At 43.3% G+C, this 274284-nt stretch overlaps 1 protein-coding gene and 2 long non-coding RNA genes across 9 annotated transcripts in view; 1 reads left to right on the forward strand and 2 right to left on the reverse strand.

The window, feature by feature from the left end:
• LOC148004944 (uncharacterized) overlaps nucleotides 1-4150 on the reverse strand; it is a 7272-nt gene extending 3122 nt beyond the window's left edge. Inside the window, exons 1-3 of one of the 2 annotated variants that reach the window (XR_015624967.1) lie at nucleotides 3990-4140; nucleotides 3712-3863; nucleotides 1663-1697 (exon numbers count right to left, since the gene is read on the reverse strand). This is a non-coding gene — a long non-coding RNA (uncharacterized LOC148004944). Of the gene's footprint in view, nucleotides 1-1662; nucleotides 1698-3711; nucleotides 3864-3989 lie in introns of both variants that reach the window. The other variant, XR_015624968.1, reaches the window with a different exon arrangement.
• Nucleotides 4151-44138: 39988 nt separating this feature from the next.
• On the reverse strand, nucleotides 44139-176272 carry Adamts20 (ADAM metallopeptidase with thrombospondin type 1 motif, 20). Of its 6 annotated transcripts, none has more exons than XR_015624130.1 (39): nucleotides 175930-176272; nucleotides 175118-175479; nucleotides 161130-161298; nucleotides 145043-145281; nucleotides 134555-134638; nucleotides 133825-133949; nucleotides 132635-132675; nucleotides 127927-128032; nucleotides 126136-126282; nucleotides 124107-124248; nucleotides 121593-121697; nucleotides 119984-120129; nucleotides 118184-118365; nucleotides 117950-118086; nucleotides 115351-115468; nucleotides 112433-112528; nucleotides 109344-109510; nucleotides 109082-109211; nucleotides 103548-103674; nucleotides 100770-100980; nucleotides 100470-100620; nucleotides 99878-100042; nucleotides 98810-98929; nucleotides 95920-96027; nucleotides 95042-95206; nucleotides 94651-94941; nucleotides 93619-93780; nucleotides 91760-91933; nucleotides 67675-67842; nucleotides 62468-62641; nucleotides 61790-61960; nucleotides 60015-60218; nucleotides 59134-59263; nucleotides 58838-58932; nucleotides 58662-58753; nucleotides 57958-58091; nucleotides 55718-55809; nucleotides 49389-49493; nucleotides 44139-46092 (listed from the first exon to the last, which is right to left on the reverse strand). XR_015624130.1 is itself a non-coding variant. In NM_001421315.1 (39 exon segments), coding segments are annotated over 39 exon segments (5730 nt in total). In that variant the 5' UTR covers nucleotides 176021-176233; the 3' UTR covers nucleotides 44139-46002.
• Nucleotides 176273-221859: 45587 nt separating this feature from the next.
• On the forward strand, nucleotides 221860-231283 carry LOC148004945 (uncharacterized). Its single transcript, XR_015626178.1, has 4 exons — nucleotides 221860-222109; nucleotides 225698-225791; nucleotides 228155-228692; nucleotides 229048-231283. It is a non-coding gene; the product is annotated as an uncharacterized LOC148004945 (long non-coding RNA).
• The last annotated feature ends 43001 nt before the right edge of the window (nucleotides 231284-274284 follow it).

The raw sequence follows: 274284 nt of genomic DNA on the forward strand, positions 1-274284 counted from the left end.
TTGTGTCAACACGTGGAGAAAAGTTACAAATGCTTTGGGCCCGCAGACTGAGGTTGTAATTCAGTAATTTGATATATTTTTGTTTGAAGCACTGTTACCTTGTATCGAAATATATCATTTCGGCATCTTGGTTGTACTTCTCATGGTCTTCAATGGGAACCTAAATTCATCTTAAGGCTTTCCTTGGTTTCTTCCCTGCACGTTTCTAGGACTACTGACTTTTATTTAAAGATATTTAGAAAATCTGGCTATTTTTTGCAATACAGTCTGATTAGCTGGCAGAATTTGTGCTGAATAGCTGATTTTAGTACTTTCATTGTTCTTCATGAGATTTAGATCGTCTAATATTCCTCCTGCGTTTGGTTGAGGGTAGACTGACCTGCACAGACTTAGCTTACAGTGTTTGTTAATCCCCACCTCTTTACGATCATTGGGAAATCGATCAAGTATGCGGACAGCAAGGAAAAACCTCCCACTGGTAAGATAAACTACAAGAATGCCACCCCAAACAAGTGATAGATTCTCTGTCCCTAATCAGTTGACAGCTCTCTGAGCAGGCAGGCAGCATGGCTGACCTCACATTTCCAGCCTCTGACTAACTCAGGTCTGTTGTCAATCATGTAGGCAAGATGGCCGAACACACATACCCCACATTTAGCTTTAGAGATTCCCTGTTTTTCAGCCGTGCTTGCAAGCACCCCAGATCACAGCCATCCACAATCCAGCCGTACTATCTATTAGGGTACCATTAAGAAAGATCCTGAGGAAGATCTGAGCAGGGGTAGGTTGGTCTGATCAGCGTGCAGAATGGCAATGAATGAGTTCTCCAGACAATGGCGCTAAGAAAGCAAACGGGTTGGAAACCAGGGAAGGAATTCAAGTATTGTTTGTTTTCTCTTTAAACTTGGCTGTTTTGCATCCTCTTTCCCTGCTTGTTATTTGTATCTACAAATCGGTTTATTTTTAAAACCTGCACAGAGGGTCCGTTGTTTTGTGTGGTCACAGCCTTGTCTGTGGAGGCTCCAAGCCTCCTGTTGTGAGAGGAAATGAAGGCTGCCTGTGTCTTTCTGAGGCTTCTAAATATCTCTTTTATCTCGTGCAAGCAATACCTTCCTTTGAGGATGCTGACCCCAGCTCTTCCCCAAGAGAAGCCTACTGAGGTGGCTTTGGTGCTGACCCAGGGGACCTAAAGAAGGTTGGTCCTACAAATGGAGCAAAAGAATTGCATTTTTATCACCAACTAACAGGACAAAGTAATTCTGCTTCTCATGTAGAGACCTTCCTTCAACCTAGGCTGCATTGCTAAGGCGTTTAAACTTCTAGTCAAGTTGGATGAGGGCGGACAAAAGTTTGTAGGTCCCAGGCCTACAAATGAAACTTCTAAGATCCAGGTATTCAGAGAAGGTAGGGTTTCCTGTCATTTGATAGACTGTGTTCTCAAACATTTCTTGCTTTTCTGATTGAAAGCCTTCCCACAGCGCTAACCTTTGCCTGCTGAGGAAAGTGCTTTCTTGAGCTGCCTAGCTAAGCATCTTCTTAGCCCCCAACCCTCCTCACAGTAGACAGAGAGGGCTGTCTTCCTTTCAATCCCTTAGTTGCCTCTGCTTCTGTAGCATGTTCTTGCTTGGAAGCCTGGCCCCTAGAAAGTTCCCTTGAAGATACCTCTTGTCTCTGGTGAACACCGTCTGCTCAGGAGTCTAGAGTAGACACAGAAAAGTAGATTATTTGAAGACCAGTGGATGAAATGTATAGAACTTGCATTTGGTTCCTGATTCTGTTCATCACTAATTACTCCAAACTTTAGCAAAATTATTTTAGCAATACGACTTCTGTTTCCTCATCTTCAAATGACAGAGAGTAAAGTTTTCCTTGCTTTAGCTATGATAATTAAAGTAATATAATAAAGATGACGGTTATGTTTGTTCTCAAAGCACAACAATCATCTGAGTTTCAATTCCGCCCTGGAAACTTGGCCCCCTCCTGACAGGACCACGTCAGGTTGATCCTCACTAGTATGACGATGGTCTTGTTAACCAATGCCTAGTACTCTACTCATCACCTATCCATTGGTTTCTTCCTCGTACTAATCCATTATCCTTATGTTAAACATTAAGGAATGAGAAGTCAGGATGCAACCATTGCAACGTTAGAAGTGTCCCCAAGTGGAAAGTCAGGGATCATTTAAAAAAAAATCATCTACCCCTATCATTGAAAGGCTTCTATAAAGAGTCAATGAAGTGACATATGGTGTTTAACACAGTTCCTGAGGGAAAGGAATCTTCAAATCTCTTACTTCCAGCTTTTGACATTCAGCCATTCACTTGCCTCTCTGGGTTTTATAATTCTAATTCCTGAGTAAAAGCAGGTGATGTAAATGTCAAAGAAGTGTTGTAAGATTCAGGAAGCATGTGTGCAACATCTGATATTTAGAAGATTCTTAATAAATGGTTTGCGATTAATATTACCACGAAATCCTGCAACATGTGTTAAATTAAACATCCGGAGACTCTCTGAGAACTGTGAGTCCCAGTAAAATGAACTACAGACTAAACAGAACCCAAATTTAGGAGTTCATGTTTTAACAGCCAATCACAGCCACTCAGCTTTGGCCAACCACAAGCTGCCAACTGGTCAACCCAAGCCCAAATTATGCAAATGCAAAAATGGAACCAATTAACCTCTTTTTCATTTCCTGTGCACAAATTATTCTTAGATAAAATAAGTCCTCATAATTTGTTGCAAATTTTTTATTCATAGCACATGGGAAGTGAGTATAATGATTTGTATTTAAATTTCATTTTGCAATTTAAAAATAGCTGTTGATAAGGTTAAAATATAGGATAGATAAGTATAGGATAGATAAGCTGATATAGGCTGCTGAGATGCTGGGATTTATTTGAATGGAGAATTAAGTAACACATGGTTATAGCTTAAACTATAAGATATAATCAAGGAAGACTCGCCTCATGATAGTTGCTTCTAAGTCCACAATCCAAATGGCTTAAGTGTGTTTTCAAAAGTTAGAAGAGACAGAAAGTCCACTTTGGGGGAATCTATGCCTGTCTGGCAGAACCATCCATGATTTGGAGAGTGGTTTCCATTTTTGTGAATTCTGGTTGTTCCATGTGACCCTTCTGGATTCTTTTGCTTGCTTTTGTCCCTTTGAACATTGGTCAATATAGCAGACCATGTCCATTCCCATCCCCGCAATGAAGTATTTCTTGAAGTACTTCTTGTCTTTGGTTGTTTTTATTTCTGTCTGACAAAATACCATCTGGCAATGAGCACCCATCTGAGCCTAAGAAAGGAGCTTTTAAAGCTTGCTCTTGGGTTGAAAATGAAAGGAAGTTATTTTTAAATTGATTTACAAAAGAAAAGAAAGGTTTATATGCAAACAGCAAGCTGTTATGTTTCCTACTCAAGTCCCCAGGAACCTATGCTGGCAGCCATAGATTTCAATCCATCAGGAGAGAGCTTCCAAGGCAAAGGATCTAGTCAAGTTGGGACATCATTGTCTGGAGTGAGCAACAGGCATACCCTTGAATCTCCTCCACAGAGGCTAGACTTGCTCACTGATTTAGTCATGGGTTACTGCTACTTCATCCCTTAACTGCACAGTGTGGACCATCAACGCAACTGATCGGAAAATGCAGAAGAGTTAGATTCCCTCAGACTAAAGCAGAGAAGGTTTGAGATGAATAAAAAAAATACCTGAGGATGGCTAGCAGTCTGTCTGCCGTGACTCCTCCATGGTCAGTTCCAGTTCACAGCTCTTCAGTCCTTGGCAGGATACCCCCATCACAGCCCCTGGTGTCAGGCTTCCCCTCCTTCAATTTCCTTTCAAGACTTGCAGGCGAGATGACCTTGTAAAGATACACATCAACCCCAGTGCCTGTCTAGCTCATGCCAAGTAAAAATAACGTCTGATATGACCAAAGGGTCCATCACAACCGGCCTCCTCATCCCTCTCCCTCCTCATCTCCTGATACCTCCTTTCTTAGTTGCTGCTCTAGCTCACCCAGCCTTCTGATTCATGCTTTTTCTTAGCATAGACTTTTAGTGACTACTCAAGACAGTCACCAAACACAGGGACCTTGGCTTGTGTTCTATCTTCTTGGTGCTCTTTTGGATTCTGCCCCCTTCTCTGTTTGTCTTTTTGACATTTGTCAGCATGAATAATACTGAGGTTAATTATTAATTATTGTTGTATGTTTTATCTTCATTATTAAAATACCACTGCTAGGAGATTTGAGGTTTCAGAATGCTTTCCTCATGCATCTATCCCCGTGGTGATAAATATGGAGCACATAGAAAATATTGATAAGTATCGATTAAAACGATGAATAGCATGATACTTCTATCCATCTGCCATCCCTGGATTTAACATGGGCGCCGCAACGTCACCAGATCATTTCCCCAACGTCCAGCACATGCTCAGTAATAAGTGAACAAAAGCAAGTAGGGACTCTCTTGAGTACTCATTAAAAGTAAAAGCTAAGAAAGAGTAAGGAAACCTTCTGCTGCACTGAATTGCCAGTTACCTCGGGAAGAGAAATAGGTTCACATGCAATTCAATTTTGTCATGACATTTTTTTTTTAGTTATTGTATTATCCTCCGTGGGAACAGTTACGTGTAAGACCGTTTCTCATTGAGCACGTCATATCCCAGTAATAGATCCATCAACAGGAACTAGAGAAGACTAGAAGATTCTAAATCTGTTGTTTTCACATAGTTCTCTAGGGCATGAAGGATTGGTAGATGCCTTGCCTCGCCCAAGGTTGAGTGGGAGGGAGGATGGGCTGGCCCAGAAATGATTTGACTGCACAGGCATCTGGACTTTAGTCTGGCTCTGGTACCCCAGGTGAGTCTGCCAGAAGTCCTGGCTAGCACAACTTCCTGCCCCAGTCAGACTTGGCTCAACAGCCAAAGCCTGCTAAAGAAGCTATTAGTAGATTACAGGCGAAAGAGCTGGAGGGAGGGAGAGGAAATAAGGCAGGAAACAAAACCTGCTTTTAAAACATAGATTCCTCATAAATGTCATCATTTTTTACATTGTTTTACCAACAGAGCTCTCACTGAAGCCACGGGAAAGGCTAGAAATTATATTAAGGACTTCCTGGCCTGGATACTCTTCCAAACCCATTGGACAGCCCGGAATACTATCCCAATCCTAACAATGAATTTGCTCACGTCTTAAGCAGATTTGGCTAATCTGATGCATTTGGCTTAGTCTACTAAGACAAGAATATGGGAGGTTTTAGTTTATCTAATTACTTGGATACTTGCCTTAACTTTTATGGAAAATTTAAATGTGTGCCTGGTATCTGAGGAAGCCAGAGGAGGGTGGCCAGTCCCACAGAACTGGAATTAAAGGCCGTTATGAGCCTACGAGTGGGTGTTGGGAATTGAACCTGGAGTTTCCGCAGAAGCAGCAAGTGCTCCTAACCACTGAGCTGCAACCCTAGCTCCTGTTTTTAGACTATATAAATTTTACATTTTTTAAACATATATTTTTCTCTTTTCTGCCTTCCCCTGCTTCTCTCCCTCCCATCTCCCTCTCTCTCTTGTATGGGTACATGCACATGTGCATGAGCTCGTGTGTGCGCACGTGTGTGTGTGTGTGTGTGCACGTGTGTGTGTGTGTGAACTCTGCTTGGTATTTTAAGTTCTGTGTTATTTTATATCCATGTTCTTGCTGATGGGCATTTGAGTTCTTTCCAACTTTGTCTTATTAGGCTTTGGTGTTCTGGAACATAAACATTTTCACACAACATCAACATCACAGAAAACCATCTGTGACTATGACAGTCTAGGACACAAAGCAGTTCTGTGCGATCATGTTTAATTTTGAGAAAAGCCATGAGCACTCTTTAAATGACCAAAGTATTTCTACCCTGACAAATGTAAGCACTGGCTCATCTTCAGCCACAGCCTCAGACAGTTCGAGACTCTCCTAGGTAATGCTAAATAAAATACTTATGGAGCTGGAGAGAAATTTCATGGGTTAAAAGCACTGGGTGTTGTTCCAGAGGACTTGGGTTCAACTCTAGCACTTCTATGGAAGCTCACAACAGTGTCTAGCTCCAGTGCCAAGATGTCCAACACAAACATGGTGTATAGACACACATGTAGGCAGAATAACCATATATATATATATATATATATAATATATATAACATATATATGTATATATACTATATTTATATATAGTATATGTATATAAATAATAATAGTTAAAAACACTTTAAAAAAACATCCTCACTTATACAAGTGCTCTATTTCTAGGCAGTATTTGCCTCAGCACCAAGCTTCCCAAATGATTTAGACTGGGCTGTAGTTAATCCCTGACAAGTGGCTTTTCGGGCATCCATCTTGAGCTGCCCCACAGCAGAGCACAGTGAGCGTCCTCCCCCTATACCTGTACAGCAGCTGAGCACAGGTCAGCCTTAGCTATGTCCCACGTGGCTCTTAGATGTGGAGCCCTGACACTAAGGCAGGGGTAACATCTTTTCCCATGCAGGTTGGTCAGAATATCCATTAGGGGTTTGAGTTCATTTCAGTTTAAAGACACCCAGGGAAAACCTATGAGTTCTATCACTTCCATGTTTTCTTGAATTACTTTTTCATTACTTGATTTACTACTGTGTTTCTTCTTCTTTCGCCACATGCCTTCTTGAAAATATATTTTTTTTGGCATATAAATCTTCTTCATGAGCTGAAAATGTTCTTCAGAGCTGTAAACGGTAGTGGAAACTGTTTCAAAATGAATGAATGAATGAATGAATGAATGAATCAAGTAGCTGGTATTCATTACAAAAAAATTGGGAAACACATTCAAGCACACTAAATCAAAGAGAAGTAAAAATTACTTCCTTGTCCTACCCATACAATAAGGATTTTTGCATGAATGAATGGCTTTTTCAAGCGTTAATTATTGGACCAGGGGGATTGCTCAATGGATAAAGCACTTGGTATGCCAAGTTGAGGAGCTGAGATCTAATCTACAAAGCCCAGTAAAGGCAATCATGGTTAGACATCTCATATCTGCACTTAGAAGGCAGAGACAGGCCAGGATCTGGACACCAGTAGGGCCAGGTAACTGGTCACAGCAGAAAATTATGGAGGCTCTGCCTCAGACATGGTGAAAATGAAGAACTTAGCAGCCAAGGTTGTCCTCTGACCTCTACATACAAACTGTGACATATGTTAATGGGAATGCTTGTGCAACACACACATACACACACACACACACACACACACACACACACACACACACACACACACACACCACGGTGCTAATTACAGATCCAAAGAGTTTATTGAATATCAAATATCTTGGTCATGTCATCTCACCAATGATCAGTCACTAAATTGCTTTACCCCAAATCATAAAGAAAGCTTTTACAAAGACATTTATAATAATTTCTTCCTCTTCAGGTCATGACTTCGGCTCTAAACCTTTGTTGTTTGCAACTTTTATTTTTACATATAGTCTATGTGTTCCCCTCAGTTGAATACGAAGCTACCAGTCACTCTGGGCCAACGGTTAGAGTCCGTCAACCCTAGTCTGGCTCATCTGTACTTTATCTCTTTCTGTCTGTGCATGAGTAGGACTTGAAAAATGTGTGTGGGTTTCACAACTCCTGCTGTGTCTGTCATGATTTCCCGTAAAAGCAGGAACAGTTATGTGGTGTTCTGGATGGCCATACGCGTCAGACGTGAGGCAGATGTGTGTCCACAGCTGCTTGTGTTTAAGGACTGAATACAAATGGAACCAAGAGTAGATAGCCTGGGTTTGGTGCTACAGTATTTTCATGGACCGTATTCAAAGGAATATCTGTCATAACTGAAAACAAGGAGAGATGTATCAGAAACAGAGCACAGTCCCTTTCCCCGAGCCAGGATAAACAAAACCAATATGGGCCTATCAACTACGACCTCGTAAAATAAACTTCTCTATTTAAAAGGAAACCACCTTATTTATTCATTAAGACACTGTATAGTATTCCCCCCGAGTTGGACAATACTGTCTTCCATTAAGTTAGCCAGTGAGCAGAGACTGGTTTTTCTTGTTTGTCCACCATCAGAATTCCTATTACATTTAAGGCTAAATGATAGAAAGAACACTCTGTAGAGACGCCATTGCAGTCTTCAAGGTTCGGCCTTCTTCCCACCTAACTCAGATCAGCAACTTCCTGCTTCCTATAAGGTTATAGCTGAATGACTCTGCTAAGTCCCTGGTATATTTCTCTGATCGATTTCTAGTATTTTCCAGAGGAAAACATTCTCTGGTAAGATGTTTTCCTCCACAAGACAAAAATCATGGAGTGCAACATTTCAAATCTGAAATCTGAGTTGTCTGAAGAAGGTTTTAGGCTTCATTTCATGGATATGGAAATTCAGAACTCAGACAAGCGCTCGGGAAAAGGCTCAGAAGGGATGCTGTTAAATTCTTTATTTGTAATCTATTAAGCTCAGGTCAATAAGAAAAGCGTATTCTACAATTCCTGGGTAATTTATTTGTGACTCAGAATATATATATGTGTGTGTGTGTGTATGTGTGTGTGTGTGTGTATGTGTGTATGTGTGTGTATGTATGTGTGAGTATGTGTGTGTGTATGTGTGTGTATGTGTGTGTGTATGTGTGTATGTGTGTATGTGTGTGTATGTATGTGTGTGTATGTGTGTGTGTGTATGTGTGTGTATATGTGTGTATGTGTATGTGTGTGTATGTGTGTGTTATGTGTGTGTGTGTATTTGTGTGTGTAGAAGATAAAATGAGCACTCATTTTTACACCTTATCTGCTAAGATTTCCATCATCTCTACCCTTCCTTTCCTCTCCCCTGGAGTTTCCTTTGAGAACATTCCTTTAAAAGTTCAGAGAAGGCCTTCAAAGTAACTGCAGACTCTGTGTAGACAGTACAGTTGTTTGGATGAGAACCCTAGACCAAGGCCTTTAAAGAGTTTGTTTAAAAGAACCCAAGGCATGGAGGTATCCGAAAGAGTGAAATGCTACACTGTATTTACGTAAGCACAGACTTTGAAGAAGTGTTTTGTTCAGTTGTCAACCCAATAAATCATACTGAGAATCATGGGTGACTAACGACGTTGAAGACCCAATGGAGAAGCCCTCTCTCTCAGCCTTGTCTCCGACAACACGGTCATTATTAAAATCATGTGATGGAAACAAAGGCTTGCAAAGCAGAATGGCCTACAAATCCAGAACTTCACTCTGTTGAAGAAGTAGATAGCCCAGCTAAGTTTTATAGGCCTTCGATGATTATTGAAGCTCTTTGATACATGAAGGTTGCAATGTTTTGTTAGTAGTTTAAGGAAAGTTTTGCTATGTGCATGTGAGGAAATTAATAGGAAAACAAAAACATTCACATCACTAGATAGGGTTGAATTCGGCACATGAAATAAGTTTATAAAACGTTGTGGTGCTAGTTGTTGTGATTGTTGTTGTGGTGGTGGTGGTGGTTGTTATTGTCCCTGAAATGTGGTAATATTATGGCCTAGCGAGGGAAGTAGGCTGAGGCTTTCTAGACAGCATTCTGCTCTGTTTGCTTTCTTAGAGCTGCTTATTCCATGCTCTGCCCATTTATTTCATTCTGGAATATGTCAAGTAAGACAGAGAAGGTTAGCAAATTCATAAGCCAGAATGCTACAGTGGCTCGCAGGGAAACTTGGCCAGTGTATATCGATGTTTGGTCATGGGGCCTTTTCTTTCCTGACTATTGCTTTGCACCACATTGTCAGAAAACAACAGGAGCCTCACAAGGAAAGACCCAAGACCTCTTAAGCCAGGAGGCTCCCTTGTGTCTCCCTGGTTGGGCACTGCTTATTGGTCACAGGCACTGTTGCCTCTGGGCACCCGGAAAACCAGAATGGCACCTCCTGGTTCACCTCCTGGTGTGTCTTTGACTCTCTCTCTGTGTGAATAGACAAAGCTACTGTGTGCTCGGTTCATGTATGTGCTTATACCTGTGACTTTATCTCCACATCCTATAGTTAAGAATTAGAGATACTGACTGTCAGTCATTGCTGTTTAGGCCCAGAAATAACTAATTGGGAGGCCAATGTGCATGAGACCGATGTTCTTTAGGAAGTATGCATACAATGCAAATGACCAAATATTTTCACCAAATATTGCATAGGACTATAAAATATATAAAACCACATACTAAAAAGGAAAAGCTTAGTAATGTACATGGGGACACTGCTGACATTTGAAATTACTATTGTCAGTGATATTAGTAGTTGAGATGATACTCAATGTTCAGAGGATATAATGAGCTTACTGTGTGCATTGTGGGAAAATTATATCTAGTATTATTTTTTATTCTTAATGAGGAAAATTATAATTTTTACAAATACAAAGACAAAATGAAGCACTAAGTAAAAACCATTCCCAGGTTCACACCCTTTGTCCCTGAGTTGGTGACATCACGCTAAAAATATAGTCAAACACAAAAAGGGACAGATGGACAGATGTACATTCTTCATACCAGTCTCTGTGATACAATATTCAAGCAAAGCCACCTGAGGAAGGAAAGCATCATTTTGCTTCATGGGTTTAGAGTTTTAGGAATATAGTCATTGAACCCATTCCTGGAGCACAGTGCTGGGGTTGAGCAGACCCAGGGGGCCCAGGAGAAGACTCATCCCTTAGATGCTTCTCCAGTGCTCCCACCTTATTGCTGTAATAGGTGAGACATAGAGGGTCCCAGGACACACCTGTCATGTCCCCAGCTTCTGTCTATGTTAGTAATAGGTCAGTGACATCAAATACTGTGTCAGGCTCCAGGTGTAGAAAGATTACACCATAGACTAAAACAGTCATTTTCCTAATTAGTATGTAAAGGTGGGTTTGTGAGAGATCTGTTTTGTTATTGCTGTTGTTTCTGCTGCTGCTCGGTGATATGGAAAAATGAAATTTTGGAGGAGGGAAGAAAATTATCGAAAGTCATCATCCAAAGGATAAGTGGCAGACAGAAGGCAAGACTGGAATTCTGCTGTGTGTCGCCCAGTGTAGCAAGTAAAGGAGCAGTGTGCCCAGTTGTATGGAGAGGTCCAAAACCCTTGGGAATAAAAGTTTTCAATTCCCAGGAAGCAATCTGGGCTCCTCAGAGGAAGCCACTGACAATGGGTCAATGATCGGCGACAACCTTGACGCAGGGAGGACCAGTCTGGAGCTGAGTCAGCTCCTGGACACCAAGCTGGAGGAGATAACAAGCCCAGAACTGAACTTGTTCCCAAAATTCTTCAAGGCCCACTGCCCCCACAATCATATTAGAGGTTTCCTAGTCCTTCTGGGAAATTCCCCAAGCTCTGCATAAAAGAAGGCCAGCAAGTCCCTCTGGCCAACACCATTTTGATGAGTGTTTGCTCCTTACATGTGGGCAATTTCTGCAGAATAAAACTGTCTTTGCCTTTGCAAGGTCTGTTTGAGTCTGGGGTTTTCCTTGAGTGATTCTTGGACCCCAACAGTATCAGTTACTTTCCTGTTGCTATGATAAGGTGCCATGGTCAAGGAAACTTCTAGAAGGAAGTTGACCATTTGGTTTATGATTCCAGAGGGATAAGGGTCCATTGTGTCAGGGAAGCATGACAGCAAGCAGCAAGCATGGTGACTTGAGCGGAAGTTCAGGATTCCCATCTTGACGTGCAAGCACAAATCAGACAGAGCAAAGGAGAAACTCTGTGAGTTTTTTAAACTTTCACAAACTTCTACCTCCAGTGCAGTACTCCAGCAAGGCCACATCTTCCAACTCACCCAACAGTGCCACCAACTGGAGGAGGCTAATTATTAAAACCCTAGAGTCTATGGGGGACATTTACTGTTCAAACCACCACACCAGCAACTCTTAATTTCAGATCAAACGCCAAATAATGTTGAGTGTCCCATGAGATTCCAGGGGCACACTCGTGCTAAACAAGTACTTGTTTGCCTGAAGTTTATGTATAGCCATCTGGGCAGTTTGGTTTTTGTTCCTTGCTAACTCTACTCAGAAGCTATTTGGGGTACCAATTCTTTACTGTTTTGATTCTCAAAAACAGGGAAGCCTCTCTGGGCAGAAGCCAGGATGGCCCTGCTTTGCCTTCGCAGCAAATGGAGAGTGGGGTAAATGTGGAGTTGCCCTCAGTGCTGCTCAGTAGTTCAGAGGTTTCCAAACATGAATAACTGCAGGTGTTATTAGGATGTTTATGGAGAGTGCAGGCTCCCTGGTGAGACAGAGAGCCGAGCATCTGTCCCAAGCACTCCAGATGTTTTCCACATTGGTGGTGGTGGTGGTGGTGGGATAGGCTCTGAGGAGGAATGAAATAGCTAGCTTTTGAGGAACAAGGAAATGTCGGTGGAGTTACAGATAGTGGGTCATTTTAGAGGCTACGGAGTTTGGCTAAAATGATGACAAGCATAGTCTGGGAGAGAAGCTGAGAGGATTCAAGCAAAGTTTGTATTGTCATGACTGAGAATTCGGAAGTATTTTTTTTAAGGTGGGGTAAACAGTTAAAGTCACTGTACACATGGTAGTTTCTACTGTGCTTCCAGGAAATGCCCATAGGAGTGAAAGTCTGACCTCATCAAATCTTAGCATTGGCTCTCCTGCCTTGGGAAGTCAGTCATTACTAATGCAAAGCCATCGTGTAACTATATAGGTTGGATTCAAGGTACATCTCAACCATCCTGACTTTCCAAACTCTATATGGTCATCCTACAGTTTGAGAAATTAGAATGAGAATCGGATTAGGTATCTCAGGGTAGCCACGTTTCCCTCCTAAATGCTTCTGAAGTGCTCAAGCTCCAAGAAATCCCAGACTCCTGTAAGGAGGTCACTTTGGGATTTCATCTCTCCAGTCTTTTGAACACTTAAGAATCCAGTCGTAAATATTACACTACCTCCCTTTTTATAAAGGAGTACACTAGTTTTAAATCTTATTTTTGCAATGAGATCACTAATAAAAATTATCAACTCCTACTGTTGCTATAGTTTCACTGCCCTAAATGGGCCTTTTTGTTGGTTTTCTTGTTCTGTTTTCCTCGTTGAAGAGACAATAGACTATAGCTAGATGACAGCAACCAAGACTTTTAAACAAACAATCCTAATTTTGTATATCACCCAAACAATTCCTTTCTCTCTTTCCTTTTTTTTTTTTAAGGTTATAAGCTGAAAGACAGCATTAAGCAGGTTTGGAACCTCAGTAAATCTCAGAGCCTTTCCTCATATAAACAGGCATAGCAAATCTCCTGAGAGATTATTAGGACAGACTACTTCTCAGCCCAGATACACTCTGAGACCTCCTTTCTGAATTCAGAGCCTCTTAGAGATGGGCCTGCTGTTCAATCAAATGCATGAGTCCATGAGTCAGAGGGTGTGGAGGAACCTTCCAGTTCTATGAACCGATGGAGGGAGGTGGCTCCTGTCATTACAGACCCCAGCTGGGACATCCCGCTCCCATCTCCTTTGTCTGCAGAGAGAGTCCCGTCCATGTATAGACAGTGAGCTTCTTGGGTAAATTGGCTGTCTTCCTGTCCTGGCAAACCCCACCACATGTGCACAGTTCGCTTCATTCCATTACCTGAAAGAAAACACCTGAATCCTTTGCTTCTCTGACTTAGTTTTTAAGCTGGATTATCATTTTCTTAAAAGACAAAAAAGGAAAGAAAAGCCTATCAGTAAACAGAACAGAAAGGAGGAAACCCAATTTAAGAAGAATTAACAAGTTCAGAAAAATGGTTTTCTAATTCGCTATGACATTCTTCTCTCTCTTTCTCTCTCTCTCTCCTCTTTCTTTCTTTTCCTAAGCTGGCCTTGAGGTCCAAATTTGTCTCCAAGACCCCAATTTTCCGATCTGTTGCTTTTTGTTGGTTAAAGATATGAACAAGCAGGACTTGGAAACCATTTTTCTGCCCCTTACCAGTCAAGTACTCGCACAGTAGGTAGGGTTCCGTCCTCTATGCTTCGGGTTTCCTTTTGCAGAAAGACTGTTTTATATATGACGTTCCTTTCCTTTAAATGTTGGCTTATTTTTGTGTGTGGCCTTGGAACGTATTTCACTCAGAATGCATAGGAGCGGAACTCTGTTTACTGAAGTAACCTATGTCAAACGCCACTTCCTGAGTGAGCCTGGATTGCTCTCCAGTGCTGTCCGTGAAGCAGTTGCATGCACGGTCACCTCCAGACTCCATGGTAACTTTCTACAGAGCAAAACTTCCTGACAGGGACTTAGCCTATCATGCCTAAAAAGGCAACTCCAAACTGACAGGTCGCCTTCTAAGTTGTATGTTGTCATCTAGTCAATGGGTTGTACTAATTCTCCACTTCTCCACTGACAGACAATTTCCTTGTTACTGGCAAGTCTGACGGGTTGAAACCTTCTCAATTATTCAGCACCATCATTCTTGGGAGCCTAGTCTCTAGGATTTGCTTTTTCTCCACAACATCGTGACCTCTTCCCCATCAGCATTAGTACTAAGGTTTAGTAACAGCAAGCGGCAAAGTTTAAAATGCCAGAATTGGGGGCTGGAGAGGTGGCTCAGCGGTTAAGAGCACTGCCTGCTCTTCCAGAGGTCCTGAGTTCAAATCCCAGCAACCACATGGTGGCTCACAACCATCTGTAATGAGATCTGGTGCCCTCTTCTGGCCTGCAGGTAGAACACTGTATGCATAATAAATCTTTAAAAAAAAATTTACATTGACTAAAATGTTAGAATCGATGCCACTGGTTTCAAGGGACTTTTAAAGATAAATAGGGCCAAAAGCAGGGAGGTTTTACTGAATCCATCTCTCATGTCACCTAGACCCTGCCCCTGGCTAGAATGCTTCCTCTTGAAACATCGTAATCTTTCTCCTGTTATTGGGCAATTCACCAATTTACTCCTTGCACATTTATTTTTCTAAACTTCATTTCTTCCCAAGCTGAATAATTTCCCCACTGGTACCTCTATTTCCTGTGATTGCCTCCTAACAGACCACCCAGGATGCTTCTGGGCTAGCCAATATCCTTAACGAAGCTTCTTCTAGTCTTTAAGTTCCATTTGCACAGCCATCTTCCCGATTTCTACAGATTCACCGCAAACACAAACTAGGGGAGTCTAATTTTCTGTCCTTTCTGGACCTTATCAGTTTCTTGTAACAGCTGACTTAGAGTCCTGGTCAAAACAGTATAAATATTTGCTTAGGATTTTGTCCCAGTCTCCGCTCAGCGAAACATCAGTGGCAACAGAACAGCAGGGAAATATCACAGAGAATTCTCCACATTCTACAGTTTAATGACTAAACGAGGTCTTTGTTTAATTAAATTTTATAACTGTCTCATTTCCATTCTTAAGCAGGACTGAATTTCTCAGGGCTCTTATTTGAATTTCCCGTTTCCTTTAAGTTAATGATATCTTGAATTCTTGGCTACATCTCAGCAGAAAAGACTTTATTTGGTTTTTTTTTCTTTTAATCCTGGGTATTAGTCACAAATGGAATTTACTTCTTGGGCATCCTCAAGATTTCCCCACGACTTGAAGGATAGTCTGCAAGCCTGCTTTGCCACCATAGAACAGTCTCTAAATTCTTACAAGGTCTAGACGCCTAATCACGGGCTCGAGACGAGAGGCCAGTAAACTGGCAGCATCCGCTGCTTCCATCAACTGTGTGTGATATGTGCAAACGTGTCCAATATGTGCATGTGTAATCATATGTGCTGCGTTCATGTGTGGGCGTGGGGGGTGCGTGTGTGGCGATCATAGGACATCTTCAGTTCTTTGTCCTCCCCTTCTACCTTGTTTGAGAGAGGACCGTTTCTCAGCTGGCACAGAAGCTTTCAGGGAGTCTTCCGCTTAGGCCTTCCATCTATCCATTGGCCCAGTGGCATCGCAGCTGATTATAGCCCCTGCACCCTGTGAACTTAGGTCCTGGAGTTTGGGTGTCCAGAGCTTGGCCCACTGAATCATTCCCTCTGCCCAGTAATGCTGTTTTCGTGTGTTTCATGTCCATACCTCTCAAAGAGCAGTAATTGGTTCCTCTTTCTGGTTCTAAAACAGTTGTAATCCCCAACCGTACGCCAGGCACCATTGAAGAACGATAGCCCAACTGTGTTCTGTTAGCTTCTCCATTCTTGTAAGGGCAGGGAAATCCTGTGAAGTGACATACACACACATTTTGGTTTAGCGGAGACTGAAAGCTTGGCATTTGATTCTAGTGGCTGTCCTACGAGTCACCACCACACCACCCTTTGCTTTTGCCATACATCATTCGCCGTGTAAGAGAGGTGAGCGCTCCAAGAAAAAACTCAAATTCAACGATAAGCGATATAGAACTGAAATGCTGAAAGGTTTTTGTTAACCGTTCCAGGAAGAAAAAAAAAAGTCCCTAGTCTATGGAGTTTAAAGAAAGGGCTAGCAGAGAAAGTGGGCTCGATCCACATGTTAGGTTGGGTATACTATAAAGTCAAGGTAGATTCTCTAAGAAAAAAACATAGCCATAGGTTGGAATCTGAGCCGTTAGTTGACGAGGCTAGGTAAGATTGTGAGAGTAAAATATTCTTAGGGGCTGGGAATTTAGCTCAGTGGTAGAGCGCTTACCTAGGAAGCCCAAGGCCCTGGGTTCGGTCCCCAGCTCCGAAAAAAAAAAGAACCAAAAAAAAAAATATATATATATATTCTTAATGATCTCCTCTGCCAACAAGAGAGCACAAAGTAAAATATGTTCCGGAGGGCTTATCTAAGAGGGGAGAGGCGCAGCTGGAAGCCACGTGGTGTGGCGCTCCGAGCAGTGGGCCAGTGTCTTGTGTTTTGTAGAACTGTGGCGAAACACATGTTTGGTTACAAGTATCAGGAGAAAGATGGGTGTTCCCGGGGAAACTGGCCTTCACTTTAGGCAAATGGCCAAAACCTTCAGGAGGTGGAGTCCAGGAAGGGTGGCGGGTGTGTAGGGTGTGCAAAGCCCTTGAGGATGGTCAGAGGAATGCTTCCCACCTGGTCAAAGGCTCCCTCTCTGTGGGTGGGATCCTCCACAGCTGCTCAGAATCGGAACCTGCTGGTGGTGCCTTTTATGAGCCGCCTCTGGAGCAATACCACAAGGCGAGACCTCTCTGACCTGAAGCGGTCACCCTGCTTTGAACTCTCTGGGGAAAGTTGTAAACAGACCTGGCACTTCTTGATATCACCCTTTTCTTATTGGCTTAGACTGGCAGACACATTCTTTCAATAGGATGTTGTTAATAATTACATCGACAACTGTCACACACACACACACACACACACACACACACACACAAAATCCCTTCCGGGCAAAAGGCTACAACACAGCAGAGATTCCTTGAGAAGAAGTTAACAGTGACATTAGTGCTCTCAAACGGTGATTTTCTGAAAGAGAACTGGAGCAGACATGGTTAGGGCTGGGCGTGTACTTACTTTGCGCATGGCTCTAAAGATGGTGTCTTTACTTAAGCTACAGCCATGACTGTGTATCCCAGTTGAATGTCAAAATATTGCCGTAGGTTAGCTCTTGCTTTAGGGTGTGTGTTGATGATACTTTCCAGATTGCAAGACTTTGTTTTGCCTGGCACAACCCACAGTGAGCTTGTCTGCCTTGCACTGGCATCCCATAGTGAGCTTGTCTGCCCTGCACTGGCGTCCAACAGTGAACCTGTCTTACTCTTGTCCACACTCTCACCTCTCCTACTTGTCTCCCCTCTATGTGTCTGCCTACCCAAACTCTCCTTGTGACCCACGTCACTGTCTCCGTGCTGCCTCTTCGTTGAAAGCTTTGATTATACTCCGCCAGGGGCCTCAGAGCACTGCCCGTGCCTTCGTCTTCCTAGCGTGTAATTTTTATTTATCACTTGGCGCTTACATTGTACTGTCTCATTCTGCCCTCCTTTGTACTAATTTGTATACCCGGGCTGCTGAAATGGAAGGCTTTGAAGTCAGGAATCTGTTTGCATTAACGTAAGTCACACAGCTATATCTGGGTACTGGGGAGCACACTTGTAATTACAGCACCAGGGAACTAGATGCAGGGGATAATTAATTCAGGGCAAGCCTGTTGTATGTAGTAGGTTTAAGGCCAGTTGGCTACATTATAAGACTTTTAAGAAAAAGAGAGAGAAAGAGAGAGAGAGAGAGAGAGAGGTAGAAAAATAGCACAAATAAAATTAAACCCTTATTTATTAAGCAGAGGAATGAGTGGAATGGTGGAACAACAAACAGATGCCTGACTGAGGCAAGTGACTTCCTGCTCCCTCTTTCTCCCTTCCCGAGTCTTCCATGTAATCGGTATTATGCATGTCTGGGAGGCACTCACAGACCCTCTAAAGAACGTGCAGATGAAACCAGAACCCCTGCTTGGCTTTCTGCTCTTGTGCTTTATCTCCTCCAAAGATATCTTTAAAGGCACCTAAGTTGGAAGAAGAATGAGTAACACATTTATTTAATTCACTAATTCACAATTGCTCTGCGCGGTGTCCACGGAGAGACTTTTAGCACCTTGGAGGCACCACACACTGCAACTCATCAGGCGTGCTGGGCTGTTGTTATCTCCAGCCTCTCAGGTCACGAAGCCACAGTAACCTTGTCCACTTGGACACTTTACATTTCTACAAATCCTTCCCAGAAAGGGCCCCACCCTAAATAAAACCGTTCCAAGTGAAGGGCCCCGGCTTTAAAGTCAAAGTAAACACGTGGCAAAGCTGGGTAAAATGATCCGCTAAACAGAATTTGAAACAAAATATCATTGATGGAAAAACCTTATAGGAGAAACGTAAAAAAACACTTACTTATATGTCGGCCAAATCCCTTCCTGTCTTGCCTGCAAAATGTCAACCATCGTGTACTAGAACACACTGAGTCCCTGGGTGCTCCCTGGGTGCTCATGGCTGCCAGGAGTCAGCCTACAGAAAATACACAGAGTGGAGAAAGCAAGCCCAAGCTCCCACGCTTGAAATGAATGTCATAGTAAAAAAGGACTCTTCACATTTATTATCATTATCATCATCATCATTATTATTTGTTGTTGTTATTGTTAGTATTATTGTTATTATCAGTCTATGTGGTTAACAACATATTCTTTTGGAAAAACAGTCAATGCTCTCAACTACAGAGCCATTTCTCTATTCCCATCAAGGGGGATTTTAAAAAGAAGACCCTTGGTTCTCCCTGGTTAATCTATCTAAGATATGTTTATTGTATTTACATAAGAAAAAGAACCCTAAAACCTGCAATTCAGCGAATAGTGTGGTTTCAGAACTGGCAAGCTCCTAAGAAGGAGTCCGTCGGAGAAAGCAGAGTACATAGTGAGACTTGCAGGATTTTAAGGGCAAGGATTCCCTCCCTGTATCCAAATGGCAGCAGACTGAGAAGCTTGGGAAGAACAAGGCCAAGGAGGTTGACCCTGAGACCAGATGGCCTCGTTGCCCCTTCACCTAGTAAGAGATGCTGTTTAATTTACAAGGCCGAGTCCTCCTGGTTAAACTCCTCAGAAGCCAAGTACAGGGAGAGTAAAAATGAGACTCACTTAATATTCCACACCTACCACACGTCATAGCTTTAGCCCAGCCCACCTCAGATAGGGACAAAGAACAGCACTAGACTTGAGTTGTGCAAAAGGACCTCAAACAAAGCCCTCTTATCGTACGTGTGATTATCTCAAGGGGTGCCTGGGAAAATATCACGGTATCACTAATCTGGGAATGGATCAAAAGTCTAAGTTAAAAGTAGGGTTTCAGACCCGGTGAGAGAGAGACCCAACCGCCTGGTCAGGTGGGCACTCCTGAGGCTGCAGAGCTGAAGAGACCACCAACACTGCTCACCCCTGCCCACATCCCTGGCCCAAGAGGAAACTGTATAAGGCCTCTGGGCTCCCGTGGGGGAGGGCCCAGGATCGGCAGGACTTCTGCGCCTGAGACACCGCCGGATCCTGAAAGAAACAGACCGGATAAACAGTTCTCTGCACCCAAATCCCGTGGGAGGGAGAGCTAAACCTTCAGAGAGGCAGACAAGCCTGGGAAACCAGAAGAGACTGCTCCCTGCACACACATCTCGGACGCCAGAGGAAAAAGCCAAAGACCATCTGGAACCCTGGTGCACTGAAGCTCCCGGAAGGGGCGGCACAGGTCTTCCTGGTTGCTGCCGCTGCAGAGAGCCCCTGGGCAGCACCCCACGAGCGAACCTGAGCCTTGGGACCACAGGTAAGACCAAATTTTCTGCTGCAAGAAAGCTGCCTGGTGAACTCAAGACACAGGCCCACAGGAACAGCTGAAGACCTGTAGAGAGGAAAAACTACACGCCGGAAAGCAGAACACACTGTCCCCATAACTGACTGAAAGAGAGGAAAACAGGTCTACAGCACTCCTGACACACAGGCTTATAGGTCAGTCTAGCCACTGTCAGAAATAGCAGAACAAAGTAACACTAGAGATAATCTGATGGCGAGAGGCAAGCGCAGGAACCCAAGCAACAGAAACCAAGACTGCATGCCATCATCGGAGCCCAATTCTCCCGCCAAAACAAACATGGAATATCCAAACACACCAGAAAAGCAAGATCTAGTTTCAAAATCATATTTGATCATGATGCTGGAGGACTTCAAGAAAGACATGAACACACTTAGGGAAACACAGGAAATCATTAATAAACAAGTAGAGGCCTACAGAGAGGAATGGCAAAAATCCCTGAAAGAATTCCAGGAAAACACAATCAAACAGATGAAGGAATTAAAAATGGAAATAGAAGCAATCAAGAAAGAACACATGGAAACAACCCTGGATATAGAAAACCAAAAGAAGAGACAAGGAGCTGTAGATACAAGCTTCACCAACAGAATACAAGAGATGGAAGAGAGAATCTCAGGAGCAGAAGATTCCATAGAAATCATTGACTCAACTGTCAAAGATAATGTAAAGCGGAAAAAGCTACTGGTCCAAAACATACAGGAAATCCAGGACTCAATGAGAAGATCAAACCTAAGGATAATAGGTATAGAAGAGAGTGAAGACTCCCAGCTCAAAGGACCAGTAAATATCTTCAACAAAATCATAGAAGAAAACTTCCCTAACCTAAAAAAAGAGATACCCATAGGCATACAAGAAGCCTACAGAACTCCAAATAGATTGGACCAGAAAAGAAACACCTCCCGTCACATAATTGTCAAAACACCAAACGCACAAAATAAAGAAAGAATATTAAAAGCAGTAAGGGAAAAAGGTCAAGTAACATATAAAGGGAGACCTATCAGAATCACACCAGACTTCTCGCCAGAAACTATGAAGGCCAGAAGATCCTGGACTGATGTCATACAGACCCTAAGAGAACACAAATGCCAGCCCAGGTTACTGTATCCAGCAAAACTCTCAATTAACATTGATGGAGAAACCAAGATATTCCATGACAAAACCAAATTTACACAATATCTTTCTACAAATCCAGCACTACAAAGGATAATAAATGGTAAAGCCCAACATAAGGAGGCAAGCTATACCCTAGAAGAAGCAAGAAACTAATCGTCTTGGCAACAAAACAAAGAGAATGAAAGCACACAAACATAACCTCACATCCAAATATGAATATAAAGGGAAACAATAATCACTATTCCTTAATATCTCTCAATATCAATGGCCTCAACTCCCCAATAAAAAGACATAGATTAACAAACTGGATACGCAACGAGGACCCTGCATTCTGCTGCCTACAGGAAACACACCTCAGAGACAAAGACAGACACTACCTCAGAGTGAAAGGCTGGAAAACAACTTTCCAAGCAAATGGTCAGAAGAAGCAAGCTGGAGTAGCCATTCTAATATCAAATAAAATCAATTTCCAACTAAAAGTCATCAAAAAAGATAAGGAAGGACACTTCATATTCATCAAAGGAAAAATCCACCAAGATGAACTCTCAATCCTAAATATCTATGCCCCAAATACAAGGGCACCTACATACGTAAAAGAAACCTTACTAAAGCTCAAAACACACATTGCACCTCACACAATAATAGTGGGAGATTTCAACACCCCACTCTCATCAATGGACAGATCATGGAAACAGAAATTAAACAGTGATGTCGACAGACTAAGAGAAGTCATGAGCCAAATGGACTTAACGGATATTTATAGAACATTCTATCCTAAAGCAAAAGGATATACCTTCTTCTCAGATCCTCATGGTACTTTCTCCAAAATTGACCATATAATTGGTCAAAAAACGGGCCTCAACAGGTACAGAAAGATAGAAATAATCCCATGCGTGCTATCGGACCACCACGGCCTAAAACTGGTCTTCAATAACAATAAGGGAAGAATGCCCACATATACGTGGAAATTGAACAATGCTCTACTCAATGATAACCTGGTCAAGGAAGAAATAAAGAAAGAAATTAAAAACTTTTTAGAATTTAATGAAAATGAAGATACAACATACTCAAACTTATGGGACACAATGAAAGCTGTGCTAAGAGGAAAACTCATAGCGCTGAGTGCCTGCAGAAAGAAACAGGAAAGAGCATATGTCAGCAGCTTGACAGCACACCTAAAAGCTCTAGAACAAAAAGAAGCAAATACACCCAGGAGGAGTAGAAGGCAGGAAATAATCAAACTCAGAGCTGAAATCAACCAAGTAGAAACAAAAAGGACCATAGAAAGAATCAACAGGACCAAAAGTTGGTTCTTTGAGAAAATCAACAAGATAGATAAACCCTTAGCCAGACTAACGAGAGGACACAGAGAGTGCGTCCAAATTAACAAAATCAGAAATGAAAAGGGAGACATAACTACAGATTCAGAGGAAATTCAAAAAATCATCAGATCTTACTATAAAAACCTATATTCAACAAAATTTGAAAATCTTCAGGAAATGGACTATTTCCTAGACAGATACCAGGTATCAAAGTTAAATCAGGAACAGATAAACCAGTTAAACAACCCCATAACTCCTAAGGAAATAGAAGCAGTCATTAAAGGTCTCCCAACCAAAAAGAGCCCAGGTCCAGATGGGTTTAGTGCAGAATTCTATCAAACCTTCATAGAAGACCTCATACCAATATTATCCAAACTATTCCACAAAATTGAAACAGATGGAGCCCTACCGAATTCCTTCTACGAATCTACAATTACTCTTATACCTAAACCACACAAAGACACAACAAAGAAAGAGAACTTCAGACCAATTTCCCTTATGAATATCGACGCAAAAATACTCAATAAAATTCTGGCAAACCGAATTCAAGAGCACATCAAAACAATCATCCACCATGATCAAGTAGGCTTCATCCCAGGCATGCAGGGATGGTTTAATATACGGAAAACCATCAACGTGATCCATTATATAAACAAACTGAAAGAACAGAACCACATGATCATTTCATTAGATGCTGAGAAAGCATTTGACAAAATTCAACACCCCTTCATGATAAAAGTCCTGGAAAGAATAGGAATTCAAGGCCCATACCTAAACATAGTAAAAGCCATATACAGCAAACCAGTTGCTAACATTAAACTAAATGGAGAGAAACTTGAAGCAATCCCACTAAAATCAGGGACTAGACAAGGCTGCCCACTCTCTCCCTACTTATTCAATATAGTTCTTGAAGTTCTAGCCAGAGCAATCAGACAACAAAAGGAGATCAAAGGGATACAGATCGGAAAAGAAGAGGTCAAAATATCACTATTTGCAGATGATATGATAGTATATTTAAGTGATCCCAAAAGTTCCACCAGAGAACTACTAAAGCTGATAAACAACTTCAGCAAAGTGGCTGGGTATAAAATTAACTCAAATAAATCAGTTGCCTTCCTCTATACAAAAGAGAAACAAGCCGAGAAAGAAATTAGGGAAACGACACCCTTCATAATAGACCCAAATAATATAAAGTACCTCGGTGTGACTTTAACCAAGCAAGTAAAAGATCTGTACAATAAGAACTTCAAGTCACTGAAGAAAGAAATTGAAGAAGACCTCAGAAGATGGAAAGATCTCCCATGCTCATGGATTGGCAGGATTAATATAGTAAAAATGGCCATTTTACCAAAAGCAATCTACAGATTCAATGCAATCCCCATCAAAATACCAATCCAATTCTTCAAAGAGTTAGACAGAACAATTTGCAAATTCATCTGGAATAACAAAAAACCCAGGATAGCTAAAGCTATCCTCAACAATAAAAGGACTTCAGGGGGAATCACTATCCCTGAACTCAAGCAGTATTACAGAGCAATAGTGATAAAAACTGCATGGTATTGGTACAGAGACAGACAGATAGACCAATGGAATAGAATTGAAGACCCAGAAATGAACCCACACACCTATGGTCACTTGATTTTTGACAAAGGAGCCAAAACCATCCAATGGAAAAAAGATAGCATTTTCAGCAAATGGTGCTGGTTCAACTGGAGGGCAACATGTAGAAGAATGCAGATCGATCCATGCTTATCACCCTGTACAAAGCTTAAGTCGAAGTGGATCAAGGACCTCCACATCAAACCAGACACACTCAAACTAATAGAAGAAAAACTAGGGAAGCATCTGGAACACATGGGCACTGGAAAAAATTTCCTGAACAAAACACCAATGGCTTATGCTCTAAGATCAAGAATTGACAAATGGGATCTCATAAAACTGCAAAGCTTCTGTAAGGCAAAGGACACTGTGGTTAGGACAAAACGGCAACCAACAGATTGGGAAAAGATCTTTACCAACCCTACAACAGATAGAGGCCTTATATCCAAAATATACAAAGAACTCAAGAAGTTAGACCGCAGGGAAACAAATAACCCTATTAAAAATGGGGTTCAGAGCTAAACAAAGAATTCACAGCTGAGGAATGCCGAATGGCTGAGAAACACCTAAAGAAATGTTCAACATCTTTAGTCATAAGGGAAATGCAAATCAAAACAACCCTGAGATTTCACCTCACACCAGTGCGATTGGCTAAGATCAAAAACTCAGGTGACAGCAGATGCTGGCGAGGTTGTGGAGAAAGAGGAACACTCCTCCATTGTTGGTGGGATTGCAGACTGGTAAAACCATTCTGGAAATCAGTCTGGAGGTTCCTCAGAAAATTGGACATTGAACTGCCTGAGGATCCAGCTATACCTCTCTTGGGCATATACCCAAAAGATGCCTCAACATATAAAAGAGACACGTGCTCCACTATGTTCATCGCAGCCTTATTTATAATAGCCAGAAAATGGAAAGAACCCAGATGCCCTTCAACAGAGGAATGGATACAGAAAATGTGGTACATCTACACAATGGAATACTACTCAGCTATCAAAAACAACGAGTTTATGAAATTCGTAGGCAAATGGTTGGAACTGGAAAATATCATCCTGAGTGAACTAACCCAATCACAGAAAGACATACATGGTATGCACTCATTGATAAGTGGCTATTAGCCCAAATGCTTGAATTACCCTAGATCCCTAGAACAAACGAAACTCAAGACGGATGATCAAAATGTGAATGCTTCACTCCTTCTTTAAATGAGGAAAAAGAATACCCTTGGCAGGGAAGGGAGAGGCAAAGATTAAAACAGAGACTGAAGGAACACCCATTCAGAGCCTGTCCCACATGTGGCCCATACATATACAGCCACCCAATTAGACAAGATGGATGAAGCAAAGAAGTGCAGACCGACAGGAGCCTGATGTAGATCGCTCCTGAGAGACACAGCCAGAATACAGCAAATACAGAGGCGAATGCCAGCAGCAAACCACTGAACTGAGAATAGGTCCCCTATTGAAGGAATCAGAGAAAGAACTGGAAGAGCTTGAAGGGGCTCGAGACCCCAAAAGTACAACAATGCCAAGCAACCAGAGCTTCCAGGGACTAAGCCACTACCTAAAGACTATACATGGACTGACCCTGGACTCTGACCCCATAGGTAGCAATGAATATCCTAGTAAGAGCACCAGTGGAAGGGGAAGCCCTGGGTCCTGCTAAGACTGAACCCCCAGTGAACTAGTCTATGGGGGGAGGGCGGCAATGGTGGGAGGGTTGGGAGGGGAACACCCATAAGGAAGGGGAGGGGGGAGGGGGATGTTTGCCCGGAAACCGGGAAAGGGAATAACACTCGAAATGTATATAAGAAATACTCAAGTTAATAAAAAAAAAAAAGGGAAAAAAAAAAGAAATATATCTAATAAAAATTTTTTAAAAAAGGAAGCAAATTACAAATCCATTAGAGAAATCTGTGAACACACAAACAGTAAAATAGAATGAAGAAAATGGTTTAAGGCATGAAAGTGGAAACAGAATCAATAAAGAAGACTTTACTGAGGAATACTGGAAATTAAAATGTTAGTAACTCAAACAGAAATCTCACAGGTAACCCTCACCAACAGAACACAAGAGACAGAAGAGAGAATGTCAGACAGTGAAAACACAATGGTAGAAATGCATACCTCGGTAAAAGAAAATGTTAAATCTAACCAAAAAATTAGACACAAAATACCCATGGAATCTGGCACATTGTGAAAAGAATAAATTCATGAATAATAGAAATAGATGAAGGAGAAAAATGTTGGTCAAAACAAAAAAATTCTTAATAAAATAAAAAAGAATATTTCTTTAACATAAAAAAAAAAAAAAAAGTAGGGTTTCTACTGAATGCATGTTACTTTCACCAGTGTAGAATAGTTGCCAGTATGACATCACCTATCATTAAAGTCCATGCAATTGCTCACTGTGGGCCATGGGTACCTAAGGGTACACATTTTCAATACCCATTTATGGACCTGACAATCTGTGCATTCTAGGTTATATAAACATGTCAACAGCAAGGAATTTTTTTTCAAAATTAGCAATCTTTTCTAAAGGGGAAAGCCCCAGTAAGCATCACATTGTCTAGTGTATGGGTTACATAAGCTAATTCAGCAGGCATCACTCGTATATAGAGTTAATTCAGCAGGCATCACTCGTATGTAGATAGCAACTGAGTGTGGGCTGCCAAGCATGAATGTCTCGTCTCCCATCTTGACTTTATTCCAGTCACAAGACTCTCAGTTGAAAACTTCCTGAGGTAACTGAGGGGGTTTGCAACCACATAGGAAGAACAACAGTATCAACCGACCAGAAACCCCAGAGCTCCCAGGGACTAAACCACCAACCAAAGAGTACACATGCACAGACCCATGGCTCCAACCATATATGCAGCAGAGGATGGGCCTTGTCAGGCACCAATGGGAGGAGAGGCCCTTGGTCCTGTGAAGGCTCGATGCCCCCAGTGTAGGGGAACGCCTGGCCTAGAGGGTGGGAGGGAGTGGGTGGGTAGGTGGGGGAGCACCCTCATGGAGGCAGGGGGAGGGGGGATGGGATGAGGAGTGTCCAGAGGGGATACTGGGAAAGGGGATAACATTTGAAATGTAAACAAAGAAAATATCCAATAAAAGACACGCAGAGAAAACTTTCAGAATCAAATTTTTCATGTTCTGAATTTATTTACTTAAAAAAAAAAGAAACCATTCGAAGCATTTCAGCCCCTTCCTCATGCTAACTGCAGGGATCTGTGTCAAAGAGATCATTCAGGTCGGCCAACCCTTCTAAAGAGGCCATGCTGACTTTCTCTGAAACTGTTGAAATCCTTGATGTTCAATGGCCCAGGATCTAAATCAAGGTCAGCTCCATGACATGACAGCATAACCCTTTGAAAGTCACTAATGGGAATGAGGGTCTTGGGAATGAAAATTCATCACCTCCGTACTGGGGATTTATCTATCTTGAATTTTTCTCTCTCTGATTTTGTTTTTGAAACTCTGACACTTTAAAAGAAATTATGGTTATCTAAGGAGCCCCATCGACAATGGATTTGTAAGCAGGAAAGGCCGCCCCGACCAATAATCCCCGAAGGGAGAGAAACAGGAGCTCAGCGGTAGCTTCCCTTATGCAATGAGGCCGGCTCAGCTCTACCTCAAAGCCAATGGATAGTAGCATAACAGCAACAGGATTAAAAATCAACTCATGTCTTTCGCTCCTCTACTAAAAGCACAGTGGTGGTTGCAGTTGGAAAGGCACACACCTTTCCGAGACACAGATTTCGTCTCAGTAAAGAGAAGTGACAGGGTAGACAGCGGCTTAAAGCTGTCATTGTACTCGAGAAATGGGAGCCAAGTATGAAACAGATTTCTGGAAAGATGGAGTAGTCTGGTAACAGAATGCTCAGATTTGAAAGTTTCTAATTAAAAATCCTATATTTGATTCAGTATGGATATAGAACATTTGACAGACGGTGGTCTGGTAAAAAAGACCTAAGATTTAAAAAAGACCCAAGATGTAGAGACCTAAGAACCGGGCAGAGCAGTGAGGAGTGGCAGAGCTGCTGCCGAAGTTTGGATTTTACGTGCTCTGGGAAAACTATCATGCCCAGCTCAGTGCTACTGAGAAGTGGACACAAGGGGCAAGGGCTGGTTGAGGATCTTGCAGGACTGAGGGTTTGCTTTCCAAGGTACTCTGGAACCTTGGTCTCCTCTCCCCTCCCTACTCCTCCTCCCTTCCCTCTCGCCTTCCTCCATTTCTGTATCCTGTTCTTAGGGTGTGGCCTAACAGACAGCTGACAGAACCCCACACCTCAGATAGTAGAGAAACGGGCAGAGAAATGTCAGAGAAGACGGCCGGAGACAGAGGATGAAGGCCCGGGTTTTGAGCTGTATTCTGCAGACGGTGAAATCTAGCTTTCTCTTTGCCTTAAGTGGTAAATTCCAAGGCGTGGCCCAAGGACCACCGTGAGCCACCACGTGACCCTCCAAGGGGTCCATGACATTTTAGTCATCTCACAATAACACTAAGACAGAAGCAAATGCTTGGTTATGGTCTGGAGACTTTGGGGTGCGGTTTTCTGACTAGCTGAGCGCTGAGCAGATGTGACACTCCAAGTGTCTTTTCTCAAGCCAGATGTTAAAACGATTGGTAAAGATATAAACATCTGTCATCTGTCTCAATATCTATGCTTCTGCTATGGAAAATAGTTATTTTCTTATAAAAATATTTATAATATTTCACAATGGTTTATTAACTCCAATAAACATCTTTTGAAGTTGTCATTTCTTATTTACAGTCACTATGTATCAATAGACATAATTCTGCTTGACCAAAGCTCTAGTTAGTGTCCACAGTCCTTTAAGAATTTATAGAGGTCTTGAGAACCAACCCTCTGATAGCAGTAGTTGGTCTTGATACAGAGTCAATCATGACCTCTAGTGGACACATCCAGTCAGTTTGAGTGCTGATGGAACTGATTCAGTTGCCAACATAAAAGGACAGAGAGTTCTTGCAACTTCTTTCCACCTCTTTTATCATCAACCCTTGTGCCAAGTCTGATTTCTCCTGTACTGGTTAGGAAAAAAAATAAAAACCCTGCTCTTTCTGAAACCGGCTGGAAAACCTGCTTCAGAGTTCTCTGGGAGGCAGCTGTGCATGGACAAGGGTAGCGACTGCTACTGTCCATGGAGACCTATTCTCACGGATGCTCAAAGGGAACTGTGGGGAGGTATTTGTGATGCCCTCCAGACTTTACTCACCGTCAAACAGTGATTTTTGCTTCTTTGTTTGGCTCAATTTCAGCTCCCATAGAGCATTTCCCCCGAGCATCTTATTGTTAAGCAGAAGTTGAGAACCTTGAAGTGTCCGGAGTGTGTCTAAGGAAAAACAGTAAGGATGAGTCTCAAGTGGGACTTTGGCTCACCCTAGGTAACCAACGGCCTCTCCACATTGAAGGACAGAAGAACGGTTTGATGCTGTTCTTCAAAGGTTTTAAAGCACAACGGAGTCACTGCAGAACTGAAGGTCGGAAGCATTTGCTCTCTGGCCAATTACGGAGAATCGCTGGGGTCCTTCTTCTGCAAGCACTCTGTGCACTCTAAGAAACAAATCAGTCTTCTTCTGTTTACAAGTAAATTCTGGTCCAGTGGGTCTGAGGCTGTGACACTTATTTCTAATTAGCTCTCTGTAGATGGCGCTGGCCCAAGGCCACCTGCACATAGGTTTGAAAGGCAAACCTCTGGGCTTGAACTGTGTATCATGAGAATGTGCAGCATTCCCGACACTCACAGTGAATCTTACCAGAAGTCCAATGCAGACTACAGGAGATCATGGTTGTTGGCTTCAGACAAAGCTGGGGGATCCTGGCTTTGTTTATGAGGCAGGCTTTAAGATGCAAATGTCATTAAACCCTTGTGTGTGTCCCCTTTATCACTAACGTGGGGATAAAGATAGCATCCCCCTGCTCACCGCAGTGTTGGTACGGAAGTTGAATGAGACAATGGGAAAGGCTTGTGAGAACTAGCCAGCTCTAGTTGAGGCCTTGCCATCTATGAGTCCCCCTGTGGGGTTATAAAGGGACTGAGGTCCAATGCTGACACTTGTTTGGCTTCCCTCAGCTAGCTGGAGAAGGATGGAGCTGGTAATTTGCCACAGCCACCATTGCCAGCTCTTGCTTTCTAGGACAGTACAACAGCTTCCCCCTGAGGGCCTTCCCTCCAGCCCTATTTGAATGTCTGTGATCATGACTTCTTTTCCTCCTCCTCCTTCTCCTCCTCCTTCTTCCTTCCTCTCCTCCTCCTCCTTCTTCCTCCTCTTCCTCCTCCTCCTCCTTCTCCTCCTCCTTCTTTCTTCCTCTCCTCCTCCTCCTCCTCCTCCTCCTCCTTCTTCTCCTCCTCCTTCTCCCTTCCTCCTCCTCTTCCTCCTCCTTCTCTTCCTCCTTTTCTTGGTGAACAAACTCCACAACACATGTCCATGCACAAATGGAAGAGATCTGTGACCTGTGCCAACAGGGAGAACACCCCAGGCCTTTGTACAAGCACTAGATCTTGTTAAGTTGTCAAAACGCAAAGTTCTCCTAACTCATACCCTGCATTAAAGCATCTCTGCTCAATGACAATCTTCCAGAAATCTGGCAATAGTGGACTCTTATGACAACTTAGCCACACTTTAGAGGCGATAACTGTGTGAGAGGTGTACCTCAGTTACATAGTCCCCTGTCCTTCAGGCCACTTATGTTCTGAGGACAGTTTGGCAGCAAAGCTTGCATCTGAGATTCCCTCTGTTTTCTGGGCACACACAGGAGGAAATCCACCCGCTAGGGACTCACATTTAGTTTCCCTTCTTGCCCTCAGTGGAGATCCCAGCCCTGGCAAGCTTGTTGCAGGAGAACACCATACAAGACGTAACAGCAGCCTCTGCTGTCCATGACTAGGAATGCCAGCGGCCCCTACTCTTCTCTTTGGGTTGCTTCAGCCAGAGCACAACAGATCTCCAGCCGATTTCTCTATCTTGTGCTGGTCTGCATATCCTGACGAAATGCACCGTTTGAAGTAGTTTATAATGTAAAGCAAAATGGTTTCCCACCAAATATTTATTTCAAAAGTATATTTCGCATAGCACATTTTCCCAACGCTGGTATTCCTAGCACTAGTGGGTCTTTCAGAGTTCTTGGTCCAAGTGCCAGGGCTGCTTGAACCCCTCCCATCAGCCTAATGCTCAAAGCCTCCAGACTGTAGCCTGCGCTCACATAAGGGCAGAGTGTTGCCAAGTTGTTGAGTATGCTGCATGGGGAGCTCAGAAGAAGACAGCCGGGTACATTCCTTCTTTGGGTAGGAAGCATAAAATGCAATATTCTGATTTTTTCCAATATATACATATTTCCAGTATAATATTCATGGACATATTAAGGTCATTCTCCTGAAGCTTGACCGGATTTACATCCCCTCAGCTGAATGTGCCCTAACAAGACTCCGAGAGGCTACTTTTTGATCATCTCCTTCTCTCTCCACCCACCGCCTATGTCTACGCAGACTGCTGTGATGTGTGAAGGGACTGAATTGTAGCTTTTCTTCAGATTACATCACAGAGAGTAAGAAACACAACATCTGGGGAAACATCTATTTTAGCCTAAGCCATGTGGTGGTGGACTATTTACAACCCCCCTTTCCATGATGAAATGTGGTAAATCAGTAGCTGGTGATCATGTGTCTGAAGTCATATTAATCAAGCCCAGAGAAACAGAACCTTGGACACACCTCTGTGTGGGGAGGTGTGGCCCGGTTGAGATGCGGATGCTCTGCAGTCACCTTGTTAGCATCCTTTCCCATCTTCAGTCTGACAGGACCATCTAGTAAACCAAACCAAGGTTATGATGGGCTCACCGCCCAGCATCCATGAGAGCTGCCAGGTAGCACTTACCACCGCCTCCAGACAACCTTAATGGGATGATGGATCCAAGCAAGGCAGAGGTCTAGAAAGTCACCTCCTTCCCTACGGTGACAGACATTGCCAGGCTATACCAGCTGGCAAGTAGTTCAGTCCGAGTTCAGATATGGGGAAGCATCTCCAGGTAGACCTGCAGATCTATGGACACGGCAGAGCCACTGTAAGTTAGAACCTAGCTAGACTCCAGTCACCGTCCTCACCTCATCCCAAGAGCAGCGGTAACACCTCAGGCCTCTGCATATTACTAACGGCTGGATTCTGGGTCTAGCGGTCACTGCATTATTTGGGCACTTCTTTTTTATTTTAAAGATTTATTTTTATTTTCTTTAGTATGTGTGCATGAGAGAGAGAGACAGAGAGACAGAGAGAGAGACAGAGAGAGAGAGACAGTGAGACAGAGAAACAGAGAGACTCACAGAGAAAGAAAGATTCAGACAGACAGACAGACAGACAGACAGAATGTGAGTCCCTGTATGTGGGAGCCCAAGGAAGCCGGAAGAGAGCATAAGATTCCCTGGAGATAGAGCGACAGGCAGTCATGAGCCACCTAACAGGAGTGCTAGGACTAAACACAATCCTCTGGGAGATCATCGAGGGCTCTGAATCACAAAGTCATCTTTGCATCCCCAAGTTGCATTTAAATAAATAAGGAATAGGTTGTTAAGGGTGGGACTAGGGAGTCCTTAGTCAAGGGCTGAACCTAGTCACTCCTTTAAGGGGACCTGGGTTTAAAAACTGGCTCAAGTCTACTTGGCCTCATGTATTAGGCACTCCTATTCTATTCTATTCTATTCTATTCTATTCTATTCTATTCTATTCTATTCTATTCTATTCTATTCTATTCTGACAGAACCAGTAGAAATATTGAATATTAATATTAAAATAGTAACAACTGCTGTTTCGCTCCTCTGAAACTGAGAATTGAGTGCCCAGTAGTTGTTCAGTCTTTGAAACCTGCAATAGTCCCACGGTGGCTACATTCATCCCCTTGGTATTCCAGAGAACATGGTAGTTAGTCCATGAGGCTGATTACCTCACTGGTCCCCAACTGGTTCCAAAGACCTGGAGGCTTCCTGAAGTATTGCAGGTCCTCAGTCAGAACTGGAAGCCTAGGAAGACTTGATCCTATTAGTGGTGAAGGAGTCAGTGGCTGTAGGAGCAGAGAAAATCAACTCAGAGGTAAAAGGAGAGGCCAAGCCAAGAAAAGGGGAGTAATCTTGCTTCATCCATGACCCCTGTCTTATCTGTGTTGCTCCCAGAAGGTGCCTTGAACATGTGGGCCTGATCTTCCCACATCAATTAAGGCAATCAGGATAATTCCCTAGGTGAGTTTTCCTGCTCAGCAAGTCTACGCTGTGACAAGGTGACATTCAAAACCACCCTGCCTCACACCAGGTTTGCAGCCTTCAGTCGCTTCAAGCTGGGTATTCCCTTGTTGACTCCTCTTGTATTCACCAGAGATAACCTGTGAGCTGTCTCCACATCCCTCAGGAGATCTGTCTCTCTCTCTTGGAGGCCACTTTCCAGCTTCTACTACAGTGGGCTATTTCAGTTCCTTTGCCCTTAGGCCTCATTCTTTGTTGCCAGGCACCAGACAACTCAGAGCTCCCAGGGACTAAACCACCAACCGAAGAGCACGCATGGAGCAACCCATGGCTCCAGCCACATATGTAGCAGAGGATGGGCCTTGTTGGGCATCACCAGGAGGAGAGATCCTTGGTTCTGTGAAGACTTGATGCATCAGTGTAGGGGAATGCCAGGGCAGGGAGGAGGGAGGGAGTGGGTGGGTGAGTAGGGGAGCACCCTCATAGAAGCAGGGGGAGGGCTGGGATAGGGGGTCCTGGAGGGAAAACAGGGAAAGGGGATAACATTTGAAATGTAAATAAGGAAAATATCCAATAAAAGAAAACAAAAGCAAAATTAAAAAAAAGTAACTGAACCAGCATAGAAACAAAGGAAGTGAGGGAGGGAGGAAGGAAGGGAGAGGGATGGAGGGAGGGAGGGAAGGAGAGAGAAAGAGAGAGAGAGAGAGAGAGAGAGAGAGAAGAAGAAAAGGAAGGAAGGAAGGAAGGAAGGAAGGAAGGAAGGAAGGAAGGAAGTCCTCTTGGGTTATACAAAAACTTGAGCTTACTTATATATTCACCTGCCTACTGAGTAGGAGAGAGATTCAGAGGTGGGGAAGAGCTTCCCCTTCACTGTCTGAAATGAGGGGATATCAGTTCTCACTGGAGAAGGAACGGCCATTCTGTCAACCAAGAAGGAGCAGGTGTCTTCAGAACCACACCTTCCAGCAGCATCAGGACCACCTGCTTCCATTCTGTCGTGGACCTATGCGCCCCAGGCAGGCGCCTTGTCTTACCGGGTCACTACCTCGTAAGGCAAACATCAGCCTGGTGAAGTATGGTGGTGGTTTATTCTGATTCAATTCCTAAGTGTATTTGTGAACTTAAAAATTGTTTATTGAGTAGGCTGCCAAAGGACAATGGATGGTACAATAACTACAATACAGCCTGCCGTAAGGCATAGGCTTCACCAAGAAAACGAAAGTCATGAAGAAATTGCTTTTTTAAAAAAATTACTTTTCTACTTTTCTTTTTATTCTGCCCATGCTGTAGACAGAGCCTGGGGCCTGCACATGGAAAACACATACTCTTCTGTCAAGCCAGACCCCAGCCCACCAGGAGTTTTGTTTATCAGATCCAAATCTTGAAGTTTTATTTCTTTTTTTAAAAAAAAATAATCAACTTTATTTTATTGTTTTCAGAGAACATGATTTCCAAGTACAGAACTCTCCCTGTTTGTGCGATAGTGTTTCTATGTTGCCAGGGAACTGGTGACAGGGTGCCTTAGATTACACATGCAAGTGCCTGGGTCGAGGTGGCTGATAGAAGTTCGGTTTCTGAGGAAGGTGTGCTAACGCTCCCTGCCATTCTGCTTCTACGTTTCCCTTGCAGTTCTGTGAGTCTTCCTCACAAACACCTCACTCAGTCACTGGTAAGAATTCTCTTCTTCCGTTTCCTGAATCTGAGAGTGATTGGGCCGCTTTGCACGGTGCACTCTACCATGCACTCTACAGGAATTTCCATGCGCACATAGGGGGATGTTCTTAAACAAATCCATACATTTTGGTTAGATTATGGTCCTCTTCTACTACTGCACTGTGTTTTGTTTGATTCCTTGATTTCCTCCTTGCCTTTTCTCTGAGTTTTGCTCACTCTTTCCTTAGCCTTATTCAAGTCTCAGCATTTCCAGAGTCACCTTGGTCTTGATAGGCACGCTCCTTTCACTAACATTTAAATCTCATCTCTCAGAACACCCACGCACCTATTGCTAGGAGATCTAAGGGAAGAGCCTCTGTCCCCTGTGATAGACAACAGGGGCACAATTGTTTCTATTGAGTCTTCGGTAGGAAGCGTTTCAGATGAGAGCTGAGAGCTCCCGCACTGGTATAATAACTGGTCATTAGGAATAAGTTTATTTCCTGTCCATTTAGCAGAATGCAGGCTCTCCCCTAAGGTCTACGATCTCTCTGGACACAGGTCCTCAGCTTGATAGTTAGTGGTACCAGGTATGGGTTTCTTCTTTTGAAACTAGTTCTAAACTAGAACTAGTGGTTGGTTATGCCGGTGATGTTTGTGCCACTAGTGTACCAGTGGGCTTATCTAGCCAAGAAAGTCATTAATGCCGTTTACGGGTTGATGAGAGGTTGATGATAAACTTCTCCTCTGGCAGCGTACCTGGTGCCTAGTACCACCAGCACTATAATCGTTAGCCAACAGTGTCAAAGCTTCCCCATGAGGTCAGGTTTAATTTCCTCATGTTCTATGACTGTCAAGTTCTGTAACATAACCAAGAGCATTAACAAATAAATAACCTACAATGTTTGGGTTTGGGGCTTGTTGTTGTTGTTATTGTTATTGTTGTTGTCGTCATTTGTTTGTTTTCCCAGGACAGGGTTTCTCTGTGTAGCCCTGGCTGTTTTGAAACTTGCTCTGTAGATCAGGCTGGCCTCGAACTCAGAGATTTGACTGCTTCTGCCTTTCAAGTGCTATGACTGAAGGCATGCACCACCACCATCTGGGCCTGGCATGGGTTAGGGCTTTTATGGGACCTCAGTGGTCAAGAACTCCAAAAGAGGTCACCCGTTCATGACATCAGGCTTTCCGTTTGAAAGCCTGTGGTATCCAGTGGGATCACTGTGACCAGTTATAGCAGAGTGGTGGTCTAAAGGAGGTTAGCCCCCATAGGCTCATCTATTTGCATGCTAGTTAGTGAACCATTTGAAAAGATTAGGAGGTGTGGCCTTGTTGGGATAGGTGTGGCCTTTGGTGTGTCGCTTGGGAATGGGCTTTGATGTTTCAAAGTCTCTTGCTGTGCCTGCTGCCTGTGGACCAGGATGCAAAGCTCCCAGCTACTGCTCTAGTACCATGCCTGCCATCTTGCTCCCTGCCATGACAGTAATGGATTAACCTTCTCGTGCTGCTGTCAGATTCTTTCTTTTATAAGAGTTGCCTTGGTGGCTTTTGTTTTTCACAACAGTAGAGCAGTGACTAAGCCAGACGTAACTGCATTTAATTTCTCTCTATATGTGTACGTGTGTATATTTTAGGAAGCTATCTGACTTCTGAAAGGTCTTTCTTGTCCGTCATCGCTCCCCACATTCCTCCCTTTATTATACCTTCCCATCCCACCCCCCTCAATTTCACCCTCCCTGTTCCCTTACCTTCCTGTAGTCTTTTACATCAGTGCACTCTCCCATTCTTGGACAGATGGGTATTCCAAACGAAACACACATATCTGAAGATTCAAAGCTGACTTCCACAAATGGGAGAAAACGTGCAGCATTTGTCCTTCTGGTCTGGGTTAGCTCACTCTGAATGATCCTCCCCTGCTCTATCTAGTTACCTGCAATTCAAAAAAAAAAATGTCCTTCAAGTCTGAATAATATTCTACTGTGTAAATATGCTACATCTTGTTATTTACCCATTATTATCTATTAAATGCACACCTAGGCTTTTAAAACTTATTTCCTGGCTATTACAAGTAAAGCAGCAATGATCAGTAGGTATTTCCTTAGTCGTATGTGAGGGCCAAGAACGAATTACCTGGATCCTGCGGTAGATCTCTTTTCATCTTTTAAGGAATCTCCACACTGATTTCCACAGCGGCTGGACTAGTGCTCCCCCTCCACCAGCCGTGAATAAGTACTACCCTTGCCCCTCATCCCCATTAGCATTTGTTATCATTTACTTTTTTGGTCTTAGGCATTCTTACTAGGTTAAGTGATTATAACTTGTATTTTCCAGGTGCCTGAGGACGTTGAACATTTAAAATGGTTCTCCTCCATTCGTATCTCGTATTTCAGTAAGTATTTATTTCATTCATTTCTCCTTGTTTTCTTCCACCTCGCTTTCTCTTTTCTAAAGTTATAGATAGTATATGAAATAAATACATCAAATTGATAAATTAAACTGAGACGTTAAAATTCTTACATATAACTTTTTGGATTTTTTCCTTTTTATTTATTTATTTATTTATTTACTTTTATATTTTTTATTCTCTCTTTTTCTTCTTTTTATTGAATATTTTGTGTATTTACATTTTAAATGTTATCCCCTTTCTCAGTTCCCCCCTCTACCATGCTCCCTCTCCCTGCTTCTATGAGAATGCTCCCCACCCACCCACTTCCTCCCGCCTCCCTACCCTGGCATTCCCCTACACTGGGGAATCGAGCCTTTACAGGACCAAGGCCCTCTCCTTCCACTAATGCACGACAAGGCCATCCTCTGCTACCTATGTGGCTGGAGCCACGGGTCCCTCCATGTGTTCTCTTTGGTTGGTGGTTTAGTCCCTGGGAGCTCTGGGGGATCTGGTGAGTTGATACTGTCGTTCTTCCTATGGGGTTACAAACCCCTTCAGCTCCTTCAGTCCCTTCTCTAACTCTCCACGGGGGGCCCCGTACTGATGGGTAGCATTGAATATCAAGTTGACAAGATCTGGAATCATCCAGGTGACAAATCTCTGGGAGAGATAATTTAGCCCATGAGTGATAACCTGATTGGGTTAATAGAATATGGAAGGCCCATCCTGAAGGGAGGCAACTGTGTTCTCTGGGTGTATGTCCTAGCCTGCACTAACAGAGGAAACTAGCCGGGTGGATGTCCTAGCCTGCACTAACAGGAAACTAGCTGGGTGTATGTCCTAGCCTGCACTAACAGAGGAAACTAGCCGGGTGGATGTCCTAGCCTGCACTAACAGGAAACTAGCTACGTATGAGTACCCCTTACTCTGCTTCCTCAGTGTGGATGGATGACCAATCACTGCAAACTCCCGTGGTCCTGATTTACCCAGCATCATAAACTACACAATTTTACTGTGAAGCCAAAGTAGACACAGTAGTTTTTTTGTTTGTTTGTTTGTCTTGGTTTTTGGTTTTGGTTTCTTTATTCATTATTTTTAAGAGAGAGCACATGCATGAAGTAGGGAGAGCGAAGTCGTCATAAGTGGATAGGGGAGAAGCTTAAGGGGAAGGAGTAGGGTGATCTAGGTCAGAAATATATTGTCTGCTTGTATGAAATCCCCAAAAACCATGTAAAAAGGTTCTGTTTATTCACTCATATAAATCACACAGTTTGGTATGTCTGATGCCACCAATCAGAAATATAATCCAACATTTACCTTTATTTACTTAAAACTTGAAGTTAAATACATTTGTAATATTCTTCCAAAATAGAAAAATAAAGCGGATCTGGTTATAATCAAAGAAAAGGGACCCAAGTCTCCCTGACACTCAATACAGTGAACATGCTGCCGTATCCGTTGTGGTGCGTGTTGGGTGTGTATTGTTGCCTCTAAAGCTCCTGCTGGTTCCCCTGGGCCCAGGATGGAACCATCACCCATGCACCATCTGTCTCTAGTGTGGACCGCACTGCCTCAGTGTAGTCAGGTGCTAACCTCTGACCCCAGTTATGACACAGAATCCAACGGGTAGAGCTGAAGCAGTTGCCTGTGTCCATGTGCAAGGGGCATTACAGAAAGAACCAAATATCCCCAGCCTTTCAACTAGGAAACGCGCTCCACCAGATAAAATGAGGCATTCGTGGAACATCAGAAGAGACTTGAGCTGAGCACCGACATGGAAGTGACATCCCTTCAGGAATGAGTCTAGCGAGGCGTAAGACCGTCTTTGCTGTGCGTTTCACACAAATCCCTGTCTGGTGCAACTTTCTATCACGTCCCTCCTCAAATCCCAGTGTATTCTCTATAACAGGATAACATCCAGTCATTCTACCACTCTTAGGCTGTGTAATTGATTTTTTTTAATAAAGGAGCTTGGGAATTCTCCTTCCATATCCGGTTAGGGCACACGTCTAGGCACTTGGAGATTCAATTCTCTCTAGCTGTCTAGGACTTGCTTGGAGGAGGCGTACAAGTATCCTATGGTCTGCCAACGTCGACAGATTAGAAGTGATTATCAGGAGCCCCATATTAAGAGTGTTTGGAAGGGAGGCCTGTGGATAAGCAGGAAATGTCTGAGATGATTCATGTCCACCCCCGGTGCGAGTAGAAGCATCTTGGCACGCTTCCTCAAATCTGCCGTCTTTGGCGTGGGTGTAGAAAAATTGTTATTGTGTTTATTTAATGTGGTCAAAGCAATATAGGGTTCCTTCCAATGTCCGGTTTTAAAACAATAGGAAGAAGGGCCGAGTTTAAGAGAACGCTGAAACAGGAAATAGGGGAACTGCTGCTCTCGAGGCTGGTTCACGCTGCTGGAACTTTGGAAGTTGGCTGTGCTCCGGTTTGGCTGGCACCGTATTAGACACGCCACACCGAGACCATCTTTCCCACCATCTGGGTTATACGTTCGATGAGGCTTCTTAGAAAGTGCTAACCACGATGTCCAACATGGTGATGCGGACCACCCTACGACATTAATTGTGCGGCGGCGTGTGAAAACAAGAGATGTTAAACAAGAAGAGGGAGTGGATATTCATTCAGGAGGAAAATTAGAAGATAAAGTCAGAAGGGGCAGACGTGCTAAATGTGTCGAATCCTGAGACCTAATCCTGGCTAATTCTTCTGAAGGTGAAAGGCGACTCCTAATCCAGAACACGTCAGGAGCACAACCGTGCAGAAATGAGAGCTCAAGGTGACCTGTCGTGGTCATCAAAGCAGAAAGCCGTTCCACCATAGCTGGGGCCTGGGTTCCGTCTGCCTAACTCATGGAATGATTTTAGGCTTTAAGACCAGTTGGCAACCTATTACCTGACACCATAGGTCATGATAGGTGATGATAAGTGATGATAGTTTCTGACATAGCACCAAGACTTTACGTATTAATGTTTGAGGCAAAACAAAATGAACTAGGCCCTACTGACATCTCAAAAAATGTCTGTAAGCTCAGATCAACTCTAAGTAGGAGGGATGGAGACTGGGGTGCTCCTCATTGAAATGCTTTCCAAAGTGTTTTCGAAAGAAAGAAGGAAAGAAAGAGAGAGAGAGAGAGAGAGAGAGAGAAAGTCACATAGCTAATTTGACACCTTCAAATAACAACCCCCCCCAAAAAAAACCATGCTCATAAAAATAACTTGCTCGATTCTGTACCTTTTCTGTTAGCAAAGTAAAGGGGGGGCTACCTCCCTTCTATTCACTTTGCAATTCAGAATATGGAGGTTCAGACATAATATTTGCCTTGAAGCCTGACAGTCGGCAGATTACAAGCCATATGAGAAACAAGGCTTCCTTTCCTCAGAGACAAGGGTATAAAGTTGGGCAAGGACCCCACCTTTGCGTTAACAGCTGTGAATTGAACATTACAACATAGAAATGGGCTGATTGGCTGTGCCACTCCCAGAGCAGGTTTTCCCTCCCCTCTGTGCATCCTAATACTAACCCTGTTCACCCGCTCAGTCAGCTCACACACCAGATAAGAAGTGACCCACCCTCACAGCTGAAAGGCACCTTAGAGCTTATTCGTTCAAACCCCTGCTTCAACCGTTAAGAAACAGGCTGTCGGCTTGTTTAATGCAACTGCATTCTGGTCTGAAACGCCTCTGTCTGTGCTCAAACTTGGTTCTCTTTATGGGATAAAGGTATCAGAAAAATCAACCCTCCAAAAATCTTTAGTTGCTTCCGGTCGGGCAATGTTTGATATTATTAAGACAATTCTAACGTCTGAGCTGTAACAGAAAGACATGCACACGCAAGTGACATTGATATGTGTTTTCTCTGGACATAGAGAGAGGTCAATGATGCCTAGAAACGAACTGTGCAAAGCACGGTGTGGAGTTGTGCTGGAAACTCCAGCAAAGGTAGAACTTCGGTCCAAGTCCTCCAGCAGCATAACCACGATTGGCCAGCAGATGGCGCTGTTGTCAGTTTATTTTTTTTCACATTAACTACAAAAAAAAAAAAAAAAAAAAAAAAAAAACAAAAAACCAACGCGTCATTACAGAAATAAAAGTAGCAAAACTATCATCCTTAAAATGCTAAGTGGCAAAAGGAATGCAGAGTTGAATTTGTACCGTAAAGTAACGTCTCTGGTGGTACTTAAGGGTAATATGGAGTTATCCTTAAGCCAAGGACAGAGCAGAACGGCAAAACAAAAACAAAACAACAAAAAGAGCTTTTTATGTCTGGGAAGATGATGATGCCCTGTAAGAACACGGTGAGGATTAAATAAGATGAGGGTGTGCAGTTCACTTTTATTTAGAAGTCTTCCTTTTTTTTTTCTTTTTGGTCAGAGACTGGGCAAGAGGAGAAGTAAAAAGACGCAGGATATTGAAGAGATTGATTTCGAGCATCTTTCTTTGTAAAACAGAAATAATGCTGTCTGTTGGGACTCAGGGACAGAAGGAAAACAAAATATTTGGGCAAAGCAGTAATGCTTTGAAATATGCAGGAAAGGGGGAAGGCAAAACAAAGCAATAAACCAGCCAGGAAACTGGCAGTGCCAGCCTCCAACTAGTCACTTCTGTTTTCTCATTCTGATTCTGATTAGAGCCACCAAGCCCTCCAATAACAGATTCCTAATGCAATCCCGTTGCGTGCTCCACCCGTGGAACCCCAGCGCTGGAGTTGCAGAGGCACCAGAGTGTGAGCGCTGCCTACTATACATAGTGAGAGCCTGGTTCAAACGTCAAAACAACACAGCAAAATACATGTGTGTATTCAGACTTGGAGGGGTGGCGCAGGTCAGTGACAGCTGCACCAAACAGGCACGGATGGGCCAAGAAGATCGTTGTCCGTACGTGGTCCACAAATGAAGCTATGAGAGAATTTTGAGAGCTCATGAGGAAACCCAAAAAAAAGGAAGAAGTAAAGTTTTGTGACATCTATTCCTTGAGAGCTTGGGTTGTTTTTAGAATGTGCTTCTGTGCCCTGCCCACCCCCAAGCATAAATAAGAGTGGGTTTATTTACGATTACAGGTGCTGTACTGACAGGTTTTGTGTGTCAACTTGACATAAGCTGGAGTTATCACAGAGAAAGGAACCTCCCTTGAGGAATTTCCTCCATGAGACCCAGCTGTAAGGCATTTTCTCAATTAGTGATCAAGCGGGGAGGGCCCAGCCCATTGTGGGTGGTGCCATCCCTGGGCTGGTGGTCCTGGGTTCTATAAGAGAGCAAGCTGAGCAAGCCAGGGTAAGTAAGTGACATCCCTCCATGGCCTCTGCATCAGCTCCTGCTTCCTGACCTGCTTGAGTTCCAGTCCTGACTTCCTTTGGTAATGAACAGCAATGTGGAAGTGAAAGCTGAATAAACCCTTTCCTCCCCAACTTGCTTCTTGGTCACAATATTTTCTGCAGGAATAGAAACCCTAAGACAGGTATCTTTGTTACTCAGGTGATGTTTCCAAGTGCAGACTGTCCACGTGAGTGTATAACGATCTAAACTCATGTGCCTGGGATCTTGCTTAATCCCCAGAATACAAATTGATGCTTTAAATAAAGTTGGCTGTTGCATGAAATTTTACTTCTCCTCGTTTTAGGTTCTAGCCACCAACTAGAGCGGTAACAATCCAATCATGAACTTCAGGCCAGCCTGGGCTACCCAGTGAGACCCTGAAAATATACATGCTTTGGATATACTCAAGAAAAAGAGACTTCATCTCCACACACATACACATACACATACACATACACATACACATACACATACACATACACATACACATACACATACACATACACATACACATACAAGGGACTTACACAGAGACACAGGAAAGGGTTCCCATATACTCCTCCTAATGAGGTAAAGATAAATTTAGAGGGAAAAGTATATGTTACTGTCCAAGAGAAAAGGGTAACGTTTTAACGCCCTGACAGTTGAAATGTTTTTCATCCTTGACCTCATGTTTGGTAGGAAGATTACCACTGAGCTGTACCCCAGCCCTTGACAGTTACAATGGATTTAATTTTGGTTAAATTGTTCTTGGTAATTCCTAGGGAAGTCGAGGAAGCTCCGTCCTGCATATCTGCTCCCTGCCTTGGGAAAGTGTTTTCGTACTTCCCTGTGTCTGGTCCATTTACCCCCCCCCCCCCGCCCCCAGGAAGAAGGCGTAATTTCCCTGAGATTTCAGTGCGGGTCCTTTTTGATACGTGAGGAGTGTGTGAGAGGACTGAGTTAGCCAGAACCAGGCTGACTCCACACCAGGCTGCAAACAAGTTTGGGAGACCAGGACTAAGAAGTTTCTGTTTCTCAAAACTGGAAAAGTCCAAAACAAGTCAAGTGGGGGGTTTGGGGGGCGGAGACCATCCCTCACAGGCAGCCAATCAGGAAGCAGCCCCACCACTAACCTGAGTTCTCGAGCACCCAATCAGGAGCTGTAGACCCTGCCCCCATCACTGCACGTAGGTTCTCAGCAGAACAGTCTTTGCTGCTGCAAACTATTTGAGTTGGGGACACCACTCTTTGTAAATCACGGACCCTTACACATGTAAACGAGGCTACTAGCGCCACACAAGTACATATTTTATTTAGATGTTTATAAATTACACAGCCTTAATAACAGATGGAACATTGAATGGAAAATATTAGACATCCTGTCTTAATGCCTGACCGATTCGCAGAATCTCCCCTTTTTTCAGAATTCTGCAAGTGTTTGACCGCATGCGCACCGACGTCCTCTGGTACCATTTACACCTCTAGCAAATATTTGGGAGAAAAACACCTTGAGGGTAAAGCTAGTACACTTATATTTACTGGTAAACTGAGTTAGTAAATCTCATGCTTTTATAGGGTAGGCCGACGTGGGAAAATATCTGTTTGGCAGGATCTGGACTTGCCCACTAAGCAGGCGGCTGGCGCACACCCGTGCCGGATGTCCCATTAGGTTGACTGTGAGGGAGCCATGCCCTAACTTTGGAAGAGAAAGCAAGCGTTCGCTTTTTGCCTGCTTCTCTTACTGCCTCGCTGGTGCACTCGCTGACTAGACCGTCATCATTTTCCTCTGACTTCAGCTTTGCAGCTTTCTACATGGGCTGAAGGAGAGCATCCCTGCTCCCACATCCCTGCTCTGGCAAACGTCAAGGTCATTAGTACGGACTGAGACAGCTAGGGCGTCCAGTCTCAGTGTGAAGACAATTATTATTGGAGTACGTAGACTGTTAACAGTGCAAACCAATCTAATAAATCCCTTTGATAACGTTATCTGTTCCTCTAGAACAACGGACTCGCAACCTTCCTATCCTAATGCCGTGACTCTTTAAAACAGTCCCACATGCTGCAGTGACCCCCAACCATAAAATTATCTCATTGCTAATTCATAACTCTAAAGTTTTCTACTGTTATGAAGAGCAATGTAGATATCTGTGCTTCCCAATGATCTCAGGTGACTCCCGTGAAAGAGTCACTAGATCCCCAAGAGGTTGAGACCCACAGGTTGAGAATCTTTGCTCTAGAGGAAACCTCACCACCACATACTCTCTAAGGAACTTTTAAAGTGGGAAAAGGGACAGGAAAACAGAATTTTCAGGAAAACAGAACCAAAACTTAGGATCATCAGAATTTTAAGAATGTCCATCTTTCTATTTGGCTACCCAAAAGGCATTTAACCCTAAGAAAATAGACTTTTTTTTGCGGGTAGTTACATATGTGAGTTATAAAGACATAATAGAACATAAACATTATAAAAACAGTATATTGCTCATACATATACAGAGGTAGGCCTTAAAACTCAAATCTCAAATATATCATATCTTCTCCGTTTTGCCACAAAGTTTTCTATTTAATACTTAACATGAGCACACATTTTTAAGAAAAAAATGTGTTATATTTTAGAACCATTTTTATTGAAGCACCAAAAAAAACATAGATTAAAATTAAAGAAAAAATAAGACAATGAATCAAAATCATATCAGTAGAAAGGATGGTGTCTATGTGTTTATTTGATACAACTATTAATTTGATATTCACTAATTCTTACTTGCTCCATTTTAACAATCACAATAGCCCTTCCTTGTACCCTAGGAAGCGGATCAGAGATTTATTCCCGTGTGTGTTTAAGAGAGTAACATTATTATGGTCCAGTCTAAGCTGTGAACAGTAATATTTCCTTCGTATAATCCATTCAAACATTATGCCTGCATTCCCTATAATAAATTACGATGTTCAAAAAACTGATCCTGATTAGAGTGGTGTCTGTTAAGCGACTCTTGAAAACCCATAAATATGAAGTGGTCTGAAACCCCGATGAGCACCCAGAGAAAGGTTTGGATATGGAAGTCTCAGGAAGCCAGGAGTGAGAAAGGAGCACCAGACACCTGTGCTTCCACAGAGCCACCCCGCTTTTGCGGAACTTCCAAGCCTTGAATGGTCATAGCACTTGAATCGGGAGCCCCGTAGACACGTGAGGAACGCACTTGCCACAGAACCCTCCGCATCTGCCGTACACTTTGGTTCCGTCCTGGAGGTATAAGGAAGTAGAAAACACGGGAGACTTTTACACAAGCTGGCAACTGTGCGCAACACAGAAAAAAACCCAAAAAATCCGCTTTAAATAATGTGGCTCGAGTCCCAGCCAAGGATCTCTGTAAGAGCTGCCGCCCCATGAAGGTCATGCGTGGGTCCAAAGGGGACGGACAGCCTAGGATTGATACCAGCTGCCGTTTATATCAAATAAACCATGGTAGGATTTACACACTGCATCTCAGCGCACGTAGTTTTCACCTGAATACTTATTTGTAGTGCTGAGTTTATTAAAATAAAAACTCTAATTTAAATAGTAGACCCCGCCAAAAGGGTATTATAGAAACTTGACCTTGAAGATACGTGGGTCGCGGTGTTTTCCCAATGGTCTCAGATCATGCGTTTGAAGGGCAGGATGGAGAATTGTAGGAAGTGGTGTAATGGGGACAGAAACCAAGGGGCAGAGAGCGGAAGTCATGATCAGAATTGGACTAAAACCGGAAATAGGCTCAGGCTGATCTTCTGAGGGAGAAGGACAGAAGGGGATGGGGCGGGTGCTCTTTGCAGCCTTCATTTTACTTACAAAGATCAAAAACACTAAAGAATCCTTATCATAGACCCAACACGTTTAACTGTGGTCATTTTCCTTAGAGACAAACATTGTTTTTACTCCAGAGAAGAAAAGGTAGGGTGGAGAAGGCAGTGTTCAGTGTTTGAGAGTTTGTGAGACAGAAGACGATTTGTGATCAGAAGCCCTTAAACTGCAGAGAACAGAGAAAATGAGAAGGAAAACTCCGTTTTGTGGATTTCCTTTTCCTAGGCTATTCGAGTGGGAGGTTCAGCTCATCACACTTTACGAAACATAAATATGTTTGCATTTCCGCAATTATTGCTTGGCTTTCATGGGTCTCAGTTTTATCCTGGATATCAATCAGACTTCAAGCAACACTGTCAGGGACGTTTTAACGTAACACGTAAGATTCTCCACAATTAAATAAGTAACTGGATTTTAGAAGCTGTAACAAGTAGAGGGGAAAAAACGAAAGATTTTACAAACTATTGCTCTCCGTTCTGTGACTTTAGCCAAGACACATTCTTTATATTCAAGCAAAAGAAATTTAAAAGCTGGACACATGAAAGCCAGGATATTTCATTAGGTTCTCTATGTGTATAATAATTGAAACATGATTGTGTATTCCTTGGAAACAAACAAAATGCTTTAAGACTATCACACAAGAAAATTGCATTTTGTCCATAAATACTAGTTTTAATTGGAATGTTATGCGCCATATTAACCAAGATAAAAGCTAGAAAACACCAAAGAGGGTGAAGGCTGTGGAGGGGTGATTTATGAGCATATAAATGACCCAAGCCCATTCTCCCAAAGAGGATCTGTGCACTGTTTGAATTAATAATTAAATAATTTTAATAGATATTATTTCTATGGTAAGGGTAAAATGGTAGGCTTTCAAAGTAAATGGCCCTCTGGGTATATGTTCAGCCTATCTATTTAGGTCTAATGTTTTCTAATAGGAGGATGAGAATATATTATTCTCTAGAGAATTATTGTTATCAAGTTTATCCTTCATCTTTTAGAAGCATCCTATAACATTATTAATATTTGTGTGTATGCATGCTATATATCTATGTGGCCATGTGGGTCCGTGGGTCTGTGTATGCAGACCTGCCTGTGTACGCATGTGCTTGAGTACATGTGGGGACCAGAGGTGAACACCGGGTGTCTTCTTCAATAGAGTTCAATTCTATTGATTGAGACAGGGTCTCTAATTGCAAAGGGGCTCGTCGATCTGGTTAATGAGCTCCATGGATCCTCCTTTCTCCACTCCTCCCCTGTAGCACAAGGGTCATCGATGCAGGCTCAGGCCCACATGCTTGGGCGGAAGACACTGCTGACTGAGTCACTTCTCTCCCCGAATACGGACAAAATAGCAGTGTTTTCTAGATAAACATAGGCAGGAAGATATGAGTGCTGCAAAGAGATCTCGAATTGCTGGAAACACTTTAAGGATATTTGTTGAATGACTCCATTTAGTGACCCCTTCCCTAAGCCAAAGCAAGGAGATAAATAAACCCCGAATTGAACCACCATTTAAAAAGATTAGATCTTAACTCTGTGTTTGGAGTTTTGTTTGCTGTTTGGCGTTCTGCCGTACTTGGGACCGGTGGTCCAAGTTAGATGGATGCTCTACCACAGGTCTACGGCCTCAGACTTCTTTGTACTTTTCATTTGAGAAAAAAGTCCCATTAGACTGCCCAGGCTGACCTTGAATTCACTCCAGAGCCTGGCCTTGAACTTGCAGATCATTTGCCGCACTCTTTGAGTAGCTGGCACAGTTATATCTCTATCTTTAAGAACATACATTCATGTCCAGTCATAAGGTCCAAATTTGAGATTCATGTTCGTGTGTGTGTGTGTGTGTGTGTGTGTGTGTGTGTCTGTGTGCCTGTGTATGTGTGTGTATGTATATGTATCTGTGTGTGTGTCTGTGTGTGTCTGTGTGTGTGTCTGTGTGTTTGTGTATGTGTGTGTATGTATATGTATCTGTGTGTGTGTCTGTGTGTGTCTGTGTGTGTGTCTGTGTGTGTGTGTCTGTGTGTGTGTATGTGTCTGTGTGTCTGTCTGTGTGTGTGTGTCTGTGTGTGTGTCTGTGCGTGTGTGTGTCTGTGTGTCTGTGCGTGTGTGTGTCTGTGTGTCTGTGTGTGTGTGTCTGTGTGTGTCTGTATGTGTGTGTGTCTGTGTGTGTCTGTATGTGTGTGTGTCTGTGTGTGTGTCTGTGTGTCTGTGTATGTGTGTGTCTGTATGTGTGTGTGTCTGTGTGTGTGTGTGTCTGTGTGTCTGTGTATGTGTGTGTCTGTATGTGTGTGTGTCTGTGTGTGTGTCTGTGTGTGTGTCTGTGTGTCTGTGTATGTGTGTGTCTGTGTGTGTGTCTGTGTGTGTGTGTCTGTGTGTGTGTCTGTGTATGTGTCTGTGTATGTGTGTGTCTGTGTGTGTATGTGTCTGTGTGTATGTGTGTGTGTCTGTGTGTCTGTGTGTGTGTCTTGTGTGAATGAGGAAGAGAGAGAGAGAGAGAGAGAGAGAGAGAGAGAGAGAGAATGTGTGGGGCCCAAATTTGAATTTGCATGTGTCTATACCCCATTATATGTTGCATGTTCATAACATACAGTAAATTTCTAGTCGTTGTTCTCATACGTGTTTGCCTCCAAGGTTGGGGACTTCAGTGCTAGCTCATAGCACAGAAGTGACCCTCAGTCGCTTTAGTTCTAAGGACTTACCTGAGATCTGTGGATGATGACCGAGGCATACCTCCCCTGAGCGAGCCACTTTGCCGTGCTAGATACCTTCATGCCAGTTCCTGCTAAGTTGATGCTGAACTGCCCCTGCATTGTGAGGAAGAAAAAAAAAGAGCATGTAAAATATTTAAGACTGTTCTTGCCTGGAAACATCAAATGACTCACAGGAATTTCAAAACAGGCGAAGAAGACTGATCTAACTTGACTTAAAGAAAATGATCCGGTTAAAGAGTTTAAAGTTCGGATTGAGAAGTAAGTCTTCTCAATCACAAGTCCAATCAGAGTTAATACCATGCAATGCTAAGCAAGTCCAGCAGGCCTCGGAGTCTGTGACACCTAGAGCCAAGGGGCCTGCACAGTTGGCCAGTCCTCCATGGAGGAGCATTCACGGGGATAAAAATATGCCCAACTTTACCATTTCTTTTTGATAGTTTTGTGGCACTACACCTGTCTGATTTATTTCCCGGGATCTCTCCTTATTGTGACTCCTCCCTTCCATAAAGGGCATTGCTGCTGAACTGTTCCCCCCACGCAATCATCTTTCTAGGACCTCACAGGATGTGCAGACTTCAGTGGGACAGCACTTACACATTTGTGGTGTGCGTTCCCTAGAGGCTCACATCATGCAAGAAGTATTTTTAATGTCAAAATAGCTCAGGTTACCATAGTTAGTAATAAGCTTTGAGTGTACGCTGATTGAGAAATGAAAGGACCAAGGTGACATCTTGTCTTATTCTTTCCATAAGACAGAAGAGCATAGCCCTCTGTCTCATCAGTGCACACATCTGCGTTCATCTTGAGTAGTGAAATTATATGCATATCAAATCACTGCTTTACAGTAAAGTTTCTTTACGGTTTATAACCACTAAACGCTTGGTTTGTGTGTCTGTTCTGTGCTGTTATATACTAAAGGGTCATGGGAGGGAGGGCCAGCAGGAGGGAAGTTTAAGAAGCCCTGAGTAGACTCCGGAGGTCTTTTCAGCTATCGTGAACACTGGCAATACTACAAAGCTTGGGGGTCAGGGTCTATGGCGGTTTCAACGTTGCTGAGTCTTTCAGGTAAAGGCTTTGGGGACTTGCCTTTTCCTGTCTTTGTATTTTAGGAGGGGAGTCCTCTGTCAGTATTGGGTCTCGCTCTGCCCAGCAGCCTCTGGGACATCAGTGAGGCATGGGACAGAGACTCTCATGGCTGCTGTAGACCTGGACATGTGGGCTGGGAGGTGTGTGCATCAGTGCAGTGAGGTACAATGCAGGTTCCCTTTCAGTCACACCAGTGCCTGGGTGGCTGCCGTTCTCCCACTACACTGAGATGAATTTCTCTGAGAAACTTATAAGCAGCAGAGGTTGGGTTGTGGCTGTGCCTCTGATCCTAACAAGGCTCCGAGGAAGAATAAACTTTCCAAAGGCTTAGGCTGAGGGAAGGAAGACTCGGGACCAGGAATGTACGTTGTTTTAGAGTGAAATTCTTTATGATTGATGATCACTGAATGGAGCGCAGACTCCAAGAGGCAAGGCACCACCCACTTGGGACTCTAGTCCCTAGGAAGGTGAGACATATCGGTATCCCAACCGTTGCAAAGGCGGGTAAAACTGGACAGATTCTTGGATCATATGACACAGACTTTGAGGGAGGCCAGCAGTGCAATGAGGACTTTACCCTCAGCATCCTCGATCCAATCCGGGGCTAGCCTAGTGCCAGGCGGGTGAGCACTGAGGATGTTTGGTCTGACGGATGAGGTTTAGCCAGGCTCCCATTCTCTGCAACCTGAGGCACTGCATCTGTTCCTCATCACCTGCTATGGGGGTGGCAGAGTTTCTAGATCTTTGGCCTGTGTCTAGCCCCATAGCAGCTGAGCCTCTTGGGAGGGCCATTGCTTCAGTGTTGAGTGAAGTGCTCAGGTTCTAGGGTGCTGCCACAACAGGGATGCTGGAACAGGGGTCCTCAACCTAACATCACCACCCTTTTGGGGTGGGATGACCCTTTTACGGGGTCGCCTAAGACCGTCAGAAAATATAGATATTTACCTTTCTGTTCATACCAGTAGCAAAATTACAGTTATGAAGTAGCAACAAAGGAACTATGGGTGGGGGTCGGCACAGCATGGGAAAGTGTATTAGAGGGTCGGCACAGCATGGGAAAGTGTATTAGAGGGTCGCAGAATTAGGAAAGTTGGGGACCACGGTGCCAGAGGGTGGAGAGAACACTGCCTTGCTAGCAAAGTGTCAAATCTATGAGATATCCGTATGTGGAACCCTCCCACCCCAGGCTGCAAGTCAAGATTAACACAAAATGAGCCACAGTGTGGATACGGAGGAGGGCCGACGGGTAGAAAGAAAATAATTTAAAATGGAGAATATCTTTGTAATTTTGCGTTGCGTTTGATCTCTTAGCTCAACGATCTATAAGAAAGAAGGTACCTGATTTCATTAAAATAAAGGAAAAACACTTTCACTCTGATAGATAATTGAATGAATGAAATGCTGGTTGAGAGGAAAATGGGATGCTTGCAATTGTTGCTTCCGGTGAAAGACCTTTGTGTATCCAGATTCTCGACATTCACCAGTAGGAAAACAAACTTGGTGTCAGACAAGGACATAGATATGGACATTTTCCTCATTAAGCAAAATACACAAATGACCAATAGCCCCAGAAAAGATACCTAGCATCACTGTGCACTAGAAAAATGTGAATAAAACCACGAGTAGACACCACTAAAATGAAGGCAAACAGGCAAATGAAAGCAGACTTCACAAGACCAAACGCTGGCATGGACACGAAACAACAAGGATGTTCATCTGTGCTGGTAGAAAAACAAAATGGCGCAGCTCCTCTCTACAGCACGCACCAGAGAATCTGCAACAAAGGCCCTAGGAATTTAGCTTGGAGATATGAAAACTTAAACACCTGTATGTGTGTGCATAAATCATAATTTCCAACATCTGGAAGCAACAAGTGTCGACCAGAGGTCTCCAACTCTCTGGGAATCAAATGCTAATTAAAGGCCAGGAAGCAAGGCCCATACCAGGACTGTGCGGGAACATCCACCTCCCCCTTGACATATGTATTCCCGAGTCACATAACACGCTCTGACTTCGTCTCACGTTCAGTGTGGTAAAGTTTATTTTCTCTAAAGGACGCTGTATGTGTTTGTGCCCTTTTTAGCATTCATATCCTGGGGTACCCAGGCCACATGCAAACACAGAGGATGTGGTTTTGATGAATCCCAAACAAGGGGAGACGTTCTCTCTGTGACACTGAGCATCTGGAAGGTATTCATGCAAATGTCATGTAACTAAACACAGAATCCGGTTTATACATTTGACAGGACGTCGCCAGCAATACTGGGCGCTTTGTATTTTTGGTAACTGCTGCCAGGGGTAGACAAATCCAGACTGAGTGTGCATGGCACAGGTTCTTTCAACAGCGTCCATCTGTGCCCAGCACGATCTAATGTTGGCACAGAGCCCTGCATTCCAAAAAAATACTCAGAACCACACGAGAGGGCACCATACCCTGATGGCAGAAAATCATCTTAGTGCTGATGCTGCATTGACTAGTTCCTGACAGAAGTTGTTGACATGGAGAATCTGTCTACCTAACTACAAGCCGAGGTTACATACTTCACAGCTACATAGTTTCCTTAAGGTATTTGTGAGAGAACGGCATCAGAAGGGAAAAGAAATAGCCATCCTATTAAAGCCCAATTACATAAAACCTTCTCATTCGAATTTCATGCTCACCAAGAGATTTCTTGTTTTTAATAATCGTCTTTCTGCTACTTCCCAAAGGGAGAGTTCACTAATGAATAAGAGGGATTTTTGATCCCACTTGTCAATGATGTAGCCTCTGTGAATACCTGTCTCCTTCGAATTTTGCTGTTATCTCTCAGTGAACAGACCGAAACGGAAATGGAAGGGCGAGGACCAGATTCCCAGAATTTGGCAATCTTTCTAAACAGCTGTCTTTGGAAGGACTCATCACCAGACTGTTTGTATATCTCATGGTATCAAGAAAATGACCAGATGGCAAAGTTGAAAGGAAAAGGGTTGTTAGAGAAAGCTCATCCATCCTGACACAAATTGGCCACTGGAGAATTAATCTCCATGTGAGGTCAAAAGGACAGTGTCCTCAAGAAAAGGAGGCTGTGTGTTATGGCAAACTTCATTTAGGATAGCACATTTTAGGTCACACATCCTTGATCTCAGAGCATGTGTCTGAACACACAGACAAGGTGTTTGACAGGAGGATGATCTCAAAAAGGGAAGGTTAAGTTCTGGGGAGAGAATTGAAAGTAGTCCATTCTAGGAAGTAACCATCTATCACCACATGAACAGAGGAGAAAACACAGAAGAAGGAGGAGGAGGAGAAGGAGGAGGGAGAAAAGGAAGAAACACGGACTTGAGTGTACCTAACCAGATTCTTCTGAAAAGTTCTCTGCTTCCAACAGCATAGACAAGAGCTGGAGAGACGGTTCAGTGGATAAATGTGTCTTCTACACAAGCATGAGGAATTGATTTCGGATCCCAGCACCCGTGTAAAAGGCCAAGCGTGGGTCAAGCACATCTGCACCTCAGCGTGAGGGGAGGCAGAGACAGTAGGGTCACTGAAACATGCTGGCTACCGGCCTAGCTCCAGGCTTAGTAAGAGACCCTTGTCTCAACAGATTAAGAGAGAGAGTGACAAAGAAGAGTGCCTGACATTCTTCCCTAGCCTGTAAATGTGAACTTATATGTGCGTATATACCACAAACAAATACATTTCATTCAAATGTATACGTCTCTCTCTCTCTCTCTCTCTCTCTCTCTCTCTCTCTCTCTCTCTCTCTGTGTGTGTGTGTGTGTGTGTGTGTGTGTGAGAGAGAGAGAGAGAGAGAGAGAGACAGAGAGAGAGAGAGAGACAGAGAGAGAGAGAGAGAGAGAGAGAGAGAGATGAGGAGAAAAAGCTCTTATAGAATTGCAGGTTAATGAACCTGTGGACACTCTCTCTTGCAACAACTGCTGAAAATTATGAGGCATGAACTCCATTTAAAGGTACGACTCTGAAAATCATTCTAAAGTTATACAGCAAACAGAAAATTTTTATTTGGGAAAGTCTACTACATCTAGGTAGGGACAGTTACTGATCCAACGATAGTAGAAAATATTTCATTATGAATAAAATAAATATACAAATGCAAAAACCCTTACATACAGCAAAGCATTTAGAATTTATGGCTATAAAGGCATTAATAAATGGAAGAAAACCTCAGATCAATAGTTTTCCACCTTAAAATGCCAGAAAAAGCAATACAGTATCCACAGATAAGTGTGGCTGGCCCCCATCACCAAAGAGGCTTCTTTTTTTACGGCAGACAAAAGGCACTGCAGAAATCCACAATTGGTTAAAATGTAGACGACAGCTAACTGTCTGCCCTCAGTTAATACATCTACAACGCAACCCTCTACAAATCCAGGGAACGTCTCGAAAGAGGGAGGGCTCAGAGACATTTTAAGAGCCAGAGGACTAGGATGTTTTTTGTGAGATAGTGTCTTTTATATACACCCCAATGACGTCTCCTAAATTAGACTTGCACAATGATAACACCATCACGGAGGGGATAAACCTTACAAGGCCTCTAACTAGTGAAGAGCTACAAAATATTAATGACTGCCCCAATCCAGGGACAAGTCCCCAGATAGGTTACTCAGTCTCAAGAGGCTATCAATAAGCCTATGTAGATGCAGGTTCAAGTTTAAGACTGGGTAGTCTTGTTTGATTGGGTGTCAGATGGCCACAGACGTGTGCGTCAAACCTCACATCACAACATAGGCATCCCATACAGAATGGGCCAGTGGGATTCCACAGTGCCTGTTAGGACCTCCCTCACCTTTTTAATGGCTTACAACACCTTCCAGTGCCCCCTCTATGAGACTCTTTCTTCCACACATGGTCCTCTGAGAAACACACACCAAGGAACTGGTGTCACCATCAGCAAATAAACTGCACAGGCTCACGGTTCGTTTGTTTACCTCTCCCTGTGCATCTGTTCACTCCCGGGGGGCCAGGTTGAAAGGTTAAAATGATGGCATGTCACGGAAAGAGGATTTGAACACGTTACAGGTCTTGCTCCCGAATCTTTGAAATGAACTTAATATTGGCTAAAGTGGCTTTCCTTCGGTTGATTTACAACACTTCAAATAAGTGCCTAGAGAGAGCTTTAGATATCTAGTCTTTTACGTTTTGTGCGATGTTCTGCTCAAGAAAATTAGTGAAGAGAAACACTAAACGTTTCATTATGAAGAAAACGCGTGCTGAGATACGCATGAGGTACCTGTGGGCATCTGGCAGCACTGTAGCAGTCTCCAGCTGTGGCAAATGGAACTGCCTTTCCAAATAGTGTCCGGGAGAAAAGAAGATCCGTCGCTGTAAAAAAAAAAAAAATACAGCTCATTACCATGGAAACATCAATGTCCTCTTTATTTTTGAATATGCAGTTTCCATAGCATCTTAAATATATTTATATGATTAGTAAAAATTTTAACAAAATATTACCACAATAGCATATAATATAGCACTGCCTCAAAACAGATACATTTTTAACACAAAAATATGCATCGCCTGAATAGTCCTAAAAAAATTCACAGGTACATCTCAAATTAAAGAAAAATATGAAAAAAAAACACTAAATAGTTTTTCACATTTATTTACCTGTATTATTTCACAGCAGATCTCTCACATAGACAGAGTGGGCTCAAGAAGAAAATCACAGGGGTTGGGGATTTAGCTCAGTGGTAGAGCGCTTGCCTAGGAAGCGCAAGGCCCTGGGTTCAGTCCCCAACTCCAAAAAAAAAAGAACCAAAAAAAAGAAGAAGAAGAAGAAGAAGAAGAAGAAGAAGAAGAAGAAGAAGAAGAAGAAGAAGAAGAAGAAGAAGAAGAAGAAGATCACAGAAAAACAAAAAAACCTTTTCAAAGGAAGACCCTTCATGCTAAGGCTGTGTGAGCCCACCTCTGCTGTATCTATACCAATTCACTGGTACAATTCTTTCCCTCTATCGTTTGTGGACGTTAGCGACGTCTGCTGATCGTCATCGTCACTGGAGATTCTGTATTAAAATACCATGGCTAGATTCACTGGATCAAAGACAGGTTGTGCAGAATCCCTGAACTCGGTTAATGCACTCAGTCCTGCTGGCATCATTAGTCACCTCAACGAGGTCCCAACAATGGCTGTCAGTGCCACTGAGTTGATTCAAGACATTGACAGGTCACACTGCGCACCCGGTGATAATGGCACTGGGTCCTTTGAAGGCAGTCCCCCGAAGGAGCATTTCTGCAAATACCTCATCTCTAACGACCGCTATACAAACTGTCAGGCCTTCCTTAAGCTGCCAGAGGAATTGCGTGCACCTCCCAAGCCTCAGTCAGTATGGTCACGGTGGGCTTGCAGGCAGAGTGGATAGACAACACATCCACGAAGTTACAGACAGTTACAAATCAGACCTACTCCGAGAAAGGACGCCGTTAAGCAGGTCATGACCTGCTGCTTCTTTGTGACACCATAGATTGGAGCAGAATACAGACACAAGTTTCAGAGTATTTTAGTGTCTCCTCCAAAAGCATGAGCTGTCAGTAACATAGGGATCCCTGCTGGTGTTTGCACAGTCTGTTTGCCTCTGATGAAGGGCAGCCCATCAAGCAGGCATCATCCTGTGGATTCTGGGCAGGTATGTCTAACTTTACATGCCCAAACTGAAGTGCATTTACTTTATGACCAGCATACTGCAGGGTCCATGCATACCTGTGACTTGAGTAAATTACCAGTTAATTTCTAGAACAATGGCATGGTCCCCAGCCCCAGTTCTCTGAGCAGGTCTCCATCCCTCCTCAGTGGCCCTTAACTAACTGTAATCTGGGATGGGTCACTCTCATAAGCTTAATTTCATCACCTGTGACATTTTGACGTAATACCTGTCTTATCTGATATGGGATCGTTTGAAAGATAAAATGATATGATATGGAAAAGTATGATATTTAATAGATTATAATCTGGAACTAGCTATTCCTTTTTTTTAAAAGATATATTTATTTATTTTATATATATTAGTACACTGTAAATTCAGACACACCAGAAGAGGGCATCAGATTCCATTACAGATGGTTGCGAGCCACCATGTGGTTGCTGGGATTGGAACTCAGGACGTCTGGAAGAGCAGTCGTGCTCTTAACCACTGAGCCATCTCTCCAGCCCCCGGAACTAGCTATTCCTTAAAGCCTTACACAAAAAGCCTTACACTTAGGTTAAGAATATCAGTTTCTTTGAATTTCATACGGTTAGGAGTTGTTTTGAGGGACATAGCGTGATTTGAAAGAGAAATATCTTGTTACTGTCACTGTATATTTGTATCAAAGGTCCCCATACTTTCTGTCGTTATAAAGTATGTATCTAATAACTGTTAAGGAAACCATTCTGTACAACCGTTCTTCATTATGTCCTGTCATATATACCCGTACATTGCTGGACTTTGCCTTAGCAAATGGAGTACTTTTGTTTTCCAGAGTCCCAGCACTTACTTTTGATTTGCATGGATGCGAGATCAACTCTCACTTTGCTAAAAACAGTGTATCCGGCAGGTGGGTAGTCATTTTCACACGCACAGTCTGCCCTCCTACTTCCGTTGAAGGGGCATTCGTAGGGATTTTGAAGTCTGTAAGAACATTGGATATTTTAGTACTTGGTGCATTTGTTAGACCCCAGTGTGGCAAAGGATGAACATAGAGGAGGAAAAAACAGAAGGCGCCCTTCTGCCCTTCCACACCATAGCGACAACACATTAACCGGGAAAGAAGCAGAATTCACCATGGCTAACAAATGGAATTCTCACTGGGAAAACCAGGGACGAGCTGTGCAAAAAAAAAAAATTGAGGGGCTGGGGATTTAGCTCAGTGGTAGAGCGCTTACCTAGGAAGCGCAAGGCCCTGGGTTCGATCCCCAGCTCCGAAAAAAAGAACCAAAAAAAAAAAAAAATTGAGATGTAATTCTCCCAGTTTTTGTTACTAGAATTCATTGTATTTCTATGAAAACAGACAAGGTCTTAAACTTATCCCTTCTGTATTGCCCCACACTAACACTCTTTGTGGTTACAGGCCAACAGATGACTAAGGTCCTATTGTGTCCCCCTCCTTCTCAATTTCCTGCACAATGTGTAAATGATTCCAATGCTGTGACAAAGTCTATGAGCCCTAAAAGTGCACGGATAGTATAAAATGTCCCTTACCTAAGGCCATATATTTCCGAAAAGTTGTCTTCAACTTTGACCAGGGGTAAATATTCTCTAGGGTTCTCCAGCTGCATGCCTGAGCAATGAATCTGAGGGGACACACAGACATCTAGAAAACATTTCCCAATGGCAAGATCAAGGTGAAAATCAGTTAGAAGTGGTTCTCGTGGTACCTTCAATATTCTTCCCCTGACGTTAAGATCATAGTTGCCATCCTTGGTAATGTTGTTTGTAACTTGGATTTCTTTGCAGGTGGTGAGTAATTTACCTTCAAAGAGAAATGAATGCAGCAAATCAGGACTGAGCAAATTCCAAGCAGCGTGGACCTGACCATCAGAACCATTGCTGTACTCTGAAGGTCTGATGGTTCGTGTTGCAGGGCGTGGCAACTGCATATATCTATGCTGACATTTTAACTGGAGCTTAGGGGACACTGGATGCTGGAAAGAGTTTCGAGTCTATTACTTACAGTCATTGGCATAACATTTCTTTTGGGCATCTGGCTTTAAACGCTTTAAACATAAGTCACTGGGCCAACCGTTCTCAGTCCTGCACGCTACTCTTCTCTCCATTATCCCATTTCCACAAGTTACTGAGCACTGTCAACACAGTAAAGGTTGAGGTAAAATGGATAACAAGTAATGAGGCCAGGAAACCCACACTGCCTTCTCCAAGACTAGGCCCTTTCAGAACAAAGTGAGGGTCAGTAACGGTTAGAACTACAGAAGATGCAGAAATAGGCTGGGGCTGTGTCCTCGCTGGGGTCAAGATATCCTTCAGGACGAGCCCCCGGCTGTTTCTCGGTGACGGGGTTCATGTCATTAATTTGTACAGCTGTAACAGTTGCACACTACGATCACCCAGTGATTAATTGGTGGGGCCTATTAAAACTCCTTAGACACATAACACACTCCAAACAGCAAATCTTAATCTCATTTATTACTGCTACTATAGCTACCTTGACATTTCTTTCTCTCCTGACGAAATTATAGAGTAATGTCTTTGTATTTCTATTAGTTAAGCTGATAGAATGTAGTATAAGTAATACTTATTACGTATAGATTAGAGAAAGCTACTACTTTTCTTCCCTTCGCTGATACATTTTTCCAGAGGTACCTGCATAAAGCACAAGCTATTGTACGTGGCCTTTGAGGACTACGGATGAGGATCCGTTTTACCTTCTTACAAGCAAGTTAGAGAAAGCACAGAGAGTAAGGTAGGCATGCAAATAACTAATGAATTGGATTTCAGACCATGGCGTAGAAGGTAACTTGGGAGGTCTACTTGAAAATGCAGGCTACAAAGGTCTTCTGCCTGGGAAAGGCAAAGGGTCCTAAATTCTGGACTGACCTTGCTCCACTTTCCCACTTTCCAAGTGGCTCCACGCAAACAACTTCTAATGTCGCATTTGTACACCTGAGGAGAAGGTATCACGGGGCACTGCCCGTAGTTTACAGGCCGAAGTTGATGATGGAATGCATTTTTCTTAGGCGGCTGGATCCTGGTACAGTATGTAATCCTCTGTGAGTAAGTGAGCCCACAGTTACCTGCACACTGAAAAAAAACGCACACTGGTAAAGGAGTGAGGAAGCCTGAAACTCACCCTGAGCCCTCATATCCGTCAGCAGCTTCTCGTGTCTCAGGCCTATCGACTCTACTGCAACTCGATTAACCAGCTTCATTCACAGGTTGGGAAACGAAGGGGCATAGACATCTAGGCAGCTCACATAGAGTCACACGGGAAAACATGGAACGTTGAGGTTCAGCCTAGATATCGTGTTAGAGGAGCCCAGGAGGTTTCTCTCTGCCCCTTGTGAACTCTACTTGCCCCCTCTCCTGTTCCCATTCCGACAGTCCTGGTTACTTAGACAATAGAATCTGAGGATAGGAAGTACTCACGAACCAGTGTGCATTTCCTTTCACAGGACTGTTTGGCTACTCTGAGTCCCTTAAATTTTGATATGAATTTAGGAGCAGCTGGATAAATTTGTGAAAGCTTAGCTGGAAATGTTTTTTTTTTTAAAAGTCAAGCAAAGCATTGCGGTTAAACTGAGTCTCAGCGGAGACGCCCAGTGAGTTCGACAAGGGAGGCTAACCTCCTCCTAAAGATGCGTTGGGTTCAGAGAGAAGCCGCGTGCAATTGTAGACGTGGGCGATGACTTCATATTAGAAACGGAAATAACCAAAATGTGTCAGACCTGAATATCTGAACTAGGGTTATAAGACTCAGAACTCCTTCCATATATAGATATGATACCTAAGGCCCAAAGAACCACAATTGTAAAAGGGATAATGAATCAGACATCAAAAATAAAATGTGTGTCAAGAAAGTGTCAGGTATGGGAAACCTACCTTCTGGTTGTCAGAGACCTTCCCCTAAACAGCATGGGCCATTGCCCCTGTCCTTGGTTGGTCCAGAACTTGAAAGTAAGACCTTATTGCTGAAGACAGCATGTGACTTGGAGGAATTGAGCTAGAACTGATTGGAAGTTTCCTCCATGGGGACAAGATCTCCTAGTATTGGAAGGTGCTGCACAAGTAACTGAGGCAGAGAAGCAATAAAGGCCTCCCCTGTAGGAAAGCCTATGGCCGGTAACTCACATCCACCATGGCAAGATAGACTCAAGGGTGAACTAGAGACCCAGATCTTGGAATCCTAATTGGACTGAAGGCCCGCTTACTAAGAAAGGATCCATGCCCTGATACGGTCAACTAGTCAGCTACTCATAGCTGGTGAGGTCATGACCCTACAGCAGTGGTTCTCAACCTTCCCAGTGCTGTATCCCTTAAGACAGTTCCTCATGATGTGGTGACCCCCGATCACAAAATTATTTTCATTGCTACCTCATAACTAATTTTCTACTGCTATGAATCTGAATGTAAATATCTGATACGCAGATGGTCTTAGGTGACCCCTGTGCAAGGGCCATTGGAGCCAAACGTGGTCACAACCCACAGGCTAAGAACTGCTTCCCTAGAGGAAAACTTACATTCCCAATCCAGTTAATTCCCAACTATTCTAAATCACAGGAAGGTGTAGCTCTAACCCCGGCATCCAAGACCCTTTTTTTTTGGCCAGGGTGTTTTATGACAGCCACAGGAAAAGAAACCAAAAGCGACCTTACCTGCGACGAGTCTCCTGTCACCACCATGTACTTGCAGTGAGAATTCCTGCACTTTTTGATCGAAACGGGTTTCGTTAAAGGGTCACAGAGACTTTCATTCACTTGCATGTTTCGTTCATTCACGCATTTCACCAGCCGATAGGTCTCCTTTTTCTTACAGGATGTTGAACACTGGAAACACAATGGGAAAACCAATAACACTTTCCTATGTGCACGGTCCCAGCAAGTTTGCTCATCAAGCCGTGGATGGAGTGGTAGGTAACCGTAAAATCGGCACTCCAGCGGGGAGGCGGGAGGATTAGGAGTTCCGGGGCTGCCAGGGCTACAAGAGCCTCTGCCTCAAAATAAAGCGGCAGGGAAGACAGGGTAGAAAGAGAGGAGGCGGGGTGGGGCTGGGGGAGGGAGGGAAAGAAAGGAGAGGGGAGGGGAGGGGAGGGGGTGAAGGGGGTGAAAGGAGGGCTCAGCAGATACAGCGCTGAAGAGCAAGCCTGTCAACTTACATTTAACTCTAAGAACCCGCAGTGTCCTCTGACCCCCACAACAACACACACAGCAGCACCCAACAGCTTTCACACATTCCCATCGCACTCATACGCATGCGCAAATGCGAGATGATGTTAATAAGGTTTTGAAAAATTACAAAGCACAGTTAAAGGCCAGGCCCTTGTTACCACTCACGTCTAGCCAGTCTCCTGTTGTCCACTGGTACCTCGTACAGTCCTGATGCCAGCATGGCCGTTGCACCTGAGGCCGGGTAGAAGGCTCACACATGTCTTCAGCCACTCGACCAGTGCCTCTCAGTCTGCAGTACACCTCCCTCTGCTGTACCCCAGACCCACAGGTCACAGAGCACTAGGAAGGAACCCAGAGGGTCTGAACAAGACAGCTAGCACATACCGAATCACATACTGATAACAAACCAGAACATTGTACTCTTTCTTATTTGTTGTAGACATGGCCTGACATTGTATCATATGTTAGATAGAAAAGTCTGTACAGTGACTGTGTTTACTATTGTGTTGTCTAGAGATTCTGTATAAAGATATGGATTTTAAAAAAACACTGTTATTCACAAAGTTACATTGTCATTCACAAAGTACTTCAAGTTTTCAGAAATTGTCAGCTGAATAAGGCTATGCTAGATGGTGTCCCAGTGTGGTAATCTTTTCCTGAATTAAATATACTTAATGTCCATAAAAGTCACAGCATAGGGCTGCTGCATTGTTTTAAATGACACATAAGTTCTAACACTGTGCCTATCATTTGCCACTAAACAATAATTTCTAAGGCTTTTGATGTACTAATTTTCTTTTTTTTCTTTTCTCATTTTTATTATTTTTTATTGGATATTTCTTTATTCACATTTCTAATGTTATTCCCTTTCCTGGCTTCCTGTCCATAAGCCCCCTATACCCACCTCCCCTTCTTCTATAAGGGTGTTCCCCTCTTCATCCACCTGTCTTCCTCCTTCCTAACATTCCCCTACACTGGGGGTACAACCTTGGCAGAACCAAGGGCTTCTCCTTCCATTGGTGCCCAACAAGGCCATCCTCTGCTACATATGCAGTTGGAGCCATGGGTCTGTCCATGTGTAGTCTTTGGGTAGTGGTTTAGTCCCTGGGAGCTCTGGTTGGATGGCATTGTTGTTCTTAAGGGGTTGTAAGCCTCTTCAGCTCTTGGGATCCCATTCTCAGTCCAATAATTGGCTGCTAGCATTCGCCTCTGTATTTATCAGACTCTGGTTGTGTCCCTCAGGAGACATCTATATCTGCTCCCTTTCAGCATGCACTTCTTAACTTCATCCATCTTACCTAGTTTTGGTGGCTGTATATATATATATATATATATATATATATATATATATATATATATATATATATATATATATATATGGGTCACATGTGTATATATATGAGTCTCTGAATGGCCGTTCCTTCAGTCTCTGCTCCAAACTTTGCCACCATATCCCCTCCTATGGATATTTTTGTTTCCCCCTTTTAAGAAGGAGTGGGAGCATCTGCATTTTGGTCATCCTTCTTCTTGAGCTTCATGTGGGCTGTAGATTGTATCTTGGGTAATTCAAGCTTTTGGGCTAATATCCATTTATCAGTGAGTGCATACCATGTGTGTTTTTCTGTGATTCGGTTACCTCACTCAGGATGATATTTTCTAGTTCCATCCATTTTTGCCTATGAATTTCATGAAGTTATTGTTTTTAAGCTTTGCCCTCTCCATTTAGCCCACACTGCACTCCTAGGAATGAAGCCTCAGCAAGTTTTCAGCTCTGGGATGACAAGAGGTGTTTGCAAACCCAGTAGTCCCCATGTAGCAGATACTGACAGCAGAGAGCTGTGAGGCCAGCGTTAACAAATATGTGTAGGAGGTTGGAGAATGTTTATTAATTATAAATTTGGTTGTCTGTGTCTCATGTTACTCCAGAAAGGCTTGGGGATCGAACGGGGCAGCACTGCTTGAAGACTCACAGGTATTCTCAGTAGAAACAGTATAAGAAAACACTCTAGCTGTTTTTTCAAGCTCTCTGTTTTTACAGCACCCCCGAGGATCAAATCTCCTTTTTTTTTTAACTGCAAAATATGTTTTATTATTAGAAGAAGTATTTAAATCTCACAAAAGCTAAGATCTGAGTTTACCCAGTGACTTAGATCCCTCTTACAAAGCATGGCAGCCTTCACTTAAGTGGCTGCCAAGTCGGATCCCTCTGGCTTGCATACATAACGAGCGGCCACAGACTTCAAAGAGACTTTCTGTCTCTTCACGTCTGAATACTGTGCACGTTCCTACGGCTTATGCTGACCGGAGTGCTGTGCTCATTAAAAGTCATGTAACCCTCAGTGTAGAGATAAAAATGCATGCTCTGCACCAAGCGTATTGGGCAGACAGACGTGCAGGTTAGCTCACCTGAACCTCTCACAAACATGATTAGCCCGTAAAATAGTCCTGTTTTATAGCCCTGAAAACAATCCAGACAATTTGAGAAAATAAACTGTATTTGGCCAAGACCCTCACTGTTACCTTCAAAATGGATTCTTAGAAAAAAATATCCCCCCCACCCCACGCAAATAAAAACTTCTGAGCAAGAAGTTCAACCAAACAAATACTGTTTCGTTTTAAGTGAACAAAACATGAGGTTTGTTTGGTTTTTGTCTTTTGGTCATAACATACATTTAGAAAAATAATCATGGAGGCCTTGAATAGCGGTATTAGATTCTAGATTTCTGTATTCTCGGCATGGATCTCTTCCCTAAAATGAATACATACAGAGACACCATGAGAAGGATGTGCTCCTCAAGATCGTTTCCTACATCAAATCTAAGTAAGTAAATTATACTCGTAGCACATGCTGCTTTATATAGAGATCATTGCTCTTTACAGAATTGCTCAAATGAACAATATGGAATCCATCTTTCCCTTTACTTACTCCCCACAGTGTGTCTGTCACACAGTGGGGTCTCTCAGTTCCTCTATCTATTGAGAAAGTATGGGACCTGTATCATAGCCACCTTGTTAATGTGGTCAAATAGAGTAGAACGATGTCCTTTCTAAATTCCTTTCTAAATTTCCCAGCCTGTTGTCCTTGATCAAAGGGAGATGAGTAAGCTCAGGGTTTCATCACCATCTTTCCCCAGATTTACAATAGCTTCCCTGGGTGTGCAGTAGCCATTACCTACTTTCTTATAGCGTGACTTAAAATACGACTGTGACTGTATCTTGTGTAACTTACCCCTGTCTTTAACGGGTAAGACTGAAACCTACCTCATGTTAACTTTTACACAACTATTTCAGGCTACCATCTTGTGCTGTCTCAAAGACAATGGCTATCGTGTTTAACCAAGTACCTTCCTTGACACGTGGCCACATTTGTTTTAGCTTGAACATGGTGAATTAGTTACAAAAGGACTCGCTGTCTCTTTACCGATGTACTCCTCAATGTCGTCCTGCTTTGGGTTTATTGAGCTTAGAAGACCATTGTATCCCTCATGGCCCAAGATGTGCAGAACATCAGCAGGATAGTTCTCCCAAAGACAGCGAAATACTGAAAAGTCAATGGACCACAGGATCCACAGATATTTCCAGTGCTTAGTGGACAACTCTCAAGCTGAGCTCAGGCTGAACCAAGAGGCATGGTTGTGAAGTAAGAGAGAGTTAGTTGTTCTTGTTCACCAACATTCCTGTGGGTCAGCAGCACCCTTCTCTGCTGTGCTACATCTGTCCATAATTGTGTCACGGGGGAGCTTTTCTGGCCTTTGACATCCGCCCCATAATAGCAAACCCATCATTTGTTCTAAGAAGCTGTCTTCGATGACTACCAAAGGTGAAACGACGCAAGTTCTGCTAAAGGAATGAGTTTCAGGGGCTAAAACCAAGAAAGACATGGGTGCTCAGTACAAAGTCCCCCATCTTTTGTAATTGTTTTTTTTTCTTGTCATAGAAGCTCCATTCATCCACATTGTCCCTGGGTCTGTGACACAAACAAATAGCCACTTGTGTGGGTCTTGCTGTTTGATTTATTCTATAAAAAGTACTGACATGAAGCCAGCAATTGCAGGCTGTCCCTGCACTACATCTGGTAATGTGTTCTACACATGTGTGGTTTCAGAAGGACTCGCAAGATAATTGCTGCCTGCCTCTTTGTGCCAATTGTATAAACCGTAGCCTTAGACTGCTCTAATATAAGAACCGTCAAATGAATTCATTTCTAGCGCCACCTTGCACGATGCCTCCATGACAGAGACTGGTCTGAAAAAAATGACTGGCCAGATTGTTCAAGTGACGTCTTTCAGATGGGGTGCATTTCATCTGGCACAGGATAACGTTTTCGATGTAAGTATTTTGTGGTGCACGTTAATGGCTGCTGCTAAACGGTGATAAACATTGATTTATAAGACCATTTGTGTCTTCTTTCCAGATGTGTGGCTTTAGGGGGAAATTAAAAACTTGAGTCATGAGAAAGAGCAAATGAACTCACCACCCGCTTACACACGCTTCCTAGAAACAGGGGAGCGGGGCGCTGTTTTGGATTTGTGTTTCGGAATCCCTGCTTTGCTTGTTAACCCCACAGTGAACAGATCCCTCAGTGTTTTAACTCCTAACTGTGACCCCAAGTGCCATCCACATGGATACTTGCACCTACAGGGGAAACTTCCAGAATTCCCATCTCCCTTGATCAGTGCCAAGCTAATGGACAATTTACAATGAAAGATACAAACAATTTTCTTTCAAAGTTGAATTGGCAGCCTGCACCTTATTCATTTACCAGTTTCTTTCACACTGAGACTTCTTAGCCCATCCAAAGCCACCTAGAGCTCGCACCACATTTCTTTGGTCTCCGGTTGCAATTCTGCATGCAATTTACTAGTTGTCTCTCCAGGATGCAGTCTTAACTCAAGTCCAAGATTCCGAGATGCAGACAAAGCCATTACTGTATACGTCACTGTGGATACGGTTTGTTGTTCGATAAACTAGATCACATCAGAAGCCTCGAGCTTAGCATGAAGCTTAGAAGCCTCATTAGCACAGTCTCTGAGAACTTATCACCTCAAAAATTGAAGTCATTAAATTATTTTACCAATAGAATTAAGCGAATGCAACCACAGTGACAGCGTTGAGCACAGTGCAGAAAAAATGCTACAATAAAAGACACCTTGAAGAAATAAACCTTTCCAAGCTACTACAAACGACTACTGAGCTTGGGTTGTTAAAATGTAAATACAGATTTCTCGAGATGATAGATGATGATGATAGATAGATGATAGATAGATAAGTAGATGACAGATAAATGATAGATAGATAGATAGATAGATAGATAGATAGATAGATAGATAGATAATAGAGATGACAGGTGACGGTTGTAAAATGTCACATACCTCCTTCCATTTATTGGCTTTCCACGAAGGGCATCGTCCTGATCTGCAAGGTTTGTGAGTCCGAGGTTTATGCAAATGACTGCAATATTTTTCTTCTAGTTTCCTTTGGACTTGATCAATGCAGAGAACCTCCCGGTACTTTATGCCTTTACCACAAGAAGCTGAGCACTACAGGAAAAATATAGGCACACACTTAATATATTTTTATTAACTTATCTTTAAGAAACATAAAATGAGGTAAGCAAAACACCATTGCTTTGACATTCTTGTTACACGTGGTCTGGTACGTGCAGTTGGCAAGTATTTGAAATTTGTCAGTTTGCCCTGAACCTTTCATAAAGTATAAAATTGCTATTCCTTCTTTGTCTAAGATACACTAGGCATAGGCTCTGATGCACAAAGACTTAGATTTTCTGAGGTTAGAGACTGCCTTCCACTAATTGTATGTGATGTCTGACCTGTTACCAGGTTTGTACATAGAGTCACCACTTTGTATGTTTGTATTATCATATCTTTTTATAGTGAAACATATTTTTCTCAGTAAAAACAAAAAATCCTCATGGTGACTCAGTACAGTAACCTACTGAAGTGGACTTTTGTTTTAAATCCTTTTATATCTGTGTTTTGTACCACTGTGTCAGGCATACCTCTTGGAAGCCTTCCTATATAGACATCAAATTGCTTGGAGATATAATTCCATGTGCTAGGCCAGTGCCGTGCTGCACACAGGCTGGCTTTGGCATGGAATACTAATTTTATACAAATTCCTCTCACTGGGAAAGAGAGGTTAAAACACCAGTTCTACAGACTTGTCCTGAAGATCAACCTAAGAGAAAGAGTGTGAAATCTTTGGTAGAGTCCTAGATGGACCATACCCATGTGGATTCTTTTTTTTTTTTTTAACTTTTTATTAGATATATTTCGTTACTTACATTTCAAACGTTATTCCCCTTCCCGGTTTCCTGTCCATAAGCCCCCATTCCCTCCCCTTACTTTCAGAATACCATATGGGTATTCCTCCTATACATCCCCCTTACTGCCCCCCATATTCTCCTGCACTGGGTGTCCAACCTTGGCAGGACCAAGGGCTTCCCCTTTCACTCATGCCTAATCCATGTGGATTCTTACAAACTATTAAATTATTCTTCTACCATTCTTCTTCATGGGTTTTCAGGGAGGACACAGATAACTTCAGCATGACAGACAGACCCTGGGAAAGTTACACAGGGAAGACATGGATCCCAGACTACTCTAAATTTACATCAATGGACAAGTTGTGCCTCTTTTCACCAACTCTTGAACTTACACAATAAAAAGTCTTTTTAAAAAACAAGTGGACATTTGGTTCACTTGGAAATATACAGTGTGATAATATTAGTATATTATATGTATATCTGTACACATAATTATACACATGTGCATACATCTATATACATATATTATACATGTATATAAATATATGTGCATACAAAAATTATAGAAGCTGGAAAGGTAGCTCAGCAATTAAGAGTGCTTTCTGCTTGATTGTGAGGGGGAGAACTTGAATTCTAGCATCCACATAACGAGCTGCGTGTGTCATAAAAGCCTGTTTTAACTCCTGCTTCCAGAGTCCAGCATCCTCTCTAGCCTCTGCTTATGTCTTCACACCCATGTGTGCATGCAAGTGTGTGTGTGTGTGTGTATGTGTGTGTGTGTGAGTGCATGTTTTTGAATGTATGTGTATACTCAAGTGCGCATGCTCTCCTTATGCAGACTCATGCACACACACACAAAGTCATGTGACGGAATCTTAGGGGGATCATGTGTGTTCACAGACAACATATATTTGTTCGCTGCATTGACCACGTATAGCCATACATACAGCTGTTCTTGGAAATTCCTAAAGTCCTTTGAACAGTGCCGAGACCTCGATAAATGTTCAGCTTACTTTCAGAATATCACAAGTGTTTTCAAGGATGACCAGTTCATTAACAAAACAATTGCAGCCAGGGGAAAGAGACAGAAATTGAGATCTCAGCTTGGAATTCAGCGGTGTCTCTGCACCGGATGTAAACCGCGGTGAACCGAAAGCCACTCTTCAGAAAACAGAACTGTTCCCTATTACTCTTCAACTCTCCCTTCTACCTCACCTAAATTAACTGGAGTTACCTTGCCCCGGATAGTTTAATACAAACTATATTTTAAACTCTTAATAAAGAATGAAAAACCAACATTATAAACATATTTCGTAAGAAAAGTTTTTATTCCTACAGAAGTAAAGCCAGTAAACACAACTTCATGTATATTTCGTATCTGCTCAAGGAATGACCACGCCGTCCTTTTGCCTTTGGCTCCTTCTCCCTTTGCCTTATGGTAGATACACCCAGTTCTAATCAAGATTCTTTTCAAGCCTGGTTTTATGCAACTTGTCATCATATTTTTTTTCATTTCATTTTATGGTAAGGATGTTTCGCCTGCATATATGTCTGTTCACCACATGTGTGCGGTGTCTGCAGAGACCAAAAGTGGACACTGGGTGCCCTGAGACTAGAGATATAGATGGTTGTGATGGGAATAAAAGAGCAGCCAGTTCTCTTAATGACTGAGCCATCTCTTTAACCTTATTATTGTAATGTTCATTATTTTCTTTCTTAGCCTATTGTCTCTTAAGGCCCTTAATTTTTTTACACACACACACACACACACACACACACACACACACACACACGCACGCACGCACGCACACGGGAGTGCTTAAAAAACTGCAAAACCCAAGATTTGCAATGTAATTTATGCTTTGGATGGACTTAAAATAAACCCTTTCTCTAGAGCTCTGAACAAGTACAGATCGGTTTCCCCCAAGTTCTAAGAAGAGTAACTGCAGTATTTTATCACGGTTGATAAATGCCATGTGGGAATTTCTCTAAAGTAAAAGACAACATGCTATGCTCAGAATTATGTTTGCATTGGAGAGGCAGCTACACAGTAAACAACAGTGAAATGTTACTCTCCCCCTTCTCCCAAAGCACATTATATCCTGAGCTGTGAAGACTACACAAAGTAATCCATTTCGTGGGAAATGGCCAAACAGGAATTGTTTCCTTTGGTACTACAGAAATATCTGCTTGTTTTCCTCTCACATTTTAAAGCACTGACATTTTATTCCCTTGTATTTTTATTAATACCACACAGCCCTTTCTTGAATTCTTGTCACTGACATTTTTCTTAAAAGTCACCTTGATCTCTTTTTTTTTTCTTTTTTCTTTTTTTCGGAGCTGGGGACCAAACCCAGGGCCTTCCGCTTGCTAGGCAAGCGCTCTACCATTGAGCTAAATCCCCAACCCCACCTTGATCTCTTTTATTGAGAGTCTTAAGCTGTTTCGAAGCTTGCATACTACTTTGCAGGACAATGACGTCCACGTGACTTCTAATCCGTGTCTACAACATACGTTGGTTACAGCTACCACCTTCCTCTCGAGCCAACCTCTTCCCTACCATCTCAGTTCCCTTCCTTTGTGGGATGGCCACAGCAGCGATAGTGAATACGAATTCAAGTATTTGTAGAGAGAATCTCTCATAAGCAACACCTGTCAATAAAAAATTCCTATGGCCAATGAGCTGAGACAGAAATAGGAGGCGGGACATTGGCAGGAAGACAGAGGATTCTGGGAAATAACGAGCCGCATGGGCGATTTGCCTTGGATCACGGGTGTAAACCAGCAGGTGGCTGAACTGAGAAGAAAATAAAGAGGAGATTCGTCCCAGACTTGGACACATGAAACTGAGGAGAGGTAACTAACCATGTGGAAGACAGAAAGTTTGTATGAGTTAAAGAAGTTATGAGCTAGGCCAAAACTTGTGACGTAGGCATTTTTTAAAATACATCATTAGCTTCAGAGTCATGTTCCCAGGAGTGAGGAAGAGAAAAAAGGATTTATCTTATACAGGTATTTATGGTCGACGATGCTCACAAATGAGGTGAACATAGGTGTCTATTAAGAACAGGACATTTGAAGGAAGTATACAGTTTACAAGCGATAAAATGGAGACTCTCTAGACTTCTTCGTGTCTTCTGAAGCGTCCTATTCCAAAAAGAACTCAGCCTACACTGATAAGATTAACTGTAGAATAGGTATTTTCTTCTTTTTTTTACAGAATACTTGTATGGAATTATAGAAGAAAATTGCTATTTCAGGTAGAGATGATAGAAAAAAAATCAATGACTTAACTGTGGGGACTTTTGACTAGTTCTAGAAACGTAAGCTGGTAAATAGATCCGGCGAGGAAATGGAGGTTGTCTTGATCTCACACACAAGAACCTTTGCTTCTACAGATGTTCACAAACTTTTAAATCCTGAACTCTGCTGTTTTCTGAGAGTGGCAGGCATCCACTGGGAGAATTAGTATGCGTGCCAGCTAGCACCAACACAACAGCCTATTGCCTTCTGCCTCACTGGTATATAACCTGCCCCGTACTGACTCTTCCTGTCTATGTGTCTTTAGTAAAACCACATGTCTGTAAGGGCAGAAGGGATACAAGAAAAATGAATAAACAAAATAAATCTAAGAACAATTATATACTATGGAAATTGTAAAGACACATGAATCAACAAATCCCAGAGAGTACTACAGAATAGCACATGTTTTATGTGGCACAGGCTCAGAGATGTTTCCCCAGTATTGCAAACAGAGTAGGGTAGAGGACAAAGACAGAGGTCAGTGAATGAGACAGTGTACAGTGACACTCACTGGAAAGGACTCTGCCTAGCCCAGGTCACGATGCCTGAAATACACCAGCTCCTTCCTCACCAAAGCCATGGCGTTCTCAACCCTGTCTGTAGTCCAGTACTGAGTGTAAACATTTTCTTTCTAAGCATCGTCTTCCTACAAACCGCTTCATACTTTTTCAAGTGTTCTGCTTTGTAATAATAGACATTTCTCTTTGTCTGATCTGTAAAGATCTCTGCCTCGGAATACATGTGCTTTGGTTGTCTTTCACAGATGCCTTCTTCACCTCTGTTTCTCATTTCCTGCACTTGATATACCTGTAACTGTCTATTCTCTGCCTCTTCTCTCATGGATATAAAGCAAACCAAGAACAGACACACTACAGAGAAACATGGAAAATAGAGAGACCCCAGAATCACCCCGTGTGTCACAGCGTGATCATCGCAGTACACGGTAGGGCAAGAGAGAGTGTACTCACTCAGTCCTCTGACATGGCACCAGGTCCACTTTGGACACCTGACTGGTTTGCGATGGCGTGTTCCAAATTCATTGGTTACTTACATATGCTGCATGTTTAGTTTGTCTGAACAGAACCCACCCCCTACACACACACACACACACCACACACCACACCCCACACACCACACACACCACAGGCATACACACACACCATGCATACACACACACACACAGATACCACACACCACACACACCACAGGCATACACACACACCATGCATACACACACACACACACACACAGATACCACACACATACACACACACACACCACACACATACACACCGCACACATACCACACACACACAGCACACACATAGCACACACATACACACACACACCACACACCACACACACACCACAGGCATACACACACACATAGCACATACACACACACCACACACATACACACATACACACCACAAACCACACACACATATACCACACACACCACACACATACACACACATACACACCACACACACACCACACACATACCACACACATACCACACACACCACACACACACCACACACACACAGAGAATTCATCCAGGAAGTTCTTAATTAAGAAAAAGACTTTACATGATGTTTAACATCCTCAATAGCATATACCGGTGGCCACTAAAAAGATTTAATGTTGATATCAGAGCCTGTCTCCCATCTGGTGTGTTATTTAATATCGTGTGTTGAATTTTTGTTTTCTTTCTCATATACCTTTTACTTTTAGTAATAAATATTTAATCATTTCAAGTTTTGTACCAGCTAATAGGTTTCACTGTGACATCTTCTTCATGCCAAACCCTGCTCTGACCACTCCCCTACCCCACCAGTCTCGCCAAGCTCTTTCTTCAGCTTCCAGCCCTTTCTCTTCTCTACCAGGACACGTTCTATTTTCAGGTAATCGTGCCAGGGTTTTGCGGCTGTCTCAGGTGGAGCGAGCATGGGACACTTGTCCTTTGACCCTCATTATTTTCACCCACAGGGTCAGCTCTAGTTCCACGAAGATCTCTAAAACTGCCGAGCCATGTTCCTCTTACTGGCTGACCACATATGCGCCACGCATGTGTATCGGGCTTTCTTTATTCTCGTCATCAGCTCAGCCCCACAGTAGCTCTGGTTTGAGTTTTCTGAAGGACTTGTTTTTGTGATGATTATATTAACATATATTCCAGCAGTTAAATGTTAGCTTTAACATTTATTCTTGGAGAAGTGTAAAATTTACGTGACAAACAAAATATATCCCAATTTAAAACATTAACTATTTATGCATTTGCATGTGGATGTGTGTGTACAGTCACAGAGAAGGTGATACTAAAGCAAAGGAAACACGTAAGTGCAATTTCTATAGTTTTGATTTATCTTCTAATCTGCAGACCAGATCATATTTTTCACAGATAACTAGCTACAGGATCTCCAAGGACCAAAATAAAATGATTGCTAATCTGTTGATGCCTGGCTTTGGGGAAGGGGTCGTGAACAAATGCCCATTCAGCCGAGATACAGCGCTAGCTGCACACTAATGAGGAGACCCCAGCAAACCCTAGCTTCTTCAGCCAGTGCCTGGAAGGGAGCTCCCCCACTGAAACAGTGACGACTTCCTAAAGCTGCATTCCCACAGCTCCCTGCAGAGCCTCAGGCTGCTCTGCCAGTCTCTGATCCCTAGGAATTGTTCATTGTGTACGTAACCTGGGAGACAGACTTCCTGAGTCTTGTAACTTTCTGATCTTCCTGGTCTCAGTGTCTCATTTTTCCTGGTGTGTGTGTGTGTGTGTGTGTGTGTGTGTGTGTGTGTGTGTGTGTGCTCTGTGTGTGTTTGCGTGTGTTTGCGTGTGTGTGTATGTGCCACTCCCTACACACACACACACACACACACACACACACACACACACACACACACACTCCATATCACCACCACTTCTCTACTTCTCTAAAATAACCTTTGGTATAGATCTTACAATAACCCATTTCTAAAGCTACCTCCAATAAATCCGTTTATTCATTCCAGGCCAATTAATAAGCATTTAGCACCACCTCTGAACAATTGGATCCCAGCTTCTCCATACTCCTCCTCACTGACCTATAAGGAAAAATCATAGCAAGAAGGAAACCTCTTCATTTTGCAATGTGGCTAAAAGTTGAATCATTTGGTCTTCTAGCAGCTACAAAGTAAAACCCAAGTTGACGTAACCTTCGTGTCTTTTCTCAGTCATTTGGTTATTTTAGTTTCCTGAGGTATTAAGTAACTTCGAGTATTTTAGTGATTCCAGTAAGAAACACAGCACTGACAATAAGAAAGTAGACTATTGGGTGCTGGGAGGATAACACAGTTGGAAGAGTGCTTCCTTCACATGCATGAACCCTAGGCTACTGTCCCTAACCAAACTACCTTGAACAAAACTAAGCAAGGTACTACCATTCAGTTTTGCTCAGCCTATCAAGTTTTCTTGGATTTCCCAATTTATTTATTCACTAGTTTTTTAGAGTCTCCTATATCCATCCAGGCTGGCCTCAGACTGTCTTCCCTTACTCCCTCCTCACTACTTCCAAGGATGATGGATGTGTGCCACTGTTCCTGGGTTTGACAGCACTAAAGATAAATCCCAGAGCTTTGTGTGTGCCGGGCAAGCATTCTACCAAGTCAGCTACGTCCCCGTCCCCTGACTTCTCCTCATAAAGGTAATATTTAGAAGGTATCAAATGATCAGATGGAAGAATTGTTTCACTTCTGAATATTCCATGAGCTCCTGTTGTTTTTGTAAGAGTAAGGCCCACAAGTTAACAGTGTCAGTGCTCTTGGACACGTGGTTCATATCCAGCTCCAATTCCTTACATAATCTATGAAGGTATCAGGCACTACTGTGTCCATACAACGGAAGTAGTATTGCTCACTGAGTGGCAGGAGGATTCACAGCCCTTTCTGTTGCAGGAGAGTTAAGGCCACAGGAAGTACTTCTTATCCTTAAAGCCTGGAATCCCTACTTGACTGCAAACTAGAAATCATTTTCACCACAAAAAGCCCAGCTGTTCCTGAGGCACCGCACAGCAGCAGACAGATTCCAGGCACACATGCGGATGGGCCTCTCCCGGTGAAGCGGCGATTGCAAACTGTCAGTGAAGCTTTCAATCATTAAATATGTTGGCCTCATTTAGTTCTTTATTCAAAAGTCAAGCTTGGTATGCACCTCTGGTGAAGTAGATTTAAATATTGATACCGGAAGACCTCGACCATAACCACGTTGCCAGAGAATTTCAAAATAACGTTTTGGTGGTGGCATTTTACTCCCTTTGGAACAGTGTTCATGAAACAAACGACCAAAACATGCACAAGATCTCAGTAGAGAAATGAAAAGGAGTCCCGTGTCAGAAGACACAGAATATTCCCAGGAGCACAACACAAAGGCTTTCTCTTCTCTCTCTCTTAAGGAATTCTAATATAGCAAGTAAGCAAGTGACTTTAAAAAGCAAATTCTAACATGTTCTAAACAAAAGAGAAACTGTACCTAAGCCCCAGCAGTACGGTTCTGGAACCCTCCAGGAATCTCCATATCTCAGAGAAAGTCTGCTACAGTACATCTCAGCCGTGAGCCCCCTGCAGCTGCTTTACACGGAAGAGCACCCACTATAATGGACAAATGCTTCTACAATTTCTTTGTTATAAATCAAAGAAGAAAGAGATTAAGACAGCACAGTAATATAGCTGTTTAGAACAACAACAACAACAACAAAAACAGACAAAATATGCACATGAAGGCAATCTTCTGGGACATGGCCGTGCTACTGTGCCATCCCTTAATTAAGCAGTGGCACAATTTATGGTGTTTCCAGAATGGTGCCACTGACAGTTTGAAAGTTTAATGGAATTTGAAGTTTTCCTGTGACAGATAGCTTTTTTGACTATGCATCTTGAATGGGAGAGCAATTTGGTTGTGAAAATTATTTACTGCTGAAATAGTTTATTCTCTTGCATCGCACCTAATCACTTAAATTTCTTAGCTTTAGACAGTTAAGATTTTTAAAATCAGATTAATCTGCAAACTGTTTGGCTCCTAAACCAAAGAACAAAAAATAAATTCCACTCAGCAAATACACTCAGCTCATTTCCTTCCATTGAGGTCATTGTGTCAGTCATAACTCTTAAATATCTTTCATGCTCTAAATTTTATTTTTGACTCTATGTACACCTTCATATACACATAATAAATTTACAGTTCTAACTTAGGAAATGCACTGAGTGGTTGTATATATAATTCAAATGTCTGCCTCAACAGGAACACTTAAGAATAACTTACTGTCATATACTTGGTAATACTAAGTAATTCTGCAAAGGTCAAAGGTCACTCCTCTATCCAGTTTCAAATACAAAAGTGAAGCAGAGTTAGATCAATTCATCCAGGGTCTCTTGTAGAAACATTCACCACACAGTGCTAGTTGGTGCACACAAGTATTAGAAAAGCAGAAAAACCATGAGACTTCTAGAGAAACATCTCACGGACTGAACTGACTTTTTTAGTAGGAGCTAATGAAGTCATTTCAAACTTGTAAAGAAAGATACTATCCACTGACTATAATCATGGAGGTTCTGACTGTCACAGGAAGAATCAAGGCAGGAAGTTGGAGCCAGAAGCTGAAGCGGAGACCAGGGGAGATTGCTGGGCTGCTCACTTTCTTACATAAGGTTCACCTGCCATGGAAGATACCACAAAGTGCTAGGCCCTCCCACTCCAGCTAGTTAAGAAAATGCCCTCATAGGCCAATCCCCAACTGGGCTTTCCTCCTCCAGGTGACTGTAGTTTGTGTCAAAGGGACATCTCATCCCCCCTGCCCTGGGGGTGTGTGGAATTCACAGTATATATGTTATTGAATTCATCTCAATTTTGCTAAGAAGCAAAAAAATGTAATTCTAATTCAAAATTCAATCGTCATCAGCATTTATTAAGAAAGGGGCTACTATGTAGCCTTGGCTGGCTTGGAACTTGCTACATCGATCAGGATGCTCTTAAACTCATAGAGTTTACCTGCCTCAGCCTCAAAAGCACTAGGGTCAAAGGATTGAGCCCTCTCACTTAGCTGAAAGCATTGTTCGCATTAAAAAGTACTCAGGACAACCTGCCAATATTCTAAAGCTTACAATTTATATTAAACTCTGATTCTAAAAGTGCATTATTTTTTGTTTTCTGCAAAAGAGGATAAGGATTATTTTGGACTTCTTAGTAATGTCTGTTTGCAACTGATACTAATCTAGATTTACTGTCTAGAGTTTAAAACTCATCCAGGGACCTCAGTCTTTACTTAAGACAAGAAAAACTACAGCTAATAGGAAACTAATGGAAATAATGCCCAATTTTTAATAATTCTTTCAGTGGCATTGTTGTGAGCTCATTTTTTCCCTGATGCCTTTATAAACCACCAGCAATACAGGAGATTGTTTTAGGAAAAAAATGTATGATACTCTCTATAATAAAGATCCCATTCATACCCTATCTGGGAGCCCACAGTCAGAATGAGCATCTGTCTTCCTGGATGGTCAAACTGAAATGTTCAGTGTGGGCAGTACACACACACACACACACACACACACTTTAAGGGATTACTAGTGTAACATTCATAACACCAAAGTGCCAGCACAGTAGCAGGATTGACCACCCCCACTTCCCCAAATGCTTTGTGAGCTGCTGTGGGAATTGACAGAACAGCTAAGAGGTTTGCTTTAAATCAGGATTATAAAGGTCCCAGAATGACTGCATCGAGAGCTCTCAGATGAGACATGAATGAGTGCTCATTGTAAAGTGCTCTGGGCAGGGAGAAGTCGGAGCTGGGATTAAAGAAAAGCCAGACACTGTACAAATCGTCTACTTAGCACATGTATCAAAGTGACAATTGAAGGACTTTAGGAATTAAATTTATACATTAGTGAATTTAAGCCTATTTTAAATAGTTATCATACGCACATAGAATGAACTATTTTTGTTAAAATTTAAGATGGAGTTTTTTCAAGTTATAATACCAGGTAGAGACGGGTTGGATAATAGAAACATGGAATAGGAAACCAGACACATTTTGAAATCACGCTCAGTAACTGGGCAACCCAGGGCTAAATGTTTATTGTGGCTTGAATATAGACTGTTCCCCAGAAGCCCCTATATTTGAGTACTTGGTCCCCACTGCTGGCACCATTCAGAAAAGTCATGGGAGCTTTGGGCTTGGAGTCTTTCTGGATAAAGAGATCAATTTGTATAGGTGTTGCCCACCCTCCTCACTTCCTGTCCATAGTCTGCTCCCCGACTGCCAATGCAATGTGACCAGCCCCCTCTGCCCATCCGCCTCTCCCGCCATGATAGACTGGGTCCTTCTAGAACCAAGAGCCAAGCCACACCCATTATTAAGTAGTTTTGTCGGATGTCACATTGTAGCAGTCTGTAAAGTAACTTTCGGTGCTTCAGGTCTACCAGTTCTCTGTTTTCTCCTAATAAAATGGCACAAGCTACAAGGCTTGCACTGGTGGCTAGCATGCTGAACTGGTGGCTAGCCATGCTGCAGCATTACATATGAAGGAATTGTCTGCTGTGCTTGACACACCAGTGTAAATACACATTAAATCAACTGCTTTCCCCTTCCTTCCTTCCTTCCTTCTTTCCTTCCTTCCTTCTTTCCTTCCTTCCTTCTTTCCTTCCTTCCTTCCATCCTTCCTTCCTCTTCCAAATTCCAAGGATGATAATGACTCTCACAATGATTTGTGAGTGCACACGATCAGAACACAGCATTTCTGGGTTCAACTGTCAGATCAGGAGGTAAGAATGCCAGGCGATTCTAAACACCCGTGTCTTTCTCCTGAGGGAACTATTTACCCAAACACACACACACACACACACACACACACACACACACACACACACACACACAAAGCTTCAGCTCTACACTGAATCATTTCCAAAGTAGGCATGAGGTAAAGAAAGAGGAATAGACTTTCGCAAAATATATTTTTGTAAATAAAAGTCTGTTTGAAAAAAAATTAGTCAAAAGAGTTTGACTCCAAACTGTGTTGTTGTTGTTGGTGGTGGTGGTGCCGTGGTGGTGGTGGTGGTCGTGGTGGTGGTTGGGGGTCTTGTTTGGTAGCCCAGACTGGTATCCAACTCATGAATGTCTCTTTGTTCGCTTCTGTTGTGTTAGCATTATAGGGTCTGTTGTGTTAGCATTTTAGGGTCTGTTGTGTTAGCATTATAGGTGTGAGCCATTACATCCAGCCTCACTATATGTGTCCATTTCTTCCCTCCTTTTAATCTTTTCAACCTCCAAAGTCAAAGTGAATAACATAGGAAGTATATGCCGTAATATAAACAGAACGAGCACCAATAAGAAACAAGACCCCTTGTCCCTGCCGAGCTCCATGAACTTACCTGCCACGAATGCTGCCCTGTAAGTTAGGAGTGCAGCCTAGCTGTTTGCTCATCTGAGTAAGAATAATTCCACATGTTCTCATGAGCTCATGGATTTATCTGTGAATAACACTGTCATAGGTCATAACATACTCGTAAGATATTATTTTCTATATTTTGTTACCATTGCTTTAAAATTGAGAGCTTCCATCTGTCCATAGGAAACATAAACACTTTAACCAAATTTCTCAGAACACCTAAATCCATTCATCCCAGATATACTGTTGTGTATGTTCTATTTAGTAAAAAAAAAGAAAATTCAGCATGGTGGTTCAGCATTTTTTTTTTGGTTCTTTTTTCCGGAGCTGGGGACCGAACCCAGGGCCCTGCGCTTGCTAGGCAAGCGCTCTACCACTGAGCTACATCCCCAGCCCCACATGTTTTTTTAAGACAGGATCTGATCTAGTCCACATTCTGAAGGCTCAGATTATAGGTATGTGGCACCATACCCAACATTTTAGCTTTTTAAGACACATTTTACAATGTCAACTCGGAGTGCACACATTGCTCAATTTCAATTTTATCTGAAAGGAGAGGTGAACAGTTGTCAGCCCTGCAAAAACCAACAGAGGGAGGATAGTTCCATGTCATTGGTCTCATCCAGATCGCCACTGTACTGACTTCTAGGGTGTCCTGCAGATCTATGGAGATGAGGATCTATCTTCAGTGACAGTGCCCATGTTAACAGAACAGCGCTAGAATGATCAGGGTCCCAAAGCCACATGCACGATTCTGATAAATAAATACCTAGAAGTTTGGGGAAGAGCCTGGAGAAACCTTTTGATTAGCAAATAAATAGTCATTTTGAAAATGAAGGAGGTATGGCCTTCCTTCGACTCTAACGGTCTCTTTAAAAACATAGCCAGTTTCATAATATCATCTACACAATATAGTCTTCAGATTTTTAGTCTTTGTACTACAGTACTGATATCCACCACCTATAAATAATAATATCAGGTGCCTACTGGTTTTACACACACAATACCATATTTGAGGTTGTATATTATGGGTCAAATACACTAAAATAGAACCAGCAAGTTTCTCTGAACATACTTATTCGCTAAGCAAAACTGGCAGGCTAGAAAGAAGAGGCTTTCAATACAGGCAGATCTTTTTCTGGAAAGCACAATGGCTAAAACAAATTGGAAATCTAACCACTTGCTCCTGTGTTTAAGCACATGGTTATTTAAGTTTGGAAAATCGTTCAGGGTATTTCATGCTATTTGTAAATGTTCCACCCAACATTTTTCTCAGAAATAATTTGATAGTCACATTTAAATCTCAAGTCTGTAAGATTTAACATTGTAGATTGATTTTGCTGTTTTCCTGCATTTCTAACTTTATTGATAGCTTCTACTAAGTTTGTGTGAGTCCTAGCTAGCTTTTACTGAGTGTGAGTGGGTCCTAGCTAGCTTTTACTGAGTGAGTGGGTTCTAGCTTTCAGAAATATAATTGTTTGTTGAATGGTAGTTTAGCATTTAGATCACATGCAAAAGCTAGTAATCTGACAGTAACTGTCAGAACTAAAAGTCCGTTTTTCCTCCTTCAGTCCCTGAGGAGTGTTTGTATCCTAACCCCCGGCCCCCACCCAGAACTCCTCCATGTGTGCACACACTACCGTGTGTGCAGAGACAATCACTTATGTGTTCCTCTGTCTTCCTGTCTTGTATTCACTGCAATATAAACTGTCCTGTAACCTAATCCAGTTGTACCCTCTCTCCACCTCTTATGATGTTCATATGAAGTAATTGCTATGTAAACATAGACAAAAACTTGGTAGAAATGTACTACCTTTAAAAAAAGTATTGTATGCAAAAGGGCTGGTTTCCACCCTCTCAATTAAAACAGCAAGATAAAGTAATGTATTTCTTGCCCCAAGCTTTGTTGTTCTGTGTCCATTATGCTCCTCTCAGAGTCCCCAGCCCGTCCACTACGAGTAGCACCTTCTCCTCTCTCAGTACTCTTCCTCAAAAGCTGGGGCTGGGGACAAAAAAGACCAGACGATGAGGTGGCAATCTTTAGTGCTTACAGCCAACGAGGTGCTACCAATCAAGACGAAAGCACATGCTAAGAGTAAGGCGGAACAAAAGAACCAGTGGCCAATGCTGAATTTCAAGATGACCAAAGGGCCTCAGAAGATACATCATCTATGAAGGTGCCAAGCAAGAGAAGACACAGTTAACACAGTAAAGGTATTGAGAAAAACACAAATTTAAAATCCAAATGCCACCCCAGAAGCAGAATTCCTAAAATTTAGAAGTCTGATAGTTTTAAGTGTTGACAAGGATGTGGGGCTTTAGGGAGTTCCTTACAAACCACCTTACAAAAGTGGTGGCACTTATTAAAACACAGTGTACGCATAGACCAAGTCCCTGTCATTTGAGTCCTGGCTACATAGACAACAGATAGGAATATCCATGTCACCATGACGTTTGGGAGAAGTAGCCATCACGTCATTTTTTAAATCTACATTTAATAACAGCCTTAGTGCATGTCAACTGTAGTGTATCCATGTGGATTTTATCTGCTTGTTTATAAAGGTCATACCACTGTCCTAGACTGTTCTGAAAACTGCAATTATGTACAACATGTTTGCATCGCACATACAATATCGAGATTCTCACGAGTAATTTAAATTGCATGTATCTAAAGTTACCAGCCCGGCCAGCTGATTGGCTACAGCTGACTTAAGTCAAGTGGTAACTGTTGGCCTTAAAGTGACGTTGGAGACAGGGAGAATTCCTGGGGGTAGGTGCTGTCTGTGTGGGTTTGTTTAGTTTGGAAAATAGTGTATGAATTGAAAATTTGATAAGAACTATATTTCCATAAAAGGCAACAACCCCCAAATTTAGTCCAGATGAATGCCCCTCATACAGTGACTGCTACTCAGTTCAGAGGCTCTTGTCAGAGGTTCCTTTTGGTGCTGTAGCTGGCCTTTTCTACAGTATGTAGGTTCCATCTCCAGAAGGAAAGGTTACAAGTGATAATATGCAAAACATGCCACTGAGAACTACTGCTAGCCCTTGTGTATGGCTTCATTCTGTCTGTAAAACTCTCATGAGATGTTGCCTTCCTTCCAGGAAAGTGAAATCTTAGAAATGGTAGCTTGTAAAGGTTATTCTGTAAGCGATGAATCGTACTTAAATCCAGGCCTTCTGCTAGCATAGTGCTTACTCAAACACAGAAAAGCCAGAACAGACTTTCCATATCTCAGAAGGCTAAAGAGTAACAATATATCTTCAAACTCCTAGAAAATGAAAGTTTGTGTGTCTCTTGGTGAAGTCAAGATTATATTATCAATACAAAATATTACCTAGGGTATCAGTGGACTGCTTACGTTACTGCCTACAAATGCAACAATGTCAGTTTTCCCCTGACATTGGTCAATTTATTTTCCCTTCAAATCCAAGTGTCATTTATCTTCGAGTTAGCCATGGTAGCTTTATTCTCCTGGCAGTGAAGTTCTTGACAGGATGCTGTTTACATATGTTCTTGACAGGATGCTGGTTTACATATGTTCTTGACAGGATGCTGGTTTACATATGTTCTTTCAGTTTTCAGCAGAGGCTCTACTTGTTGATCCCTCCTCACCTGCTTCTCTTCCCTCCTTACAAACTGAGCACCATGCTGTGTGACTCGTGCAAAAATACCTGGCAAGTTCCTAAAGGTCCCTAAGTCGCCACCCTCATGCAGTGTGTCACATTTTCCAGCTCACTTATGAGAAATATTCAATATTCCCAAACCAAAGGTCTCATTTCCATTCCAAAAATTCAATATTCCCCATATCTACAGAACTTTAGACTTTAGTAATCTCTCATGTGCGTTACACTTGGTCCTCCTTCATGTGATGCGAACTCATGTCTCCAGTCTTCTGCCTGCTCCTTGGCTCTCACAGAGCAATCGCACACACTGGGTGTCTCCACAAACAGGTAAGTGGGCAACCCTTTCTAGTGTGACTTTGGTCTAGATGTCTCTCTCCTCTCCAGTCACATCAAGGTTGAGACCCAGGCCTGCTCCTGCAAAAATCCCTTCATGCTTTTCCAATTTTGGATTTCCCATGAGACCCTTTCTCCCCTTTTTTACTCATTTATGTTATGCACGTTAATTTCCCATGGACAATGGATCCTTTGAAAACACAATATCATTCTTCCTTTTCAGTTTCCTACAACCCTATTACAACCTAATAGAAATGGACTGTCAGTGATCTGAGATGGCAAAATGGCTAACGGGTTGCTAGTAGTTTCTGTCTACCATGCCCTTCCTAATTATTTCTGAAGCCACTGGGTGTTGTTGCAAAAACAACAAAAGTCCAAGGAAGTAAAAGCTAGTTCTGACTAAAAAGCTAGTCAAAAATCATCCTCTTTTCTAAAGGATCATTTTCCAGCTCAATGACTTGTGCAGAAGAATTCCCATGGTCTCCTGAAGATCCACTGTGACATTAAAAGGGCACAAATACACAAATCCTATGCTATATGTTTGAATAATTAAAAGGTTATATTACGGAAGACTATATGGATCTGAGTAGATTTAAGAATGAATCAGTAGGGGGCTGGGGATTTAGCTCAGTGGTAGAGCGCTTACCTAGGAAGCGCAAGGCCCTGGGTTCGGTCCCCAGCTCCGAAAAAAAGAACCAAAAAAAAAAAAGAATGAATCAGTATATGCTAATTTAATTACAAATTAAGCAAATTCTTAGTTTTGGCACAGCATCAGGTGTGGGACAGCGCAGGAGGGCAGTTAATAAGCTAACAGTGTCTGTGAAAACAAATCATACATTTCCAGTGCTTTTTATTAATTGTATATTAGTGTTTGCCTAATGGGTCTGGGCACCACATACATGCAATACTCATGAAGGCCAAAGGATGGTTGGGTTTTCTGGAACTGGATTTACAGATGGTTACGAGCCACATGTAGGTGCTGGGAATTGAACATGGATTCTCTGAGAGAGCAACCAGTGCTCTCAAGTACTGAGCCATCATCTCTAGCCCCTCAGGTGTTTATTGTTGTTCTGTGGAGACAGTGTCTTGCTATATCTAGGTCTTGAACTGAGGCTTGCCTTGTCAGCCTCCTTATGCAGGGATCCACAGGCATATACACTGATTCCTGCCAGACCACGTCTTTTGTGACATGCCATGAACTCAGCTGCCTGTAATCCCAGATCATGAGAAAGGGAGGCAGAAGTCTCAGGACACTGAGAGTCTGGAGCCAGCCTGTCTCAAAAATGCCCCAACTAATGATAATAATAGTTTCTGCCTTGACTCTAGGGGACAAGGATTTAGAGATGTTACTAAACATTTTGGTCATACAAGATCTGAATGTCTAAGTCAAAGCCTTCAAAAATTATAACTCAGAAATTCAGAAGCCTTTGTAAGTGGGAGTAAATACTATTTTTTTGTTTATGCAATGAGCACCTGGTTTTATGTGAATGTGGGCATGTGCGTGTAGATGATCTCTCTCTCTCTCTCTCTCTCTCTCTCACACACACACACACACACACACACACACACACACACACACACACACACACACAGACACAGAGTTATAATATATGATAGAGGTCAGAAACCACCCTACAGTGTCTGTCCCCATCTCCAACTCCATGTCTTTCTTGTTCACAGTGTATGCGGGCCTAGTCGAGCCAGCTTGCAAACTTTCAGAGATTTCCCACTTCCTCCTCCCATCTCATTGGAGTGCTGGGGTTATAAACACTTACTACTGTGTCTAGCTTTATTTACATTTGGTTCTGAGGATCCAAATTCAAGCAAGAGATAGCTCTCCCATGAGAAAACACTATTTTAATTAGTTCTACTCATTTTTTAAATCCAAGATAAAAATGTAACCTTGGCAGTCTGGGCTATGTTTGTATCTGACACACAGAACCCATGACACACCTGCTTTCCCAGCAGACGGGGCTTGTGCTGTCCCCAGTGCTTTGTGTATCCAGTGAGGTTCTAAGGCTCACATGTGTTCACTAACGATCCCTCCACTGACACACGTGTAACCTCAAGGTCCACTGTGCTGAGAAATGCCCCAAAGTCCTGCCCTGTGCTCATGTGCTTACTTTAGCTTTTAGCACAAGAAGGGTTTGGGCTGTTGTGTCCACACTCCTGAAGAGAAATGGGCTCATGGAGGTGAACTACTGAGTTCCATTATAGAAACGATTGTGTCCTACACTTGCTAATATTTTAAGGAATACAAGTGAGCTATCTAATACCTGTCATTTGAGATATGGAAGTGCATGGGCAGATGTCGACAAAAAGCAATTGCTTTAGAAAAGCTCCCCCAAACATTTTGAAATGTTTGAAAATATTTGTGTTATGTCATTTGCCAAGTATAGCTCCTTAAAACCTCAAAGCCAAATTTTATAATCTGTTGAAATGGTTTAAATGGTTTCCAAATCTTTCAAAGTTAAAGACCTTATAGTTCCCAAGGTAGGTACTTGTTAAAGATTTCACTCCTAAAAATTTTAAAAAAGTCAGTGGTGTCACTTTAAAACAAATTTGTAAAATTATTGCTACACTTGATTTTAAACCAATTTCCAGTACATTACAAGAGCACCCATAGTTGAGTTTTGCTACTTTGAGGGATTTCTGCCAGAAATGGTTAAAATCGTATTTTAGATCATCATGTACTCTGACCAGCCTTATGGGGCTGAGCTGGATTTTCCAAACTCATAAAAATATCCCAGCACTTTTTAGGAATTAAACAGTTGACAAATTATTCAATGATACAAAATTTTCTTACCTTCATAAGTTATATTTAATATTATTCACAAGACTTTTTAAAATTCATGTTTCTATTTCTTTTATAAAGACATACAATAGTATCAAGAGTGTAGAGAATATGAGAACACACAATGAAAACGTGAAGGGAAACGTGATCAAGTCATAACTGATCAATTGCCTAGAAACTGTCCAGCCATGGATGGAAAATGTTAATGTCTGACTCTTGCGATCACATAGAAGCCAGAATGCGTTTTTCTCCACTACCGAAAGCTGACATGGGCACATACAGTGTGTATAACACCAGGAATGTTCCTCTAGCTTCCACAAGCAGACTCAGCAGAGGCTTTAGAGGACACAGGAGAATTTCTTCTGGAAACAACTAGTGTTCCCAAAGAATCTTGCACATCTAACCACTTTCCCAAAGCAGAAATGCCTAAGACCCATGGCCATTTTCATAACCTTCAATGTGTAAATATCAACAAAAATATGGCATATCCCATTTATGTGAAGGCACGACTTAAAACCTACAAACACTCTTAGGGTATCTCCTTAGGTTTTCCCTAGTTCATTTGTCTAAAATGGCTTTCTTTTAATATTTTCAGAGCATCAAATACATATGTAGGGCAATCTGTAAGTACAACTACATTCATTTCTTGTGGGGCATAAAATCCTCCTGTACAATTGAGGCTGTGGCATTGGAAGAAGTTTCTCCTCAGTGCGAGTTATGAAGAAATAAATCTTAATGGTTTAAGTTTCCTGGAAGGATTTACTAGCAGCAGAATTACACTGTTTCCAAGTGTGATCCCCATCAGTAATCTTTGGTTTATTCTAACGTATCAAGCCCCAAATATTTATGAGTCTTCAATGTCATAACTCACTTGGCTGTTATTACAGCTGTAATACCGAACGCATGTGAATGCTTTCATTTCAAACACTCATCCTTAAATTGCCAAGTCTTTGCACACACAACTGCATCTGGTTGAGTTACAGTGACCAGCAGAGTTCCTACTGTATAGTACATGTGTTACTTTGCAGAAAGATGTGGCATAAATATGGCAAGCATATTGAAAATGTTTTAAATATATAACTGGTTTAAACTTTACAAGTTGACCTCCAGAGGTGGCAAGATGGCTCAGTGGATAAACGTATCCTCTGCGAAGCCTGATGACCTGACGGGCATCCACACGATGTGAATGAGAACTGAGTCCTGCAAGTGGTTCTCTGACATTCACAAGTATATAATGGCATGTGTTTGCACAAGTGTGTGCATACATACAAGCACACAATAATAATAATAATAATAATAATAATAATAATAATGATGATGATAATGATGATGATGATGAAAATTATTACTATGGCAACAAATAACAAAACTTTAAGAACTCATTTCCAAATACTATGTTTTTTTCCAAATTTAAGAAAACAATTATTGTGGCTACTCTTATTGGTCTTTACAAAGTTGAAATAAACAACAGCGTTCAACAGCTTTCTGAACCTTTCCCCTTACTTACCTTGCTCCCACACAGCCACTGGCTTCAGGGGTGCCAGGCAGCTCTGAGCTGCCCCTAATGTCACCCAGAGTCACAGCTGCAGAGGTGACAGCCACTCCTCAGCTTTCACCAGACTTGTTAGACAAAACCCTTAATGTAGCAAGTTGTGGAGTCAAATGTGTGAGCTCAGACCACCAGGTCATTCCTGAAAGGCCTTGTGTAGCATGCATTCTACTTAGAAATTGAGTGGATTTTTCCCCACTATAATCCTGTGTTTCCCCAGAAACACTTTCAAGGAAAGCACCAGAGAGAACAGGTTTCAGAGGGAAAGTTTCACTTTAAAAAACCACTTTCTGAAGTTTTATAAGAGAAAGGCTCCCTGAAGAGCACCATCTCCTTATTCCCACTGTGCTGTTCTCCACCAGAATACACAGTATTTGCTCATCAAGCATGAGTTCATTCCACCTGGAGAAGGAAATCTTTCTAGGAAAATGCTTTCTGGGGAAATCTTTTGAGATGGTGGAGAAATACAAGGCAATATGTTGTAAAAAGCACTTTCCCCAATAGTTATGTGTGATGATTCTTTTAAAGATTATGCTGGTTACAAGCTAAGAATCTGTAGCTCTAAAATAATAATAAGCACCATCAAGTTTTATTCAGTGAGTGTAATCTATAAAAAGAAGACATGAACATTTCTAGTAGTTTTGTACTGACAGGTAAATGGTAAATCTTACATTCTTCCACTGCTATGTTAGTTTGTAAAAAGGGATTTCTAGAAAACTGTAGGAACTTACACAAACACTCAGTAAACTTAGGCAAACAGTCACTTTCAACAGTTAGCATTTTAATAAGAGACATCGACAGCCTGTTACTAAGACAAACAGCACCAAGGAGAGGAGCCATTCGTTCCAGCGTAAAGTTTGTCAGTTGCTTAAAACATTCAGGTACTGATGCAAGGGATGAAAACACAACATACACTTACATTATGCAAAGCGTAAAGACAGCATACAACACACATTGTATGTTAAGATACAGTCCATTTACATTGGCTAATACAATGATGCGGTTACTCAATTAACAAGCATGGGTTACAGTTCATTTATTCTTTCTGTTATTACAACACGAGATTTCCAAGAACATGAAGAAAATGCTAAGAATATTTTCAACCTCTTTTCTAAAATATTTTAATAATGATTTTATACACCATCTTTCTATTTTCCTTTACAGTGAAAAGATTTAAAGTTGTCATTTATTGGTGTGTACAGGCATACATTCCCTTAATTTTCTAACTGAATGGGCAGGGTCTATTGAAATTAATGTCAGTAATGAAAGAATACTAATCTAATCTTATCTGTTATAAGAGGTATTCTGAAATTGGCTAATATGTAGCAATAATGAAAGAGTCAAAATGTATATATATACACCTGGTTTTGATAACAAAACTTCAGATACCCTGAGTCCTTTTAATATAAAAGACTAATTGAAAAAATAAATATTCTTCATATAATAACAGAAATCCAGGTACTCTAATGATATATATATATATATATATATATATATATATATATATATATATATATCTTTACACATGCAAATAAATAGGTTTGTAAAAATTCTGGCATAAACATTTATTGAGATTTTTTTTAAAAAAACACTTCATTTTCAAATTAACAAAACATATAAAAATATTACAGTCTTCCACTAGTGCAAAGATTGAATCACTCAATTAGCTGCTTTTGTAATAGTTGCCTAGCAGGCAGGGAAGATCTGTGCAATCCTCTCCTACTGTTGCTCTGTAACCTTGGGTATTGTTTTCCTGACCGATGTTGAAAAGCTTCTCACGCAGCACACTTATTATGCATGAACATATCACTGAACGCCAGGTCAGATATGTTCCAATACATACATAGACACATGCCAATACCAGGCTAGAGAAGTTTAGGACTGCGGAGTATTTAAAATCCCATGTGGAAGCTCATGTGGACCACCAACTCCTTCAGGACATGGCAATGCTGATGCCTGTAACTTGAAGTTAACTTCTGTCCTGGTCTTTAGACACACACTTCTGTCTATTAAGCCAAACAGGCATCAGCTAAATCTTCTAAGAAATGGCCCAATCATGGCCCATAGTCAGCTCTGCCACTGTGGTGTGGCGTCTGTCACCGACAGAAAGGAGCAGACAACTTCACTGAGCACCAATGAAGCTATGGAAATAGCCAGTGCGCTTATCCCTGATGAAAACCTAACTCGAATCATCACATTCAGGTATTTCAGTGCCTATTGGGAAGCAGAGAGGCGGGCGGAGGCTTAAAGCTCACGCACTGCTTCATGGGAAAACAGAACGAAGGAGCTCAGGAGCAAAGCCACTGGAACCAGGACTCCAGTCAGTGGCTAGGTTTCTCCCTCATGGGGACACAATGGCTCCGTTTATGAGTTTACTTATAAATAGATCACTGTCTCAGATCCAGATTTTATCTGAAAGGTAAGGTGATAAAATGCTAATTTTAATAGATTTGGATATTAATTATAATTCCAACCAGATATTTGAAAAGTATTAGAGAAAATATTTATTAGCACTATCTATGCGTCTTAACTATGATTCAAAACCTGGGAAAGTAAACTATTCCTAAACCACAGTCCGTCCACACAGTGGAGAGATAGGCATTCACAGTAAATGACTACGTAAGGCATGGCTCTCTATGATGCATTTGACTGTGAACAATTTACAGAAGCAAATGTCTTTGTCTTTACTGTTTTCACATTTCCAAACAAAAATGACTTAACAATGAGGAAGCAACCTTTAAAGGAGTGTTATTTGGTTTTAGATCAGTTATTGGCTAGGCACAGACAAAAGCCACATATAGTCATAAACTCGAGCAAGACACAGCCTTAATCTGCCATCATTGCAAGTGAAATGTTAACATTATGCACCAATCTGATTAACCAATAGGGAGCCCAGAGATGTAATCAAAGAGAGCATTTCCAATATTCAAAATTCACATATAAACATATAAAGCCATTACATACATGTGATTACAGTACTTGAATGAATTTTCCTGCTCAAATTATCGACTTTAATAAACACGTCAAGACAGCTGATGGTTGGCTCTCAGCAGCAATCGGACGCAAGAGAGCTGTGAATTTTCCCACTTTCAAAGAGGAAATTCAAGTATAAGGAACAGGGCCATAAGACCACTATAACTATCCTACCGATTTCCATGATCCCCGATACCAGGACACATCATCAGGGCAGGCGCGCAGGTGACATTGCATCATGCTAGGTGGCTTCGGCAGTTCGCAGCTGTGTTCTTGTGCCATTTGGCCATCGGGAAACTGACAGATCACAAATCTTGATTTTACCCCTGCGCCACAGGTCTGTGTGCACTGAAAATAAGAATAGCAAAGTTTATGCCCACTGATCTTCGAAGAAAACGTTACATTTCTTCCATTTTCTTCTTTTGAGACAAGGTCTCATGCAACCCAGGCTGACCTGGAATTCCCTATGTAGCTGAGGGTGACTTTGAACTTCTGACCCTCCTGCTCCTGCTCCCAGATGTGCAGCACACTCAGTTTATGTGGCCAAACGCACAGCTTTCCTGCATGCTAGGTAAGCACTCTGGCGACAGAGATGCATTCCTAGACTATAAGAAGATAATGTTCATTTAATCAATGTTTAAATGTTATTTGCAATGCTAGAGTTGCAAGTTGCTATGTGAGAGTATATTTTTAAAAGGAACTCGGCGCCTTTTTGTTGGTATCTCTTTGAAGAATGATTTCCAAATTACTTAGGAAGAGAAAGTATATGCTAAGGTCATTCTGAAAAAATAAACTAATGAGTAATGTATCTAAAAGCATTAACTCTTTTCTTCCTCTTTCCATCTCAAAGGCGGGGGAGGGTGTGGCTTGTCTTCAAAGTTAAAAGTTTCAGAAGTCATCCTTACATTTGTGGTGCTTGGGCACAAAGAACTACTTAGTTTATGTTAAAGATTGTCACAGGATATTCGAACCTGCTTCTAGTTAGAGTGCGGCTCAGTCCTTAGCACTCACCCGTCACCCTTCTGGCTGGAATACAGACACACACCCCCATAGTACAAACTTTAATCCCAACTAATGAAGGTAAAGTTAGTTTGTGGAAGGCAGCTCCCATGTTTGAAAGTGATGTCGGAGTGGCAATGAAAATGACGAATCACAGAAAGATAGAATATGCCCAACTGTCAAGAGAACAGAGAGGAAAAGGAAGCTACTTAAGGGAGAGACAGTACAGGAGGAAGAGAGGACCGCACAGGAATACAGTAGAGTTCATGGAGGGCACACAGTGCAGTAGAGTTGAGAGGGAGAGGAGAACAGCACAGAGGAAGGAGGAGATCGTTTTACTGGAGGAGTTTTAGAGACAGATTGAAGAGAGAATAAGCTAGACACAGATAAAAACAGAACAAGCAAGAGAATGAAAAGGAACGTGAAGATTAGAAAAGACTGCTAGAGTTAGTTTGAGTCCAAGCAGAGCAATTCAGAGGCTGAAAGAGAAGCCGGATTGAATCGGTCAGCTGGGAGAGGAGTTTTAAGTGAGAACAGCTGAGTTGAACTAGAGGAAGTGGAAGTTCACTCAGCAGCAAGTCTCAGAGGCTGCAAGCTTTCTGGGGCTAGATTAGATTGTACAGAGGGGAGAAGCTTCTGGGACTAGGCCTAGGTTAGCAGAAGGAGGCAGTAAACCTCAGATATGACAATTACTCCGGGAGAATAGAAGATACTTTTACAAAAGACGACTTGTCAAATGAATGGCGGGCATTAGAAAGCACAGATGTCGACCTGGTTTTCTGTACCTGCATCGACCTAATTTTCTAAGAAGTCTTTGAAAGACATTGGTAGCGCGTGCGCCTGTCGGCCTGCGCGTCAGGTCTTGTAAAATAAATGCTCTCTCACGAGTGACTATCCCACCAGAGTGCTTCTGCCAAAAGAAATTTTAAAAATATCCATTTCTACACAAAATAGTGAGATGAAATCATCCCACAGAGGCCGGAGGCACATGACTTTTATCTTCAAGGATGACGTCAGGAGATAGCATGACTTACTTCTCCCCAGTCCCCATAATTCCACTGCGGACAAGGTCCGGAGCCACAGTGCTTTGACTCTGGGGGCTTGGAGGTCGCCTCACAGGAAGTGGCGCTTCGCCCATCTTCGTCCTGGCAGACCACAGCCCTGTGCTGAAGACCGCCCGCGCAGCTTCTGGAGCACTGATGGGGACAGAACAGAAATACGCACCGCATGCTTGATACAGTGAGAAAGATGGCGCCGGCTCACCGCGGGGCGACACTCAACTCAATGCAAAGCAAGGTCAACAGTGAAATCTCCCTCCCGGAGCCACAGTTTTAATGAAGAAAACTGTCAAAACACTTGAATTTTACCAAGGGCTTCCTTAAAATCTGACCACGGTAGCACATGAATTTAATCCCAGCACATCGGGGACAGAGGGCAGAGGGCAGGGGGCAGAGGGCAGGAGGCACGGGGCACGGGGCACGGGGCAAGGGGCAAGGGGCACGGGACAGGCAGAGCTCTGTGAGTTCCAGGCCAACCTGGTCTGCATAACGAGCCCCTTTCTTAAAAATAAAGAAAAATTGTTGATGAAAAGATAATTTTTCACGCTTGCGTTAGAAAGTGATTCTTCACTCTCAAAAATACATGTTAAGTAGAAAGAAATTAGAGGGTTAAGGTCTCACTGGGAGGGTATTTAAAAGCAGACACCAGGCTACTTGCCCAGCATCCTCAGTCCTCCTACCAGCCTTCCACACAGCCTCTCAGTAAGTTTGTTTTCTTTCTCAAAAACTCGGAGTCTTACCTATTACAGGATTGATCTGGTTTGCCGGCCATGAACTCTAGTCAAGTGGCAGGCATTCAGGCTCCTTCCTCAGTAATCACTTTGCATTAGAGATTACCCTGAGGGCTTGTAATCTGCATCAAAATGCCTCAGCCTTGGAAGAACTGAGCTATTGACTTTTAGATAACATTTATATTTAAAGCATTTGATGTCATTACACCCATATCTGGGAAAGGACTTTACTATAACTCAGTTATAGAATTAATATAACTCAATAAAGACAGCTTACTGCTCCCCAAGGGCCTGTTCTCCACTGGTTTCCTCTGATTGACAGCTGGACCCCCTGATCTGGATTCTCTTCTGGTTTGTGAGTTAATGGAACATTTCTGCCTGGACCATGACTTGGCTGCTCAGAGGAGCTGGGAGAGCGGCTGTACGAGGGCGGGCAGGCCGCCAGGCGACATTCTTGTTCAGTCACAGGACGGCCTTCGGGGTCACAGTAACTCTCGTCCACCAGTTGGTGGTAGTTCACACATAGAACACGCCGAGTGGTTTTCCCATGTCCACAGGAGGCTGAACACTGATCAGAAAGTTAATCAACGTTACAATGGAATATACTCCATTAATATCAAATGCTACCTTTAAATTACCAGTGCCTGCTTTCTCGTGGGCATACTCACCGGTGACCAATCCCCTGCTTGCCACTCCCCACAAGGGCTGAAGCAGAGAGACACCTCAGCAGGTCGAGGCAAGTGGGCGCAATTCAACTCATCCGCTACTCCATCGTGGGCGTCACGGCAGCTCACGTACCGGGCCTGACTGCCTCTTCCACAGGACACGGAGCACTTTAAAAAGCCAAAGGACAGTGAGACGGGCCTGGGACCGCCCCCGCTCTTGGTACCTATAGCTGCTGTGTCTGAAAATACCAAGTTTTTTTATCCAGAGGAAGCATAAAAAAGAGGCAATATCATGCAGCATGACTTCTGAATCAAATACAGGTAAGGCAGTGGAACCCCCACCTTAGAGAATCGGTTTTACACAGCAGCTGTAATAATATGAATGAGCACAATATTTAAAGTATTTAGTCACATGTCAAAGTCAAAGGTAGATAACATTTTGTGTAAGAGCCTCTCATATAGATATTAAAAACAACTGTGAGCAACTTTGAAACAGGAGTCATCTGATCCCACAATTTAAAATCTGGGATTAAAGCAAACTGAAATGCTTCACACATGATAGCTCTCTTTAAAGGAACAAAACAGCACAGAAATGTCTGCAGTTGACAAAAGCGGAAGACCACATCTGTTTTTCGGCTCTCTGGACTACAGGCCTTCACTTCACAGATTAGAAAACATGCCCCAAAGATTCGCCTCCCTGCACAGAGACCTGGGCTCATGGAAAGGACAGCTATTTTGTCCTTCCAGCACCTACTTCTAAGCCCTGCAAATCCCCTGTACCATCAGATACCCGAGAAAGAATGCAGACATTAAAGCCAGCACAATGGAGCAACTGTCTCACATGTGCAAGGCCTCACAGAACAAATGTTGTTGTCACTTACTGGGGTCCAAGATCCATGGCGCCACTGTGCTGCCTTTCCCAGGGGAATGGCTGGTAAGGAGGTGGCCCCAACTTTTAGAATAGCCAGGCAAGGTGCAAATATACAATCCTGTTCAAGAAAAATAAACCTTATCAAATGCTATTAACTACCCGCTCTGACTTGTACTGGACCCTGGGCCTGGTTTCCCTTTTCACATTACAATCCAACAGTACTGCATGCTAAACTGTAAGTGGATGACCTAAAGGCTCTCACTTTCAGAGATACAAAGTGCTGGTAAGGGCTAATAGTGAACAGGAAGGAAGTGATAGTATTGGACAGGAAGAAAGTAATAATATCAGACAAGAAGGAAGTGATAATATTGGACAGGAAGGAAATAATAATATTGGACAGCAAGGAAGCGCTAGTACTGGACAGGAAAGAAGTTATAGTACTGGACAGGAAGGAATTGATAGTACTGGACAGGAAGGAAGTGATAGTACTGAACAGGAAGGAAGTGATAGTACTGAGTAGGAGGGAAATGATAGTACTGGATAGGAAGAAAGTGCTAGAACTGGGTAGGAAGGAAGTGATAGTATTGGACAGTAAGGAAGTGATAGTATTGGACAGGAAGGAAGTGACAATATTGGACAGGAAGGGACAATATTGGATAGGAAGGAAGTGATAGTACTGATAGGAAGGAAGTGATAGTCTTGGACAGGAAGGAAGTGATAGTATTGGACAGGAAGGAAGTGACAATATTGGACAGGAAGGGACAGTATTGGACAAGAAGGAAGTGATAGTACTGGGTAGGAAGGAAGTGATAATATTGGACAGGAAGGAAGTGATAGTCTTGGACAGGAAGGAAGTGATAGTTTTGGACAGGAAGGAAGTGATAGTACTGGGTAGGAAGGAAGTGATAATATTGGACAGGAAGGAAGTGATAGTACTGGGTAGGAAGGAAGTGATAATACTGGACAGGAAGGAAGTGATAATATTGGACAGGAAGGAAGTGATAATACTGGGCAGGAAGGAAGTGATAGCACTGGGCAGGAAGGAAGTGATAGCACTGGGCAGGAAGGAAGTGACAGTCTTGGACAGGAAGGAAGTGATAGTACTGGGTAGGAAGGAAGTGATAATACTGGGCAGGAGGGAAGTGATAGCACTGGGCAGGAAGGAAGTGATAGTCTTGGACAGGAAGGAAGTGATAGTACTGGGTAGGAAGGAAGTGATAGTCTTGGACAGGAAGGAAGTGATAGTACTGGGTAGGAAGGAAGTGATAATACTGGACAGGAAGGAAGTGATAGCACTGGGCAGGAAGGAAGTGATAGCACTGGGCAGGAAGGAAGTGATAGTCTTGGACAGGAAGGAAGTGATAGTACTGGGTAGGAAGGAAGTGATAATACTGGACAGGAAGGAAGTGATAGCACTGGGCAGGAAGGAAGTGATAGCACTGGGCAGGAAGGAAGTGATAGTCTTGGACAGGAAGGAAGTGATAGTACTGGGTAGGAAGGAAGTGATAATACTGGACAGGAAGGAAGTGATAGCACTGGGCAGGAAGGAAGTGATAGCACTGGGCAGGAAGGAAGTGATAGTCTTGGACAGGAAGGAAGTGATAGTACTGGGTAGGAAGGAAGTGATAATACTGGACAGGAAGGAAGTGATAGCACTGGGCAGGAAGGAAGTGATAGCACTGGGCAGGAAGGAAGTGATAGTCTTGGACAGGAAGGAAGTGATAGTACTGGGTAGGAAGGAAGTGATAATACTGGACAGGAAGGAAGTGATAGCACTGGGCAGGAAGGAAGTGATAGCACTGGGCAGGAAGGAAGTGATAGTCTTGGACAGGAAGGAAGTGATAGTACTGGGTAGGAAGGAAGTGATAATACTGGACAGGAAGGAAGTGATAATACTGGACAGGAAGGAAGTGATAGCACTGGGCAGGAAGGAAGTGATAGCACTGGGCAGGAAGGAAGTGATAGTCTTGGACAGGAAGGAAGTGATAGTACTGGGTAGGAAGGAAGTGATAATACTGGACAGGAAGGAAGTGATAGCACTGGGCAGGAAGGAAGTGATAGTCTTGGACAGGAAGGAAGTGATAGTACTGGGTAGGAAGGAAGTGATAATACTGGACAGGAAGGAAGTGATAGCACTGGGCAGGAAGGAAGTGATAGCACTGGGCAGGAAGGAAGTGATAGTCTTGGACAGGAAGGAAGTGATAGTACTGGGTAGGAAGGAAGTGATAATACTGGACAGGAAGGAAGTGATAGCACTGGACAGGAAGGAAGTGATAGTCTTGGACAGGAAGGAAGTGATAGTACTGGGTAGGAAGGAAGTGATAATACTGGACAGGAAGGAAGTGATAATACTGGACAGGAAGGAAGTGATAGTCTTGGACAGGAAGGAAGTGATAGTACTGGGTAGGAAGGAAGTGATAGTACTGGACAGGAAGGAAGTGATAGCACTGGGCAGGAAGGCGACATTCCAATGTCTGTCACCATTCCATCTTACCACTGAAAGCGTAAAGCCCTTCAAAACAGCCCTAATACGGAACATTCTGAAGGAATTCAGGGAAGTATCGTGAAAAGAACAAACACTTCCCGGAGCTCACCCGATTCACAGTGGCAGACACTGCCAAAGAATGCGAATATACGAGTACAATGAACCTCACGGAGCAGATAGGAGAGCCTTAGAATGACACAATCTGTGTTTCAGAAAGCGCTTTGAGGTGTAGATGATAACGACACATATATAACTATGTGTATAGTTATATATAGCTTTATATATATAGTTTCATATATAGTTATACACACATACATACACACACATATAAGTGTACATGTATATATGTATTACTATCGATAGCCCTTCTGTTTCATAAGCATTTCTTCTTCTGATCCATAGAGACCTCCTTTACCTGTCTGTCACTTGGCCGGCTGGCTCTGGGGCATTCTCTGTCATCTAGCACGGTGCCAAGTATCTCACTGACGCACTTAACAGCACGCACCTGGTATCCGTGTCCACAGGTGACCGTGCACTGCAAGGAAACCAGTTTTCAAGGGTTACACAAATCACGGTTTTGGATAGTTACCTGTGTACTTTCCCAAGCTGTCTTGACCAACCTTGGTGTCAGGTGACACCTGTCGTCAGTAGATTGGCATGCGTATCTGTTCAAATTTATTGTGCAGACATTACCCCAACACCCACCGCAGTTCACCGAATGTACTACAACTAGTGTGTTGTTAAAGCTGCCAGGTTAAGAGGTTAATAGAGTCCTGCCTTGCTAGGTCTAATGTATTCAGTAAAGTTCCTTCTCTAGAAAGAAATGTGTATTTACTTAAAGGAATGAGAGGAGCCTTCTGTCAGCCACGGCGGCCTCCATGGGACACTGAACTTCCCTACCTCACCCGGCCTGACCACCCTTCACCCCGGGGCCTCAGGCAAGACTCCTAAGCACAGTAAGGACAAAGTAAGCACAGACACGGGACAAAGGTTAGTGTCTGTTGGGACTGATGGAAGCCGATGTTTTCAGGCGTCCTGGTGAAAGGAAATCCAGAAGCAAAGCTCAGTGGTAAGTATGGCAAACCTATGCCGAATGCCAAAACTCTACTGATTAGGGTCTACATTTCAGTTGTGCATTTTTCAAATATTAATATTAATGTGTGTGTGTGTGTGTGTGTGTGTGTGTGTGTGTGTGTGTGTGTGAAGTACATATGCCACTGTACTTATGTGGATGCTGGACAGCTTGGTAGAGTCAGTTTTCCCCCTTCCACCTTATGAGAGTTCCCGAGATCAAACGCAGAATTTCAGGCTTTTGCAGCAAGTTCCTTGCCCACGGAACAATCTTACCAGCCCCTAGGATGTATTTCTAAGTGACACCGAGTGATATTTCACCGTCTCCCGTCAGGAGAGAGTTAATTATTACAGTTTTCCAGCCATCCTCTACAGAAGCAGAGAAGCAGAGAAGCCCCGGTCATGTACTCACAGAACCCCACGGTCCCACATGCCAAGAAGCGCACGCACGGAGCTCACAGGGTCCCAGCGACTCAGGCTTGGTACTGGCATCGCAGAAGTCATCCCCCACGGGGTCTTCGCTCCGCTGGCACCAAACCTGCCTCTGCTTCATTCCCTTTCCGCACGTGACAGGACACTGAGATGCGAACACGGTCGCATTACAAAGTGCCACAACGATCCGACCCGCTAGCCCTCCACTCCCCTAGAGACACTCGCTGGATAAAACCAGCCGCTCCTGACATCTGCTGCCCAGGTCCCTTTAACTACCTGTCTGTTCTAGAAACAAAGATCCAAAGCTAACCATTGGAGAAGTGTGCGACCCACGATGCGACCGTACTCCTGCCTTTTTATGAAGGCGCTGATAAACTAAATACCAGTAAGCCTTACGGTGGCCTGATCATGATAAACAGCCCCAGAACTAGACAGTTCTATGTTTTTTTCTTTTACTGCTTTTCTGATAAACACATTCGGAGCTTACAGTCCCGGGCTGTAAGTTCCAGCAGCATGACACTCTATAGCGGTTTTTCTGAGCCACGTGTTTAATGTTACCTCACTCCACTCACTAGTTGCCCAGCCGGGACACGGAAAGTCATTGCAGTTCCCCAGCACCACCCGAGGGAGCTCCTGACACTCTCGTTCAGCAAGGCGGTGGCCAAAGCCGTTTACACAGTAGGACTCTCGAGTCTTCTCACCGCCGCCACAACTCCTAGAACACTAATTGAAAACAAAAACCAAAAAACAAAACCAGTGACTTAAAAACTAAGAAAAATCAAAATTTTAACAATAATACATCTTAGAGAACCAGAAACATTTTATTGGTGAAAGGGAAGGCACTTTTTTTAGAGTGTCACTTTGTATTTTACCTGGGACCACTCTGAATAATGCCACCTTGTTAAAACACAGCTGCCATGACAGGGCTCTCGGTTGGGAGGTTTGAGCTGGTCACCACAGTACTGGTCTCCCACTGGGACAGTCTGTCCTTTATGAACGGAGTACTTCATGCAGTGAACGTCTAGGGTCCTGTATCCTTGGCCACACTGGGATGAGCAGTCACTTTTCCCCGTGATGTGCCACCTAGAGAGGGGATGTCAGTACAGTTAGGAATGGCACTTGTGAATATTCATTTAAATTAAATTTAGAGGCTTGGGCATATGATTTAAGTTTTTAATTTTTTAAGAGTTTGGGGATAATACATTAGAACTTATTTTATAGATCACTGAATTAGGGATGAAAAGTTCTTTTATTGGACCTTGTTGTATTGCCTGAAGGAGATCTGGCCTCCCGCTACCAGAGGGCTGGCTGTGAACCGGGGACAAGGGATCCTGCCACAGAATGCCAGGAGCCTGGCTCGGTGCTCTGAGGATCGTGAACAGAAACTTCCTTTTCCGTTATTGTTCAAAAGAAAGCTGAATAAGCCGCGAATACTGCTTCCCTTTAAATAAAACTCACATTCCCTCCTTCAGCTTTGAGAATTTTAAAATAAAATCGCATTGAACTCAATGTCCATGCTGAGTTCCCATGCAAAGACTTACCTTGGTTTATAATCATTTTCACAACAAGGTGGCCTCCTTTGCACCTGGGAGGCCAAGATAGGGGGTTTATAAGTTCAGGGACAGCCTGGGCTAATGGTGAGACAGTGTTTGTTGGGTTTTAGCTTTTTTGGTTGTGAGCCTAGCCTTTAACGGCTGAGCCATCTCTCCAGCCTGATTTTAGCTTTTTTGTTTGTTTGGTTTTTGTTTTGCTTTGACCCGAGTCTGCTGTCCCAAACAGCAGTTTAGTAGCGTCCGTATGATCAGGAGGCTGCTGGATCAACGAGGACGCTGTGTCGCCTTCATCTGTGTAACAGGAGACTGTGTCTAAGTGTGTAGTCACTGATCTGTAGCCACGAGTGTGACTTGGGGGCAGCTCAGCCCTAGGTGACGGGACTTCAGCAGGGGGTTCTGTGTAGCACGCACACTGTCTTTCCAGAGCTTGGAAAACTGGTTGAGCAGTGTAGTCAGTATTGACTCAACCCAGAAGAAATGGCCCCAGGGTGCGCTTTCAGATGTAATCAGCTTATGAACTGCCTTTATGTATTGATAGAGAGTGCACAGAAAGATAAAATAAGTAAGTCATCTCCCGTGGATTAAACTTTGTTCCATGAAATAAAGAAAAACTCTTGTGTAAAAAATGACACTCAAAGAGACTGGGTTCCAATTTTTTAAACATGTGTATATATATATATATTATATATGTGTGTGTGTGTGTGTGTGTGTGTGTGTGTGTGTGTGTGTGTGATCTTACCATCTTCCAAATGAAATCATGGTTGCACTAAACCTATGTAAACGCTGTGCATGTTGGTCTCAGACTAACGGCTCATGGCAACTTTGGAGATGTGCCTTAGACCTGCAAACTCCCTTGAGAACATCTAACTTTAATCACGATAGACTTAAGACTCCACAGGATACACTGACTCCCAGTCAGACTCCTCAGACTCCTCCTCTGCAAACCCCAGGCCAAACCTTGGTATATGAACAGGGGCGCTCTGGGAATCTTACAGCAGTCGATAAAATGCAGCCTTTGGGAGCTGGCTAGAAATACTTGTGGCTAGAAATAGTTTTCTTATGATGTATATCACAACCTCAGGTTAATTCCTGTGTTTGCTGTCTAGAAATATGTGTAAAAAGAACACTGTCCGCTAAGTGAAAGTGGTAGCTTTAGCCGAATGCTCCCCATTGTGCCTAGCATACCCCTGTATACTAAAGCCTGGGGATGGGCCTCCTTCCTCTGAAGGACTCTGCTGTGCTCCATGTAACTTCAGGAGCCATTTCTACAAGGCTTTTCCTCTGTGCCTTCACCCAATGCCAGAGTATTTCCAAATTCTCACTCTTCATGCGTGAAAAGAGAGGTTTGGGCTACCTCTTAATATTAAATATAGCCTGGTGCAGGGTAATTTCTTTAATTGGAATATGAGGTTATGGGTTTTTTTTTTTGTTTTTGTTTTTAGCTCACAACAGTCTATTCACCAGGCCCGCACACAGGCAGCCTCACACAGAAACACCTGCGAAATTCAGAATTTGGTTTAGAAGTGTCAACTTCGCTTTGCCCAGGAGTATTAATATATTAACCCAATTCTAATATATCAGGGAACTCAATCTGTGCTCTCTTATCCTCAAACATTACATGTTGACGGGGTCTTAATCACAGGTGGGGTTATACAACCACGCTACATGAACCTACTGTGCCAACACTTTTTTTTTTTTTTGGTTCTTTTTTTCGGAGCTGGGGACCGAACCCAGGGCCTTGTGCTTCCTAGGCAAGCGCTCTACCACTGAGCTAAATCCCCAACCCTCTGTGCCAGCTCTTTAAACCATGGGTTTTCAGATTATAGCTTATCTGGGTTCACTTTACAGAATAAACCGTTTCCATGTTGCACACAGTATGACTACATACTGGTATTTGGCAAATACAATTAACTCGAAAGTCACATGAGTTACTAAGCAGGGGCATGAGGTAGTGATCCTGGGTGTTATAAATGACAGGGCAGAGGACAGGGATGAACTGGCTGCTGGCTGCACTCGAGGCACTGTGCTGGATGTCCTATCTAGCAATTAGCGCGTCACCGCTGCAACGGGCTACATCACGGAGGACTTCTCTCTTACCTGAGTTCACAGTCCGTATTGCACCTTTCAGTCACAAACAGTGGCAGCGGTAAGTGGCTACAACTTTGGTCAGATACGACCGCACGGTCACTCTTACGAATGCAGGCAATTTTTCTTCTATGAAGACCTTGGCCGGAGTGGAACGGAAATTAAAAATTAAAGAGAAATTTATGTAAGTAGATGTTCCGTAATAACAAAAACCAGCACAAATGACTCAGCCAGGAAAGCGGAACTTTTCGAGATTATTTGCAGGTTAATAGCACATTAATTAGTCTTGTCAGGAGTAACTTTCCATAACCTGAATCCTCAATGACCAGGCAGTGGGGTTGGGGGTAGGCGCTTGCTTAGAGAGGACCCCAAAAGGAAAATGGGTGGCTGTGGAGTTAAATCCTTCCTTTCCACAACAGCAGGGCAAGCATGGAAGTCACGCTACTACTAGATTGTTGTCCCCACGGATTACTTTCTGTGCTGTTACAGTGTTATGACAACTTCCATGTCAGGGGGAATGACACTTATGTGACACTTATTATGACACTGACGGGCAGGCATACAGCCTTAGGACAACAACCCCTTGTCCTTTCCCTCAGACCAGCACTGTCCGTATAGGGTTGACCTTTCAGACAGGAACCATGAATGGCAAAGGAAATGCCGAGATTAGCAGTTCCACAGGTTGCAGGGGACAGAATGGGAGGGTGACGCATGGGCTTTGTAGGGGCTGTGAAAGTCCTCAGTGTGACACTGGAAGGTGGAAACACATTGCCATTCACTTGTCAAAACCCGCAGAAATCACACCATGGCGATGAAGGACTCTAATGTAAAGGACAGGTCCCTTCAAGAGTCAGAACTAATCTGTAGGTTACACACACACACACACACACACACACACACACGCGCGCGCACGCACACACACGCGCCACACATACACATACACACACATACACACACATACACACACATACACACACATACACACACATACACACGTGACACACACATACACACACGTGACACACACACATACACACACGTGACACACACATGCACACACACATGCACACACACGCGCACACACACGCACACACACGTGACACACACACATGCACACACACATATACACACACGTGCACACACAGGTGACACACATACGTGACACACACACGTGACACACACACATGCACACACACGCGCACACACGTGACACACACATGCACACACACGCACACACACGTGACACATACACATGCACACACACATACACACACATGCACACACACGTGACACACACATGCACACACACATATACACACACGCACACACACGTGACACACACATGCACACACACATGCACACACACGCACACACACGTGACACACACATGCACACACATACACACACACGCACACACACGTGACACACACATGCACACACACATACACACATGCACACACACACGCATGCACACACACGTGACACACACACATGCACACACACATACACACATACACACACACACACACACACACACACACACACACGTCAATGAATGCAAGCGCCCTTGGTGGAACAGCAGGGAGGAAGAGGGGTGGGACAGATGGGGGAAGTTGGGACTATTCGGCTCTTCTGTACTTCCACTGTTTGCTAGGACAACAGCAGCTCTGAAAGTAATGTCTGGCTTTGTTTCCAGGGCGGAGAAAGACACAGCAATGAACCCCAAAACGTAGTCTGATCAGCGAAGGCCTCGGCTCACCCCACGGCTCCCCCCACAGCTCACCCCACAGAGACTGGGCAGCTGTCTCTCTTCAGGCCAGTCAGGGCCAGAGCACCCTGAATCTGCATCCTCTTCAGGAGTCAAAGCACTCAGTGACAGGATCAAGTTTCTGTTTGGTGAAGGTCCGGCTTTGTACTGGCACTTGACTAAACAGGAACACGTGTTTACCTCAGATCTACTCTAAGCCCTCTTTAAAATAAATGTAAATGGCTTTGAAAAGGCACATGCGTAAATGAGCAAAAGAAAACAAAGAAAGGAAATGAAGCCGAAGAGAAGAGGGAGCTGTGAAGATGAAAAGGAATGGTAAATGCCACAGGAGGAAGAAGCCCAACCTTGTGAAGGCAGGAGGGATAGGTACCAAAAATCAAAGAACGGCTTAAAACTCAGACTTCGAGGACAGCTAAACTACAACTACTCCGGCCACCAAGAGCAGACTGTGAGCCACTGCAAATGCCATTTTGCACTTTCTGTAATTGAAGTAAGACATAAAATGATACTAGCAAAATTAACTTCATTGGCTCTTACATTTAACCCCAGGTGCATTACATTTGATTATTTCAAAATATTGATAAAAAACTATTAAAAATATTTAGCTTTCTTTTCATTTTAATCTTCCAAGTCTAGTGGGTGGCTCACACATGAAAACAGACTGGTCAGGGATGGCCGGAGGCTGACGTACTAGACAGAACAGCGATAGAAAAGGAAACACATAGCATGGGAAGGAAGGGTCACATGGGACAGAACACATTGACTAAGGAAGACGCTGCTGTCACACAGAGGTGACATCCCAGCTCCCTGCCCTCTCTATGCCCACTGCATCCAGAACAGTTCCACTTTCCCCACCATGACCAATGGACAACAGGAGATTTTCTTCTCTCAGGGCACTTTTCCCAAAAGCAAATGATCACCTGACTTTAGGGTCTTCTCCTAGTCGCTCACATGATTCCAAAAGCAGTTTTGTTTCTTACATATTAAAAAGCATTAACAGGGACGTCAGGGAGCCTCTGACACAAGAGATAAGAAGAACCAAACGAGCAGGAAACAGGCTACAGCTACTAACCGAGGAGCTCAGAGATGGGAGATTGTTAAAAAGCTTCAATTTAAGACAAATGCTAGGAAGGCAAAAGACTAGTGTGAGAAAATCATCATCATCATCAAAAAAAAAAAAAAAAGATCCAAGAAGAATCTGTTTCTAAAAGAACTGTTCGTAAAAATTCACAGGAAAAAAAGGTGAGAAAGAACAGAACATTAAGGGAGCCGTGTAGGCAGCTGAGGAAACACCAAGGAGATGTGTGCTATTGTCAAGGACCAATGACCGAGAGTCCTGGAAATTGGCAAAGACTTCCTATGGTTCACGGCAGACGCTGACAGAGTGGACAGGTAACGTGGATGGCAGCTTCCTTTCACCCAAACTTTTACATCCTGAGATGGCTTCACCACAGAGACATCCCCCAGAGACTAAGGACCCCTCACAGTAAACATGTTGAGGTGCCCGGGTTGATGAACAGGAGGCATAGCTCTGTCGGGCTGGCATGGTTCTATCCAATCCCGGTCTTTCTGTGCATATGCCTCTGTCCATTCTTTCCTCACTTCCCTGTTTTCCCCCAGGCCCCAAGCCATGCAGGACAGAGCAGAGCATCCATTCTCTGACACCATCGGAACACAGGAGAGGATCCAGAAAGCTTTAAGGGTGGAGAATGCCCCGTACAAGGCCAGGGAAGTAGAGAGTGAGCAGAAGATGAAGCTAAAGGGCAAGACCTCCATGTGTCTGAAGACAAGTTGTCTGTCTAGAATTCACACCATTAAGTTAAAGAATCCGCCAAGCATTTCAGAAACGGTCAGACCCACCCCCAATTCCCTTTCCTTCTCCAAAACATACTGTGGTCTGTGTCCCCTAACAAGGGAGGTATTATAAAAGAGGTTTTGCGAGATTAAAGAAATACTGAAGAGAATCCCCAGGTTAATATTGAAGGAAGGGTGTCTAAAGGAAATAATTACATAGGTAGACTAAATATGACATTCAGGAGCAGGCGAGCAAAGAGGGAGATTGCAAAGAGAGAGAGGAAAAAAATACCTAAAAATAATGTAAGAAAATTCTAAGACAAAAACATGTACAGATGTTCCAGAGTCTTGACTATGAGTTACTTTCAGATCCCAGAAAACTACGTAACAAGCCACAGAGCTGCGCAGAGCAGAGAATCCGACCACAGTATTCGGTGGCCTAGGAATTAGTACTTCGTTTTCCTGCTCATCACCTCTCAGAAGCGATGCGTGAGGCATCCACTGTATACAAGAGTCTTCCTTCGCCTGTTGCTTGATATGTCCCACGTCCACAACAACACACCTTACGTCTGCTTACACATGCAGCGCAGGATGGCTGCTCCCACCTCTCTGAACTCCACTTGTCTTCTGCAAAGTTCACCCGAGGCCTCTTGGTCAGAATGAGCACCTGAACTTCCCCAGTGCACCGACTAGACTTCCTGTCAACTTGGCACAAGCTAGAGTCGTTGAGAGAGGGAAACTCAACTGAGAAAGCGCTTCATGAGACTGGCCGGTAGGCAAGCCTGCGGGACACATTCCTGATTAATGACTGAATTTGGAAGCCGCAGCCCATTGTGGGTGGTGCCCCCCCCCAAGTAGCTTTGGGCCATGATGTTTGATCACAGAATAGAAACCCTAAGCCACCCAGCACTGGCAGTGCCCTGATTCGACTCTAGCAATGATGTTGGTCAATCTTGTGTCACCTACTGTGTCCGTTTTGAGAGCCTACCCCACACGATGACAGAATAACATTTCCTGTGACCATCATGAACAGCTCTGCCCCCAATGGCAAAGGACAGCGGCAGTGTCTTTCCCTGGAGAACGCCACTGCTCCTGTGGCACCTGGCAGGTGCGAGGCTTAGATAATCCTCATCACCCAGGGCCACCCACCGCCTCTGGCCACACCTACCCTTCCTCATCTGCACACTGTTCTGAGCGTCCTTCTCTCTAAAACACTGCTCCCTCCACCCCATGCTCTATTCTACACAAGATGTTTACCTCAGCTTCTATACTCCACAACTTCCTCTACCTTTTCTGGGGAATCTCCACGAATAACCATGGCACTGCGTGTGCACGATGATATCTATTTATGTGCAGGCTATATTGAATATAAAATTTGGCTCTTCACAATAACCTGAATCAAAAATGGCCCCTCGATAAACATTGTGGTTACGGAAACACAGCATTATATCATAAACACCCATGATTACAGACCACACCGTGGCTCCACTCTTCCCGTTTTCCCATCTGCTGTCCACCTTCCTGCTTTGCCCCTTTCCTCTCTGATCCTTCCAGTCTTTCACATCACAATACAGATGTGATTTTTGTCACCGTCCAAGGAAGAGAAATAAAGCTAATGCTTGACATTGCAACAGTAAAGATGAATGGGGTCCTAAGAAAAAGTGTGTGGTGGGGAATGACTTGGGGGTGGTGGTGGTACTAACCTGAAAACCTAGAGGAAAAGGAGAGACAGAGAGAGAGAGAGAGAGAGAGAGAGAGAGAGAGAGAGAGAGAGAGAGAGAGAGATTGATTGAAGGGTGCTGAGAACAGTAGGGTTGATGGGATAGCTAGCCACAAGAAAGAGAAAGACCGAGAAGAGGGGGTGCAGACAGGGCACTTTGCGTGCCCGTGTGCTCCATGTGTCTCATTAGCCAGCCAGACTTAAGAGAAATCCAAATAATACCAGCATGCATCAACTTAGGGCTCTTATATAAGGCCAGGGTACCTTGGCACATTTTGGTACAGTCTTGCCACGGCCCATACGGATCCCAGGAGAACAGATTACTCCTCTCCTCAATGGGGATGTTGAAGATATAGTGCACGTCAGGGTTGTATAAATTACCCACACACAACACCTCAATAAAATACAGAGGAACACACAATTAATTTACAAAAGATACACTCGTAAGACATTGCTTTTATAACTCATGATTTAACGCTAGTCTACTGGTGAGACTGCAGCTGTGTCTCGCCGCTGCCTACGTTACCTGCAGAACAAGCTCCGCTTCCAGCCGGTCCGTGCTATTGATCCTTTCAATGGAGTTGTTGGACCCACTGTACTCGAAAACAGCGCCCTGGATGTTGATCTCTTTCTTTGCCATACTTACAACAAAGTTTCCATTCAGAAGGAAGTTCCCTTGAGTGTCAGACAGTGCTGTAAAGCAAGAGAGGGCAGCTCGTGAGTCAGGGAACAGACAGGATGGGAGTAACTGTCTTCCCTTTCAAATTCAAACTCTCTTCTGAATCTAAAGAAAGCTGATACAAAATGGATGCTGAGGAAACAAACTGCACTCCCTAATCTGCAAGTTAGAAGACGTGCACACAGCAGCCATGTATATTAAGACAGGGTCACCCTACCCTGCTGTATCCCAGATCCTCCTCAGAGCCAGGAAACAGGAAGGACACACAGGAAGGGGAGAAACTGGACGAACCAGAGCGCCCCCATACAGGGCACCCAACGAATCCCTCACCAATGCGGAAAGCAAGACCAGTCCATCTGCATCCCGTTTATGCTTAATTCGGAACAAATGTGCAAAGCCTTAACGTTTTAAAGTCAAATTTTAAAATTAGGTTAGCCCTTGACAATGTCATACATGGGTGCAATGCATTCTGGTTACTCTTCTCACCCCTCTCCCACTGCTCTCTACTAATCCTGTCTCCTGCCTGACTCAGGACTCTTGGTTTGGTTTTGTGGCCCATTTAGTTTAACCAGGGCCATCTGTGTGACCACTGGATCGGGATCAGAACAACATAAAACGCTAGCGGTGTGCCTGATCCCCACAGAAATGTCCATGGTTGTTCCCAAGAAGTTGTTGATCACCAGTGATACGTGTGATTACTTCCAAAATAATATCTTCCTTTCATAGACCCTTCTTATCCTCAGAAGGAATCAATACAAACCCCGGTGATCAGTATCATCGACTTGACCGTATCTAGAATCGCCTCGAAGGCAGGCTTCCTGAGAGGGACCATCTGAATTAGGTGAGTGACTAGCTATGCCAGTGAAGGGTCATCTTGATTAGGCTTACTGAGGTTAGAATTCCCTCACATTAAGTAGCACCGTTCCAGGCTCGGGCCCAGTCTGTATAGAAGAGAATGCTAGGTGACCACAGGCAGCCACCATTCTCTGCCTTCTGACTGTGGCGGGCCACCAGCTGCCTTTCACTGCTGTTACCCTAATCTCTCTGTGTTGGATACACTGGTATACAATGACAAAGCATGCCCTTTTACCTTAAATTTCTTTTGTCAGGGTATTTCAGCACAGCAACAGGAAAAGTGGCCTGAACTCTTGTCGTACAGGCACGTGTGTGTGTGTGTGTGTGTGTGTGTGTGTGTGTGTGTGTGTGTGTATGTGTGTGTGTTTATGTATGTATGTATGTATATAATTTGCTATATTTAAATACAGAGTTGCATGGAGTCCACAGCCGTGTGGTAGTGAGGGGACCGTTCAAGGCACTGGCATTCACTGCTGGTTGTTCTCACACGAGCCTCTGCGTCAGTCCCTACCAACGCATGGGAGCTGAGAAGTCTCTAACAGGCAATTATCCACAATAAAATCCAGAAAGTCTCTGTGGAAGTATATGAATCATTGACTATCATAGCCTACTGACTTTTACTTCTCAACGTTCTGGAGCATTCTGTATTTTATAGTGATAAAACCTTATATTAACCAAGTGCTTCTCTCCTGATTTTTACTTGTGTCAATTCAGCAGGACCTGGAAAATATGTAGTTGCCATCCTGGGAACTTTACCCGCAGGACACAAGCTACTGATACTGACAGTTGAAACAACTTTACAGATGACACTAAAGAACAAAGAAACTCCTCTGCCTGAGGAGGAGAACTTTACCTAACATCCACAGGCCTACTGAAGGGACTTTGGGTGACATAAAATTCTCAAACAATAAACTCTTTAAAAACACTTCCAGTGAGCTGTGAGCTTATTTTTGTGAATAAGTTAGACTGAAGTTTTCATGATACTCTGTGAGCTCACTTATATGGTAGATACCTTGCTAGAAAATGTCTAATTTTTAAACTTGGGAAGAACCCACAGACTATTCCCAGGAAAATGTGGCCAGGTTAATTGTTTACCTACATTTTGGTAGCACACATCTCTGGCTGCATACCAAGGCGATATATTTAAATAAGAGAAATTAACGTCAACCAGATATGCTAGGACAAAAAGCAGGACATTTGCGTGCATCCAGTTCTCTGGGACATGTCTTGTATTCATTGCGATAGAAGTGACACAGCATGTCGTTGCCCAGTGAGTAGCTCAGCTGGGAATGTGAGTCACACATACCCAACTCTTCTGCAGAGAGGGCCAGCTGATTCATTACCGCAAGAGTCTAAACTTTCACGCCAAAGAAATCCTGCACCTGCTGAAGGGCTAGCCCTGAGCACTTGACTCTGTAAGGCTACCTACGCTCTCTGAAATAAGCTGTTCACAAGAAAGTCACATTGCTGGTGGTAAGTATGAGTTACGTGGGCTGATATTTCAAACTTACTAACTGGAGGCAGACAAGGTGCCTTATCAGCTGTACATCACCCCCTTCTCAGGGGCGAGGAGCTAGATAATTCAGGAATTGACTCATTCTGAGAAGAAAACCCCTATAAACACCCTCTCATATTTCTAGTTAAGCAAAATTCTCCAAATCTGAAAGATGTTCTTTAAAAAAAAACAAAACAGGAAACAAAACTGTGTTTACACAGTAGAAATACACAATGACCATATTCAGTATATCTCAAAATATAAACTTAGTTTCTTATAGAGGAAATGCAAGTAAAACTGTATTTAAGTACTTTTGCTACATGGTAAAAACACGTTTCAGGATAGCCAAAGGGTGAGCATTAGAGAGAAGAGAAATTTATTCCAAATATACTTGCAACTTTACTGATTAAAAGATACAACAATGAAAAAACTAAATTTTTTCTGATACTTCTGTTTTCTTCCTGAAAGGACACATTGTGTGGAGCTTAAATATATTTTGTGTAGACAGAGCTTCCTCAGTCACAGACGTCCAAGAAATTGCACACAAGCCACACGTACAACTCCGTTGCTTACGACGTATGCTCACCGAGATAGTTGTCATCTTCTGGTCTTCCAGAATAGCTGTGCTGGAGAATTTCAATGTTTGTAGCCCCTGCAGGGATCTTTACAACGACATTGTAACCTGCAAAATAGTTTTGCAAGCATAAAATTTCACAAAACTACAAAGGTATTTCTTTGCCCCTCTTAACACCAGTCTGCAGGGTGAACCCCCCCCCAAAAGTATTACTATTACACAAAACTCAGATTTCAATCAAGTATCACCACCCAGTAGCTCCAGGATGGCATGGCACAGTCACACATAGCATTTCCTTCTTGCCTTTTACACGAGGTTAAGTGGGTTTTCCCATCTGAAACTCACCCTAACACACCATGCAAGGCTGTGATGGGGGTAACTGCCCCAAATACACAGACTTGAAGATTAGGTTGCTTCTTACGGTTTTGTTTTTATGTGTGTGTGTGTGTGTGTGTGTGTGTGTGTGTGTGTGTGTGTGTGTGTGTGTGTCAGGGGGGGTTGAGGGGAGATCCCTGCAATGACCAGAAGAGGATCGCCGATATCTGGAGCTGGAGTCAAGGACTTGTGAACCACGTGATGTGGGCGCTGGGAATTGAACCAGGTCCTCTGCAAAAGCAGCAAATGCTGCTTCCGTGCTGTCTTTCCAGCTCCAAACTTGAGATTCTTAAAGCTCAACATTTCCATTTTGTTTGTTTGTTTGTTTGTTTTTCTACTTCTGTAATTCTGTGTGTGTAACAGAATGTTTACCTCAGGCCAACGCGCTCACAATCGAGATTTCAAATGCACTCACAAAAACCTAGGGCTGTCAGGGCCACTGACGTGGTTGGTGTGTTGGTGGAGACCAAATAGCCACACATTTTACTATCGAGGAAATAATAAAATTAAAGTTTTTTTTCTTAAGATTTGAGTTTGTACCTCAAACAAGAATCCTCACATTTACAGCCAAGTTTTACATTACTTGTAAAAGTCTACCAACATCTGTTACTAGAAAAGTAACGAAAGGTTATTGGAGTGGAATGAAAACAGCATCTCTAGTTCACTGGACAAAATTCTGTAATATCATCACTGCCTGAAGAGGAAACGCCATGGAAAACACACGGTAAACAAGAGAACAGGAACCTTTCCTGGCACTGAAATACTCACATAGCCGGCTGAACCCCCCAGGGGAAGCACGGAACGCCACGTGCTCCAGAGATAACACTGCGGCCTACTCCTTGTCATTTAAAAACTGATTCCCTCAATTTAGTATTCGAATAGGAGCTGTAGTTTTTCTTATGCCTTAAATTGGAAAATACTGTGCCTTGGTTACAGTCATTTAAAGATGACACTGCCAGGGGACCTGTAGGCCTTCACAGCCAGTTGACTTACCTCTTAAAGGTGTCACAACTTAGGCATAAAGATAAGCCCTTGACTGCTCTGTGTGTCCCGTGAGTTATAACCTCCAAGGTTAACTTCAACCCAGGCAACTCTCTGTAAGGACTTCTTCCACTCCTCAGTGCACTAGGAAAGTGCCAGGATGACGGCAGCCACCAGGGGGCAGATGTGCTAAATGTTATCCCCACCCTGCAATTGATTTGCAGCTGGCTTCCCGTTTGTGTGGGACCTATTAATCAACGCATAATTTACAAAAGGTTAAGCACTCAGCTCTAATCTAATGTGAGTGGTTTGTAACGGGAAACGTGTGTTTTAGTAACTGAAGTCTACGACAAGTGTGTCCGAGGTTATGAAAGGGGATCATGTATGTGCCTCACGTGAAATAATCAGCAAGCAAGAGAAAAGGGGGGAGGGGTGCTGCTAACGTCCATGACCGTTTCCAGCACATTAAAATACGACTTGCTCCATGCCTCTCACATAGATTAAAAACCTTAAAAATCGAGTCTTGTGTTACAGCCTTTAACCATACAGTTACTGTTAGCATCCTGAGCTCAATCATAGGAACATAATTTAATGTTGAAAATAACTCTGTAAGAAATAAGTGTTTAACGTATAAGGGAAGTCTTAAGGATCTGCTTGTATCACTAAAAGGAAGAATGTTTTCCCGGAAATTTTAAGAACAGAAAAATGTCTGAGGCAGTCTTAAAACAACTTAAAATTAAATTGAAATCATGGCCAAGTATCCATTGGATCTGCAGTGCACGAATGGCTACTTGGGAAATCAAGGGGTAGCGATTATGAGCCAATAATAAAATTAACAGTTTAACCCCACCTTCAATCAACATTTTCAATAGAGCATTAAAAGCAAATACAACACATAGACCAGGTGTCTTCTCACAAAAATAAATAGACAGATGATAGGCAGGCAGACAGTCAGATAGACAGATTCAAATGTTAAAATGATTAAAAGCAGGTTTCCCAAGAAAAGCCATAAACACATACATTCTAACTTGAGGGAACACCGTTAATAGGTCTCCAAATTTATTCACACACCATGGTCAAATACCACTGAATTTACTATTTGATTTTCATAAATGCATCTGATTGTTGCTGTTGTTAAAATTTAGACCTAGGATTTGGGGTGGTCTCTTAATACAGGGCTTGCTGTACATGCTAGAAGCCCCGAGCTTGGCCCCAGCGCAGCATGAGGTGATCATGGTACCATGAGCTTATAGTCCCAGCACTTGAGAATTAAGTCAAGGTTGGATGATCGTAAGTGCCAGGCCAATCTCAGACACCTGGACTCTTTCCAGAACAATGACAAAAAACCGCACAGAATCAGGTTTTTCTTAGGCAATCGAATTCATAAATTCATATAACATTCCAGGATCAAGGCTTAGTTTCTTTACCTTTGGAGACTTTTCATAGACAAACACTGTGTTCCGGGGACCCAGAGTACACAGGCTATAATGAGCCATTATAGCTGTCCCTCCATTACACAGTAGCGCACCCTCTCCAGTGAAAGGGAAAACAGAAGGCAAATGCACTCAGCTTACCATAATGTGCACTGTTGAAGACACCCGCCAGGGTCTGGCACGAAGAGTTATCACCACCACACACTCCACATTTGTCTCTCTTGGCCTTGGAGTTTAACACATGATCACAGCCGGCTTGCTTCAAAACACAATTGTCACGATTCACGTGATCAAGGTGACTAATTATGTGCACAGTGCTTTAAAGACACAGAGTTCTCTCCAAAGGACTATTTCAACTAGCAGGACTCTGGCACAACAGGGGCCTCTGAGTGTCTGGTAAGCCAGGTAGGCAGCAACACGGGAGCAACTGTGTTTGCAGGGTCTAAAAATCAGTGTGCATTGAAGGGTTTACAGAATTTTCTAAATCAATATCCCCAGGTAATAACTTGAGTTCTGCATTGGGACAGACAACGATTCCTGTATTCCATAATCATTTGAGAACAATAATTCAGGGCTGGATAGATGGCTCAGCAGGTAAGAGTGCTGGATGCTCTCCCAGAGAACCTAGGTTCTATTCCCAGCACCCACATAATAAATAGCTCCCTTCGGAACTCCGGTTCAAGGGGATCTGCTGCCCTCTTCTGGCTTCTGCAGGCACTGCATGTGTGTAGTGCACACACATACAAGCTGCTATGTGTGTGCGCCGACGCACATGAAATAACATTTTTAAGAAGAAAAGCATTCTTTAAAGAAAGATAACCCAAGCAGACACATTAACAACACACTAGAATACTCGAAAAATATGTTTAAAAAATAAATTATGGCCTTAAGAACTCTTAGAAAAGGAAAGCCCACTTCAAATTAACAGTTGAACAAATTTCCTCCAGATGAGCCTTCAGCATAAGTGTCTATTAAAGGGGTTTTCCAGGCATTTCAGACAAAAGCACAGCTCTTTTCCCCGCCGGGGTCCTCTGCACATGACACGGCCTTTAGTTTTGCAGTCTGTAGTTTTGCAGACTGAACCTCTAAACTGAATGATCTGAAGAGGAAAAGTTCATGTGTCACATGCCCCCCCCCCTTTTCCCATTTGTTTGTCTGTTTGTTGTTTGTTTAGTGGGGCGGTGCGACAAGGTGTGTACACCAGAGCACAGCACAGCCTGTGGGAGCTCGTTCTCTCCCTTTATCTCGTGGGCTCCAGGGTCAGAACTGAAGTTGTTAGGCTTGGCAGCCTTCCCATCACCCTGCTGTATGGATATTTTAATATATAAGGTGCATATTTCCACAGTGAAGGTTTATCTATGTATCTTATGAAAGTCAAATGCATGTGAGTGTTGAGACCACTTGGTCATATTCCATTTCATTGCCCTTGGCTGGGTCGCTTGTTTAAATAAGGCCTGCAGCCCCGGGGGCCACTGGGTTCTTACTTCCTCACACGGCTAAGATCATCTCTTTGATATCTACTCCAACACTGTTGGTTGAACAGGAGAAATGAGAGTCATGGCGCTAGAGAGGGAGCGGATGTGGGTGACGTGTCACCACGGGAGGTCGCATCTGAAGTGGCAAAAGCCCTTTGCTACGCTGCAGTCCATTCTCTTCCTACCCTTAAAAGAAGCCAATCGCCATTAGACAGGTGCGAGCAGTACCCGCCCACAAGAGCCACTGTCAGAGCGTCACTCGTGGTATGTCTCAGGTTAGTTTAGTTTACACTAAGGAGACCTGCAAAGTGCTCCAATCTCTTTTTGCTCTTTTCCGAAAAAGCGATCAATATGGCAACTGCTACCAGTCCTTAAAATTAATTATTGTTCTTACCGATGGGCAGAATGGGCATCTCGGCTAACTACCCAGTAGCACTTAACTGTAGAGACAAAGGGGTGTTGCTTTAAAGCTGGTGAAGCCAGTGAAGAGTCTTGAATTTGCCTTTGGGTGACAGGGGCGGGAGGAGGCAAAGGACGCATGCGCACTTTGAGGGCTTTCTACTGCACTGCTGTTCAAAGAAAAGATGGCGGTTCTTCCCTGGGTGCCATTTCCAGGCATTGCAAGGGACTCCCCTGAGTAACCCGCCAGGGGTCCTTAACGTCTGTTGCTTCTAACCTTTATGCGAAAGCATTGTTGACGTCTATAAAGATCATGTGTATTTTAAGAAAACGATGCAGTTTTTAAAACTTTTATGGACGAGCTGACAGAGGGATTTGCTTGTACGTGGGAAGCTGGCTTTGAGAAAGCACTCTGGCGGGTTTATTCCGAGTCCAGAGCTATCGACCACTGTCAATAGATACATGTGCAACTAGATACGGACAAGAATTGTATGTTTTAAATAAATATTTTAATAAACAAGCAAAAAAAGCCAATCTCATCTTTTATGCCAATTCTAAATACAATTGGCGAAACAAAATTAGCCAGCCGAATGCAGTTTAGACTGCTTTTGTTTTATTTTTGAGGCAGGGTACAAACAGCTATCTAGACCAGGCTAGCCCACCTTAGCCTCCTGAGTTCTGGAGTACAGGTGTGTGCTGCCGTAACACAGATAGCTGCTTCATAACAAAGCTAACCATAATCCCAGAGGTAGCATGATATCAAAGACTACATTGATGGCATTCACAAGAGCAAATTCTGAAGAAACACTCGTTACAGCAGTGGAAGAAACACGTTGTTCTGGAATAGAAACACAAGGTCTACTTACCCGACAGAGGCCCTGGACACAGATGTCGTTAGTTTCCGTCCCACAGGGTGTCCCGTCAGCGACTCTGTCCTTTAGCTGGTAGAAGCTGGTGGTCCCAGCCACCCGGCAATAGAGTTTACAGCGATCTTTGACGGCGACTGCAAAAGGAAGGGTCACATTTTGGATGCAGAACGGCGAAGTTCTGCGTTTCCGTAAGGCGGAATGTGTTCAGATCAGAGCAAAGGCTTTACTCACTCCCGCTGTACTTCGGAAGCCACCTCACATTGGGGGGGAGGCCACTGATGTCGAAATGTTTACCATCGAAGTCGGAACATTGCTTTTCTCGGAAGTCTCGCTTGCCTTTTGGACATGAATCAGTATTACATGACCGAAATTTCATCCTGCGGCCCACACAGTACCTTCCTCCGTTTCGTGGCCTAGTCAAATTCATTACATTTTAAAGTGCATCAGTAAGGTATTCCTGTGGTCATCTTTTTCTACAACTGCCCTATTCTCTTCCAGGACCAGAAAGGCCACTGACGTTCCTCAAACACTTATATTTTAAAATAAGAAGCACTTGCTGACAGGAGCCTGGTATGGCTGCCCCCTGAGAGGTTCTACCAACATCTGACCAATACAGACAGAGATACTCACAGTCAACCATCGGACTGAGCCCAGGGACCCAATGAGAGAGCAAGGGGGAGGACTGAAAGAGCTAAAGAGGATTGCAACCCCATAGGAAGAACAATACCTACACTAACCACACTCCTCAGAGCTCCCAGGGACTAACACCAACCAAAGAGTATACACAGAGGCAGCCATGGCGCCAGATACATGTGTAGCAGGGATGGCCTTATCTGGCATCAGCGGGAGGAGAAACCCTTGGTCCTGTGGAGGTTTGTGCCCCAGGGAAGGGGGAAGCTAGAGCAGTGAGGGGGGAGTGTGTGAGTGGGTAGAGGAGCACCCTCATAGAGGAGAGGGGAGGGGAGAGAGGGGGTATGGAATGGGAGGGTTGTGGAGGGGAAACTGGGAAGGGGGATATCATTTGAAATGTAAGTGAATAAAATGATTAATAAAAAAGAAATATACAACAGTGTTTTAAGCAGTTTTCTGGAACACGAATCACAAAAATAGTGTGTGAGAGTGTGTGTGCGTGCACACACACACACACACACACACACACACTATAGACCTGAGACCCAGACCTGGACACCAGAAATGAGTCTCAGTTCTGTCAACATTAACAAGAATTAATGGTAGAGTTAAGAATGCTGTCTAGGGGGACGCAGACAACAGAGAAAAGTCCTGGGTAAAAAGAGAAGCACGCCCGTCGTTGTCATGCCTGAATGCACCACATATATGCTTGTCACTGCTCAATTTATTCCTGGAAATAAACCCCAGATGTTCTGAGGGTAAGAGTGACATGTAATTTACCCAGCCCAACATTCCAATGAGTGTTTATTCAGAGTATATTGTTTTCCTGTGCATTCAGAATGCTTGCCGACATGGCTGTTCTAGGTGCCGCCTGGCTCACAAGTTACTCTCTACACAATGGAGATATTTAAGATCTCTCTTGGGTCTCAGATGCTCTAGCCTTGGATGAAGAGAAACGGGTCGGTACTTACTTGGCGATGGCTGTGACACATCCAGAGGAGAAGCAGAGGAGGAAGAGGAGGAATGTCAGGTTACAGGACAATGACAAGCTAGGAACTGATACATACTTGGGCAAGAGAGCCCAACACGAGAGGAAGATCTCGGCTGTTTCATTGGAAACACAGTAAGATGGAGATGCCATCACAGTCTCACCGCTCACCTTCACTTCTTAAACCCACACCAAAGCAGAAAACAGAGTATGAAGATGATAGCTATCTCCATTCAAACTGAGAAATCCAACCTAGATTTTTTTAAAGTCTGAACCTACAAATGAGAGCACTCCAGATAGATTCTGATCTCTGAAACCCTGAGGCTGACCTCCAGCTCTAGAAGTGAACGAAACCAACTTTTACTTTCAGGTGCTTGAGATAATCGTAATTTATAGTGAATAAGAAGACGTACTCAGGCCGGTCACAGAGCCTGGCTGTGCTCCTGATTCCCCCACCACAGGTTCTGGAACACGAGCTGTAGGGTCCCCACGGCCCCCACTCGCCATCCACAGGACGGGTCTCCATGTCTCTGGTCACACACAGCCCGCGGTGGCAGTGCTAGGAACATAATAAGCACACAGAAATGGCATGTGTATCTGTAGTCAAAACATCACGGCCACAACAGCAGCAGCAACAAAAGATGAACAGGAGACGAACATCTGCACATTATCTAAAGTCAGGGATAGCTCGGGAGTGAGGCCGAGTCTAACACCAACTTGGAATAAATTGTCCCTATCTACTGGGTACCTACGGTTGGAGGAATGCAAAAAGAACGTAACTATTTCTCTTGCTTTTGAAACTCAGGTTCTCAATGGACTGGAGATTAAAATGAAAAGCATTTATCCTATTCATACTATCTCCAAAGCAGTGTTTTTCATAATGCAGTGGTCATCACAACTGTGTGTGAGTGTGTGTGTGTAATGTGTGTGTATAAAACCATGCATACACACATGTACACACACACATACACACATGCATACACACATGCATACATGCACACACATACACACATGAACAGACACATATGCACAAACACATATGCACACACAATGCACAAACATATACACATGTACACACATACACACACAGGCACACACACATGTGCACACACATGCACACATATGTGCATACATATACACATACACACATGCACACATACACACGTGTGTGCACACATATGCATGCATATACACATATACATACATGCACTCACACATACACAGATGCACACACACATACACAGATGCACACACACACACATGTACCCCAAACATATGAATAAATAAAACTGAGGAGATGAATGACCTCTACAATGAAAACTGCCAGGATTTTGAGGAAGCGAACCAAAGACAGCACTAGGCAATAGAAAGACCTTCCGTGCCACTGGATTGGCAGAGTTAATATCATGAAAATGGCTATGTTAGCAAAACTAATCTGCAATCCCTGTCCCAAATTCATATATAATTTTTTACGGAACTACAGAAGAACAATTTAAGAATTTACAGGGACCCACCCAAGACCGCAAACAATGAAAACAATTTTGAGAGACAATAAAATTACCTTACTGCAAATTACACTGCAGTGTATTTCACTTATGGGTGAAATGTATTTTAATATGTTTAGAACCACTAAAGACTGGAGAAAGCCACTTAACACATTCAACTACGTTCAATTAAGGTTTAAGAAAGAAAATATATGCAATGAAAACATCTATATACTAGGGGGAGGCTGCTGACGTGCTAACATTCTAAGGTCTGTATTTATCTTAATCATAAAAACACAGTAGGTATGTCCACGTAATTACTTATATAACTATATATCACATAAATCCCATCTACTAGTTTTAACAGCAAAGTTATTAGACATTTAATTCCATTGACGTCTTACTCTTTCCACCAAACCCGGCAATACCATCACCTCCACGAGCTGACCACAGATGACAGCCAGCAACGAGAACCGCAGAGAGCAGCTGCTCATCCCAGAAGCTCTGGATACAAGACTCACCCTGTGAGGAAACCTACCATCCCAGGACCACAGCTTGTCCCATCTGCCAGCGGCATGTGCTGTGTGCGACAGCCCTTGTGGACGCCTTCTGCGCTCGTGCACCACAGGCGCCGACACTGCTTCTGCAGAGTAACAACAGGCGGGCAAGCCAGAGCAGATATCAACACACGGACACACAAGGTCTATGTGTCACAAAGCCGCGTGATCTGTTTTTCCTGGCTCATGGCTGAAGCTAGACATAGTAAACAGACGTCAAGCTCTCGCACGAGCATTTACTCTGAAAACAATCCAAAGGGTTACTAGTGTACTAAACGGTGAGAGGAGTGAGTCAAGGTGGAAATATTCAGTTATCTTGAATGTGCTTCCTTTCTTTGCAAGACATTTTCTAAAGGGGTTGTTGTTGCTGTTGTTGTTAAACTTTATTCACAGCTCCCTTGCCTGGCACAGTGGTATGGTGTATGAGTGCTGTGCATGGGAATACTGTGAAAAGTATCAACATTTCAGAGTCCGTGAAGAACGGTGCACATTTACAGTTTCCGAACAAACGAAAGAAAACTCCGGAGCTGTAGCAGCGGTGTCCAAGATAACCCCTCTGTTCTGAAGTTAAATGCACAGTTTATCTGGTGTTCTCGGTCAGCTCAGAGTAAACAGCCATTACAGTGAAATACTAAGGTAGCCACCTCACGATGAACGTTTATGTTTAGTAAGATCCGTGACTATAAATGCGAGGTCTTAAGTGTGTTAGTCACCGTGTGGCATGAGCTTTCGAGTTCTGCATCCTTGCTGTTAAGTGACTCAGCTGACGTCTTCACTGAGTGTCTATTGCACGGCAGCCTCTGTGGAAGGGGCATTCACCCTTCCTGACGCTGCGACCCTCTAACATGGCTCCTCATGTTGTGGTGACCCCCAATCATAAAGCTATTTTTGTTGCTACCTCATAACTGCAATTCTGCTACTGTTATGAGACGTGAATATCTGATATGCAGACTATCTAGGGTCTCGAGCCACAATGAAGAGATGCTGCTTGGGGTGATGAGACTGACTGGGGGTGCAAGTGTACTGAAGTTCTCAGATTTTAGGTTTTTTTATACTTTGTGAGATGTGTGTGTGTGTGTGTGTGTGTGTGTGTGTGTGTGTGTGTGTGTGTGTAAAACAAGCGAGTTACCCTGACATTGAGATCCAAGCCCAAGCCCAAAAACCTCCCTCGTGTTTTACAGACACCGTACACATGCAGAGCTGGAAGCCAGCAACTTCCCCAGTGTTTCCCACAGTGCCCTGGGGCATGAGGTCACGTGGGAAGTTCTCATCTGGGCTATCGAACTGGAATTCACGCAGTTTCGGGTTTAGAGCATTTCAGATTTGGGATTTTCTGACTGGGGGCTCTCAACGTGTATACATGTTCTCAAGTAAATTCAGTCTATATTCCTGGGCCCAGAGGTCCTCAAACTCTATAAGGGTAGAAGTAGATTGGCGAGCTCATGAGGGAAGTGAGAAAGCGTAAGGACTGTTCCGCTTGGGAAAGCAAAGCGTGCACGCAGCACAGCGCCGACATTATCCGTAAATCCCACCCTAACCTTACACCCGCATCAAAGAGAATCACAATGGCAGATCTGATACAAGGGTTATCATGTTTGGTGAGTTTTTGCCGTAGAAAGTGAAAGTGGGCGACCTAGGAAATTTTCCCCGAAAGAAATCGTGAAGAAGACTTTGATTAAAACTGAACATCTATGGGTTCAGTCCCCAGCTCCGAAAACAAAACAAAACAAAACAAAACAAAACTGAACATCTAATTCCTTTGTGTTTACGTCTTATAACAGACGTGTAAGGCTGGAAAGATGGCTTGGGGATCCAAGCAGTTTCCGCTCCGTTAGTGGAATTGAGTTCAGTTCCCAGCACCCACAGAGGGCAGTCCATAACCTCCTGTAACTCCAGCTCCAGGCATCCAGCATCCTCCTCTGGTCTCTGTGGGCACTGCGCTCACATACACGTCACCCCACAGACACGCACGCAGACCACGTAATTAAAAACAAAATACATCTTTTTTGGGGGGCGGGGGGAGCTGGGGACCGAACCCAGGGCCTTGCGCTTGCTAGGCAAGCGCTCTACCACTGAGCTAAATCCCCAACCCCAACAAAATACATCTTTAAAAAGACATGCAATCTCTTATATTTGTGAGGCCCTTAAAATGACTCAATACTAAAAATAAGCAAACCCCAACATTTTAACCTCTCCTCCCCCAAATAAGGATTTCAATGTTTTAAAATTGTTTTTACCATATAGCTATGTGGTGACCACACCTTCCAAACAGGAATGCTTTACAGAACTCTGTGACGGAGAGCAATGCTTATTCGGAAATGCCTAGCATGGCGTAGAATGCACCATTACTTTAGATTTCATCGTTTTAGGCCCTCTCTAGGGAATGTCGCCTGATCCATCCCTCCTCCACTCAAGAACCAATGTATATTTGAAATACATTCTTGCCATGACTTTCAGGAAAGTTTTTCAAACAAACGGGTAGAGCTTCTCCTTACCAAGTAGGGGCACACTTGCGATCCGGGACCGAACATGAGTTCGCACTGCTTGTTCCCATCGTACACCGAGCCTGGGAGCTGGGGAGACAGGTCATAGGTTCTTCCGTTGGGTTTGTCGAGAAGGCATTCTCCATGGCCAGTGCTGAGCCAAAGACAGAAAATAGGACAACATGAATACACATGCGCACACGGGAGCATCTCCACCAGGCTTCTGTTGTTAGTCACTCCCAAAGACGATATTAGCACCTTCTCGGTTTATTTAAAAGCACCAGTCTCTAGCCATATCAGCAAAGCGAACATTCTTGTACACAACGATGCTATCAGTTTCGCGGAGGAGTCTTTCACTGGATCCCCACTCAGGACTACAAGTTGAAATGTCGCGGGCATGGGCTATGCTTGTTACGTCAGAACCCCATGCCTACCTGGAAGCTACAGGGGCATGAGGGGTGGGCTAGGAATGGAGGCCAATGGTACAGCATCTACGCAACCTGTGTGGGAACCTGGAGTCCACCCCAGCACTGCACGCAAGAACCGTTTAATGACGAGTGACCACGATACAATTGGCGTCACCCTTTAGCCTCAAATGTCTCATCCAAACCGTCGAAGTTTAAAAATAAAGGTGTATTATTCTTATTCTAGATAGCAACAACAAGAAGGGCGTTTCAAAAACTTAAGAGGCTTCTCAGGGAATAAGCAGAGCGGAGTTAAGCTCCCTGGCTCTGGGGGCGAGCTTACATTTAAGTCCCTTCGTGTGCCAGGAAACGTGTTTATGAACCAATTCTTTAACCTGCCTAAGCCAGGCTTCATCGTCCATACACTGGGAAGGGTGGTCTCTATCTCATGCTCGCTATGAGAATGCAGTCACGTGCTGCACAAGGATGCTTTGGCCAAGGGCGGGTCAGATGCCAGATGGTGGTGCATTTATGAGAACGTTCTCTGAGCCACGGTTCTATTCCTTTGGATCCGTTCTGTCTAGAGAGGTAATTGCAAACTACTAATGGGGTTAAGTCTAGAATATAAACTATATAGGAAATTAAGAAGAATTGGATGTGTGCACAACTGTTTTATGGGAAGAGCTTGATAAATCTCAGTGGCCATGGTGGAAACACAGTTTTGATGAAAGAAATTCTAAAACAAACAAAAACAAACAAACTAGCGAAAAGTAAAGACATGGGACCGGGAAAGCCAGTCTTCCTATTCTCAAAGCTACCAGGAGCTCAAGAGAGCATGTTGGGTGGAGACTCCACCTCTGTGGCAGCAGAGGCAGATTTCGTTTGACCTCAGTCTTCAAGGGGCGCCTTAAACCTCTGCCACTCAACAGCCTCTCAAAATACTACTTAGTAACCCCCCAAAAATTAAAATATGCACGAGTGTGTTCATTGTCCTTAAGTCACTCCACAAACAGTTTTCAGCACAAAAAAAAAATGTCCAAATTAAAAAAAAAATGTCGGGCTGGAGAGATGGCTCAGCGCTTAAGAGCACCTGACTACTCTTTCAGAGGTCATGAGTTCAATTCCCAGCAACCACATGGTGGCTCACAACCATCTGTAAAGAGATCCGATGCCTTCTTCTGGTGTATCTGAAGACAGCTACAGTGTACTTATATATAATAAATAAATAAATCTTTAAAAAAAATGTCAATATGCTATGCCTGAACTATAATACAATAATTTCAAGGGAAATAATATATACAAATCCTTGTGTTGAAAATTTTGTATGCGTTCATTTATTGTGTGGGGGTAACTTGCCACTACACACATACGGGGGTCAGAGGAAAATCTGGCAGGATTCTGTCCTCTCTTTCCACCGTGTGGGTTCCAGGAACTGAACTACAGTCACCAGGCAAATGTCTTTACCCACTGGGTCCTCGTGGTGACGCATATCTTTTTGGTTTTTAGGCATTTATTTGTATAGTAATAAAGAAAAGCTAACCCTCTATTGAACCGCTCTAAGAGCACACGCAGCTGTGAAGTCTGATGGTTTAGAAAGCAGTCACTTAGCGGCTAAAGTGACGGAAACGCAGACTCACTCCAGAAACTCCGTTATGTGCTTCTGACTGCAGGCCGACCAGGTCCAAGGGCTTGTGTGGTAATTTAGAGTCGGGGCCATTACGTGATACTGATGTTTAGTCCCAGATTCTTTACATTTAAAACTGTCATCGTGTGGGACGTTAAACCTGAAATTGGAAGCAAACACTTAAGACAAATCGAGCACAGCATTAATTAGTAAGAATCCCCTCATATTCCTACATCTTTACAGTATAAATGTAGACAAATCTAGCTTACATCGGTTTTATACTCTGAGTCCTTAGAGAGGATGAAATTCTGTGTTCAGAGTCATGGTTTCTGATGAGCGTAGGTTGTCTTTGATTGGCCTCACGTCTTTCTTATTTGCTATCGAAATCTAAACAATGAAAATAGTTGGAATCTGCCTCATCTACTCAGGATATAAGCATAATTCTCACAGAAACACGCCTGCGTGTTTCAACCTGGACATCTAGGAGATGGGTGTGGATGTTAGGTAAGGTGCAGCACACTACATTCCAGACCACTGGCCGGTTCTGCAGTATGCAAAGACTAGTCCTCAGCTCAGTACGATTCTACATACCAACTACATGTCAGCACAACTACATGTCAGCACAACTACATGTCAGCACAACTACATGTCAGCAGAAGCCCTGGGCCCCTGGTCCATCACAAGTAATGATCCACATACCAGAATAATAGAAACACGCCCCCCAAGGTCACTCAAATATTCACAGCTAGAGCAGTGGTTAAAGAGCTATCAGGGCAGCAGCAGACTGCATGCCGGGCTTCCCAGACTCAGATGTGGTGGAAATCACCCTTACGATTCACCCACATCCTTCCTCAGGGAGAAGGCCCATCTAGTGAACACAACACCCTTTGCACAGTGTTCAGGTCAGCAGCTTTAGGGCCCAGCAAAAGTGTTTCTGAGGCACCACTGCGGTATTTCAACAGTCTGGAGGTCTCCCTCACTCCGTCTCATTTCTCTGTCCCCCTTTAACTACTGGTGACTATGACTTAAGCGATTAAAGGGAACCGAGGTGGCACCTTCTAACTAAGTTATCCCATTTCAAATTACTGTCCACAGACATTCTAATGTCATGACCAGGAAGGAAATGTGGCCCCAAAAGAGCCATCCCTGTCCTCGATGACGTACTAGCCGCCAACAAGGTACGCAATGACCTACCCTGTGGCTCCCATTCAGAATTCTTTCTCGGAAGACGAGTTCCTAGGACTTCCAAACTTGTCATGGGGGCTCTGAGCACATCATGGGAAATCATGGCATCCACTCTTACAGCACAGAATCCCGACAGGGTTTTTCATAAAGTGGGAATAAGAGAACTCCAAAGAGTTTTGTGCGATCTCTAAAAAGAACCTTTTGATGAATAAGAAAACCCATGGACCATGTCCTGTGCTAGGGCTCAGAGCAAAAGAAGCAAGATGCGAGTTGGTCTTTCAAGTATTGTTGGGGAGTTCTCCAGAACCAGGGACCCTTGCAGGTCCTCCTGATCAATGGCAGGAGACAGTACCTGCCCATGTATAGCAAGGAATAAAAGCCAGAGGTCCTTGTCATATAATCCAGTACAGAACGGGAAATAGAAGAATTCCCCAGTTCCACTGCTGCTGGTCTGTCTGTGCAGCCTGTCTGACCTAACAGGGATCTCAAAAGACCACGGTAGCCTCTCCTGGATGAAGGAAGAAAATCCCACTGCAGCATTTGAGGTAGAAATACAGGTGCTCGTGGCTGAATGACTGCAAGGGGAAGGCACAGTCCTCATGGGAGGGAAGGTACTTACACGTGCCCAAGCTCGTGGGCGATGGTGAAGGCGGCGCTCAGTCCGTTCTCCTCGCTAATGGAGCAGCTCCTCGAAGGATCGCACAGGGTGCCTAACTCCGCTAAGCCTAAAAGAATTACACATGCGTACTTCACCGAAACGGGAAGCTGCACCAAAATCACCACAGGAGACTAGATTCACTGGTGGTGGAATTACGACTTGAAAATAAACGCACAGTTGTGTATTAATGGTAAACAAATATTTAAAGCTGGAAGCGTAAATGAACAGACTAAATGGCTTGCATGGAGATGTTTTTGTAGACTTTTGGATTCTCTCATGCAAGAAAATAATGATAATAAATAGATAATAGGGTGAGCAAATATTCTTCGGCAAACACAGAAGCAGGACGTGGATAATACGAAAGACAAAGCATTCCAGTCGGTAGAGAAATAAGAAGAAGAAATAAGCTGCCCTGGTTTTCCTCTAATTTTAGGGTTTAGAGTATCCAGATATTCACATGCCACATTTTATACAAGTGTAAGTGCTGTAAGTAACATATGTCAGCCTAGACAAGGCAAGCACTAAGTAATCCCCAACTGCCTGGGTAGCAGGAGGTGGTTTTATACAACAGAACCTTCTCTCTCCCATACAAAGAAGGACAGGAAGACAAGCATGCTGTGGACAGATGCAGGCAATGGGGCTTAGCTGGATATCAGCAGTAACAACTCCAGCTTGGGGAGCCCTGCAAGCTAGAACAGTAAATAGTGATGACAATGATGATGATGACGATGATGATGATGATGATGATTACAACTCTACATGACATTCCTAACTTTATCACTCACTAAGGGTTTAGAGTTTGGGGGTTTCAATGCAAATCAATGCTATAGTTTTTGCTAATTGTACCCTTTAATATTTCCTAGTAAATGTATCCATTCCCCTGTGAGGATTCTTTTCACAGGAGCTGGCGTATGACTGACCATCACCTTCTCACTGTATATTGAAGAACTGGTATTGAACAAATGTAGTCACTGAGATGCCTTCTTCTAGGCATCCTTTTATTCATAAAAAGTTAAAGATCTAAACATCAGCCTTACGTGGAGGCAGATTTCCAAACAGTCATGAAGTTTTATTGTGCATTTAAAGAAATGAAAGTTAAATTCACAAATCTACGGCTGGGAGGATATCAAAAACAAACTTAATAACCAGCCGAGAAAGATTTCGCTCTCCTCTTTGTGAATATCTTCCCAAGAGGCCTTGCTTGGGCAACATCTTCTTCAGAATATCTTTCCTTTGAATGAAGATCAACAGAGAATCATTAAGCTTCTAAAAATCTGTGCTCCCATGTGTATGTTGTAATCAACTCCCACTGTATAATGTATTTCTCCTCTGTCAAAACAGGAGAATGGTGAAGACACTTCCTAGAGCTGTCCCATGTCCCAGACGTCAGTGGCAGCATCAAGCTGCCAAGAGCTTAGTTCCAAAAGATTCATCTTCAGACCTGAGCTGAGATTTGGACTACGACAGTGACTCCATTATGACACAACTTTCCAGTTCATCTTTAAAAGTGCACATTGTAAATTTGTACTCATAGAACAGACTTGTGAAAATATGTTTCATATAAAAGGAAAATGGGCTACAAGGTTGCCCTGCAAGGCCACAAATGCACATCAACAAAATCTGAAGGCAACAGTTAGCACTGTGGCAGATACTTTGTACCTAAATTCACTCAAGCTCACACACACACACACACACACACACACACACACACACACACACACACATTAAAACACATTGGCACACTATGCTAGCCTAAGCCTAGTGGTTTTTTGAGCACTTGCTGCTCTGGCAGAGGACATGATTTTGATTTTAGCACCCACATGACCATGCATAGCCATCTGCAACTTCAGTTCTAGGAGATCTAAAGCCCTCCTATGACCTCTGCAGACACCAAGAATGCATGGGCTGTGCATACGCACATGCAGGTAAAATATTCATGCACATAACATGAAAATAAATCTAAAAATACTCTACAACTGAACTATAATTCTAAACAACAAAGGTCATAAGGTAAAGTAAGGATATAAACACAGGGAAAATAGATGTCAACTTAAAAAGGGGACTCAACAAGATAGATTTTAAAATGGAAATGTACAAACCACGATAAAAGATTATTTGCCACCAATAACCTACACTAAAACTATTTTACAGGCTATCACTTAGGGGGAAAAATAAGAAAGAAAATTACATCATAAACAAGTTTTGGACCTAGGGAGATGCACCCTCAGACATGAGTGCTTGCTGTCCAAGCATCAAGAGCTGAGTTCAAATCCCTAGCAGGCGTACTAAAAAAATAGGTTTAAAACTTTTGCAAAAAGAAAAGGCTTTATAGGGACTTTCTGGCTGCCAACTTGGCTTGAGGTCAATGGTGACACTGTCCCAACTACAATGTGGATGGTATTGAAGGAGAAAACACACATAATGTGTGAGGTGTACACAATGATAGAAATGAAGTAATGGACGCCACTTTGTAGGGCCAGCTGGACAAAGGTAGACTCGTCCTTGCATCGTTTCCTTAGGAGAGAGTGCTAGAGAAAGTTAGCTAATCCCTCTGGTTGGCCATGGCTGGATTGGAGGGAAAGATGTTATCTTTCCAATGTGACTACCCCACAAGGGAAAACGGGGATATGTAATGTGCATACAGACATGATATAAATATATAAATCTGAAGAAAATACATCGACGTGTGTGTACGTAAACACACATATGCTTCAAGCGGAATCTTCTCATCTGAACTCACAATGCACCCTCTCTCGCAAGAGCCATAGGCAATCTAACCAAAGAAGAGAGGAAAAAGAAAACACCAGGCATGAGAAGCCTCCTTTTGAGTTGTTATTCAGGGTTGCCCAAGAGACCCCCAAAACATACTATTGCCCTTGGTTGTCTCTCAGAGGTAGACAGTAACTCTAGCTGAAGAAACGCTCTCCAGAAACAGGATCCAGAGGACCCATGTCGGATCTGACCTGAAAGCCTCCTCCCTGAAGAGCAGCTTTCTGGGTACTATTAGGTGTCGTATAAGCTTCCAAGGCAAAGAAGCAACCAATTGTCCTAGGACTAAATCAACATAATTCTCAACATACTCTATAAATATTTGTTCTTTTACACAGAGAGTACATGTCTCACCCCTCTTCAAAGAAACTTCTCTTTGCACAGACAAGGGCCATAGAGGAAGTCAAACTGATCAAACCGCAGAGAACAAATGACCATATGGTGCCCACTAACACATGAACCACACAATTGCTGCATCTAAGGCTCCAGCACCATTGTAGGAGAAATGTCAGGAAGGCTCTATGAGCTAGAGTAATAGGAAACTTGCTGCAAGATTGTGCTAGAAAAGCCAAAGAGGCTACACCCATGAAGTCTCATACACATGCATGGCGACCTAAGACCTGAATAATGACTGAACATGCTAATTTACAGGAGGAAATGAATTACAGGCAAAGGGGGAATTCTGATAGTGGAAGAAATAATCTTACTCAGGAAAGAACACCCAGATTTCCTACCAAGTGGTCAGCCCTGAGATCACATATAGACCTGTAACATCATACAGAATGAACAATGACTCTCCTCTCCACTCTCCCCTCTTTCCCCTCCCCATCCTCCATTCCCCTCCCCCTCCTTCCTTCCCTTCCCCCTCCTCCCTCCCCTTCCCCTCTACAATTAAAGAAAGAGAGGCTGGAGCAGAAAGCACAATGTTACTTGCAGTTACTTCAGTTCTGTAGAAAGAGAAATATCAATGACTGGTAGATATGGAAAAATATGTTCAAACTTCTTAGCAATTGACAAAATGAAAACACATTTTAGATTGACAAAGACTGCGAACTCTGCAGATAACCTTACTCAACCAGGAGCGAAACAAAACGGATGTTTACATATCCCGTGGCTACCTAAACCAGCTCTACTGGGTACTTCAAGATTCAGAGTTTTTCAAAACTGAAAGTATTTACATAGAATGCAACAAAAGTCTGATCTCTAAATGCCTTTAAGATCTGAAACTTTTTAAATGTGACACGAGCTAGCATCCCAGATGAGGAAAGCCCAAGATGTAGCAGAACAGATACTGACCTGGTAATACAATGTGAGAAAATTAATTAGTCCGACTTGACTAACAGGACATCAGTATATAAATGTGCATGAACTGTTATGCAGAAATGAAAAGTCCTAACCATAGCTACAGGTTTTATTTTTAAGCAAAAGCCAACACTATTGTGTTTAGGAAAACATATACAGGTCATGTTACTACTTTTCAGAAATTGGAAGAGTTGACAAGCCTAAAATTTTTGATAGGAGTTACCTCATCAGGAAAGGCAGAGACATGCTATGAGGATTAAACACAGGCTTCCTATAGGAGCAGCCATGTCTGGGCTGTCAGACCTGGTGGCAGGCTTGGGGCTCTAACCATAACCTTTAAGCTGCCATATGGGTTACAGTATATTATCTTATACACACGGAAACACATCAAGTATCGTGCTCTGCCTAGCACTTGATATTTAGTAACAACTAAATACTAGTTCTTTTTATTCAACAAAATTCATACGAACCAGAGAAGCAAGAAACATTTACCAAGATAATACATCAAAATTATGAAAATGACAAAAAGGGAATCTCTAAATATATATTTTATAATTCACTAGTCAATGAGCTAAGTTTAATTGATGAAAGAACTTACCTAATGTGTCACATTTCTCCTTAGCTCCACAAATGTCTTCCCTTAAAAGAAAAGATTATATCTTGAGACATTTTTGGAAAATATGGTTGCAGTAAGTCAACACAAAAATAAAGCTTTCATGCTGCCAAGACCATCACCAATCAGCTTCCACCCCACAATGCTCGTGACACACTCAAAGCCTTTAAAGTTATTGGTGCCTCACTTGTGTGCCTGCCTTGGTGGGCAACAGATGCTCTGGGAGTTAATACTGTGAAACGAAGTCACTCTCATGGCCTCAGTTTACCCTCTTCTGATAACAACAGTAGCTGTGTGAAACATGGGGACTCTCAGATGTCAAGTTTTTTCTATTTTGCCTCTGTGTCTATGAGTCTGGTTGTGTATCAGGACAGTGCCCCCACTCCCCCTGCTGAATCTCTCTTTTGCATCTCTTCTCCCTGTTCTTTTTCCTTCCTATCTTAAATCCCTCACTGTGAACCTCTGCACTTGATTTCAGCAACAATGCAGGCATGAACCATAGACTATGATGGCGTGTATAAATAAAGACAACCCTACCTTCTTTGAAAAGATTGGTAAAAACAGACACTTATTTCATGGTTCGGAAAAGCTCACCTTTCCTTGAGATTGGCCCCAAAGTGAAAGATTTCATCAGTAAGCCATCCAACCAAACAACAAATGCTACACCTCCCTGTGTTTTAAGTGTCATTGAAACAGGTGTGAATTAGCACTGAACAATGGCACTTAGAAGATAGAAATGGTTTTCTGACAGTGGAACTTGTCTCTAGCAAGGGAAGCCTGATAATTATGGAAAGCTCTAAAAAATCAAAACTAGGGACAGACACACAGATGATAAAAGATGACAGATACACAGAAAAAAGGAAATGAGTAAAATTATCCCCCAGTTCTACATGTATATTAATTTCCATGTATTATTTCTAATACTCCCATTCTGTCTCTAACACGACCGAGGACTGCAATTTATTTAGATTACAGCAACTCATCCAGACACTGAGGGTTTCCTGAGGAATTTCCCACAATTCCAGTCTGAAAGAGGAGTCAATGCTTTCATTCTGATAGTTATGGATGCTTCCATGTCTTAGCCACATAGAGTCAATGTAACCAAAATGTATCAGTTCTCATGCAAAACAAGAATAAAAAATTGCTCTGCCGCAAGGTGGTTTCAAAAGCCATACCTAGTGATGAGGACCGCGGTGTCATGGTGGGAAGGATGAGCATCGTCCAGAACATTCTGACTCTGTTGCCACAAGCAAAAGTTGCGCAACGTGGTGGCTGCATTAAAACTGATCACCGGTCCTTCCTGTGTAAGCAATGAACAGCTCAAGGTAATGGCAGACATTTCCGCCAGGTCAGTTAGAATTCATTCTATCAACCTACATTTTCACAGGTGCCCGAAAAAAAGCATCAGCTTTGCTCTCAGTGTTTATTAGATGCATTTGAGCATTGTGATTAAAAAAAATTGATCTGACATAAAGATCAACTGTTCAACATCAAAAATTCAATATTAATATATTAATAGAAATTAATATATTTTAAATCCTTCAACGTTATGATTATAAAAGTGAGTGGAAGTTTTTCATTTTGGATTTTCAAACTGTTGATTCACATGTGCTTTTTCTCCATTTTTCCATTTTATTTCCACCACCCAGTCTTTCTGAAACTGGATCTAACTGTGTAGCACAGGTGGATCCTGTAGACCAGGCTAGCCTTGAGTTCACAGAGATCTACCTGCTTCTGCATTTCAAGTGCTAGGATTAAAAGCAGGAAATCACCACACCCAGCTCAAATTATATTTTTAACGTATGTTTTGCAAGACCCCATTTCCAGTAAGATTGCTGTAATCCGCAGTTAGCCCCACCCAAAGCCAACTATAACCCACAGGCTTCAATGTATCCTGCTTCTTACCTGCTCACTGTGAATTATCACTAACTTCACAATCACTATATTTATAAGGTTCCCAATGCTCGAATCCTTGTAGATTGCAGCAACCTGCAAGCAGACACCAAAAGATGAGATGCCTAATAAAGGTGAAGCTTCTTTGCTGCAGCAAAGTAGAAACAGCCCAGAGTATCCGAGTGCAGCTACGCACTAGAGTCTCTTAGAGAAGCTTTTCCAAAGCCTGGGCCCCATCCCAGCCCTTGTATCCCATCTGATGTGATTGATTTACATCACAATGTCTGGGATTGAAAGGCGCACAGCATCCTTGAAAATTCACAGGGATTAAACAATTCTCATATAAAGCTTAGACTGAGAACTAGTACCTATACTGGTCTGGGGCAGTCAGTATATAGGGACTCTGCACTTTCCTCGAAATCACCAAGTGTGTAAATGCATTCAAGTATGGAAATTACCCCCCATGGATGATTGAGGAAAAGAACCTTCTCCACTTCTTTCAAGATTCTCAGGATCTCTTTATACCCACAACATCCTACACAAATAGGTGACCTATTCTGCCTCTGTAGTTTTACTTAATATTTTCTCCCGAAGTTTTATCTATCTCCAATTATGAACATGTCTGTAGTTCATTTAGCACTGCTGCTCCACTCTGAGGTGAAGGAAATTCACCTGCAGTCGCATGAGTATCCAGAGAAGAGGCCCTACATCATGATCTGATCCTCAGGTCTTCAAGACTAGAGAACTTAAGCCTCAGTCTGTGATTTATGGCTAAGGAATAATAATAATATTTTATAATATAAAAATATAACTATATTATTATAAACAGTAATATGTATTTCTCCACCCCAACTTCACAGTCCTTTCTTATACACTCAAAGAGGCTACTAATACTCAAATGCTTTACATAGCCAATGCCTCTGCCTCTGCCTCTCTGCCTCTCTCCCTCTCTGCCTCTCTACCTCTGTCCCTTTAATTAACCCAGGCCACTTGTATAACAGAAACCATTTATAATGTGTACACCAACTGCACAATGGATCACTGTCCAAGCTACAGAAGTTCGCTCTCTCAGGGAGTGCTATATCACTTGTTCATTTAATTAAAAATATTCTGTATCTATTGTCTGCTTCATGTAGATAGACAGAGATGAGAAGGAAGATACAATCCCCAACCTTTTAGAGCAGTGTTTGCATCTCTATACCAGGCCCCTCCATTGGCCAACGCTACTACCACACGATTGGCCTCCAACGAACGCTTCCCAGGGCACAGGGCCTCCACAAAAGGGAAGCGAAGATGACTCTGGGGTGCTGTTCGGCCAGCGTGAGCACACACATTCGGGCACTTTTACTGGTGTTTTACATGGGCAGCCACAGCTCTTTGCAGGCTTGTCAGCTCTCCCTGCAGCGACGGCCCTGGCTCTAGTGCTCACAGTGACAGGGGCAGTAGTAGCCCCAGTGTTGATAACAGGAGGTTGAGACAAAGATGGTCGGATGGTTGGCAGTTTCAAGCCGCGGTTTTAGGACTGCAGCAATGCTCTCCTTAAAGGTGATGATGTGTTTCATTAGTTAAGAACTTGAGCTAGAAGATGGCCCCATTGGATAAAGAGCTCACCTGCGATTGTATCCCTAGCACCTAATTAAACCCAGGAATATGGCACAATTCTGTAACTAGAGTACCATGGGAGCAAGGTGGGCGAAGCTAGGCAGATCCTTAGAGCTTGTGGCCAGCTACCCTAGACAACTACGACATATGTGTGTGTGTGTGTGTGTGTGTGTGTGTGTATTTATGTATATATGTACGTTTATACATATGTATATATAGTGTGTGTATATATGTATGCTTATATGTATGTGCATATATACATATGTATATAGTGTGTATATGTATGTATACATGTATTTATATATACATATGTGTATATAGTGTGTGTATTTATGTATAATGTATGTTTATACATATGTATATATAGTGTGTGTATATATGTATGTTCATATGTATGTGCATATATACATATGTATATAGATAGTGTGTATATGTATGTATACATGTATTTATATATAATATACATATGTGTATATAGTGTGTATGTGTATGTGTATGTGTATGTGTATGTGTATGTGTATGTGTATATGTATATGTATATGTATATGTATATGTATATGTATATGTATATGTATATATATAGTGTGTGTGTGTGTAGCAACAATAATTAGAGAATAAGAAGGCCTGAATTTGAGAGAGCATAGGGAAAAATGGGAGAAGCTGGAGGGAAGAGGAGGAAAAGAGTGTAAATGCTACACTCATGAAATTCTCAAGAAATATGTTATGGAAATAAGAAAAAAATTTAAGTGATAAAATAGTTCTCCCCTTAAATGTTAATTCCTCAGTGAGCTAAAGTTCACCTTAAAATTTCTATTTTTAATGTCTAAAACTAAAAAGTAATTTAAAATTATAAGAGTAAAAATAAATGAAGTTTTAAAAGGTTCAAAAAAACAGATTTTAAACCTCTAAGATAAGCATGGTTTTATATTGAAAACAATGTGGAGACTGACACAGAGAGATAACTTACACTGACGTCGGCCTCCATACACTCACACACACACACACACACACACACACACACATGTACATGTGGAAACACACCCACATACATGTGCACACACAGCTACACACACACTACATTGACATACATGGCACAGATGCAAAAAGTGAAAAAATATGGATGTTTTGGGGGTGGGAATGTGGTTCAGTAGCAGGAGCTGGGTTTGATCACAAATGGAAGAGGACAGGGACGAGAAGGAGCAGCAGGAGCGAAGCTCACATCCTGCTCGCTTTTCCAACTGTTCGCGCCTCCTTGAGTTGACTCTTGCTCTGTGTAAGTGGCGTGCTCATAACAGGACATGACAGCCTCTCAGTGCGTTCAGAAGGGCAAAGGCCGGGCACTGAGTCATTCTAGGCAATGATGTTGAGTTGCACTCAAACAATGAGTGGCTAGAATGACTATGGGGTTTTCAAGAGAATTTTAAAACAAGTATGTCCAGGGCAGGTTCTCATGCCCAGAGCCTGGCGTTTTACAAGGGTAAGTCCTTAATTGAATAATAAGCAATAAATTAGCAACCGAAGATATCTATTGAAAGATTTAAGTTTATATGAAATAGCCCAGTCAGCTCTCACATGTCCTGTGAGATAGGGGCCGTTAGAATGTTCACGTATAGAAGAGGAAACCGAAGTGGAGGTCTAGTGGGCCTACGGAAGTGAGGCGCTGGGACCCGGAGCTGACTCCACGTGGGCGGCTGATTGTCGAGACCGAGCCTTCCACATTATCCCGTTATTATCGCACATTAGCGTTACTGTGTGCAATACCAGCGTTTTGGCTCAAGCGTTTCCCAATTCAGTCTTGCTACCACACCTATTTCACAGCTCCGTTGTAGCTCCTTCCCTGCCCCATGATGTCCTTTGAGTCATGTGACCTGGCCTTGGCGAAGTTCTGAGGATATATCTCTGTAATACGTGCGGGAACCTGGGTGTTGGCTGCAGTTCCGTTAGTACTTGCTGTTCAACTATGGCTTTATCCACACTTGTTTCAACATTTACAAACAAGCTGAGAATCCACCGAGCCATCTGTCACAAAGCCCTTGAGTATTGGAATAGCCTTAATCAAGCAACTGTAGGAGAAGGTTGTGGAGGACGAATACAATCGTCACACAGCTTGAGAAATGTTGAGTTTAAACTCGTTTTCAATGGGTATTGAAAAGCTGGTATACACGCAGTTCTTGAGAAAGAAGTGTTGTCTGTAGCAGGTCACATCGCTTTTTTGACACAGTCATCTCTTCCCCCATGGGAGATCATGTTACAGAATAGATACTCCATGGCACACAGTAGGGGATGCTGCAACAATGCCAGACGAGTCCGACATATCAACCTCCACAGCCGTGGGCAAGCATTGCACATTTCTACACTACTACATTTTAGCACGGCATGGATTAGTAGTTTTCTTGAATTAATTGAGATATATTTTTATTTCTTAGTGAATAGTATTTGCACCCTGGCATACTTACTTCTTACTTCACAGGTTTCCAAAAATAATAAATATTATTTCATACATAGCTAGTGATAAATGTGTCAAGAAATAATTTTATAAACTATACACATGGTTAAGAAAAATTCTATGCAGAACATATTTGATACAAGATGTGAAATATATTACCATCTCCCATTCATTTGTAATCATTTTGGAAATAGTCATTAAGATACATTCTAGCAGAAATTCATATATGGCCCAAGTACAAACTACCTTAAGTACAAAGTCATTGTAAAATCCTAATCCCTGCAAAGCAATTTATTTAAAAAGAATTCTATTCTCTACTTGTTCAGTAATACCTTTTCATTTTGAAATTGAAAATTACGTCATTCCTAGCATATTCCTAGCACACAGACACCAATTCACAGCAAGGGGACAGTGTCTTGCACTGGGTATACAAGTCTATTGTTTGTGTTTACAGTAGTAAAAAAATGACACAATTAACTAAAACCAGAGACATAAAGTCAACGAAAGGCTACATCTTTCCTTGATAAACATCTCTAATATCATTAACTGTGCTTCAATAAGTAAGGCTAATGTCCTGACATCTAACGGTGTTCCTTCGCTGGTGTTACTAGGTGTGTGGGAGTGATGTATACAATCAATGTGAGGGAGTGTCCTGAAACACAAGGGACAGTGGAGTTCTCTAGCATCTGTGGGCATTTAAGGCCTGTTAAAGAATATGCCGTCTAACAAGAAAAAAAAATACTTGCCAGAGAAAACCACATTAGCTGCCGTTGATTTGGGTCATTTAATAATGCATATGCAAATGTAATCTTAGCCTGATGCTGTCACCTCGAGGTGATATAGGGCAGCAAATAATGAGCCATGTCTACCTGTTTAACACACTCACTCCATGAAATGGATTATGCCACAGTTGTGTTCTGCCTCATTAATAGTAATTCCAAAGCCTGCTCGAAATCACTTAGAAACCACTAAGCTATTTCCATAACACAATACAGCACTCTAACAGATTAATTGGATGATATGCATTACTTCTCATCAAGCTATTGAGAAATTACTTATTCTGGATGGGTAAGATCCAATGATTTTCTTTCAAACTTTGTGTACATCATGCAATTACTTCACTTGGTTATTTTCTCAACTACAGGTAGAACTCAACACACAAACACACCCTTTCAAAGATTTGAACTTTTCTTTTAAAAATTACGTGTTTCGAATCAAGCAACATTTTTGGCTTCTTCCCAAGTAACTGCAATCAAAAGGGTGTTAATAACCTGTGCTTGAGGATGCATGTGGTGTCTTCTAAGAAGGATGGGAGGACTTGATCTTGCAAGTTGGTTCTGTACCATGCCACTTTTCTGAAGGTCAGTTGCAACTAGAAATTTTCTGGCAGAATTTTTGGGGTCTCGTGTATAATACGATACCTACTGCAAATAGGGAGAATTTGATTCCATTTATATCAGAATCCCTTTAATTTCCCTCTCTTGCTTTATTCTTCTAACTTCTAACTTGCACTATATTGCAATACAATAGGATGGTGGGCAGTCCTGTCTCGTTCCTGATTTTAGTGGGACTGCTTCGAGGAATAGGATAATGTTGGCTGTGTGTTTGTCAGATAGCCTTTATTATATTTAGTTATGTTCCCTCCAGCCATATTCTCTCTAGGATTTTTATAATGATAGCATGTAAGATTTGGTCAAATTTGCATCTCTTATGATTTTCCCGTGACTCTGGTTTTTAACTGTTTTTATATGATTTATTGTTTTTACTGATTTATGTAAGTTAAACCAACCCTGCATTTCCAGGATAAAGCCAACCTGATCACAGTGACAGTCCTCTTGATTTGTGTTTGTACTCAGTGGTATGTTGATGATTTTCGCATCTATGTTCCTCAGGGATATCAGTCCATAGGTATCAGTCTATAGGTAGATGGGTGTGTGTTGTATGTGTGTCTGTCTGTGTAACCTAGTCTGGTTATTAGAGTGATACAGGTTTAGTAGAACAAGTTTGGAATGTTCCTTCTCTTTCTTTTATTTTAAGGGTTTAAGAAGGATTGGCCATAGATCTTTGAAAGTATGGCAGAATCATTCTATGAATCGCCCTGGGTTTGGGTTTGTTTGTTTGTTTGTTTGCTTGGTTTTGAAGGCTTTTCATTATCTTTTCAGCCTCCTCCTCTGTGGTGGGTCTGCTTAGGTTGGTTTAACTTTGGTAGTTTAGAAGAATCAAGAAAACGATATATTTATTTTATATTTTCCAACCTGAAAGAGTGCATGCTTTTGAGATCATAGATACACTTCCACTTATAATCATAGCAAAGGCAATAGAATACCTTGGCAATTATGTAACCAAGGATTTGAAAGACTCTACAATGAAAACTCCAAACTTCTGAAAAGGTTGAAAACATTTTAGAAAATGAGAGAATTTTCCAAGTTCCTAGGCCAGTAAAATTAATATTGTGAAAATGCCCATCTTACAAAAGCAATTTACAGATTTAGTGCAATTCCACTCAACGTGTGTATGACAGATAGATATTCTTGGCAGAGATTGGGAGAAATGCTAAAATTCATATGGAGCCAAATAGATTTAAAATAGGCAAAGCAATCTTGAGCAGAAAAAAATACTAGAGGGATTGATATTCCAGACTTTAAGATATATTATAGAGCTATATTGATCAAAACAATATGGTGCTGCACAGACGACACGTGCAGAGCCATGGAATAAAACAGTCTGCCTAAAGTGAGTAGCAATAACTACAGCCATCTGGTTATCCCACAGAGAAGGAAAAATACTCTGGAGAAAAGACAGCATCTTTAACAAATGGGCCATGGAAAACTGGATCCCACATGCAGGAGAGTGAAATTAGAGCCACATCAATCACGCTGCACAAAACTGGATTCAGGCAGATCAAAGAAAGCTGAAATTTGAAACACTAAAAACTGCTAGAAGAAAACATAAGGTGTCCTAGATGATATAGGTGAAAGAAAAGACATCCTGAACAGGATCCCACTTGACAAGGAATTAAGGTCAACGGCCTACAACTGGGAGGGCGCTCATCAACTCAAAAGCTTCCGTATAGCTAAGGAAGCAATCGAGCATGACGAAGAAGCCCACAGAATGGGAGAGAATCTTGGTCAACTATGTGTGTGATAGAAGATTAATATCCAGAATACACAAAGAACACCCCAAAAATGATGATATAGGGACGTACACAGAGCTATTAATAGAAGAAAGAAAAATGGCTACAAAGAACCTTGAAATGGCTACAAAATATCTTTATCCATTAATCTTTATCCACTGGATAGAAATTATAATAACTTTGATACTTTATCACAGAATCCTCTCTTTACAGCAAATAGACATCATCACTGAAAACCCCAACTGGACACAATGCCTCTGATCAGCAGATCGTGGGTAACACAGCCCTGATGGGTTTGTCTACATCACAGCTCGGAGAGAACAGCAGAAGGGCAGAAAGACTGTAGGAGCCAGGATACTAAAAAGTCTGGTGTCTATCAGTCTCTCCCAGGAATGGCTGTATAAACAAAGCCAGAATGACAGCGACATCAATGGTCATGTTAACGTGAATGTGTGATTTTTTTTTATGGGGCCCTAGCCCAGACTAAGAATAGCAGGCAATTGTTAACTACTGCAAGAAAGAGAATTAGCCTCTCCCAGGCATGAGCCCATTATTGGCTGTCCATGGCAGAATGACCAGCCTTAAAATCATAGGCACACAAACAACAGAAATGGCCTCATCAGGTGAGCACACACAAATATGAATACAATTACATTCATATTAAATATAGAAATATATATGTAAAATCAAAGACAATGAGGCTGCATACTGGAGAGTGGAGATCACAGGAAGGACTGAAAGGACAGTAACTGGCAGGAGTTGGAAGGAAGGACAGAAGGTGAAAGTGGCATAAATCTATTTCAAATAAAAAACATGTAAACATTAAAAAAAAAATTAGGGCAAACTACACACGACTCACTAGCTCCCTCTTCAGACGAAGATAGCTGCAGACACTGAGTGGGGACAGCCTTTGTCTTACACCTTTAGAGCTATCTTGGAGGTAGACTTCAATGAGATAAAACCACCTTGAGTGGATCTGATCACCTCTGAGGTGGGGTCAACTGTCCTTCTGCCCAGACGATTCAAGTCTCCAAAGGAAAAATGTAAGACACAAAATGCTAAACTAAGAAAGCTTTAGGTTGAATCCAGAGTCTGTTTCCCGTTTCCCAAGTTTATTCCTTTCCATCTGTAATGTTGTTTACAGCCTTTTAAACCCACGACAGTGGATGGACGGGACATCACAATGTGCCAGCTTTTCAACGTCTTCATGCAAGCATCAGAGACGGTGTCTATTTGTTCTGAAGTCTTTTGAAACTTGGCCTCTAAATGGGGAGAAAGCACAAACATGCCTGTGTATCCCTCCCCTACGTGTTTCTTCTCCTCTACTCATAACTTGCATGGTGCCCCTTCTCAGCTCTGACACATCAATCCACCCTGAGATACAGATAAACCTTAATACAGAACAGACAATGGCATTGCACAGGGACCAGCTCCAGCAGAAATCTGCGCTCCTCCTAGTGAAAACCCGGGGAAGTGCTGTGTCCACTCACTGCCTTCTTGTTCCCAGAGATATGGGACACAAGAATCTCTTCATGATGTAAAAAGGTCTGAGGGAAACTTTGAAAATGCTCAGGCCCATTTTAGTTATCTTTCCCAAAAAACCCTACAATATTAGCTGATTTTTATATACAATAAAAACTTTTGTTGAATATGGAAATAGCACCAAAAATGGCTCTTCCATAATTCCTAATGCATCGCTTTGCTTCCTCTAGTCAGGATTTCCAATGTTCTGCCATCAGTATAATCTATATCATCCACCCAGATGTCTAACACTACTGCTACTATAAGATCTGCTGTTTTCCTTCACTGTCTCCCTCGAGACAATTTCCTTAATAAATGTAATTTTCTTATCCTTAAGATTACCCAGTGTTCCTCAGAACTGATTCAATGTTGTACGTGTTTAACTGGCAGTCTCCATACATACTTCTCCTTAGAACACCTGTGGGCCACACACGTATACATGTAAATAACAGCTAAGTAATTATTTTGGATTCAGAAGTAAAAAAAATATATCATCAGTATAGACATATATACTTCTATTCATCATCCGGGTCATTTGTTTAAAAAAAAAAACAGTTCAAATACTTGATACAGTCTGTGATACAGTTTCAGAAATTAGTTTGGGATCATCTGTTTTTGTCATAATCGTCTACGTCCACGAGAATTGATGCTTCCAATTTGATCACTTGCTCACTGTTTTAGTAAATTTGCTGCATACCTACTTTGTGTGGAGTCTAACCTGATATAACTGCAAGGACTTTGGACAACTTCCATAAGGAAGCAAAGTGAGAAGGTCTTAGGATCCTCAAAGCACAGTAACTTGAACTGGGGGATTCCATCTAAGGGAACTGGCGAGGTCACAAAAGGTGTCTTGGCCAAGTCTTCAAAACAGCACAGGTCTCAATTCCATCCATGTGAGCAAAGGCACATCCAACCGTTAAGTACATCCCTAATAACCGTGAACCTGCATAAATGAGCGCCTGCCTTGTCAACTAACCCTGGTCAGTGGGAGCACGAGATGGGGTGAGTTTTGTAAATGCTCCCGAGTAACAGGGCTAAATTCAGGCATGCTCAGGGAAGGGTGATATGGATGAGCTGCTCCAAGTACATGCGTGTGTACTCATGCACACAGAGAGTTAACATGTTTCTTCATGGTGTTAGGCGTGTGGGTCCCAGAACCACCATTCAGCAGGGCGTCTAACACCAAACCAAAGACTTACAGTCAACATCTCCTACGCCGGCTCCATTTGCAATGTGTCTGTAACGTGAACAGACAGGGCGCCAAACTTCTGATCAAGGGAATGCAGCAGTAGTCAATTCCCTTGAGAACAGATGGAGGTCTTAACACTCAGATTCAAAGAGAGATTCTACACGGGTATTATCTGTCACTAGAGGGCAGAAGCCATTCACGTGAAGAACACAGAAAGCACTCTCCGTGAGTGGTGGGGAGATTTTCGAATGTAAAAGTAGCCGGATTAACAGATGAAACTCTGGTTTGAGTGGAAACACACTTGCTTATGTCTAGAGTTCGGAAAAACATTTTTAAGTTACATGTTAACTTAAACTTAAGTAACATTAGCTGGAACTCCATTTTGGATGACGTCAGAGTCCTATTAAGTTGGGACCGAAGGGATGGTTCAGCAGTTAAGAACGCTTTTCAAGAACACGATTCATACCTACGGAGGTAGCTCACCACCACTGCAGGGGGCTCCCTGTTCTGGCCTCTAAGGGCACCCACACACGTACAGCATATGCATATCCATGCACATAAAATAATAAGAGAAAATAAATCTTTAAGAAGAACCGTTACGGTACTTACGATGGACATTAGCGTCAGCACATAGTGCTGCAAATTCTGCCCGTGATGGCGAACCATCTTAGCGTCCGCCGTCACCATAACTTCCACGTATCTTGGGTAGGACAGGAAACGCTTACTCCTGGAATGTAACCGGCTCCGTTCACCTTCCAATCCGAACACCGCTCCCTTCCTCCTATTAAGGTCTCCGGTCGTGTTCCGGAAGCTAGGAGAGGGCAAAGCAGTTTTCTCCGTCTGATTTTCTGAGTGGAAGGATAAAAACAAGGCAGTGGAAAGTCATTAAACTGGAAGCGATGTGGGGCTGGGGATTTAGCTCAGTGGTAGAGCGCTTACCTAGGAAGCGCAAGGCCCTGGGTTCGATCCCCAGCTCCGAAAAAAAACCAAAAAACAAAAAACAGAGCAGCCGCACGGTGAACGTTCACGTCGTCTGACATCACCGTGGGCTTTGCTCATCACAGCCCGTGCCTTGCCGTGCTCAGATTTCCAGAGCTGTACGAACACTGACTCTTTGCTTTGGTTTTTAACAGCTCAGACTACTCCAAAGTATTTATTTACCAAGAAGTATCACGCAATTCCTGTCTTTCCCAGGAGGCAATTAGCTTCTTAGGTGGCTGCTGGTAGTCAGTTTCAGTACACAGCAGTCGCCTTCTGCCTGATGATGTTTCACAGAGTGTGGATTAAGACGAACTTTCACTCTACAATACATGAAAGCAGCAGCACTAACCCTCCTTCCTAGCATCATATCCCAACAGGCCGCCGCTCAAACAAAACAAGCAACTGTTGGTCTAAAACCTATGACAGTGACCACACAGCATGCCTGTTTGCTTATGCAGAATATTAGCTGATACTGTAATTATAGGAACTGCTTTTAAGTGCCATATAAAGAGGCCGCATTTAAATAGTTGGTTGACTGTGCTAATGCAAAACGTCGGAACGGTATGGCTCTGCATGCCTTTTCTTTCTTCTTTCCCTCTCCTTTTCTACTCCCTAACCCTTTTCCCGAAGTTGGTGGGCTGTTGCATTTTCAACAGAAAAGCAATTAAAGGAGTCAGGTAAAAAGAAATTATCAACAATCAAGATATGGTTGCACTATAATTGTGTGTGTGTGTGTGCGCATGTGTGTGTGTGTGAGTGTGTAACACTTTACTTCATTTGAATATAAATGGAGTCATTAGGGGATAGTAGACAATCAAAGCCACTAAGCACTTTCCATTACCTGTAACGTCTGTCTTCTGTATGACTGTGTGCTTAGGTATGAACACTGCTCCCTGTTCCCTTTCCCTTGGGATCCCTCCTCCACCAATGGCCATTGAACGCCTGCTGGCCTGGAGAAGATCCCAGATAACCTGATACATAGAAGGCTCCGGCTACCAGGAAAGGCTGAAGGTTTATGTTTCAATAGATTCCCTTGTTTCCAGGTTATTGAAAATAAACTTTTACTGAGCATTTACGCACATCGAGAATGTTTAGGAAGTGGGGTGTGCATACAACACCTCATAAAGCTTACACACCAGGGAAGGGAACAGAAGCACAAACATAAGGATAAAATCTTAGGTTCTTTAAGTGCTTCAGTAATATTCGCCCAAGTCGCAAATTAGTTTACTCCGCCTAGCAGGCTGGCTAACACTTGGAAGTTGGTAGTGCCAAGCACTGATGTAAGTTCACTGAAAAGCCATCAGGTAAGTTACATGTACGCTCACACCATGGACTCCAATTCCATAAGTCAGCGACCTCCTCTGAGTCACATGAGGCCATCACAGCAGATGCAGAGACATGCAAATCAGACTAAAGACCCCAGAAATGTACCCTCTCTTATACTGCCAAGTGACCCTCGCAAGGTAGTGAGGGTGACTCAAACTACAAAAGAGACTGAAACCCAATTCGAGACCCAAAAGAATGCGGAAACAGTGGAACTCTTAGAAGGAAATGTAGGGGAAATTTTCAAATGTCAGATTTGCAATGAGTTCTTGAATGTGACACCAGATGAGCGGGAACTTGTAGAGATCACCTCCAGGTGAAAGACAGGGCATCAGTGGAGGGATGGAGTTGCCATCCCACAGTCAAAAACTCTGACCCAGAATTGTTCGTGTCTGAAAGAACTGCAGGGACAAAAATGGAGAAGAGACTGAGGGAAAGGAGGTCCAGTGACAGGCCCAAATTGGGATCCAGGTCAAGGGGAAGTCTCAAGGCCTGACACCATTACTGAAGCTATGGAGTGCTTACAGAAAGGGACCTATCATGACTGCCCTCTGAAAGCCCCAACAAGCAGCTTAAAAAGTCAACCAATGGGCAGAAGCTGCTGACTCCTGTGGTTAAATTAGGGAAAAGTTGGAGGAAGCTGAGTAGGAGGGCAACCCTGTAGGAGGACCACCAGTTTCAATTAACCTGGACCCCTGAGATCTCTCAGACACTGGGCCACCAACCAGTCAGCGTACACCAGCTGATAGGAGGCCCCCAACACATATACAGCAGAGGACTGCCGGGTCTGGACTCAGTCAGAGAAGATGCACCTAACCCTCAAGAGACTGAAGGCCCCAGGGAGTTGGGAGGTCTGGTGGGGTAAGGGGAGGGGGGGACACCCTCATGGAGAAGGTCAAGGGCGGGGTGAGGAGGTATGGGATGGGGAACAGTCAGAGGGTGGACTGGGAGGGAAATAAAGCCTGGACTGTAAAAAAAAGATTAATCCATAAATTAAAAAAAAAATAAAGTTGGATAATTAGGACCACGTCACACAGCAACCTTCAAAAGAAGCAATGAAGCTCACTCCTTATCTCACAAGAGAGAAGGTCCAATGGCCACACATGGATCTCTTTGTAAGTAAAGAGGTGCAGCCATTTTCTGCCCATCATCCATATGAATCATGATAAGTAGCCATGGGCCTCAGGTCTAGAGACTGGTACAGAGTGAGCATTGTCAAGCACTCCAGGGTGCTGCATGCCATTGGGGTGGAAAAGAAAAATGGAGGAACGGCGTAAACTTACCAACCAACACTATTTTATCCATGCACACCTCAGTTTGCTGGTGTGCCATTCGAAATAATCCAAAGAAAATACACAACGACGGAAACAAAATAACAACCGTGTGTTAAAATCTGCAGATCCGTATCTCATGAACACACGGAGGAGTGAGTCTTTGCCTCAGCGAGCGAAGGGCTCGTTTTTATGTTGGTAAAAATGAAAAGTAAGCATATGCCTTTAAAAGATACATGGGTGTTGCAATGCCAACTTTAAAACAGTCAATGAGATAGGGAATTGGGAGTTAGAATAATCTTTGCTTCAGATGCCGAGAGAAAGTAGACAAAACGGGGGAGAAAGAGATGCGGTTATCTTCAAGCCTTCATGCTCTGCTGACTCATACACTCAGGAATATGTAGAGCAGAATTAACAGGTCCTTAGCTAAGTACATTGAAGCCATCCCCACTCTATCAATCTGATAGCTGGCATGGCTATCACATTCTATTGTCCTGGTAATGCTTGCTAGAGCAGTAGGATAAAAAAATTAAATACATGGTGTGACCATGAAGAAGAGAAGTCTTCCAACTTTTTAAAACTTAATTTAATGCATAAAAGAATTCTCTAACTATAAATCCCAAGAGGCTCAATTTAAAACTCTATAAATTACCCATCCTAAACACAGACATAAGTAGATAATAGAAGTGAAGGAGACAAAAAAGAAAGATGAACTGAACTGAGATTTTTGGCATAGAATATTTAAAAGTAGGAACTTCAGAGGCATTTAAGTTTTCAATCCCATTGTTTGGAAACTCTTTTATCAAAATATACAGATATGTATTAGTCATATGTACATAAGGGACCAAAATTATATAGGGATATATAGTCCAACATTAACAGTATGGAACTGGAAACAGATATTAACTTAATATTTCAGTATCCTTAAATGATTATGAATTTATGTTGTTATTAAATTTAAGGAAATAAAATAATATCTACTGATAAGACATCTATTAATATCTCACAAGCTATCGCTTCTCGGCCTTTTGGCTAAGATCAAGTGTAATATCTCACAAGCTAGACGCTACATTCCTTGCCTTTCTCTTAGTATTTATCCCCGAGCATTGCGGCTAACGATGATAAAGTTACCTCTGTAAATACCTTCCATAAACAGCCATCCCTCAAAGCACATTTGCTACCCAGCATAGTGACACATGTCTGAAATACCAGCACTTGGGTGACAGGGCAGACATATCAGGAGTTCAAGGCTATCCCCGGTTACATACCAAATTTGAGACCAGCCTGGGCTACATGAGACTCAGCCTCAAAATACCAGGCCACGTTAGCAAATCCCATTACATCACTTCTTTGCGATGCTTCCCATTTTATTTCTGTCGAATCAAGTCAGGGCTAAAACTGACTCTTGCCCTTTATCCATAGTAAGTGGATTACAGCATGAAACCAATTTAGGCGAACCCCAACAACAAGGTCACCAGTATCTTACTAGAATATAAAGTCTTTCAAGTTTATGCTGGCGATAATGGCCCACAGAATAATATCATAACCCAAAGGCGATGTTTCAATTAATAGCTACAAAAATGTAGATTGCTCAAAATTGTCATTATATAATGACGTGATTAGGCAGCCATGTTTCTACTTGACTGTCTAGCTGCTACCTCATGCTTATGATTTTCTTGCCCAGTCTTCACTTCCGGTGTCTACAGATGTCAGCTTCCTACGTCTCACAACTGAGTCGCCACAGCACGCAACCACTGGGATGTTCGTCCTCCCCTCCCCCTGGGTTCTACCCACCTCTTCTTGATCATTTCTCCTTCAAACGCTTCTTGCATTGCTCTTGTGTTCAACCACATACTATTTTATTCATTCATTGAAATTAAAATACGACCACTGCCCTTTTGAAAAACAATTATGCCTCTGGATCCATTTAGATATTCTGCATCTTAGAATTCTTAGAAGGAAGACTATAACATTAGATTTCTCTAAAAGCCTCCCAAAGAGTCTAGCCACTGCAATTCCCTTTCCCCCTCTCATTCACGTTGAAGTCCACCTCTAAATAAACGCTCTCTCATTCCATCCTCACTCAAGGTGAAAGCAAGTATATCCTCGCTGGGAGATTGCCCACAGGAGAAATTCTAAGTCCAGCTCACTGCTACGTGTCATCACCTCCCCAAGCTGAGATCTCCCTAGTGAGTGAGAACAAAGCCGGACAATGTGTTCTCCTAAGTTCAGTAAATGTTCATGGAGAACAGGGGAAGGATGACGATGAAGAAAAGACAGTAGAGGAGAGGGACGGCAGACGAAGTGGGTGGGAGACAGGGATGATTTGAGGAATAAGACAAGAGCTTTATGGGCTGCAACTTCGGCCTAAGAAAAATTAGTAATGAGCGCTAGAACAGTGTCAGCTAGGGCAGACCCACACGGCCTAAGACATTCCTAATACCAACCCCAATGCTGCTCTCTGTGTACGGGCCATCTGTAGTTGACCAGAAGAAAGCTCTTCCATGATTCTCCAGAGCACAGAACCATTAAGTGAGGGCGTAAAATAAAACCCCGTTTAATCTAGCGTATCGACACTTGAAATAAATCACTGTTGAGTGCGCCAAACCTTAAAGAATCGTGAACTTCCTGAAATGAGATATGATCCTACCAGATCTTATGCTACCATATTTCCTCGTGGTTTAAGCTGTTCTCCAGTTCTATTATATGTCTTATGTCTCCACACTAGTGAACTAATACTATGAATAATAACTACAAATGTTTACTGTGTTCATTTATCCAGCGATAGTTCAAGCCCCATGTGTTCATCTCCTTGGTGTTGACAAGGACTCTCTATGAAATAGCCACTATGATTAGAACCACTTTATTAATAAAGGAAATTCGGAAGAGAAAGATGATGTGTGGTGGCCACGGTAATGTAGAAAATAAAGTAGAGACCTGGGGCATCATTTTTAAACCAAGGGCGTTGCATAGCATAGAAACACAAAAACGTACCAGTCTCTAAGCTCTCTCATTATTGAACATCTCAGGAACATACTTTAAGAGCTAAGAACTGTAACTTATGCATTTTAAATGCTTAGTTTTGAGGAATTTTACAAATTAATACATGGAGCCTCATGTACTAGTAGTAAACCCACAGAAGACTGTGGACTTGCCTCCGTGAGATAAAAGAAAGGTTATGTCATCCACCTTCCCTGCAGCCTTGGATCAGTTACTATTACTGGACAATTTTTAAAACACACAGACACGAAACAGGGCTTGAGAGAAGTTTTCAAAGCCAGCAACTGAACAGCCTAACAAAGAAATGAACTCAGATCTCCTCAAAATAGATTTTCAAACTGAACACAGCATCGCATGACTCTGCTAATGCCTATATGTGGCACCACACCGGATGAGGAAAATTTAGCAACAATGTCACCATGAAAAAATATTACTTCTTGGAAACTAAAAGAAAGAGCTATGTAGCCACACCTATGAAAATATGAGTCTCATCTTTCTTGCACTACAAAAATATAGAGTTGGTTAAGACATAGATATTACATTTGGTAGTTTAAGAGGAGAAGGATTTGAGATCAATCAGCTACTGTCCCTTATCCAGTGGCCCTACAAGAGTATTCTTAAGTCCTCTTTCTCTGATTAAAGAAATACTCTTATGTCCACAGTTAACTTGCTAAGAAATACTAAGAATGTTCATCATAGATGTTGAATTTCTCCAAGAAGTATTCAGCTGGAGCTAGAGGAAAGACTTGGAGGTTAAGAGCACGGTTGCTTTCACAGAGAACCTGTGTTCTGGTCCCAGCACCCAGATCACAAGCTCATAACCATTTGCAACATCGGTTCCAAGGGGTGCTCACATCTGGACTCCTCTCGCACCAGAAACATATGCGGTGCACATGCATAAATTTAGGTAAACACGTTATACATAAACGAAATATGTAAATTGTTTTGAATATTACTTCATTCCAGAGACCCAGAAATGTTCGACCTAAAAAACAAACAAAAGGAAAAAATCACATAAGTGGACTCAAGAGGACAAGTCAGGTGATCATGTCAATAGCTGTAAAAAGGCCAACAGGTGTTTAAAGCTTTGAAGAAACCAACAAGCCTTTATAATAAAAGTTCTAGAGATGCGGGGTTGAGGAGAACATGTCCCAACATAATAAAGACCACATACTACAACTCTATAGTCATCATGATGCAGATCGCTATAACATAAATACATTCCTACTAAAATCAGGAATAAGACAAGTTCTTCCCATTCCTACTTAATATAATGTTAGATGTCCTAAGCTACAGCAATAAGAGAAGAAAATAAAAAGCACAAACATAACCCAGATAGAAGCCCAGCTATTCTTATTTTCAGAATAATAAAAGTTATTAAAAAGAACAATACAGTTATTTTAAGGATACCTTATGAGTAATTTGTATTGAAGTCTGGTTGATAAAACTTAGAATCTTTGCTCACTTTCCATGAGTAACACATCATAAGCTCAAGTTAAAGAAAGCAGATTTACTTCACTAAACATTGGCAACTAGCTTATGTGTTTGGCGGCCAGATATAAAACTATAAAACAAGCTTTGTGGCTGATCAGTGATCTCATGTGTCATATTGATAACACTCTTTAAGAGAATATGGAGTGTAGCATAGCATGCCCTGCACACACTAGACATGAACTGTAGTACTGAGTCCCATCCCATCCCTCCTGTTTCATCTTAAGACAGAGTCACAAGTTTCCCAGGCTGGTCTTGAACTCGCTCTGTAGCTAACCCAGTCTGGACATGAACCTTCCAATCCTTATCCCTATGTTCAGACTATGGAGCAGCTGGGATGGCAGGCCTGTGCCAACAACCCTGGCTAAACCTTGAAACATTTGTGACTCTATGTGTTTTCTCAGTTCACAAATGCGTTTCTCATAAATCATCTTTGCATGTATGTACTCATGAGTCTTCCCAGTCATTCGCTCTATCACCTGTTGGGTGAATCTAACTGAGTAATGACTGCATACAACAGAGTGATGTCCATTCACAGCACATGCCCTACGAGCCGTGAGTACGTTGAGTCCGACCAGCAAGCTCTCATCTGCATGGCTCTTCTCCTAGGTAATAGGAACCCATTAGAAACCAAATCCACGACTTCCCTCCTTCTTAAAAGGGGGAACAGAAATATTCATAGGAGGGGACATGGAGGCAAAGTTTGGAGCAGAGACTGAAGGAACGGCCATTCAGAGCCTACCCCACATGTGGCTCATATATATACAGCCACCAAAACTAGATAAGATGGATGAAGCTAAGAGGTGCGGGCTGACAGGAATGGGATATAGATGTTTCCTGAGAGACACAGCCAGAGCATGTCAAATACAGAGGTGAATGCTAGCAGCAAACCATTGAACTGAGAACAGGATCCCCAATGGAGGAATTAGAGAAAGGATTGAAGGAGCTGAAGGGACTTGCAACCTCATAAGAACAATAATGCCAACCAACCAGAGCTCCCAGGGACTAATCCACTACCCAAAGAGTACACATGGACTGACCCATGGCTCCAGCTGCATATGTAGCAGAGGATGGCTTTGTTGGGTACCAATGGAAGGAGAAGCCCTTGGTCCTGCCAAGATTGGACCCCCAGTGTAGGGAAATATCGGGCTGGGGGGTGGGAAGGGGGATGGGGAGGGGAACACCCTTTTAGAAGAAGGGGAGGAGGATGGGATAGGAGGTTTATGTCTGGGAAACCAGGAAAGCGAATAACATTTAAAATGTAAATTTTAAAAAATCCAATAAAAGGAAGAAAAAGAAAAGCAACCAAATCCACTCGTGAATTTAGACACAACAATTTGAGAAAATATTACCAAACAGCTGTTGTGAAAACAAAGTCGGGGGCTTAGGCTTCCCATTACCCTCTGCTTTGTGGAGGGTCTTTCTGTGTGTCCTGGTGTCTGTATGTCCTTATCCCTGATAAAAGCCTTTCTTTTCTGGGAAAGAAATAAAGAGAAAATGAAAGAAAGAAGGAGAGAGGGGGATTGGAGAAAGGAAAGAGACGAAATCTCAAGGAAATGAAACCCAGTGGCCTTGTTCTAATCGATGATAGGGAAAAGCTCTCCGTGGGCCACACAAAAATAGTTTTTGATGAAATTCAACATCTACTCATAATGGAAATGATTAGCAAATGTGTGTAGATAGTAACTTAAATAAGCTATGATTTAGGAGGAAATCTTTAGTCTGTAAAGAGTAGCTAAGATAGACCTAGATCAGATGATGTATGTATGAGCAAAGGTTGAAATTGTTCCTATTTTATGACAGGCAATGAGACAAGGGTTTTCATTACAGTTATTTCTCTGGACAAGTCTAGCAATTTCGGCACATGAAATAAGCCGAGAGATTTAAAGACTAAAAGGTTAGAACGTAATATATAGAATTGCGTGGCTATTTATAAGCCTAAAAGAATAAACAAATTAATTAAATGTTGCAAACTTGCTGAATATAAAGGTCAAAACAAAAAAGTCTGCACTGCTGTGTGAATGTAATAAATACAAATACAGTTACAAAGTTACCTGGTTTGCAGTAACATGTTTTGAAAATAATACATTCATTTAATACTCAGAAAAAAAACTAACAAAAAGTATACAGTATTACAACAAGAAAAATCTACAAAATAGTTTAAAAAATTAAACAATAAATATGTAAGAGAACTCACTGCTGGGGAGTTAAATACAGCATATAAAGGTATTCCTTCACTGGGCCTGAGGAGACGGCTTGGTGGTTAAGTGTGTATATTTCTCTTACAGAGGACCCAAGTTCAGTTCCCAGCACCCATGTCTGGAGGCTTCCAACCACCTGTAACTCGAGCTCCAAGGCTGTGACATCATCTTCAAGCCTCCAGGTCATCTGCACTCATGTGTGTAACCACACACACATACTTTCTCTCTGTCTCTGTCTCTGTCTCTCTGTCTCTGTGTGTGTGTGTGTGTGTGTGTGTGTATGTGTTTCTGTCCCTCTCCCTCTAAAACCATAAGCTCCAATAAACTGTTTCTCCTATTTGTTTCCTTGATCATAGTGCTTCACACAGTAATAAAAAGGTAACTTTTTTTTGTTGTTGTTTCTTTTTTTCGGAGCTGGAGACCGAACCCAGGGCCTTGCGCTTCCTAGGCAAGCGCTCTGCCACTGAGCCAAATCCCCAACCCCAAAAAGGTAACTTTTAACCTTCAACTAGAGGGATTAGGAATGGCCAACTCAGGCCACACTAAGTAATTAGAAACTTTGCCTTGGTCACCTTTGAACTACCTGGGAAAGGGACTCCCAGTCAGCTGGTTGGGATTATAATGAAAGCTCTTAAGGCTTCCATACACATTGCCCTGGGCTTGTTCTCACTTTCTGGTACAGCATCGCACTGCCATCTGATACCCCATATTCCCCTTACCACTTATTCAGGGCTCTAGACGGTCCAGGCACTTTCTCAACTACAATGTGCGTACACTCCCACTTCCATATAAAATACTCCATTCTTCCTCTTTCCCAAATTATTCAACTTCTGCATTTTAGATAATTTCTATTATATCAAACAGACTTTCTACCACTAATGCATCCAGGCTAGGGGCATCCCATACTAGGTAGGCTTCAAAGCATCTTCTACAGAAAAGTCCTTTTGATACCAAAAGTCCTCAACTTTTTTATGCAGAACTGGTATGGGAAGGATGTGAAAATTAAATGCAACCTATCACTTTGTTTTATAGAAGAGAGGATATAAAATTTAAAGCTGAGAGGTGAGAAGCTAACGGCAAACTCAAGCTTAGGAACAATTCAAGACAGATGTCCACTGACTGGCAAGCTATTCTGCCATCTTGGATTCTAAATCCCACACTGTAAGCTTATAGAAATGATAGCTGGACACTATAAAAGAACAAATAGACATAAATGATAAAAGAATTGACTATTGATTTGCCAAAAAGTCTCTATAGCTCACAGTATGAGAGACAAAGAAATTAATGAGCCACTATTATTTTATCTCTACATATCAAGAGCACCCAGGCATTCATTTACCTGGCTCAAGTTTAGAGCAGAGTGTTGTTATACTTTAATTTGAAAAAAAAGGTAACATTTTGCTGTGGAAGAAAAATATTTGAAGTTAAACATGTTTTAAGGACGACTGACTAAGTCTAAAAGAAGACTAAGGAGATGAGAGGCAGCAGAGCTCTGTGGGATAAGTGGGTATAAGGAAGAACAACATCCAGGTCAGACAAGTTGCTAAGTGAGTGGCTAAATACACATATCAGGACGGAAGCTAAAGCAAGGACTGGAAAACGTTCTGAACAAAGCAGAAAAGCATGGCTCAGATATTAAGAGCACTGACTGCTTTTCCAGCAGTCTTAAGTTCAATTCCTAGCAATCACATGGTGGCTCATAACCATCTGTAATGGGGTCTGATGCCCTGTTCTGGTGTGTCTGAAGACAGCAACAGTGCACTCACATTCATGAAATAAATCTGCTGGAGAGGTGGCTCAGAGACTGCTCTTCCAGAGGCCCTGAGTTCAAATTCAAGCAACCACGTGGTGGCTCACAACCATCTGTAATGGGATCTGATGCCCTCTTCTAGTGTGTCCGAAGACAGTGACAGTGTACTCTCATTAAATAAATTATATAAGGGGGGAATTAGAGGAAGGACTGAAAGAGCTGAAGGGGCTTGCAACTCCATAAGAACAACATTGCCCATCAATCAGAGCTTCCAGGGACGAAACCACTACCTAAAGACTATACATGGACTGACCCAGGGCTCCAACTGCATATGTAGCAGAGAATAGCCTTGTTGGGGCACCAGGGGAAGGGGAAGCCCTTGGTCCTGTCAAGGTTGGACCCCCAGTGCAAGGAAATGTCGGGGGGGGGGTGGGTAAGGAGGGGTGGATGGAAAGAATACCCTTATGGGAGGGGGGCTTATGGACAGGAAACCGGGAAAGGGAATAACATTTGAAATGTAAATAAAGAAATATATCCAATAAAAAAAAACCTTTCAATTAAAAAAAAGAATTTCAAACGCTGCTTAGCCACAATTCCTCCTCCTCAGAAAACAGATCAACACATGAGCAAGTCTACCGGAAGATGCCAGATTTCCCAGCGACAAACTAGAAATGTTAACTTTGTACCTCACTTTCAAGAGGCAGAGACTGGATCCCTGGGCCAAGCGAGCTAGACAAACCAGCCAGAGCCAGCAAGCTCTAGAAGCTCCGGGTTCAGTGAGTGGGCTACTCTTCACACACATCGGCATTTCCAAAAAATAACGTTTTCTCCTGACCATTCTTTTTTTTTTTTTTTTTTTATTAACTTGAGTATTTCTTATATACATTTCGAGTGTTATTCCCTTTCCCGGTTTCCGGGCAAACATCCCCCTCCCCCCTCCTCTTCCTTATTGGTGTTCCCCTCCCCACCCTCCCCCCATTGCCGCCCTCCCCCCACCAGTCTAGTTCACTGGGGGTTCAGTCTTAGCAGGACCCAGGGCTTCCCCTTCCACTGGTGCTCTTACTAGGATATTCATTGCTACCTATGAGGTCAGAGTCCAGGGTCAGTCCATGTATAGTCTTTAGGTAGTGGCTTAGTCCCTGGAAGCTCTGGTTGGTTGGCATTGTTGTACATATGGGGTCTCGAGCCCCTTCAAGATCTTCCAGTTCTTTCTCTGATTCCTTCAACGGGGGTCCCGTTCTCAGTTCAGTGGTTTGCTGCTGGCATTCGCCTCTGTATTTGCTGTATTCTGGCTGTGTCTCTCAGGAGAGATCTACATCCGGCTCCTGTCAGTCTGCACTTCTTTGCTTCATCCATCTTGTCTAATTGGGTGGCTGTATATGTATGGGCCACATGTGGGGCAGACTCTGAATGGGTGTTCCTTCAGTCTCTGTTTTAATCTTTGCCTCTCTATTCCCTGCCAAGGGTATTCTTGTTCCCCTTTTAAAGAAGGAGTGAAGCATTCACATTTTGATCATCCATCTTGAGTTTCATGTGTTCTGTGCATCTAGGGTAATTCGAGCACTTGGGCTAATAGCCACTTATCAATGAGTGCATACCATGTGTGTCTTCCTGACCATTCTTATCTAAGGACTCCAGAGTCAATAGATTTAGAAAACCTCAATTAAAAGTCATGTCACTTTTAGCTATTTTCAACCTTCTTTTTTTTTTGTTTTTGTTTTTCTGTTTGTTTATTTGTTTTAACTCTCAACTAAGGCTTTGTGGGTCTACTCCCGGACACAGAGATGAGCAGGTGCCGGAGAACTTCGGCAAGGCTCGGCGGATCCCGTCTGCCCACTGGAGACGAGCATTAACGTGCGCCGTGGAGCACCAAAGTTTCATTTTATTTTTGCGAACACTTCCAGGTTTCTCTCCCCTTTGCACTTTATTTATTGTGTTTAGTTCTGCTGGTGGCGTTTGCCGGGTTTTCTCACTGATATCTGCCCACTTTTGTGTCTCTTTTTGCTAGTGGCCCTCCATGCATGGAACCGGACGGAAGCCATATCTATATGAGTTCCTGGTACCCACGATGGCAGGGATTAGCCAACAAAATTCATTAACATGGCCTGGGGGCATGAAGTAAACTCTGACCTCGGAAACAATTTAAGCTGATTCATCAAGGCTAGAGTTGAGATTGGTTAAAACCATTTAAAAAAGGAAGAAGTAACTCTTCTGCTTAACCATGATGAATCACATACAAAACCTGCAGCTCTCACCTCCAAGGAATTCTCTCGAAGATCCAGCTGTTGGAATAAGGAAGAATACTGCAAATATTTATGAACAATATTAGAAGAAAAAAATAACCCATGTAACACTTCACTAATTATATTCACAACTCTTCACGTTTACTAACGAAGCAATAATTAGTAGCTAGTATTTTAGGTCACTAATTGATCGCATTTATTAATGACTAAAATGTGCATGTTAATTATATCCAAAATGAGAGGGATCCATTTATGAGAATAGACACTAATTCATGGTCTAATAAGTATTGTACATAAACATATATTGAAATTAATTTATAAAAACCTAAATCCCAGTTTTCTGGTTGTTTTCCGGTCATAATTTTTATCATATGTCTTTTGTATGAAGAAAACCTTTGAAAGCGAAGAACATGGCTCTTTGGAGAATTCTGCAGCTGGGAACGACTGCTGAGCATGAATATGAAGGTCTACATATCAGCATGTGACACATTATGCATTCAGAATGCCTCTTGGTGGCTTTCTTCTTACAAAGCTACACAATTCACTAAACAAGCTGATCGTAACTAGTCCCTCAGATTGGACGTGAGCTGCCTTCTACAGCGTCCCATTGTGAGGCCGCACACCCATTTCGTGCTCTCTTTGAAGCCATAAAAATGAAACCTTATGCTCATATTAGAAGCATCAGAAAAGCATCTGTTATGTCAGGAGACTCAAAGTACAGCCTTGGTCGCCGTGAGAGCCCTTCCAAGTGGCGTTCTTTTAACAGCAAAGGTTAACTGAGAAGTAAATTCCTAGAGAAAACCTCCAAAGGCTTGTGTACCATCACCGCCACTACAGACAGCGTCACAGCACTTGGAACCATAGTTTATGAACACCTATGACTTCGAGTAAATCCTTCATAATCCCATTTTATTAGAACTGTTTTTTAAAGGTTTATATTAATGCAAATGAGTGCTTTGACTGAATGTTTGTCTGCTGAAGAGGGCAGCAGATCCCATTACAGATGGTTGTGAGCCACCATGTGGTTGCTGGGAATTGAACTCAGGACCTCTGTGGGAGTAGCCGGTGCTCTTATCAGCTAAGCCATCTCTCCGGGCCCCCTAACCCCACTCTTTTTGTCTTGGCTTTGCATTTTTATTATAACCGTTGGCGCCTTTTCTCTGTGGTTTTGAACATTGCTGTGTGGAGAACGAAGACCCAAGCACATACGTGAACCCAAACCTGACGTTTACACAAAGTACAAGTAAAATATTTTACCAGCAGCCATTCATCCTGTAAGGAAATTTATCATTCGTAGATCCAAATACTTTGTAAATATTCAGTAGTTTGGGTTTTATAAGAAAAAGAGATGGATATGCAATTCTAACACATTGTTGGGTCAAAGCATATATATGTATATATATATATATATACACATACATATATACACATATGCACACACACATATATACATATATATGCACACACATATACACATATATATATGCATATATATACACATACACACGTGCGTGCACACACACACACACACACACATACATGCACACACACATATATATATGATTGTCCTGAAGAAGCTCTCAGACAAAGAACATGGGGGGAGAATTGTTTCTCATACTAACAACCTGAAAATGACCGGAAAGGGACAGTGGGGCCATGGCATACTCACACTATTAAATATTTTTCAGCATGAAAATGGACCTACTGCTGTGACATATACCAAAGGACACATCTGAGAAGCAGGCTCAGCAGCTTGGTGATCAAATTGTTAAGTATGTTGGAGCCTCAAAATGCTGACATACACCAAAGTAGACTCATCTGAGAAGCACAAGATGGTGGTCACAGAGACCTGTGGATGAAGCTTCCACTACAGAGAGTTAGAATCCTGTGAGGTGGTACTGCGAAAAACAATTTAATCATTATTCTGTGGCTGGTAGATTGAAATAAAAATAGCCTATGATGGCCCACTATAGATTCTATATTCTGAATGCATATTTTGGACTTTAATTTACTACAAAAATACCTTAAAATGCATAATTTCTAATGGATCCTTCACGGGAAATTTTTTTTTCAAAAATATCTTTTAAGAAATGCCGTATCTCATGGGTACTTGAACAAACAGTTGAAATTACATGAGCAAAAATATTGTGGTGGTGGCTATGGAAATCAGGGGTGGTGATTCGGAGAGATGTTGGTCCAAGGACACTTCATCCATATCTAGAGTAAACTCAAACTGTGCAGTTTCAGTGACAGTGGTATGTATCCTTGAATTTGTTCACTGTGGATGTTCTGCTAAAGAAACCATTACATAATGTATATATCCCTCATATGCAGTAGATGGCGTATGCAATTGTGTCAATGAGAAATATACATGATAGTCCATACAACTTTAAGTGGTACTACAGTTCAGCAGAGTGGTTTTCCTTCCAAGTTTACCTGAAACTCCGCAAGGCCCATGAGACTGAGACCGCACGAAGGCGTTCCTCTTTACTTCCTGTCTGTAGATCAGATGCGGCTTGTTGTGGTCATCTTCGTGCTCACTCCCATCTGCCTTCAGGACTGGCTCTAAGAAATACTCCCCATCATTTGCTTTGAATGTTCCCATCTGGAATTGAGAAGGCAGCATTAACTTTTACCAAGAATCACGTTGCACCACCAGATAAAGCAGCACACAGGGCTGGGTCTCTAGCTCAGACGGATAGCACGTGCCTAGTATGTATTCTTCCCTAAGCTCCACCCCCAGCATGACAGCGAAAGGAACGGAGCTCACAGGAATAAAAGAGCCGACCCCCTCACTAAACGCTATCGACTGAGCACAAGGTTCCTCTCTGTAGCTCATGTCTCTGTCCACATTCTTCTGAATGAAGTCACAAGGCTACATAGTACCCCGATTCACCCGAGACAGCGGATACTCTGCGTAGTAAAGACAATCACAGTGATGCACTCAAAATGAAGAAGATCTAGAATTTTGTATAAATGCTACACTGCTTGGTTTGGTCTATGGAAGGCAATGTGGGGAGAGAAGACTTAGTTGGAAGTAGATGAAGGTCAGGCTGGATAAAATGGTTCTGGGAATGGGAACTCAGAACTCATTGATGAGAAATGAAACGTCAGGAAGATTTTTTTTTACAAAGAAGGACCTACTGTCTGAACTCTAGATTTCCACAGCAAACTTAAAATAAATAAATAAATAAAACTCGGAAGAACTCAGGGATGGAACTTCTATCTTAGAGCAAGCCCACTCTAGAACGTGATGGTTCAACCCCCACTGTACAACCAAAATTGAATGAATTATCCCAAATTTCACCACTATATCTGTGACTGAATCTAGTATCTTGACATTGCTAAGCCTAGAAATAGCTCACTCTGTTTTAGTCCCCACTTTCGAAGCCATGTAGGACCTTCGTTCCTGTGCAAGCATCATGTTAAATCAATGAGAAGACACACTACTGAATTAGCAGTGTTCCATCAAGATCATAAATAGAAAGACTATCAGAGTCCAGCCACACAGAATAAATACCGAAAAATTGGTGGCGTGAACTCCTAACCATAGAACCACAAAAACCCTGGAATTGAAATTGAGAGAATTTCTTTGTAACTTTGAAAGAGGGGAACTTCATGACACATTTTAAAATATACCCAAGATAGAGACTGTGGAGATGATAGAGTTGATGAAGTGCTTGTTATGCATACATGGAGGACTGACTTTGCACCCCCATCAACCAGGCAAGAAGTCAGACACAAGTGATGGAAGCCTATGATCCCAGGTCTAGGGATGCAGAGACCAGAGGATCTCTGGGGTTTGCTAACCAGCCAGTCTAGCCAAACTGGTACACTAGAATTCTGATAAGGGACCCTGTCTCAAAAAGAGCCAGGTGAACTCTAGAGGAGTTTCACTGATGAATTATATCAAGAACTTTGAAAGGTCAAGCAATATCATTGTACAGCTAAGTAGACAACACAAATTAAGGCAATGTCCTGTCCATTAGGATATAAAATCCCTCAAACAATGGCAAGCCCATAGAGAGAGATTCCTCTCTATGGTCAGATAAAGAAAAAACACACACAGGGCACAGGTTCTCCAGGATCAGCACACAGAAGCTGATACAACTGTGATCCAAGGGTCAGACTACATCTCAGCCTGGCCATAGAACTTGGTAATATTGTCTACCCGGTACCAGTTTTACAGATATGAAGGAGAAAAGAGTAAAGAGGTCAATCATGCATGTGCTAAGGTCCTGAAGGCTACAGAGACCAGGCAACACATGTCAGAGTTTGAGTGTCTGTACAGAAGCCCTTAGAGGCCATGATAGGAAGTTGTGAGGATTAAATCTAAGTTGCATTTGAGCCCATGAACATAAAAGACACCAGGACCATAAAATATCTGCCAATGAAAGCTAAAGACGTGAGCAGAGCCAACCCAAGGGAGGCTATGTGTGCTGTATGTAGCAGGCTGGAATGATAGGAAACCTAAGTTTTTTGGAGCCCAGATGATTCTATCACAAGCCATTGATGCTGGACATGGAGTTACAGTGTTTGCTGTTTGACCTGCAGTGTTTGGGTCTTCTTTGGTCCTTTAGGAATGTCTGTTTTATGTGTACTGGAAGTATATAACTTTTATATTTCCATCTTGATAAAAATAGAACTAAGAGGTTGCTTTGAGTCTCAGAACAGATTTTGGAATTTTGAATAGTATTGGGAGTGTTAAAGATTATGGGTACTTTTAAATGAATACATTTTGGATTTTTAGATGACCATGACCCTACCTGGCAAGGAGCATAGTGTTATAGTTTGATTGTGAAATGCACCCCTCCCATAACTCATATGTTTTTAACACTTGGTCCCAATTTTGTAACACAGATTTTGGAAGCTTCTATAACCTCTTGAATATAGAGCCTCACTGAAGAGGGTGGGTCACTAGGAACAGGATTTGAGGTGTTATAGGCCAGCCTCACTTCCTATCTACTCTCCTCTACCAGTTGTCTCTTGTCTCCCGGTCTCCCGGGCTATGGTGGAGTGTATCCCCTCGAACTGAAAGACATGGTGAAGCTGTCCTTCCTCAAGTAGCTTTGGCATCAGGTATTTTTGTTACAGCAATGAAAACAGTAGACAGCACAGTAACTTGTACAAGTCTCATGCCACATGTCAGGACCAGAAAGGTGACTCCAAGTATCTTGGCTCTGCAATTCGGGGCTTAACGGTCAAATTTGATAAAATCTATAAAATAGTCAAAAACATTTCATGTACACCTACTATGAGTCAGGTGGTTTTAGGGGATAAAGAGTAAAAGAAAAAAACAAGTGGTCAGTAAAAAATATAATATACCAGGAAGTAATTAGTGGAGTAAACCCCAAAACTAGGGCCCAGGGAACATGGCAGAAGAGAGGGCAGAGATTCTAAGAGTCTTAGAATCAGGAAGTCTGCTGAGAGAGTCTTCTAGACATGACAGGGAAGCCATGCCCATGAGATCTCAACATTTGGTTCCTAAACAAGACCTGCATAATGAGAACACCAAGTGACTTGTCAACATCAATGAGGGAAATCTCACAAGGCCTCACCACCATATAAAGAGTGATGGGCAATCAATGCCTGTTAAGAGAGGGGGACACAAGTTTCTCCAGGAAGGAGCCCTAAGAACATGTACCTTCAAGCAACACTAAATGCACTCATTCATATGACCATGATTATTGTCACATGTATATGTAATAATAATAGTTTTAAAAAGAGGTCATGAATTTGAGATGGAGTGGCAGAGTCATGGGGTAAGTGAGAGGGGAGACAAGGGAGTTTTATGTCAACATAGTGTCCCTATAGAACATTCTCATGGAATAAAAACTCAATTAGTAATGAAAATTTAAAATATACACCTTATACCCCTCCCTGGGTATGGAGAGAAGTTAATATAATGCAAAGATAGAAGACATCCAGCGGGGAAGAAGAAGAGATTCCACTGAGAGCTGGACTGAAGCTGGAAAAATAATAAAGTTCCTGTAGGGGGCAGGCCCTGAGATACACAGGGACTGGATGTTTGGGGAGCCAGGGAAGTGCTCAGAAAGTTCAAGTAACAGAAAAGTAAGGCTGAGACCATGCCAATGGTAGGAAGGAAGTAGGTGGTGGCTTGGAGAGGTCATCTCACCAATTATCACCACTCAGAATGCACAAATAAACCTTTACCCACATTCAGAAGATTGTGCTCCCTACTGGGCAAAGTGCATTTCCGAAATAAACCAACCCACCCATGAATGCCCAAGCCACAGATACTGTGGCAAGCACGGTTCTGGCGACACTTCACTTCCATTCCTAAACGCCAGCTACCCTAAACATTATTTAAGAGCAACTTTAGGGCTGGAGATATGGCTCAGCGGTTAAGAGCACCCGACTGCTCTTCCAGAGGTCATGAGTTCAATTCCCAGCAACCACATGGTGGCTCACAACCATCTGTAATGAGATCCGATGCCCTCTTCTGGTGTATCTGAAGACAGCTACAGTGTACTTATATATAATAAATAAATAAATCTTTAAAAAAAAAAAAGAGCAACTTTAAAAATTGTCCCAAATTCCACTGAAAATGATAAATATAATCTTAAGCCACCATTTTAATGTATTTGTCATTTATGTCGCTGGAATGGTCATAGCAATTGTAAGCCTGAAGCTCTCTTTACCATAATCATGATTGGGTAACTACCCCTTCGTCAACATCCTCACTTTCTTTATCTTTCTGACATTTAAGACACTGCCAGGAAAGGCAGACAGTGCTAGTGCATAGCCATAGAAACAAGCATCGTGTGACTGCCATGGTAAGGCACCTGTGTCGTCATGCTTCACTTTACCCATTGACTCATGTCTTTACTGAACGTTCTTGGATTATAGTAGTGTGTGGACTTCTCTGACATATCTATGTATAGTTTTCTATATGCTAACAAGTCAAATGTTTAGGTTCTCTTAGGTTGTACGTTAATAGAGCAGACTGAGTGTTTAATGACCTAAAAATTTTAATGGCCTAAAATTAGGGGCTAGAGGTATGACCAATAGTAGAATGTCTGCTTAGCAAACATAAGGGCATGGGTTCAATCCCCAACATAGCCAAAGAACTCAATTAGAGGTGCTCACTCCTAAACCACTGAGAATACAGTATTTTTAAGAAAGGGCAAAGCTCTGTAGAATTTTTATTTGTTGGACACTCTCCCAATGGCCTAGCCTCTCCCACGTATCATGAATTTTCCCAGCGTGAAATTTGAAAACCTGGCCGTAAGTCACTTACTTTTCACTATATTCCGAGACTCCAGCATTTCCGACTTACCCAGGAAACTAATTCCGTCCATACTATAAGAGGTAACAAAGAAACTGTTTTTGAAATCTGAGCACATTGCTCCATGAGAAATCCTCTTCTGCCTTTTAGAAAAGCCTGCTGAGGAGGAGAAATACGATAGCATCTCGGGGAGAGACGCAAATAGACATGGGCCGGCCTGCTACTTAACCTTAGCACCTATGGCACCACTGGGAACAGCACGCCGTCCCCAAGAAATCGTTTTTCAAAGTCGTTATGCACCCTTTTGCTCTTCTCTTGACCAAAACTGGCACATGGTACTTCTATTCCAACGTTTCAATAAAACTCAGGAGATGTGACCTGTGCTCCCACAAGAGAATGAACACTCCTCCCAGAGTCCACCAGCCCATCAACTGAACTGTAGTAGACTAGCTTGCCAGGAGCAGTACCTGTACAGTGGACAGGGATTCCTCAGAATCCGTGCGATTTTAAAATGCCAAGCTCCCACAGGTATGTGAAGACTGTTTCCAAAACCGATCTCCCTGTTTATTTATCAAAGAAGGACTAGTAAGTCCATCAATTTTTCTATAGCAAATCCCAGTGGGAGGGACCTCTTCCTAAATAATACAAGTATTATGGTTGTGCCAAAAGGCTCCCAGGGAAGCTATTAATTCAGATTAAAAAAACTTGGAAAGGGATCTCTGGTAAGGAATTTGAGGACTTGACAAAACAGGTGGTTCATAGAATCATATTTAGCTCATTCCTATTTTTAGCATCCTGTCTCTCGTCAGATGAATGCTGCAGAAGGATTCGGAAGGAAGCCAGTGGGGTTGCACTGTATCACACCGGCTAGCGAACACTTCAAAACTAGTTTTCATTTGTGAAGGAGTTTCCTGATTCCTTAGAATAGTGGTCCACCCAGCTACCAAGATGTTCCAAAAGGCAATCGGTGGTCTTACCACTGGTTTCAATGTATCAACGTTTCAATAGGTGATCTTACAACTAGTTTCAATGTATCTATGTTTCAATAGGTGATCTTATGACTGGTTTCAATATATCCACTGGATATAATTTTTATGTACTTAGAGAATTTCATACACTCCTTGTCCCAGAAAGCTATTTAAGTATTGCGGCATCTGTTCACATGTTATTTTGTTTTCAAACACCATAGCCAACACACATACCGTCACTGCAACCAATCACCAGTGTTCGGATTTCATAAAGAGCAAACAGAAGCATAAGAGGTAAACCCACAGGACTGTTTTCCCAACATATGCACAATTCACCATGCTGAGCCTGGGCACCGGAGACAGCACTGGGGGATACGGAGCTGTTGAACTGAAAAGATTTTCCAGTCTCTAATCACAACGCTGCAGCGACATTTTTAAGAGAGAGCACGGGCGTGAGGCCTGATAAGCAAACTATTTCACATCTCTCACTCAGCTCCATCATCTGTAATAAAGTTAGAGATAGTTTTACTTATCCAGTTTCTTAGGAAAATCCATGTGGGCCCCATATTTATGTTCATAAATCGAAGTTCAATGACTACCATGAAATGGAATGGGGATGGGGGATGGGGGAAGGGAAGAGTGGGGAAAGGGGGGACGTGATCAGGTATGGGGTGGGGAGATAGGAGAAAAGCTCTGAGGGCCAGCAGAATGAATGGAAATAGGTAGCCTCAGAGGGTGGGAGGTGGGGGGAGCCTCTAGAATGTACCAGAGACTGAAAGGTAAGAGACTCTCAGGACTCCAAGGGAGGAACCTTAGATGAAATGCCCAACAGTGGGGAGAGGGAATTCTTAGAGTCCACCTCCAGTAGAAATTCAGGGCTTCAAGTGGAGGAAGGGGGTTGCCATCCCACAGTCAAAAACTCTGACACAGAATTGTTCCTGTCTAAAAGAACTGCAGGGACAAAGAATGGAGAAGAGTCTGAGGGCAAGCAGGTCCAGTGACCAGCCCAACTTGGGATCCATCTCAACAGGAGGCTCCAAGGTCTGACACTGATACTGATGCTATGGTGTGGTTACAGACAGGAGCCCAGCACAGCTGTCTTCTGAGAGACCCAATAAGCACCTGACTGAGAGAGAAGCAGATACTTACACCCAACCACTGGACTCAAGTAGGAACCCCTGTGGTTGAATTAGGGAAAGGCCTCAAGAAGCTGAGGAGTTGGATGACCCCATAGGAAGACCAGCAGCCTCAACTAACCTAGACGTCTGAGATCTCTCAGACACTGAGCCATCAACCAGGCAACATACACAGGCTGGTCCGAGGTCCCCAGACACCTATACGGCAGAGGACTGCCTGATCTGGCCTCATCTGAGAAGAGGAACCTAACCCTGGAGAGACTTGAAGCCCCAGAGAGTAGGGAGGCCTGGGGGGGGGGGGCGCATCCTCTTGGACACAGGAGGGAGAAGGAATGGGATAAGGAACTGTGGGAGGGTGGACTGGGAGGGGGATAACAAGTGGTCTGTAAAGACATAAGTAAGGAAAAATTACATATATATATAATAATGCAACAATTATATATATAATATATATAATATATATATATATATAACAATGCAAACACTGGTGACATAGTCACACTTCTCACTATGAGCAAAGGGTAAACTCTGTAAACTAGGACACCACAAGCTAACCTCTGTGATTCATCTTAACCTGCTGATTAAATGGTGGACATCTGCTCAGTGTAAAATGGTTTTGATGGCAATCTTTTACTATAAAATCTGGCCATGCTTAAGAAAAATGTACACACAGAGAGAGAGAGAGAGAGAGAGAGAGAGAGAGAGAGAGAGAGAGAGAGAGAGAGAGAGAGATACAGGGAGAGATACAGAGAGAGATACAGAGAGACAGAGAGAGACAGAGAGAGGGGGCATGCACACATACACACAGATACACACAGGCATGCATACATGCACAAACATAGGGGCACACACAGAGGCATGTGCACACACACACCACACACACAAACCCACAGACACACACAAGCACATGCACACATTCTACCCTGAGCCAGCATCTTTCCTAAAATTCATTTTAGGTGTGGCCATGCAGCCGGAATGACACCCACTCTAGAGGGCAGACTGGCACCCTCAATATAATATAATAATATATTAGAAAAGGGAACCATTAAAAACCATAGGACATTCCCTTGCTGCCAGCACAGCATCCCTGCAGCTCTTCCACAGAAGGAACGACGATCCTGCCATCAGCAACTGCTCTCTCTTCTGTGGGAAGTTAAGGCTGGGGTAGCAACCACAGGGCTCACCATGTGCGCTGGGCTTCAGAACATGCAGCTAGTTCATATTGTCCAAAAGGTCTAGACCTGGTCCTTACGGGATAACAGCACACTATGCTGTGACTTTGCATCCAGAGACAGTGACCCTGTGAACACGTGTTGACAAGATGAGTGTGCGTGACAGAATGAAAGAGCGGAAGAGTGTGGTATCTGGTGGACCAGACAGCCTGGGAGACACTGCCCATCACCACTACCCAATTCCTCGTGTCCTTCAGGAAATCGCTCTGCCAAGAATGCTAGCCATTTTGTATCTTCAAAAGCCAAGAAGCACCTTCTCATCAATACATGGAATGGCTGTGCTCCTCTTGAACTAAGGCAGCCAAGAACCAGCTGGCCTTCTCCACACTCCTACTATCAAACTAGGTGATTTCTCTAGCTTATGAGTATATTTGAATTAATACATACACTTCCACCATTACTTAAGGAAAATTTAATCAGAATATCTCTACATCACTTCTTCCTTACATATCCAACCCTGAAAGTTCAGAAATATCTTATATCCCTCACTTAAGGACACTTGACACTATGTATTCAATTAAGCGTTTTTATGTACACTGTTTACACAAAACATGTAAGAGTGTGTACATGTAGACTGTGTACAACATGTCTATATGCTGCTGGCCTTGATAGTGCTTGATAGTGGCCTTGATAGTACATAACAACCCAAGAGTACTCTAAGAGCTTTTTGTGCTGTATCCTGATGTGTGTGCATATGTGTGGGTATGTGTATGTGTGTGTGCATGTTTCTGTGTGTGTATCTGTTTGTGAGAGTTTCTATGTGTGTGTATGAGTGTGAGTGTGTGTGCATGTGTATGTATGTATCTGTGAATATGTGTATCTGTGAACGTATTTGAATGTTTATGTTTGTGTAAAATGTATATGTGTGTGTCTGTGTTTGTGTTTGTATGTGTGTATGTGTATGTGAGTGTGTGCCTATGTGTGTGCCTGTGTGTGGGTGTGTGTTAAGTGTGAGTGTATGTATGTATGCATATATTTGTGTGGATGTGGATATGTGTGGATGTGAGTTTGTGTGTATTTGTATGTGTATATGTGTGTCTCTGTTTGTGGTTTGTGTGTGTGTATGTCTGTTTGTGTATGGATGTATACGTGTGTAAATGTGAGTGTGTGAGACTGTATGTGTGTGTGTTTGTATGTGTGTATGTGTGTGCTTGTGTGTCTGTGTGTCTGTGTGTGCCTGTTTGTGTGTATCTGTGTGTTTCTGTGTGTAAGTGTGAGTGTGTGTGTGTGTCTGTGTCTGTCTATGCATATGTGTGTGACTATGTGTGTGTATGTGTGTTCATGTACATGGAGGTCAAATACAACCACGTAATACCTCAGGTACCATTCATACCCCTTGGTTTTGAGGCAAGGTCTCCCAGTGTCCTGGAGCCCGCCTGGTAGTCTAGGCTGGCTGGTGAGCCATCTCCAGGGATTCTCTGTCTCTGCCTCCCTCACATTAAGGTGCTAAGCACAAGCCAAGTATGGGCCAGCACATCTTGGTTTATTAAAAACAAACAAACAGGGGTTGGGGATTTAGCTCAGTGGTAGAGCGCTTGCCTAGGAAGCGCAAGGCCCTGGGTTCGGTCCCCAGCTCCAAAAAAAAGAACCAAAAACAAACAAACAAACAAACAAACAAACTCATTGGTTCTGGGGCTGGGGCTCACACCATCACACTTGTAAGGCAAGCATTTTACCAACCAAGCTTCTTCTCTGCGTCGACTGAAGCTTCCTCGACTGTCCGATCGACTGTCCGATCGGCTAAATGAATCCGCTCAAGATCCTTCCTTGTGTTCCCTCTTACTTATTGCCAGTTCATACTGATCTCCAAATCCTTCCTTGGTTTCTCTAACACAGGCACTACCCATAAACAAAACCACATTTTGATATTTGCTTCTTGAAAACTGTGGACAAATACACGCTAGAATATTAAAATTAAAGGCACAAGGAATTCTCTCATATTGTGGTTTGAGTAATGATAAGACTAATTAGTTTTAGGTAAAACGGTGTCATGCTGATCAAGGGGGACTGATGGACAGCATGGTGAACAGCACGGTGGCTAAGGTACCTGCTATGAAGCTCAAAGATGTGAGTTTTATTCTCCAGAATCCACACGACGGAAAGAGGGAATCAACCCCCTGCAAGCTGTCCTCATGAATGAATTAATAAAATATACAACTACGGAATAGTACATGGGGTTACATTGGTGCCACTTAAATACACTCTCCATATTTGTACTCCCTGTTAGCAGTTAACAGAAGCAACCCCATTAGTTATTAATTAGCCTTCACTGGGAGGAGGACTTGTCAAGCTGATCTTTGTTCTTATGAGGAATCCTAACATAATCCACATGGCTACACATTATACTCTATGAGACACAGTCCACATGGCCAACAAGATACTCTGTGACAATACAATCCACATGGCCTCATAAGATACTCTATGAGATACAGTCCACATGGCCACACAAGATATTCTATGACAATACAATCCACATGGCCTCATAAGATACTCTATGAGATACAGTCCACATGGCCACACAAGATACTCTATGAGAATACAATGCAAGTCAAGCACAACATCCAATTTGACATCATTAGGAAACTGTTTCCCTCAACCAAGACGTCACTGTTCCAGTGCCATCAAATAATGCAGCTAATTTCTAGGTGGTCACCTTTGCCCCTGAAGTTCTGGGAAGAATAAAATCCACTAGGCAATGTGAGAAAGGACTTAATCAGAGCCGCAAAGGATCGCTGTCTTTAAATGTGATACATCCTGCCATATACATGGTAATTATGATATTCCAACTTACTGGATACAGACCCTAGCCTCCTGATCAACATTATGGGACCAGAAGTAATATCACTATGCAAAGTAAAATTAGAATTGTATATGAGAACAGATATCCTGAAGTTCTATAGGAATCAATGGATCAATATGTTTGATAGGCCACTATCACACTACTTATAAATATATACTATGCTCTATTTCCCTATCTGTGATATAGTTTAGAAACATATAAATCTGTGTTATAAAATCTTCTTTGAATCTTTGGATAAATATTTATGAGAAATAAAAACAAAAAATCAAGCAACATTAGAAGGAACATATATGTGTGTGTGTATATATATATATAAATGATATTCCATTGATTGTTATAGAACTACAGGATATTTGTCCTCATCTTCAATTCTAAACTTATTTTGTGTAGTGATATTACTTTTAGTCTCAAAATGTTGATCAGTAGGCTAGGGTCTAGGGTCTAGGGTCTGTATCTAGTAAATTGGAATATCATATATATCTAGAGAGAGAGAGAGAAAGAGAGGGAGAGAGAGAGAGAGAGAGAGAGAGAGAGAGAGAGAAGACAGAGAGACAGAGATGGAGAGACAGAGAGTAGATATACACTGTTCAAGAAGACTCCTAGCAAGACCTTTAGCCCCTTCTGGTTCTTGGGCACTTAGGAATGAAAATAATAATAACCAGCCAGGTTCATTGATATAGTAAAAGAACAATGTAAACATAAAGACTTGTAAAAGGTTTTTTTACGTTAATGATACAGGAATTGAAGAAATACTGCTTTAAGTCGTGTCTTGGATTAATTGAACACTAGCAACTCAATGGAATCAGTCAAACTGCTAGGGTGAAGGTTTAACAAACGGCCATTAAGAGGGGATTCTGACAATATTTATTTGATTTTCCAGACAAACTAAGCATTATTTAAGTCTTTAAAAATAGAAACTTTTTCCTTGAAGTGTAAGTGTCTGTGTGTTATTGATGCTTCTGCCACATTGATGACTGATGACGTAAAGATTTTACATTTATCTACAGCAGAAGGGAAAGAAAATATTGGAAGTGTTTTAGATAAATACAACCATTCTGGTGCATGCTTTTAATCCAGGCACTCAGGAGGCAGAGGCAGGTGGATCTCTGAGTTGACAACATCCTGATCTTCAGAGCAAGTTCCAGAACAGCCAGGACTACACACAAAAAAACAAACAAGCAAAACACTAATTTGAAAGGAAGTAAAAAGACTTTCCAAAGTTTCTAGTAATTGTCTCAGGGGCTTAATACTATGACAAACACTATGACCAAAGAAACCTGGGGAAGAAAGGGTTAATCTTACAGCTTGCCCATCACCCACGGAAGTCAGGGCAGAAACTCAAGGCAGGGACCTGGGGGTAGGAACTGATGCAGAAGCCATAGAGGAGACCACTCACTTGCCCATGGCTTTCTCAGTCTGTCATCTTATATCATCCAGGTCCACCAATCAATCCCAAGGTGGCACCACCCTCTAGGACCACCAATCAATCTCAGGGTGGCACCACCCTCCAGGGCCATCAATCAATCCCAGGGTAGCACCACCAACAATGGGTTTGGTCCTCTCACATCAATCACTAATTAAGAAAATACATCGGAGGCTTCCTTGGGCCAATCTGGTGGAAATATTTTCTCAACTGACCTTCCCTCTTCCAAAATGATATAAGCCTATGTCAGGTTGACAGGATATCAGTGCTACCCAGCAGAGTAATTAACAATGCTCGTGTCTAAGGCATCAACTCAAACCAACGTGAAAGTATCATTTCACTATGCATGAGAGAACTACTACCAGCGCTTGACTCAAATAATATCAGTGATGGTTTTGTGCAACTGCCTGAACACCTTCCAAGAGTATGGTCTGTCTGTACAGTGTTATTAAGCAAAAGTCAGGCTCACAAGAAACTTGTAGCCAAGTTCTTTCCTTCAGCTGTGGCTGTAACAGCAGCTTTGTCTGTAATATGATGCTCTCACAATACATGAAAGCTCACATATGATGGTTTGACTCGCCACACAAGCTGTAACAATGTAGACTCTTCGAGATTCTGTTACTTCAGCCATTCATATCAGGTGTGTATTAACGCAGCACAAATTACCTTGGTATTGTTTTGATGTTTTAGTCAATTGACTCTCATTTTAGAAACACGGGTGATGTTGCATATTTTAAATGACTTTACTGACAAGAGATTCTGGGTTTATCCAGGCTTCCTAAATATGTCATGGGAGGAGGTATTAAGAACCAGTTTTCAAGGAAGAAAACCAAATGAAACAGGGGAGCGGTGTCTTATTTCATTTTCTCCCTCTCTTAAGTGAAGTTTCAAAACTTTCTCTTATTCTTGTCATTTGTAGCTCTCCGGCACCAGCAACTACATTTGTGGATATTTTATACCTTTCCAGGACCAGTCCACATTTACCTTTCCCTCTTCTGTGCTTCACGGATATCGGTGAATGGCCATCCCCATGCAGAAACAAAACAAACTTTTTCCAAATCTTGTCAGCCTTAGAGGCCTCTTTTAAATTTCTGAATATTCAATACTTTTTCCTTCCTTTCTTACTCGTTTACTAAATTTAAGTAATTCAGGGGATTTGGGCACCAAGAGCTGCCCAGAACTGATACACTGGAGTGAAAAAGCCTGCTTCCAGGTTGTAGAAACAGAATCCAGAGGCCACTCCTGATTGCCTCTGGAGCAAGTGACAAATGGATGAAAGATTCTCTCTCTCTCTCTCTCTCTCTCTCTCTCTCTCTCTCTCTCTGTGCGCTGACGTGTGTGTGTGTGTCTCTCTCTGTCTCTGTCTCTCTTTGTGTGTCTCTGTCTCTGTGTCTCTGTCTCTCTCTGTGTCTCTGTCTCTCTCTGTGTCTCTGTCTCTATCTCTGTCTCTCTCTCTTTCTCTCTCTCTCTCCCTCTCTGCCTGTGATCTCTGGTGGTCTCTGGTGGTCTCTGAGGACTCAGAAGAACCTACTAGGAACCTCCCACCGTGCCCCAATTCCCCAGGCAGCCCTGGACTGGATTGCAGAAAACACAGAAGGAGGCACAATCAGACTTACCAGTCCCCCACACAGACTGAAGACAGCAATGTGGTCCTCTCGCGCGTTGACCTGGCCACGGTAGAAACAGTGGCGCAGGTCTGGGGGCTCCGCGCTGCGCCCGCCTGGTCCGGGCACCGGGGTCCCCAAGTGCACCTCAGTATAGCCTGCAGCCAGGAAGGCGGAGTCAGCGCTCAGGTTCAGCTGGAAGAGCTGCCCGTAGGCGCTAATACGGTAGTGGGTCCTGAGCGGAGGAGGCTCCGGCACCCCTGAGCTTCGTTTCTTCCGGCTGAAATGCCGGTTTTGGGGGAACACGTCTCCGAACTCATTGACCCGCGTGGGGGTCACCACTTCGTAGGAGGCCAGAGTCTTCACCAGGGCTTCTGCAACACAGCAAAATGTCCATGAAGCCCCGACGCTGTCCAACCCACAAGCACTTGAACCAAGCATCCCAACACACGGTTCCCAGTCATGGTCAGTCCCAGGGGCGCGACAGATGAACACCCACACACACACCTGGGCACTGTGGCCATGCACTGCTTTCCCACAGCTCCTATATGCTCCGTACAAACCCTGCCACCCACCTCCTTGCCAGCCCCTCTTCTCTTCCCAGCCTCCAGCAACTCGTGTCGTCCGGACGCACGCTGCCCCATGCCCTGTGCCCCACGCGAGCCCGCCTCATGATCAGGAGAACTTGTCCCCAGCGATTCCAGGACACCCAGCAAAGTCCTCCGGGATGCTCCGAGCTGGGTGGCCTGGGGTCTCCAACGAGTCCGCACCACCCACTCGCACCCGGCCCTGCGCGCTGCGGGCAGCGCCCACGGCGACCTTACCCTGTCGTGGGTGGAAACGAACTTCCCAGGACCCAGTGAGAAGGAGCGAGATCGGGCAGAGCAACCCGGTCAGCCACTTGGCCACCCGCATGGCTGCACACAGGGGAGGGGATCCCGACTGGGAGGCCGCCCCGGGGCCGCTGGTTCCCCGCGCTCCGCTGCCCTCCTCTGCGCTCTAGCGGTTCTCCGCGGCGTCTCAGCAGCCTCCGGAGCACCCTGGACTGCACCCCTGCCCGCCTCGCCCTGCCACCGGCTCCCGCTCCCGGCACTGCTGCCTCATCGCGCGCAGCCCGCCTGGCTCTTGCAGGCCCGTGCCCCGCGCTCCCGCGCCACCCTGGGAAGCGCTCGCTGCCGGGCCCAGCGGGAACCCAGCCAGAGTAGCGGGGCGCGCGGGGCGGCGGAGAGCCCGCCCCCAGGGTCAGACCGACCAATCAGCGAGAGGCGCGGCGGCTCGGCCTCCCGCGCAGCCCCTGCCCCGCGCAGCCCCGCCCGCGGGCGCGCGCACTGGGACCTCCCCGCTTGCAGCTGTGGGTCCCCAGGGCCAGTCAGACCCCACGCGCGTTGACAGGTGATAGGAGCACGGAGTGAAAGGACAAGTGTCAGACCCGGGCCTCTGCTATTCACGCTACAAGGTTCTTTTCGGCTTCCCAAGCAAAACAACCAACATACCATAGCAGGATACTACCTAAGGATCTTATGGCGAGGCTCAGTTTTTAGGGGTCCCTGTGTGCAGGGAGACTATGGGATTTAGGGGATACCAAGCTAGAAGACTTGTGTTTGACTGCTAAGAGTCTCCAGAGCTCCAGTCACATGTGATTATTGTTGCCTGTCTTGGTCTTTGGGTTTTGGCTTAAATTTGCACAAAGGACTCTCCCCAAAACTTATACAATTGCCAAGATCTCCAAAAAAATCTGCCTGTTTCTGGGGCCAATATCTCCACGGAGTGAATAAAGCCCTCCGCCACCGTTAACTCTCTTCAACAATATTTGTAGCTCTGAATCCATGTGATGTGCAAGGCCGGGTCCTGCTGAAGTGGGCAAACTTTAGCTGGAGGAGAAAACAGCTTCTTTTCAAAAGTACTTCTCCTGTCCTGAGCTCACCTGTTCGATTCACAGGATCTGCAGTTACTCCTAGTACCAGAACGGAAACAAGGGGAGAGGAGGCAGTGGGCAGCCTTGAAATTCAACCAAGGCCATTAACCAGGGAAGTCAAACCTTCAAGGATACAAAGGGACGACTGCACTTCGGTTTGGTTTATAGTCACTATTGCACTCTGGGCTCTTGGTCTTGGAAATTGCCCTGTAACCGTATGTCCCTTCCTTTCAAATCATGGGTACCAATTTTCGGTTGTTGGCAGCGAAGGTAGTAGAACTGTTTCAGGAAGGGAGAATCAGAACTTATATTTGATGGTGAGATCTCCAGCTGGGTGGTGCTGTGGTCTGATCCTCACTCGATCTCCCTTTCCCACAAATGCCATTTCATCCTCCAGAGAATTAGAGAGTGTGCTAGGCTTTCCCCGAGGTAAGAATGTGACGGTCTTAAAGAGAACATAATAGGCTTTGCCCACGCTGGTGCATTTACCCCTTACCTTTACTGTAGTACAAGCTGGGTACTTTAATGGCATGCCGCTCTAAATGCATCTTGGCATTTGGAGCCAGGCCTTCCCACCTACAGAGACCCGAAACCAGAATCATACCACACTAATTGCTACCCGACGGCTGAGAGACACCCTTGTTTTCATCGCCGAATTTTCAAAGCAGGACTTGTAATGGAGCATTTAGCTTTCAACACGTCGAACATTTTGGAAATATTGTGTTCATGGGAAGGTACGTGCACTATCTGTGTCACTGTAATCCTTTAGATGTATTTTAATTAATCTTCTGAGAACGCCATACAATACGTTCACCCCCGCTCAGCCCCTAACGCCTCGCAAATCTGCTCCCAACTTGCCAGTGTTCTCACAACTTTGTGTCGTATGATTTTAATAGCCTCCTGGGGAGTGCAGCTTGCATCGTCTATGTCCTCTTAGGCACAGGGCCATCCACTGGAGTGTAATTACCTATAGTGAAACTCACCTTTAGAGAAAACTGACTCCTCCCCTTACCCCAGAAATTATTACCTGTCCACAGCTAGTGTGTGCTCCTGGACCAGTTCACACTCCAAGCTACAATGTTGACTTGTTTGTTCTCAATGCAACCACAGCTGTTGTAAGATTATAGGGGCAGCCCCATTGTCACATCCAGGAGACACATTCACTTCAGCTCTCTCTCTCTGGCTCTCCTAATCTTCCACCACCTTTTCCACAATGGCCCTGAGCCTCGAAGGTGAGGTAATATAGATTTCCCATCTGTAGCTGAGAATGCCAGGGACACTTTGACCAGCTGCAAGCTTCTGTATTAACCACTCCCCACTGCAGGAAGAGACTTATGTTAATAGGAGCAGAGATCTGACCAATCAGTGCCACCAATACAGATAGGAGTTTAGAGGTGAGTTTGACACTGCACCCACTTACCAAATTAAGAGTAATAGGTTCAGAGCTCCCAAGGACTAAGCCACCATCCAAAGAGTACACATGGACAGACCCATGGCTCCAGCTGCATTTGTAGCAGAGGATGGCCTTGTTGGGTACCAATGGGAGGAGAAGCCCTTTGTCCTGCCAAGACTGGACCCCCTCCCCCAGTGTAGGGGAAAGTCAGGGCGAGGAGGCAGAAGGGGTGGGGGAACACCCCCATAGAAGAAGCGGGGATGGGATAGGGGAGTTATGGACAGGAAACTGGGAAAGGGGATAACATTTGAAATGTAAATAAAAATATCCAATAAAAATTTTATTTGTTAAAAAAAGAATAAGAATAATAGGTTCATTCCTGGGGCCTATGAGCTCCTCAACAATTTGCTTTGGGACAGATTTACAGTACTAAGCATGCATTTCCTCCTAAATCTAGTCAGAAAGTGGTTAGTTACTCTCATAACATGTGAACTTATGGGCATAGCTTACCATACCAATGATTGTAGTTCATAGGGTTCACTCTTGGTAGAACTCTTGATAATAAGCAGTATTAGTTCCCTCATATTATGGAAAATAAATGCTTATTTTTCACATAGCATATAAATTACTATGCTGGTTTTTCTGAACTCAAATACTTTTTTATTATGTTAGTCTGTTTGGGGGACATTTCTGTTGTCTCTTATTCATCTACTGGAAAAATTCTCACAAATGAGCTAATCTCAATGGCTGCTAATCAAACCTTTTCCTCACACTGATTCTTAGAGGTTCCACTTATGGAATTCCTCTGGTATCTCAGGCCTAACAAATGTCAGGAAAGCTACTTTACTCATTGCCCATATCATAAGAGACATGAGAAAAATTAGGGAATTTACTCTGGGTTATCTACCAGGTTAGATCCAGGTTTCTTTGGTTTCAAATGTGGCCCTTATTAGAAGAGAGTTGAACTGTTTATACCAACTCAAATTTAATATACAATTGAAACCAACAGCAAGTCAAAAAATTAAAGTCTTATTTATACCAAATACATTTTATTTGTGGTTCAGGCAATTGGGATAAATGCAAGCTTTGTAGCCAGCTGTCACTGATCATATACGCAGGTGTTAGAAAGATTTTGTTGAGTAGTACTTATTTTGTAAGCATCACTCTTTTGTGGGCATTGTTTATGTGGAGTTGAATAACATGTCATATTTCATTAAAATATTTTATAACATCTATATATAAGATATTTATAATATTTTGCAATGCGATATTTATTGCAATTTTTGAAATTCTGATCCTTTTTTTCTTCTTTCTTTCCAACCCAGTGTTTTTCACTTGCTAAGCAAGTACTGTTTCACTGAACTAATTTCCAGCCTTCATTTGTTAATAATTTTAAGGCACTATCAGTTTCCAAGTACACAGAGAAAAATCAAATTCTGTGCCCTAATTAGCATGTATTACATTACACTCTATTATAACTCTTAATTATCTGTGTTCAGCGCAGCCAATCGCAGTCGTGTGAGAAGTGATTATTAAAAGGTGTTTGAAGCAGTTTCCCTGGCTGTAAGGATATTCCCACCATAAATGGCAATAATAAACTGTTCAAAAACTACATAAGTACTAATATTGACATTTATATAGCCTAGGGATAACCAAACATAGAACACGAAGTCCAACGACCTTTTATTTTTATTTAGAATATTTATGCCATTCACATTTATTGTAATTGTGGGAAGGTTACATTCAAGTTAGTAATCTCACTGTTTGCTTTCTACTTGCAGCATTATTCTTAATTTTTCCCCCTCCTTGGTTGTCTTCATTTTAACTAAATGAATATATTTTGTGATTCTATTTCATCTCTCCTGCTAGCCAAATCCCTTTTTTAGATGTTTTAACTACGTTTATTTATTTTGTGTGTGAGCTTCTGGTGTGAGTATGTGTGTGCCTGCCTCAGAGTTGGTTCTCTGATACCACGATGTAGGTCCCAAGGATCAAACTCAAGTCACTAGGCTTGGGAGGAAGCCTTTTACCATGAAGTCTGCCTTAGCTAAACAGCTTGTTTTGTGATTTAAGTGGTTTCTTTAGGATTTGTGGTTACCTCTCTTGTGAGTACTGCACTACCTTCAACTGTATACTAATGTGATTTTCTTCTTCCCAATTAACTTAACTTCCCATGTTATAGATCTCACACTGCATTGTTCCTGCTGTGTTTGGAGCAAGGCAAGTACCGTGACAAGAGACATGTTTTAAAAATATGAAAACATCAGTGAGGAATGGAGATAACATGAGGAATACCCATCTCGAGATGCCAACTAAAAAAAGAAGAAACACGAAAGAAAGACTGTGGAGACAGATACGTGATGGGTAATCTTAATTGCCGACTTGACTATACATAGAATCCCCACGGGGGCCTTCCGGGGTATCCATGAGGGAGTTTCCAGGAAGGTTTAACCAAGGTGAGAAGACTCATCTTGATGTGGCTGGTTCCTTTCACTGGACTGGAACCCTCAGTTAATAAAAAGGGAGAGGCAAAGGCACTCTGACATCAGGACTCCTTTCTCTCTACTTCTTGAGAGCAGGCACAATGTGCTTAACCACCTTAAATCTGTGTCACTTTGCCTTGGCACAATATGACAGTACCCTCCATCTTTGCTATGAAGAAACACCATGACCAAAACAACTTGGAGAGGAAAGGGTTGTTTGGCTTACATTTCACAATCCTTGGAGGAAAGCCAAGACAGGAACTCAAACAGGATAGGGACTTGTAGGCAGGAGCTAATGCAGAGGCCATGGAGGAGTGATACTCATTAGCCTGTGCCTCATGGCTTGCACGGTCTGACCCAGGACCACCAGTCCAGGGGTGTCTGCACCCACAGTGGACTGGACCCTTCCCTATCAATTATTAATTAAACAAATGTCCTATAGGCCTGGTCTTATGGATTTTTTTTTCAATTGAGGCTGTCTTCCCACAGATGGCTCTAGTTTGTGTCAAATTGAAGCTCGTCAACACAGCTGACCCCTTGTCAATTTGACACATAAACACGTCGTTGTTAAGCCACATGTTTCCTTTATTGCTTATTCCCAAGATCATGAATTAGTATCAACATCACACTATAAAACGTTTTACAAACTTAAAAATTCCCTCAGTCTTACAAATTCAAACACCTTAAAAATTCAGTTTCTTTTAAAAATTCTAAGTCTCTTTTAAAATCCCAAATCTCTCAGCTGTGGGCTCAGGTAAAGTCAAAACTAAATTACGTGCTTCCTTATTTCAAGAGGGAAGAATCAGGACATAGTCAAAATCTGAACGAAGTAAAACTAGATTCCAACTGTGTAAGTTGTTGCTGTAAAAATTAAAGAAGAACCTTTGCTATCAGATCCCACGAGCTGGATCTGCTCACTCCAGCTGCTACTCTGCCCTGTGGTCTGCAAGGTGCCCTCTCCCCGATGTCTCCCTTTTAGCTGCCCTCTCCGCTAGGTCCCCTAGGCAGTAGTTACTTACCTTGCCTGGCACACACACACACACACACACATCTTGTTCTGCGGACCCTCGAGAGTTCTCACTCTGCACAGGCAACAGAAATAGATCTGCACACTCCAACTGCCTCTCAGCCATTCTTTCATACACTGTCCTCTTTAGCCTGGTAAAACCAAAGTTCCAGAAACTTGTAATTTAGTGATTAGATTTATATGTTAAATTCTCAACACACAATTCATCCACACAATAAATTCACTGCCAGTGGATAAAGATATAAACCACCCACATAGACAAGATAAAATCGATCTAGTTCACCTAAATCTGAACCATTCTCCTCCATAGACTCTTGATCTCTTTCCTTCCTCCTCTCTCCCACCTTACAAAACCTTTGTCCCTTCCCCACTCTCTACTGTCCAATCATGACATCAACCTACATAAGTGACATAGTACCTAATATCTAGGATCCACTCACAATCTCCTTAGCTTCTTCAGAGGCCTGGTATACTTCTCCAGTCCCACCCTTAGTAGCTCCCTAAGCTGTGCTGGCTTAGTTCCACTGCTGCTGCTGCTGCTGCTTTTGTTAGTTGCTATGGTAATGGCATCTCCAAAATGCTACATCCAGACTGCAGTGCCCCAAATAGCCTTTTCTGGACTCTCTTCATGGATCCCAGCCCTGCATCGCAGTGCCAAGCCTCAGCTACTCTCCATGACCTCTTCTCATCTTCAAAACCAGCACCACCTGGGTGACTCTTATACTACAATGTTCAGCTGCCAACACCACATAGGACCTTGGCCATGTCTGGGACACAGCTTCTGTGTGCTAACTCTCAGGAAACACTGCCCAGAAGATTTCGCTTCAGCATTCAGCAACGCTGGTCTCTTCTTTTTTTTTTTTTTTTTTTTTGGTTCTTTTTTTCGGAGCTGGGGACCGAACCCAGGGCCTTGCGCTTCCTAGGTAAGCGCTCTACCACTGAGCTAAATCCGCAGCCCCCGCTGGTCTCTTCTTAATCATTACAAACTTCTCAGCTCCAGATGACAGCAACAATATCCCAGCAAAGTAAAGATTTTAGTTTGGCAGTTCTAGTATCTTGTTGATCACATCTGATTCCTTAGCCATAGCTAACCAGAAAAAAAATCTAAATTTGAAATAATAAATGGTCCCAATAGAGCCTGGAAATGCACCTCTTGAATAGAATTTGCAGAGTGCTCATAAATCTCCAAATGTGGACCAAGTTCAGATAGCGTTCTCTGAGAATAACACACAGAACTTTAAAGACCATAAAGATTAAAGGTTATTTCAGAGAACTCTTGTATCAAATAGATAGTGAAGAAAGAAACAGTGTAGCAGGAAGGGAGAGACCACCTCTGTGCAAACGCTGGTTGAGGGGGAAGTGCTGCATGGAGCTACATACAAAAGCATATCCCACAGGAGGACCTAACTGAGGACAGCCTGAGAGACCAAGGATTGCTAATGCAAATATTGTCAGCCAATCAGGAACTGCTATTTAGAATAGATACTTTCTTGGGACTAATGGAGGCATGGGTGGAGGGTATTAAAGGAGCTGGCGGCAGTGAGCAGACGGACTTTCTGCAGGAAGTCTGTTGCCAACTCCCAGTCCCCAAGACCAGGTAGGGGGTGGGGGAGCTGTCCAGGGCAGAGGCAACAAAACAAAAAGAAAGAAACAACCTAAGGAAAATCATCAGTAAAGGCAAACAACACACCAAGGTGGGACTATACGTATATTATGTGTAAAAATATTTAATCTTTTGGAGAGGCAATAAAAATTAATTCTATCAATAACTCAACTATTGGTTTGAGAAAAAAGAAATGAGAGTGAGGGGATAATATGCGCAGAACACAGCTGTAAGCTAAAGTTGTGTATCTAAATGGCTGTGGGAAAGTTTGCTGTCAGGGAAAATAAACTTAAAGTAAGGCCATGTGTGTGTCCCTGGTCTGCAACCATGTTCATGCTCATGGACCCTGCTGCCACTGAGGACCATATTGGTGTCCCTTGCCTGTACTGTCTGGAGACTGCGTTGATGTCCATGCCCTGTGCTGCTGCTGGACTATCATGGTAGCCGTGGCGTATACTCCAGCAGAGGGCCATGCTGGTGTCCCTGGGTAATGCCACCGGAGACTATGCTGAGGTCCTTGTCATGTGCTGATGCTGGAGGCCATGTGGATGTGCCCAGGGTCCGTGCTATGTGGAAGTCCATGATCTGTGCTCCAGCTGACCTTACATCAAGGGCAAGGAAGCCTCTTCTGCAGAGGAATCGATGACTACAGACTCAGTTAAGGAAGAGAGACATAGAAGGCTTCTGTGACAACCCTGGCCCCACCCCACTCCCAAAAAAGTGACAACTTAGACAGAAGTCATCAAAGACAATGCTTGGAAAAGGTGATAAGGATGCTGACGTGTAGCTCTCCACAATATACTGCTTTTGGTGGAGTGGGACTCAGTTTTCTTTAAGGGATTGGCCACTGGAAATTTAACCGTGCTCCAGTGACTCTATGGTAGCACAGATTGGACTTGACTTTCTGTGGGGAGGATCACAAGGTGGAGGGCAACCTGGGATGACAGGTAAGTGGATGAGTTTGGAGTGCACTATGTGAAATTAAAAAATAATCAATTAAAAACAGTATGTTTGAAGAAAAGGAAAGAATTCAGTATGTAATACCAGTGCTCGGAATGAGAACATTAATCCAATAAGCTAATCTAATAAGTTACACACACACACACACACACACACACACACACACACACACACACGAAATCATTTCTGTTTCTTTAGAGAACACATTGGGTCACAGTAAAACTAACTTCAGAACAATATGCTATTCAGAGAAGAAAATGTACAGGAGATATTATTTATAGTATATTTCTCCAACAAAGAGTTAGATCCAAAATATATTAGGGGGACAAAGTCTTCTCTAAATTAAAGACAGATAACCAAATCACAAAATAATGAAGGGACTTTAAAAGTTATTTCACGAATCGGGGTAGATGTAAAAATATCTTTTAAAAACTGTAAGATGTTTTGATGTTTTTCTCAATACCTTTGGCCATCAATGGAAATAAACACACAGTGAGCTCCCACCATGCACCATAGAACTAGCAAATTTCAAAGAACTTCAGACAGTGACAAGGATTTGGTGATGCTGAAACATCCAGGCATTGATGGGGACATGAAATGCTGTGACCCCATTGAAACTAGCAGTGTCTAAAAGCTGAGCATGCATTGTGTGTCTCAGGAATGCATCCAGAAGTTCAAGAAGAAATATCTGAAAGATTGTTCACAGCAGCACGCTGTGTGATGACCCAGACCTCCTATTACCCAGAAGCAATCAATAGTAAAGTGGGAAAGTGTTGCATGATGAAATGTGCACTGGAATGAGACTGCAAAAATCCATAGTTAATAGAAGGGTGAAACTGAATACAGTAACCTGCCCTGCAACAGACAGCCTACCAGAATGGGTTCACGGCGTGTGAGTTACATGTGCATCCAGGAGACACACTCAGCTGACAGAACCGCCTTGTGTAATTAGAAATCAGAGTAGTGGCTAATCCCTGAGGTGGGAGAAGTAGAAACTGGAACGAATGAATGAGTTCTTAACACACTGGTTACACTCTGTTCTCCATCTGGAGTCTACTGTACGGTAGGGGTGTTTGTGGAAGGTTCAACACCTGCATACTGTGCTCACTTTTCTGCATGTGTGTGCTTAATTCTGCAATCAATGTTAACTACTGTGTTTTGATATTATTAAAACTTTTTTTTACTATGTGGAAAACATTTAAAGGAGTCAGGTAATTAAATTCTAAACGCATCTTTTTAGGTAAATAATTATCCCAGACACAATCTAATTCAATAATTAGGTCATAACATCAGAATTTTTTTCAAGGCAAAAATATCAGAGAAATTTTGATAAAAATATTTTCCATGGCTACTTATTAACTACGTACCAAAATACTAGGCTGGATTTTTATTTAAAAATAAAAAGGACTGCTCTTGCAAAGGACCCAGGTTCAAATTCCCAAAACCCACACAACTACTCACGGCTGTGAGTCTAGTTCAAGAAGATTCCATACTCTCTTTTGGTCTCTGCAGACACTGGGCCTGCTTGTGACACACAGGCCTACCCACAGTTAAAACACCCCTACACACAAAACGAATGAATGAATAAATCTTTAGAAATGAAAAGACATAAATATACTTACTCCACGGACTAGCTGCGTGTTTAATGAGAAGAAATGAGTGCACGGTGTTTTGATGATGAGATGGCGGTTTCACAGCCAGTCAGTGTATCCACGGCAAGGTTGCTGCTCATTAAAAGAAAGAAAAAAATGAACAAAAAGGAAACCTAATAACTTCCCCTTGACGTTGAGGGCCTCATGAGCCATTCGTCGGTTTTGTTTTAAGCACCGTGGTGCTATGTGAAGATACAGTCCTGACCAGCGTAGCAATCATTTTCCAACGCGCTAAAAACGTCTTGACTATTAAGGCTCGTAACCTACCTGTTACACAGTGTTTTTTGTGGTACTGCATATCGATACCAGCACCCACTGCTTACTAGGCATGAGCTCTATAGAGAATTATCCCTGCCCCTCTCTAACTTTTTTACTTTGTGACAGATTCTCACCCATTTGCCCGGGTTGGTCTTCGCTTACCCTGTAGCTCAGGCCTGCTGTGAACCTGTGAACGTCGGCAGCCTCCTGAACAGCTGAGACCGCAGAACTGAGCTATGGAGTCCGGCTTTTTATACAAGCAGTATAGGGTTGGTCAGACGCAGAATCGTGACACAGCGAATTCCTACTGAACACATCAACTCATTTTTTCATACAGAGTGACGTTGATACTCTATAAGAAGAAAACTATATGATAACTAGTGACACACATACCTTGGCTCTAACCAACAACTCTCTACTTGAATTTAAAGCCTGTGCAACAAGGGAAGAACCATGCCTGGTCCTGGAAACCTAGCCAACTCCCCAGGGCTGATGAAGTCGTGGAACTTGGAGAAGAACCTATAACCACCACTGTACTAACCCAGGATAAAGCCTAACTACACTCTAAACATTTGTCCTCATACCACAGGTAAGTATACTCCTCAGCCCTCACCAAGAAAACGTCTCTTTGTAACAGAGAGAGGCCATTACAGAAAACCACAACCGATCAGAATTCAGAGTTATTGAGCACAATCCCACGGGATATGTCTACAGCCCAACTCCCACATCTAAGACTCAGGAATCAGTGGGGGTTGGGGGGAGAAAGGTGTTAAGTGCCCTCATCCTAAGGGGAAGCTCCACTCGTGATGTCTTGTGAATATAGCTGTCGAAATACGAATGAACAAGACAGCACCAATGAACACGCTAATGTATATAAGAAGAAAGGTCAGGAGTTCTGAAGGCCTCAACCCTACACAAAGGACTACAGGCAACTAAAGAATAATGAGAGCAGGAGAAACTCTTCCCCAGGGGGGAGGAGCACACCAAATGGTCAGCCCTGAAATCAAATGCATCCAGGTAGCATATACACAATGATGTTATATTTATGTATTTAAGGTTTAAGGATGTTCTCTCTCTCTCTCTCTCTCTCTCTCTCTCTCTCTCTCTCTCTCTCTCTCTGTCTGTCTCCTAGTGTTGATGCAGGTGAGGGTAGGCACAAGATAAGGTAAGGCCTTTGATTGGACAGTGAAAAAGAAGGGCAGGCACAGAGTTTTTGAGAGGTGGGAGAAATAGGAAAAGAACCAAGATAGAGAAAGAGAAGGATGACCCAGATCTGTGTGACTTTAAACTGCCACAGGTAGATATGAATATCTTACAAGGGATGGATTGTTACAGGACAAGCTGTCCTATCTAGGTGTCCTATCAATATCAATTGGCTCTGAGTTTTTTTTGTGTGGACATTTTGTGCGGTGAGAATTTACTGATATAAATCTGATTGATAAATTACAAGCTTCTAGAGTTTTGCTTTTACCGGGTTACTAGGTATTGTGACTGAGCAGGGTCAGCAGCAAGAGAGCTGTGAGATAGGCGGTCGTTGCATGGGGCTGGCGTGGCAGCAACCACCAAGGGAACTTAGTGAGTCGGGTGGAGACCTTTCAAGAGCTCTGGGCCAGAGAGTCTGCCCAGATGAGAACACCCTGCTGCCTTGTGGCCCATTGGTGCCAGCTTTAATATGGGATGGTGCATCCTTTTTTATTATATCCTGCCTTGTGTGTGTGTGTGTGTGTGTGTGTGTGTGTGTGTGTGTAATAAGGATTAAAGAAAAAAGGATGCCATGAATTTGAAAGAGATGGAAATGAGAGGATTCAGTGAGAGAAAAGGGAAGGAAAATGGTGTCATATTACAATTTGGAAGAGCAAACCCCCTTATAAGAAAATACCTTTTTCTACACAATGCACAATATTTCTATTTAATTATTCTTTCTACTAGAATTTTGAAACCATAATGAACCGATGGGCCCTCTGAAGTTTAATATTGGAGGTCGAATATTCTCAAAAGCAAATTTTCCATGGTTTGTGCTCAAAATTAATATGGATAAAATATTTTCTTCTATTTTCAGTATAAGTTGTATATGCTACAGTTTAATGCGTTAAAGACAATGTTTAGCAATCTGTCAGAGACTTGAAACATCGAAAGAACAATTACTTCTAAAATGTATTTTAAATGTTATACTAAGACAAAGAGATAGATAGATAGATAGATAATAGATAGATAGATAGATAGATAGATAGATAGATTTCATTTAGAAAAAGAATAATAACTTTATATTAAGGACTTGGTAAGTATGAATGGAATACTGTGCACCATAGGTGAGTTTTGCTATTTTTATTTTGTTTCTTGGTTTGGTTTGGTTTGGTTTGGAGACAATGATAAAGCAGAGAACAGAGGAGGCAGCATTGGAGTGCTCACAGTGACAAGACTAAATGCCAGATGAAGAGAAATAAAACCAGGATAAAATTAAATAAACACAGAACCTGTAGCAAGCCAATGATGAGAAAGGAGAGCATCATCCTGATCAAAGAAGAAAATGCTGCTCTCCCAACCCCACTTTCATAGAACCTGGGGCTGCAATGGGAGGAGCTAAAGTTGCAGCTCTGTTTTAACTGGGAGAGTGCCTGGAAATCCACCAGGCTACCGCAAGGATGGCTGAATGGTTTACATATAAGATTAGTAGCATGTTTTCCAGGAGCCAAGAAAATGGCTGTGCTCAGGAGAACACGACACCAGGCAAAAGCTCATGTAAGCCTCTTCATTCCGATATAAATCAGATTTCCCAAAGGCTACTACAACTTGCTGGATATGAATTCGTTAGACTGATGTTCAAGCTGCTGACACTTAAAAGTAAGATGGAGGAAATACCTTTTCCAGAATCTGGGTTTGTTTCTCATACCTGTGGAATGAGAAGCCTGAACTGGATAACTTCTAATTTTACACATCTGTACCAGTCAGTTTTCTGTTGACCAAAAACAAATTATAGACGAAAGGGCTTGTTTTCAACCCACTGTTCCAGATGAATCCACTTCTGAGGTGGTGGAGAAGGCATGGCTTGAGGCTATAAATTATCAAAACCTACCTCCATTAATGTACTTGGCTATTCCTTGTAAAAGTTCCACAACCTCCCCAAACAGTGCGACCAACTGAGGGCCAAGTGTTCAAATACCCAAACCTATTGGAAATATGTCTCAAACAAATCACCACCACATCTAACATTTTATTATTCTAATTTTACTATTTTAAATAAAATACAAAACACACAAAGTTGACAGGAAATAAAAATACCATAGGCTAAAGATTGCTGGTGGGGTTGCAAACTGATACAACATTGCATTTTGGAAATCAATCTAGAGGTTCCTCAGAAAGCTGGAAATAGATCTACCTGAGGACCCAACTTTACCATCCTTGGGCATATATCCAAAAGATGCCCCACAATGCCACAGGGCCATGTGCTCCACTATGGTTATAGTGGCCTCATCTGTGATAACCAGAAGCTGGAAACAAGCCAGATGTCCCACAACGGGAGAATGGATACAGAAATGTGGTTCATTTACACAATGGAATACTACTCAGCTACTAAGAATGAGGACATCTTGAGTTTTGCAGGCAAATGGATGGAACTAGAAAATGTCATCCTGAGGGAGGTAACTCAGACCCAAAAGGGCATGCATGGTATTTACTCAGTGATAAGAGGATATTAGCCAAAAAAAATGTACAGAATACCCAGGATACAATCCATAGAACTCAAGGTTAACAAGCTGAAGGACCCAAGTAAGGATGCTTCAATCCCAGTAGGGAGGGAGAAGAAAGCAATCATGGATTGGGGTCAAGAGAGAGGGAAGGTACTGGGTGGGAGAGGGAAGGGGAGAGGGCAGAGGAACATGATCAGTTATTGGGGGAAAACAAGAGTGAAGCCCTGAGGGTCAGCAGAATGAATGGAAACAGGCAACCTCAGGAAGTAGGAGATAGAGGACCCTCTAGAGTGTACCAGAGACCTGGGAGGTGGGAGATTCTCAGGACTCAAAGGGAGAGACCTTATATGAAATTCCCAACATTGGGGAGAGGGAACTTATAGAGCCCACATTCAGTAGAAAGACAGGGCATCAAGTAGAGGGATGGGGTTACTATCCCTTAGTCAAAAACTCTGACACAGAATTGTTTCTATCTAAAGGAACTGCAGGGACAAAGAATGGAGAAGAGACTGAGGGAAAGACAGTCCAGTGACTGGCCTAACTTGAGGTCCATCTTAAGGGGAGGCTTCAAGGCCTGACACTATTACTGATGCTATGGTACAGACAGGAGCCTAGCATGCCTGTCCTCCGAGAGAGCCAACCAGCATCTGACAGAGACAGAAGCAGATTCTTACACTCAAGCAATGGACTGAAATTGGAGATCCCTGTGGTTGAATTAGGGGAAAGCTAGAAGAAGCTGAGAAAGAAGGCGATCTCCTAGGAAGACCAGCAGTCTCAACAAACCTGGACCCCTGAGATCTCTCAGACACTGAACAGCCAACCAGGCAGCGTACACCAGCTGATATGAGGCTCCCAACACATACACAGCAGAGGACTGTCTGGTCGGCCCTCAGTGGGAGAAGATGCACCTAACCCTGAAAAGACTAGAGGCCACAGGGAGTGGGGAGGCTTAGTGGGGTGGGGGAATTCTCTTGGAAACAGGAGGGAGAACGAATGGGGAACTGAGGGAGGGTGGACTGGGAGGGGGCGACTGCTAGACTGTAAAAAAATAAAAACTAAGAAAGTGAATATTGAAAATATTAGTAGAACTTCAAGTAGTTAAATGTTCAGTAGCTTCTAAAGAAAAAGAAATTATTTCTCAATATAATGTAATCAAAAAATCAGAACCTATAACAAGAATCTCAGAAGGCTTTCTTTGTTATTAAGAGAAGACAGGAAAAAAATAGATGTGGTTTTTGGCTTGGAGATATACCCTGTCCTTAATAGAAAAAAAATAAGTAAAAGTTTCTTCCTTCTGTGACAACAGAAAATCTGGCACTGTGTTTCTGCATTCACAGGATTTCTGTGAATCAAATTAACAACATGTAATAGAGAAAATCGTGTACTACGTAAGTAATTTTGAAGTATTTTGTTAGCCTGGAATTCATCCACGGTGACTTCTTTTGTTCCCATACACAACAAACATGCAGAAAGAATTACTTATTCGTGATTTTAAAAACTGAAATGGGAAAGAAGCCGCAGATCCTCTATGCTCACATCTCCCACAAAATGAAACCGTGGATATAATTTATATACGGGTTTGAGCTTTTCACAAAAAGACAGTTGCTTGAGATGGGATACAGTCTGACCCGTCAGACTGAATGGCTCACTCCTGGATGCTGTCCTGGAGGGGACAGTTTTTAAATGTGACCCAAAATTATGCACAAAGTAATTAAGAAGGACAGGAGCGAGCAACAGGAGCGAGTATAAGTGGGCGATCAAACAAAGCGAGAAGAGAGAAGTACGCCTTGGATTCCACAGAAGGTGGAGACCGTGGCAGAGCCGGAGGGTCAGCGGCGATCTCGGAAGAGCCTTTGGGGTGGAACCAAAGGGCGGTGGATGTGGCGACTGCCAGCGCAGACAGTGCTCTCAAGGGCTTAATTATAAGGACAAAGCTGGTCCGGCATATGGTTCTGTCTCATAAACTTTGTAAATGAAAATGTTTTAGGCCCGTCTAAAAGCCGATAGAAGAGAACCCCTCATTGCGACTGCAAGCTGAAGCGACAAGCAATAAAGGGATAGAGGTGCATCCAGGGAGGTGGGAACTGGCAGGCCCAGGGAAGAAAGAGAAATTCCCCGTGGGGTAAGCAGATTGGCAGATTGCTGATGGGAAAATAAATACGTGGAAGCTATGAAGACAGTACAGGCATTCGTTCCCCTCCAAATGAGAACTGGGGATCTTTAAAAGGGGAACAAGAATACCCTTGGCAGGGAATAGGGAGGCAAAGTTTAAAACGGAGGCAGAAGGAACACCCATTCAGAGCCTGCCCCACATGTGGCCCATACATGTACAGCCATCCAATTAGACAAGATGGATGAAGCAAAGAAGTGCAGGCGGACAGGAACCGGATGTGCAGGCCGACAGGAACCGGATGTAGATCTCTCCTGAGAGACACAGCCAGAATACAGCAAATACATAGGCGAATGCCAGCAGCAAACTGCTGAACTGAGAACGGGACCCCCGTTGAAGGAATCAGAGAAAGAACTGGAAGAGCTTGAAGGGGCTTGAGACCCCATATGAACAACAATGCCAAGCAACCAGAGCTTCCAGGAACTAAGCTACTACCCAAAGACTATACATGGACTGACCCTGGACTCTGACCTCATAGATAGCAATGAATATCCTAGTAAGAGCACCAGTGGAAGGGGAAGCCCTTGGTCCTTCCAAGACTGAACCCCCAGTGAACGTGATTGTCGTGGGGAGGGCGATAATGGAGGGAGGATGGAGAGGGAAACACCCATATAAAAGGGGAGGGGGAGGGGTTAGGGGGATGTTGGCCCAGAAACTGGGAAGGAGAATAACAATCGAAATGTAAATAAATACTCAAGTTAATAAAGATTAAAAAAAAAAGAAAGAAAGAAAACTGGGGAGCACCGGATGAGCCACCAAACCCATTTGGGTTCCTTCAAAGGAACGGCACACTTAAAATGTTAATAGATGAGAGTTTGTGTTTAGTGTCTTTACCAGGACAAGGAACACAGGAAGAAAGCCCTCCCCAGGTAGTAACAGCGTGTGACTCCAGATGGCTACCAAGGTGAGAGGAATTAGTCTGTAAGGTCCTGAAGGAAGGGGTGGTCAGGGATGGAGCCATCATAAATGAGGATAAGTCGATGCTCAAGTGACAGTCAACATCACGGTGGTCATGATAGCTCCACTGATCTGTACATTTTAAGGTTTGGGAAATCATAAACACATCTGAAATGTGTGCAGCAGATGTCTCCTACCTCTCAATGGAATATTTGGAGTTTAAAGATAAAAGGGCGAAGGTGTAGCTCAAAGGTAGAGAGGTTAAGAGGCTCAAAGCCTTGTGTTTAGTCTCCAATATAGAAAAAATAAAATAAAAGGAAATCAGTAAATTAAAGTTATCTAAGACGAAGCCACGTGATGAAAATTGATATACCGGAGGGTATGACATACCTGCTGGCTATTCTGGAAGGACAAGTCATACCCTTTACAGACTATTGATAAGGATATAAAATGTGTGGACGCCATAAAAGCAGCACCCTCCCCTCCAAATTCGAACAGGGAAGCACCAGGTGATCCCTCAAGCCAATTTGGGAGCAAACATTCAAAGGAATAGCAATGCTGTTAAAAGGTGAGAGCTCGGGCTTAGTGTATTTACCACAGTAAAGAGTAAAGGAAGGGGTTGAGGATTTAGCTCAGTGGTAGAGCACTTGCCTAGCAAACGCAAGGCCCTGGGTTCGGTCCCCAGCTCCAAAAAATAGAAAAAAAAAGAAAGAGTAAAGGAAGAAACCCAGATGGTTCAAGTATACGACGGCATGTCTTTTATCGCCCTGTAAGACTGACCTGAATACACAAATTCTGGTTTCCAAAGACTCCTCGGGTTTCAGGATAATATCACAGTAAACTTTTTCTTGAAGTCAGAGAACACACGCGGCTGCTGTTGTATTCCGAGGCCCTAACAAAGTTAGACACACCGAGGGTGAAGGAGACTCAATGTTTACTGAAATCTGCACAAAGCTGGTAGGTCCTTTAATTCATCGCGACAGTGACATATCAAGTACTTGTGCTTTTACCACACCAGTGTAACGCAAAGGTCAAGTAGATTAGCCTTGACAAACTGCGTGTGAAAAGGAACAACTGTCCCTTAAACTTGTCACCTTTTCCCCCCCTAAAGAATTTTACAAAAGCAACAGATACTTTCGCTAAACAGAGATCTTTGCATTTAATTAGCACAGGGCCCCGCTGATCTCGGAAATAAGCAGAAACAAAAAGTCCAAAGCCACCACTGACGGCATCATACAAACCAGGCCAAGCAAAGTGTGAGTTCCGATAATAACTGACATTCAGAGGGGGGTTGTTATATATCAGGGTTGAACACTCAGATGAAATACAGTTACCTTCACCATGATCCCTTAAGCCTGGTACTACTGGTGGGTCTCAAATGGTTTAATCTCACGATTTCAAGAGAAATAAGTGATGTCGTTAACACGAGTCCAGTTCTCTCTGCACCATGGTCTTAATGACAGTGTTCTTGCCCAGAGCAACTCTTCCCTTTGAGAAATGCAGAAGTGTAGCCCAGAGACTAAAACTAGCTGCTTATGTTCAGGAGTCTTGCTGGCTATGAAGGATGAACTGAACTTGGCTCTCTTCGCCCCGGGACAGCAATTCTTATCCATTCTTGAAAAGTCATAGATCCTGATAAAATGATTCTTAGTGTTTTAAACTTTACACTAAAGTCCGTCCATAGGCAGAACTCACCCTGAGTCAAGTGACTTCATCCATATTTCATCTTGGGATACTTTTGGATGTCCCCGCCAGCGGGGACCCAGTTATTCAGGGTCCCGAAGGGGCGCTACCCTTGGGCCTAAATGGGGGGCGAGAGAAGAAGGAGACCAAGCAAGATTCTGTTGTCAAGGTCTCGTTTATTGAGAGAAATGTACAGCATTTAAAGCTCTGAGGCAGGAATAGAAGCAGGAACTGAAGCTTAGGGTGGGGGAGTTTGGGAAATGCCCAAGGATATAAGGTGAATCACTACACTGCAAGATATCCTCCTATAACAAAGAGGCAACAGTCTTCCGGGGACATGTTCTTTGAAAAGGTCGAACCCTTCTCAGGAATCTGCTCAGGGACATCCGGTGTTTTGCTCAGGCTGAAACATCCTGTGATTGCTCCCAGGGTCTTCCTGGGAGAGGCTTTAGTTCAACAATCTCATGTCCGTATGGCAGTCATTTCAAGGTTAAACCTCTGTGGCCATGCAGCCCAGAGTCAAGTAGCCACCTTGAGCTAAGCAGTCACAAAGCGGCTAGGCCCAAATCCAATATGGCTCACTACATTTGGATATGAGGACACATGGCATAGTGTAAGTCGGATGACCATAGGGACTCATTCGCCCCTCATTTCCTAGGTTATGTGGCTGATCAGAAGTTAATTCAAGAATGAAGTGTGAGTCTCCTTTACAGAGTCTAAGGAATCTCTACGTTGGAGACAAGACAGTGAGTCTAGTTTGTGGCTCTCCCCTGCAGCCATCCAGAGGGTCTAGAGGTGGTCTAAGGTTGTGAGTGCCTTCAGTTGCTAAGTGACATGAGGAGAAAGCTTGACGATGGGTGTGGTCATCATTCACCTCTGAAGTTTAATGGGACTAAAGTCTCTGAGTTAAACTGGGACAGGTGAACAAAATTAGACCCAACCAGATTAACCCCTGCCTGAAGAGGGAAGGGGACCTAGAAAAAGAATCTCTTTGCGGTTCACGTACAAGCCAAACGCTCGAAATCTGAAGGTTTCCTGAAAGGTGGGAGAGCATCACTCAAGGCAAGGAAAGGTGCAGTGTGCAGTCACCGTGAGAAAGCCTACCTCAGTGAAGGTGTGGTGTCTAAGCACAGGCTCTAGAGATACCCAGGCAGCCAGCGTCTAGAAGCAGCATCCCAGAGCTGTCCTTTGTCTCCACAATACCCAGAATCCCTTTCTGACCAACGCCTTTTGAAATCTGTCTATACGAACCCACTCTTCTCATGCCTCCATCAGTTTCCTAGCTGGTGTCCTCAGCCATGTAGGATTTGATCTGACATTCTCTCTGGTGTTACTATCATATAAAACATCTCTCTCCCTTGCTGGGACGCTCCCAACTAAGACCAAACTCTCAGTTTTCCTTGGGTGGGCTTCAGTGATCTCTTTCTGTATTTCACCTTCCAACATACTTTTAATAATAGACTCTGAATGAAGAGGGAACAATTGAAAGGACCTGTAAGACAACATTTTTGCCTTCCAAATTCTGTGGCCACATGTTTTATCTGCCCAGATGGTTCGTGGATGTCACAACTCTCTATCTTGCATCAGCCCCTCCATCTTGAACCTTTTCTTCAAAGCTAAGCTCAAATATCATTCCTACTCGGAAGGAGGTTACCTGGCTCCCCAGTTGGAATCAGTTAGCCCTTTTTTTTTATTTCTTTTTTGTATCCTTTGGGTTTTGATCTTCTTTCGTTCTGTTTCTTATTAGAGTCATGTAGCAAAGATACAAGACAAAGCCTAAAATGTGAATCTTCTAACTATTTTTAGCTGGGCGGGGGGTTGGTGGTGGAAGGGTCTCGTTGCGTGCAAACTCGAGGTGCCTTTTGAAAGATGTAAGTGGAGACAGGTCTTGGGTGCGATCTTAGTGGTGAGCCTGGAGGCATTAGTGCTCTGCCCTGGGACAGTAGCCAAAGGGTGTCGTTGATGGAACCAGAGAGGCCAAAAGTTGAGCTCATAGGTTCCCCACAAGGGTTCAAATGGCTCCGGGGAAGAATTTCCAGAAACCAAGCTTAATAAAAGTTGTAGCATCTGTAGGTCATGGCAAGGAATGCCCTTTGAAAGTTGTTATCAACTTGGAGAGATAGCATATGAGTGTTGCAATTCCAGATACTTTGTAAAAGTATGCTTTCAGTGGTTCCCTCCCTCAGGCTTTTCTGTTGAAGCCTTTGTCCTCAATAGGTGGCAGAGTTGAGAGAAAACAGATGGCACTACTGAGCAGTAACAGAGCCATTGGGAGGCACAGCCTAGTGGTAAGAAGTTAGATTATTGGGGTACATACCATTGAAGGGAGATGCTGGGACCCTGGCCCCTCCTGTCTCTTTCTCTGTTTCCCAACTGCCAAGCACTTCCAGCCTGGTGTTTTGCTTCCACAGGCCCAAGAGCAATGGGAGCCAAGAGACTGTGGACTGACCCTCTGAAGTTAGGAGTCCATAGCAACATTTTTCTTTGTATAATTGAATATTTTCAATTTTGTCACAACAATGGGAAGCCAAGATCCTATCTATAATAGACGCATCGTATTTTTCTTTAAGGAAAAAAAAAACCCTCATATTCTTTAAACAGCACATCTACCAATTCTCACTTTCCCAAGATAGCCTTACTTTTACTGCAACAGGCATATGTGTAGTAACTTACCCAGCGTGCCCCTCTTCTCTGCCTCTCATAAATGCATTGCTCTTCTTTCAAGCAATCCCCCTGTCTCAGTCATTTGATGATTAGACTGCAGAGCCGTAGCTTTGCAGCTGCTGTGAGTGTCATGGCCAGGATCAGCACAGGACTCCCCCATGGTTACTCACATCTCTTCAGAGGAGATGCTTATCAAGCAGGAAAGAGAGCCTCTGTTTTCTCTCAGAGCCGTCCTGTCTATCACCTCGAAAGTTTTGGAGAAGACAGGGAAGGCTAGAAAAGAGAAGTTGAAGTTGATAAGAGGAGGGAGGGGTGGATAGGAGACAGTGGTTTGTTTTTTTTGTTTTTTTTTCTGTTTATATTTTAAATTAACATTTCCATACTGCTGAGACAAAAAAAATTTTTTCTTCAATCATAAGAAATCACAAACAGATATCATAAGCTTCCCCGCCCCCTACCCCCACGGGCGTTTGAAGGATCCCAGCTGTCAGCCTCCCCTGGCTTGCCAGGTTTAAATTGTTTGTTTCCACTCTGCCACCCTGGGTGACACTAATGAAGTTTTGAGCTGCACCAAACATATGCTAGAAGCTACATTGCCTTCTCTGACACTCTGAGTTTCTCTATAAATATTTAAATCATGTCAAGTTTGTTATCTATGTGGGAGTGGGGGTGGGGGGGTGGGAGTGGGGGGTGGGGGTGTCCAAAAGTGAGCAACACAGCTCTCCTAGAGCATCAGTTGGGGAGGAAAGTATAAAGTCAGAAAGCTTGGCCATCTTCAGCTTGGTTTCTCTTTATTCTAAAATACACCCCCTTCCCCCATATATCTTCCTTTCTCTTGTTTCAAACTAGAGAATCTTGCTTAAATATTTCTGAAACAGATTACAGAGCCCACTCTCTGAAAATCAAAGAACTTCAGGCAGAAGGGAGGAGGGGTCGGGGACACTCAGTATAGAGACAAGACCAAGAAGAAAACGTGGAAGAAAAGCAAATCGAAACTCTCTTCGACCACAAACAGATTGAAAAGTTGAATTATTCAAGGCGGCAAATTTTCTGGATTCCGGCTTTGTGCTGCAGGAATTGGAAACAGATAACAGAGGCATTGTTTGATATTTTTCCGCTGCCAGCCTGGGTAACCACCACAGAGTACCCTGCCTCCAGTCTCTGTTGCCAACCAGTAGGAACTTTGCACGTGTTAAGGACACACGGTCAGATTTCTCCAGACCTTATCCATCCACATCCTATCTTTTTGTTCCACAGAAGGTCACAGTTGGATGTGAAAATTTGAATATATCAAGGTAGGTAGTGCTAGGGAAACTCGTGAGATTCCTATCATTTTTCTCCAGCTTGCAACCTTTAAACTGGGGTTGTGCACATTTACAGTAGAGTCATGTAAATGGTAGGCTCTCTCCAGCTCTGTCTCCTTTCCTCCTGAGTTGATGCCGTCTAACCCTGCACTTTAAAAGGAATTGGTTTTTCAACAAGTCTGAAGTAAAACTCTTTTCCCTTTCCCTTCAAACGGTTGTGAGACAGGAGGAGGGAGGGGGAGAGAGAGAGTCTATGTATATGAGAGTGTGTTTGAGCCGTGTCTGTATGAGATTGTGCATGTGAGGCTCTGTGTCTGTGTGTGAGTGTTGTGACGCAGTGTGTGTATGTGTGTGCGCGTGTGTGTGTGCTCGTGAGTGCGTGCATGTGTGAGTACATGTGTGCATGTGCTTCTTCGTATGTGTGTGTGTGTGCTTGAGCGTGTGTGTTGTGTGTGTGTGCTTGAGCGTGTGTGTTGTGTGTGTGTGTGCTTGAGCGTGTGTGTTGTGTGTGTGTGTGCTTGAGCGTGTGTGTTGTGTGTGTGTGTGCTTGAGCGTGTGTGTTGTGTGTGTGTGTGCTTGAGCGTGTGTGTGTGTTGTGTGTGTGTGTGTGTGTGTGTGTGTGTGCTTGAGCGTGTGTGTTGTGTGTGTTTGTTTTACTCCTTATTAAGCAGGACGATCTAGTCAGGCCTTTTCTTCCCTCAAGTTTTGCCTGTATTCTTGAAGGAGGCCTAAGTGGGAATCCGGCACAGAGCTACATTTCTCCTTTCTAGCTCCTTTCTAGAGAGCTGCAGCCAAACTTAGGGGATCCAGAAGAAGAGGAAAGGTGGGTAACTCTAGGAGGACAGGCCTAACAGAGGCTAAGCGAAGAGGACACGGAAGTGCGGTGAGATGACCATTCTTTAGCTTCAAGTGATGGGGTCATGACAAAGGCATAGTAACTCTAGTACGCAGGCGCAGGCTTGCATCCTCCGGTCCCTCCTCATGGTGTATCCACGCAACAGGACTGAGAAGAGACTCCAAGCACCGACAGACAGGTAAATGTCCGTCTCTCCAGCTCAGATGCTAATGTTCCTATGCACCCCGGATGCCTATTTAGACGTCAGCTAACCGCAACGCTGCCGGCAAGCTTCTAGACGATGTACGTCTAATAAAATAAGTTCAGAGAACTAAAGATCTCTGCCGTATCTCTCGGCTAAAATTACACACAGATGCCGCTCAGCGCCTGTATTAACTTGTAACTGCGAACAAATTATAAGGTTTTAAGATCACAGAAAAGTTTTTGAAGTTGAAAATAACCACCATTACGGACAAAATAACCTGTCACTTCTTTTGGAGTTCGAGGAAATAAAATGTTGTTAGGAAGAGAAAACACCCTGACCTTGTGCCGGAACGTATAGCAATACCGCCTCTTGTGCTCTAAGGGCCTTGAGGCAGGTAGGCAGGGAAGGAACTGTGTATGGAAGTCTGTCTTCTCTCTTAAAGCATTTCAAATTGGCAAGATGGAGTGCCCTGCATGTAGGAGATCATGTGTTAACTCTGTTGTAAAGGCAAAAACCCCGTTATTTCCTCTGAACCAAACATATTAATTATCAAAAAAAAAGTCATGCAAAGTAAAAGAGAGAGAAATATCTGATTTGTCTCATGAAAGAAATGGCAAGGCTATGCAATTTAAACCTGTTTAAATTGAACCTTGTAAAAAGAACCTTGGTTCTTCTTGTCTTGTTTCCCTCTATCAATGCAAATGATATTCAGAGTTTAGAATCCATGCTTGATGACGTAAGACCACGGTCCTTTGATACCCTCCCTCCCTATGCTGAGTTCAGAAAACCTGTAGTAGATTATTGGAACAATAATGCAGTTCAGAGAGCTTGGGTCCAATAAAGATCCAATAGTTGTATTCCATAATCCTGACAGAATTGGTTTAATCATAAAGAATGATTAACAAATATAAATTTTACTGAGAACTGCCCGAGATACACAGAGCATCCATTCTCAGAAGGGAAACAGTTCTCTCGAGTTTCGCCTCTGCAGCTGCGTTCTAGAGTCTGAACATCATTGAAATTAATTGCCCTCAAGGTTCAACTCAAGCTTTCCCTTTGAAGGGCGTGCTGAAGGTATGTCTTTTTCCAGACTAATTACTCTGCCACTTCAAACACACTCCTTCCGCCGAGTGGGCGGAGCAGAACCATCTGCTTGAAGGCTCGGAATCTCACACGTCTTTTCTCCCTGCATTCCTGGTCCTTCGTCCTGATGGCCAGGTCATTCTGGCTTTTGTTTGACCTATTCTGTCCTTCCTCACAAAGAGCAAAAACTCCCCCCCCCCCCCCCAGCTGGGGACCGAACCCAGGGCCTTGCGCTTCCTAGGTAAGCGCTCTACCACTGAGCTAAATCCCCAACCCCTAGAGCAAAAACTTCTACCGAAGAAACTAAACCACTGTGCGGTGCAGGGTATACAAATGTCAGAATTCATGGCACTCAGATCCTGAAGACTGCGGACTTTGTGTCGTACACTAAAAATGAGAAAGAGATTTTTAAATATCAGCGACTGTATAGAAACCAGTATGTTTCAAACATGCTAGAAATGTCGAAGTGGGAAGCACCTTTTAACAGCGAGAATTGGCACAACTGATTATTTAGCACAGTGTTCTCCTTCGGTTTTGCCACCGTGTTCATGGTATGGAGGACTTGGGATGACATCACTTGATCTAAATGCCACAATGCCTAGCTGTACCGTGTTCTTATAACTCTGCACCTTGCATCGTTCCCATAAAGGACCCATTCCACGTGTGACCCCAGCACTTTGTCACTGCTGGCCGTTACACTGTATGGATGGTCTCCATCGGCTACATGTTGCTGTAATCAAATACCTGGGACTGGATCATTCACACAGGAGAAGTTTTATCTCCACACACAGTAAGGGACATCGAAGAGCCTGCTGCCAGTATGTTTGTCTTCCAATGAGGAAGAAAACCAGGTGTCTTGTGGGACAGAGAGGACAAAGGAAACAAGACAATAAAATTATTTTTGTTGCTACTACCTCATAACTGTAATTTCGCTACTGTTATGAATCATAATGTACATATCTTACATGTGGGATATCTGATAGTTGACCCCCCAAGGAGGTCACAACCCATGGATTGAGAACACTGGTTTATAAGAAGCTGTCCTCGTCTCGCCAAAAGTGCATTGATTTATTTTATAATAGCTACTTTGTTTTTCTTTCTCCTTTTAGAATGTACTTTACAGCCTGATTGCACCTCTTCCTCCCTCCTTTCTCCTTTTCATCTCCTCAGGTCCTCCCTTTCTCCTCAGAAGGGTAGAGGCCTCCCATGGATACCAACCAGCCTTGGCATAGCAGTAGGACTAGGAGCATCTTCTCCTATTGAGGCTAGACAAGGCAGCCCAGTCAGGGGAAAGGGATCTGAAGGCAGACAATAGACTGAGAGACAGCCCCTGCTCCTGATGTTGGGAGTCTGAGGTGCACAGTCTGTGCCAATGGCCTAGGTCCCTCCCACGCAGGCTCTCTGGTTGGCAGTTCAGTCTCTTCGAGCCCCTACAGACCCAGGTTAGTTGATTCTGAATGTTTTCTTGTGGTTTCCCTGACCTCTGTGGCTCCATCAATCTTTCCTTCTTCAGTAGGATTCCCCAAGCTCTACCTAATGCTTGGCTGTGGGTCTCTGCATCTGTTTCCATCAGTTACTGGGCGAAGCCTCTCAGAGGACACTTATGCTAGCTTCCTGTCTACAAGCATAGCAGAATATCATTAATAGTGTCAGGGCTTAGCTTTCTCCGCACAGGTCTCAAGCCGGGCCAGTCGTTGGCTGTCCATCCCCTCTCTTTCTGATCCGTCTTTAGCCCTGCATATCTTGTAGGCATGTCAAATTGTGGGTCTAAGGTTTTGTGGCTGGGTTGGCATTTCAGTCCCTCCGTTGGAACTCTTCTCTGGTGACAGGGGAAGGCTGTTTCAGGTTCCACTGCTACGAGTCTTAGCTAGAGTGAACCTCATAGATTCTTGGGAGTTTTCATTGTTCTAGGTTTCTAGCTTGTCTCAGAGATGCCCCCTATCCAGTTGTCTCCTCTCCCAGTTCTCTCTCTCCTCTCTCTCTGTCTCTCTGTCTCTGTCTCTCTGTCTCTCTCTGTCTCTCTCTCTGTCTCTCTCTCTCTCCAATCTGCCCCCACTTGATCCCTCCTAATCCCCTCCCTAGCACTTCCCCCACCCAGTACCCTTCCTCCATCTGTCCCCCTTTTTTCATTCTATTTACTCTTCTCAGTTGACCTCTACTGGGCCTCCTTGCTGCTTAACTTCCTTGGGTCTGTGGATTGTAGCACAGTTATTCTGTACTTTGTGGCTAATACCTACTTATCTAAGTGAGTATATATACCAGGTTTGTCTTTCTGGGTTACCTTACTCACAGTAATCTTTTCTAGTTCCGTCCATTTCCTGCACATTTCATGATGCCATTGTTTCTGAGAGCTGAGTAGCATTTTATTACGTAAGCGTGCCACATTGCCTCTATCCATTCCTCAGTCGGCATTGAGTTCTGTATTGAGAACAAAGCTGCTGTCAGCGTGCCAGCACTGTAGTAGCGCTGAAGGTAAAACCTCGTGTGCATTTATTCAGAGTAAGCGGAATGGATTCTAGCGGGCTCTGATTTCAACCAGAGACACCAAAGTTTTGGAGACGAGTCTGGTCTTTCCCGCAGCAGCATGATAAAAGTAGCAAAGCCAAAGCTGCTGGAGAGGTGGCTCCGTAGTTGGGAACACTTGCTGCTCTTGTAGAAGAACCTGGTTTGGTGTTTAGCACCCGCGTGGTGGCTAATAACCTTCCATAACTCCAGTTCCAAAGGATCTGATGTCCTCGTCTGACCTCCAAAGGCGCAAGACACACACATGATCCGCAGACTTATAGACAAAGCATTCACACATTTAAAATAAAATAAATAGAACTTGAAAGAAAGGAAAGAAGGAAGACAGGAAGGAAGGAAGGAAGGAAGGAAGGAAGGAAGGAAGAAAAACAGAAGAAAGGAAGGAAAACAGGAAGGGAGAAAAGAAGGAAAACAAGGAGGAAGGAGGACAGGAAGAAAAAAGGAAGGAAGGAAGGAAGGAAGGGAAGACAGAAAGGAAGGAAGGGAAAGAAGGAAGGAAAGAAGGAAGACAGGAAGGGAGAAAAGAAGGAAAACAAGGAGGAAGGAGGATAGAAAGTAAAAAGGAAGGAAGGAAGGAAAAAAGGAAGAAAGGAAAGGAAGGAAGAAAGAAAGTAAGGAAGGAAAGGAAGGAAGGAAGAAAGGAAGGAAGGGAAGGAAGGAAGGAAGGAAAGGAAGGAAGGAGGGAAGGAAGAAAGGAAGGAAGAAAGGAGGGAAAGGAAGGAAGAAAGGAAAAAAGGAATGAAGGAAGGAAAGGAAGGAAGGAAGAAAAAAGGAAGGCAGTCAAACAACCCATGGGGTTCTCTTTTAACATAAAATCTAAGTCATGATGTTAAATTCGAGGAAATAGTTTTGAGCTTAACACGGTTACAGAGCAAGAAAAAGCATTTTTCCGCTTCCATTTGGTCCTTTGGGTTTTCTTTCTTTCTTTGAAGAAATCTCATTCTCAAAACACGGACTTAAAATTAAAAGTGTGTTAAATTCCTTTCTGAGGACATCAGCTGATCAATTGTGAAGATAATTGATAAACTATAGGCAGATATATCAAGTAGATAAATGACAAGAACAGACAGTCCAGTCATTCCTTCATTTAACCAACATTTCCTACATAACTGTCCCATGACAGACACTTCACTAACTGAGGACACAGAGATGAATGCACCACCCTCCCTCTCTTGTCAAAGACAATTAATTAATTGAACAAATTCTAACGGACATGGTACACAGCCTACAATGAGCAGTGCTTGGTATTGTCCCCCCATCTCTCCATCCCCTGGTCTGTCTCCTGTTAGTGTAAGAGGCTAATAGCCTCAGGACTCCATCCCTTGGTGCTGGTGGGGACAATCAAACCATTCAATCCAGTCCCCAAGAGAATCGTCACCACACTAAACCCCAAGGGTGATGCCCCTTGTCAGTCAGGACTTCCCAGGCTGGCTTTTGTGTCCGCTCTGCTTTTCCCAGAAAGTCCCATTATATGAGTAATAAATCCCCTTACACCATTTTGTTACAAGGGTGTGGCATCATCAAGCCTGACACCAAACTAATTACAGACAGGTGCTAAGGGACTCCTGTGGGTCACCACAGAACACACCCATGCAGTGAGCATGACAACCGGCTATCCCTGCCCTTGTGTGTGATCCCTTCCACTAGAATGTGGGCTGATGCTGGGAACTCACCTTGACCAGATAGAACGCAGAGCAAGCGGTGGTATGTCCCTCCAACTAGATGGCCATGAAGATGCTGGCCTCTCTCTGGGACAACTCTTCTTATTCTCTTTCTCATGCTGATGGAAATCAGGCACCATGTTGGAGGGACCTTTAAAGAGACCCACAGAAAGAGGAACCGAGGAAGGCCTGCGCTTAATTAACAACCAGAGAAACAGATGTCCACAGCCATCCACTGTGTGAAGCTGAATCCTGCCAACTTCTAGAAGATTTCCAGTAAATCTCCCAGTGAAGCTGTACTGTGACCATTGTTTTAACTAATACCAAGGCCTTGTAAGAAGGGACGGTGGCTTAGAGGGCTCAGGTAACTTGGGAGTGGAATCTGGATCCATACAGATGGATACAATTTCTTATTTTGAGGCTCTAAGTTGTTGCGTGTTGTTTTAAAAATCTCGCCACCACACTTGCCTGGGAGCCCTTTTCCAGGATCGGTTGCAACCAGTGCTAACCTGGCTTCCCTTTCTACCTGCCTTTGCTCCAGGAGGAGTAGCATTATTAGCCTATTCCCGAGACCCTTGAATCTATGGATAAAAGACAGAGAGAGAGAATGAGAGAGAGAGAGCTCCGAGCACCACCTCCCCTGCCCAGACCTAAGGGCCGAACCCATAAGGCAAGCGCTCTACCACTGAGCTAAATCCCCAAGCCCTGCTCCATTACCTTTTAACTTGCCCACTAAGCACAATTGTTGGGCACAGATACCTCACGCCTGGAATGGTATGCCCTTACCAATTTATTATCTCCGTTTCTCCTCCTGCCCTAAACTTAGAGTCTTGTTCTACCTAATCCCTGCCAAACATCTTTAGGCACCTGCAGAGACCACAGGCCGTAGCTGCCCCAAGACCTTACATGATTGCTGTGTTCCTTTCGTTCCATAGCACGGCAGGAAAAGCCCTTTCTCTCCTTCCCTGCACCTCCTTTTGCTCCTGGGACCCAGAAGTCCCGCCTGTACCTTCCGCCTAGCAATTGGCTCCTGGCCTTCTTTATTGACAAATCAAGACTAAGTGGTAGCATTGATCTACTGAACATCGGTAGGTACTCAATGTGATGCAATGGAGCTGAGGTAGAGATACAGAAAGATGGTATGGTCCTTTAAGGTGATGAGAAAAAGTTACTTAGCGGGACGTGCTGAGGGAGGTATGGAGTTCTGAGAAAACTGGCAGATTAATGGATGTGGAGATGCTTAAAGGAATTAAGTGTTGCTGGACTAGGGAGCCTCAAGATGGTTTGCAGATGAAGAGCTTGAAGAGATATTCCAATGTGAGGTCAGAGAGTACCTTGGAGGCCATGTTATGGAGAAATTGGGGAAGAATTTTTGACAGAACAACAGCACTGTCACCCTTGTGAAACTTGAGCCAGACTGACAAGTCTGAGGGATCTAGATGGAAATGTCTGGGTAAATGGTAAATCTCTAAAAAGCTTACCCTAGGGTGTATGGCAGAGAGAATGGTTCTAAACTCAGCAATGCACCGTCTGCCCATCTGCCCGTTTCCCAGTCATTAGAGACGGATGTCTGGGCTCCACACAGACACAAACAAACCCTCATAACAGCAAGACCAGAAGCCGAGGGGCAGGTTCACAGTATTCCCATGGGAACCTGAGATGCTGAAGCAATACCATCCAGAAAGCAGCCAAGTCAAGCTGGCAGGACGCGTGGTCCTGGCTGCTTTGCTGGGACATTGGCACCTCACACCTTGGACACCAGCACTGGGGTCAGTGCCCGGGAAGGACTCGGGGCCTTTCAGTAAAAAAAAAAACAAGAGAGAAGAAATATGGTAGACAAGGAGAGAGGGGAGAGAGAGAGAGACAGAGAGAGAGAGACAGAGACAGAGAAAGAGAGAGAAGGACAGAGAGAGAGACAGAGAGAGAGAGACAGAGAGACAGAGACAGAGACAGAGAGACAGAGAGAGAGAGAAAGAGAGAGAGGGACAGAGAGAGAGACAGAGAGAGACAGAGACAGAGAGAGAGACAGAGAGAGAGAGATAGAGAGAGAGAGTCAGAGACAGAGACAGAGAGAGAGAGAGAAAGAGAGAGAAGGACAGAGAGAGACAGAGAGAGAGAGAAAGAGAGAGAGGGACAGAGAGAGAGAGACAGAGAGAGAGAGACAGAGAGAGAGAGACAGAGAGAGACAGAGACAGAGAGAGAAAGAGAAAGAGAGAGAAGGACAGAGAGAGACAGAGAGAGACAGAGAGAGAGAGAGACAGAGACAGAGACAGAGAGACAGAGAGAGAGACAGAGAGAGAGAGACAGACAGAGAGAGAGAGAGAGAGTCAGAGAATCAGGCCACATCAGGCCAAACATGAAACATCCCCCATTGAACCACAGTCCATCCAGGTTCTTGTGTTTGGAGAATAATTACAAGATCTAGGAGTCCCTCCAACCAGGATGAGAAGAATAAAAGAAAATAAAGGGAGAAACACATACACGGGGAAAGGAGGGGGAAGGGGATACAGAGACAGAGGCAGAGAGAAGGAGGAGGAGGAAGAGAAGGAGGAAGAGAGGGAGAGGGGAGAGGGTGGAGGCAGAAAGAAAAGCCATTAGAATTAATCCACATTGTTTCGGAACAGTTTAGTAGCTTGTGCAGCTTCTTCACGCTTACTCCCCATACGAATGTCAGTTTATATCAGATTGACACATTTATTAGTTTATCTAATTAGCTAATACCGATACATGGCTAGGACACAACCCCCACTGATTACTCCCACTCCCTTCAGACTTGGCTAACACCACACAGCCATTGTCATACCTCCTTAGGTGATTTTGGGCTGTGACACTGCCTCAGATTTTGTTTTGGATGACTTTGATAATGATGATGGATTCTGAAGAAGTATAAAGCAGGATTCTGCTTTATTTTAAATTGCCTGGTTTTATCCTCATAATGAGACAGAGTTAGAGTTTTGAGAAGAGTAGATGCTGTTCTAATGTCAATACCATGTCCCGTTTTTATATCCATGTTGCTGTGGACTAGGCAATGTGAAGTGTTTGATATTTCCACTTCAGAAGGAGTGACTGCTGTGGAGGAATTAGTCATGCTTGCTCTCTAGTCAACTCAAAGGCTCAGACAAGAAAACTTGGAGAGGCAAGCTGAGGCCACCATGATGTGAAGACAGTCGAAATGGAAAATAAAGGCAGTGTTGACGACTTAAGTATGGCCTCACCCGCCATCAACCTCAACCAGTTGCCTCTGACTTTGAGAAATCGCACTTGTGACTAAGAAGACGTGATGAAACATAGAAAAGAAGATCTGGAGTGAGCAAAGAGAGCAAAATGCTAAAGCCAGGGAGAGAAACAGTGAAGTGTGCTGTGCCATCAGCTGAGGAGCGCGGGCTTCACAGACTGGGGCAACTTCTCCGTGGGGCTCCGCGAGGTCATGGCCAGGGAGATTAAAGGGAACCTCGAGGAACGTGAAAAGAACGGACTCTAGAAACCTGTGTTCGCCTGCACTAAGAGGAAGGAGAACGATCAGAGAACAAAGCTATACAGAGTTGAAGATCTGTAGTAATGAGTGAGACACGGGTATGTGTATCAGCTGCAGGCAACTGAGAAGGAGGAATGGAAACCAACCGTCTCACGGCAGCTGAAGAGACAAGAGGATGAGCAGTCATGGTCATGAGTGTTATTTATTTATTCTACACACGGGGAAGGGCTAGAATGCATTGTTTTCCCTAAATTGGGCATTCCTGAAAGGTAAGTGGTGAATTCTCCTCCTTTTTCTGGATTAGACTCTAAGGCGCTGGAGCACAGGAAGTCAAGATTTCATCCCGGGTTGCAGAGCCAGCCCCACGCGCATATTCGCCACCTTCTACTCCCTGTGAAGGCCTGGGTGGCAGACTGCAGCAGCAGGAGGGATGTGAGGAGCAGGGAGTGTGGGTGGCGCACAAGGGGTTGCATAACAAATATTTGTAGGATGAAAGAAAACTCGCAGAGCAAAGATATGGATATGTAGCCATAGGGCAGGAAGTTGCTGCGGGTCACGCTGGTTACGTCACCAGCGATGAATGCGCTCAGTGTTCTTGAGTAACAGTGGTCCACTTGTTTTATTCCGTTACAGCTCAGCACTTCACCCCTTCCTTTTTGTGTATCTGAATCCCAGTCCCTCCGCGGGGGTTCCCTTGGATGCCTGAAGCTAGAACTGGAAAGTACTTTGGGAGTTTCCAAGGCCAGGAGAAAGCACAGCTCAATGAGAATTTGAAATCTGATAGCTGCAACTCAAGGATCCCTAAATAGGTCTAACAGCAGCAGGCCTGGGATCCAGGAGCGCGGAGCCAGGGATTTGAAATCCTAGGAACCAGAGTCGGAGCAGAGGCCCAGAAAAATGATCTTAACAGATGATCAGCACTGAGTCCTACTTTTAGCCTGTCAGTCATGGTGACGAACGGTCGCGCTGGCCAGTCTAAAGGGTTGTGAGAGGTCAGTCACCCCCAGGTAGTGACTATTCTGCGGGCAGAAGCTATGGGATTCTTTTTTTTCCAGCAATTATGCCCACAGGATCTGGCATGGGGAATGTGTTTTTAAAAGATTACTAATAGTGCGATTGCAATTTACAAGTTTAAACAAAAAAAATGGAGTGTCAGTAACTATCACGTTATGACACATTTGGGCATGAACTTGACAATTTGAATTTAATAATTCAAGCACAAGCTACAAGACACTTGGAGTCACATCTTATAGAATATGCCTGGCATACCACTGAATGTGATCAACATGTATAGGATCCCGACTAGAATGATTAATGACTATACACACAAGGGAGAGCCGTGACTCATAACGTTGGTTACTCATTCCTGCTAATTACGGGCAGCCGTACTACCAGAAACTTCTTTTACTGAATACATAGGTAACTCAGGTAAACCTCTTTGCTCTTTAAGCTTCTTCAAGGTGTCTAGATTTGATCAGAGAAACAGTGTAACCTACCTCAGAGAAACAAAGTAGCCATGAAGACTAGATTTTATAAACTTGTGGGATTAATGAAGTGCCTTCTAGAAGGTCAATGGCTCTCCTTCTGGGACGGAACTGAACCTCCAGGTGGTCCAGACTGACAATCTAGTGTGAGGTAGGGGTGGATGAGGACATATAGAACCCAGACAGACAGCATGGAAGTCCCAAGTGTAGACTAAACGCCTCACCCATCTCCCATGGTTTATAGTCTTGCAGCACAGGGCACCTGCAGAAAACTCAGTCGTCTGTGGCGCTGAACTCCTGTCTGCGTAGGACTCCAGCTACAAAAAACCACATGCAAAGCTGCAAGTTTTTTGACCCACTTTTTTGACAGACCAGTAGATTAGGAACAAATGCTCACTGTTCCACAGTGCTAGTCAGTGCTTGGCTTCTGCCCTAGGTTATGCCTTCAAACTGCACCCTAGGGATTGAAGAGGCGACCCAGCAGTTAAGATCACTATCTGTTCTTACTGACAAAGAGGGTGACGGTTCCGTTCCCATATTGTGGCTCGCAACCAACCAGTAACTCCGATTCCAGGGGGTTGAACGCCTTCTGCTGACCTCTGCAGGCATCAGGCTCTCCTGTGGTGTGCTTACATGTATGCAGGCAAAACGTGTATAAAATAAAAAAAATAATATTTAAGAAAGCCCTCCACACTAGGCTGTCCCGTGAGCAGTTATAATGTGGAATCATAAGGAAAATATTCAGAGCAATGTCATTTCAGATTAACAGAACTGATACTCTGCAAATTACCTTATTTAGCAAAGCTACCTGCTGTATAAATGTGTGTGTAGCTCACATACTCCCCCTCTGTTCGGATGTTTAGCACCGTGAAGTATGGCAGCAGGACGCTGTCCTCCAAGTGGCCGAGGCCAGCAGACCTTTACGTCCAGCCAATGAAAAGAACTCTGGAATAACTGTCATGGACCTTTGATGGACCACCTATAGTACTAAAGAAGCCAGGCAAACTGCTCACTCTCTCATCCAGCCTCTACTACTTGACACTCTCTGCCTTCTTTCGCTCAACGCTTCTTCCCTGCGGGGCCATGTCAGTGGGGCATACACACTTTCAGGAAGAAAACTCCCCCTGCACCTTCCAATTGGCACCAACAGGGAAAAGCACCTCTCAACACGTTTCTCAAGACCGACTAAATGAACCTTAAACCACACCCTCTTAGGATGCCAAAATGAAGTCAAATTCCTCTACGAAATACAATCTGGTTCCTTTGTTCCCTTTTCCTTAAGCGAGATGTGAAACCAAACCGTGACTGGATTTCTGTTGTGGTCTAGACCAAGGCCACCTAGAAGCAATACTTGAGCAAAGTTCCTTCTCTCACACCTAAACAATCAGTGCTTTTAGGAACTTGTCTGCTCTATACCTACTGGGTAGGAAAGAGGAGAGAATGCTCTATCTCCAGAATGTAAAGGCATCCTTGAGGGGCTAGTACTCAAGGTAAGATTTGCTATGCTCTTCTTGACACTCACAGCAAGCTTTTGTCATTGTTTGGGATGCTATTGAACAGGGCACGAGTTAGGTACCTTCCAAACAACAAAACTTTTTCCTCTCACAGTTCTAGGGGCTAAGAAGCTCAAAATGGCATCCCTGGTAAACTCAGTCCCTGGTGAGTACCTGCTTTCTTTTTCCTTTCTTTTCTTTTCTTTTCTTTTCTTTCATTCTTCCTTCCTTTCTTTCTTTCTTATTTATTTATTTAGATATTTTTATTTACATTTCAAATGTTATTCCCTTTCCCAGTTTCCTGTCCATAAGCCCCCTATCCCATCCTCCTCCTCTTCTATAAGGGTGTTCCCCCTCCTCCAACCACTCCCCCTTCCAACTCCCCGTGACATTCCCCTGCACTGGGGGAGGGGGAGGTCCTTAGCAGGACCAAGGGCTTCTCCTTCCATTGGTGCCCAACAAGGCTGCTACATATGCAGTTGGAGCCATGGGTCTGTCCATGTATAGTCTTTGGGTAGTGGTTTAGTCCCTGGAAGCTCTGGTTGGTTGGCATTGTTGTTCTTATGGAGTTGCAAGTCCCTTCAGCTCTTTCAGTCCTTTGTCTAACTCCTCCAATGAGGGGTCCCATTCTCAGTTCAATGGTTTGCTGCTAGCATTCGCTTCTGTATTTGTCATACTCTGGCAGAGCCTCTCAGGAGACTGCTGTATCAGGTTCCTGTCAGCATGCAATTCTTGGCTTCATCAATATTATCTAGTTTAGGTGGCTTTCTATATATGGGTTGTATATCCATGTGCAGCAGGCTCTGAATGGCCATTCCTTCAGTCTCTGCTCCAAACTTTGTCTCCATATCCCCTCCTATGAATACTTTTGTTTCCCCTTTTAAGAAGGACTGAGGCATCCACACTTTGGTCGTCCTTCTTCTTGAGCTTCATGTCATCCGTGGATTGTATCTTGGGTAATTTGAGAGCTTTTGGGCTAATATCCACTTAAAAGTGTGTGTATACCATGTGTGTTTTTTTGTGATTGGGTAACCTCACTCAGGATCATATTTTCTAGTTCCATCCAATTTTGATAGCTGGAGTACTACACAATAGTACTCCATTGTGTAGATGTACCACATTTTCTGTATCCATTCCTCTGTTGAAGGGCATCTGGGTTCTTTCCAGCGTCTGGCTATTATAAATAAGGCTGCTATGAACATAGTGGAGCACGTGTCTTTGTTATATCTTAGAGCATCTTTTGGGTATATGCCCAGGAATGGTATAGCTGGGTCCTCAGGTAGTGCAATGTCCAATTTTCTGAGGAACCTCCAGACTGATTTGCAGAGAGGTTGCCTGCTTTCTTTTCCATTTGTGCTACTTTTGACTGTGTGTTCCTGTAGTGGAAAAAGGAAGACAGAAAAGGACTAATCTCATTCATGAAGACCCCATCCTCGTGCATTTACCACTTCTCACCTTCACCTCCTAAGGCCCTCACCCTGGTGTTAGAACGACAACACTTACCAGAGAGAAATTATTAATATTATATTTATCACACGAGATTCATCTCAGTCATGTATGTGAACAAACATATACGCACATGTGTGCCTGAACACATATTCTTAGCCATCATCAGTCATACCCACCCCCGCAACAAATAGTTCTGCTCCTATGGTGTGTCCTCGCCCTACTAACTAGGCAGAATATGAAATACCATGGGAGGCCAAGGGAAAATACAATGAAATCATAAACTCCTGTAAGGTAACTGTAGTCGAGCCTCTCTTATATTCCAGTCTGGTCCTACGAACCGATGAGCTTGGCGTCGTCTTCTGTAGCCGACTGTCCTTGGCCTTTGTCCTTACTGCAGTACAATACTGAAGTGCAGAAGGGCGGTAAGCATTCAGCTCCAGTTTCTCGTGAGAACAGATGGAGCGTATTGTCTATTTTCACCTTACGCTAAGCTGCTAAATCATAGCATGTGAGTGTTTTACTGAAATATATCAAGTCCGAACAATGTTAATTTTCCCCTTCCATTTCCTATTCCCCAGTCTCACTTTTTATTGTTTTCCTAAATAAAAAGATTTAAATCCCAGAGGAGGAATCTCTATCCTCCCATGCACTTCTCATTTAGCAGAATAATACAAGCAATACATCATTTGATTCATTTTTTTTTCGGGTACATCCCCCCCCATCTATCCCACACTCACTGAATAATTACCGAGCCCCTACTGTGCACCAGATATTATTCTAGACTCTGTAGAAACCAACACGAGCCTTAGCTTCTCAGTCTAACAGACCTGTTAAGGTGACTACCAGGGTATTTTATCCATGACTACACTGTATGACCAGAAGCAAACGCAAAGGACTATACAGTGAGACTAGAAAGGAAAAAAATATATATCTTACATAAGACAAAAGAGAAATTAGGAAATGCAACACTATGGAGGTGATCTTTCCACTGAATGCTAAGAGATAAATAGATACAGGTGATTGATAAATACAGGGAAAGGACTTTATACAGAGGAAAAACGAACTGTGAGCAGAGGCAGAGAGAGTGAGACTCGGGTAATCCTGAGTAAGGCAAGGGGTGTTCTGAGACCCCCTGGGCATATCAAGCCCAGAAAGAAACAAGTGGAGGGTGTGGGCGAGTGACCTGGACTGCATTCGGAAGGGTTAATTTACTCTTTCCAGCCAGTCTGTAGGATATGGATAAGGTCTCATGATGGGCTACTGACAATGATCCAGAATAAAGAAAAGCAACTCGCTCAGGGCTAGGAATAAACCGAGATTCTGTAGTAAGGTCACTACATCCTAGCAAGGCGGTAGAGCATCTAAAACGTGAGACCTTTCCTTTGTGGCTTATATGCCAGACTGCATCATCTAATGTACTGTAGCTTGTGTTTTACAAGGAGGCGTGTCTGCACGAGTGGGGTGTAAACAATAGATTCTGCATTTCAAAGAGGCAAAGAGAGAATTGGCAGAAGGCAGGGGTGCAAAGTTGTATGTGGAGGTTTGTACTGTGGGGAAAATATTTTAAAAATGCAAAGAGTAATTCCGATCAATATTCAGAATAATCTCAGAAGCTTATATACATCCCTCACCACTCTTCTAGGATGGAGAATATTGATTTGAAGAATGCAGAACTGAAATTGACTATTTCTTAAGAATATCAAAAAATCAAAGAGATAGTGGAGGAAGAAGAGATGGTAAATATTTTGAGGCTTACCGTTAGGATTTCCAAAAGGTAAAATATGATCTGTCTTCAGACAGAGAAACAAAGAGAATACATCTCAGGTTAGAACTGTTGGCAGCCAGTGGCTGCAATCTATTACAATGTAGTCTAATTGTTACTTGATCTCAAGCTGGCCCAGCCACATGTGCACCAAAAGAAATGCCTGAACTCTCCAAACAGAAAGAAGTCCCCACTGTCCCAGGAGATCAGGAATTAAGAGACCAGGCTTTAGCCCCGGCTATGCCTTTAACACCCAGCTTCCCATTTCCCCAACTTCAAAAGGAAGTGGTTGGGGGAAGATCTAGGTCTTCCAGACTTCAGATGCTGAAGTCCTAGGAGGTAGCATTCCCTCAGTTACTGTCCCATTTCAATGATACTTGGTTTCTTATCCGCACCAGGTGTTGGGGGTGGATACTTTTGAGCCTACGCCAGTAGATAAAACCGTTGGAGTCCTGGCTTCTCTGGAAGTCCTAGGTTGGCAGGAGAAAACAAGAAACCAAGAAACAGATGAAAACTTTTTTAACTGATAACACAATTTCGGCATCTACACATCATCATATGCGGCTAATATATAGAGATGAGGAGGGGCGGGGCTTTGTGTTTCACGGTCTGAGAACAGATGGATGAGCAATGCAGAACGTGCTTTGCAGATAGTGCCTAGTTGGGTGGTGTTTTTACAGTTCACTGCTGATAGATATTTGATATACTGCTCTTTGTAGATAATCCCTAAGTATACTGCTCTTTGTAGATGATCCCTAGAAATCAGGTAGCTTGTCTTTGTAAATGTCATTATAATCTGGATGTCATAGAGAGAATACTAACATGAGAAGATGCTGTTTACCTGGTTCTTTCTTAGAATACCATGAGAGAGAAGAAAACAAGTGGTATTTTCCCATGACCAGAACAGCAAGGAAGGCTCAGGAAGACGAGGCTGCCCCATACGCTTACATCGAGAGCAGTGATTCTCAACCTTCCTAATGCTTCGATGCTTTCCCACAGTCTTACACAGCCCCAGTGAAGAGGCCATGACCCACTGATCTAGACTATCTATGAAACATCTCAGTGTCCACGATCTTCCTTGATGAACTAGCAAAAGTATCTGTTTCTGTTTCATATAGCAAATAGAACGGTTCATTTACAGCCCCCTAAGTGTGAGATGTGTCACGGTGCGCATGACTGGTGAGTTTACCCATTACTCACGTACGATCCCCAAGAGAAAAACAGTGCATGGCAGTCCGCTGGACAGTGATTATTCTTTTGTCTAAACAGAAGACACATGAACATGACTTAGACCACCAAGTAAACATAAATCCCCACGGTCATTAATTCTCTTATCGAGCCTGCTAGACAAGTCGCTTCTTCCAAGCATGTACAATGCCCTTTAAGTAGTTCTGAAAGATATGAACCAGAAAGATAGAATAAGAGAAAAACAGACCAAGCTGTGGACGAAGGCAAATGTTGAACTCTACGCGAGCTCACCTCAGAACTCTGGGGAAACGACGTTTCCTCCTAGGAGTCTTCAGGAGGGAGACACCCTTTAGGCTGATTTCACTTCAATTTTAAAAATTAGTATGACAAATTGTGCTTCTGCAAGAACAGGGATGGTTCAGTCTCCAGAATGCCAAGCCTAGGCCAGCTTCCAGTGAAAAGAGGCTACATAACCAAGAGCCTCTGTGCAGGGAGAGGAAGTGGGGCTGAGGGGAGTAAGGGAAGCAGGTGGAGGACATGGAGCTGGGAACACAGGAGTGAAGGGAGCTGGGAACAAGGGCAAAATGGACTTGAATTGTTTCTCTACTTTTTTCAGATAATATAATTACATTTCTCCCTCTCCCTTCCTCCCTCCAGATCCTCCTGTAAACACCTGTGTGCGCTTCTTCACTTTCATGGCCTCTTTTGTTCACAAATTGTTTTCTCAGGGTACCCTCTTAATTGCTGAGCCATCTCTACACACACACACACACACACACACACACACACACACACACACACACACACTATTCATTGATGGCTGGCTGGCATAGTTTGCCATATACATCTCTCTCTTCTGACTTGATCCGGGTATCTTTCCTGTTCGCCACTCATCTTTCAAACTATTTCATGCAGGACACTCACAGGAATCCACCGCCTCAGTTCATGCTGATCATAGATGATTTCTTAAAAACTAACACGATAGTTTTTAACTCACAAATATTTTCTAATTGTATATATACATATATATATGAAATATTTGCATGATAGTTTTCAGACATAGAAACACTGACAGAGAATGCAAGAAGAGAGAATGAATTCACAGGCTTGAGTAAAGCCTAGACGGTGGTGGTAGCCCATATGCTGCTGTCGAGAAGCAGTTGTGAAGGCTAATGAGATAGAACAAACCACACAACCCACACAGGAGCCACAGGGGGAGGGAAGCCAGCCAGGCCCACCCTGCCCACCTCCATAACTTAGGCTTATTGTGCCTTAGGATGTTGCCACTTGCATTCTAAAGGGCCATGTGCTGCTAAGTTAGTACACGAATTTTTGCAAAGAATCAAGTTATGAGGAGGAAAGGAATACGGGCATTCACACCAGGTACCAACTTGTGGTTTGACAGTTAAATGTTCAACCTGAGAGTCAAACGGGCATTTGTGTGTACGTATGTCTTCGGACCTCACTAAGTCTTACCCTCACATTCACTGGGGGCGGTTCATAACGATGCCGTACACCTCAACTGGCTAATGAGCCCTAAGTCTACAACTTCAACTCAGTCATCTTACGAGCCTTGTACACATGGGTGGGACCGCCCACTAAACTTCCCACATCTGTCATAGCTCGCATGTCAAATCTAGACGAACCACTTCCTGTCTCCGTATGTCCTGCCTTTAGTATACTCTGGCCAGTGAACGCCAACACCATTTCACCATTTTTTTTATCAGCCTGTCACAAGCAAAATAGGCCAGGAGAACAGAGAAGAGAGCAAAACTGGAGGTTGGTCCTCCTTTATCAATGGACTCTTCGTCACACTTTTCCCATGCAGACCTCAGAACCGCCTCACCAGACAAAGCATTGACTACACACCATGTTGTTGGTCCTAGATCTGCATAGTAAGTGTCAAAGATAGCCCTTAACATGTGCCAAATTGGTTTTGCTCCTCACACGTCTGCTTGGCAAGTTTCCTCTCGTGCCCCAGGTGATGAGTCTTGATGAGACATTTGTTCTGTCATGAAATCTCCTTGATTGAACCCCCACTGTTGTCTTGGATTTGGATACTGTAAACCGGAAACATGGGAGTTTGGCTTTGCATTTGTCTTCTTTGTTGTCCATGTTTAAAGGTAAATATTACTTAGGAATTGTAAGAATGCGAGAGGAGAGCCTGAGTTTTGGATACCTTATTTTCCTTGGCCTTGAAAGTCAGATTTATCTACACTCTATACAGTTTGAAAACCACTAGTTGGCATAAATCTTGACAAGAAGAAGAGGAGGAGGAGGAGAAGGAGAAAAAGGAGGCGGGAAGAGAAGAAGAGGAAGAGAAGCAGAAGAGGAAGAGGAAGAGGAAGCAGCAGCAGAAGAGGAGGAGGGAAGAAGAAGAGGAGGAGGAGGGAGAGGAGGAGGAGGAGAAGAAGAAGAAAAAGAAGAAGAGGAGGAGAAGGAGAAGGAGAAGGAGAAGGAGAAGAAGAAGAAGAAGAAGAAGAAGAAGAAGAAGAAGAAGAAGAAGAAGAAGAAGAAGAAGAAGAAGAAGAAGACACATGAATGTCAGATTCTTTTCTTGATGCTCTATGCCTTGTTGAAATGGCATTCCTGTGTCATCTGCTTCTCAAGGAATATAGCAAGCGTGTTAGCACTTACGAGATTCCAGCCTTCATTCCACTCTTTACCAAACCTTCCCTGTCCACAATCTACATGACCAAATCCACTGTGCCTTGGAGACAGCGATCTCATCTTGGAGGAAACCCTTTGCTGTATGCTCCTGCCAACACCCATCTTTGCTGGTGATGACAAGCATCCAGGGAGCGCCGTGGGGGAGGGGAGTAAATTGGATTCACGTTCTTTGTGTTTGGTTCTGAAAGAAAGATTTACAAACCTAAAGGAGACAGCCTGGCTCCCAGGCCTAGAAGAAATGAGGATAACCTGGTTGGAAGGGTGAGCTTATAGGTACTGCTTGCTGTTCTGTGGGCCAGCTGTTCTGACAGGTCTGGCAGCTCGCTGAGAGAATGGAATCGATCTCTATCCCAGACATACTAGCCACAATCTTCCTGGGCTTTTACTATCAGATTCCCTAGGTCAGTTAAATGAACATTAAACCTTGAAATGAAGCCTAACAGTGAGGTGTGTGAGTAAGAGAATGCTGAAGAATCGTGAAAATTATTATTAAGGTTTCGTTTGTGTTCATGTGGATCTGTGGATCTGTATTCATCAAGCAGGTGCCGATACCCAGAGAGGCCAGAAGAGGACATTGGTTCTCCAAAAGCTGGCCAATGTGGGTGCTGGGAACCGACCTCCTGTTCTCTTGGAGGTCGGTTCCCAGAGTCTCTGACCCTGAGAAAGATATTTTTAAATGATAAGACTAGATGAAACTCAAACGAGATCTTAACGAATGTGAAGAGGGAACCAACCCCCTGAGCTCAATCCACTTAAGTATTTCTCCAAAGAAAATACATATTTACCTTTGTACCTGTCTGAAAGGATAGAGCAGCAGGCACCCACCACGACTCATCCAAGGTACTCACGGACCACATATGTCCCCTGGTAGCAATGGCCGAGGTGTCAGTCCTGTCTCCAGGCTCTCTGGTGGGTCGTTTTAGCAAGGCCCATGTTCTAGTCTCATTATACCTCATATAGACAGAAATGAACACTACTTTGTGATCTGATAAGGCGCTGATCCAATTTCAAGCTCCTTACTGGTTTGGACAAGCTGTGGGTGGCTTCATCTTTCCCTAAACTTTGTTCTTATGATTGTATTCAGAGCAAATAAGAAAAGTCAGAGTGTTAAACATCATTGGTAGACTCCTGGTAGCTTAGTTCCTGTGCCCATCCTTCCTCTGTGCACTCAACCTCCTTACCTTTGACCTTTGCACCCTTCTCTCCTCTTTCCCTTCCTCTCACCCTCCTCCCACCCTCCCATTCTTCTTCCCCCTCCCCACACCTCATCCCTTCTCTCCTTCTCCATCTATCTCTTCCTTCTTTATTTCCTCCCTTCTTGCCTTTTAATCACTTCTAGGCCATCACCAGTGTGCTTCACAAATACCTTTGTTCTAACCATTGCACAGGAAGCATAATGTAAGAAAGTCCCACGTATGTTCTTCTGGATTGACAGGTATGCCCAGAGACCCCGACCACTATGGTTTTCCCCAAATATAATGAGATGAGGGATTAAGGAATGCCAAAGGGTCAGGATCGAGGGATAGAATATCCGTTTTCCGAAACCACTGTAGGAGATTTAAATAGAGCCAATCTTTGTGTCTGACCCTGTGTCCATTCAAAGGCAACCATGGGTCTTCTCTTTTGAAAATCTACTGGTGGAAATTCCCTGCGTCCTAGCCAGCAGTGAGGAATGCCTGTCAAGGCGGGATTACCGATGCCTTGAAGCCAGACTGTATAAAGCTGCCTGTGTAAGACAAAGCAAAACCAAGCTCAACTTCTCTTTTCTGTAGAGAGCGTGTGTCTTGAGAACCGGTGGGGTCTGATAGTAAGTGTACTAAATTGCAAATTAGAGACTTAAAAAGCTAGCTAGACTCTGCCACGGTACTGCCACGTGAAGTCTGGGGATGTGGTTCAGTGTTGGAATACTTTCCTATCACGCACAGCATTGGGGGTGGGGGAATCCCAGATTCCTCATTTCTTCATCTGTACAATAACAAATTCTATCTTACAAGTCTCTTCAACTCCAGCGTCCTTTGTTATAAGGAAATCATTTTGAAGAGAAGACCTAAGTGGGGTTTAAATGAAATAGATGAAAAGGGAAAGGAAAAGGGCGAAATACTTGCAAATTGCTTGGTTGAATGAATACCCAGCTCTTGCCTAAGAACAACCGAGAGCGGTTGAACTGAGGAATTCCTGCCAGGTTTGTGGTCTCTGGTCCTGTATGAGGAGGAAGCCACGTCTCCTCCCCGACAGGTTAGAACCTTGCCTAGTAACTCTGCTGGATCTCAGCTGTGATCTGGGGTGCCTGGGGAATGGGCTGTAAATGGTGTAGATTGTTAAGAGACACCACTGTCGGGACCAGTGTTGCCTGCTGTCTCACAAAGGCCACATGCATGACAACAATCCCCCAGCAGGAACTTGTGCTGTTCTGTGCTTCCTTGGCAAAGCAGAGGGGAGAGCATTGCTGGCCTCAGCTAGGATTCCCTCCAGTCAGCCTCACAGTTTGATAGAAGCACTCGCATCGCTTGAATCTCAGAGGACTGAGAACTTAAGGGGAAGGACACGCGTCTTCCTGTGCTGTCTGCCGGTACAATTGTATTAGGGATATTATCAGCAACACGGAGGCCAAAATCCCTTTCCCACTTGCTGCTCTTTCTGTGGAGCCTGAGCAGAGCCTGAAGTTCAAAGGTCACACTTCTTCACAAGGCTGCTCAGTGGCAAGTGGCTTTCGTTCACACAGAGCAGTGCCCTGTGGCATTTCACGGTCTTTGGCGTACTCTCTGTTGGCAGGGCAAAAAAAAAAAAAAAAAAAAAAAAACGGCTGTAATTCTTTCCACAGCTGCAGAAGAGCCTGTGCGTGTCACGTCACCAGGACTAGTGGCAGTCACAAGGCCACAGTACCAAACAAGTCTGCGTTCAGTTACATTAGGACTCAGAAATTCAAGATGATCAAATTTCCTATGCTCACATAAAATTATCTTATTGATAGAAAAGTACAAATTAAATGTTTGCGGCACTGCGTGAAGTGTGCATCGTGCTTACTGAGTTCATCTGATGGTGGTTTATTTGGCTAGAACGCGCGGTCCTGTCCAAGTGCCAGGCAATCGCTATTTAATAAGCAGAAAAAAATGGAGCTCATAAATGTTTGTGGAGGACTGGAATGTTCTACGCCAAGATGAAATTTCAGTGATGTATTATTTAAAAATTATAACAACACTTTGGAATTTGAAATGTCTGATTACTGTGGACAATCAAGCCATATACAAGCAGCCTCTGTTCTAGCAAATTCAGCGGCTTCAGTCTACCCACTGCACACAGAGTTCAAACCCAACACAAACAAAGTTTTCCACAGGCGACACACGTCCGTCAACCGTGGGGCTTCCACGAGAGTTCGTGTTTCTGAAGCACTGGGCAAAGGCTGGCAAAGAAAGCACGCAGGAAAGAGGAGTGGGAGGCCTGGAGATCCACAGCCAGAGGTTGCTGTCAGCAAGCTGCCGGGGTAGGATGTCAGAGCTGTGATAATGTGTGCTCTCTCGGGACAGGCCGGAAACAGAGCCTCTAAGCACGTCCCATTACTCAAATGCATGAAAGTCCTGAGTGGAGCAGCTGCGCTTTTTCAAAGCGTTTACCCCTCAGTTACTCTGGATAAAGTGACATGGTCTAAAGTTAATTGTAGGTTGCTTTTAAATACAGTGTGAGGGCTCCCCACTTTATGAGCTGCCTCTTCTTTCCTGAAAGGATAAAAGTACCAGGAGTGTGTGTGTGTGTGTGTATGTGTGTGCGTGTTAGGTGAATATGTGTGTGAGTGTGGGGTAGATGAGTGTGTGTGTGTGTGTGTGGTAAGTGAATTTGTGTGCATGTGTGTGTTAGGTGAATATGTGTGTGAGTGTGGGGTAGATGAATGTGTGTCTGTGTGTGTATGTGTGTGTGTGGTAAGTGAATATGTGTGTGTGTGTGTTAGGTGGATTTGTGTGCATGTGAGTATGGGGTAGATGAATGTGTGTATGTGTGTGTGTGGTAGGTAAATATGTGTGTGTATGTGAGAGTAGGGTAGGGAAATATGTGTGTGTGAGTTGTATGTGTGTGTAGATGTGTGTGGGGTAAGGGAATGTCTATGAATATGTGTGAGTGTGTATATGAGTGTGGCATAGGTAAATGTGTGTGTTTAAGTGTATGTATGTATTTGTGGGATAAGGAAATGTCTGTGAGTATGTGTGTGTGTGTGAAAGTATACTTAGGTGATTGTGTGTGTGTTTAGGTGCAGGTGTGTGGTGAGTGTGTATATGAGTGTGTGGATGTTGTTATAGATGCATTGGTGTGTAGACATATGTTCATATATATAATACATAAACATGTATGAGGATCTCCAAAGGTTCTCATATGACCCATATACCTCTCCCAGGAATATACCCAAAGGGCTCTATGTCCTGTGACAGAGACACGTGTTTATCTACATCTATCGCTGATCTATTGACAAATGCAAAGAGCTAAAGTCATTGGAGATCCCTATCCACAGAAGAATAATGTACTGCGTGTATAAAATGAAATTACATTCAGCCATAAAATATGGAATTTTCGGATGAATGGCTGGGCCTAGACAATATCATAATGAGTCAGCCTAGGCTCTAGAAGACAAACATTTCGTGTCTCTACCCGATGTGGAGTCTTATCTTCTAATTTGTGTGCATTTGTCCTTACGTGACAGTGAGCACATGTGCACACAGGGAAGGTGGGGGAGGAAGGGAAGGGGACAGAAGGGAGAGGCATGGGCAAGGTAGTAGATAGGGGTAACACTCCAGCGTAGGGGAGGATAGTGGGGAGAGAAATACTTAAGCAGGGATGGGTAGGGGGAGATAAGTGGAGAGATCAGACTTTTAATAAACATGAGTAAAACTGCATGGAGGGAACATGCTACACTGTAAGACAGATTTCAAAATGGATATATATCCAGAAGAGGGATTTCTAAATTATGTGGTAGATCTATTTTCACTTGTATTTGCGTGGTTTTAAAGGTTTATCTGTTTTCATTTTATGCTCGTGCACCACCTGAGCAGTCTCCATGGAGACCACCACCTGAGCAGTCTCCATGGAGACCACCACCTGAGCAGTCTCCATGGAGACCACCACCTGAGCAGTCTCCATGGAGACCACCACCTGAGCAGTCTCCATGGAGACCACCACCTGAGCAGTCTCCATGGAGACCACCACCTGAGCAGTCTCCATGGAGACCACCACCTGAGCAGTCTCCATGGAGACCACCACCTGAGCAGTCTCCATGGAGACCAGAAGAGGGCATCAGACCCCCTAGAACTGTTGTCAGTGGCCAGGTGGGTGCTGGGAATCGAACCCAGGTCCTCTGGAAGAGCAGAGAGTGTTCTGCCCTGTGGAACCATCACTTCAGACACTTGGTTTTGGTTTTATATTTTTAAGGGGTTTCCACACTAGCACTCAGTCTGGTTACACTAATTTGCACTCCCACCACGGTGGACAGGTGTCCCTTTTGCTCCCTCTCCTGACTAACATCTGTAAGCGTTTGTCCTCTTCTTAGTAATATTCCTTCTAATAGCTACAAGATAATATTTTACTATGACTTTAGTTGTTGATTCCTTGAAGATTAGGGATGCTGGGTGCATCTGATGGATGCATAGACCATGTGGGTGTATCAGGTCCCAGGACCCTGGTTGAATGGTTTATTAACTTCTGCACTCTTGAGCTGAACTCCTTATGTGCTTGAAACACTACACCCTTGCTAATAATGTTTCTCATGCTCTGACATTTGTCTCTTCATTCTGTTGGTTGTTTCTTTTGCTATACAAAAGCTTTTCCATGTGGTACAACCCCATTTGTCAATTCTGGGGATTTTCTCTCTGTTTTCTTATATCTAGTAAGTCTCACAGAGCCAGGCCATTGTTTAAGTTTTTATTCTGTTTAGGTTGCTTTCTTAATATGACATGAGTGTATTCATTCATCTTTCTGCATCTGAATATTTAGTTTAGTTTCCTTGGTACTATATATTGAACACACTTGCTTCTTGTGTTGTGTGTTCTTGGCAAGTGTGTAAGTAATAAATTGACCACATATGCACAAGTTTATTTCTAGTTTTTTTTAAATCTGTTCCATTGGTCTGTATGTGTCTTAGTTAGGGTTTTTACTGCTGTGAACAGATACCATGACCAAGGCAAGTCTTATAAAGGATAGCATATATTTGGGGCTAGCTTACAGGTTCAGAGGTTCAGTCCAGTATCAAGGCAGAAACACAGTACCATCCAGGCAGGCAGGGTGCAGGCAGAGCTGAGAGTTCTACATCTCATCTGAGGCTGCTAGTGGAAGACTGACTTTCAGGTATACCTACTCCAACATGGCCACACCTCCAAGTAATGCCACTCCCTGGGCCAAGCATACTCAAACCATGACAGTGTGTCTTTTTAAAAATGCCAGTATGATGTGATTGTGATGAGTGTAGTTTTGTGATGTATCAAGGGTCAGCTAGTTTGATACCACGAGTTTTATTCCTGTTACTAATGTCTTTTGGGAGTTTCAGGGTCATTGTGTCTACTATAATTTTAAAAAACACTTTTTGAATCTTATCAGACAGTGTATCAGATATTTTGGTAACTGAACAGTGACATTTTAGTAATACTATTTTCTCTAATTCATGAACGTTGTATGACTTTAATTATATCTTTAGTTTTAAGACTATATTATATAGTCTTTGTTACCTTATCAGCAACATTTATTACTCAGTATTTTATCATTGTCTATATTTACTATAAACGACACTATTTTCTTCATTACATTTTGGCTTGGTCACGATTGGTGTGCGAAGATGTTCCCTATTTTGTACATTAATTTTTTACAGCATGAGCTTTATAGCATGACGGAAGTCATTTTTGTTACTATTTGTATTTTGGTTGTATTTGGTAGAATCTTCATGATTTCTTACATATAAAAGCCATGATATTTGCAAACAGAGACGAGTTAACTTCTTCATTCCTGGTGTCTTTCCCTTTAAGAACTTGCTCTGGCTGTTAGTAAATTCCCGAGTTGCTTTGATGAGGTGAGCATAGGTAACCTTATCTTTTCCCAGGTCCTGGAGGAAAATCTTTCAGCTCTTTCTACTGAAAACAATATGAGTGCCAGACTTCCCATATATGGTCATATATGGTCTCATTTCTATCGGGGTACGTATTTCCTATGTGAAGTATGTGGGGTTACTTTTAAACACCTTTGAGTTTCATCAGATTGTTTTCTGCATTTTTCTGAAGTGTCCACATGACTTTTACCTATTTTTATGAATGAGAAGCTCCTCACGTAGGTTTGCAGATGTTCGGGAAGCCATGCTCTGTTGAGACAGGTCCTATTTGATCCTGATGGGTGGCCTCTCAGCACCCCACTGGGTTCAGTTTGCTAATGTACTAATGAGATTGTTTTCATCTGGGGTCAGCAGGACCACTGGCTGACAGGTTTTCTTTTATTGTGATGTTCTCATCTCATTTTCTTTTTTTTTTTTTTGTTTTTATTTTTTGGTTCTTTTTTTCAGAGCTGGGGACCGAACCCAGGGCCTTGCGCTTCCTAGGCAAGCGCTCTACCACTGAGCTAAATCCCCAACCCTCATTTTCTTACCAAGATATTTATGGCCGCATCAAACATGCTTGGCGGTTTTCCTAATCTTTAAGGTTTTGGGTAAGAAACTATGAAGGATGGGTTTTACAGGTTTAGTAGAATTGGACAGAAAAATCTGGGCAGAGGTAGTAAACTAGGGATTTGGAAGAACCAATGAAACAAAGCATTGGTTCTTTAAAAATAAACAAAATTAAGGGGTTCTGAGGGAAGGGAAAAGCTATCAATGCCTAGACCATCTACTGATTTGATCAATGAGTGAATCTCTGTGCTCATCACAGATCCGTCCAAATGTTTCTCTTCACAGTTGACAACAAAGCTAATGTCTAAGGAAAATCACCTTGTGCTCCTGCTGGGTACAGAGCAATGGCAATGGTGAACACACATCTGTGTCCTCCTCCTCTTCCTCCTCCTCCTCCTTCTCCTCCTCCTTCTCCTCCTTCTCCTCCTCTTCCTCCTCTTCCTCCTCATTCTTTTGGCATAGCTATGTCAAAGGATAAACAGTGCAAATAAAATTTGCAAAGGTTACCATTTGTCCTATCTGGCATAGACACTGCAACTGTTGCATTTTCTAGAATTTCCCTAAGTGGAATGTGAAGTATTCTGCTTCCCAGTGTTTTCCCATTACAGCATAATAACACTGCCATCCCTATGTGAGTGCTTGCATTAATGTGACCCCTCTTTGGTACCCACCAATCCCCTTTGCGTGGCTCTGTAACAACCTGTGGTGCCTTCTACCTCTGACGGGAACTTGAGTTGTTCTACGCCATTTTACAACCGTGTCAGATGAAAACAGAATCTTCGTTGCTACGTCGCCTTGCCAGAGCTTACAGTGGCCAATTTGAAACCTCTAACGTGTCCTAGAAAGGAAAGTGCAGTATCTCACTGCGCATCTTCCAAACTGCTGGGGTTCTGGCTCAAACTCTTGATCTTGGGAAAGACCCAATTGTCTTTGATGTGGTCCCCAAGAATGGAGCTAGGGAAGTGTGTTTATTTTACTTGAAATGTTTCTGGCTACTTAATGGACAGCAGCACCTTAGAACATAAAGAATGACATGTAGACATTTGTAAAAGTACATGTGACCGTGTAAAAGTACATATATGTACACGTCTTCTAGTCTTTTTACCACAGACATGTTTGTGGTGGAAATGATACATGCCACTCACTCATCTCTGATTCTGGTAGGTGGAAGCTGCACTATAGCCTGACGTGCTGTGTGAATAGCAGGGACCTTCACTCACTAGTTCTGTGCAAGCACACTCCAATGTTCCCCAACAGAGCCCCAGGGCAGCCTCTGACAATCAACCAGCCCAGAAACAGGAGGGGGGTTGTATTTACCCTCCTTGCTTTACCTTCATGGTAAATATTTCCCAGAAAATTATATCTGCCGAATTTATTTTATTCTAAAAATAAATTCACATTCCCAGAACAGCTGGAGAAGGCAATGAAACACTGTGTCCAGTAATGCCCATTCTAGATCTTTCCCAGTTGACTAGACGCTGTCTCCTGAGCATATAGCTAAACAAAAGTGTACATTTGGAGGAAAACAAAGATTCCTTTTTGAGGGGGGAAAAAGTCTCTTTCTTGTCTGCTTCTTATTTTTAAAAAAAGTGCAGATCTGGAAGCAATTTAGCAAATCTATCGCATGTAAATTATAATTAACTTTGGAGAGAAATTGTTTTTTTTTAAAGAGGTAGATAAAGTCAAGGCCGGGGAAATTGTGTTCAAATCTTAAATGCCAAGTTAAGTGAGGCAGAAACAGACCCTCTAGCACTGCCAGCTCTCTGTCCGTGCTAGGCCGTTTAAAGGGCTGCTGCTGTCCAAAAACATTGTGTCGCTATTTTACAGTAACGAAACCTTACACATTTATGATTTGATTACCCGGAGCTTTTCTGAATGTAATTATTTGAATGCATTCTCCAGCCACAGAGAACTGAGCGGAAGTGGACTCGTACACCGCACACACTGAGCCCACAAAAAGCACTGTTCAGTGAACAAGAGCATCCAGGGAGTGAAAGCAACGGCTTGGGGAAACAGTGAAAGCCCTGACGCAGAGAAAGATGGTCCTTTGCAGTGTGTATCCTCCTGCCGTTACATCCTCCTGCTTTGAGGAGTGAACAACCCAGCATCTCTCCAGCTCATGGATGCTGGAGGAATGTCAGCGAGATGAAAGAGAAGTCTGAACTCAAACCTAAAAATAAAAACAGAAGTTGAACCTTCCTGCGTGTCAAGCAATCGGGGACTCTCCGCTGGTCCTCGGGGATGGAGATGAGAAAGCCTGCTCGTGCAGAAAAACAAACCCGTTGGCCAGTGAGCCAGGTGACCGATGACTGTCAAATTGTTGGAAAGTGACCACAGCATTCAGATGAATATGATCTTGGCCAAGCCTTTGATTACACCCTCTTTTCTGTCAGCCTCGTGATTTCATAGGTCTACAACCTAGTCAGGAGGACAGTTGCAGGTCAGCGGGAATTCTTTTCTCCACTTCTGGCCCCCAAGCCATTTATTTCTCTTATCATTACCCCAGGAGGTCGAGTCTCCCTTGCCACTCCTCCTTCGGTGCCCTGTTTACCTCAATTGAACTCCTGGCGCTGTTTTCCAGGAGCTGAGAAAGGGTTGTGAAGGGACCGAATGCACCCATATTCCCATGCCTTTCACGGACACTCAACCTAAGACGAGCTGTCCTCCATGCTTCCCACATTGCCCCTTTTCCTACACCCCGAGTCACCAAATCACCAATCATGACAGCCAGTGTTACAACACGAATGGAATATTCCCCACCGCCTCACCATGTCTTCTCTCCATTCTGCCCCCAGCTCAGAGAACCTGTCTGTGCAGGCGACGTCAACAGCTCCTTTCCCTCTGACCTCCAGGTGGACTTGTCAGTGGGAAGTCTCATAGGAGGACAGAAGAATGAAGGTATCTCTCCAGCTTCCTGCCTGCATCCTGCCGTGCCATGGTTTGACCCCAGCTGTTGTTCGTGTCACAACCACAGACCCGTGGAAGATGTCAGAAAAGCCCCTTCTGCAAGCCTATCTGCCCTCTCCCTATCCCTTCATCTGTTGTATTACTGAAGAGGCCATGGTTTCCTTGAAGCTATTTGATTGATTTCGATCTTCAACATCATTGGCTTCCAATAGAATCAGATGATGTGAAGGGCCCTCTTCCTCGTGGCATCATCTCTGGGCATCCTTTCATTTCTTGGATTATATAGCTCTGTTTGTTTTTCATGACAGGGTTTCTCTGTGTGGCCCTGGCTATCCTAGAACTCCCTCTGTACACCAGGCCAGTCTCAAAATCAGAGATCCTCCAGTCCCTGCCTCCCGAGTGCTGGGATTAAGGTGTGGGCCACTATGCCCAGCTGGTAACTCTTTTTTAAAAGATGTATTCATTATATATACACGCACAGTATCTGTCCTCAGACACACCAGAAGAGGGCATCAGATCCCATTACAGATGGTTGTGAGCCATCATGGGGTTGCTGGGACTTGAACCCAGGAGCTCTGGAAGAGCAGCCAGTGCTCTTAACCTCTGAGCCATCTCTCCAGCCCCCTCTTGACTGACAGCTCTCATTCAGCTTTGACCATTTCTTTTTCAGGTGTTTTGGTGGGTCTCTTTTCTCACGCCGGTCATGTTTTCTTTATGTTTCTCTTGAAACCTTGATCTCATACCCTAGCGTCAATGCCACCACAATACAAAGTTGGGTATGACGTAGCTACTCAGCCCATACTTAGTACCTAATTCGTGAATGTACATGCTCATGACTACCACATTTCCATCTTTACCCTGGTCACTCTCCCTCTGTGTGGTGTGTGTGCTTCTTACTGCTTATTCTGCACTGTAACAGTCACACTTGGATGCATCGTCAAGCTCACCATGTGGAGAGTGGGATGGACTGCTCTGAGCCACAGATCGTGAGTCTTCTATTTAGAGAACCGGAAGCTTATTTACTTAACCTCTTTACATTTTTATTTTCATCTGTGTGTGTGTGTGTGTGTATGTATGAGTATGTATGTGTGAGTGTGTTTGAATGTGTGTATTTATGTGTGTGAGTGTATATGAGTGTGTGTGTGAGTATGTGTGTTTGAGTGTGTGTGAGTGTGTGTGAGTGTGTGAGAGTGTGTATGAGTGTGTGAGTGTGGGTGTGTGAGTGTGTGTGTGTTTGAGTGTGTGTGAGTGTGTGTGTGCGTGAGTGTGTGCATGAGTATGAGTGTATGTGTGAGTGTATGTGTGAGTGTATGTGTAAGTGTGTGTGTGAGTGTGGGTGTGTGAGTGTGTGTGTTTGAGCGTCTGTGAGTGTGTGTGTGTGCATGAGTGTGAAAGTGTGTGTGAGTGTGTGCGTGAGTGTGTACATGAGTGAGAGAGAGAGAGTGTGTGTGTGTGTGTGTGTGTGTGTGTGTGTGTGTGTGTTCCTGCCTTAGTTCTCCCTACCATGTGATTTTCAAGGACCGTGCCCAGAGCCTCCATCTCAGAGGTAGGTTTCTTTTCCTGCAGACCCATCCTACAGACCCATCAGTTCTTGCTATTCTTCACTATCCCTGAACTTGTCATTAGTTAAGTTCATATATTAAAGTTGTACTTCTTAATGTTCTAAAATATCTTATTTGTAAATCGAGTAATTAAGCGTGGACAGAAATAGCCAAGTTCAAATGGGGTCATTAAACTCGGTTCTAAAAACTGTGAACGGCATCCTCAGGTGTGGGGAGATTTAGACACATGCTGGAGTGAAGTTAACCTGAATAGAGATCTCTGGAAGCCATCTTCAAGTCAAGAAGACAGGCCCGAAGTAGACCCTCCTCCGCAAAAGCCTCAGAAAGAACCAACTTTGCCAACATTAACTTTGGACCTATCGTCTCTGGCAAGGCTTCCTCGCTGCAGCCCTCACAGAATAACAGGAATTGTGACTCCACAATAATTCTCCAGATCTTTTTCTGTCCCCAACGGGGCCATTCCATTAAAGAATTACTTGACTCTCTCACCTAGAGGCTTGCAAACTTGCAAGGGACCTGACATTGATGCTCTGTTATCATTAAATTCAATTCTCCTAATGTCATTTCCATTTGGTGAGCCAGGCTGCTGCTGAATGACTGGTATTACACTTCCCCTTCAGTACTCTGAATAGCGAGTCAAATCTCTAAAGAGCCATGCACCTCCGAACTCAATCACTGGTCTCGTGCTAATATTACAGCACAGCACTGTGGGCACTGTAATTAATTAGATAACTTTGTCAGAGAATAGCAGTGAAGTGCAGAAGTGCTGGGCGTTTGTCTTCACATCTGCTCTGTGGCATGCTCGTTCTTAAGAACTCACAATTCAGTGCGATATGCAGAAAACCATGACACACATCGAATGACTTCCCAATCACCTTCGAAATCCTCATGACAACCTCAGAGGGGGATTCCATCTGCTAGGGTTAGAGGTTTACATCAGAGTTTAGGGTGTTTTTAATAGGCCACTATAAGCAGCAACTCTGTAGCACTTTCCTAATGTCTACGCTAAAGATCTTTTTTCATGGAAGACAACTGACGGGAGTGCGTAGCCCACACATCTCAGTCTGAGAATCTGCAAAAGAAATCTAAACCCTAAGTCAAGAACACCCAACGCTAAGTTCTGCCCATATTTCACAGAGAGAAAGCTATTCGTTGGTGGTTACTTTCCTCACTTTCCTCACTGCAGAGGGAAGACCTGGCCCTGTTTTCCCTGAGAGTGACTAGAATTCGGCCCACTTTTGGGCAGACATATAATCTTTATAATATGACCAGGGCCAAATAGCACACATACATAGACTTGGTGTCTGAGTTTGACTGCCTAGAATTGACATTTGAATGAGACCTGAGAGAAGAAGCCCGATGACCATGTGGGCAAGGGTTGCTAAGAAACTGCGAGCATCTCACTGGCAATAGAAAACAGGTCAAAATGGGGGAGACTGAGAAGAAGGTGAAATAAGAAAACTAAGGGAAGTTAAAGATTTCATTGATAGTGCATATTCAAAATGGTTTCGGTAGGCTCCCATAATTAGAAAGATAAAGTATTCTGGATCAGAAACGGTATTTTTAGGGTTTAAGATTTATAAGTAATGAAAGAAGGCACCAAACCAAGGTAAAGACTTGGACATGAAATTCCAGCTCAAACAAAACTAGAATGACCCAGGTGACAGGATGGGGAAACGGGTGGACCTTCTGTCTGCCTTTGGAGAGGGTGGGACCTGCACTGTGTTGATGTTAGTGCGCATGGGCGGAGACTGGAGAGGAGGTATGGACGGGGATCTGGAGGCTTAGGGACCAATAGTTGCTAGTGAGGGTGGGGTACACGTTTAACAGGGTTGTGCCAAGTGTTTAAAACCTGGGATGTTAACGGTAAGGCAAGGAGCATGCCTTCCTTTGCCTTCCACGTGGGCACTTTCTCGGCAAGGGAAAGATGATTAGCGGGCGTAGCCTGGCTGAGGAAGTGAGGAGTTTGGCTGCAGACAGATCAGAGCCAAGATGCAGGTAAGATATTAGCAGGACTGTGAGAGTATAGCGGCATCGTCATGAGAAAAACAGTTATTTTTTTCTCATAAGACTGGAAAGTATCAGGAAAAGTCCTTGCTTGTTGATATTTTTACTCTCCTTTGCTGGGGTGTTTTAAAACTCCAGTCCTTGGATCTCTTGAAATGCCTGAGTGCATATAAAGAGTTTTAATAAAAACAAATCTCCGTCAACTGAGGAGCACTAAATCAGAAAGAGGACTAGAATTAGGAGGGGCCGGGAGCACTGGCGACCTGAGACCTGATGGGGTGGCTGAGTGCCTCATGCAGAAAAACCTCATGAGGGGAGTTTATGAACCATCGTACAGTTTTAATTGAAAATAGAGGATTTTGCACAATACATTCTGATCACAGTTCCCCTCCCCAGATCCACCTCCCTCCCACCCAAATCCACACCCTTTCTCCCTCTCTCTCACTAGAAAACAGGCAACTGAACAAACAAAATGAATATGGCAAACACAAGCAAATAAAAAACTCACAACAAAAGCACAAGGAACACAGATACGGGGACACGCACACTCACGCACACAGAAATCCCACAAAAACACAAAATCAGGAGCTCTCTGTATAAGCAAAAGACCTGTAAGGGTTTTTTTTCTTTTTTAAAAAAAAAAGCCCAAACAAAATAATATGAGACATACACCCTTCAAAAATACCACTGAGTTTGTCTTGTGTTCTCCATCTACTGCTGGGCGTGGAGCCTACCCTTAAATGTGGTCTACATCCCCAGTGAGCTTCTCTTGAAGAAAATTAATTTTCCTTTGTGAGCCACTGCCAATTAAAGATAGCTTTGGGGTTGGGGATGGTGGCTTGTGTCTACTTCATCCCTCGGCAACGGACTCCATCGATCTCAGAGCCGTGCAAGCAGTGTGCACAAGGCCGTGGTTTCTGTGAGCTCATATAGGCATCCCTCACACACATGAAGGCATTTTCTAGGAGAAAAATGAGACATCGGCTTCTCAGAAGGATCAGCCTGTCAGGCAGGCATCCTTTCTTGCAGACAGACATTGGTACGGAGAAGGGTTTTTGATAAGAGGCCTGAGATTTGAAACTGGCTGTCTGGTGAGGAGATTGGGAGCCAGCTGTCTTGCGAGGCAGATGGCTTACTAATGGGGAATTTTAAACAAACAGTCGTGCATGGTTCTCCAATTGCTTATTTCTGGGGTGGCGGGGGGGACGTTAAGACTTTCAGCCTGGAGTTCTGGACTTAATAATATTGAACTTCGAGAAATCTGCTTTAGATTTTAGGCAAAATTAGCAAATTAGGTTAAGGACATTAAGGAATAAAGTGTCTGTCTTATAAACTCTCTTTTATTTTAGTTATGTGCTAGACAAGTCAAAGCCTAAGTAAAAATGTAAAGAAAACTGGTTTCTAAGAGAATACTTTAAATTTTTTTCCCTGACTTCCAGAATAAAAAAAGTAAATTAATGACAGCGGTTTTTTAAATTGGCTCATGATCCATGCAAGTGACTAAGGGGGGACAGTTGACTAATGATCTCATAAGTTCTGTCTAGACAGGAAGCTCGGGGAAGCTCACCTGTGACTCCCCGAGCCCCAGATAAATCATGTCTGCGGGACGGTCCTGCTTACAGAGTAAAAGCTTGTCACTCACAGCATCCACAAGTACGAATGGAGAGACCAGGGGCGCTGAGAGGGGTCATCGCACTAAGCTCGCAAGTGCACTGACTCCAGAGGATCTGCTGTAGAGCTCCACCACGCCTTTGTGTTAGCACGGAGTGTGCGTTCAAGGGGCCTGAGGAAGGCTGACTGTGGGAATGCCAAAGTGTGGGCCATCTGTTAAGTTTCCACTCCATAAAGTCGCACTGCCTTCACTCATAAATCAATTCCAGGGGTCCGGGTTCTTTTCTTCTGCTTTTGCTTCTTTTTTCTTATGCCATTAATGCTACTGACATTTGAGGTTCTGTCTCTCCTAACTTAACCCTTGAGGATAACTGGGGTTAGAGCAGCACTCTGGCTGATCTGCTGTGTCTAAGCCAGGTGCTCGGTATAGCGCTTCTGAGTTACCTTGGTGACCGTGTGTCAGAAATGTCAAGCTTGTCACAGCAAAGATTCTGATTAAAATATCCTTCAGGTAATTAGAAATTCCATGCTTACCTTTAAGCTTTGGGTTTCTGCAGTGAGAAGATTTATTAATGAAATCCCATTGTCTCTTCCTAATACATATTGAAGAGCTGCATGTCTGACCCTCCTCGGGGCCCTGCCTTTGAACCACCCACACTCCCGAGGCAGTTCCATAACTCAGTCAACAAGCATGGTGCCGAGCAGACACTGGAAAAGATTAAGACGTATTTGGATACCATCATCACAAGGTCGTTTGCATTATACATTAAAAATGGCCAAGTTTGGGGTTGGGGATTTAGCAAGCGCAAGGCCCTGGGTTCAGTCCCCAGCTCCGAAAAATAGAAAAAAGAAAAAAAAATGGCCAAGTTTGGATCAGATGTAAACGGAAAGAGAAGAAGGACCAAATAGGAGAGGACGGACAGAGTAAAATTCTGAACAAAGACTCAAAATCCTTGGCCTCCGTTCTTGAAGTTTTGTCTCTTCACTTTAGAGTGGTTGCTTAAATGGGAAGGCTGCACAGGGCTTAGGAGTGTCCACACCATGTCTGCTCGAAATGAGCTTCCAAAGGTGAATGTGAAATGGACAAAACCCGGTTTCCATAATGCTAATGTAGTTATGTGCATACGTGCTTGGTTACTGGACTGTATGCCATTCATGGTACATAGGCCGCCCGGTTCCTTTCTGAGTGTATCTTTTCAGTCAATGAACTTCTGAATTGACAGATTCCCAAGAGCTAATGGAGACACAAACTCTCTCTCGCTCTCTTAGTCTTTACTGTAATGAACATATAGGATAGAGCTTGAAGTCTCAGGTTATAAAGAGGCTTGATTCTGTGAATGCATAACTACACAGCCAGACCGTGGTGCGCTCTCTCTCTCTCTCTCTCTCTCTCTCTCTCTCTCTCTCTCTCTCTCTCTCTCCCTTTTTCCTCTCTCTCCTCTTTTAGGCATCCATTTTACAGCAAAATTACTTGATCCTAATAATGTTCTAGTTTGGTTTGTTTTCTTATACTTAATTATTGACGCTGTGTGATGGTTTATATATGCTTGACCCAGGGAGGGGCCCTATTAGGAGGTGTGGCCTTGTTGGAGTAGGTGTGTCACTGGGGGTGTGTGGGTGTAAGACCTTCATCCTAGCTTCCTGGAAGTCAGTCTTCCACTAGCAATCTTCAGATGAGCTAGAACTCTCAGCTCCTCCTGCACCATGCCTGCCTGGATGCTGCCATGTTCCCACCTTCATGATGATGATCTGAGCCTCTGAACCTGTAAGCCAGCCCCAATGAAATGTTGTCCTTTATAAGACTTGCCTTGGTCATGGTGTCTGTTCACAGCAGTAAAACCCTAACTCAGACATGCTTTGTTTGTGTGTGCAGGCATCCGGGGAGAGAGAGACAGGCAGACAGAAAGAGAAGAGATGGTGTGCATGGAGGGAAAAGGACAGCTTGAGAAAATCGGTTCTCTTCTTCTACCAGTAGGTCCTGGGGACAACTCAGGGTGTCTGTCTTGGCCACTGTAGGGCGCCCTCCTGTGGTGAACAACGGTACTGCACACACGCGGGTTTTGCACCTGGCGTCAGTTGGCCGGGACGGTAATATGCTAATGAGGGATTCATGCTCCGCCAATCCCTGAAGGACAGTTAGCATAGCCTCACCCTGCTGTGTATATAAGGCGAGCGCTTTTGCCACTTGAGGTCCCCATATCAGCAAAGAGGTGGTCCTGCAATAAAGGCTGTTGAGAAGAATCCGACCGTGTTGCGTCTTCCTTGCTGGCCGAGGCGGGTGCGACATACTTACACGTTCAGTCCACAAGTGGATATCAAAACATGTCACGTGCATATACATATGTCACTCCCTATGTGTATATAATATATGTGTAATGTTATCATGAAGCATTGATAATATTAAATGGTGACTGTCAAGTATGAATCAATACCACTGTTCACCCTAAAAGAAGAACAGGAGAGCAAGAGTCTGTCGATGAGTTGTGGGTTCAATATTCCTTCTCCGGTTTCGTCAGAGCTCTCGGTGCCTTGTCGTGGGGAGCCGAGTCCAGAGAAGGCACACAAGGGGCACTGACCGCCCAATAACCCTTCCTTATCCTCAGAGAAAAATGAGACACATTCTTACATCCGCTGAATGTCCTGCGCTTACACTCCACAAGGTCCCATGGGACTTTCAGGACTGGTTCTGGACCTTTTAGATCTCCTATTAACCAGCACCCAAGCAAATGCCAACAAACACCTTCCACCTTGAACTCCACTCTTCTGCCAGTGGCCTGCAGTCCGCATACTCCCGTGAAGTTCTACTCCAGGTTATTTCCTGGCGTGTAATATTGGAACAGAAGTTAAGAATTGAACTATGCAGAAATATGTGGAAATGCTGATCTAGCCCATGAATCCGTAGGGGGTTAAAAAAAAAAACACAGAGTAAAACACAGAAAATAATTGGATGAACAACTCAAGTAATTTTATATTTCACAACACAGATCACCCATTTTCTCTTAGTGTTCAATATTAGTAATTCTTGAAAACATTTGGACGATGGGGCTGGAGCGATGGACCGGCAGTTAAGGACACCTGTTACTCTTTTTTTTGGTTCTTTTTTTTTTTGGAGCTGGGGACCGAACCCAGGGCCTGCCTTGCGCTTCCTAGGTAAGCGCTCTACCACTGAGCTAAATCCCCAGCCCCGACACCTGTTACTCTTGATGAGGACCTGGGTTGGATTCCCAGAACCCAAGTGGCAGCTCTCCATGGTATGAGACTCCAGTTCTAGGGGATTTCTTTTTGATCTTTATAGGCGCCAGATATGCATGTGGTGCACAGACACACAAAACAAAAATAAATAAATCTACAAAATAAATCCCCCCAGAAGAAAATATTTGGATAATATATCAAGAACAATAAGTAAGTAACTTTGTCTAAATTAACAGCAGCTGACTAGACCATTATACAAGAAACCCTGGTAAAGAGATGGACAATGTGTTCATAGAAAAATCATAAATCCTAGGAAAGCCTTTTCTCTGCCTCTGGAGCACTTCAGAAGAGAACTCAGAGAATCCCCCACTCAGTAAATCTCAGCAGTCAGAAAACTTGGAAATATCTTCCATTTGTTCCTTTTCTGACTATGTCTTATGCTCTGACACCCAGAAATCTGCTAATAATATACAGTCTTAAAGATAGTTAAATTGCAGTGAAGCAAAGCAAAGGGTCCCTTTCTTTTTTAAAAAAATATTTATTTATTTATTATATATAAGTACATTGTGGCTGTCTTCAGACACACCTGAAGAGGGCATCAGATTTCATTACAGATGGCTGTGAGCCACCATGTGGTTGCTGGGATTTGAACTCAGAACCTCTGGAAGAGCAGTCAGTGCTCTTAACCACGGAGCCATCTCTCCAGCCCCAAAGGGTCCCTTTCTAACTAAACTAACCGAAACATAAATTCCCCCCTGAAATTAAATTAAATTAAATAACCTTTCTAGAGTTAGTATATCAAGCTACCCTTACTCGCTCTAGAACTGTTAGCTCTGCCTGATTGCTTTACGAGTCGCCAGCACTCGCTTTTCTTTCTTCGTGTTTAGAAATTAATAACTTGGTCGGGAAGTTTTACATTCAGTCAAAGCTTCCTGTGAACTGCCCGTTAATTACTTAAGGGAATCATAAAAACAGCCTCCACTAAGACACAAACGACCAAATAGAATTTTCTAGGAATTCAGTTTTCGATACTGTTTTCAGTGGTATACACTTCCCCGTGAGTTGGTTAACTCTAAGGCATTCATGCTTATCATTAACTTATCATTGTACTCGTGTGTCAATCTCACAAACGTTCAAAGTCATTTCACCAAAGGTTTCTTGTATGTTTCCTGTAGCAGTTGGCACAGAGAGAACTCAAAGGAAAGCACATCGAGTTCACAGCGCTTAGAGGAAACATCAACATTTCATGTTCAGGTCATAAGGGATAAACTGCCTATTTGATGAAGAAATTGGCTTTGAAGATTTTGTCTTTTAAAAAAAAAGTAGGACTAATGGTTTAAGAATATAATATTGGGCGCACATGACTATGATTTTAAAAGTAGGATGAATTTTAAACTCTCAATTCATTTCGACTCTGTGGCTTTTTTTTTTTTTTTTTTGGTTCTTTTTTTCGGAGCTGGGGACCGAACCCAGGGCCTTGCGCTTCCTAGGTAAGCGCTCTACCACTGAGCTAAATCCCCAGCCCCGACTCTGTGGCTTTTTAAGAAATATGTATTTTTTTTAAGTTGCTCATGCATGTAGAATAAATTACACATTCTTCCAGGAAAGAGTGAGATATTGATTGTATGTTTTAACAAGGGTTTTGATTAAATACTGATTATTAGAAAACTGAAACTCTTGTACAAAGGCAAGAGTAATTATGTGTCAGCTTCTTTACTATGACCATAAGATAATATCTAACAGTAGTAATGAGTTATGCCTCATAGAAATACCACCTTACGGTGGTGGTCACACTTTACGATAGCATCCTCAAAGTCCAAACTTGACAACTGAAATCTTTAACCTAAGCAACTACGTTTAAAATATAGGTGCCCTGAGTTCTCAAATTACAGAGCTCGTTCAGACAACGGACTGCCACAGTTCACCTAATAAATGTCCCCCATTATGGAAATGAGATGGGGGAAGCAATTCGTGTCCTCCCCTCAAGGTTTCCCAAATGTTCCTTGATCATGTAGTTCATTTACTAACCAATTCTAGAGAGTAATTAAAGATGTTAAAACGAGAGCCCCACGATGACGTAGTAAAATATCCCATGCTAAAAAGATTATGTGGTTGGAGCTTGACAAATGTGAACTGACATCTGCTGGGCTCTTTTGTAGAAACGGATAAAGGGACTGGGTTCACCAAGGAGAAAAGAATCCTCACCAGGAAGCAGTGCGAGGGACAATCACAGTTTAAAAGGGAGTAAGGCCAAGCAAGCGGTCCACCACGGGGCAAGGCTCACAGAGATGAAAGGGGGAGCTTTCATTCATTTTGTGTAGACTGCGGCAGATAAGGAATCCCGTAGATCAAAGCCTCATGACATAATGGGAGACGACTGAGCACAATGCGGTCTTAAAACTTCTGGTCAAGAGTTTAATGTGCAAAAGTGAAACAGGCTGTCTGTGCTAGGCGGTCTTCAGTTCTGTTGTATAATGTTTTGTTATGGAGTAAGCACTAAGTGAAACCACGCACCTTCTTGACATCCTGTTTCTACCGCAGGGAGTTTACCTCACGTTACAAGGTCACGAAAACACCAGGCCAGGAAAGGTGACCTGGAGGGCAGGTCATCCAAGTTTTATGAGTGGTTTTTAATGCTGTTATCATCTTAACTCTAGAAATTTCAATGTTTACAGGCGATGATGATTCTGGAAACTATTCAGTAGTTGATTATGAAATGGTCAACTGAGCTGTGGAAGGTTCCAGACTTGTTTTCAAATGGTAGGCTAACGTCTTCATATTTCCTAAACCTTTGCAAGTCCATCCTTATGTGGATAACAGGGATATAGTAGTGTTGCCCAGGGGGGGGGGGGTTGCAATGCTGTTTTGTGGAGAGTCATGTGAATGTCCCTCGTAGTGGGGAAAGAAAGGGCTCACAGACCTCACAGACCTGGATGAAGGATAAACATCCTTAAAGAGGCAGAACTTCTTATTCTGAGGGCACTATCCACCATTACCTACCTGAAATGGCATTTACCTTTAGTGAGATACAATAAAAACCTTTTTTTCCTGTCTTGGTGAACCTTCTGAAAGGTTGTCTTACTTGGGTGAAGACCAAGCTGACTGCCCCAGAAATTGCAAAAATACAGGAGGCCCAACAGAACTGGAAAACATTGCGTGGTACCGGGGAAGAACTATTAGTACCTTGGAGAGGGACATGTCATCCGACTTTGTACTTGCCTCATGAAGGGACTGTAAACACTGCCACCTGGGGACCTGCTGCAGAATGCGATTCATAGCCGCTGGGGAACAGACCAGCAGTGACAAAAGCAGGAGTCTGCAGGAGGTGGGCAGGTGTTCCTCCCAAGGGTTTGCTTCATCTAAAAGGGGCTGTTTCATGGGTCCCTCCTATGAGACCAACTTTTCGGCATTAAAAAAAAAGTATTTTGCTCAGAATAAACTTCAGGACACTTTAAGAGAACTCAGGGCTCCAAATCTTCATTTGAAAAAAAAAAAGCTTTAGGGGTTGGGGATTTAGCTCAGTGGTAGAGCGCTTGCCTAGGAAGCACAAGGCCCTGGGTCCCCAGCTCCGGAAAAAAAAAAAGCTTTAAATGAATCAAATGAATTTCAGGTCGTATTAGAGCACTGCTGAGATCATATACATTGCATCGTTGAGGTTAATTCGGCTCAGTCATGTGTCAAGTCTGGTGTGAGCGAGTCACGTGACTCACTACCACTAGCCAGTGAGCTCCCAGAAAGAAAAGCTGGGTCTTCAATTCCCCAGAAAACATAGCAGGTGCTTGGCCAAGAGTCTTAGCTCAGGCTAAGTCCTTTCACAAAGCAACCATTCCAAAGTGCTCACTGGTAAGAATAGCAGAGGACTGCTTATCGGTGACATCTAAACATGGCTTCCTTCCCACCACATCTCTGTCCTTTACTGATCATCCTTCTCCCTCACAAGAGAGAATATCTTGTGTATTAGACGGATGCATCACCTGTCTATTAAAACACGTACAGTTCATGGCTTAGGCAGGAAGTAAAGGTGGGAGACAAAAGGGGATTCTGGGAGAGAACCAGGAGAAAGATTAGAGAAGTGGTGATGAGCTGGGACCATAGTACCTGAGCCCAGGCAACCAACCTCATGGCAGAATGCAGGCTAGAACAAATGAGATGTGTTAAGTTACATCTAGTCAGGGAAGAGCCTAACTGTATGGCCAAGGTATTTTAAATATATTTGGAACCTGAGTCTTATTTCTGGGAGCATGAGGGCTGGGAGGAAGAGCCAGGAATTAACTGCGACATTTCTCCCCTGCAGGGATGATTAATAGATCACAGATTAGGAATCTGGAAAGGAAGAAGTCATCAGGGTAGATAAATGCCCTTCCTTAGCTTCCACTGGCTTATAAGCTTAAGGTAAAAATGGATGGTCGATGCTTTCCCCACTAGCCATGTATTCTATGTTCGTAATTCTGGGTGTGAGGTGTGATTTTGCAGAAGAGAAATGCCTGCTCGGTGTTTTGCAAGTGGTCTTTCGAGATTTATAAAGAGGGTAAGCTACAGCAAGCCACAGTAAATCCTACACTCAGACACTCTTGAAATGGGGACTGTTAGCACGTAAGAGTAGTGATCAAATTATTGAAAACATTTTCATATTGAAGAAGGAAATAAGAATGTCTGTAAAGATCACTATTCACTTAAAAACACACTGCACTGAGAGTTTCCTGATACAACATTGTATATTAAAATAAAAGGCAGTTCCGTCTCCGAAATATGGCCTTGGTTCTCTTTATGTCTGTTACACTATGTACTCTGTACTCTCCCCGAGTAACAGTCTTACAACAATGCATTCAGTTATTCGCTCCATGGTTGCGGCAACCACACATCCCACCCACCAAGCCACTTAGCAAGGCATGCTTGATGCTTGCCCTGCACGTTCCCATGGCTTACTTTTGTTCCCTCCTCAGATCGCCTGGCTTTCTAAGAGCAGTTGTCACGGGATTATTCACTGTGCACTTCCGGTTTCCCTTGCTCTCCTAGAAGTTATTCTGTCTCGTGTTCACCCTATCCACCCGTAACTCCTAACTGTTTGATGCTTCTTATATAAAAGCAAATAGGCAAACAGCACACGGCTCGCCTGAGTGCCGAGAAACAGTCTGTTGCGCCCGTTCGTGAACCCCAAAAGACCACCAAGGAGCCAACCCGGATGCTGTCGCACAAGGGTCTTTTTATTCAAGCTCCAGCTTGGGCTCACCGCTGATCAGATCCTGACACAGCAGGGCAGGAGGGTGAAGCCCTGAGCCCAGATTCAAAGAAGCGTTTATGCAGATAAGCAAACAAGCCAGAAGGTTTCTAGCTTGGCACACATCTGTTTGGGAGCGGGGGCTCCTGTAGGATTTTGTTGCCCTTTAAAGTAATTGGCTAGTGCAGGGAGCCAAACCATAAACTTAACTTCTGCTTGCCTCCTGATTGGTGGTGGTTAGGAAGTGAAGGGTAGGGGCAGGCTTGTTAGAGAGTAACCCGGAAATGAGTGCCTGGTCCCCATAGAGACCACCACAGGGTGTATGAGATGCCCTGGAACTGAAGTTAGAACCATCATACGGGTGCTGGGAATTGAGCCCAGGTCCTCTGAAGCGCAGCCAGTGCTGGCGAATGGTGAGCCACCCCTCCAGCCCTAGAGCACACCTTCTTGAACTATGAATGAAAATAACCTGCACCCCACGCCAGCGCCATTCCCCAAAGTTCCCTTTTATGCCTTTTTTATCCCAACTTGAGGAATAAAAACAAAGACGGTATTGAGTATGGGCTAGCTATGTAACTGGGGCTCATACCGGGGGTTATCCTGAACTCTGGCAGCTCCTTCAGTGTAGAACATGGGGATCTTAGGGACTATTTTCATCCGTCAGCCATAGCAAGATCTAAGACAAAAGGGAAAACTACAAAACTGATCTTGTTATGAAAGTTTACCCTGTGGAAAGTACCTCTCATTCCATTCCTTATCAATCTTGTGATGAACTGTAAAATCTTATCCCCCCACCCCCACCCCACACTTCCTAAGGAGCAAGTCCACAGTGTTGACAGACGTGTGTGCTACGAGAAAAGTGTCTTCAAGTGTGTTCCTGGAGGAACTAGTCATGCCTAATATGCTGTAAGTTTAAGCAGAAAGAAGCTGACTTGATTAGCTTGCCTCGCATTGAGTATGGTGGGTGGGTGGCTGGAATGGAATCCAGCCAAAATAAATGAGGTAAACGTTGGTTGGGTATGGTGTTCAGCACTGTCTTCAAGGATGGGCACACAACCAAAACCTGTGCGAGCCAGGTCAACCTGCAGCAGAGGCAGGAGTTGGGAACTAATCCCTCCCCTAGCCAGGAGCTATTGGCAATTGTTAACTGTGGGAGAGGAGAAAGCTTTCTCTATGAGGGTAGCTCCTGGTAAACTGACAGTTCTCCACCAGGAGACCACACAAATACACAAACACACACATACTCACACACACACTCACAAACACACACTCACACACACACATTCACATACACACACACTCACATACACATACACACAAACACACACATACACACTCACATACATACACACAAACACACACATACACATACACTCACATACACACACAAACACACACACATACACACACTCACATACACACACTCATACACACAGAAACTCACACACACACTCACATACACACACATACACACACACTCACATACACACACTCACATACACACACTCATACACACAGAAACTCACACACACACTCACATACACACACATACACACACTCACATACACACACACACACGAACACTCACATACACACACACACACACACACACACACACACACACACACAAAGTGGCATCACAAATTGATCTTGAAGGGTTTAAGGGGAAAAAAGGCAAGGCCTAAAGTTGGTGAAGGGAAGATCCAGGGAGAGTAGTAGGGGTGAGGAAAATCGAAACATTGCACAAAACTCTCAATGAAAAATTTTTAAGAAAATTTCACAGACTTTCAGGGGATGTTTTGTTTAAATTCTGAGGAAAAATATTGCTTATGGATTTTGGAATATATGTTAAAATAACGATTTAGAAGTTGGGTTTACCAGGATAGCTAAAACTATCCTCAACAATAAAAGGACTTCCGGAGGAATCACTATCCCTGAACTCAAGCAGTATTACAGATCAATAGTGATAAAAACTGCATGGTATTGGTACAGAGACAGACAGATAGACCAATGGAATAGAATTGAAGACCCAGAAATGAACCCACACACCTATGGTCACTTGGTTTTTGACAAAGGAGCCAAAAACCATCAAATGGAAAAAAGATAGCATTTTCAGCAAATGGTGCTGGTTCAACTGGAGGTCAACATGTAGAAGAATGCAGATCGATCCATGCTTATCACCCTGTACAAAGCTTAAGTCCAAGTGGATCAAGAACCTCCACATCAAACCTGATACACTCAAACTAATAGAAGAAAAACTAGGGAAGCATCTGGAACACATGGGCACTGGAAAAAATTTCCTGAACAAAACACCAATGGCTTATGCTCTAAGATCAAGAATCGACAAATGGGATCTCATAAAACTACAAAGCTTCTGTAAGGCAAAGGACACTGTTGTTAGGACAAAACGGCAACCAACAGATTGGGAAAAGATCTTTACCAATCCTACAACTGATAGAGGGCTTATATCCAAAATATACAAAGAACTCATGAAGTTAGACTGCAGGGAGACAAATATCCCTATTAAAAAATGGGGTTCAGAGCTAAACAAAGAATTCACAGCTGAGGAATGCTGAATGGCTGAGAAACACCTAAAGAAATGTTCAACATCTTTAGTCATAAGGGAAATGCAAATCAAAACAACCCTGAGATTCCACCTCACACCAGTGAGAATGGCTAAGATCAAAAATTCTAGTGACAGCAGATGCTGGTGAGGATGTAGAGAAAGAGGAACACTCCTCCATTGTTGGTGGGACTGCAGACTAGTACAACCATTCTGGAAATCAGTCTGGAGGTTCCTCAGAAAATTGGACATTGAACTACCTGAGGATTCAGCTATACCTCTCAGGCATATACCCAAAAGATGCCCCAACATATAACAAAGACACATGCTCCACTATGTTCATAGCAGCCTTATTTATAATAGCCAGAAGCTGGAAAGAACCCAGATGCCCTTCAACAGAGGAATGGATACAGAAAATGTGATACATCTACACAATGGAATACTATTCAGCTATCAAAAACAATGACTTTATGAAATTCATAGGCAAATGGATGGAACTGGAAAATATCATCTTGAGTGAGGTAACCCAATCACAGAAAAATACACATGGTATGCACTGATTGATAAGTGGCTATTAGCCCAAATGTTCAAATTACCCTAGATACACAGAACACATGAAACTCAAGAAGGATGACCAAAATGCGAATGCTTCACTCCTTTAAAAGGGGAACAAGAATACCCTTGGAAGGGGATAAAGAGGCAGTTTAGAACAGAGACTGAAGGAACACCCATTCAGAGCCTGCCCCACATGTGGCCCATACATATACAGCCACAAAACTAGATAAGATAGATGAAGCAAAGAAGTGCAGGCGGACAGGAACCGGATGTAGATCTCTCCTGAGAGACACAGTCAGAATATGGCAAATACAGAGGCGAATGCCAGCAGCAAACCATTGAACTGAGAACAGGACCCCCGTTGATGGAATCAGAGACTGAAAGAGCTGAAGGAGCTTAAGACCCCATAAGAACAACAATGCCAACCAACCAGAGCTTCCAGGGACTAAGCCACTACCCAAAGACTATACATGGACTGACCCTGGACTCCAACCTCATAGGTAGCTATGAATAGACTAGTAAGGACACCAATGGAAGGGGAAGCCCTTGGTCCTGCCAAGACTGAACCCCCAGTGAAAGGGATTCTTGGGGGGAGGGCGGCAATGGGGGGAGGATTGGGAGGGGAACACCCATATAGAAGGGGAGGGGGAAGGATTGGGGAATGTTGGCATGGAAACCGGGAAAGGGAATAACATTTGAAATGTAAATAAGAAATACCCAATTTACTAAAGATGGGGGAAAAAAAAGTTAGGTTTAAGATCGGATGACTATCTAGCTTAGATTTAAACAATCTCGTTTGTCCCGAAATTATGGAGAACGGAGCCATTCAAGTTTGTTTAATGGATAGGGTTCTATCTTATCTTTGTAATCTCTTGTTTTTATAATATTTGAACAACTCTTTAAGAAGAGACATTGTGTTGGTATATTGTGTCATATAACTCAGAAAACTGTTTACTAAACAGAAAAGCAGAAGGAACGCACGAAGAACATTTACGTGTGTAAGAGCAAATAGCGGTCAGGAGAGAAGACAGACTCGGTGAAGAGAGGGACCAAGCTACGCGGAGGCCGCCGTCCATACGCATCAGCTACTCCGGCTGTCTGGGTTTCCTTGGCACCCTTTCAGGGGCAGTCGGAGGCCTTCACAAGGGAGGCCTTCAGGACCTGCCTTTGGCATTCTTCCAAACGTTCTCCCCTGTGAAACTTTCTCTCATGCCATCTCTTCCCCTGCTCTGCCTGCAGAGTGTGAACATCCTTTGAGCAACTCAGGGTACCCTGCCTTACTTAATGAGCATTCGAGATGTAATGGATTTCAAGTGGGCAGAGTTCTTCTTAGTTCTTTGTGATACACTGCCTTCTGACCAAGAGCACAGAAAACTGAGAATATATTGAAACATACATCTTGCAGCTTCTTATAGAGAGTATCTAAGAAATGAAACTCTTTCATTAACACATGCCCATTTAACTCTTATAAGTCTTCCTAAATCCAGCCAGATGGATCAAATAAAGCTATTCCAATGTCAAAATGAATTTCTGAGAGGAAGCATTCGTAGAAAAATGTATGGCCAAACACTGAGAGCACCCACTACAAATTTGACCTGAACTGTAGAACAATTTTGCCCCCAATATCCCAAAGGAAATGTGTTTATCTTACCCACTTATTTTGACTCTCTTATAATTTTGCACACAGCCTTACAATTATAAAATCGCAAAATTGCATATGCTTCTTGGATTTATACTTCATTGGAATCATAGGAAAAAAATGAAAATTGGGCAATTGGACCTAATGTTCTAAAAGACTTGACGGTTGTTCTCATATCCTGGGGGTCTGAATGGGCATCATTCGGGTAGCATTTCCATTCCTCCGGCGTCCTTTGGAATCCTTCCTTTGAAATTAACAGTCTACTAATTACACCATTTAAACTCATTCCTTCATTTGGAAGTCAATTTTTTTTTTCAAGTTTCTCTAGATGGTGCTCAAGTCGGTGACTCAGAATCACAGATACAAGTTGATAAGACTAAAAATTCTGGGTTTTTTTTTTTTTAATGTACGTTCTATAATGCAAAGAAATGCATCCTTAAATTGCATGACATTATGGATGTGATGTTAACTTTAATTCTAGTTCTCATTGTGCAGCCATTCTTCCAATTAAAAAAATAAAATAATCAAATATGATCTTTTTTAAAGATTGTATGGGGGGGCACGAGGCACATGGCACATTGTGTGTGTGTGTACGTTGGAGAACAACTTTGTGTCAGTTCTCTCTCTGTCTCTGTCTCTCTGTGTGTCTCTGTCTCTCTCTCTCTCTCTCTCTCTCTCTCTCTCTCTCTCTCTCTCTCTCTCTCTCTCTGTGTCTTTATAAATTCCGATGATCAAACTTGGGTCACCAGACTCATGCACCCTCATCCACCGAGCCAACCTGCCAGCACAAAGGTGATCTTGTACAGTGATGTTTAAATCAGTAAAACCATGGATTCATTAAATATAGTCGGCTGGAATCTGCCTCTCTGATCGAATTCCTGTCGTGTTTGTAAGTGATTCATTCTAAATGAGATGAAAGACAGTTGTTTGTTAATGACAATGTTCAGACAAAAGGGTGTAGTGTTCACTTCTGTTTCCCAAGTTCTTTTACTTCTATTGATGACGTTGAAAACACTATCCCTGAAAAGAGACAGACTGTGCTGAGGAAAATGTGGCTCCCGGGTATGAATCGAGCTCCGAATACAGACAACTAACCTAAATTCTAAGCCTCGGTCTGTTCAGATAAGGATAGTAACTCCAATTCGACTGTGAGAAAAGCTGAGGTCGTCGTACAGGCCAAACACTTCACACATAAAACCCCCTGGTATGTGGAGTTGGGGGATTCAAAATATAAAATTTATAGCTAAAGCCTATGGTGGAAACATCCGTCATTAACTATGAATTCTGGGCAAGCCATCAGGGACCCTGACTTGTATCTCCCCATGAGTGACAGAGGGCATGGGCAATGCCCGAATCCTCATCTGCAGAATGCGGTGCTGAGGAATTAGTGGGATGAGATATATGAATTCATGTGCTATGTCACGACCCTGAGTTACGAGCTGAGAGGAAAACCGCCGTGTGTCCTGCTCCTTCCTGCTAGCAAATGAGAGAGCTGGAACCTAACACCAAAACTCCAGCTCTCGAACCCAGGACCCAGCTCATTTTAGGACACAGCTACGTCACATAAAGCTCTTAAGGACTTGCTTTGCATAGGCCTGGATTAGTCCCAGATCCTGGGATGACATTAAGCCGAAACAAGAAAGTAAAGAAACTTCAGCTGCTGATGTGGAAGCCTGCAGGAGAGAAGGGTTGGGACAGCTACACATCAGCCTGTTTCTCACAGCACATCCAGCTATGACAGCATTCGACACTCGGAAGCCAGTCGACTTTTCGTTCCTCACACATGGGTGTTTGCCCTGATTCCACTATTCCATCCTTCGATATGTTTTTGCTATGCACACTTCTCCCCATTCACACTGCTGCCAACTCAGTGTGGCCCTTTACCGCCATTGCATAGAGTAAGCAACCTGAGCCTGGTACCTCTTTCCTCCACCAAGCTGCCCTCAGGTGCATTGCTCCAGGGCTCTCCCGACTATATCGTTTCTCCAATGGTGCTCTGGAGAAGTGAGCTATGTGCCTCTCTCTTCCCAAATTTCATGTTTGGGAATTTTATGTAAAAAGCTTGAAACTGTCACTCCTTTTTTTTTCCTTTTCTTTTTTTTTTCAGAGCTGGGGACTGAACCCAGGGCCTTGCACTTGCTAGGCAAGTGCTCTACCACTGAGCTAAATCCCCAACCCCCTGTCACTCCTTCTTTAAAAGGGGAACAAGAATACCCTTGGAAGGGAATAGGGAGGCAAAGTTTAGAACAGAGGCAGAAGGAACACCCATTCAGAGCCTGCCCCACATGTGGCCCATACACATACAGCCATCAAACTAGACAAGATGGATGAAGCAAAGAAGTGCAGGCTGACAGGAACTGGATGTAGATCTCTCCTGAGAGGCACAGCCAGAATACAGCAAATACATAGGCGAATGCCAGCAGCAAACCACTGAACTGAGACCAGGACCCCCATTGAAGGAATCAGAGAAAGGACTGGAAGAGCTTGAAGGGGCTCGAGACCCCATATGAACAACAATGCCAAGCAACCAGAGCTTCCAGGGACTAAGCCACTACCCAAAGACTATTCATGGACTGACCCTGGGCTCCAACCTCATAGGTAGCAATGAATAGTCTAGTAAGAGCACCAGTGGAAGGGGAAGCCCTTGGTCCTGCCAAGGCTGAACCCCCAGTGAACATGATTGTTGGGGGGAGGGTGGTAATGGGGGGAGGATGGGAAGGGAAACACCCATATAGAAGGGGAGGAGAAAGGGGTTAGGGAGATGTTGGCCCAGAAACCGGGAAGGGGAATAACAATCGAAATGTAAATAAGAAATACTCAAGTTAATAAAGATGTAGAAAAAAAAAGAGCTTGAAACTGTCCATTTTGGGTGTATCGATGCCCCAAGTCGGCAGACACCATAAACAAAGCCTCCCTTTCCCAAGAGAACCAAGCCATTAAATGTGTCCCGGCTCAGAGCTGATGTAGTGACTCCTTGTGGTACGCTGCATAGCCTCTGACAAAGAGAGCACGCAATAAGTATTTTATCGAAAAAGTGAGATTCAGACTCTTTTTTCCTCAAAGAACTGCATGCATGTGTCATTCTGGTCCAGTTCGTACACTCGCTGCAGCCCGGCTTCCCCCACCTCTCTCATTCGGCCCTTCCTTAACGAAGTCAACGGTGTTTTCATTATCTCTAAGAAGTTCCACAAAAGCTGGTACTGCCAGCTCTGGAGTGGGCAGGACTGAGGATCACCCATGACTTAGCTCACACTCCCTCCCTATAAAACCTTCTGACTTTCTAAATTCTACAGCTTCTCAGACCCACACACAGTTCCAGCTTTTCCCAGGCTGCCCACTGTTCTAAGACCTCCCGAGTCCTGTGTGGCTGGCTGGTTCATTCATTTGGGGGTTAGTTATTTCGTATTCTTTTGTAACTTTAACTCTTTTTTCAAGTCCTATTTTTAACCATGGTTCTTAAACACTTTAACTTTCCTTGTAACCCACCAGGGTCATGGAAAGGAAAGTTTCTAGGGTCAGTGGGGAAGCGTAGACCCGTTTAGAGCAGTTCTTTGAAGGAAAGACGATCTGTGTTGCCTGGAAATCAGTGGTTCAGTTCACAGGTTAGCATGCAGCGGCTAATTCAAACCACTCTCAAATGTATTATGGATACACCAGCAGTCTAGTTCGGTAGAGTCTGGTTAGCAACAGGGACAACATGACTTAGCAGGGACAGCCAGGGCTCAGCCTTCAGCTTGAGTCAGCAGGAGGGACCAGGAGGAACACCAGGAGAAGTTCTCCGCTGTGCCTCTCTCAGGGAAGTAAAGATCAGCAGAGAAGAGAGACCCGCAAGCTTTGTACAGCTAGCTATACCAGCAAGTCAAGCTCTGTCTCCATCACACCTTAGAGTCCTACTTATCCCCTCCAAACACCACGTGTCCTCCGTGTGCCTTGCCTCAGCACGTGCATGCAATGAGCCCAAGTGCACAGAAGCGGCAAAAGACTGCAGCACACCACCGGAAGCTTTCTGGTGCACTTCTCTCCATGGCATCCCAACAACTGCAGCTCAACTATGCAGTGTAAGGCAGACCGGTACATGTGTGTTGTTAGCAAAGAATCCTTCATCACGTGTCCCTTCATGTGCTTGCTTTAGCAGGACATCCTCTCTCCTGTGTCTGCTTCAGCTAAATGTTCCCTCACGAGTCTGCCTTAGCCTTTCACACCTATGTCCACCTTAATGAAATGGTCCTTCACATGTTTGCCCCAGCAAAACACCATCCAACTGACTTTCCGAAGAACCCTTACGTTTCTACCTCAGTCTTTCTTGCCTGTTAATTTTATTTCCGTGCCCTATTAAAGATAAAACGATATCTATATAGCTTTCTTGTTTCTGTTTCGGACACCAAGCAATATATATTTGAACCATGAAGTTTTTCCAGCCCAAGGGTTTCCAAACACTCCCCTACAGTCTGGCAAAATCTTTCTTCTCATGGTAATTCTCTTTCTAAGAATTCGATAAAATTAAATTATATTAAATATTAATGTATTAATATGATATATTAAATATGAAATGATATTATAGTTATTATTGATTTTATTTATATTATTGTATTAGCATAGACGTGCATGTGCACATGTGAATGTCCCCTCCTGAGAGCATTTTTAGTCTGCCAGTGAGGTTGTCTGCATCACTGGCTCTCAACCTCCAGGTCAAAAGGTCCTTTCACAAATGTCATATATGAGATATCCTGCATATCTCATATATTATGAGTCATAACAGTAGCAAAATTACAATTATGAAGTAGAAACAAAAATAAGCTTACGGCAGCGGGTCATGATAACATGAGGAACTGGATCAAAGAGTTGCAGCGTTAAGAAGGCCGTGAACCGCTACACCACATATTCTGCTGATAAAACAACCTTTATTTATGAGGCAATTGCAGTGCTTAAATACAATTGCTAATGAGATACTTTACATACGGGATTAAAATTGGTAACTCAATCATTTTATCTACACCCATTCTCACCGACCTTAACTATATCTGCACACAGCTCTTAGGGTGTGTGGGCTACCCTGCTGGACTACTATAGCAAAATCATGACAGATCACCTTATAAAATCATCAAAATGTATCTGTGTGTAGTTCTAGAGACTGGGAACTCCAAGGCCAAAGAAACTAGAGAGAAGATCAGCAAGAGTAGGAGTCAGAGGGAACAACAAGGATTGAGGGCAAGTGCATATAATCAAATTGCACTGTGTGTGCCTTGAGGTGTGCCTCGGGGTATGTGTGTGTGTGTGTGTGTGTGTGTGAGAGAGAGAGAGAGAGAGAGAGAGAGAGAGATCCTCATAACAAGATCCCTTACTATGCATAATTAATAATGCTTATAAAATTAGTTCATAGGAAGGAGTGTATTCAGTAGAAGGATAACACATGTATGTGTCTCAAGGTGCGAGAGTTTGTTAGTTTGTTGGTTTTTAACTGCTTCTATATGAAGAGCAAAAGGATCAGAACACCTGGAGGCAAGTCTGTGTCTTTTCTACGACAGGGGAGCTGCACCCACGAGATCGAAACACTGTAACTATGTGAACAAGGCATGCACAGTGACAACACTGGGTGACACGGCAATGAGAATGGGGGAAACCTCAGAAGACACCACCTCCAGATGAAGAACTGTAAGTGATCCCTGTAGCAGTAAATCTAGAAAAAGGATCTCTCCCCATCCTAGTGCCGGCTCTGGTGGGACACACGGCATCTGCGGGGTATTTTCATCTCGCCAGCAAAGTGTCTCACCCGCTAAGCTCCCAATTTCCATTCCATGCTGTCACCAGCTACTCTCTGAGCCCGGCTCTACTCTCTGAGCCTGGCCAGCCACCCTCTCTTGCTGTGGACTCTGCTCACATTCCCAGCATCCGCCCGCTGTGGTCAACAGTCACGACTCCCAGTAGCCAGTTAAAATCAAACCTCAAGAAGCCTGTAATTTAGCCATCAGATTTATATCTTAAATTCTCAATCCACAAAACGTCCACATAGTAAACCAACTGATAATGATATAAACCACCCACCGAGATAAGACAAATTGTCCTATAAAATTCCATCGCTTAAGAAATATTCATAGCTACCTGTGGCCCGTTAAAGCCACACGGATCTGGGTCGCCCTCCTCCACCTTGATTCCTTTCTCTTTCTCCTCTCTCCCCTCCCCCCAAAACTCTGTGTCCGCCTTACTTTTTCACTGCCCAGTCTTGGGCCTACCCTCACCTGCATAAAAGACAACAATCTACAAATACCAGTGGTTGCTAAGAAAGGGAGAATTTGTATTCTCAAGAGATGAACCCCCCGATAGGTTTACTCAATCCCAAATTGCCAGCCTGAAACACATACATACAAGCAACACTAAGTGGACTCAATAAGACACACATCCTAGTGCTATGAAAAGCTGTGGATTTCACCCTCTCTTCTTACCATCTTTTGACATACACATGTGTTAACAATCATAATTAGAGAAGATGTCATGAATTTAAGACAGGGGACCATGCACAGGAGGAAGTGGGAAATGAGAGGGGGTAAAAACAATGTCATAACTGTTCTTATGCATGAATGTATCCAAAAATTAAATTATTTTTTAAGCAGAAGTACTTATGGGTCTGGGGGATGCAGCTTAGAAGTAGAGAATGTGCCTAGCATGTGTAAGGTTCTGGGTTCAAGTCCTAGTCCCACACCACCTGCACAAAAAATAGGAGAAGAAAAAAATGAATTGGCTTCTTTATTTTGTAATGTGTGTTTTATATTTGCATATCTAACAGTGCTTTTGCCACAATTATCCATTAAAGTTGTTGACCTTTGGAAAAAAATTAAAATAAAAAGTAGAATGAAAAGGCTTACCTAAGTGTTGAGGGAGGAAAAGTCAGAAAGGAGAACATGAAACAAAAGAAAACAATAGATTTAAGCTACACATGTCTATGATTCTGGTCATATAAGTGCTCCAAATACTTGAATTAGAATTCAAAGATTATGAGAATGAATTAAATAAAATAAAATCTGTTTTCTTGCCCATGATACCTCATCAAACGCAGGGGCATGCATTGTAAATTCATTTTATTTGTGTGTATGTGTTTGCGTGTGCGTGTGTGCATGTGTGTGTGTGCGTGTGTTTTTCCGGTGTCTGTGGTAAATGTGAGTGGGTGCGAGGGTCCGTATGCCACGGTGCTTATATGGACATCTGAGGACGATGTTAGGGGTCTGCTTCTACTGTGGTTTCTGAGGCTGGAGCTCAGATCTGAAAGCTTCACAGGAAGTACTTTTACATGCCATGCCGAGCTATCTTGTGGCCCATGAGTCATTATGAGAAACAGAACTTCATGGCGTTATGAAACTCTTCTTAACAGAATTCAAATAGCTGCTTCGGAGCGCCACTGGACACTGAGTCAGGAAAATGCCACGTGTGCAGCCAGTGTTATAAATCACTGCTCTCTCACCTTATTAGCCGCCCCCTACTCAACACACACACACACACACACACACACACACACACACACACACACACACACACACACACCATGGTTTAGCCTCTCTGTGTAAACATTCTCAATTGCCTTTCTTCCTCGGTGCTCTCCTTTCTCCCTGTAATTTCCTCTCCCATCCCACTCCCTTACTCCCCATCAGGACTTAAAAACATAACCTGCTCTTTTGTCTCTAATTTTCCAATTTGCATTTTCTCTTCCAGCCTCAGCAATCTGTTTCCAACCACACCATTCCACTCAAAGCGCGCTTTCAGGAAGTTCACCAATGAATTCCAAGTTGCCAGATGCAATGTGCGCGCTCTTTTCAACCTCGTGGTGCTGGACTTGTCTGCGTCCTTTACCTCCGCTGACTCGCTCGGTTTCTTGGACATTTGCAGCCTCGAGGATGATCTGCTCTGGATTTCCAGCATCATGCTTTGCAGCCTGGTTGATAATCTGCTCTGGATTTCTACCATCATGCTTTGCAGCCTGGTTGATAATCTGCTCTGGATTTCTACCATCATGCTTTGCGGCCTGGCTGATAATCTGCTCTGGATTTCTACCATCATGCTTTGCAGCCTTGGCGATGATCCGCTCAGGATTTCTACCGCCATGCTTTGACCTCTGGTTCCTTCTTGCTCTACTTCATATCTTTCCTGCCTGAGTCCAAAGAGGATCCAGACTACAGATGAGTGATGCTTAAAAAAAGCTAAAAGACTTGCAGAAAGAAAAAAAAACCTAACTAAAGAATATACTTTTAGGATTGTCTGATTATATTTTTATAATCACTTCCACGTTCAACTGTAACAAGTATATTTTTTATTTAGTGTTCTGCGCACCCACGTGCCCAACATCGCACTGTTAAATAGTGCCTTCCTGTTTTATTCCTAACAGGCTGGCTGCCAAAACTTTAAAAAGTCTAAAAACTTACATTGGAAAGTATGATTTGATGAATTAGCCTGACTCTGAATTAAATGAAATCGCTGCCGTCCCCATCTCCGTAGTCTGGAACGGTCTTCTGCTGTTTTAAATGCGTTGTGACTTATATTGCCAACCTTAAGAAATGAGAATTTCAGTCTCCCGTCTTTTGATAACTTATAAAATACCTTTGTCCTTTAAAAAAAAAAAAAGGTTAATAAGACGTACATTACACTCTCTCTGGCCCTTCAAAGGCAACCCAGCCAATCTGAGGGTATCAACCTCATACATAGCCCAGAGTCCTCTAGATTCGCTTCACAATTGGCCCTTTCTGTATGGGAAACAAGAACTTAATTGTAATCTCCGCCTAACAGCCTGAAGCCTCCCCACCCGCCACCCGCAGTCACTTTGAACTGACTTAAACTGCATATAAATGCTGAAGCCAGCAATGACAGGGAGCACCCAGAACATGGGCCAGGAAAGCCGACTCAGGAGCCAGCATGAAGACCTTTCTAAGTATCAGATAGTTTTTAAATTGTTGCCTGGCAGTCCCTGCATCTGTCAATCACTGGCTCCAGCTTAGAAGAGCAAGGGGAATTGTACATCTTAAAAGTTGAAATACCTCAAACTAAGCAGCAGACGTCCTATGCAAATAACCACCTATAAACTTAATATATATGATTCCAGTAAATGCCCGGAAAGCAGTAGTTACAATCAAGTTAAGCAAACTTACAAAATGGAAAAATATGGGCTGGATTCACCCAAACAAATCATTTCGGCTATGTGTCTACAGATTGTAGTCTCTCTGATGGACCGTTATTGGCTCATGTCACAAATTGGAGCTCACTGAGTCATCGTCTGGCCTACCACGTAATTAGAGAACATCTCACTCTGCAATTTAACGTTTTAAAATCATTCTACAGTTTGAAGACATTGTCTAGTAAAAATTATAAACGTTTAATGTATCGGTGTGCGTGTGTGTGTGTGTGTGTGTATACAGCATGTGTGTGTGAACATTTATGTGTGTGAATTTGGGTACACGTGCAGGTCTAAAGTCAACGTGCAGTCTTGCCAGCACCCCAGAGTCAACGCCTGTTTGTCGTTTTTTGCTGTAAATGCCACGATAGCTGGCCCAGGGTTCCTGTGGATTCTCTGGCTTTTGTCTCATCTCCCTACAGCAGCTCAGGGATGTCAGATGCTGCAACATCTGGCTTTCATGTAGGTTTGGGAGACTGGAACTCAAGTTCACAATATCTATGGAATGCCAAGCTTTTCTCCCCGCCCCCACCCCGAACCGTATACCCAGCTCCCCATATCACACTGTTTACATGTTTGCTTTATCTCTAATCCTTAAAATATCCCTCTCGCTGGGTAAATGTCATTGGTCAAGGAGGAGTTCTCTGCAGGAAAACGCAGTTAATGAGGAAGAAAGGCGTAACTCAGATTTTGTAAGTAAATGTTCATGTTTTAAAGGATGTGCGTTATTAAATTAAAATGGAATGTGTAAAACCCCTTCATTTATTATACCTCAGCATTAAGTAGAAGCCATTGTCATGAAGAATTCTCTCACTACATAAAAGGCCTAGCTAACATTCTCGTTAACTGAAGTAATGGTCAAAAATCCACAGACGCATGCGCACCGGTCGGAGCAGACTTGAGCTCAGATGCGTCTTCGCAGAGTGAGGGGTGTTGTGAGAACGCTGGTGGCTTCTTCAAAGGGTCTCATTCATGCTCACGGGATAAAGACAGAGTAAAGGATGCTGTAATGCCGAGCGTAATCTGATTGAGGTAAATGAGCATTTCGGGAGGTGTTTTGATGTCTGTTCCCCATTAACGACAGAACAAAGCCAAGGAGCAGCCTTTGCCTCTGCCTCCCACGCACCTCGGCTCACCCCTGTCAATCTTAACCACAACAGATCTTCCTATTAACTGGCATGAACAGAAGTGTTCCGCCATGCATGTAACCATAGCTTCAGGCAAAAAAACTTTCTGAGGACCTAGCAGAATTAATAAAAAGAGTTGGATAGGCGGGAAAGGAATGAAACCATGGTATCATTGATTCACCCTGCCCTGGACTTATTTTCAACCCAGATTTCTTGTCTTGCTTTTACCAAAATATAGTGTGGTCTAAATGTATCTTGGGTTCTCTTTCAATCCATATACTCTCCTCTGTTGTCTTCCCAGTAACGGAGCACAACACCCTCGGAGGCAAGTCTCTGTTTCCTATTAAACTTGACTAAGTTCTCAGTGTCCTATGGCCCTTTCAAAGTGGCTAAGTTGAAGTAATTGTAATAAGTCCCTTCTAATAAGACAGCTGTAAACGCCCGAAGCCACCCACATCCCACAGGAAAGTAGATGCATTTTAGCAATAATTTGGACTAGAGAAAGGTAATTTTTTTTCTGTTCACAAAAAGGTGTTGGGGGTGACGTTTTGAGACTAGATGAAACCTGAATGTCTCCCTCTCCCTCTGCAGGTGCAGACTCAAGGACCAGGGTGTGAGCCACCCTCTGTTACTATACATCTCTGTTCTATATGTTTCCCGAGACAAGCAACTTAATGCTCTTAAATCTGGGCTCATCAATTGTGACTTTTATGAAAATGTCTAATTCACTGCTGACTTTACCCTACACATGAAAAGCACCATGAAATGAAATCCCCACCCCCTTTTGCTATTAACTTGGTTCTGTTACAAGCATTACCTGGTTCATTGTCTAGATCTACCAGTCGAGACACTTCATTTTGTCCTGTTTTAGCCAGTGAGCAGATTCTTTTCTGCTGCACTGAGAAAAAAAATTTTCACAGCTCTAACTCTTTTTAGCTGATAACATTTGCCTAATGAACTACACGCGGTAGAGTCTTTAGAGTTAATAGCTGGGCAAACAGAAAGAAAAGCAAGACCTTGGCACTCAGCCAGGCTGTCATCGCTGGCTTTGTGATAAGAAGACAGGTGGACTTCCAAATAGTCCAAGAGAAAGAAATATAAGGTCCATATGCCAAGCAGGCGGAGAAGAAATGAACGTATTCTCACGTGACGACAAACTGTGGGTGAGAAGGGAGAAGAGGATCTTCCACTTCCCAGGGACGCTGTACAGAAGACAGAAACTAAGGTAAAAGAGAAGCTGGCAAAGGTGGGATCAGGAGGAGTGGCCAAGCCTCAACACTAGCCAATGGTGACCACTCTCGTTTAGCTACCGTGAAGGTCAAGGGTTGCAAGCAGCTTCTATAGCAGCAGTTCTTGATGGTGTATAATTAATACTTTTTTATTTATTTTATGCATGTGATACACTGTCCCTGTCTTCAGACACACCAGAAGAGGACATCAGAGCTCATTCCAAGATGGTTGTGAGCCACCATGCGGTTGCTGGGAATTGAACTCAGGACCGGTGGAGGAGCAGTCGGTGTTCTTCACTGCTGAGCCATCTCTCCAGCCGGTAATACTTTATTTTAAAACCTCTAAAAACCGTCTCCACACTTACAAGTGTGAATGCTGGTTTCTTTGGCAATCACAAAGCACACTAGCTGGAGAGCTAACGGCCACACAGTCCTGGACAAACTGAAAATGGACTCCTCCTAACAGGCTTCCATGATTCTCACAGGGATGAAGCTGACTTTATCTCTGAGAACAACTGTTGTCTATGGAGCATACTCCTGTACTGGCTGGTTTGTGTGTCAACTTGACACAAGCTGGTGTTATCACAGAGAAAGGAGCCTCAGTTGAGGAAATGCCTCCATGAGATCCAGCTATAAGGCATTTTCTCAACTAGTGATCAAGGGGGAGGACCCAGCCCATTGTGGGTGGGGCCATCCCTGGGATGGTGGTCCTGGGTTCTATAAGAAAACAAGCTGAGCAAGGCAGGGGAAGCAAGCCAGTAAGTAACATCCCTCCATGGCCTCTGCATCAGCTCCTGCTTCCTGACCTGCTTGAGTTCCAGTCCTGACTTCCTTTGGTGACGAACAGCAATGTGGAAGTGTAAGCTGAATAAACCCTTTCCTCCCCAACTTGCTTCTTGGTCATGAGGTTTTGTGCAGGAATAAAAAACCCTGACTAAGACACTCCTATATTGGTTTCGACATCTCTAATCATCGTGCACATCGACCTGTCTTATTTTTAAAATGTGTCCTTATGGGTGAAGGAGATGGCTAGGCGGGTTAAATGCTTGCCCTGCAAGCTGTTATGTGAAATGTCTAGCCATGCGATGGTTAACTATAATCCCAGCAGAGGGATTCTAGGAGATAGCAATGGGGAACCTCGGACCAAACATCTGTGTAAGCAAGCTAGCTGAGCAAGCCAGTTCACCGCTCTTATTAAAGACCAGATAGTGAAATAAAGTATGATTGCTGTGAGAGGGTGCAGTCCACTGTGGGCAGCACTGTCCCTAGGCAGGTGGATCTGTGGAAAGCTAGCTGAATAACCCAGTAAGCAGGATTCCTCTGTGGTTTCTGCTTTGGTTCCTACCTTGAGCTCCTGGCCTGACTTCCCTCAGTGATAGACTATGATCCGAAGCATGTGATTAGATAAACCCTTTCTTCCCCCGTTGCTTTTGGTCCTGGTGTTTATCGCAGCAACAGAAACAGAAAGTACACAGGCTTATCAGTTTGCCCACTGACTGACTGGATGGTATGTGGTTTTATTTTCGGTGTTATAGCTGTGAGATGTCAGAGTAAGATGAGAGAGTGCTTCTGTGAAAGCCAGTGGAGGAGAGATTCATAACAACAAAAATAGACCTTATCCTGGAGACAGACATAGAGGGGAAACTCTCAGAATCCATGAAGGAAGGGAAATGGAATGGAAACAGCAGAAACAAAGACACACAGAAGCAAGAAAACACGGCCTAAACCATGCAGCATCTTGAGGAAGGAGGGACCCTTCCAAGATGTTTCCAAATAGCAAAGCCAGTGAAGCCAAATCCCTTGTAACCCTAAAATGCCATTACAGGCTGTGGTAGACAGTGGTTCCTCCAGCAGACAGACAGCAGTGAACTCTCATGTTGTCACAGGCATGATTCAGAGGACAGGAGTAAGGCACCATTGAGAGAGAGAGAGAGAGAGAGAGAGAGAGAGAGAGAGAGAGAGAGAGAGAGAGAGACTATCTAGGGGCTTAGGTCAGGAACTATCCATAGATTGGGGTGCTTCTGTTTGATCTGCTACAACCCTCAGTGCACAAAGCTAGACTGAGAGTCATCCAGCAGTTTGGTTGCTCTGAACCCAAAGCCAACACGGAGACCAAATTCTAAGACCACTTATCTGTTGCACTGCTATTGGGCCTTAGAACTCTGAAGTCCCAGGAGTGTGCCTGGTACCCACAGAGCAGCCTCCCAGTAGGGCTAGGAACATGGTGCCTTAGAAGTGGAAAAGCAGAGTGTGCAACTGTGTGGATCACCGTGGGGTGGCTACTTCCCACATGCTCGGTGCCCCTAGGAAGCAGTCCTCAGCTAGACACAGGCATCCCACGAAGTGTAGTCTTGAGAGTAAGTATGGCTGCAGAGGCCCCTGATACACAACCGAGGAAGACAGTGAAGACAGCTGTGGTGAACCTCAGACCCTCGTCCACCACAGACTCAGCCACGGCACACAGTAAAGAGAACACAAGAGTCTACAAACGTCTCATATGGCATAATGTTGGCTATTCATTTGTTATATACATACATATATACATGCATGCATATATACATATATGTGTAAATACATACACACATACATATATACATAATTACACACACACACACACACACACACACACACACACACACACATCTTCTATTCCTAGTTTCTTTCGGGATTTTATCATGGAAGAATGTTGAACGTTGTCAAAGGCCTTCGCTGCCTCTGTCAAAGCGATCGGGTGATGTACAGCTGTGTTCACCTCACACAGGAGGAGGACGGACAATTAACACAGACACTCAGAGAGAAGCCAATGGGATGACGGACCCAGAGCATCTTGAAGGCTCTGGCCTTGTAGACTGGGGCTATGCAGTCACTAGCCATGGAGTAGCAGTAGCCCACAGTTGTGGAGGAGGCGGTGAGTGCAACATCTCGAGACTCTGGAGGCGGCCTGGCCCTGCTGACTGACATCTGTATTCCTGCACACTGAAACTGAACGCAGAGCTCACACCTCCAAGCAAGGAAGAGAATGAAGTTCCGGGTGGGTTTTTTTTTTAATCAGGTCGTCTTGTTTGTTAATAGTTTGTGATAGCGGCCACAGGAAACTAATAAAGTATATGTTACTCATGGCATCCTTCAATCGTGTACACAGAAAAGACAAAAGCAGAAAGGCTAGAATGTTCACAGCGATTCCGAGTCACGAGTAATGTCTTCCTGTTCTGATAAATATATATTCGATTTCTGTATTTTGATACACACACACACATGCATGCGTGCATGCATGTGTACGTGTGTGTGTGTGTGTGTGTGTGTGTGTGTGTGTGTGTGTGCAATGGTAGCTATCTGGACAAGAAGAGTGCAAGGGAGGATCTCCCTAATAACCTGATAAACTGTGGGGAGCACAGGGCGTTTGCACGTCTAGTTTCCCATTAATTCTCAATATCCCAGATAGGACACCTGATGTAGAAATTGATCTGAAGAGTCTTTACTTAAGCAAGTGCCAATTGACTTCAGACTGAGAATTCTGGAGTTTCCCAAGACTGAGGAAGTGCCTTTGTTTCAAAGGCACATTGTCCATTCCCATTCTCCCTTTAGTAACATTGAATAGAAGGAAAGACACTTTCTTCTCCCACACCAAGCCTGTGAGTACCGCCTTTAGGAAATACTCAGCATTAACTAACGCTCACCCAGAGACACACAACCAACCTCTTGATAGGGTTTTTTTTTTTTCAAATTACCACTTATGTAAAAACGTACAGGGGGCAAATATGAGAGGATTTTATTCTTTTGACTAAACAAGATTTAATTAAAAACTATAATTTTGATGAGAGGTGTAAACGCCAGGCACGAGGAGGAGAACACAGGAACCAGAAGAGATAAGAATAGAAGAAGGCAATGAGAAGGAGGACCAGGAGGCACCTAGGACCAAGCACACCCAAGCAGGGAGGAAAAGCGTTCCAAAAAAAACAAAAACAAAAACAGGGGTTGGGGATTTAGCTCAGTGGTAGAGTGTTTTGCCTAGCAAGCACAAGGCTCTGGGTTCAGTCCTCAGCTCCGGGGGGGAGGGGGGGAGCGTTCCAACATGCTTGACTGGAGGAAAACAAAGTTAGAAGTTCTGGAGAAGGGGAGTTCCCCTCTGCAAAGAAGACTTGGGCCTGAGGCTCTGGTCATTCACTCCCGTGTTTTGTCTTTTTCTGTTACTTAAATGGCAAAGTGGAAAGTGTGTTGTGTCTTTAAGAGCACAAACAAAATGTGTAGCCTTAAAATGTTTGATTTCAGGGTTTGGGAATACCGGCCATTTCATGACTTTAGATGCTCCATTAAGCAGTCTAAGCGTCTTGAGCAAGAAAAGACGTGTTCAATGGGAAGAGAAACAACGGTGCTACTTTTAGTCTGGACATTTGATCCAAGCATTTCCCATTACCGTTGGGCGGGAATTTCTGATCAGATTTCCATCCCAAAGATGCCCTATTGCCACTTTGATCAGGTTTACAATTCTTCAGCCAAAGTAACAGCATTTTCAAAACAGACACAGCAACACAGACGTGACGACAGAGAGCATGCGTCACGATGAGCATCACAATACGTCATTACGCGGTACAGAGGCCTGTCGGCTCACCGTGAAAGGCTACTCACCACTTCCTCAGCACAAATCCAAAGTAAAGTTTTCAAAACCTATTAACATTCACTCCTGGAAGACTTTTCAGACCTAAGCTAGCAACTGTGACTATCACTTGGTTGACTGTATACTAGATTACAAGGCTCTTTAGACACCTCAGTAGCCCACACACAACTTCTTTGATTATAGTGAGCTTTTTCCATGACATCTAGAAAAGTTATATTCATGACCTTTTATTAGTTTTTTATTAGTCCTTTTATTAGTTTTTAGATGAAGTACAATTATGCCTTCAACTCTTACCTTCAGCAGCCATTGCAAACAAAAGCTACAGTAAAGGGCCATCCGTTCTCAGAGAACTTAGCTAGCGCCACTGGGGCAAGACTTTGAGGTAGGAGTGGAGGGGGACTGGAATGAGGTAGTCTTGAATATTAGTTTTACGCGTTTCGGAGCTGTCATGTCAAGGAAATCCTCGTGACTACCTTATTCTTAGCAGTTTCTTCTATCCAAGTGTCCTGCTGCTGACTTGATTGAAATGTGCAAAACTGAGCATTTCCCTTTTAGATGTTAAGTCACTTCCTACAAGTCGTTTTCCTCTAAACAAAATAAGCACGTGTATTCTGAGATTTGAAGGAAATTTAATTAGCAAAGACAAAAGAGCCCCTCCTCTTTGTTTGAAAGCTAAAATATTTCCATGACCGTGTGTGTGCACGTGGTTTCTCTCTCTCTCTCTCTCTCTCTCTCTCTCTCTCTCTCTCTCTCTCTCTCTCTGTGTGTGTGTGTGTGTGTGTGTGTGTGTGTGTGTGTGTGTGTATGTGTGTGTGTGTGTGTGATATGTGTTTTTAAGCGGAGGCCTCTCCATAGTATTCAGCACTCAATAAGAACACTCTTGGGTAGACCCATCAGCTCGGGGCACACCATTAGTTTTCTGGATGATGGGTGATTAACAACTGCGTTGTATCATCCACTTGTATTTATTAAGGGCCCAAATGCACACAGTACTATACTGCGTGCTGCACGAGGTAAGTTAGATAGAAATTCTTACTTGTATCTTTCAGGTCGCAGCATGATGTCATCTATGCGGTATTGAGTAACAGTAGGCAGTATGAAGAGTATCCCCGTAATGTGTTCTACATTTGGGAGTTCAGGAACCACGCCGGCTTTTATATAGATTTTCTGATAGTGACCCTGTTCTCTGATGCATGTCTGTAAGGAAAAAGCTGGCTACCATATAAGTCAGTTTTTTAAAAGTCTTCTATTTCTTCTCATTAATTAAGACGGTTGTAGCAGCATTTCCCAATGTGTAGTAAGCATAAGGTTGCTTAAAAGGAATCTAAGGTGTATGTGAATGTTTTAGATGAGTTTAGAGTTGAAAAGGTGATTGGATTTTTAAGCCTATTAAACGGCAGGTAACGGTAGAGGGCGATAAAAGGAAGCAAGGCTATAAGGCCAGACTAGACTGGTTGGCTTTTCAAGGAGAGCCATCTCTTTTAAAGTTGTGGTGGCTCTTTGTTCCCAGAGCATCTGAGATATGAGGCAAGAGACTGAAGAAACCAATGGAGCCTTTTCAAATAAAGAAAACTCAGGGTACCCTTAAAAAACTATTCCAATTATAATGACACAAATAGATAACAATGCCAAAAAGAATAAAATAGAGAGGAGTATGTTTTGATAAAGTCTAAAATTTTAAGGACATGTCCCTGTAACAATGGACAGATTTGTTTTCCTTTCCCACAGACTGGATGATAGAATTTGTGCAAGTGGTCTACAAAGTCAGTGGGACCCCTCAGGAAAATTACACGCGTGTCTCTGAAAGAAATAAACGCACTGATTCTAATATGCCTGTGGAAGAGAGCAGGGACGGGGAACATCCCAAACAATCCTTATAAAGAACAAAGGTGAGGGGGAAAATCTCACTTTATTTAATTTACTTATGCTTGCCTTTACATGTGTGTATATGCAAGTTTGTGCAGGTGCCCACAAGAAAATGTTGGATCCCCTGGGGCTGCACTTATCGGCTATTGTATGCCGATATGGACGGTGCTGGGAACCAAAGTCCTCTGAAAGAGCAGTCGGCACTCTTGGCTGATTCATCTCCCCCTAACATGACTTTTTCTTTTAAAACTTACAACAAAGCCGCTGTGATTAAGACAATGTGGCACTAGCATAAAGAGATAGATAGATAGATAGATAGATAGATAGATAGATAGATAGATAGATAGATAGATAGATAGATAGATAGGTAGGTAGGTAGGTAGGTAGGTAGGTAGATAGATAGATAGATAGATAGATAGATAGATAGATAGATAGATAGATAGATACATAGATAGATACATAGATAGATACATAGATAGATACATAGATAGATACATAGATAGATACATAGATAGATACATAGGTACATAGATACATAGATACATAGATAGAGATGGATGGATGGATGGATGGATGGATGGGTGGGTGGGTGGGTGGATGGGTGGATGGACAGGTAGACAGACAGATGGACGGACAGACAGACATACAGAGATGATAGAGATAGAGATGGACATCTCAAGGAAATAGAAAGGGTCCCTCAATAAAACCATACCCACCTGTGCTGTGGCAAAGGTGTGAGGCCTATAAGGGAAGGAATCACCTTTCTAAAACCCCATGCTGGTCAAGTGGCTATCAGCATGCCCAGGAGGTCATCAGTCCCCACACTGCTTAACTCCAAGTACCTCCAAGAAGTAAATATAAACACTACCCGTGAAATCCCAGAGGAAATAGAGCTGCCAAGCTCCCCCTTGGATAAAATTGTTGGTCTTCGTGTCTGGCAACAAAAGAACAACCAACCAAAGAAAAAGTACACAGAGAGCACTCACGTCGAAATTGAAATGATACCAAATACATTTTTATCCTAATGCAAAAACACTCAGAGATCAGCAACAAGGCAAACTTTGGCAAGTTTGTAGAAACAAAACAGTACTTTTGAGAAAGGCACAGGTCAAGGAAAGATGCAGGAGGAAAATTGCAGTTATAAGTGAAAAGGGAAATTTGGCCTACGCGAAGCCATGGATTACAGACAAACCAACCCCAGTGAAGCTAACTAAGGACGTCAACATATATCTCAACAGAGCAGAGCCAGCTCAGACAGACAGCTATCTCAAGGAGCGAGAAAACAAGATCAGTAGAGAGAAATAACAGTGATCAGAAAAATTAACATACATCTTTTAACAAACCTAGGAAATTTATTTATTGTAATTGCTTCTTTGATTTCAGTGCAATCCTGGGCCAGTGAGATGGCTCAGTGGGCAGAGGGGTTTGCGGCTAAGACTTGTGACCTAAGTTTGATCCCTAGAGCCTACAAAATGGAAGAAAAGAACTGCCTCCTTCAAGCTAGCCTCTGGCTCCCATGTGCTATTTACATGTGTGTGCCCACAGACATATGCACGCAAAATAAAGAGTTGTGTTTAATTTTTTTTTAAATACTCATCGCATGGTAATTATACTTCATCGCAACCACAGAGTTCTTTCTCAGAATTCTGAACACTCTCCTTAAGGAAATGTCTTCAAAACGTCTTCATAAATCACCAAGAAAATCCATTTTATTGTATAATTATACATAATGCAACATTAGCCACCTCATCAATTAGAAATCCCCACAAGACTTGCAGCTTTGGAAAAACTAAATCCATTTCACAATGTACAATCCAATCCCTTCTGCGTGCCCATGTTTACTCTAGGGAATACATAAGCAAAGGAGAACATTGTGTATTACCCTAATCAGATGATTCTTGTCTAGAATGATGTGTTACATATTTTCCCAGACAATTTTCTGTGTCGATATGCCTTTAAAAACTATTTCTATTCCGTATATTGCAAGCATTCTCTCTCTGCCTGGACAGATGTAAACAAATGTCTCTTCTTCCTTACAGGACACAAACAGTAAACCAAAGTAAGATTCCACCAAGGTCCAAGTTGGGGAAGAATAAATTCACTGTACTCACAAGGCATGGGGGAAGAGACTCACTGGACAGTGGGTGACCCTGAAATAGCTGCACCTCTGGGAGTTCTCACCCCAGCAACGATGATAACTTCCCCACAGTTCTGCAGCGAGCACTACCTTCATTTGACCTTCACAGTCCTTATCTCCTAACACCACTTAGGACCACTAGGCCTCGTGCAGTTAGGACAGAATTACAAACAAATGGCTAGGAAGTGAGAGGGTCCCGTGACCCTCCCCAGCCCTCGCTTCTAGGATAGAGTACCAAGAGTCAGCCAATGGTATCTCAGAGTTCTCAGGCAAGTTCTCACAGCTCCTTTGACAAAGATGGCAGGTAGGCCTCTCAGAAGAGAGCAAAACACATACACACACACACACACACACACATACACACACACACACACACACACACACACACACACACATACACACACACCACAGTAAACTTTTGGTACATTCCATCAAATGGGCATCCATATTATTTCCCAAATATTTCGTGTACCAATCTTAAAAGCAAGTAAGGTTGACAGGCATCATAAACTCACCTTCTATTAGGATGTGTAATTAGCCTTCTGCTGGGGTGAAGAGACCTTGAACCACTAAGGGTGGACTTGTGAGCAGGGAAGAGGAGGACATTGTGTTTGTCTAGGGGAAGACAGTTTCAGCCTCGGAGTTCAGAGACTATTTTACCATTAGACGCTTTGAGAGGAAGAAAGGACACCGGACGAGCCGAGACTGAGGAGGAACATGTACAGTAGGGACAATCTGTGGAAACCACTCAGGCCTGAGCCAGACAAGCTAAGAGATAAAAGGTTCACTTCCTCGCTGTGTGGATAAGAAGCCTTACAAAGAAACAGACAAAGTCTGAACATATCAATGGGTAAGATTCGATACAGTCAAAATGTGAATACGCAATGTATAATGGTACAACATCGACAACAATATAATTTTAATAACAAAAGACTTTAAATCACATTATTATTCGGATGTTGCTGAGATAATGATTACTCCAATTTGACAAGAAACTCCGTGAAGAATAACACATGGTGATGAAGTGTTCGTGTTAGGAGTCTACACAGGTTCAACACCTACCTCTTCTTCCCACACAGGTTCAAAACCCACCTCTTCTACCTTCACAGGTTCAACACCCACCTCTTCTACCTTCACAGGTTCAACACCCACTTCTTCTACCCACACAGGTTCAATACCCACCTCTTCTACCCACACAGGTTCAAAACCCACCTCTTCTACCCACACAGGTTCAAAACCCACCTCTTCTACCTTCACAGGTTCAAAACCCACCTCTTCTACCTTCACAGGTTCAACACCCACCTCTTCTACCTTCACAGGTTCAACACCCACCTCTTCTTCCCACACAGGTTCAACACCCACCTCTTCTACTTCACAGGTTCAAAACCCACCTCTTCTACCTTCACAGGTTCAACAACTACCTCTTCTTCCCACACAGGTTCAACACCCACCTCTTCTACCTTCACAGGTTCAACACCCACCTCTTCTACCCACACAGGTTCAAAACCCACTTCTTCTACCTTCACAGGTTCAAAACCCACCTCTTCTACCTTCACAGGTTCAAAACCCACCTCTTCTACCCACACAGGTTCAACACCCACCTTTTCTTCCCACACAGGTTCAACACCCACCTCTTCTTCACACACAGGTTCAATACCCACCTCTTCTACCTTCACAGGTTCAACACCCACCTTCTTCACACACAGGTTCAACACCCACCTCTTCTACCTTCACAGGTTCAAAACCCACCTTCTTCACACACAGGTTCAACACCCACCTCTTCTACCTTCACAGGTTCAAAACCCACCTTCTTCACACACAGGTTCAACACCCACCTTTTCTTCACACACAGGTTCAACACCCACCTCTTCTACTTCACAGGTTCAAAACCCACCTCTTCTACCCACACAGGTTCAACACCCACCTCTTCTACTTCACAGGTTCAATACCCACCTCTTCTACCTTCACAGGTTCAACACCCACCTTCTTCACACACAGGTTCAACACCCACCTCTTCTACTTCACAGGTTCAATACCCACCTCTTCTTCCCACACAGGTTCAACACCCACCTCTTCTACCTTCACAGGTTCAATACCCACCTCTTCTACCCACACAGGTTCAACACCCACCTCTTCTACTTCACAGGTTCAATACCCACCTCTTCTTCCCACACAGGTTCAACACCCACCTCTTCTTCCCACACAGGTTCAAAACCCACCATTCACGCCTTTGGGAAATATCTTTCCAAATCTAGAAACAAGGTGAATACAGTTCAATAAAACATACGAGTTATTTGTTTATTTTCTCCAGTTGGATTCTACAGAAGTGATTTGGCGAAGGATGCTTTCATTGGGGTCTATAGTTTGACAGCAGTTCAGTCCATCACAGCAGAGAAGTCACGAGGGAAGGAGCCTGAGACAGCCTGTTGCTTTGCATCTGCAGTTGAGAAGCAGAGGGAAGAATCTTGTAAGTCGGCTTCCTTTCTCCTTTCTCTTTAGTTCTGACAATCAGGATGGGTCCTCCCACCTCAATTAACTTGACCTAGAAAATTCGTCAAAAACATGGAGTTTATCTCCTAAGCCGTTCTAGACCCTTAGAAGTTGGCAGTCAATATTAATCATATTAACCATCTTATCGTGAGGATTAAGTGAGGTGTGGGAGAGGGCACAGCAGCCCTTGGTACATAAGGAATTCAAGGAATTCCAGTACACGTTGTTATTGTGTGTTCACCCTGTGAATTTTACAGTTCCCTAACCCATAACAGACAGATGTTTTCCACTGTATCACCGCCAGCCTGACACCAGCACAACTACCTTTGCAAAACAGTATATGCGAATTGCTAACACATAACATGAAAATGATGAACTACTGATCAGAGTTCATATTAAGTGCCCTGGACTCTTTCACCGGGGTTGCATATCAGAGATTTACATTATGATTCATAAGGATAGCAAAATTATAGTTATGAAGTAGTAATGGAAATAATAATATGGTTGGGGGTCACCATGATATGAGGAACTGGATTAGGAAGGCTGAAAACCCTGCTTTAGAGCTTCCAGTAGTACTTCTCTTCATCCAAAATTAAGAACTTCTCCCCTGCTGGTTAGACTAACAGATTTTCCTCTAGTTTAGATATGGAGGCTCCTGTGGTAAGATGTTTGGTTCTTAGGTTGAATCTACCTGGAACTGAAGGACTCTTTAGAGGTGTACTCCAAGAAATTACCCTTAGCTCATCATAGGATGCCCTCAGACATGGTTGTAGGAGACCCCAAGTCTTCTACCTTTTCTGATTCCTAACTGTAAGAACCAATGTGCTCTGTAACATGCTTCCAACCATCCAGTCCCCTCACCATAAGCCTAAAAACAAAGGATCTGTCCAATCATGGCTGCAACCTTCAAAATGATGAGCCAAGACAAACCCTTTCTCTTTATAAGGCAGTTTTCTCAAGTATTTTATTATAGTCATAGAAAGCTACTCAATATGAATGTTGGGTAAGAGCATTTCCTAGTTTCTTTTGTAGCTGTATGTAGGATAAAAGTGAATTTTAGGACAAAATTTACTTGAGCCTGTGTGAGTGTGTGTGTGTGTGTGTGTGTGTGTGTGTGTGTGTGTAAGAGAGTTGTGGAATAAGGGACTGAATGTGTATATTCAGGCACACACACACACACACACACACACACGCCGAACTGCTTGTGTAAAGGCAGGAGTCGGTTCTCTCCTTCTACAACATGTGTTAGGTATGGAACGTAGGTCGTCAGGCTTGTTAGAAAGCACTTTACCCATTGCCCAAAACCAAAGCCTTTCTTTATACCTGTCTTATGCCTCTTGGGGTTTCTATTCTACAATGAAACACCATGACCAGAAAGCTAGTTGGGAAGGAAAAGGGATTAATCGGCTTACATTTCCATATTGTAGATCGGCACCAAAGAAAGTCAGGATAGGAGCTTAAGCAGGACAGGAACTTGGACGCAGGAGCTGATACAGAGGCTAGGGAAGGATGCTGCTTACTGGCTTGCTCCTTGTGGCTTGTTCAGTCTGCTTTCTTATAGAGCCCAGGATCAGCAGCCCAGGGATTGATCCACCCAATGGGCTGGACCCTCCCCATCAATCACTGATTAAGAGAATACCTTACAGCTAGATCTCATGGAAGCATTTTCTCAGTTGAGGCTCCTTCCTCTCTGATAACTGTAGTTTGTGTCAAGTTGACATGAAACCAGCCAGTACAACACTCATGTACTTGTCCGTTTTTGCTCCACATGCTTTTCTGATTGATTGGTTGAATATAGTTGTTTTGTACTTGGGCACTGAGTACCTCAGGAATGAAATCTGTGTTACTAAAGAAGATCAGCAGAAACTAGCAAGGCACTTCCCATCCTCATGCTGGACTCTTGCTTGGAATGAAATAAATCACTCTATCATTTAAAGTGCCGTTCTTTTGAGTTTTGCTGGCAAGTCAAGCTTCCCTGTATCTGAGACCTGACTGGAGCAGATCATTTCCTCAGACAAGTGTGTCACACACCTCTCACTAGCGTGTGTATCCTACACAGGGTTTCAGTAGAGACAATCATTTTTGCCTGCTGCTTGCAAGAATTACAATGTTTCTGCATTGACATTGACATCTATGTAAATGACCCCCGACCCATAAATTATTTTCATTGCTATTTCACAATTATAATTTTGCTACTGTTATGAATCATAATGTAAATATCTGTGCTTTCAATGGTCTTAGGCGACCCCTGTGATAGGATTATTCATCCCTCTATAGGGATTGGGAACCGCAGATCTAGAATGTGTCTAAGGAACATTGCCAAATTTACCACTGTTACAAGCAGAAAGAAAGCATCAAATACAGTCAATGAGAAATGCTCATTTCGCTCTTTTGAAGATCACCCTCTATTCCTGGCATTCCAGTAAAATGTGAGTTCTGAAGCCTCTTTGTCACAAGCTTTCAGATAATTTGGTTCTATGGTAACCACTGAGAGAAGAAAGCTGACAGAAAGAAAAAAAATTAGAATCAAAGCAGGTAAACAAGAGTGTGACTAAGTGGACTTTGCCATCTACTTATTTAATGAACACTCATCAAACCTTTCTGCATTGTTTGTTATGCTTACGTCCATGCCATATCTTGATACGTAAGTATAACTGATTGCTTCGTTGCTTGAAAGTTTCAGCTAAATGTGCATCCACATGGCCAGGATGTGTGCAAGCCATGCTGAGATGGAATGGCATAGGGAGGCTGTCAAAAATGCTAGAGTTTGCAGTAAAATACAAAAGGTCGAATGGGCCAGTACTAGGCATTAAATGGAGAAGGCTAAGCATTAAGGCTGTCCATAAAGAAGCGCTCACTGGCGACGAGCTAGGCTGGGGATGGTGAGCACTTTGACTCCTGATTAGACACCAGGTAGATAATCTATCTAGGGCCATGTTTCTCAACCTTCCTAATTTCTGCAACCCTTTAGTACAATTCCTCATGTTATGGTGATCCCCAACCACGCATTATTTTCATTGATACTTCACAACTATAATGTTGCTACTGTTATGAATCATAGCATAAATATCTGTGTTTTCTAATGGTCTTAGGCAACCCCTGTGAAAGGATGGTTCATTCCCCATCCCCTATAAGGGTCTCGCCCCTACAGCTTGAGACCTGCTGATCCAGAAGGACTTGAAGCCGTAGTAGGAGATGGGGAACAAAGACCACAGGTTCTGAGCAACCAAGTCAAGTCGACGTGCCCAGTGGCTCAGGTTCCAGGACAGGAGGCTTTGGGGACGGCAGTAGATAATGAAAATGGCATTTTCTACCAGCAAAGAGTCAGTGAGTCTAGAGGTTTTTTTGTTTTGTTTTGTTTTGTTTCATATTAAGACCAGAGAAAGACTCAGTGTCATAGCAAGAAATTGTGTCGAATTTCAGACACCCTCGGCTAAGAAAGAATATCAGAATGAAATGTAATTTTGACCCAAGCATCCAAATTCTAGATACATTATTAGACTTTTTGAGTTAAAATGATAAGGTTTATAAAATACAGTATTGCAAAGTTGTCAAGTTGCGATCCCTTGAAGAGAAAACTGTAGCACGACCCCCGCTGTCTGTGCGACCACACAGTGAGCTCCTCACAGCTAGAGTCATGTATTCCACGTCCACATCCACAACACTGTGCCTAGGTTCCTACGGCTACAGGACCCATGACCTCAGCTCTCACAGCCCACTCTGGGCCAAGTCCATCGCTGCACAGCCCTGTTGACTTCCTACAATTCCCGGAACCAAAGGCAACAAGGCCAGCGGTGTGAACGAAGACGGCCTAAGCAAACAAACAAAACCTTTCATTAGCAACACTACCGGATAAAGGTAAGGACAGCTGATCCATCAGATGCAAAGATCTCCACCCAGGGCCGCAAGAAAGAAGACAAGAAGGCAGCATGCTGCTCGAGGAGAACACAATAATTTATCTCCTCAAACAATGAAGCTCACAAATGCCTCGTGCGTCGTTTGAAGGGGTGATTATTTTAAAAAGCAGAATGAAATTCAAAAATCAAACAAACGCTGTAATGAACTAGGAAAGCAATGTATAATGTGACTGGGAAACACAGCAAAAACAGCAAAGTTTTGCAAAAGACTTCACATGCGAGGAGAAAAAAGCCCACGATATATAA

The sequence above is a fragment of the Rattus norvegicus genome, chromosome 7, assembly GCF_021556685.1.
Source record: "Rattus norvegicus strain SHRSP/BbbUtx chromosome 7, alternate assembly SHRSP_T2T, whole genome shotgun sequence".
NCBI lineage: Eukaryota > Metazoa > Chordata > Mammalia > Rodentia > Muridae > Rattus > Rattus norvegicus.

Bases quoted from the DNA above. Each gene is read 5' to 3' on its own strand.
- Adamts20 (XM_087557545.1), bottom strand. From the start codon at position 176,020: ATGCGGGTGGCCAAGTGGCTGACCGGGTTGCTCTGCCCGATCTCGCTC. The intron at 134,639-145,042 runs GTAAGTACCGTA...GTCTGCTTGCAG, and splicing joins TGCTGACGCTAATGTCCATC to GTTGCTGCAATCTACAAGGA. The intron at 100,043-100,455 runs GTAACATTAAAC...TTCGCATCTCAG, and splicing joins CAACTAGTGAGTGGAGTGAG to TGTCCTGTCACGTGCGGAAA.